Genomic DNA, 217,084 nt, shown 5'->3' on the forward strand with positions numbered 1-217,084 from the left:
TGAGAACGGCACAGGGGTCTTCCAGTTGTCTCACCTCCAGCGCGAGGTACCTGCCTTCGACAAAACTTTCGACGTCTCACGCATTTCATGTCTCCATGCGCAGCCAGAGCACCACGAAAGGTAATGTGCGCACACTGGAGTCCAGGCACCCGAAAAAGATTCTGTCAGTCGTTTCGAGGGCATATGTACAGTAAGTTTTTGGTGTAGAGCTTTAATTCATATTGCCAGATGGTTCCATTTATGTCAGCTCCTCCAACGTCTTTCTAATAGTCAATGTGACGTGTTGGGCTAGTTGGTTTGAAGTAAACATCTCGGGAAGGAACAGTGGCAAAAAACTTGGACAAGTGTAAAGTAACACACACGACAGAACGGCGCTGTCCTGTGGTCAGCACCATCCTGTCGTGTGTTTCTTTACCCTTGTCCAAGTTTTTTTGCTGCTGTTCCTTCCCAAGATGTTCACTTTCTACGAGTGTTTGAACTTCAAAACCCTTCCCCACAATAGGATTAGTTTTGGCACCTAGAAGTGCTTTAAATGTGTACCCCTTTAAAAAAAAGAAAAAAGATATAAGGTCAAAGTAAAATTTTCTTTGCTACTTTTTAGGAACCAACGGCTGTGTCTGTTGGTGCAGGTAAACCAAGGAAGCCCGAGTCCAGGCAGCATAGAGCAAATGCTGCCTAAAAAGGAAAAGAAAGTTTTTTTACGGGTTTTAAACGATGCACATGTTGCACCAGCTTGGCTTTGTGGGATGTTTTACTTGCGTTTGTTCAAACACCACCCAAAACTTCATGAACTACAACTGGAAAACGGGTAGAACCAGGCTGATGACAGCACTGCTAATGAGCAATTCACAGCCTTGCGTTTCGAGTCTTCGGTGTCGGGAGCACTCCTTTCCTCGGCAATCACAAAGTTTCTGTCTCACCGTGTTCCCGCCAGCGGCAGCAATCTTTATTTCGTCATTATCATTAGGAGGGAAAGGGAGAAATTCAGCATTACAAAAGGTGGCTTGCTACTTTTGTACTATGTCCAATCTATAAACGACCTACGACTTGGATTAGGTCCAACTGGTTCAAGGCTGAATATCAGCAAAGTACAAACTCCAAAGGATCTTGAAGTCACTAAAAAAAAAGTCACACGAAAGTAAGCATAATTGCGATGCGTCCACTGCAACCTAGATAAACAACAAAAGGTGCTATTTTACAGACATTTTCAGAATGTTTAATAATATCCTGAAAGCAATCAACAACTCAAGGTAGGGATTTTTTTACACATTTTCCACAAACCTGGGATGAATCAAAAGTATTCCTAACTGTGGAACTTCCGCCTAGACCCCTAAAGTATGGGCCAAAGGCTGTGCAAATGTACAAGAACTTCAATAGCATATGCACACCTGAGAAAAATGTCCACGAGCGAACATTTTGCTTTATACAACTCCTGTGAACTCCGTGAAGCAACCGTTTTATTTAGACCATTCATTCTGCTTGAACTAGCACACATCAGTCAATTTTGCAGCAGAAACGTGAGGCTTCTTTGAGGTGTACAATACAGTTTTTGTTATTTATCCCTTTTCTTCGAAGGCTAGCAACTTCCCCAAACTGAGTTTGACTAGCAATGTCTTCAAACCCCAATAAAGATTTCCTAGCCAACTATGTACATATCCCAGAATAGGACACAGTAGCAGTGATTTTGGGTTGTTTTGCATTATTCTTCACCGTCAGCAAACAATACAATGCAAGTTTACTTCTGCTGCCACTAACGGGCATTCTATTGTCGACACAAGATCAACGAGACAGGTCTGGCTCTGGTCCGAGACTAAGGCAAGAGTTGCCTCGCAGAATATATTTATTTACCAAAGTAATAAAAAACAAAGGCCCTATCAATTTTTTTATTTTTTTTTATTTGGCTTTTTGTTTACTATGACCATTAAAATGATATGAAACAAACTTTCATACTGCAGTGGGCAAACTTGATTGCAGTGCTCTGGGTGACCTATTGATGCTTCTGGAGTCTTTCCAAACCCAGCGTACAAATTCTATCACACACTTGCCACACTTCCAAACATCCATGTGAAATCCAAGAGCAAAAACTTGGCAAAAAGAAAAGGCCCCCAGAGACTGCTCTAGGACAAAAGCAAACAAGACTATGGTACAACGCAATGAATGTGTGTATATATATTATATATGTACATCACATACACACACACTGAACAAAAACCAAAGGTACAACACAACAAAAACAAGCCGAGGGAGTCCCCTCCAGAACGTGCCCGGCACTCGTGCGCTCGCCTCGCCCTCGAAGATGCGGCCCCGTCGGCCCACTTTGAAACGTTCACTTCTTCGAGTGCGTCTTTCGGTCGTGGCACTCCCACACTTTCTGTGGCAGTCCGACGCCGACTGCAACTCGCTTCGTGAAGAAGTCTTCGAGTCCTCCTCGCTCGAATGGCCAGGCACCGCCGTCCGAGAAGCCAGACCCTGCCAGAGACCCGCAGCCGACTCCACGACACTCTTTCGGGAGGCGCCATCCGACGCAAACGAACACATCCCCCGTGGAGCTTATTGCGAGTCTCCGCAAAGTTCCGCAGAGGCCTCGCTTCCCGAACACCAGCACACCCGCCGGCATCGTAAGCAGGTCCAACTGAGGCAGGGAGCCGCAAATAGCGCCCTCGTGAGGACGGTGCAGCCATTCCTATATACCTCCGATCTCTCGCTTTGGTCTATCTCTTGGTCAACTTCAAAACCAAGTTTTGCTTCCTCTCCGAAGCCACCACAGTCCACTCCGGATCGTCAGGATCGTCTGCGACCAGGGGGACGCTCGATTGAGACGACATCGGAGAGTCCGGTTCCGCCGCTACCGTCGTCTCCGTTGTGGTCTCCGCCGTGGTTTCTGCAGCGGTCTCTGCAGCGGTCTCTGCAGCGGTCTCTGCAGTGGTCTCTGCAGCGGTCTCTGCAGCGGTCTCTGCAGTGGTCTCTGCAGTGGTCTCCGCCGTCAGCTCCGCGGACTCCGACTCGGACCCCGCCTCCCTTGCGGGAGACGCGGGGGGCGTGGGGAGCAGGTGCGGAGAGTTGGCCAGCATGGCCTCGAACTCTGCATCCGCCAGGGGGAACGAGCGGGGTTCGTAGGGCTCCATGTCACAGCAGAAGGCCCAGGACCCGAGCTGGGCCCAGGCCGAAGGTGGGGACAGGGGGGGCACGTCCCCGTCGTAGGGGTCCAGGCTGCCGGGTCCCCCGTGAAAGCGCATGCTCCCTGCCGCCATTCGGGACAAGGCGTGCTGGTGCAGAAGGTGTTGTTGCTGAGGATACTGCAGCAGAGGCTGGTGAAACACGTGCTGAGACAGAGGTGGCTGCTGCGGCTGCTGCAACGACTCCGGCTGCTGTTGGTGGTCCGGATGCGGCTCAGGCTGGTGCGACTGGTGAGCCTGGGCAGCCTTGGCCGCTCCCAGGGCAGCTTTCGAGAGCAGACCCGCAAAGCGCTTCCGCTCCTCCTCTTCGCAGACGCGGTGTCTCTCCTGGAAGGTCTCGTCTGCAATGTCTTCTGCCTGGAAGGCAGAAGTCATAACAATCGAGTCAGTGAGGAAACGAGGAGTTTTTGATCTGCCACAAAGCAAAGGGTATGCATTCCCAAGTGCATTTGTCTTCCTTAAACTCGGGTCCTGCAGGAATATGTCGTGCATACGGCTCAATCGTGCACTTTCCCAGATTGAGACTAGCAAACCTAGCTTAGTTTGTTTAGTACTTCTTCAGCTTCGGGCGAGTTATGCTGGAAGGCTCCATCCTGTGGCAGGCACTGTTTACACCAAACGTACACTTTATGCTGGGGACTCAAGATACTAGGATGAGGCACTGCCCCCTGTATTTTCTGTTTACTCTTCCAAATCCCAATTGCATAGTGAACCCTCATCATTCTGCGTTTGGACAGAGGTGGAAGCTTTATACTCTAACGAATTGCATATGAGGGCTTTTCCAGTATAGTAAGTAAAATTAGTTGATAGAAAACAACAACTCTTTTTTCCTTTCAGAATTTTAAAAATCTACCTGGAAAAATAAAAAGCCCAATATACACAAATTTTGAGAGTGGAACCAAACAATCATGCTCTAGAGAACACTCAACTTTCAAATTTAATAACCTTCATCTTATGGAGAAAAAGGACGCTGTCAGCCTTTTCAGAGAAAAAAAAGTTTGTCCCGATACTATTCCCACCTTTTCAATTTTCTTGCTAGAACCATCAAACTCAAGCTAAGGGTGCTAAAGGAGACAATCCTTCTCTCTTTCACAGTAGATTCAATTAAACATGTTCAGTGCTGTAAGCAGCTGTAGCACATCTTTTGCTTCACATGCCACAAACTCTGCAGAATGTATGTCATTATAAAGAAATAATCCCGCTTATCTGGGCTTCATAAAGGAAACTTCTGCAATGGCACTTTACACATCACTTAGATATAATCATCCATATGTGGAAAAAAAAAAAGTATTTCAGGGAAAAAAAACAAAAAACGAGAACCTCATCATTGCAGTTTCTTATTTTAAAACCTAACATATGTAAACAATAAATTTTATAGATATGAAAGGACTTGCTTCGAGCACTAACTAGAGAATGCAAAATTGGAAGAACAAATTTTATCCAATCAATTTTAATGTGAAAATCACGCTAGTCAGAAATATCTTGAGACACACCTCCTCTTTCACTTCTGAAGGCTCTTGCTGTGTTCCATTCAGTTCCTCTTCTGACAAGACTCGCCACCTAAAAAGAAAAAGAAGGCCAATATTGCATTGGGGTTTGCAAGCCGTACCCTTCACTTCGAACGTGCTCCTTTCCATTCTGGAAGAAGGCAGTACTGGTCCTCCAACAAGTATCAGGCATCACCAACTAAAAATGTTATCCAAAATCGAATTGCAGTTAGTTTTCCTTTATCACCAGTGTATACATTCAATTGCCTTTATAACACAGTGAACAAAGGAAAATTGTCCAGTGAACAAACAAGAACCAAGTCCTCACCCACTTCCTCTATGTTCAATGTGTTCTTATGACCCTTACCATTAACTTCTGTATTATGAATATTGCTGTTCAAGGAACAAAATATATGGCCCTGCACGGCATAAATGACCACAATTCCTCTCTGGTTTAAAAGAAACCTATTTCGCTTGAGTCATTGCAAGCAAGTGACACGCAGGGTGACGTGCACAAAACAAATGTACCGGTTGCTGTAGCCGGGGGCTGTGGAAGCCAACGACGCCTTCAAGTTTTGGATGTTGTAATTAAACTGCAATTCTTAATTCAGTTAGAAAACAAGGGATAATAATAAAACTACAGCAGAGTCCATATAAATCGTGCAATACTGAAGTATTCTTGCGAAGTCTCGAATTGAACAAAGGATGCCGCCAGGATATCACAGTTTATCGTACAGGAAGTATTCAGGGGCGGCCATAGCCGCGTGCACGACTGCCGAGCGCGTGCCGACGGCGAGCATCCACAGCTCTTTTGCAATGTGCAGCCAATACCATCAAGACTGCCGGTCTCAGCAGCCTATTCATGCGAGTGCTCGTTCTGAGGATGCACTGTAAGCTGCACACCCAAATGTGGCGTCCAGTGAACAACCCCTATAGACAATCGCAAGCATGGCACCATGACTGGTGCCCCAATGCGTGCAAGCACGTGCAGTGTGCACGAGCATAGATTTGACAAGCTTGCATTTGCACGGGCTTGTCCGCACAACCGTAGACATGGCGGCAGCCAGTCACCCCACTTGCAATTGTCGATGTACAAGCCTAAGTTTTATTCAGGAATTGTGCTACGTCTCACTCTGGAGGAGTGCTTTCCCCGGACCAAGCGGGTGAGCTGCGGCGAAGCAAGACACACGCAAAATCGCGACGACTGCTCCGCGGCTGTGGCTTCACTGCAGTACATCAGTGTGCGGCGAGAAGCGCACTCAACGAAACTACCTCGACAGAAGAAACCACAAAAGTGAGAAATATTGTGAAACGTCCGGTACTGTCAGTGTTTGACGAGAAATCAAATCGAATAGTATGTTATTTGAGGAGATTAGCGAAGGTTTTGAAAACCCGTACAAGCACACATCATAATCATGCGGATGGGTAGCAAGGCCCGAGCTATTTATTTTCAGCATTATTAAAATGAAATGAAGTTTAGCTGCAATGTTAACGGAAATTTCTCACATTTTGGTCAAATGTAGCACGATGTAGAAGGGTAAGAGACCCTTTGGCACAAATGGCGCAGCAATCGCACCACTGCTCCTGCGATGCCAACATCTCGGCAAAAACAACAGAACCATATAGAAACAGCTCTCGTGTTGCACAGGTGTAGCGCTGTGCCATGACTCGCAATCAATTTTGAGAGTTTCATTTTTGGCACTCAACCTTTACAAAATGGGAAGTTGTACAAAAAAATCTTTCAGCCTTTCCACTCTGGTGGAGAAGGAAGACAAGCGAAGCTGGTACTATGGTGGGACGACCTCAAGGACGACTTCTTGGACGACCTCCAGGACTATGCCTAGAGGACGACGCCTAGGACAACCTCAAGGACGACCTCCAGGACGATGCCTAGAGGACGACGTCTAGGACAACCTCAAGGACGACTTCTAGGAGGACCTTGAGGATGACCCCAGGGAAGACATTTAGGACAACCTCAAGGACGACGCCTAGGATGACTTCAGGGAAGACGTCTAGGACGACCTCAAGGACGACGTTTAGGACGACCTCAAGGTTGACCTTGAGGACTACCTCTAGGACGACCTCAAGGACGACTTCTTGAACGACCTCGAGGACGACATCTAGGACGACATCTAGGACGACGACTGGAGAAATTCTGCCTTTCCACTCTGGGGAGAACCAAAGTGGAAAGGATGGAAAGGTTGCCGCCATCTATGAGCGAGGCCGGCAAGCCAGTTGTCTGGTTGCCGCCGTCGCTCATAGATGGCGGTAGCTGTCCAGAGTTTTGTATTGACATTTGTTTGGTACTGGACACGATCCTGGGGACCCTAGCCCTTAACGGCTCCGCTGTAAAAAGAAAATTTTGCCGGTCCCGCAGAGTCTGTTATGGATGTGTGACTGTATCGCTGAAGACTTCTAGAGGGACAGTGATCGCCACTGGGTACCTATTGACGGGAGGACAAGGTGAGCAAGGCTAGGGGGAGCACTCACTTCGGGGTGAGGATCTCCTTGTAGGGAAGTCGCTCCACCCGAGTGGCCGACGCAATGCTGTAGGGGATCACAATGTTGTTGATGTCGAAGGCATTCTCTCCTCGGCGTCTTCGGAGTACCTCCTGGAGGATGGACCTGTTCTGGGCTCCACCTGGGCAGACGGGCACGCAGACCCCACAATTACAGACATGGTAATGCCTATTGCAGGAGTACCATGGGGATAAGTGTGCAGAAGCAATTGTCAAAGATCAGGATGTTCTTCAAGGAGGCCATATCCGACTCTTAATGATTAGTGCTCATGAACTTTATTCCGGAACCCCGAAGGCTTCAAAAGCACGCCCATTCCCTTGAGCCTTCCCCTTGTCTTCCAACGTACAAGTGACGGGAGAGCCCAAGTAAGCTACTTATCCAGACAGGCTAGTGCAACTGAGCTCCACGTTGGCGTTAAATTTCTTTGGAAATAGTGGAACAAACCAGCACAAGCACAAACCCCAGCAAAGACACCGAAGAGGGGTAGGAAACTCCTTGTGTAGTCATCACGCATTTGAGACGCAGAGTGCAGTGTTGTGGAAGGTTTGAGTACAGTGCTCAGGAAGGGCCTCTATGTATGTCACATTATAGAAGGTGTGCACATGCTCTAAGCACACAAATTACCTTGGATGTGATTGCACTTGTCAAACTCGTGGTACTCTCCAAAACTACAAGCTCACATCCTCCTAAGTTGTCAGGCATGAATGAGCATGCAATTCGAAAGAATTAAGGTAGCTGGGAGTTTCTCACATGCCCTACGTCTAGGAACTCGTGCTACTTCAAACCACGCAGTGGGCAACGACTCTGCTTCGCACACAGAGGACCCAGGTTCATCTCACGCAGGTGCGGGCAACATTTTTCTAAGGATTTGGCAACATCAACGATGGACATCCTATGCCCTTCTATTGCCAACTACAACATCAACAATGACAACTACAACTACGACATCAATGGACATCATTTCCGGTGGTGGGAGGAGCCCATAACAGCTACTGCTGTAAAACATAGAAAGGTTGCCCACCCTTGCAAAAACTGCAACCAAGGATAGCAAGATAAGCAAACATCCCTTTTCCCCAAATTCCGCAACCTCAAAAGTAAAAAAACAAAGTTTTTTTTTTCTTTTTTTTTTTTCCTGTTTTTTGAATAAAAGCAAGATCATCTCCATACGAAAAACCCCAACCACAAAGCATAATGTCAGCAAAAAGAGATTTTCCCAGAATGTAGTGAAAAGAAAGTTTTTCTCTACTCGAAAAAGACACAACTGTGAATCGTGAGATCAGTAAACACCCTTAACGGGTGTTCAATTGCATTTTAGCAGGATTCTAGTAGGATAGCTACAAATGCAGATGCATAACTATTATGCAAAAAGATATGGATGGAGACACATAATTAGTAAACGCCAAACTGAATCAGCGACTGGCACCCGTCAATGCTGCTACAGAGTTCGGGCTGGAACATTGAGAAAGCTTGCAAGTAGAAGCACCTAGCATCACTTTAGATTCTAACAATGATGACCCGTTCAACTGCTTCAAAGCCGACAAAGAAGGAATGAAGACTTGCTCGGATGCCACGAACAAACATTTCGGACAGATCTCGGCTTCTTCGCGCTCGGTTCGGCTTGCAGTAAAAATATCTTGTCACTAGCAAATATTTGCTAGAGAAAACTTTTCAAAGAGGCGAGAAGCGTGTAATTGATGTTGCGAAGCACCCGACATTGCAGTCATCAAAATTAAGTGCATTCGCTAACTCGCCTGGCACAAGGCGCTACTCTCGCCCTTCAAGCCTTCTCCTCGCTTGCTGCATGCTTTTGTTTTCCTTGTTCAATTTTGGGTTATGGGCCGCCGTGACAAAGTAACGCTGGGCATGACCGTGCAAGAATACGAAACCTGTCCTTTCCCTTCATCACCCGTATGTAAGCAACTCACAGCAACTTATTTTGTGGGGCAGTAAAACATTATTTCACAAGTGGATTAAGCACGAAAGTAACTTAAGTCTTCAGTTCAGTGTATTGCCCGTTGGGCAATCCTAGAAACAAGCAATACATATTTTAAAGTTGAGCTTTTTGTGCTTAGGCACCGAGACATAGCCCACAACCACTTCATTGGCAAATCTTAGGCAAGAGGGGGAGGGTGCATTGAATTGGGATATTACAGAAGTAAAAGGGGTGCAGACTCCCGGTATTTTGGGAGGCTGTTACTTGCTCTTAATCCTAACAATCCATGAGTTACCCAGTGCCCTTCCAAAGTAAGTGCAAGACTAAGCAGTAAAAAGGAAGGAAAGTTACTGCCATGAGCTCAGCTTAGTGGTTTACAAAAGCAAGCAAGTCAGTGAAGAACCAAACATGGGCAGACAGCTACATTTGCATTCTTCTCGCCTCCTTTAAAATATTTTCTCTAGCAAATGTTTGTTAGTGACAAGATATTTTTACAAGCAAGGATCATGCAAGAGAAATATTTCCTGTTTTGTTTCGAACTACCGCTCATAGAGCTGAAGAGAAGTGGTAAACTAACAGTCGACACCTGAATCGGTTGCACGTGACATTGCCGACAAAGAATTACAGCCTCACAAGGATGACAATCAAACTGCTAAGTATGCAATCATAGATTGACATATACACAGTTCAGACAAGCTGCATATTGCAAGTCTTTGCAATTTTGTAAAGTACAGCATCAGAGGAGATAAAAGAGACCACAGGCCATATCTGTCAGGACTTCAGAACTATATACAACAAGCCAGCAGACACAAGAAAAGACCTTGGTTGGTGCCATTGCCCGAGGATACCCCCGTGGTGAAAACCGCCCAGCATTGACTCGGCACGAGAATCCTCCTCACCTGGGAGCTGCGAGTTGGAAGAATCCCCCAGGGAAGGCGCAGGGGAGGGCACGGGAGAGGCAGCCTTGGAGCTGCCGCTGGAGGCAGTTGACATGGTCCGCTGACGATCTCGCTGCTTCATCGACACTGCAACACAGAGGTCGTACTACATCAGTCACACCGGCATCTCAGAGATCTGGACCCATAAACAGTATGGCTATAAACCTCGTACATATTTGAAGAGATACTGAACCAACTTTTCAGTGTCCATATTAAAGGGAAACTTAAGCGGTTTTGTATTTGAGGAAAAATACCTAAATCGCCTTCATTTGGCCTCCAAGATCACGAATATCGTCATTATTTTTCAATATGGTGCACGAAGGCTGCAGAAATTCATTTTTAAAGTACCGCTGAAGCCCCTCCTTCCCGGAATGTGACGTCATACTAGGAGTTCGGAATCCCTGCTCTCGCGCATCTTCAGCGCTTGTCAAAGCTATGCACCCGCACTCTTGCTATTTTCAAAAAAGTCAAAAATAGATATAACGACTGGTGTCAGTGCAGAAAAGTATACCTGGCAAGCTTGCAATTGCACGTGCTGCCCAGACGAGCAACACACGCTTGGCGGCCCAAAGATCCTAGTATGACGCCTCGACTGGTCAAAGGTTTTTTGTATTCTCTTGCGTTTAGTTACATCTTCGGAGAAAACAAATTTGACCAAACTTGATATTCAGATTGGTGGGATAAAAATATGCCAGAATTCACCTCTAATTTGTTTTTTCCAAGAAGTGTTTCAGCTTCCCTTTAAATGGCGCACAATCTTTCCACGAGCCAACAGCTGCCGGTCTGCGCAAGCACACGCAACGAAATTGACGTCATAGTCCTCCATTCATGAGAGCGAAATGTATGGGTTCCAGGCAAACGAAGAATAGGGACAGGCTTTTCCTTTCCACAAGTGAAAGCTACATGCTTGTTAGACCAATTGATTGCCTACCTTTCACACCAGACTCCACTGTTGAGACAAAAAGCCTGTCTTTTTTTCTCCTTTTCCTCGGAGCCCACACATTTCACCGATATCTTAAGTGTGAGTGGAGGACTACTACGATGTCAATTTTGTTGCATGAGCTCGTGAACTCCGGCAGCAGCTGGCTCGTGAAAAATCGTGGGCCACTTGTTATGGACACTCAAATGTTTGGTTCGGCATCCCTTTAATGGCTGCCCCCAAGAGCGGTCTGCATTCTGCATTGCAGCATGCAACCTGTGTGCCACTCACCGTTTCTGGGCAGAAGTTTGTTCTTGCACGTTTGCATTACGTGTTTTACGAATTCACGCTACAATGCTGCATGTGAATGGTTTTGTGTGACACTGAATATTTGTCGAGAGACCGTTCCCTCGCTGAGCCACAACTACAAATGCGGTGTTGGCCGAGCAGGATGTTACAAGAAAATTCTGCAACCATCAAAACACTGTACTACACGATGAGGGCGTAGGGGTTGTCAGGCTTCAAGAAAAAAAAAAGAAGACTAATACGAACCACAATACTGTTGGCACTTGGCATGCTCAATCACAAACCTCACACTGCCTCTGGAGGCTGCCCTATGGTGACAAGCAGCATAACTAACGAGTCTTGAGCAAAGGACACAGGAGCAATGAAAACAGGCACCGCGCGGCAGTACCCATAGCAACCAGTGCAGGCGTCCTTACGTCACTGATGCAGACGCCTCACAGCAAGGCGCTGCTCCAATCTGGTCGGCCAGATACTTGCGCGCTGTGCGCCCGTCGCACCCAGCGGTGAGTGGCGGAAAAGCAAATATGGCGACCGTTTGTTTGATCGGTACGGTTTGGGTTCGGTGCTGGGGGAAGCTCGAACGCTCTAGAGAAAATGTTCCTGTCGTCTGCGAAGTAATTCAAGTCCCATAGCCTAGGTGATACAAAAGGTGTTGCAAAATCACCATTTCAAATAGGCAGGTCTTCACGAACAACGACGGTGCCAAAAAGCGGTAGTATGACTCCGAGAGAGGTTGGTTTGGTGTGTGTGGTTCGAGTTCAAGGCGGGGAATCTGTTTGCCGGAATGTTACTGCCACAGCCGATGAAGGACCTAACAGGATGTCTAGCAAATTATTATTTTGAAATTCCGACTTTTCCAGGTTCTCCTTGACAGTTTCAGGTGAGATTCCCTGATCACTGTAGAGGTGGTTAAATATATGAGACCATTACAACACAAGACATTGAGCACTGTAAGCATCATTTTGCATGAGTTTAACCGACTTGCATAATCCGATATTCGGGTTTGTCCAGTCCCGATTAAATGAGCACTTTCTTGCTGCTGACATCGTCAGTGAAGAGGCCACTTCCAGAAACAGAATGAAAACACCACGCTCAACCACACACGTCAATAACCGAATGGCAGCATGGCGCATGGCCGCCAGACGCACACTTCTGGATACGTTCGGCTTAATGCTTGGATTGGATAGGGATCTGCGGCTTTCCCATTTGTTACTAAATCTAGTAGCTCTAACTGGATCAAGCATAGTGTCGTGCCCTCAATCTAATCCAATCCAAGGCTTGGACTGGATTTGTGGCTGTTCCTTTTTCATCAGGTAGCACTCTCTACATCAGGAGAGCAGAGCCTTTGCTCTAAGCAGGATTTATTGCCTACTTAGCTGCCCCAAGTCCTCAAGCCTTTGCTCCGGGCACTCGATGGCGTTTCCGGCTTATTTTCCCTGACTGGGCTCACTTTTTGACAATATCCCTGATAATTCCCTGGTTTTTCACGGTAATTAAAATTTCCCTGACTATTCCCGGTCGCTAGACACCCTGCTTAACACGAAAGGTGTCTGAAGGATGCGGACACTGTGCACTTTGTACAGGAGAGACCTTAGGCGTCGTCAGGTTTGTCAAGCCAGCCATTTGATGCCGCCGGGAAACGAAACGTGTTGTGTGTCTTGGAATCTCTCTGCTGGGTTAGTATTTTGGACTGCGCTTGTAGGTATTTATGCTCATGCATACCGTTTTTATGACGCTTGGGGATAACGCTTTGTCACTGCTCATTTCAAGGTCACGGTCATAACATCTCATAATTATTGCATTCAGTGTGGCTTCCTTAGCATAAAGTCGATAAATCTCCATGTAGTTTTGAACGAAAGCGCCATGTCTCATGAAAACTGATCCGCGTCTCATACAAGCGATTTGCGCTAGCCTTTTCAGTTCAATCATGACTTCTTCGGACCCCTGAATGCCTTCGTCGCGGCGTCCAGGGGTCCGTATATGTTCTGTGGTACGTTTGCTTCAGGACTGACACGCCGTGCGCCTCGAGTTGTCTCAGCGGAGTTGGACACGTTGCATTTGAATTTTGAAATGAATGTTGTTCATAGAGTCTACATTATTACTCATTGTAACGATTGCATTTTTTTTTTTTTTTCATCTAGATTGGGTAGAAAACAAAAGCAAACCTGGCGCTTCTAGTGCTGTGAGCATACCCTTTGCGGCAATGTTTTCTTCTACATTATTACTCTAATAGTATTAGAATAGTAGCACAAGAACGTATGTGCCGGTTTTATTTGTTTTATTTTTTATCTGAATACTTTAACTTACGTTTTGGGCATAAATACAGTAAAACCTCGTTATAACATAATGGGATATAACAAACTAATGAATATAACAAAATAATCATAATTCCCCTCGCGTGCTAATAGTGGGAAGAAATGGACACTGGCTATAACAAACTAATGGTCATTATAATGAAATAATTAAGACCGCTCCTTCAACTTTGTTATAACGAGGTTTTACTGTAGTGTGTTTTAAAACGAATACTGCCAGTTGCTTTATGTTCAGTGCCAATGGTGTACCAGCAACTACGTGCATCGCGCAACGGGCTTTTGCGTGCATGTGTTAGGATACACAAATATCACCAGAATATCGCCAAGTGGTGCATCATGCAGAGAGCCGCGCAACACCCAGTTTCACCGCTCTTGTGTCCCCTCTTTACAGTTGAAATATCAGCTGTATGGGTATTGTTAGAAGTGACTGTCGGAAATCATAACGTGAATGTAAAAATAAAACACATACTGAAAACTTTTGAAGAATATTTGCAGATGTGGAATTTAGCAACTCCTTTTCGTCTGTGCTTCACGATTGAATCTCTAAAGTCTCTGGGGTTATCAGCTCGAACTGCCCTCTGAGCTCTTTCCACCTCTCCGCTTCCCACGCGGCAGGTTCGACTTTGCAGATCTGCTCTCGCTGCACGGGCAAGCAATCCAACACGATGGTGCCGCTGCCTGAGGTGTTGAGTTAAATTTCTATGTGTATGTGTTGCTTACAGTATGCTACTGAACTTGTGGAAGTGACTCAGCAGTGGCGAGTTTGAAGCAGAGCAGGTGAATGTACCGATTAGCAACATGTTGTATATTTTAATGAGTGGGAGCAAGAGTTGAAGCCAATGAATTGACTGGACCGCTGGTCTCTATAACAACAGGCTGGATTGCAAATTGAGAGCCTAACGATGCTAATTACCAGCAGCCACTGCTTGACGGCAGCCAATATATGCCTGTTAATGAAAGAAAAGTAAGAAATGTTGGAGCTTATAGTACACGGTCCTATAAGCTCCGTGTACTGCGATCAAAACTGTTACATGCGAAGCAGCCGAATAATCAGAATTAGAGTGCGCCCGAGTACCCATGGCTGTGCTGGCTGTTCAAACAGAAAGGCAGGGGAGAGGAAGTAGTTCAAAGGGCTACTACCGCAGACAATATGAGCTGAAACAGTTAATCGCTCACAGGCCTACATGCTGGTTTCCGAAAAGGTTTTGGTTCAAGGCAGTGAGTGCTAGAACGCTAAGTTTACGTCCCATTCTTCAAGACACACCCCACGTAGAGAGAGAATAGAACATGGGGAGACCACAGATTCAGAAAAAGATTGCACTACTTGGTGTCTCGGGTCATATTATCCGCAAGGGTATATTGTTTTTGTAAACTAACAACTATCAGACACGCTACAACTAACGAGGCACCCACGGCTAAGAGGAATGAATGAATGAAATTGAGGGGTTTTGGCGCAGCAGCAACAAAAGCCATAGTGCGCCAGAACTACGGCTAAGCAGATTGTTTGCTCAAAGTTCCACTGAGGAAGCAGCTGCAGAACTTTGTGAAACATGTCATCACTCCCTCTCATCATGCCCCCTCTCTTTGGCAAGCTCCCCCTCTTAAAGGGATGCATACTCGTCAACTTGCTGCCACATAAACATTGGTTATTGAAGCCACTGAATATAAATAACTCTAGGAACAAGTTCACTGGCAAAGGGTCACTTTCCAACTTCACAAAATGGTGGAATTTCCTCAAAAGGGATGCTGCACCCCACGCATCGAAACGATTCAGACATACAGACACTCGGCAATGAGGATTGGGTATGTCGTTCTATGAACGGACCGCCGTTCTCACGTTTCTGTTGCAACGTGTTTCTGAAAGCTGAGTAGGATGGACTGGAACTAGTTTTTACATTCTGCCAGACTCGAATTGCACAACCTGCACCTACCTCTCAGCTCCTTCCGTAATCTCTTTTCTACATGGGTAAGTGTACACCACCACCTGGTGGCCAAATGATTCCCCGCTTGAGACTTTGGCACCCGCTGGGTAGCCCGTGAAATCCAGACAAGTTCCTATTAGCATCACAATGGCAGATCACGGGCAAAACAAACCTAAATACAGCACCGTCAAATTCAGCTTACGCTCAGCGCGGTAAAATTACCCGCCCCGACAGAGGGGGATGGGCCCTCGCCACTCACTGAGGGAATAGGAGCCGTCCGATCGCCTGAAGTGGTCGTCGACGCAGGTCTCGTCGATGGTCACCTCTCCATCCATGTGTCGTCGGTACGGCCTCTTCTTCTCCCCGTGGTGCCGCCTCATTTCTGCCACGGAGCAAACGAGCAGGAATGCTTACAGGGACCACGAAACGGACGCCGGCAAGCGGGGTACTACGTCACCCTTCGCTTCAACGACCGATTACCTCATTGAGACATCGCGAGTTGGCACGTGTAGACAAAACCGCATTAGTGTTTCCAGCATTTCAAATACAAAGTGTCTACACTGAGCTCTAGATAGTCAAAGTGGACAAATACATACGTCGTGCCAGAAAACACGCGCTGAGAACGATCGCAAATCGACCTTGTATACAATCACCGACGGAGCGAAAATGGCGGGACGTCTCTTTTGCACGCCTGGCCTCCAGCACGCGCTCCTTGCCATTCGCCACGCTTCGGCTACATGTGCACGCTTGAGACTTATGGGACGCCCAAGCGTTGTCAAAGGTTCGAAGCTGGTGCTGGAGGTTGGACGACCAAAACTCCTCCCTGCCAGCCTCACCCCGTCGGTGACTCATATGGCACATGCTTTGTTTCTTTTGAAATTTTTTGCAACATTTACTTTCTCCGTGTCGGACCAGTGGCATTTTTTAAGTAATTTTGATGCAGCTCCATTCTAACTTGCTGTTTGTCCCACCTTTTAACAGCGTCGCTACTGCCAACAAAGACTGTACCATATTTTCCGAGCTATAGTTCGCAGACTATACGAGGATGTGTTTTTTCTAGATTGTTTATTACAACAAATTTTGTGAATGATGGAGTATGTTAATGATGATTCATGTATAAGAGCCTCTTTGTTAAGCTAATAGAGCAGGCATTAAGCTGTGCTATGTACAAACACTTTTTATGTCTAGACTCTAGACTAAGATGGTAGTCCGGGTGCAGACTACCCAAGGAAAAACTTTTTAAATTGAAATTTGCTTTTGCAGTCTATATACTGGGCACAGACTATAGTCCTGAAAATATGGTAAACGGCATACAATACCCAAAAACACTACAAGGCACAAGTTTAGTGCAGATGTCAAACGTTAAATTGTTAGAGTGGATATTGTCCAGCATTACCTTTGAACTTAATTCTTAAACAACTTTTTCTCTTTTTTTAGGAACATCAAAGTGGCACAAGCACTTTGATTGACAATAAATCACATTGAATTTTACCAGTTGTAATTCCTCATCCCCCCTCCCCCCCCCCCCCCAAAAAAAAAAAAAAAAAAAAATTCTCCTGGCTTTGTTATTGCCTTTCCTTCGAGTTGTGGAGAAACTAAATGAATCCTCTGCTTTGCAGATGGTCCCATTCTTACATTGGCCTCTAATCACATAAAAATATTGAAACCTAATAAAATGACAGCATCACGATTTCTGAAACAGAACGACAACAATGCAGGTGGCAAGAGCTTGACGAGGTTGGCTGATTCTTAAAAGATTTGTCAACTTTTTGTTTGTTACTTGCAAAAACTCTGAAAAGCAAACTCACTTGCTGATGATAAAAGGGTTTGTGCAGCATTGCGGGCAAGTTTCCGGCTCTTTTTTCTGGCCTGGTCTACCGTCAAGCCAGAGACCTGGGCCAAGCGAGACTTCCTGCAACAAAAAAAGAAAAAGCATGAAACTTTTGTGTATCACAAATCGCCCAATAAACCAAGCTCAGTCACCATAGGCCAGTCCCCCAATAGCGTAAGCATAAAGCTATTTGGACATTTGTAAAAACACTAAGCACTGTTAAAACGTTAACGAGACATATTTGAGGCTTTCAAAAGCCATTTTACATTATGCCATGAAGCCAGAATCCTTCTAAGTGGACTGGGTCACAAATTTATGTCACAAATTGCAGTTCTGAAATATTTTAGATCATGCACAATTAATTATCCTTGTGCAAAACACATATAGGCAGTACACATCTTACTAGCAGCTCATTTGTTACTTTAGCTCTTTTTTTCAGCGTGCAGTGCCCAAATTTTAAAACATTGTCTACTTTTATTCTGTAGACCCCATTCCAAAAATTTCAAACTACAACAACACATGATTTGCACAATGCATCTCACTCTAAACATACATCGCAATTTCATATATGGTAGAACTGAGGGTGGCTGGTCGATGTTTTTAATTCACTTCATATTTTGACATGTCTCTGCCTGATCTACAGCATAAGCAAATTCATAAATGTTTTTACCAAGAAAAAACGTCTCGGAACACAAAAACCATAGATCATGAAAAGGTGGATACTTGCATTCACATGCACTGTCGGTGTGGTTATGTTTGGTAGTAAATAACTGAAGTGATATTTTTATGTTAATTGCACTATGCATATTTAAAAAAAACTCAAACACTGCACTTAAGAGTGGTCGCCTGCAAACTTTGCAAGCCTCTATCTTTATTATTTATTTATGTCTCATGTGTGCTGCTATAAAATTATATAAAGTGTCCGTATTAAAAGGTTGACGCGATATTAGCACGCATACATGTGATCGCCACCTAAAAACAAAAACTTCCGACAATTAAAAAAAAACATTTTTTTTTTTTTTACATTTGCACCACCTGATTAACTTTTATGGGCTTCCATCGGACATTTTATCTAACACCGCTTCAGCGAAAACTTCCATGGAAGCCGTTTCATTGAATGCCATTTTATTGAACGCCGTTTCACTGAAGTGACTTTATTTAACACTGCCTGGTTGAACAGTAGGAATTTTCAAGCGACAGCTTTACAGGCAACACTTTGCGGAGATTTCAAGCTCATGTTTGGTTTACAGCTTTGAAAAAACCCTCTATCTATCCCCTCTTGGCACGAGGAGAGGGAAGTCAGGACTTCCCGTGGGCCAGGCCGCACCAAGAGAACAAAGAAGGCAGCCCTGGCGTCCCGCCAAAGAATGGCGCAACAAAGTGAGAACCTTCCTGTTGTCTGCTCAGACCTAACAGTTGCTTCCAAATACTCCTTGCACTATGCGAAATCAATGTTGGGTGGTTTTAGGAACTTCCACCATGCTTATCCACTTACTTCACAGATCACTATGAAAATTAACCCCGTCGCACCTCCCTCCTCAGGTACGTGACGGCACCATTTTACCCGCATTGCGCGATCGAGCTACAGCTGCTTTCGTTTCTTCGCACATTATGGTCGAAAAATATGACTTTTTTTTATCTAGGAAATAGTTTTCTTGTAGCACCAGAAAGATAGCAGACCTTTCTTTTCCTGCAAAGAGGGCAACTAATAATGAGAAACTTCAGTTTTTCCACTACATCTTCCATTTTTATTTTTTCTTATAGTAACTGGTGACCTGTGCTACTAATGAGCCAATAATAAATGGGAACACTGCCTCGACATTCTATGAAACTTGGGATCATCAGGTGCAGTGACGAAGGTTATATCTTCATTCTTGAAGAGACATATTTTGTTTCAAGCACAAAAGAGTGCTTGAAGCAATAACAAATCTTCATATCACATAAAAAAAAGAAAATATGTCCTTTAATTATTTTTTGTAATCAGCAGAACCATGAACCTGACGGCTTAATCTGAGTTCTTATGATGGAAGCTATTCTCCTAGGGTAGAATGAAAGCACAAAAAAGTAGACGAATACAAAATAAAAAAAGATGCAATGAAGAATAGTTACATTTCTTTCCAGATGTATCTTTCATATGTGAACAAATAGGGAAAATAGTATGTGGTGAAGTACAGCCACTTATCTTACCTTAAAACAGTAAGTTGCAAACCAACTTAAGATTTTGTTATGTTCTATGATTCAGTAACTAAACTTATGGGAAAAGGGTAGTAATTCTGTTTCTTCATATTTGACAACAGCAAGAAAACTTAGAAGCGAGAATAATGCTCTAAAATTGGGTGAAGTGAAATTCAAAGAAAAGGCATGGTGTCAAGCAATTTGGTGAATCGGCATTTGGTGAAATTTCCACTGATTCAATGAAACAATGTTTTATGAAATGGTGTACAATGGAAAGTCCAGTACACATCAATAGTTTTCTTTTTATTGAAGTATTATTTTTATGAGGTCATTCAGAGCTAAAGAAATAATTATTACATTAACCTTTTAGGAGTCATGTGACTTTTCCCCTTGTTGACACCTATGGTCAATATTAATTTATGCAAATAATGATCCAATCAACGAGGGACTGTTAATTTAACTTCTAAATTTAATACAAGTGATACATTCACTTGAAAACAACTCTGTATACTCCTGGGTGCTTTAGGCACAGTTTTGGAACAGCCAGCAGTACTTAAGGAGTGTGTGGTGCTTTTCGAACTTGTCACCTGGGTGCAGGCCAGGATAACAAGTGTGTGTTTTATAGTAAAGGCTGTTTTGCACTTCTGCCCTTTGGTTTTCCTGTCACTGCAGATGGCACAGTTCTTGCACGTGGTTCTGAAACTCACTGCAAAACAGCGAGTTTCGAAAAACTTCCAGAAAACATATCCTCCAGTTTTGCTGGCACCTCCTCTCCCCCACACCCGGGCCAAACTGACAGGGCGGGCTGGCCCCCTGAAAAAATATCCTGGCTATGGTACTGGGATGGAGTTTAAATCATATAAGTGTGTGCAAAAAGCCTAGCCATCCATTTAGGAAAAAAGTTGTTTAGCGATGCTCACGGTACTTAGCAGAGGAATAAACAACCAGAAAGTCTAGTTTACATTTCCAATGAAAGATGGTGCAAGTTAAAATTTTCAACGCCTGACCAGAACTGGAATATTTTTTTTTTTTTTTTTTCAGGGACGCTTTGATGCATTATTGCAAAGGGTTAAGAGCGGCAAGAGAGAACATACAATTCATAGGCAGGGAACCAATGGCACTGGTTTCCCAGGGTCAAGCGACTTCTGGCTAAAAACAAGCTTCTTGGGGGAGAACTTTCTGAAGTTTCTGTGGAGACAATTCATAAGGAAAGAGTATGTGTTTGCTGGTTGGAAATTCACCAACAAACACCCCCAAAGATGTGCAGTATATATCAAGCTACAAGGTAGAGCATTCACATATGCATTTACACGAGTCAACAGCAATATTGTGAGTAGTGCACCTAAAGTATTGCTGGAGACTCTTGCAGATAAACTGCCTCAGCACATTGCGCCACAATAAAGCTGAAAGTTAGCCTCGCTGAGATCTATCAGAACTAAATAACAATGCAAAAAGTTGCCCAAGACTAACTAAGAAAGGGCACAACCTGCACATTCCAGTACTTACTTCCTCAATGTGGCTGATGCTCTTAGTGCCAGTTTTTGAAGCTCCCCTGTCCGGAGCAGCATCTCGAAGTGCAGGTTCTGTGGTATATCTACAGCAGAAAGGAAGAAACAGAATGAACAATCAGTTATCCGTACTACTTCGCATGCCCTTTCCTCTAATGCAGGGGTCTCCAAACTTTAAGGCTAAGGGGTCAGATCGGCGATCTGTCGCCGTCAAGAAAATAAGTAAGCAAGTATAAATGAGCAAAAGCTATATAAATAAACTTAAATAAACAAGCAAATACAAAAAAATAAACAGTAAAAATTAGAAGAATCTAAGGTGGATCAGTACATTTACCCATTTACTTTATTTTAAAATCAATATTTAGGTAATCATGATATTACACAATAATTGGGGCCCAGAAAACTCACAAGGCATAAATACAAGCGCATACGGAACTTAGGCATGTTCACACAGGGCAGAAGACTAAAGAGAATAGAACTAATACTGACAATATGCAAGAGACACGACACAGGATGCTAAGCACAATATACATGGGAATGCAAGGGAATATTAACATATTCAGTTACCCAGATATGGAACAGGGGACTAAGAATAGTCATGCTGGTGATGACGATGTCCAATTAATAATCTAATGAGAGGATAAGCCTTACAAAAACTGTTTTCTCGCTTCTTTGTTTATCTTTGTTTATGTGATTGGTGCGCGTTGCAGCAGTTTTTTTGTTTTTTTTTATGCACGCTGATTTTTGCATTGGCAGCAGTGGGCTTGCTGGGAGCGGGCTACAGGACGGTCTTCATTGTGGAAGACCTCCGCAGGCCAGAGTTGGCCTGCGGGCCGGGATTTGAAGACCCCTTCTCTAACTCACTTGCAAGGATATTTAGCAGCAAAATAATTGACAAGCCAGTCAAGGCCATCCTTCTTCAAGGGGTCCCACCTTCCCTATATCACCCACGCTTTCAACTGACCAAATATTTTCTGGTCATCCACGGTTGCCTGTGTCAGGACGTGCGCAATATCAAAAGCTTCTAAAAAAAACAAAAAAACTAGAAAATTTGTTTAGTTGAAAATTGAGAATGCAGGCCAGCCATCCTGCTGCCATTGGCAACCTGAAGATGTCACCCAAAAATATATTTGAATTTGATGCATTGTAGAGAAAGTCAAAATTGTTTGCCTCGTCAATTTTGATATGGACAATCAGAGATCATTATTTTCTGTGGCAATGATTCTAATTCAAGCTAGAAATTTGCATTGCAGTTCCAGGTGTTCCTGCAACAACCACACCCTTGCAACCGGTTTATACAAAATGTTTCATCAATTAGTGAGAATTTTTTTTTTGTTTTTTAAAGGGCATTTGAAGTAAAGAAATGATTCCTTTGGGATAACACTGATTGTGGCAGCCATTGGGCTACACTTGTAAAGTGATGAGTATCAAATAAATTACTCAAACTCCACTAATTAACCTTCAAAATATTTAGCTTAGCTGGCACATTCCGACTGCAGTTATGCTGCACGTCGACCAATTTAATATGCCATAGCTGTTATTAGAGCTCATACGACCAAATTCTGTTTTATGCAATAGAGGCATTTTACTAAAAAAAAATTTCCTCTATGTATGTTCACATTGCATCGACAGGCATTTGTCAACTCAGCAAAAAGAGAGAAAACGATATAAGAAAAATTGACCGAGTGTCGTTTGTTTGGGCCCATTTTGTCAGAATACCGTCCTCAGTCACTCTCATGAATAACTTCAAATTCAAAATTTGATTTTCCAGGTTCATGAGAGATTTTTAGAGCTACAAAGACTCAACAAGGTCTGGGATCCCGTTCAAGGTCACCAGCTCTGAGAAAAACATTTTTCACATTCGAGAAATTCCAGAGAAATTCTAAAAAACCAGTCAGACAAAAAATGTTAAGAACAGTCTTCATTAGTGTGAATACATCGATATCATTTAGAAGCAATTTAGTAAAGATTGATGTTAAGTTGTCAATGAGACAACAATCATCTTTATTATACCGAGGAACCGGACATTTCTCAAGACAAGGAATATGTATGGTGCTTATATTTCTAATCAGGCTAGAAATATGGAAATACAAAAAAAAAAAAAAAATCCACAAATGGTGATGAAAAAAATGAATGGAATAAAGTAGGGCAAATGCAGACAAGGCAAATTGCTTTGTCTTCAGAATGTAAAGGTTCTGTATGACAATTATATGAAACATCCAAATTATAATTAACCTTTTTATTTTAAAGATATAGGGTGCCATTCAGACTAGTTTTTATAATTGTAGTCCAAACCAGGTGGCAGGAAATTAAGTGGGAGTAGATTATCTTATTGAGCTTTATAACTGGCAGAAAATTGCAGTACCTGATGACTATAACAACCACCTGTGGAAGTGGTATGGTAGTTGGATATGTGGCAGACGCCTGCTCTGGCAGCTCTGCCAATGTTATGTTCTGCTGCAGGTCGCTCTCCAGTTTGATAATCCACAGAAGCTTTGACAGTCAGGAGTTAAAGGGCCCATGAAACGAATTTCGGGTTGGAGTAAATCAATTTATATTGGGATTTTACTAACAGCACATCGTTCAGTAGGCCAAAAGAAAAAAAGGTAGAAAGTCAAAAGCCTGACTTTCGGTACGAAAATTTTGAAAATACAGCGGACCCTTTCGTACCTCCTTCCCTTCGTAAGCTCTCTGCCTTTTCACCCAGATACATCCGCGGACCCCGCAGCGCGTCATCGGGCCCATACGCACGTCACACGGCACCGGACCTCACTTATTCCCTTCACCCCTAAGCTGACATTGTGGTGGAAGCTACGCGCTTGCCGGACCAATCAGCTACCTCCCTCTCATCACCTGACCTCATTCTCTGCGCGTCGGTATGCGCGAGAGAGCGTGATCACGTGGCAAAAGTGTGGCTGGCCCAACGAGCACGTAGCTTCCACCGTACTGTCAGTTTCAGGGTGAACGGGGTGGGGAAAGCAACTTTTGTCTGAATTTTGAGCGACGGGATAATCTTTTAGGGGGACAATGGCTGTGCCCGGCTACAGAAACGAGATTCCAAGCAAGAGGGACTCCCCCCTTACCGTGTTCTTGAACTGTTTGATAGAATGCGCGATTTATGAGTTGAGGAGGAAAGCTAAACAAAAAAAAGTGGGAGAAGTGTTTCATGACTGTGCCAAGCAAAGCACGGTTTCGGGATGTATTCGCGACTCCAGCAAAACTGACGCCGCCAAGCGGGAAAGCCGGGGACCAGCCGGTCCAGGTCGCTCCGCGCCCCTCCGCGTCTCTGGTGGCTTTCGCGGAGACGTGTTGTCGGCGTGGTGGCGAACAATGTGATTTGACAAAGGTCCGAATATTTCTTAAGTTCGCCTGAGTGATCATTAGTGTGGTGAAGCCTCAGCAGATTGTTTCTTTCCATCACATGTTTGAGAGCCCGTTTACTCCACAGCACACGGTCGCGTGCTTTCGATTTCTTGGATGAGGAGGAATCACGGAAAAACTTTTTGATTTCTTGTCTGTCTCGAATCACATTCAAAGTGACGACTGCTTGGTAACTGATAAGTGATTTCTTTGTAAGGATCTAGAACAGTGGACTGAGGACGACAGATGAGGCGTTTCACTGGAGGGAACACCAATGTTGCAGTCAAGTGAACGGGAAGGTTTGATAGCTGCTTTTCTTGAGTTTGGTTGTCTTCGGTTAGCTTCAAGTTTGAGCCACCCACGCCGGTCGGTGCGTTGGCTATTCATCTTGGCTGCTTTTCGCCGAAAAAGCCTCTGGACCACCTGAAGGAGTTGGGCTGATTTCGCAATTACTTGATTTAGGAAAACTTGCTCGCTGAAAATGATGAATGAGGGAAATTATTTGTTTTCAAATGATGAATGAGGGAAATTATCTGTTTTCAAAAGGTGGGAGACAAGTCTCGCAACGTTAGATGCTGTCACGGCCTTTTAACCTATCGCGCCTCCAATATTTATATTACGAGGATGTCGAAGCCAGCAGCAATATACGTCTACATTGGTCAGGTGGATTGGCCACAAAAAAATACTAAATTTCTCCGTTCAGGATTCGAAGCAAAGTTCAATGCAGAGAGGTTCTGCGTGGATCTTCAATGAAGACTCTCTTCAGTTTGTCTCCGTGCTGCCGGCTATAGAACCATTTGGCTAAGTTTAAGTAGTATGTCTCCATCTGTCAAATATACTTTTATTCAGCAGCTCACCTAATAGCTAGTCAACTAAGCTCATATTTCAACCCGAAGGATATACTAATATCGCTTTAGTGGGACCCCCCCATAGTACGTAATATAATACATAACCCGCTCGTCAAAATGACTTCGTGATTGCTACTAAAACCTGAATGGAAATACGAGTATCAGCTGCTTAGTGGGGCGCCGGCGGGTTAACATGGTCTTTGGCTCAAGAAGCGGTTGCTTAATTTTCGTAATTTTCCTGCAGCCTGTGTTGTTGGCCAAGCAGACGACTGGAGCTGTTTCGTAACGCTGATACGCACAAAAGCTCGATTTCGCAGACAGATAAGTCACATGGTCGAGGCATGCGAGTTAGCCGAAAAGTTACTCTCTGTGGAACAATTTTATAGTCATCGCCGCTTTCCTTAGATGATCAAAACTGATTAGTATATTACCGTCTCTCCGGAGCCCATAGTTTCGGTTTTGAACGAAATCTCCGAAACGAAAGTTTGACACGAAAAGAACAAAAAAACACCGGCAAAACAAAACTATGCTTTGCAAGTTTATCTGCACCGGCTACACTTAACCGTCTCAGTTCAAATACCTATAAAATTGGGCATTAAACAAAAGAAAATCTGTTAAATTAAACGCGCCACCTGTTCAGGCGGCCCGGCCGAGCCGCCGCGACCTGGACTCAGCCGCCATGTTTGTTTGGCGGTGGCGCCCCCTATAGGTGGCTGGAGTCGCGAATAGGGGCAGGAAGCGAGTGATCTGTTTTGAGCCGCATGCAATTTATGTCATGCGAAGAATGCGCACATATAACTTATTTTCATGTGCTCGGACTTGAGTTGTTTAATAAGTTTACTCTCTCTCACTTCCCGCGCCCGCAAAGTTCTCCTTTTCCGAGCACGGCTTGTATCACGCAGCGCACTCCACCTCCGAAGGCCTCACTTTCGCGTGCCGTCGATATGACAACTATTTCAGCTGAGAAAAGCAACCCCGCGCGGAGGAATACACGCGCAATGTAACAGTACCGCGGCGGCGGCAGCGGCGCCGCCGCCGCGAGTGTGTGCAGGAAATGGCGGCGACGGCGGCGGGGAGTGACGCGGCCCGTGCGCAACCTACGCAGCAGCAGCAACAGCAGCAGCAGACGACCGCCGCCGCGTGCGACGCAGACGCTTGCAGTCGCGGCGACGGCGGCGGGGAACAACGGGAGTCGCCCATGTGGGTGGAGGGGGTGGCTGCCACTCCTCGGAACAGCCGCGGTGCGGCCTCGCGCACATCGCGTTGCCAGCGTTGCCTCGCGAGCTGGCGCGCTTTCCAGAATCGGTCAGTCGCGCAGCCGCGCTCGTAGGTGGCGCAGTGAGTCGCGCGCGTCGCTCAGGCTGAAGTCGTACTAAACTGCTCTCCGCGGCTTGGCTTCTCTCAGGGCAGGAACGACGGCAGCATCGAAAATCTCTCATCAGCATGCAGCCCGAGGCTAAAGATATGATTGTCAATTTCAAAGATGTTTGCAAGGCCAGTTACATTCAAGAATACACATAATAACAGCCGTTTGTGGTGTTTCAGGTTCTAAATCTTAGATCTAGCAGTAAATTTACCGTAATTTTGGTCCTTCAGCCTGAAATCATTCTCGAATAATTTCAAATTAAAGGGCACATCGAAATGCCGAATTGCGTGTCTTCATTGGCTTTGAAACCGCATGTCACTGAACACCTTATGTTTTCATTAAAACGACATGGGAGCCCCGACCATATATACCACGAGACATCATGACTGACTGACGCATCTCGACTGACCGACCTTGACAGGTCTTATTCGTACGCACACAGTCAAAGGCACAAACAAAACACGACTACGTTGCAATGAGGGTCGCAAAATTGTGCTAACTTGTATTTATGCTTTTCTCAGAAAATCCTACGAGTTCTAAAGGTCAAGGTAACATGCGTATCCCCCCACAAAGCAATAGAACACAGTGTTCGTGTTTCACCCCCTTTTTTTTCCCCATAGTTTATTCAGTATGATTGCTCGTCTAAGCGTTAACCCTTATATGACGCGACACCAACTTATGTTTTGCTTCTATTCCCGGAGAAACTCACGTTCACTCTAAGGGTATATCACATGAAGGGTCTCGACTTTTCTCGTCCAAAACCGAGCTTGGAATGCGAAAACTCGGGTTTTTTTTTTTTTTTTTTTTCTTTTTCTTTTTCGTTCCGATCCTGCTGAACTGGAAAATCTGTGAGAAATTTTAACGGAAAAATTAGCACCCTAATTTCCGGGCGACACTACACATACACTTTGTAACATCTGGTGGCTCAAAAATGTGTTTCACTTTCGACAAATAAATGGTTGTCATAAAACCACATTTCATCGGGCACTGTCACTTTTGAAAAACTAATGGCAGATAAAAATTAGTTCTTCGATCACACATTTGTTTCTTTCCTGGTTTGTTTCAACTTTTTACGGACACACGTTTCGTCGACACGACACGATCGTTTCATCGATACTAGTTTCGCGAATTGCGCACTGAAGGGCCATTTCGTCACGCGTGTATCCTTGGGGTGCGCGCTTATACCCCCTACCCTCCTTTTTCTGCCTGCGTTCACGCCGGTTCGCGGCGACAGTCTGCGTCGGCTCATTTGAAAAATGTTAGACCGCCTGACCAACCCGTACACGACGCTTCTCGGCGACAATCTCATGCAGCTTATCACAGAAAAAAGGCTAATCTGAGCTGTCGATAAAACGATCGGTCTTCTCTTTTCCTTCATCAGCCTCAAGAAGACCCCCATTAATTTGGCACAGGTGCCAGACTATGAGTGGTCAAAGTTGCCAGACAAAATTTAAAAAAAAAAATTAAAAATTAAAATATCGCGGCCCGTTCACACTCTTGCAACCGAGTGCGACCGAGAGAGACCAAACCGGTTTTCAAGCCTCTTGCGATCTCTTAGGACCAGCTCCGCTCAGTGCATCCGGTCCCAAGAAGTCTTTCTCGGTCGTACTCGGTTGCAAGAGTGTGAACGCGCCTTTAGTGGTGCGACCAGAGTCTGGATGCCACAAGGTAGGTAGATGAGGCGAACGGTACTTTGAGGTCGAAAGCAGCAAGCATCGCGTACACGTACGGCGGGGAGTCATGTTCAGGAGCCTGACAAAACGCGATTTGGTCCCGAGACGACGGAGAACAAAGGAAGCCGAGATTGGATCAGCGATCCCTCGCCCCGAAAGCGCCGAACAATGGCGTTCCGGTGGAACACGAACGCCGTTCGCGCAGAGCGAGGACAGGCGCGGACCTGGCTGGCTGGCTCGCTCGACAAAAGGCAAAGACGGTCCTCGCCTAAACATGTTCGGACGCGTCGAGAGCCCCAGCCTGCCGCACCCTCCACGAGCCAAAAACGTGTTTACGCAGCGCCGCTCGATCGAGACCCATGCTCGATGCACCGAAGCAAACTCGGCCAACTAAAGGGTTGCGCTGTGTAGATTTTGTGACACACTGGCGCCATCTATGAGCTAGCCTTGAAACTAACTAGAGTGAATGAAAGTTTTTGCAGCAGTTGTGAGATCAAATGTACCAAAAAGTCCGAGAAATTGAACATGACATAGAAGGTTTATGTCATGCTTCATTTAAACCAGCTCGTATCCGCCTTTACATTCACTGTAAAGGCGGATACGAGAAATGATCGTTAATAACATCGCCAAACGTTTTTCAAGCCCATGGTGAAGAAGTGATGCGAATATATATATATATATATACAGTAGTGAACAAAAAGATATGATATTTCGGTTTTACGTGGGTAACGTTCCTTCGAACTGTGATATAGATATAAAAATTGTGATGGAACACTACATTAACGTATTTATAGAGTAGAAACTGATGCTTACTTAAATATGAATCAATCACCTAGACGTCGAGCAATACTTCTGTGAAAGAAACAAAATATCATATCTTTTTGTTCACTACTGTATATATATATAAACGCAAATCGCGATAGTTCCGAGGCTGGCCGATAGGTGGCGTCACTCGTCATGAGTGATCACAAAGGAGCACAAGGCTGTACAAAGAACTCGGTTGGATCCAAAAGCACTGTGGACTAGCCTCACACAGTTGCGTTTGACTGATCGACTCCGCTTCCACAGCTTCCGACGAAATGCTGGCACCATCTGTCAGGTGGAACGCTTCCCATTTGCGCATATGTTACGCATCATTCTTTCATCATCAGCTTGAGATAATTCCGACAATGTTAGGAAAATAATTTCTCATAGTACCTATATTTGACCGCCCAAAATGCGAAAAACAAAATCGAAAGAGTTCCAGGGTTGCCCCGTCGTGGCATCACATATGATCTTATAAAGCACTCAATCACGATCACTTCCGTTTCCCAGGAACGGTACACGAACTGCATGCCGACAAGATACGTGAAAAATTAACTGCCTCTTTCCTACAATAAAAAGCAACCAAACTTCACTCTAAATACAGAAGAAAAAAAAAGTTAGGACACTGTTTTGTTTTAGTTTCATTGAGGATCGCCAGTGGAAACTACTGTTTTGTGGTGCAACGCTGAATATCGGAAAGCAAGTCACCTCATCGGTTGTACCCCTCGCACAGGCTGGGGTCGACATGGAAGGCAGTGAAGCATTAAACACGAGCGTAGTGAGCAATAAGCTACGTAAACGAAATGTCTTCAACTAGAAAAGGCTGAGAGTTCGAGACATCTGTTGTAACGGAACATTTGGGGTTGCAAAACATTTTTAGAGCTCAGAGTGTATTTTATGCGTGCGTAGAGTTGGCGCACTCGGAGAACACGCACAACTGCTGTGAATCAGACTGATATCGTATCAGAGCACGGGCTGGAGCAAATAAAACAAGCACGCAGAATTTGCCAAGTTCTAAAATTTTTACGACTGGGGCGTCTCGAAAGTGGAGTCGCTACAAGGTCAGGAGGTATCATTTAGGCAAGAACGGCAACCGACTTTGGGAACACAAGGTCGACTGGGGAGGTAGCTTTGGCCAAAAAGGCACGGACACAGAAGGTAGAGAAAAGAAGGTACGTCAAAGAAAACGTATTCTGACAATGGGAGTTAAACATGACCTAACGATCGAAATGGACCTCTTTCAAGTGTTTGCAGAAGCATGCTTTTTGAGTTAAAAGTGAGCCAGCTAAAAAAAAACCGCTGCTGGTTCGTAAAGGGTTAACGCAACTGTTTGTTTGTTTGTGTGTGTGTGTGTGTTTGTGTGTGTGTGTGCGTTTGTGTGTCATGCAAAGTAGGACGGTATCATTTTGACAGTCCTGTGGAGATAAGCCACTTGAGGAGTTGACTACAGCGGCCAAGACGCCGAGATTAAACGAAGGGCGCTTTGAGTGCGATGCTGCCTCACCGCGACCTAGGCGTGGCTGGTGCCGAGTGGCCCCCTCGAAGCACGAGGAACCGAAATGGCGGTTGTCATGGCGACAAATGCTCCTCCACCAATCTGTGCGCAAGGTTTTGGGGCGTCTGTATGTTCGCATCTGTGTGCGTCCGGCATAGTAGACGTAAAAGGGTGAAGTTCGCGCTCTCCCACGCTTGTTTTTCCTTCGCCGTCTTTAACACCGGTGTCTTTACCAAATCAGTCACGCCTAGGGAAGCTGCAGGGTGTGAATCCCTCGGCAATAGAGTAAGCAAGCGCTCACCATCTCCTACTCCTCTCCGCACATACTGAGTGTATCCTGACACGTGGCGCCATCTTTCGGCCTCGAAGCGCAATGGCGCGACTCCCCTCCGGCGTCTCTGCCTCATCCATCCACTTCGTGGGAACCGATTCGGCAAAGATCGCGGCAGCGACCTGCTCCGACGTCTCGGGCTCCCCCAGAGCCCGAGCTGTTGGAACAGACGAGTTTAAACACAGAGCTAAGGCGCTTTACAGGAACAATCAGACAATGCTGCTTCCAGACTTATTTCATTTTGCCCACGGACAGGAATCGGTATTCACCGTTAAACGAAGCCAACATCTGGAAATGCTGCGAGACTATCATGATTAAGGTTGTAGAGTCTATGTGAAAGCTGGACGCCACAGTTTCGCTTTCTATCGCGTTCGAGGAATGCAGTGGAGTCAAAAGCAGCTAGCTTTAGGTTTACCCAGTAATCATTCGAACCAGAGGCCAGATTCACGAAACGATCTTACGCCAAAAATGTGCGTAAGACAAAACTTAAGAACAAATCCGTTTTCACGAAACGAAATTTTCGTAAGTTTTGCGCAGGTTACGACGAAATCCTACGACAGCTCCGAAGCTGTCTTACGCACTTCTTACGATCAAATCAGCATGGCCGACAGCGTCGCTCAGTTGGTCGCGACAACCAACGGATGTTTATTTTTCTACGTGCGCTTCTCACGCGTCCCGACTTCAAGCAGCAAGAAACAAGTAAAAAGTACTTGAAACAGATCACGACGAACGAACAAGAACGCTGGATCCACAGACACCCGGGAAAAACTCCAAGGGCCACGAATACGGACTCCGACCGATCGGCAGATAGGCCTAGCAGGCACTCCGACTCGGCGCAGCGATGGTCTGACGGTCCTTGGCGAAGACCGTCTGCCCACGACCGGCTGGCGTGCTGAATGGAATATGCCCGCGCGACCCTTGTGAACCCTTCCTAGTTTGATCGCTGACCTCAATTCTAGATTAAGAGATCAATCTCTTAATTCCTCTTGTTATCTCCTTGTTTTCCGAGGCAACGGTGACGAACGCTGTCGTCGAAAAGGGGCTCTCATCGATTCTATCTCTGTTTTGTGTGATATCAAGCTCAAATAAACGCCGTATGGATTACCTTCGCAACATGGTATGTACACTTTGTTATTAGTATTCCATTTTATTCTGGCACGACTGCACCTCACTGTCGATCGCTGTAACAGTTCGTGGGTCGCAATGCCGGTCCAACCTTTCTTCGCCGGGTGTCGCGTCAGCATCGAGTTGCAATTGTAAAGGATCGGTCTTGAAGCGCTTATCGATTCGCGGTCCAACAGCGCAAATCCAGCACTTCGATCAAACGCGCGCGTCCGTTCCGTAGTGTGAACAGGCATTTAATTTACGTGGCTCTTGCTTACACTGTCATAGTTCAAACGTATCTTTTTTAACGTCGGCTCGCTCCTGCATCTCCGAGGCCGCAAAAAACGCTGCGGCAACTTGTTCCCATCTACGTCGCTCTGCAAACGACTGCGGGCGCCGTCTTTTGCCAACGATGACAGTTGTGTAGACTTGGTAGCGATCGAGTTCGTAGCAGTCAATGGGGGTGGTTACGCATCCCGGCCTCGGCATTCCGGCGAGTTTAAATCGTGTTAGCGTCGACATATCACTGCACGGATACGACGAACCCCAGACCAGCGGTGGCAGGATGGCCGCCTGTGTATGTTATGAAAAATCCACGTGCTCCGAACGGCTCCGAACGGCTCCGAACAAATGCCGAGCTCTCTGATTGGTTGTTCGTGCTGCCGAAGACGCCGTCGCCATAGCAACAGCACCGGTGCGTTTTAGTTTTTCCGTACGACAACGTCGCTTTCCTCCTCTCACTTAAGAACGCGTTCGTGAATACCGATTTCTCCTCTTCTTACGATGTTCTTAACTTACGAACTTCTTAGCTAAGTTGTCGTAAACTAAGAAGCTCTTCGTGAATTTGGCCTCAGAGCTCGGGCGTTCTGACGTTCCTTCTCGCCTCCTCCCCTCCATCGGTTTCTCGGTGAAGGGGAGGAGTTTTTAGGCCCGTTCACACAGTTGCGATTTCTAAGGACCGTGTGCCTTGAAAGCTCTTAAAACCTCTTACGACGAGAGAACACACTGGCGCATCATTGAAACACTTGGCGGTCCCGCATATTTTATATTTTTCGCGCATCACTTAATTTTTTTTTTTTTTTTTTGGGGGGGGGGGGGGGGGGGCTTGAAAAAACTTTTGTCCATGTTATAAACGACCGTTTCTCATGGGTAGTACATACATTTGATATCGCGAACACCGCAAAAGATGCGCTCCAGTGAAACGCAGTTCTAGAGTTAACGCATAGGTGGCGCCAGCGTGCCGGAGTGTTTTCCCGTAATAAGAGATGCCAAGAGGTTTTAAGGCACTCGGTTCTAAGTGTGTGAAGGATCCTTTCCGTGCCCAACCAACAAGCGGCATCTGGCACGCCCCACCGGAGGAATGAGGATCAATTTGGACCACCTGGGGATCTCTCGACGTGCAACCGAAATCTGTATTCTCCGCAATAAGCCTCCGTCAGATTTCGGGCACCTCAGCCGGGATTCGAACCCGCAGGCCGGCGCTTTTGCTCGGAGTGTAGCTCGGCAAAGGCTATGCTCAAAAATGCTCAAACCCACCGTAAAAAAAAAGTAATAAACGAAATTTGGGTTTTGCTTGCGGTAATTCTGCACGCAAGCTCGTCAAATCCGCCACTACAGGGAACCAAAAGTTATTTTCGGGGTCTGAGTAAACCTTCGGACGCATTGTACGTTTCAAACCCCAAAATAACTTTGGAACAAAACAACACCAAAAAAGAGTACGCGATCGCACAGCGGGGCATGCAGCTCCTCCGCGGCAAAGGTCGGCGGCACGCCTCCGACGAACCCGGTCAAAGAACAAAGGCTGCGGCCACGTCAGGTCCCCCAGCGGCACAAAGCTCTCCGGCCGCCTCTTCACGGGCCGAATTACGATGACGAGGCGAGCCCGACGGACGGAGCGAAACCACGGCCAGAGAGTCACCACCCTTCGTCAGCGGAGCCATTGACGAACGAGACTGCTTCAGTCGGCGAAATCGGAGGCCTCGACAATGAAGACTTCAGGGTCCCCACACAGCTGCCCGCGCGCACAGTGGGAAAGAAAACCATAACGACTTCCGGGTCACTCACGGTTCAAATACATACATGCGACCGAAGATAACCGCGATGTAAAAACATACAGAGACCGATCCCGGGGTCGGTTCTGACCGGCGAATAACTAAGTAAGCTCAAAAATTAATAATGCAGAAGACAAAAAGAAGAAGAAAAAAAAAAAGGGGGGGGGGGGGGGGAGCCAAAAAGAAGAATCGAAATAGGAGATTTATCCAATGTCAACTTGCACTTAACGTTATTCCACAGTGCTGGCAGTTATTTCTCCTTGTCGCTCGCTTCGAATTACCAAAGGGAAAGCTCCAAGCCGGCGTATAACTTTGTGAAAAGGCTGGCGGAACAACCAAAAGCGCAAAAACATTGCTTAGAAGTTAGAAGTGAACATCGTAGTACGGACTTGCCAGCTCGTTGGTGCTTTCTGCACGCGCCACTGTGCAGTAGGCTCAGTAGATCTGGTTCGGTTCTATCAAAAGAGGGCAACTGGGCGTGGGTGCAGCCGTATATTTTATTTGATTGTATTCCCTTCACTCCGTTGTTACACTCGCAAAAAAAAAAAAAAGATAAAAATGTAGGAGAGGCGCGTTTTCTTCTTTTCTACCGACCTGTCCCCAAGCGGACGCAAGAAAAATAGAAAACAACGTTTGGTTGCCTCTAATTCAGTCCCTCGGTTGCATTGATGCGTTTACCGCTAAATTTGTCAAACGAGCAAACAAAGCCGTTAAAAAATAACGAAGTTTCAGAGCGCCCAGCGGTGTTATATACGTACACTTAAACCCGCAGCTTTGCGTCCAAGTCAGGCAGCTGTGTTTCTCCTGCCGGGTGCCTGCGCGACTTCTGCTACGTTACGCTTGGGTCTGTGTTTCCTGTTCCCCAGAGCCGTCAGACGATAAACGTGGTTCTCCATTCCCGTGAGTCCCCAACATCGTCATGACAGTGTTGTGCGTTGTTACCGAAGTACGGAATCGTCGTCGATGCCTCCACGTGTCTCGCGTACGGTCGCAGGTTGACCATTTCGCTTTGCATTAAATATTTTAATAAGACCACCTTAGCGACTATGGTACAACCGATCGACCTGCAGATAGTCATGTTGGAACGCTGGTCTGAAAAGTAGCTCCTATCGTGCAGTGACAAAAGTAACTCCTCTGCTCTATGCCCTGTTGTCCCCGCCCCAAGAGCGACTGGGCTCTCGGAGAAAGGCTGAATAGGATTCAAATATAACGGAAAGGAAGCACGTACGTATATTTGCAGTTTGGAATATTAACGTTAAAGGAAATCGGACGGAACAACCGATGCGGTGTTAGGTAAATCTGCTTTTTGTTAGAGCCGGAGAGCTTTTAACAGCCAGTTTTAGATTTTTTTTTTTTTTTTGTCGCATTTAATCTATTCGAGTTTACACGTCACCGCTAAGGGACACTTTTTTCTCTCTCTTTTTTTTTTCTTTTTAATGAATTTCGCATCGTTGGATCGAGCTCAAAACGTGTTTCAATTTCGAATGTGCATTTTATAGTCGATGCAAAATTCATAAGCTCTTTACACAGAAGACTAACCGTAAAAATAATGCGCTCGACCATCGGTCAGGGAACGATGACTTCGGAACCACCAAGTGCTCCGCGTCATCGATGTCGCTCCGTGGATTCGCCAGAGCCACTCGGCCCAACCAGCGTATTATTCTTTTTTTTTTTCCGCCGACGATGAATAATAGGGTACGACCAACGCACTTATTTACGCAAGTTATTCCCACCATTTGCTTGTTTTCGAACGCACCACAACACCTGCCGAAAATCGTGGCTTAGACTGCATTAAAGTTGGTCGGAAAGCGATTCATCGGCTCGTGAAACATTTCTTCGAGCTGCTGAGTGAATACCCCCTTTACAGAGCTTAATTCACGACAACCACTGTTGCCACACACGAACAGCGCAAAAACAAAAACAACAATAGAAAAACTAGCGTCCCTCCCGCCATTGTACGACGTGCTTTGCCGGGAAGCGAACAGCCGGCTGCTAGAAACGGCAGTGGAGCGGGTTGGTTGTTTTATGGGCCGTCGCAATTAATTACAGCGTGAACGTTTACTTTTTTTTACTAGGAGATTCATCCCTTGTACCGTTCAAAATACCTTCTGAGCAATGACATTACTGAGAAAATATCCACACTGCTAACATTATTTATTGCAGTGTACGGAGTCAGTGATGGGGGGTAGTGTGCGTTCATGTTGATGTTTGTATGTGTTTATTTATTTATTTACTTACAATTACCCTCAAGGCCCCAAGGGGCATTATAGAGGGGATTGGTTGGTTAGTACAGTTCTAAATTTCGCGTTATCGGTGATGGTGACGATGTCATCGGGAAGGCCATTCCAGTCCACAATAGCTTCTGGAATGAGCGAATGTTGATGGGCTGCTGAAGTGGTCTTGGGACGGGCGATCTTGCATGAATGATCCACTCTTGCGGAAATATAGCTGGGCGGGCTGAGGAGAGACTGTCGTAATGGTTCAGAGTAGTACATTTTATGAAGGCAAAGACGGGAAATTCTGCGACGAACGGAAAGGTCAGGAAGGGTTAATTGAGATTTCATTGCAGTGACACTAGAAAAGCGAGAGTAATCAGAAAGAATAAATCGAGCAGCACGATTTTGAACAGATTCGATTGCGTTGGTTAGGAAAGCCTGATGGGGATGCCAGATAGCTGAAGCACACTCTAGTTTAGGGCGAACAAGCGTGACGTAAAGAAAACGTTTGAGGTTAGAAGGAGCAGACTTGAAATTGCGACGGATATAGCCAAGTGAACGGTTTGCAGAGGATATTGTCTTGTCTACATGAACATTCCAGGACATATTAGTGGTTAGATGGACGCCAAGATACTTGTACTGTGCAGCAGTCTGAAGGGTAATGCCGTTGAGTGTTAAAGAGTTTAAGGGCTGGGAGGAGGAACGTGTGAAGCAGAGGTGCATGCATTTGTTAATATTAAGAGACATTTGCCATGTGCGGCACCATTCAGCAATTTTGTTAATGTCGTTCTGGAGTGCAATATGGTCGTTTGGGTCTTTTATTAGTCTATAAACAACGCAGTCATCAGCGAAAAGACGAATGTGTCTGTTCTCGCTATGTGGGAATTGTACAATATCGTATGTAGTGCCCAAGTGGTGGCACGCGGAGTGTACGCGTGTGCGTGTGTGAGTAATAAAATGTCTAAATGCCAATAGTAGAGCAAAACGTTTTTATTTTGTGGCCGATTAAATGGACGGTACATAGCGCCACGTAGCCTAAACATTTGCAATTACTCTGCCTGTGCAGAGTAATTGCCTTCTTTTACGCTCTGCGATATTTTCCTTCCGATTGAACCGTCTTTCACGCTTCGCTATATTTTCTGGACAGTGCAATGAGCCAAGTAGGCTGCTACGAATTAGCTCTTTCGGAAACGCCTTTTGGTTTCGGGAATGGTTCAGCAGCCTTCTCTCACGTGCCGTGCTTACGAAGGAACTGTGCCGCCGGAAAATTGCAACGGTGAGACGTGACGTGCGCGCAGTGGCCGGGTTTCGGCTCTCCACTTCGTTCCGGCTCTCCATTCCGTTTCGGCTGTCTCCATTTGACATCGCAGTGTGGGAAAACGAGTAGACTGAGGGAGTGCATTCGAAACGCGTTTCCTTACCTGAGCGGGGAAGCCGGCTTCGGCAATAGGGAGTTTTAGGGAACCGTTTTTGCGCATCCGATACTGTAGCAGGGGCTCTACGGTACGAAGGTGCGCAGAGTTCGTATCCACCGTGTCGAATGTGCAAAAGCGGTTTGCTACAGCTCTCGCTCCGAAAGGAGAGGTTTGTTTGGATGTGTGCGAAGCGGTTGACTGCGTTTCTTGCGACAGCTGCAAGTGGAGCGAGGCATTTGCCTGTCCGAAAAAAACTATGCGAGCTCTTTCAGTTGAATCGCGACAGCGTTTCGCGTAAAGACCGACTACATATACGTAGCGTCCTCGTTAAGCCTTACTGAGCTCGATTCACTCGATTCGGAACCGCCATATTGCCACGCGGAGGAGGGAGGAACTTTGCTTCTCCGTTTGCAGGGACGAACGTTGCTCCGTTTCTAAAGGAATATAGGGGGCAAGATCGTTCCTCCCTTTATGGAGAAATATATAGACCCTTTCTTTTATGAGTGCACGTTTACACGACATGGGACTGCTGTTCGCTAGACACCACACCACGGTGTGCACGTCACAAGCTTCGTGTGGGTTCACCTTCGCTCGGTTCACAAGGTCGGGATCCCAATAAGAAAATGGAAAAAAGCAGTTTTACGACGCGAGTTTGTGGATCGTTACAGTGAACACTGCCACAGCCCAGGTTGAGAAACAACCACAACCCAGCAAGCGCGAGATTGCCCTTTCGACAAGCGCCCAAAACGCGCTCCACGAAGGGAAGACTGGAGACGACGACTGTCGGAGACCGTTTGCAGTTATCTAGCGGACGTATTTATCTGGATAGGTGGAAATCGGTCCAGCGTCGTTTTTTACGCTTGGTTGATGTTTTTAAAGTAAAATAAAATTGCACAGCTAAAAAAAAAAACACCGATTTATTTGGATTTTGTTTCTGTCTAACCAGAGAGTAAAAAAATCGTTCTTGTCAGAAAAAAAAAAAAAAAAAAAAAAAAACAAGTATATTTAATATTATAAAAAAAAAATGGAACAAGTTCTGTACGAGGTGGTTTTGTTTGTCGACATCAGGCAACGCCTCTGAAAGGCTCGTCGTACGTTTCCAGAAGCATCTCCGCAATCGCTCCTCGGCGCGTTCTAAAACACCTTCGGAACAACATTTCACAAGTTTCTATATTCATACATCCCGACGTTTTCCACTTCACCGGTTAAAAAGCGACAGGTGCGACACTGTTTCGGTGAAGCGCCGGCTCACAAGTTTCATCGAACACGATATCATTTTATGTCCCCACTGCACTAATAATGTTTTCAGCAAGACAAGGATAAAGCTCGAAGTTCCCTCCACGGAAAATTGCGTACGGGGTACGAAGTGAGGAAAGAAGGCCTGAAGATCGTCTCGTACAAGAGCATTCCCCGCTGTCACGCGAGATGAGCGCATGACACAGTCGAGCAACCTGCATTCCAAAAGAGAACACGGGCATGACACATGACTATTTCTTTTATTTTTTTTTTTCTACGGTAGTTTCGAAGTCCGTGCAAAAATCGAAGATTAGAAAAACACGCAGACGATCGATCTGGAATCTGTTCACGAGACGGAAGATTCCGGAACATCGTATGAAAAAGAAAACCTTACCGAAGATCCACGAGATTTCATATAAGAAAGCAAAATATATACATATTTTGTTTTAAAACGAGGAAAAACATAAAAATCGCGAGCGAGCGAGCGGATAGACAGGTCGACAATTAGGTTGTCTAACGAGTACCTCAATATAGTTAATTGCGCTGAGATTCCGAACGTTACTATCGTTGCTCTTTCTAGGCGCGTTGTGCATTACATTTTCAGAAAACCGTCAAATCTTTGGGCGTACGAAGCAGTTATTGTTTGAAAACAACTTTCGACGGCATTCCCTTGTCTCTGCTCCAAGGCGCAGAAAGAGGGGCGAGTCACGATCTTTGATTGGATGTTTAATGGAAAAATCGGCAGTCCATGAGTGTAATCTTTTTCACCAGAAATAGACGATCTCAGAGTCCTCTTAAAGGGATGCTGAACCGAAATTCGGATTTCACAATCTAAGCATGCAGGCATGTTCAACAGGGCACCATAAACCACGGAACATTCCTCATATAGCATATCTCGAGCGGATGGCCGTATTTCTGGAAAATAAAGGAGCAAATGAGGGAGAATGTTGACGTCATCTTATCGCAGAAGAGCTGAGGAGGAGGAGAAATGGCCTCGCTCCCTTTCCTCTCCGCGCCCTCTAGGACTCAAAGCGAAAAGAGGAGGAAATGAGACTCGCGCGGTCACGCGCGTCTTTTCGGCCTTGTGCGAGCACGCTCTTCTTTCACAATAATACAACGATCCGTTGGAGATACCACCAAACACCACTTTATGAGTAACGTTTTGGTATTTGTAGCGTCCCCTATCGATTTCGCGTTGTTTTGTTCTGAAATTCGATTTTCGGTTCAGCATCTTGTTCATACCCCTTTTAAGCGCAGACTGCATGGCGCGTTTTTGCTCGCGATTCAGGCGCGTCGGCGTCAAACTGACGTCATTTCCTGCGCTCGGGCGCGCGTTTTCGCGGGAGCGTTGGTTTCTAGTCGACCCAGAACAAGACGCGCGCGCCGAGGCGTCCAAGCGGCTCTCGCCCAATGAGGGTCGGTCGAACTATCACGTGATCCTGCACAGTACGCCGTTTCGTATTCAGCACATTTCAAAGTGTTCGAAAGCATTTTTTTTTTCACGTAAAAATTGAAAAGGGGTTTCTTTTGACACACAAACCCGTTTTATTTACTTATTTGTTCATTTAATTTTCATTTTGTAGTATTTGCGTCAACATTTACATCGCGTGTTGAGAATTCTGTTATCTGACAACGCTGATAACGCGCGGCCGGCGGTGCTTGGCTTTGTCTGCATGCGGGTGCCCCCGCGTGAGCTTCCGCGCGAGCGTTCATAGCGCGTCGCGTTTTCGCGTGCAGAAAAACGCGCCATGCGGTCTGCGCTTTAAGTACATAATCAGAGCGCCGTTTTTCATGTGCTTCCGGTCACTGGTGCAAAGGGTACTTGAGGGTGGAGACGCCGGAGATGCCGAAGCACAACCGAAGGCAGAAAGTTCTAGCATAAGAGCAACGCCCCCCCCCCCCCCCCCCCCCCGCAATTGTTTTAATTTTTATTTTTTAATAGCCGTTATTGCGGAATAAAATAAAGCGCCTCGTCAGCCAGCTTGATGTTGACCGACAGGGGACATTTTGGTGCGAATGTTAAAACTCCGTGACCGAGACCACAGCTGCTCGTATAATTTACCTCCCGCCTGAAACGCAGGACGCTACGCAGCGCTGACCGCTCAGGGTCAATGCTGCTACTGCTCTGACAGATTGCGCGCACCGCTTTCGCGGGACACAACTAATCCAACAAAAACTTGATCAAGAAGTTAAAAGAAAAGAAAACAAACTGCCCAAAACTAAGCACCGAACGAGCGGGTATTTCTCAAAAAGCAGTCAACTGGGCGAAAGATGTCGCTCAGAACACAATGAGGCAGTCAGCCCAGTCAGACACCTTCCGCTGTCTCAGACCAACATTTCCTTATTCCCACGAGAGTCGAAGAAACGTCGACAGGATAGCTCCCGAACAGAGAAGATTGCGAAAGAGTCGCCTTCAAGCTGTAGCTCCCCCGCCGAAAGCTGCAACAGCCCCAGCGAGCCGATCAGAGCCATCAGAGCGTAGAGCGACGCAAGTGGCAACGCGCTGCCACGTGCTACTTAAGGCCCGTTCACACTCTTGCGACCGACTTCGACCGAGAGAGACCAGACAGGTTTTCAAGCCTTTTGCGACTTCTTAGGACCGGATGCGATGCAGCGGAGCTGGTCCTAAGAAGTCGCAAGAGGCTTAAAAACCGGTCTGGTCTCTCTCGGTCGAGGTCGGTCGCAAGAGTGTGAACGGGCCTTTACAGTCTACCAAGACGCCTAGTCTAAACGCGTTACAATAAAAGAGAAAGGGGGGAAAAAACAACATATACATTTTTTTTGCGTATCCTCTGAACCATGTTTCTGAGAAACCAGCGCACAGCAACGGACTTTCAGCGCCCCCTATTAAACATTTTATACGCTCAACGAGCATGATAGGATCATGCTTCGAGTGATGACGTTCTTTTTTTCATCTCGCGGATAGAGGGAATTGCACAAAGATTTTTTTTTTTTATTTCGTTTGTTTTACGTGTTTGTTTATCCCTCATTTTGTTTCGTCACCGATGAATCGAGACTATTTAGAGCAGCTTAATATCTTCAATTCTGGAACTTCCAGTATGCGTGAAAAAACCGCTTTCCTTTGGCCTCGCCAGTAGAATGTGTTAACATTTTAACTGCAACCGCCAGTCGTTCTTGTTATGACCCTTCTATACTTTTTCTACTTGTTCGGAATTGTAATCTCTTGCTTTTTGTTCGGAACGCATACCGAATAGGGGGAGAACGAGCTGGGTGCGAGGCTAAAGAACCGAGCAGCGAAAGCGGAAGAAAGAGGCGAAACGACCTTCTCTCGGAGCTTTTCGTCTTTGCCGCTATGCGGCGTCCCTTATGCTGGATTCGCAGATACTCGGCGAAATATGCATGAACTTAGCGACAGCTAGTCAAGCGGGGAGTGACGGCAAGAATTGAACAGCCGCTGGAGCCTCGATAATGGTCGAGTTTTCTTCCGATAGAGACAGCGCAAAGTATTGTATGTCATGCCCTTGCTCAAGCTTTTTTTTTTTTTTTTTTTTTCCTAGCCTTATTTGCTGGAGAGCGGAACGTGACGTCGACAACGGGAGCACAACACGAGCGAGTCGAATCCGCGCCCGACCTAAGAGCCGCATTGCAGCTTCTCGCTCCCGGCGGACACCCGAGCTACGGGCCCCCCTCCCCTCCTTTGCCGCGCTCTTTCGCAACCCGGGGTCCGGTTCCATCAGCCAGGAGGAACCATTCAGGTCCATTCAAAAGGAGTCCAACTAGCTGACGCGCTTGTAAAGCTCAAAGGCTCGAGAAACCCTTGGGCGGCTTCGAGAAGGGCCCTAACAAGGGAGACCACAGTGATCCGATGCTGGGGAATGCGAAGTTACCTTCCAATCGAAGGAACACAAACGCACCTTCATTAGGGCTTCGTCTGAACCGCTTCTGATCGCAGTAATAAAAGCTAGTTCCCACACTTGCGACCGACTACGACTGTTGTAGTGGGTCGCAGTCGGAGTCAACTACAACTCTTTTTTTTTTTTTACCATTTGACAACTTTATTTTAACATAGGCCAAGAAGTGCGCGTAGAACGCAGCTGTGTGGTAGAGGAGAAAAAGAGTAATCTGACAAACACAGGTTTTGAATTATCAACGAAAGAAAAAAAAACATTGCTTTAGTACTATAGTAGTGTACCTTGCTGTCGCAGCGACCAAAGCACGGAAACGAGTGATACCTATATATACCTGTGCATAAAATAACAAAAATAAAATGACAGGATAAAAATGTAGAACTAGAATGCACGACAGCTTCGTCAGGTGATACTTGTGGCGGCACGAGGACCCAGTTGTGCTACAGCGCGAGGCAAGTAGATCGTTTAGTCACCCCCGCTACGCTATCCGCTACGACCTCCGCTATATGTAGCCTAGAGGAACCGCGTCGTAGTACAACGTTCGCATCCAGCTACAGGTTACTGCGTTACGAGAGCTAACGCAACGCCACTAGCGGCTCTTTGAGACACTCAAACTTGCGTAAAATAAAGATCCGTAAAGCAACTCCTTGCATATATTAATGTTGCTATTTAAACAGAATATTTTTTTTTATCGAATAGAGAGCTGACCTTACTTCTTTTATGAATAAGTGATAAATATTGTATACAACGGACAGCCAAGCTGTCCAAGCCGATCCAATACGAGTCAAGCAAGTCAATCGCCAAAGTCATCAAGAGAAAGCTCCAGAAATAAATAAATGTTGTGGCGCTTCGATCCCTCTTTCCTCTTTCTTACCGTTAATTTGAAATGAAGCGCCACAAAATCCCTCGGATCCGCCAGCTCGCTCGCACGCTTGGTCGGTTCTGTCCTCACAACACAAATTGCAATTTTTGTTTAGTGGTTGTTCTTAACATGTTTGTCATAAATCGCTACTTGTTGCAGTTCTGGAACGGCTTGGTCGCGGCTGCTTCTCGCAGCAGCCCGATATGATCCGCTCCTGCTGAGAACCGCGACCTCAAGGCGGAAAGACCGGACAGACGCGGCGTGGCGTGGCGGCCATCTTGAATTGCGCCCCTCGCTGGCTCTCTCTAATCTCGCCAAAACACGTTTTTCCTAGAACCAAGCTAGGGTACCCACTGATCTCTATTGTAGTAGGCTGGATCGCGGATCGGGAGTCCGACGGTGCCATCACCGACGGCCGTTGCTTGACGCCAGGCTATACATGCAACTTTATGGGAGGAATAAACGAAGCTTGTGTGAAGAGTCTTCCAAATGAACATTTCTGAGGTTTCACAGGAATAGTAAAGCAAAATTTGCAGTCGTCAGTCACTGCTGAGGTTATTAAAGTACTCAAACAGCGTGCCAATCTCTGTCGTTTGCTGCCATCGACGGAATTCGTATGCTCGACTAATCGTTGTCGTCATGCCTCAAAACCCCCGTTTTTGCTTACAATAATTAGTAACACGAACAGTTTCTTCTGAAAATGCGTAAGAAAAAGGGTTTACTTTAACGAGCAAGAGTAGATTTGTATTATACATCGTCTTTGATTTGGAAACAAAAATGAGGCCTCAAACGCAATGCACTGGCGGGGCGAGGACGTTAAGTGTACGATGCCGCCAAGCTTTGAGACGTATACTTGTGAAGTCAGGAGAGTTTCGACTGAAGATTGTTGCGAAATGGACGGCAACCCTGGAGTAACAACGGCACGAAGCTCCTACGCCACATTCCTCGTATACGCGCGATCGGAAACGTGTAGCGCAAAGAGTCAACAACAGTGACGTAGATCACAGCTTCTCGAAATATTTGCCTCGCTGAATAAAACCCAGTCATCAGCTACCGAGAAGTATGGTGAAGCAAGCACAAAGTTGAATTGAGCAACTGTGGTGATAAATTCAACTTATTTTTCAAATATACTCCGATACAGAAAAGGCTGACTTTAGGAGTTATACAATCCAACGACACAAAAAAAAAAATGTAATAGAAAAATCAACACAGTATATGAATGAGGATCAATCCAAATACAGACATATCTTTCAGAAATAATACACTATTACGGCACAACAACTAAATAGATCCGAGATAACTTCGTGCGGCACCGTTTGTTATACCGATGATAAAATGTCCCAGCATGCCAATCATATAGGATAACGAGAATATACAGGGTGTTTCCAAGAACGCAGGCCAAATCGCTCCCGCGAAAACTACTCATCGCAACGAAAAAAGGCTTGTGACGTATTGGTCCTAGGCCAGGGGCCTATTTAGGAAAATTATTAAAGTTGTTAAATATAGGTTCGCAGCAGACTCCTCATTATTTTTTAGTAATTAATTTTGTTAATATTGTGTTTAAGGGCATGGTTTAAATTAGAAAATTGCTCAGCATCATCGAAAAACACCAAATCAACAAATTGCGGAACGATAGAAGGCACGCGAAGCATTTTACGGCTTTCCGAAAAACCGCACAAAGTCGACGGGTTTTTAATGGTGAATTCCACTCGTAGATCCGGAGCGCTTTCCAAAATCCGCGAGGGAGGTGAAATTCCGCTCCGAGGGACCCGCTCCGAATCGAAGAGGGGAAGATAAACTTGCATTTTTGGAGCGACCTCCCCCACACTCCTCTCCACCGCTTTCTCCTCCGTTGGTGGGCTCGGACTACACAAGCCCACCAACGCCTCAGCCGACTGATCTTTCCGACGACCAGTGACAACTGTCACTTGTCACAAATAACGAAGACGTCCGCGTTCGGCACCGTCACATACCTTTCGGCCGCCTCGAAGCGGCGGGGCACAAACCGCGATTGCCATCGGTGAAGTTGAGATTTCTTGTACGACTTTAATAAACACAGAGGTAACAAACCATCACTTGCATGGTGGTTGTTTAGTCTCTTCTTGCTTTATTGCACGGGAAAACGCCGGCGAAATGCAGTGTAAAAAAGTAAACAATCATTGGCTGCAGAATGAACAGGCCTAACCTTGTGTCTGCCTCCGGCTTTCCTCTCACGGTCACAGATGTCAGCGCTTACGATTCACCACGCTCCACAGTCCCGGCTTATGGTGAATTCAGCTCGCAGATCTCGAGCGCTCCAAAAGCGCTCCATTTGGAGCGCGCATATTCCGCTCGTAGATCTCTGGCAGCGCCCGCTCCACGGAGCGCCCCAAACTCCGCCGAACTTGCTCTGCGGGATTCCACAGATCTCTCCGGAAGTTGGCAGAGCGGCCCACGGTGATTTCCGTCTAAATCGGCGGTGCGCATGCGCGGTGAGGTTGGAGAGATCGGCGGGCCGGTCGGGTCGTGGAGTTGGATCTGTTCGGGTGCGTCGATTGTTTACTCTGGATTGTGACGGCTCGAATGCTTCTACTTAGCGTAGATCACGGATAAAAAGCCGGGAATGTGGAGTTTGGCAAATCGCAAGCGCTGACGTCTGTGATCGCGAGAGGAAGAACGAGAAAAAGAACGACAGAAAAGCCTGAGGCAGACGCAAGGTTAGGCCTATTCATTCTGCAGCCAGAGATTGTTTACCTTTTTACACTGCATTCCGTCGGCGTTTTCCCGTGAAATAAAGCAAGAAGTGGTTAGGCAACGACCGCGCAAGTGATGGTTTGTTACCTCTGTGTATATTAAAGTCGTACTACAAATCTGAACTCCACCGCTGGCAATCGCTGTCCGTGCCCCGCCGCTTCGAGGCGGCCCAAAGGTATGTGACGGTGCCGAACGCGGACGTCTTCGTTATTTGTGACATGGGGGCCGTGGTACGTATAATTTCGCCCGGTCTGTGTCGCGTGTTACTTCTGCAGCTAAGCAGTGACAGTCGTCACTGGTCGTCGGAAAGATCAGCCGGCTGAGGCGTTGGTGGGACTGGTCAAGTTCGAGCAGGCGGCTATTTTGTACGGCGGAGGGAGAAGGGGTGTGGGGGAGGTCGCTCCAAAAATGCAAGTTTATCTTCCCCTCGTCGATTCGGAGCGGGTCCCACGGAGCGGAATTTTGCCTCCCTCGCGGATTTTGGAAAGCGCTCCAGATCTACGAGTGGAATTCACCACCCACTCGCAGATCTCGAGCGCTCCAAAAGCGCTCCATTTGAAGCGCGCTTATTCCGCTGGCAGATCTGGCTCGACTTGGTCATCTTCCGCTCGCAGATCTCTAGCAGCGCCCGCTCCTCGGAGCGCCTCAAGCCCCGCCGAACTTGCTCTGCGGGATTTCATAGATCTTTCCGGGAGTACAGAGCGCTCTGCGTCACTTTCTCCTTAATCGGCAGTGCTCATGCGCGACGAGGTTGGCGGGGTCGGCGGGCCGGTGGGTCCACGGTCGGGTCGTCGAGTTAGATCTGTTCGGGTGCGTCGGTTGTTCACGTGGGATTGCGACGGTTCGAACGCTTCTACCTCGCGTAGATCAGGGAAACTAAGTTTCGGTTTGCTATCGGAGCGCATCTCGGCCCGGCGGCACCGCGCCCCGTGGAGAGATAGTGCAACCAACCTCTGCTGCGCTGTCACCGCGCGACGCAGCAGAGGCTGGTTGCACTATCTCTCCACGGGGCGTGGTGCCGCCGAGGCCGAGATGCGCTCAGATAGCAAACCGAAACTTAAAAACCCGTCGAATCCAGTTTTTCAGAAAGCCGTGAAATGCTTCGCGCGCCCTCTATCGTTCTGCAATTTGTTGATTTAGTGTTTTTCGAAGATGCTGAGCAATTTTCTAATTTAAACTATGTCCTTAAACACAATATTAAAAAAGTTAATCACGTAAAAATAAGTAATAATCTAATTATACCGGATTTTCATAATTTTCCTAAATAGGCTCCTGGCCCAGGACCTAAACGCCACAAGCCTTTTTTCGCTGCGATGAGTAGTTTTCGCAGGAGCGATTTGGCCTGCGTTCTCTGAAACACCCTGTAGAATGTCAGACTAAACACAACGATGTAACGTGAACCGTCGAGGGTTTCCCATCAAGCAAAAGCCACGGGCTCGTCGCTTTGACCCCTCTTTCCGCACACCGATTCACCCGGCAACACGGTACCGAAATGGAGGTCATCTCATCCCGAGATAGTCCGATCGATTGACGCTTCGTAAATATGCGGGCTCTCGCCCTCGTTTTGCCAAGGAGAACTCCAGCGTCGCAAAACAAAACGCGCAAACACGTTCAAACGTTTGGAAGCTCTAAAATAAACGCAGTCATGGTCTAAACAACTAAGTCAACATTTTAAACCCTATATAACCGCTTGGGCCGAGAAAAACAATCAATTCGGGCAGCTCACGTGGCGATCAAATTGAAACGGAACACTGCAGAGTTTTATTGGATCGTTCCGATAACCCCGATGGCGATACCCGATACTCCCCAGGCGTATCAGCGCGTACATCGGATTGCTATCGGTATCGTTATCAGAGTTATCGAGCCAGCTACTAAAACTCCTCTCTGAAACGGCCAGTGTGTCAAAACAGCTGACGTAGAATTACTCGCGAGATTTAAAGGGCAACTCGCTTCATTTCTTTTTTTCTTTTTTTTTGTGTGTGTGTGTGTGTGTTCGAAAAATAAAAACAATGCAGTCTTCTTCAGTAACACCTAGGAGGACCACACGTCAAATATTACGAGCCAGTTCCGTCTAAATATTGCTTAAACGGTCCGGCTAGCTTTGCAACTCGCCAAGTTGTCGAAATCGGCCGACTAGCGGGCGAATGGAGGCGCAACCAAGCGCAGTCAAAACTACGGCGATGGCGTAGCCCATATTGAGCTAAGCGTCAACACCAGTGGCCCTTTTTGTTTGTTTTCTTAAGGCCCGTTCACACTGTTGCGACCGAGTACGACTGAGAGAGGCGAGATCTCTTAGAACTTCTTAAATGTTTTTAGAATGAGGGAACACACTGGCATTGTGGCGCCATCTATGCGGTGACACTGGAACTGCATTTCACAAGAGCAAAGGTTTTGCGGGATTCCCGAGGTCAAATGTGCGTAATACCCATAGAAAGGCTCGTTTATAACATTGACAAAAGTTTTTCGAGCCAAGAAAGAAAGGATAATACGCGAGAAATAAAAAAAATATGCCGGACCGCCGAGTTTACACTGCTTCCCAATAGATGGCGTCAGTGTGTTCTCCGGTTTAAGAAGTTTTAAGGAACCCAGGTTTAAAAGGTCGCAAGAGTGTGAACGGGCCTTTACTTCTCCGGGCGAGCGTAACGAGTGACTTCAGCAACGTTTCCTCTCGGCGCTCAGCCTCAAGAGTGTCCACATGATCGAACGAGTCTGCGCAGCGCTCTTCTTGGGAGCCGTCCGGCCGTCCCACCGTTACCGCCGTATCCCGCGTCACAAACTCCGTCGTCGTCTCACTCACGTTTGGGATTATTTTCTCTCGGAGTTTTGTTAACACTACGTACGACGACTGATGCCGCAGTTGTGCAGACTTCATTGAATGACACCAAAACATGGTGAAGAGTGCGGTGCAGACGACACTTGCGCGCCTGGCACACGCCCGTCACAACGGTAGACCGCCCCAATCCCGACCGTCGTTGCGTAAAGTATCAAGTGACATCTCGAACCACGTGACATCCATGTCCATACTTCCGTTTAAAGCAAGATTTAACAATATATATCCCATTTTTCGCGAAGCAAATGACAAAATGCCTTTTAGAATTTTTTTTTTTTTTTTTCGTGTGTGTGTGTGTATGTGTGTTTTTTTTTTGTTTTTTTTTAAATGTGAAGTCACTTATTATTTTGAAAATTTCGGAATTGAGCGGAGTTGCCCTTTAAGAAAGTTTCGCGGACAAATGATTAGGGGTCAAGCACAACTGATTTCAGAACGGTGCGCACGCGGCGGTGTCATAGCTGCCTGACCGTTAACTGCCTTGATTCCCAATACCGAGTTCCTCAACATTCCTAAAACCGAGAACAAACGCTTCGTCCAAGAACCGGTCTAAGCAACGATCGCTACGTGCTTGTCGTAAGCGAGAAAGCCAAATCCCCTGAAGCCGCCAGACGGCTCCACGAGCCTACAGAACTAAACAACGTTGCGCAGAAGAATAAAAAATAAATAAATAAATAAACACAGGCACACGCACACACACACTCCAATTTGTGTAAACACGCGCTTATGGGCTTAACGCCTTACTAGATAAAGAAATAACGTCCCTCGGGTCAAAAACACATACTGCCAAAATAGAGGGATTAGGTGTATTGTCACAGGCTCAGGACTGTTTAGCCCAAGATCCCGAACAACGAGACCTCGGTAAAGACACTCCTATCAGCCTCTACTCACGTCACATTACCAATCTCACGTTACATTAAAATGAGAGCTACGCGGAAAATCTTTGGATGGGGAGAAAATATTATCCAAGCACAGACATTCACCAACAATTGTCAGCGTTGGCTTCCGTTCAACGCGTTTGAACGGAAGCCAAGAAAACGGAAAATTAAACTTAAAGCGTGCCAAAAAAAACCTAAATTAGGATTTATACGAAAGTAAGAGGAGATGGAATCACGGAAGAGCTTTTGTCCGACCTTTGCCGCCGGGGCTGGCAAATACTATATAGACTTCCGCAAGGCCCCGATACCGCAAAAACCGGAGCGCTACGCCGCAGCCTCGGATCTCCAAAAGGCTGGAACACGTGGGAAAAACCAACCGAAAATGGAACAATATGCGGAACCCAAGAAAATAGTTGCAAACCGTTTTTGTTGTTGTTGTTTTCGGTAAAACGAAGTACGCGTGGGCATTTATCGTAAACGTACTGCAAATATTTTTTTTTTCTTTTTTTCTTCTTTTTAAGAAAGCCCATTTGCTTATAGGGCGCAGTAAATATAGAGGACAAATGTTTGCGTGTTCTGGATTTCCTGCGATTTTCGGGTGCTTTTTATACATGAACGTTTCATCAGCCTCGCCGCTCGGTGCCAAAACCCATCGTATCCTGTTTAAAAAGGCAATAACACCCCAAGGGTCGTTTCCTTTTTTTTCTCTTGTCTAAAACGATGGAAACTGTAGTCCTAAACACAAAAAAAAGCACAACGCAAGAAAAAAAGAAAAAAATTCACGCGTGCGTGCGCGTTTTATTTTTTGTATTTTTTCTCCCACTTCTCACCTTGTTTTTGTTTTTTTTGTAACGTCAAAAATTGTGAAATTTAGAAGCTTTGTAAGCGAGATTCCTATAACATTTATTAACGGCATTCCTAAAACTTGTCTTTTAACGCAATTGCAAACGCACTACGGCCCTAGTTTTCAGATACTGAAAATCGGAGTCCGGGGGGCGATGGTGACTCCTGGCTTTTTATCGGAAAACATGGCGGCGCGGCGGCGCTCGGCGCATGTACCACTGGGGATGATCGGGGAGTCAGGGAATCGGACAAAGTTCTCTTGTTTAGGTGCCCAACGACCTCTCAAAATCGAAAAGGAAATCGTCAAACTGCCAAAACGACTGGGTTTGCCGCCTGTGTACCGTAGTTTCGGTTCTGACTACATCGGGGCAGCCTTTCACGCAGAACCGGCGCGACGTGGCCCCTCACGTCGCAAGTCCACTGCGCGTTCTCTTCGACCTCACACCATTTAATTTGAGATCGCCGAAACTCGAAACTGAAGCGTCGTCTGCTCACAGCGATAGGCGGCACGATCGGAGATGAGTGGTTGACCGCGGGCGAACACGGCGCTTCGGGTCAGGACGGTTCGTAGGCGTGAGAGAAACTCCAGTCGCAGGAGGAGTCAATCTTTGACGTCGTTGCAGTGGCGCGATTTATATATATATATATATATTTGACCCCTTTAACCCCACCTCAGTTTCTCCAAAACGCACCGCTTCTACGACGCAGGAGTCGGCATCGCCTAGGGCCCAAACGCCACAATAGGGAGTTTTAGTAGATCGGTAACGGTACCCGATAGTAGGGAATAGTAGTAGATCGCTCCGACACGTGACATAAGAGCTGTAGTAGATCGCTCCGATAGCTCCGAGTATGATTATCAGAGCAATCAGATCGCTCCAACACTTGACATAAGAGCTGTAGTAGATCGCTCCGATAGCTCCGAGTATGATTATCGGAGCAATCAGAACGCTCTACTAATGTCACATTCAATTGGGGCGCACCACACCGCACCGCACTGCACCGACGGACGCGTCGCGTTCACATGGTCGTGCCGGTGCGGCTGCACTACGTTCATTTGGGACTTGGTGCGGCGCACGACACCGGCGCGTTGCTGCACCAGCTGCACCGTCGGAAGGAGACCGTGCAGCTTCGCGCACTGCGGGCCGGCGCGGCCTTGAGCTACCACTCTCCGCCTCCTTCGGCCCCTTCTTTCCCTCGCTTAGTCTTCCTCGTCTCGGTAAACATGGCGGCTCGGGAGACTCTCGCTAGATGGCGCGCGCCGCCGCCCCACTCGCGGCGGATTTCGTTCAGTGGTCCACCCGTTTATGTTTTGCCCTTGAATTGACCGCGCCAAGCGCGTTGCACGGCGGAATGCTTCGCGTTCACTTGGTAGTGCGTCATACGCTGCACCCGCGCGGTGGCGCGGCCTTGGGGGCAGCACTTTCTCGGTGCTGCGTGCGCCTCAATTGAATGTGACATAAAACTCTCTAATAACGACACCCGGTACCCGATAGTCCGCTAACGCCTTTACGCATCCATCGTATCGCCAAAGAGTATCGTTATCGGAGGTATCTGGACGACCTCCCAAACCCCCTCCCCCCCCCCTTTTTTTTTTCCCCAACGATACGACGCATGGGCAAAAGCTCCCCACGACAGAGCCGACGTGCGCAAAAACGGGACCCGCAGTGGCGCCGGCCACTTTCCGACACCAGAGCGAGCGACCAATCAGCAAGGCATAGGCTTGCGCACTGCCATCTGCAAAGCGCCGCCTACCGGCGCAGAGCGGGAGAGGACTGGAGCTTACACTGCGCTCGCCGAACCGATCAACTGCCTCCCCTTCATCACCCGACTGCGCACTCTTGTCAGCCGCATTACAACCTGAAATATTAGTATCTTAAGTACACGCGCTTCAAATAGCGCTCAAATATAATTTTGGGCACCGTTCTTCGCAACGAAGTGCGACAGGAAGCACTCTTCATTCGCAATGTGAGACATAAACGAAGAACATGAAACTTGCCGAACTTTGCGGATAATAAACATCTCAGGAAGAAAGAAGACGTGGAGAACAAGGAATGAACGGGATGAGTACAATTACTGACATTTTTGGTAGAGTGATTTAATCTTTTAAACATTGTCACATTAACGACATATTCTTTGAAAAAGTTTGATGCGTCCAATCAATTTGAAATTAACCCCACACTAAATACAACGTTTTTTTTTTGTTTTGTTCTTAATGTTATGGGCCTCCCCATCAAGTTATGAAAAACACATTTTAGTTTTAGAGCCGCATCATTTTTTTATACCACTCGTTATATTATTATTATATAAACTCCGCCCTTTACCTCGACAAGGCCTTTTTTCTTTTTAGCGAATTAAATTTATTTTTAAGATGTCGGTCTACGTGAGCACAAAATGTATTTGTAAAAGTATTTGAGGATGATCAAATACCCACGTTCAGATACCTTTCTAAGAAGTGTAATCGTATTTGTAATTAAATACGTTGAGTCAAAGTATTTTGGATTTGTATTTCAATACATTTTCTTTTCTCAAGTATTGCGCCCATCCGTGAACAGAACTTTGATCACGCGTTAAAGAAGAAAAAAGGAGGACGTGGTCCAACGAGCACCCAAGTATATAGCTTCCATCACACGCAGTTTGGCCAACAGCACCTAGATGGCGCGCACCCCCTAACGTGCGTCAGCGTCGTCGCCAGCGCGTGTCTAGCAGCGTCTCACAACGAACGGGATGCTACCAGGCGGCGACGCCGCTCAGAAGGACCCGTCGTCCGCCGCTTGGCGGCGTCTCTCGCGGAGCTTCAGCGTGTCCGCCGCTCGGGGTCAGGTCGGGAATCCCACACCGACGACGTCATGCACGGGCGTCGTCTTCGAGGTGGCTTGGCGCTGAACGTTCCGCCGCCGCGCCTGCCGGCTCGCCGACGGGAGGACCGAGAGGTTCGTCGACCCGGCCCCGCGCGGCAGCGCGCACTCGCTCCCCAATTTCGCGAGCGGGCATCCCGCACTGCAGTCACTGCAGTCTCCTCGGCGAGCCTGTCGGGAGCAGCGGGCCCCGCTGCATCGATCGGCCCCGGCTGCCTGGGGGCCCCCCTTTTTCCCGCACCCGCCGTTTCCGACCAACCTTGGCACGGAGCGGAAAACAACGCGAGAGTTTCCTCGGGGGCAACTGGAGCGCTCGGAACAGGCTAGGAAAACCAGACGGGGCTTCCACCTTCGTCGTCCCCGAGGAAGTTACCAATCAATTCGCACCCGAGCAACTCGAGATCGTTCTTCCCTGGATTGACACAATTTCGAAGGAAAGCTTATCGCCAACGATAGACTAGGATGGGGTTGGATTAGGTCGGATGGGGACACTGAGCTGACGACAATAACATTGAAAAGTTATCCGATGGGTCCGAGCCATTTTGGAGCAACTTCTGGAGCAGTCAAAACTCAATTTTTGGAGCGCACACTTTATTTTAATTCCTACCATCGCAAATATTGTATGTGAAGATTCATCTGTTGGCCAGCTAAAGCCATCTACTTTGCCTTCCCGTTTCTTGTGTCAGCACTGGCAGGTCCGATTCTCTTAAACACACAACTACCATAGCTGTTTAGTTGTGCGTAGAAGCAAGACGCTGTGCGTAAAGCAAGACGTAAAGCAAGACGTAAAGCAAGGCGCAAAATCGCGATACCTGCTTCGCTGTTCTCGTTTCACCGCATTGCAGCAGTTCGCGGCGAGAAGCGAACTCAACGAAGCCAACTTACAAGCCGGAAGAGACCACGAACACGAAAAGTATAAAATCAAAACGAGGCGCACAGCATTTGTAGCGATAATCGAAGGTTCTGAAATTTTGCTTAAGCCTATTTATAACGATCCGGCCGTGGTCACGGGGCCTGAGCTATTACATTTTCAGTACCAATAAAGTGAAATTAAGTTTTGGCGGACTGTTGGCGCAAATTCATCACATTTGGGCGAAATGTAGCAGGATGGAGGCAGGGTAAGCACTTTGGCGTAAATTGCGCAGCATTTACGTTATTGCGTTACACAAGACTGTAGCGACACACACATAGGCACACGGCGGGCCGGTCAGAGGGAGGGATTCAATCAAAACCGGTGAAATCAGCTAATCGCCCCCGACGCATACGTTGTTACCAAGACTACTACGACAAAAAGCTCAAGAAGCGTCCGAGGGCACAGGTCAAACAAAGGCAGGCGATTCTTCAATGGAAATCTTGTTTTAAGACGTTCTGCGCTTAAAACAAATGTGTTCCAATGATGCGCGTATCGATAAAATCTGATTAAACAGATGTGTCACGTCTATGTAAGCGGAGAGCGTTCCTGTAGGGGCAGCGCCGTGTATAAAGAGAGATTGGTCAATGGGACCCGCGGGCAGGGTCAGGGCGTGCACCAGAATCAGGAAGAGGGCTTGACATGCACCCTTAACCAATCAGAAGCCGAAGAGATTCTCCTCGCGGTGGTAGCGAGCAGCAGTTTTAATCATTGGTACGCGTTGGTATATGGTTTTAATAACCGCGTAAGAGTTCAACGTAGTTACCCTTCATGGTTGAAAATAGGACGCACGTGATGTTTCGATCATGATCGTGCAGAACGATGTAAGAAACGAATGTGCCGCTCGAACTCTGTCGGACAGTGTGTGACCACTCGGACGGCAGATTCCCGGCCCTCGGCGCCTGGCGTACGGATTACGTCGATCGTTCCGCGAGTAGCACTCTTCCAACATGATTTTAAATGACCGTGATTGAAACATCCTATGCACCATATTTTCAATCACCGAGAGTTACTCCGACGCATTTATTAAGGTTGTTTCTCGCGACCACCGCCAGGGCATTATTTCCGGCTTCTGCTTCCGGCCAATGGAGTCTCCTCATTTGAGTCCTATGAATGGCCAAATACTCTGTATATACGGCTGTGTAGGGGGTGTAGGGGTAGCTACTGCACTAACCAAAAAATTTCTTATTTTTTTTTCTTTTTATGATGTTGCGACGACCGGATGACAACGCCTTGCGGGCCGGATCTCACCCGAAGGCCGTAGGTGGAACATGATTTCGGTCAGAAATCTCCGTGAGCGATATACGCAAAATCGATACCGTCCCGTCCGCTAAACGTGTCCAACGTATATATTGTGGGATTTCCCTCGCTGCTACCCGTCTCGGAGAATGACACAGCACACCGGTTCAACAACACGTATACATTTAATGACCGCTATCGCCTGCGCCGCGATCCCAACAGCCCCCGCGCATCCGCCGCGACGGCCTTTCATCAGCGGCGGAGCGTCGCTCGCGTGGCCAGCTGCCCTTGGCCCCCTCGTGGTCAAGATGACCCCTTATGATTGTCGGAGGGGCAGCCTGGGGCAACCGCTTGGAATCGCCAGGTTGCCCACAATATGTATTTCTAAAATCGACCGCCGAAAAGTCACACCCGAGGTGGCAGAGAACGCGGGAAAGATTAGGCATCAGATTCGCTGCCATCGAGCCGGCAAAGCCTCCTCTGCAGGCCTACTATCGCGCCTCTCTACCTAAAAGCGGCATCGCGCTCCCGGAAGCCGCTATCGCCGGCGTCCCAACGTCGAGCGGCCCAGCTCTCATGCTGGCCAGTCTCCAGACAGTCCACTCGCAGCCATATCTCCCCTTCCTTGTCAAGTAGTAGGGACGCAGTTTTCAAGGGCAATCAACCAACTGGACGGTTCATTCAACGGAAACAAATCGAAACTTGGTATGGTCTATTCACAGACTCGCGTTGAGTCCGTCTGAGTGCGAGGTTTGCTATGGCAACCCTCGCACTTGGCCGGACTCAACCAAAGTGTGAGAATCGCCCTCGCTTCTCGAGCGCGCATCGCTTGTCTCGCAACGTATCAAGGCTGCGACGCCCCTGCCTCAGGCCGGAACCTTTGATGAGTTTACGTCAACGAGGAAGTGACCCCCAATGCTCACTTCCCTCCCCATCTCGGACCGCTTCCAGCAGTGTCGGAAGTAACACGTGGTTACTGGTAACGCGTCCGATTTTCAGTTACGTTACTCGTTATAATTCGAAACTACTAAGGAGTAATCGCGTCGATCAAATTAAGTTACTCTGAACTCCTTACGATTGATTAAAATCAGTTACGTTATCGGACGCTTTAAAGGGCCCTTAAAAAGTTTCATCAGTCTGGACGGGACACGCGTGTCAAAAAATTTTATTTACGCGAAAAAAACAAAAAAAATTTTTTTTTTTTTCGTCCAATATTGACAGCGCGAGACGCGATTTAGTCGGTAGTCACCTTTTTTCCACTTGGTTTCTCTCTCGGCGTTTCGGGCGCGTGGAGGAGAGGTGGACCGGCTTCGCTTTCACGCCGAGGTGGAAAGACCGAATGCCCGAATGACCACTCGTTGACCGAATGACCATTTCGTGACGTCAAAGTGTCTAGCAAATTATTACTTTGATATTCCCCGACTTTTCCAGGTTTTCCCCGACAATTTCAGGTGAAATTCCGCAACCACTGTAGAGGTGGTTAAGCATATAAGACCATTATCACACAAGGCATTGAGCAGTGTGAGGATAATTTTGCACGGGCTTAATCCAACTTGTATATATTCCTAAATATTCGGGTTCATCCAGTCCGGATTAAACGAGCACTTTCTTGCCGCCGACATCGTCATTAAAAAACGGCAACTTACGGAGTGGCAGCATGGCCGCCAGGTGCACACTTTCGGCTTAAGGCTTGGATTGTTTTCGGGCCTGCAGCTTTCCCATTTCCAACTAAATCTAGTAAGTAGCTCAAACTGGACCTAGCCTACTGTCACACCCTCAATCCAATTCAATCCAAGGCTTGGACTGGATTTCTTCCCTTCTCTCTGCATCGGGTAGCACACCCTACATCAGGTGAGCAGAGCCCCGTCCTCCGCTCTAAGCAAATTTATTGCCTATTCTTGTGTCCCCAAGCCCTCAAAAGTCTTTGCTGCAGGGCACTCGGTGGCGTATCCGGCTCATTTTCCCCGACAGGGCTCCCTTTTTGACAATATCCCTGACCATTCCCTGATTTTCCACGGTAATTAAAATTTCCCCGACAATTCCCGGTTTTCCCAGTCGCTAGACTTTGCCCGTAGAATTTCAAATAAATCTCTCGCCGTTAATATTGCTCTAGAAATATTTTTTTCGCGTAATATTTTTTTTCTTACCCACACTGTTTAAAAAAAAACTTTTTTTTACATGCTTTTTAAAGGTCCAACGCGCCATCGGGACCCAACTGCATTCTACATATTTGAGAAAAAGCATAAAGATGTCGCGAAATGACTCAGTAAACGTTTCATCAATATCGCAGTTTGTAACCACAACTTATCGCTGCGACATATTGAAATCTAAAGTAACGCCACAGTAACGTTCGTTAATTTTGGAAATAACGGTAACGGAATTTCCTTACGTTTGCAGGAGGGTAGCGAAGCACACGCGTTACATTATAGAGTTTTAGGGAACCGTTTTTGCACATCCGATATATGGTATACGATGAGCCCTCCGGTACGAACTGCGCATGCGCTGCCACAGAATACACGCATATGCGCAGTTCGTACCGGAGGGCCCATCGTATTCCGTATCAGATGCGCAAGAACGATTCCCTAAAGCTCCGAAGGCTCGTTCACACAGTTTCGTTGACTGCGTTGCGTCGTGCAGAACAGCGCCTCCCTATTGGCTCGTCGTTAGGGTCGCCAAAGCAACAGCTCGACGCCAGCAGTCATAACCAGACGCAAGTGGTTGCAGTCGCACTCCAACGCAACTGTCTGAACCAGCCTTGACTCGCGGAGCTGTCCGCGCAGCTCCTGCCAAGCAGAAGTTATGAAGCGTTCAAAACGCGAAGCTGTTCGGCTTTGCGTGCATGCCGCGTCAGGCGCGCATTGTGCCAGCCTCAAGCCTATTAGGGACGATTATGTTTCGAGGGAGAGAGGCGGCAGTAATACCAGTCCATTTTCCGAGTGAGTAACCGCTTTGCTTTGACTCGCGAGTTTTGTTCAAAACCTCACTCCCACACCCACACAACGCTCTCCAAACGTAATCAAAAAAAAAAAAAAAAGTTTGTCTTAGTTTGGGAACGTTGACCACTGTGATAAAACTCCACTAAAAGCTTCGAAGTACGTTCACTCCACAAAAGAAAATGTACACGGTCTTTTTTACCGCAAGAGTGAACTACGCATCGCCGAAGGCTCATTCTCCGCCCAAAGGTATAGAGGTCACAACCAGATGCCAAAGTTTCAGCCGGATCCGATAACTTAATCAAAAGTTATAAGTGATTTTCTGAAAATTTCCATGGGAAAATGGAGCCCATTTTCGCCCGTTTTCGGTTCTGGTGCCATAGAGCCCCATGTGTTCGAAAACTCCGTCGGCCGCCATTTTCCCATTAAAATTTTCAGAAAATCAATTTTTTTTTTTTTTTTAATTCCAAGAGCGTCAGCGGCTGCTCTAAACCAATATTTTGTCTGTTACAGAATCTGTAGAACAAAGACTGCGTTTTTTGGTCTAAACATATGTTTCGGCATCGCCACTCGCTGAGCTGCCTCCGTAAGTTGCAGTGATTAGCTCTCCGAGTGTTGTGCGGGAAAGTAGTCGCACGGGCTTTTTTTTGGAGTGTGGCGGTTGGAGAACTGACGGGGTGTTGGATTCACTGTCGGTCGATTATTGGACAGGTGTGCAGCATGTCATCTCGTTCGGGTTTAAAATTGTTGTTCGGTCCTGGCCAGAGGGAGAGAGGCAGCTTCCCTACAAAGGCCCGTGTCGAGCGAGGGAAGACCGATTCGGGCATGTGCTGGGCGCGCTCGCGGACCTCGCGTGATACCGGGTCCCCGACTTTTGGTACGAGAGACGAATGCGCAGCCAGTAATTATTTGGCCTAATAAACACCATGAAAACGTCAACCAGTTAATGGCCCCTGGAGTCGACATCCCCAACGGAAGACGCCGAGGACCATCGTCATCCAGAGAGGTATATTCTATTCGAACCAAAAACATTCACTGATCATATTACGTATCACCTTTTGTAATAACAATAGGATAGGGTGCAAAAGAACAGAACCTTAGTTTTAGAAATCAGGTTCTGGTAAGAGTAGGTTCCATTTTCCATTTAAAATGGGTACTAAAAACATGTTCAAAAATGAATCCTAGCGTACCGCGTCAGCTGGAATAAAGCCTCTCTCCCCTCCCATTTTGACACCCGGTAGTCTATTTAGACTGTAAATATAATTTCCGTAAAATTATTGCAAAAAACAACTGACCAGCTAAAGTATGGCATCAATAAAAATGTGCGCCCCCACCTCCCCTTTCCAAGTTTTCAAAACCTACACAACTGATTATGAACTGCAAAAACAACCACCTACAAATATTAAAACCTACACTTGTGCCTTAAAATTGACACTGCCCTTTGGCGCGTTGGAACCAATTCACTGCCCTTTGGCGCGTTGAAATCTGAAAATTACTGATTTAGTGGTTTTCGATGACGCTGAGCAAGTTTCTAATTGGAACCATATGCCTATTTTCATTAATTAAAAAGTTAATTAACTAATTTTAGTTAATTAGTCGACTGCTTGTTACGATTATTCCCCTATAATGTGTCCCCCTGGCCGTAAAACTCACCTCCACAAGCGGCATAAATGCAACTTTCACGGCTTTTTTTTTTTTTTTTAATTTGTTAAGCTTAAAGAAAACACCCTGTATATATATATATATATATATATATATTGTTTTGCCTTGTTTAATTCAATTTCGGCACAGGTTTGGCGCAATTTTTAGTAAAAATGGAATTTTTTTGGCGCAAGATGTAGCCGACTTTCCTTCATGGCGCAATTTGGCGCACATGGCACAGCGCTTCCATCACTGCTAATCGAAAGCTCCGTCACCGTTTTCCGCAACCAACGAGAAATATTTTAACGATTTCGTGTTTTCTTCGTATCCAAAGGAACCCGAACGAAAAAAAAAAAATTGTTTTAGTACGTGGTGTCAGTACCTCCGATTCCCCCCCCCCCCCCCCCCCCCCCCTTCCCTTAACGGTACCCGATAACGATACGATACATTAGCAAAGCAACGGCGGAGTATCGTGTATCATTATTGGAGTCACAACGCTCTGCTAAAATTCTCTATTGAAACGGGAAGGAAAAAAAGAAAAAAAAACGGTTCTCACTGGCGAAAAAACTAAAAATGTAACGGCGTGACTTTTCTTTGTTTTTAATTTTAGTACCGAAAAATAAAAAAAATATAAATAAAAAAAAAAGGGCTTTTAAACGCCGTCAAATGTCCCGTTCGGCGTAACGTCTACGGAATACGCGATCACTTCGGAGGTATTATACCGACAGTGGGACTTCGCCGAATGGCGCCCACACGTTCCCGGCCCACTCATTCGCGACGTTTTGTCGCGCACACTCGTGGTTCCTTCCCCGGCGCCCCGTCCGGTCTCATGTATCCGTATACCCCCGGATTGACTCGTTAAAGCAGAATTCGTTCAAGTTAGTTCTTTATGTGACCGCCCGCGTGAACCAGCCGGAAGCACTGTGCCTCCTCACGGGGAGGCACAGTGTCGCCACCTCTCGTCTACTTATTCCGTTAGCGGCACTGCACCGCTCAACCCCAAAACATCGCGTGCGTTTTGGACCATTGTGGCAAGTGTAAAGCAAGCCGCGGCTTGGTTGCATGGAGTTTGTCCCGTGTTAGCGCTGGTTCGATCAAATACCGCTGCAACGCCCACATCGACGCCCGCGACGCAGGTTATTGGGGAGTTCACTCCTACGGGAAGTGCACGTCATAAACGGTTTGGAAGACCCAGCAAAGGTGGGCGACGATCGCCGGCAACTTCCTGCTAGCGACGGATGAACATTTCTCGGCGAAGGTCAGTACTCCAGACTTCTCTGGCCGAGACGACGCCAGCGGACGCGTCGCATTCTCATACTTAAACATATCTAAAATGTTACTCTGTAACAAAAAATAATATTATATATATATATATATATTAATAAACAGCATTTTGTGTGAAATAAAAATGGTTACTGCGTCTTGGTGGTGTTGCAAGCGCGAGATACTTAAGCTTTTGCGTCGAGGCGGACAAACGGCAGTCTTAAACATCGTGCGCTAATACCGGCGCACGTTATTCTACAACTCGATATTGTCTTTCAATTGAGTAACAAGGTCACTATTAGCCGTTTAGCTCTCAATTCTGCAGCGTTTCGTCATTCCTGAGAATAAGGATATTTGATCGCAAGTAAACATCTACACCAAATATTTCTAAAACCGTGCAAAAAAAGAAAAGATCGATTAACAGGACGTTGCAAAAAAGCAGGGCCTGATGTACTGTCATTTTAGGGAAAGTAAAACAACCCCCCCCCCCCCCCCCCCCCCCCGGCCCTTCACAGAACCACCGTCCCTATTATATCCAGTCAAACACCAACTGAGCTGCGTAAGTCGAAGCGCGTCGAGCGAAAATTCAAATCGGGGAAGTGTTTCGCTACACCAAAACAAAACACGATCACGCGCAAAAAAAAAAAAAAAAAAATGTTACGTCAGCGCGTTGGCCTCAAACACGCGCACCCAAAGCCAGCCAAAAGCTAACCAAAACACGAAATACCGGGAAACCGCAATGTTCCCCCGACACGGAACGAGATCGAAGAAAGCTAGAGTTGCGACGGCAATCGGCCCGTTACATCATCAGCGGCTTTCTCTGGTGGGCAAATGTTCTGGACCGACGGGCTTGCACAATCCTGCGGGAGCCGGTATTCATGTAACGACTTCGTCGTATGCCCCTTCCGACCGGCACTCGCCGCCAACACCGTGCCCGCCGCGGACTGGTCGCTGCGCAAAAACAATACACGGCACAGGTACCGCCGCATCGTTATCTTCATGCAAAAAAAAAAAAAAAAAAAAAAGGCGTAACGCGTCTTAATAGCAGCGGATTTTTCTGAAACAAAGAAAACAAGAAAGAAACAGATCTATCTCCAGGTCCCCAGACACCAATTCTGCGGGACCGCAACGCAGCATAGTCGAGCGTGTGGGGTTCATTTACGAAAATGAAAGCGGGACATACGCGACAATAGAGAGAGGACGCGAGTTTTCAAAGCAAGTGGGCCAGCGATAATTGAGGACGTTAGAGACACTGTAGCTGAATGAAACTGAAGAAACGTAATAGCCGATCAATCAACCGGACTCAGAAACCGAGCGTTTCAACCTATTAAAAATAAATAAACATTATTACAGAAAAAAAAAAGTGAAAGCCCTGTAACGCCGAATTAGCAGCTCTTGAGGAGGAAAAGGGAAGGCTACTGAGGAGGGGGGGGGGGGGGGGGTTACGTGACCTTGGGGGTCACGTCACCTCGGGTGTCACGCGACCCCCCAGAAAAATTTTTCCGCTGGATTAAGCGGGGAAATTTTTCCGCTATATTTAGCGGGGAAATTTTTCGGCTAGATTTAGCGCGGAAATTTTTCCGCTAAATTTAGCGGGGAAATTTACCCATAATGCACCGCGCGGTTACGCCGACGGCGACGCCGACGCCGCTTAAGCCGGAAACGGGCGCCTAAGAGCTGCGCTCTAAAAAGACACGTTGAAATATTTTAGAAGGTAGATAAATATTTCGGAAGACAATATTAGGTAGGGAGTTTATGTAGATCGTTCCGATGCCTCCTCCGTTAACGACATCCCATACTCCGCTACGCCTTTGCGCACGCATCGTATTAACGCGATAGCGGTTGTGTCACAGAAAATCCGGCGTCGGTGGGACGAAAAAAAGTGAAAGCCGTTTACAACTCGCTGTAACGCCGAACTAGAGCGCAGCTCTTGAGGAGGAGGAGGGAAGGGTACTGACGGTCACGTGTTCTCGGGGGGGGGGGGGGGGGGGGGTCACGCGACCTTGGGTGGTCCTGTGACCCCCAAGGTCACGTGGGGGGTCACGTGACTTTCCAGGTCACGTGACCTCAGAGAAATTTTTTCCGCTAGATTTAGCGGAGAAACTTTTCTGCTAAATTTAGCGGAGAAGTTTTCCCGCTATATTTAGCGGGGAAATTTTTCCTCTAGATTTAGCGGGGAATTCTTTCCGCTAGATTTAGCGGGGAATTTTTGCCGCTAGATCTAGCGGGGAAAGTTTTTCGCTAGATTTAGCGGGCAAATTTTCCACTAGATTTAGCGGGAAAAAGTTTTCTGCTTAATCTAGCGGGGAAATTTTTCTGCTAAATCTAGCGGGAAAATTTTCCCGCTAGAACTAGCGGGGAAAATTTTTCCGCTAGATCTAAAGGGAAAATGTTTCCGCTAGATTTAGCGAGGAAATTTTCCGCTAGATTTTGCGCGGAAATTTTTTCGCTATATTTAGTGGGAAAATTTTCCGCTAGATTTAGCGGTGAAATTTTTCCGCTAAATTTAGCAGGGAAATTTACCCATAATGCATCGCGCGGTTACGCCGATGGCGACGCCGCTCAAGTCGGAAACTGGCGCCTAAGAGCTGCGCTCTAAAATCCCATAATGCAACGCGCACAGCCACGTGTGACGTCATGACTCGATCGACGCGCTAAATCTGGCGGGAAAATTCCCCGCTAAATTTAGCAGCAAATTTTTCCGACAAATTTGGCGGACGTAAAGTTTCGCAAAAAAAATTTCACGCAAAAATGTAGCGAAAAAGTTTCCGCTATACGTATTTCGCGGGTCGACACGGTCATGGCGTCAGAGCCACGTGTGACGTCGCGCGTCACGTGACATGACGTCACGTGACGCCACCGACTAGACCACGACGAAGATTTCTCACTGTCGCTCGTCGCGTCGCTCGGTTTTTGGATGTGTAGAAAACGTGGCTCATCGCTTGGTCGCTTGTCTCGCCAAATCGCTTACATGCGGTTTCTACCTAACGGCGAAGCTTAAGCGTCCCCCTTTGTTATCCAATATTGGGGATATCGGGGCGATCTACTAAAACTCTCAATCGTTCATATCGAGTGTCGTCATCGAAGATATTGGGGCCATCTAGTAACACACTTTCAGAGGTGTTCGGCAGCTTCCATTCCGCGCTTTGGTACGAAGAGGCAGAGTAGATTAAAAATCATTATTTATTTTTAATAAGCCACATGTATTTGATTTAAACCAGAATAGGGCTAAGCTTTGTTGTTGATTTTTAGTACGTTTTTTGAGACAAGGCCGGCAGATTGATTCTCATCAATTTACTCAATGACAGAGATGCGTGGAAAAATATTACAGCGTAGAGTACAATTTATGACTTTTTTTTTTTTTTTTTCGTGGTGTAAATCACGCTATACTAGAACACAAGCACCTTGATTTTTCATTTAATGAAAAGGCTATACTATTGTAATACTGGAGAAACTCGAAACAGATGCCACGAAGAGTTTGTGGAAATAGCTTCCACCCATTTTTCTTCGTTCTTTGATAGCAACTGGTAAATAATAAAAAAAAAAAAAAGAAGGTATTTTTTTTTTATTTCAGGGGGGAACGTTTGATTTAAATCATGGTAAACCCGGTGTAACTAAAGCAACGATTTAAATTCTTTTAGTTTTCTTCTCCACCCTTGCGAAGAAGGCAGGCGCGTGATTCCACCGACAGGGATGAGGCGAAACTATGTTGTGTTCCGAAGCAGGAAACAGAACGGGAAGTGTGTGGGAAGAGGTGCTGCTCTTCCCCTAAAAAGGCTCTTTGCGCTTTCTGTGGTAATAAAATCGTAAATCTGCGGAGGCGCACGTTTTAGCGACAGGCACAAAGAAACAAAACCGAAAACCTCGCGTTGCAAAGCTTTAGAAGAAATATATATATATACCGAGAACGAAAGGGGAACAGGGCAAAACGAGGACTATTCGCGGGGTTCGGCCAGCGCTCGATTCGGTCACGTGCCCGCACAGCGAAACGCAAACGCCGGCCCGCATCGATCGGAGAGCCGACCGGGTCCCACGCCCCAGCGGCCCGGGGTCCTAAAAATACGCGGGCGGAACCCCCTTACTTACACAACACGCGAACCCGAGGTACCCGGAACCACTCAATGTTTGTGCAACCCTCGTTCCTATACAACGCTGCCCAACAGCTACCCCATCGACTCTGCAATTCCTCGCACATTTTAACACGAGTACGGCCGAACCCCGATGTAAATTTAACGGAATGAAACGTATCGGTAGGAGAAGAGCACCCAGTTCTATTCGGTGCCATTTTAGATATTGAATGAAGTCATTCTTCTGCGCAAGTTACGCGAGGATTGACAACGCCAGAGGTTCCAAGTAGTCTTATTACGTAGGCGTTTTTCCAGTAAGCCGCTGCGCATCACCCCCTTTCCTGAACCTTCCCGCTGCCGCCGTTTTCAAAGCACCTCGTCTCGCACGACCAACCATGCCAGCACCGATCTGTGCGCATATCTCGTCGAAAATATCTCGTCGTTTTCGACGATTCCTTTTGGGCATCGCCAGTATTGAGCATAAAAAAAGCGACGCAAACGGATGGAACGGAACGACACCAACGTGTCCTGGTGGCTGGGTTAACATTGGGCTGCCCTTCAATTGTAGCTCGCAGACAATTTCTCCCCGGACGGTGCTCCTAACTCGAAAAAGCTCCATTTTGGCCCTTCGATCATCTTGGTGTTGGATCTCTCCACAGACAGTTTCCCGCACACTTTGATGAACGCATTGCGATCAAGGGTGCGCCATCCGTAGATCCGCCATTTTGGAAGCACGCTTGCTCTATCTCTCTGCTTCGCTTTCCGCCAAAGCATAAACTCTTTTTTATTATTATTTTTAATGATGAAAGCAATTGAATAGTTATAATGTATTTCGATAGGTGGCAACAAAAACATCCGCGAAAAAAGAAAAAAAAATACGATAAAAAGTTAAGAACTACCAATAATAGCTAGATATACTTCGCGATCCACTCGACGCAAGCTGCTCGGAGAATAATCGATACTAATAATAATCGTCGAACGAAAGCGGAGGTCAACGGGGCTGATCAAAGAACGACCCTGACATAGCTACAAGGACCGTTCATGTTTACGTCGGCCGACGTGCATTTATATGTAGGGACGACTGCATAATACGAAATCCCCAAGCATTACGCCAGTTCAGCAAACCCCAAGACCTTTCGAGCATCGCCGAAGTCAGCGACAACTTGGACGGAGAGTGCGGCCAGTTCGTATCCCCTCACTAACCCCGCGGTCAACATCAATCAGCGGTAATAGCTAAACGCGAAACAAACAGCGACGTTATTCATGTTAGCCGTGCGTTCGCCCGACTCCTCGTAGTTCATAAGGAATTAATGCGTCAGCTTTATAAACAAAACAAAAAGCAGACAGCGGCTTCGCGGAGTCAATAATAACCACTTTGCATCCTTCATCCCCCCACCACCTAAAAACAAAACAAAAAAATGATTCGCCGTGAAGTTAAGACGCGTCGCTGGCACGCCAAAATTCAGATGTGCGGTGGACATTTTCTTTTTTTTCGTCAGCAGATTGAATTTTTATAACAAAAACAAAACGAAAAACACACAAAAAAAAGCCGATGTAGAGCAAGCCACGACGTCCTCGGTCCTATTTCATACTGTTTCAGTTCTTATTCGAAGGCGCGAATCAACTGGCCAAGGATTCTACCTCAATTCCAAACATGGAAGCTGGCAAGCATCAGCGCAAAGGTTAAATAAACGCGTCAGCATTTGGCTGAATTCGCACACAGGGCGAAGAGCCCAAGCGTGCCCCCAACTATAGCCTCCTCTATACTGACAAAGCCGGCAGATCGCCACGAGAAGCGGCCGCCAAAATTGCAAAGGTAGAGCGGCAGACAAGGGATCAGAGGAGAACCTAAAGTCCCTTCATGTTTTAAGTAGCGCAAGGTGCGTCGATGCACGAGGCACGTGCAACGTGCAGCTCTTGGGAAGATCATGGTGGCACAGCGCAGCACTAAGCTAGATTTCAGACGCCATGTTCTTCCCAGAATTGGCGCGCGGGACGTGTCTCGAGCATTTCCAGAACAATGAATGGCGCCATGCACTTTTCCCAGAGTAGAGGGGCTTTAGGAGAACCACGTGACGGGTGCCCCACTGCGGCGAGACGCCGAAACAAACTTCTCCCGAGCGACGGAATGTCCGCTTGTGCTCCTCGCGTTACCGCTTCTTTTCTCGTCAGGTTTAAAAACCATGTTTCGGGTCCTCGCCGCTGCAAAAGCTGTGCGCTGAACGTCCAGGTTTTCCGAGAGATGCTCTCTGCTACCAGATCCTCGCGCTCCAAAACTGCGACCGGGCACTCTATGGTTCCGTCGTCGAACTGCCAGGCTTTGTGAGTATAGAGGAGGCTATGCCCCAACAGAATCTGAGCGCGCGCCGACGTATCTCTCGCGTTATGTACGCGAGCCAACAATCATCGGCCGAAACCCTCTCTTCGGAGGAGTCGTCCTCGGACAACCTGCCCCGGCGGAAACTGGTTGGGTCACCTCGGATCTTCCAAGCGATGCCGCGAAACAATGGACACTTTTAGTAGACCGTACGCTACAACTTCGCGTTGCTAGCTCGTGCCGTCACTTGGAATTGTGGATTAAGCACGCGCCCGCTATGGGCCTGCAATCCGCAGCGTACTGTCTACCAAAACTCTCTAATGAGCTCCCAGCGCGACGGATAGGGCGGACCGATTGGTAACGGTGTCCGACTCGAGCCGTCACACGAAGGAAGGTCAGTGGGCAATCCAATTACGCGAAAACTCCCGGAGCTCCTGGACGTGGAGTCGGCGAGCGGAATCGTCGTTCCCTTTTGGATCTCGATCAATAACGTTTCGCTCTATTAAAGCGTCGACAAAACCCGAAAAAGGGGAGGGGGAGGTTAAAGTGCTTCGACACACTACTAAAGGAGAGGAACTCCGGCGGTTTTATGAGCTACCCATACTGAACACATTTCCAAAAAACCCTCCATTGTGCCACGCTATCAGTTACCTCTTCATTCAGAATTGTTATTGAGAAAACGCCGAACGAAGGCATGCCGCGACACACAACAAAATTTCCCCGCGTTCATTGGGCAGGAAGTGACGTCGGGTGTTGTATAACTTGCAAGTGGAGCAGGCAGCCTGAAAAATATTCTGCGCGTTTTCTTTTTTTTTTTATGCGTTTTATTGGCGTGAGCTCTCTCGGTATTCAATTCACACCGTCGATCTTGTAACACGAAGGGCACAAAGTGAACTGCCCCCCCCCCCCCCCTTACTGCAGCTTCTGACGTCACCTTTTTCAGTGTTGCTCAGCCTCTCAAACCGAATTAAAAAAGCAAAATCTTTGCGAGGAAGGAAAACTATTGTTGCTCGTAATTTGGGTTACAAATATATGTGTCGAAGCAATTTGAGGCACATCAATGGTCACCAATATTTAAAGAGGTCGTGCAACGATATTCGCTTGGAATGTCTCACTTTACACGGGCTAAATCAAAAAACAAAAGCGCAACAAACACAAAGACTAGTAGAAGAAGTGGACCGGACGAGCGCTAGCTGACTGACAGCTGAAAGTTTTTTTTAAGAAACACGTAAAAACAAGCCAGAGCAGCCACCACCAAGAAATATAAAAAAAACGACACTTAAAAACAACGAGTTAAAAGCCTCAAGGCAGCACGCGGGAATGAAGAGCAAGCTAGAGAACAAAGGATTAGCACAAGGACCTACAGTCATGGAAACGAAGAAACGCGATTTCCTTTGAGCGCAGACAAACAGACGTCTAACCAACGAGGTAGAGCGGCTGAGCAAGAAACTCGTTTGTTGCGGCGTAATTTCAAGGACAAAAGCGAGCGTTTTCTTCCAATCTCTTTTTTTTGCCAAACTTGACTTAACCGGGGAGTCGCAGCATCCCCGAGTGACGGTATTTGAACGCGGCTCAGAGATTGGACCCGAGCATTACGAGCACTCAAGTTAGGGCTCGTGATAATCAATAGCTCGACAAGCATTCGCATAGTGGCCCGTATCCAACCGCTGCAATGACGACAATAGCCGAACCACAAAGGCCCGCGTTCACACACCTGCAACCGAGCAAGACCGAGAGAGACAAGACCGGTTTTCACGCCTCTTGCGACGGCTGCGGGCTTGCTCCGCAGCGGCGCATCCGGTCCTACCCAGTCGCAAGAGGCTTTAAAATCCGGTCTAGTCTCAGTCCGTCCTACTAGGTTGCAAGTGTGTGAACGGGCCCTTAAACTCAGCACGAGTCCCGTGTTTTGCCAGCGCTAAGTCAGAAAAGTCAGCGCCATTTCCACGCCGACTAACGGCGCTGACGTGTGAACAGGCCTTTATAGTCCCCGAAAGGATGAGAACGGTAGGGCGTCTCCCTCGAATGCCCAGCCTCCAGCCCGTTGCTTTCCGCGGTGCTTCGGTTGCACGCACACGCGCAAGAGGCTCAGGAGACGCCTTATAGCGAAGGCAGGAAGCTCCCGCAAAAGGCCGGACGACCCAAGGACGTCCCCTGCCGTTCTAGTCCTGTCTGTGACTGCATATATTAGAACTAAATCCCAAGGTTTCAATTATTCGCAAAACAAAGAGAGGAAGTTTTCGTGGCTACCGCGCAGTATCACGGCGCCAACGTCGCTAAATGCGTCATGTGCAAGCCCGTACAAGTCGAGAAACCTTCGGAACGAAGGCGACCCGCGACAGCACCTGTGGCCGCACCTTGGGGAACTGGAAATTGCGACAACTCCAGCAGGTGTGCCCGCGAAATTCACCTTCGCAGGAGGGAAGGCAGGCAGGAAGGGAGTGCCTCGAAAGGCCCCGAACGTCCGTTGACGGGGCTCGGGCACCGTCAAAGAACAACGCTACAAGGGCGGGGAGTGGGGACCGTGCCGCGTTCAGAACCCCCGAAAGTATACATATATATATATATATAAAAAATCATAATAACAAAAGCAAATACCCGGCGCTTTCATCGCCCATAACGCACGGGAGGGTCACCCGTCCCGAAGGAGGGCCCATTCACTTCAGACAAATTCGAAGTAAAAAAAAAAAAAAAAAAAGAAAAAAAAAAATATATATATATAGATATACACTAGGATCTAAAAAAAAAATTAAAAAACGACCAAGTTGCGCATGGACGTTTCTTCAAGGTCGCACGTCCCTGTGCACCGAACCTAACTGAGTAAAGAAAAGAAAAAAAGAGAAAAAAAAAACTGCTTACAAAAAAAAAGTTAATAAAATAATTTGAGTTCGCTAAAAAGATAAACAATCGGACTTTGTTCATCAACGATGAACAAAGTCCGATTGTAGGCGCGCAGTCGACATGAGAACTCAAAACAAAAACGACGACAACGAACAAACTGTCCCAGTTGCGGACCAAGCGCAGCGTACTCTCCATATAAAAAAAAAAAAGAAAAAGGAAGGGGGATATTCTCGAGAGAGCTGACGGAAGGAAGCGGCGGACGCTGTGGCCAGGTGCTTCCCTTCACGGAACTGGCACCGCGCTGGGGCAAGCAGCTTTGAAGCAGCGCGCTGCGACGAGCGGCCAGCCAAAAGAAAGGGGTCGCTCGCGTCGTGTCGCAACGTCGCCTCCTCGTCCCCCGTCGACAGCGCGACATCGGCGCCACACATGCCGCACAAGACAGTCGCTGACGTGGGAACGGGAAGAGTGCCCGGGCGGGAAGAAGCGTTTCCACGTGGCGTTCCGTCTTCCAGGCCGGGCCACGAGCATGTGCCGGGAGGAACCGTACGACAGAGAGCCCTTCGGAACGCGGCCTAGAGGGACGGGAGGGACCACTTGCACAACACGCGGCGCCCCCGAAGACAACTATGGTGGTAGAACAAGGTGCCTTTCCTCTCTTGCGCCACGCGGCGCATCAGAAAGGGGACAAGAACCGAACCGCAATTATTCTGCGTCATACGTGGGTAAATTACTTCCAAAATGTAATTTAATTGCAATTACAATTATTTTGTTTCAAAAGTAGTTTAACTACAATTACAATTACTACTCTGCGAAAAGTAATTAATTACAGTTACAAATTACTTTTAAAAGTAATGCGATTACTTTACAATTACTTATTTCTGAGAGAGACCCGACTTGGGCCATTTAACTTTAAAAGAGTCGTATAGAATGCAAAGTATTTGTTCATTCCTTACTCCAATGTTCACGTATTGTACTTTCTTTTTGTGCATTTTGTTAAATTCACGATAGAACTCGACAGTATGGGGCAATGAAGTGCTACGTTCTTTAATTTTGAATAAATAATAATAAATTAGTTCATATGCTGGAAGACGCCAGATCGCTAAAAAAAATTGAGTTGACAGACTTTCTTAGCCAGGCAAATAATAATGTGACAATTATTCGTATTGGAATATTTTACGAGTGTTAATATAAAAGTAAAATGCACATGCACTTATACGACCACATTCACATGCAAACATCATGCCTGGTATTGTAAATTATTTACATTAAGTTGAAATTATAATGGCTCAGAAATATATAAGTACCGAATCGGGGCTTTCGAATCATTGGTAACAATATTCTCAGGTGCGAGGTCAGTTTCCAAAGTGCTTACGTAAATAATATCCGAAGTAACACCAACACGAAATAAACTTGAAAATAATACAAAAATATGCGACAGTACTGGAAGAGAGGCGTAAAAAAAACTGGCAAAAAAAGAAAGAAAAATAACTTCATACACAATTAGAATTCCCAACCTCAGCTGAAAGATGAAGCTCAATTTTTTTTCTCGATGTTTTGGCATGTTTATGCTATTGTTTTTTATCTCGCACTGAAGACGGCGCCGAACGGCGCCGTTGAGATGGGCTCCAAAGAGGATTGTCTCTAAGCCCGCAATGTACGCAACAAAACAAACAATGCGACGCTATTTATATGGTGCGTGAGTGTGAGTTTGTGTGTTTCACCGAGAGCTAGGCTGCTTGTGCGAGCGCCGAGGCTTTCAGAGAGGTTCCGTCGACGCCACAAAGTCTTGCAAAAGTAATTGTGCCTGAAATTTTGCGATTACTGATGCTAGAAAGTAATTAAATTAAAATTCCTTTCAGCCAAAAGTAATATATTACAATTACAAATTAACAAGAAAAGTGATTCAATTACAGCAAGCGAATTACTACCTAAGCATGTTTGCGTTATACCTTGCGCGGTCGTGGGAGAAGCCGTCCATTTGCTAAAGGCTGTCGAACACCATCCAGGATGAAGGCTCGACGCATTTCGATACTCATCATGCATACAACAGCATTATTATTTTGTGAAGCCTTTAGTTATTGTTTGTTGCAACGCAAAATCCGCTGAGGCCTCGATTGAGAAGCAACTATTTTTAGAGCACGAGAGGTCATCTTGGAAATGATGTGTTCGTCTATTAACCAATATTTATACCAATGTGTTTCAAATGCAATTTCACTTGCGAGTGCGCCTTGCATTGTCGTCGTTTTTCACTCTATTCTTGCTCTTTGGCGCCTAACTATGTAATAAACCCACTAACCCAACTCACCATTTTGCTGCAGTGCAAGTGCCGTCTCCTGCTCGATTTTTCTACGTTCGGCAACGCGTCGGCATCTTATGAGCATGCTCGTCGAAGCACGATGGAAGTCAACGAGCGCGTGCTGGAAGCAGCGTTTCTTCTGTCGCTCTCACTGATCGAGTACAGGATATCTAAGTGTTGCAAATATGAAAAGCTTCCCGAAGCACTGCAATGCTCCCGAATTCGGTAAAACAAAAGTGGATGAGACGGCGTCACGCGATTCGGCAAAACGGCGTTCGACGAAACGTCCGCGTATTCATCCAAAATGATGCCCGACGAAACCACGTTCGATGAAATGTCCGGTGCTCGTATGTGGCACATTACATGCGTTTAATAAAATGTGAAACTGCCTCGGATGCAGGCTAGCGTAGCGACACAACCCGCGGTTAAAAACGTCAGATGACAAACACCCCTAAACTGAACTCGAAACGCCCAGCGACAATACCAAGGCCTATTTATCATTCGGACAGAACCCTCGACAGCCCGCCTGTCTTTCGCTATTTAGTCAGCGAATGCCTTCCCTCTATCAAAAAATAAAGGCAAAATAAATAAATAAATAAATAATCTTGACATGTGTCGTTCACTATTGACATCGTTAAGATCAAACTAAAAACAAACCAAAAATCTAAAATCGTCTAGAACTGAACTGAAATTAATAAGCGAAATAATGACATCAACAAACTTCCCGACAATGCATAAAAAAAAAAGCAAGCAATATAAAGGCAATGTTGGGGAAAAAATAGGTTATTCTTGCTTTCCGTGTCTCGTCAGCCCGCTCATGTACCAGGCCTTCGACGAAAAGGCAGTATATGTAAAAGAAATAAATATAGCTCAGCCAAGCACGAACACACCACGGAGCTTCGTTTTTGTTTCGGGTCGAACAAGGACCGGCGTTCTCGAGCTAGCGTGCGTGTATTGCTATCCCCAAAAACAAAGAGTTGATCGGCGAACTCCAAGAGACAACAATGCCTCGTGTATGTAGAGTCTTGTCGACTGCGAATACACGTCTCGGGGGGAGGGGGCCTTCCAAGGTCACCCCTTGTCGGAGGTAGTCATCGAAAACGCTCACCGAAATGCTCAAAACGTCCTCCCTGTTCGTTGTGTTCGTTGCCCCTCGCACACTTGCAGTAAAAAGGCCAGAGGTTAACGATCCAAGAAGCGAACAAATGGGCATAAAATCAAAACGGGTAAATGACACGAGTACAAAATATAGAGTCAATTTTTCGCACAACAACTGAATAGGAAGCAACAGCGAAAAGAGAACATAGGGTTAGTATACAGCTGGAGCGTAACTGGTGCTGGAACACCCCCACTACTCATCACACGCACAACAGCAAGAAACAGTCGCGCCTCTCCGGGGTGCAAACAAGGCAATCCGAGGCGCAGAGGCGTGTTTCAAAGAGGCGTTTCGCCTCTTAGAAACATTTACAACCGCGCGAAGGAGAAGGGAGGAAAGGAAACTGAGGGAAACGTGGGGAGGGGAGAGGAAAAGGGGGGGGGGGGGGGAGGAAGGGGCGACGCGTTTCGCATCGCTGATTCCACTGGCTCGGTAAATTAGGCGAAATGAGCGTCCCATTTATAAGCTCCTCCTCTAACTTTTGAAACACGCCAGGAGCTGCCAATATCTCGGTTAGTGAAACCCTTCACCACCTTTTTGAGCTACAATAATCAACTAAAAAAAAAAAAAAAAAAACGAGTTTTGTTTTAGTTTATTCACACAAATGAATGAGAAGTTTTGCTTGGCAACGTAGCAGACTTTTAAGGGTTAAACAAAAATATAGAAAACGCGAAAAAAAAAAAAAAAGAAAGCTACATCTAATTCGGGAACAGTTCCGTCGAAAAATAGAAAACAAAGTTACCAAGTGAGTTATTTATAGATGTAAACAAGTGTGATATTTAACTTTGCCTCTCACCTAAAACAAATTAAGCTGTCAAAGCCTTCCAGTCTGCCTCCTCCCTCCCACCTTCTTATCCCTCTTCACTTTGCGGACTAAATCGCGTCTGCCAACACGAGTTATATGGTGGAATATGCCAAATGGGAACTTGCCAAAGATCGAATAAAACACCTAATGTCCTAGAGCAATGGCTCTTAACCACTGATGTTTCGCGCACCCCTCGTGGATCGGCGGATATGATGGAGGACCCCGTTCCTGGTGAGGCGAAGGGAAAGGTTTATAGAAAAAATAGCAACTTTTTAAAACTGTAATTATGTGGGTTTTTTTGTTTTTTTTTTTTGGGGGGGGGGGGGGGGGGAGGGGGGAGATGCTGTACTGTCCATCTTTGCACCGTTTTAGGTTCAGTGCGTGTCATCCTTTCGTCGAGGAGGAAAGAGAAACATTTTAAGTGAAAAAAGCTTTTTTTTTTGTGTGTGTGGGTGTGAATCTTTGTTAGTTTGAAATAGGTACTGGTCCTTTTGTTATATTTTGGGGGAGATTACTGAGTTGTCTTTGTGAATCGACATGAAGGCCGTCCATAGCGCTACTTTGGGAATTAGAGGATTTGGCGTTTGGTCTGTTTAGAGGTTGTCCCTTTGTGTTGGTGGTGGACTGTTTGTGGGGTATATCAGGAGGAGGACTAAATAAACCTGGTAGCTGAGTTTGAGACGTCGTCCTGTCCCTTTCTGTTTCTTCGACTTTTATGTTCCTTTCTACCCCAGTCTCAGGTATATTTAACATGGGAAAGGTTTAGGGTTAATTATGATAACGAGTTAATGAACGAATAGAACTAAGGGCTAGTGCAAAGTAGACTTCTCTGATTGGCAAACACGCAAGAAAACTCACCCGAAAATTGGATCCTTTCGTGTCAACATGAAAAAAACACAACTTTAATTTCCGGGCTTGTGTGATGAGGCAGAGCTTCGCGGACCCCTAGAATGTCTTCGCGGACTCCCTTTTTGAAAACCACTGTCTTAGAGCATCCACATTCCAACGTTGGAAAGCAACGCTGCTGAAAGGCGTCGCTTGAACTGCGATAGAGTTCGATCAGGTTGGTGCGCACACAAAACAAAAAAAAAAACAAAAAAAACACTTCCCTCACCATCCCTCCCTTTTTTTCATTTTTTTTTTTTTTTTTCATTTTAGATATTAGGGTTTTTAGCTTTCGTTTGATTATGAACGAGCGACAGCTAGACATACCGAGGGCGACGCAGACGATCCAGGGCTTAAAAGAAAGAAGATTGCGACGGAGAGGCAACGTGGTCGCAAAACGTTCTTGGGTCATCACACGCCCACAAGCAACGACTCAATCTGCAAAACAAAAACCTACTTAAAAAACGGAATCGACATACGCAACCCAATTCGTATCTCGGTCTAATCGAGAAGAGTATCGCAAAACAATGGATAAAATAAACACCGACGGTATCTTCGCACCATCGACTCTTCCTAGATAAGGGAATGTAGCTCGTGTCACGTGACACCACGGCTGATAACCTGCGCCCGAGACAGAAGCATAATACAATCGCAACACTGCACGTTTCTCCCCTTCCTGAACCTCATTTTACCGACCCCAGCTAGACGATAAACCACTGAGTCGCCTGCATGTTTGATTATTGCCCCTAACTCCACCTTAGCGTGATCGAGGTTCGCTTTTTTATTCATGTCGACACCCTCAAGGTCAAAGGGAAGTGAAACGTAGAAAAAAATTAAGATTTTATAAACGTGGCTACAAAGATAAAACACAAATCAAGATACAGCACTGTACAATATATTAGTAAAGGCTGATTGGAACAAGTTACCAGGCTGGATTGTAGCGACGGAAGTGGAAAGACGATTCCAAAAGCGTAGCAAAAGGCTCGCGAAGGATAGAGGGACGAGTACCGTGCTGCCATACACCCCGAAAATAGGCAGGCACGAACACACGCAGCCGAGTGTTAGGGCGAATCAACAACGCACGGTCATCATCATCATCCTTTTGGCATTCCCAATCTCCGACCCTCTCCCCCAAATGCTCTTCCTCTCATCTATCGCCTCCGACGAATAAAAGTTGGGACTGACCCAGAGTGAGCGCTATCGAAGCAGGGGGCACCCAGGAAAGCCTCTGTAAACACCGGTGGCAGTGCCATCGCCGCCCCTTTCACGATTTTCCTCCTTCCTTTCGGAACTGGGTCACGTGCACCAGCGACGAGAGTGCGCAGCGCTCCAGAACACGACCCACAAAAACAAGGAGACCGTCGGAGGACGCCGAGAGCAGCCGTCCCTCAGTGAAATTGTTCCCACGCTGGACTCGACCGATTTTATTACTGAGTCTAAGCTATCGGCCCATCGACATTGTTTTTTTTTTTTTGTTCCGTTTCTGCACAAGGGAGACTGATCATCACACCAACTTACACTTTAGAAAGGGCGGAGAGCGAATTACCGCGATATTCAGAGGCAGGGATGGGCAGTATTTCAAATACAAGTATTTAAAATACGTATTTCAAATACTTTGTGTATTTGCACTTGTATTTAATTACAAATTGGGTAATGTATTTGACGTGCGTATTTAAATACTAAAACGTGGGGATTTCAAAAACAACTGTAATTAAACACAATTTTTTAGGCGAAAATACATCCCTCAAATTTATTGTCACTGTCCAGAGCAGGAAGAAAACCACGATCTGCCCCGATTGCAGTGTCTCCCAATCAAGCACAAGCGTTTAGTGACTTTTTTTGATTACGGTGCTAGTCCGGGGCAAGAATAGTGACGAAATCGACGTTCACAGGCAGCCTGGCTAAATAAGTGCCTGTGAGAACTTGTGATGCTTTCCAGCCTGATTTCCATCCATATTTTTGCCTGGAACATTCTAAATGCGCGGGGCGTTCAGATTTTCGTAACTGGTGCGAGTCGCAACAATAAAAAATTCTCTAGCTAGTGCTGCGCGTTTTGGTCGTCTCGGTTCTTTGTTGGTCTATACAAAAATGTAATCGACAAAAAAAGCTGCTTGAGGCTCTGTACTTTTTTCACCTATTACGTCCAAGCTGATTACATGTTTTGTGATTATATTTCTATAACGTTACTAGAGCCTCGCACACTAACTCCCGAGTGTGCGATGCAAAATTAAAATGAAATACCCAGAAACCTGTTGCATTTGGTTGTATTTGTATCTTGTACTTATATGCTTTTTTTAAATGTAATTAGATTTGTAATTAAAAGACGTTTTTGACGAAGTATATTGTATTTGTATTTCAATACATATTGGCATCTATTTTGCCCATCACTGTTCAGAGGGAACGGCGAACAACCAGGTTAGACGGTTGAAGAAGTAATGAAGGGGTCACTTCAATGTCCTTTAACAAAAAAAGAACAGCGCACGAGGAACCGATCCTCATGTAGGCGAAGGAAAAAGAACGGAAGTGAAATAAATGACCCATAATTTCCATTTATGATCTGGATTAGTCTGTGCTGATCCTGCGGCTGCTCCACCTCGAACATTTATAAAAGGATGTTACCTCTCCCTCTCAAATAAGATATTTAACATATATCAAAATGTATAGTTTAAAAAATTCAACCCGCATAACAAGACCAGGGCGGGAAAAGACGAGGAATTCACGTGAGTGGATGAAAAGGGACTGGAAGCAAGTAATGAACTTACAACACGAACGAATTTTCACAAATAAAAGTACGAAGAACAGGCATCGGGGTCCCGTTTGTTCGCGCAGTGTACATACACAGAGTAAAGCAGCTGCGAGGCCCGAATCCCGAAGACGCCCTAATTATGCGAGCTCGCAGCTGGCGCGAATAAGTAGAGTTAAACAGCGGGGACAAAGAAATAAGCATGCCCGCTAAAACGTCCGGAGAAGAGAGAAAGTCTTCGCAATCTGCTCGCGCAATTAGTCCCTCGTGTCTTTAATGACCGTCTAGGAACCGACAGTGTTGGGCAACACGCTTGCACGTTTGCGTGTAAGCCCAAGTATGAACCACAACACACAAGAAAAACCACCGATGTTTTAACAGCCCGGGATTTCGTCACCTAAATCGCGTGTGACGTATTTCAAGATGATTCGGAATTAGCAAAAACTCGACCGTTTGGAATGCCTAGCGGCACCATCTATTCGACCGCTCGAGGTAAGGTTAACGCTGCCGCGGCGATGCAACAGGCGGTGTGCGGGCGGTAATACCTCTCCCCCGGAAAGGCGGGCGCGTGCGCTGCATATCACGCGCAGTCGGTGGTCGTCTGCTTGTCCTTGATTAATTTTTTTGAGCACGTGACCCCTCCTCTGTTGAACGAGGAGTTGGCGGCGAAAGAGAAAGGATTCAGATGGTCTGACCCCGCCGTTTTCTGGAACCGGACAGCATTCAAAGCTACAACTACTCCGACAAAACCGGAAATGTGTAGACCGATTTTACCACGCAGGGCGCTAAACCACGCTTCAATTCACGCAGACTGGATAATTAAAAATAGTAATAATCGTATTTCCCATCAAAGCGCTAAGGAAGGTTGGGTGAAAAAAAAAAAATTGTACCAATGAATTACTACATGTACAAGTGAATTAAAATAAGGTGCACCATTAGAACTTGTATAATTTCTGGGAAGGAAAAAAGAAACCCCAAAAACCGAAAAAACTTAAGACAAGAGTGTTGGGCGTGAACTACCACGAAATTCGCCGCAAACGACCAGCTCGCTTTTGAGTATGGCCCGAATGTTCGAGGTTGTATGCGCCGCCACAAGCCCGCGGCAGAGCCGTATACATGTAGAGAGTTTGGCCATTCGTTGGGAAGTATAGGAGACAAATGAGGAGGCGCCATTGGCCGAAAGCGGGCTGGGCGTGTTCCAGGGCGTCTTCAGAAATTCGAATGTGACCAACCAGAAGCCGGAAATAATACCCTGGCGGTGGCCGCGAGAAACAAACCTGATAACTGCATGCATTTGAGTAACTCTCGATGGCTGAAAATATGGTACACGTGATGTTTCAATCACGCTCATCCAAAATGATGGTGGAAGAGTGCGACTCGCGGAACGATCGACATAATCCGTACGCCAAACGTTGAGGGCCGGGAATCTGCCGTCCGAGCGGTCACACACTGTCCGCGCAAAACAGGGTTGAGCGGCACATTCGTTTCTTACCTTTTTCTGCATGATCATGATCAAAACAACACGTGCACCCTATTTTCAACCACGTAGAGTTACTACACTTCACTCTTACGCACTTATTAAAACCATGTACGAACATATACCTTTGATCAGAACTGTTTCTCGCTACCACCGCTAGGGGATTCTTTTCGGCTTCTGGTTGGTCAAGAGAGCATGCCAAGCCCTCTTTCCCAGTCTGCCGCACACCCTGGCTCTGCCCGCGCCTCCCATTGACCAAACTCTCTACATATACGGCTCTGGCCCGCGGTGGCGGCGCAGGCTGGTGGCGGCGCCCGGCACTTTCAATATAAACGCGTTTAGACAGCTGTGGCATAACTGATCTCTACGCGTTGTTTCCTCTTATTCCATTCGTTTCATTTCATCGCTATGGTAGCAGGACAGACCTTTCGAAACATCATTTTTCATTTGACTGCGGACAGATGTGTCACGACTCCTGCCGTTAAACTACGCAGGGGTGGAACTCATGAAATGCACTTGGGAGCAGTCACGGGAGCAGCTGAAACAGCTGGAGCAGGTTGGGCGCAACTAAAACTACATTCTGGAGCAGGCTAGGAGCAGCTAAAACTACATTCTGGAGCAGGCAAGGAGCAGCTCAAATCAGTTTTCATTGCACTTCAGTTTGTGTCTTAGAAGAGCACGGGAGCAATTTCAACTGTGCTCAGCAGCACAGATTGCCTATAGTCACATGGTTGAGAATCACACCTGGCCATCGTATGACGTGTACACTGGAGCATCATTTTACCAAGCGCTCTAGTTACTATAGGCAGAGCTCACGTCAAACAAATATGGGATGAGCAGGAGATTAAAGAGAAGCTACGGAGCTTCTTGGAAAAAATGAGTTAGAAGTGAATTCTAGTGTACTTTTACCTCGTGAACCCGAATACCCAAATCATTTGCTGCGTAAGTATTGTTAAACGCGAGAAAAACGCGAAAGACAGTCGCTGTCCGTGACGTCATCGACGGCTCTTTTGGCTGCCCAAGGCTAGGGGGGCGGGGCTTCAGCCCTATTTTGAAATTGCTCTTGTGGCACTCCGGCGCGTCGCATTGAAATATAATTTTGATATCTGTTATTCTAAAGGCCAAATGAACGCAATTCAAGCGTTTTTTCTCAAATGTAGAAGTGCCCCATCTTCCCTTTAAGTGCTCCTGCTTGTAGTGTTTCCCGCTTTGCGTCTGTCCCCATGAAAGCGTCGAGATCGCCGTACGCACTCGGATACAGTTCCCGAGAGTGCCAAACTGGCGAAAGAAACCGTCCTTCGTGGCGTAGCTCGGTCGAACTTGAAAAAGGTAAAGGATAGAACACCTCGCGTCGTGTTTTGGTGTCCTCTCCTCATTTCCCTTTAGTTATTATTTTGCTGGCTTAGAGCGTATTTCAGGTAAGAAGTACAAGATACCAAGGAATGTAAGTAAAACAAAGCAGCACATACTTTCGATCAACCCTATTTGCAAGACACAAGATTACTACCAAAAGTAGTTTAAATACAGTATCTTGAAATACATTATACGCTGTCTGAGATGATAGGCACAAGTGCGCCGAAGTCTCGTCAACGCCCCCTTGGTGGCTCGACGTCTCGGCTAGACAAGAGAAGGCCAGCCACGGTGGCTCTGGGAGAGAAAAGGCGGGCACTCACCGGAGCGGAAGGAGAGCACGGGATGGAATCCGGGGTCGAGCAGGGCTGCCCTCTCCTGCCGAGTCATGAGGTCGGCGTCCAGCGGTCGCACACTGTTGTAGCGGCCCGCGCACACCAGGCACGGCGACAGCGGCGGGTACGCGGCCGACGGCTCCCCGAAGCACGACGGCGCGCCGAGGCCTTGCCCCGCCGCACAGGCCGACGACTCGGGCGGCCCTTGCAGCAGCCCGGGCAGGGCCGACGAGGCGGCACCCCAGCCCGCGGGCGACGACGGGCCGCACACAGACCGACACGAGCACTGCACCGTAGCCGAGAGCCGCGCCGACTTGCGCGCAGACGCGAGCGCGGAGGCCGCCAGCACCACCTTCCGCTTGCGGAAGCCCGGGGCCAGCCCCCGTGTCCGCACGCAGCCGCCACCGCTCGACGTCGTACCCGACGTGGCGTCCTGGGGCGACGGCAGCACCAGGCCGTTCGGCTTGGCGGGCGCCGTCGAAGTCGTCGGACCCTTGCACGCGCACAGTTCTCCGGTCGAGTCGTGCTCGCAGTGGGCCGTCGTGGTGTCCTGGGGAAGCGTCGTCGTGGTATCCGTGCTGGAGTCTCCGTCGGCCCCTTCGAGCCTTAGCGGGCCCTTGGCCCTGCGCAGCTGTCGGCACAGGTCGCTCTGTTGTCGGATGCGGAACTCGAGGTCGGCCACCTGCGCCTGCAGCCAGGTCCAGCGGGACGCCACGGCTGCCCGCTCCAGCGCCCAGCGCCATGCTCCGCTCTGCCGGCTGCGAGCAAGATGCTTACTCAGCGCGGGGCCAAGGGGGGCCTCTGCATCGCTGCCAACTGCTTCAAATCAACACTAGACCACCCCCCCCCCCCCCAAAAAAAAAAAAAAAAAATATATATATATATATATATAGGGTTTTTTTGTTTTTTTTTTTATTCTTACACATTTGTTTAAAAAAAACGTGAAAGCTACACTAATGCGGTTTGAGCAGGTGGGTTATACGGCCAGGCGGACATTATGTGGGTGGCTAATCTTTGCGATAACTCGGCTAATGAATTAAAAATTGCTTAATTAACTTTTTAATTAGTGGAAATAGACATGTGGTTTCAATTAGAAACTTGTAGAGCATCATCGAAAACCACTAGATCAACTATTTTTGGAAGGATATAACGCCGGGGAAGCATTTTACGGCGTTCTGTAAAAGCGTTCCATTTCGACGCGTTTCTAGATTTCGGTTTCTTATCGGAGCGGCATCACCGCGCCCGCGGTCCTGCTCCCCGGCGGCTGAGACGCGCAACACACGTGCGCCGTACTTCCCTCCATTCTACGAGGGAGGCGAGGAGGTGGCTTCGCGCCGCGACCACCGGGGAGCAGGATCGCCGGCGCGTAGATGCGCTCTGATAAGAAACCGAAATCTAGAAACGCGTCCAAATGGAACGCTTTTACAGAACGCCGTAAAATGCTTCCCCGGCATTATATCCTTCCAAAAATAGTTGATCTAGTGGTTTTCGATGATGCTCTACAAGTTTCTAATTGAAACCACATGTCTATTTCCACTAATTAAAAAGTTAATTATGGAATTTTTAATTAATTAGCCGACTTATCGCAAAGATTAGCCACCCACATAATGTCCGCCTGGCCGTATAACCAACCTGCACAAACCGCATTAGTGTAGCTTTCACGTTTTTTTTGTTTTTTTTTAAACAAATGTGTAAAAATAAAAAAAAAACACCCTGTATTATATATATATATATATATATATATATATATATATATATATATATATATATATATATATATATATATTGTAGCGCAACATTTACGTCTAGGAACTCATTTTGAATGAGAAACGATTCCAAATGTACTTCTCTTTCGGCACGTCGATTAGAAATACAAGCGCGAAATGGAAGAAATGCAAATGCGTCGCGCAACCCAAAATAACTCTCGCAACCTAAATATTGCGCAAAAATTTACTTTTTTCCGGGGACAGTTCATTTTGTCGTACACACCCACAGAGAGAGAGAGAAAGAGAGAGAGAGACAAAAGGACCGGACGTGCGGTCCAAACTCCCGTGTAAACGAACTGAATGTTAGGGCGCAAACAAGCTGGTGAATATTAATTAAGCGTGACAAAAAGCAAGATTGGGGCATTTTAGTGTATCTCTTATTTTACCCGCAGTCTCGGTTGTTTTTTTGTTTTTTGTTTTGTTTTTAATGGTCTTGTGTAGCTCGCTTTAAAGAAATCGGAAAGACGAGTTCCGAAATAGCTTAGGTTAACACAATCATCAAGAGCCGAATCCCTGCGTTTCACAAAACTACAGCAGAGCCGGTGGACCGGAATTATTTCAGGATTTCCTACCAGCACCGGATCCATTAATCCAAAGCGGGAGGGGGTTACAATAGGGCACACACACTTAGTGTTCATGTGCACCAAATACAAAGAGAAAGTAAGCTCGCGGATAAATACACCATAAGCAAGCCCGAAAGAGCGAGAAAATGCCATCATGGTAAGTCACTTTGCAGCAATACCCCGAATAACCTCCAACAAAGACAAAAAATAAATATATATACTAACAAATAATGATGGAAACATTCGGCAGGTCGTGTCATTCCACCTGCCTTACGTCATGGCTTGCTGTTTGTCTTTTTCTACTTCAAAACAAGCGCTAGCGACGTTTTCATTCACGGGACACATAAACACGTCAGTGTTCTCATATTGTTTTAAACAACCTCTTCAACTTCCCTCTGAACGAAATAGTTCCGAAGGGCTGCGGGGAAAAGCCGTCATAAGCGTCCATCGCGACACGTCACCCGCACTCGCCTCCAAAAATTGCGAAAATCTGATACGATCGTCCGATGTCGAGTAAATAAAACCAACCGACGATTCTATTTCAGGCTTTCTTCGTATTCTAACTGAGGCTCACTCAGATTTCGTGTCCGCCTGAACCGTGGCCTCGGACGGACGCGGAGGGTGGCAGAGTCGACCGCCTGCCAAGCGCCAACCTCTCGCGCCGTCAGCCAACTGCACGTGTTAGCTCGTGGCCGAAGCGAGGCAGCGCCCCACCTGACGTTCCCACACCTCAGCCTTCGCATTCTCCGAGACGTTGCAAGAAACGAGAGATATGAGTGGACGACGAGGCGACCAGGGCGGCGCTTTGAAAAGACGCGGCGGCGCGAGTGTTGGCTGCGCTTGTCATGCCATTCTGTATGAAGATGTCATACAGAACACAGCTGTAATATTTTCCCCCTACTCACTCCCTCTGGAATGCCGGCTGACTCAAACAACGCATTAATAAAAAAAAAAAATAAAAAAAAAACACAAATCCGCATATAACACGCTACTCTTCGGCACATATTGGGAGGAGATTCAACCGCCGCGCCCCTAGCGGCTAAGTACAACGATGACAGTAATGACAATGCTGTAATAAATTACAATTAAATCATAGTAATGAAATTACTTTTCGCGGTAATGTGCAATTTAATTAATTACTTTTCTAAGCTGGTAATTTAGTAATGTACTAAATTACTTTCAGGCACTAATTTCGAAAAATTACTCATTGCTGTTAAAATTACTTTCGTCCCAGATAAAATTCGTTTTACGAGCTTTAAAAAAATTTAAAAAAAAAACATTTTTTTATGGTGAAATGTAAAAGAGACATCAGGGCAAATAAACGACGGCCATCTGAGCGCAAAGCCTCGAAAGGAAGAACTCCACAGACGCACAGAGGCGAAGGAGAAAAGCGTGCATCTTCTTGGTAGTAATTTTGCCATCTCTGCTCATGGGAATAATGGCAACATGGAATTTCATTCCCGACGCAGTCAAATGCTGATGCTGTACCCGTGTTCGTCCTGTGCTCCGCGCTCGATCGAGAAGTTTATGATGAAATAAAAAAGTTCACACAAAACCAAAAACAAAAACACGTATAAAGAGACAATCGCTTACTCCGAACTGGAAGTTTAAAGGGCAACTCCGGTCAATATTTTCAAATTAAGGATTACGACTATTCTCAGCTCAGTCAGTGTCCCAGAAGTGCAAGGTGTGTATATATCCTTTTTTTCTTTCGATATTGTGTGTAGTTTTATAAATATTACTGCTCAAAGTTTGGTCTTGGGCGTCTACGGCAAAACCGAAACTCTCTGCTAGAGAGGGATGGCAACACTGATCTCAGCTGTACGGCTGCGACGTGCTGCGGTACGCGTCGTACGGTGTTGCTTCACTAAAAGCTAACCCGCTAGAAAGAGCAGCTGGTCGCATCTTTAAGATCGGATTTAATCTAGTACGCGGATTCGCTTTGACGAAATATTTCCGCTGTAATCGTTATTCGTGCCACCCAAGCGCTAGCCGTCATTTATTTTGGTTCCGTTTTCGACCGAAGTTGCCCTTTAATAAACCTTAATAAAAATTAAAAAAACAGGCGTTTCTTTTTTTTTTTTTTTTTTTGCATTGGTTATAACTTAATTTATAAACAAGGGAGGGGGAGGGGGGGGGGTTAACGTGTGCGTGGCACTGTCGCCGATAAGAATGCTCTCACAACATCTGTCAAAGCAAGTAACGGGTGACTTATGCAGTCATCGCCCAAAGTTCGAGGAAGAGAAGATGACGTAAAGATGGCGTCCACGGGCCCATCCATGCGTTGGGTAAACACCGAGCTATGTGGAAAAGATGCACGGAGGCTGTTCTTTCTGAATCGGTGGCTGACCTGCATCACCTAGCCAAATAGTATTTTCAACTCCATATTAAAATATGTTTAAGTCAATTTAGTCACATGTAACCTATATCTATACTTTCAATTTGGCCACCATTCCTCCAAACTTATTTGACTCAGCTCTACCTCCTCAAAAACGCTTTGTTCCACCGTTCTCGTCGAATCCCAGTGCCCCGAGGAAGTCAACGAAGCTGCACAATGCATATCGAAATTCGCATCGTTCCATGCGCGCAGCCACATCCAAAACCGTCTTTACCGAGGCACTTCCGAATGTTCACGGCGAAATCCCAAGGACACACCTCGTCAGCAGTCGTGTGCCCCGGTGTCGGCGACCGACCCGGCACGGAACCGGCGGTACACTGGACTCGGGCCAACTCAATCCCGCAATCGGCCGTCAAAAAAATTATATCACCAAAAAAAAAAAAAGAAGGGTTTGAGGAAACGGTGGTTTGGCGGCTCCCTTTATTATGCGCACCGCGCGGCGTTTCCGCGCATTCGTCACCATCTGCATTCTGCGGGCGCCGCGCTCAGACGGAAACGCTACGCGTGTGTGTGGTTTAATCATTCAGAGCGCGCCTTCCGCCACTGCTCTTCGGGCCGTGCACGGAGCAATGCGAGCGCCGGATGGTTGCAGGCAACGGTTTCCCATACAGATAAGAGGAAAGCTGCGCCGGTCAGCTGTTCTTCACGTCAACCCAGTGCTGCCGACTGGTCGCGACGCGATATATAAAACGCACTCGCAGCTGTTACCCCATCCGTTCAGTTGCCGTCTCGAAAGAGAAGCCACGCTCTCGTGTTTCCCAACAGCACGAAGCGGGCCCGTTTTGATTGGTCGATTGATTGTACCGATTTAAATGTTGATAAGGCTGCCAAGGTCACGGAGCGTCAAGGACATCAACTACTACAGAAAAAAAAAGTATAGGAAAATGAGGAAGCATTATAGGTCCGCTAGAAATGAAACAAGTGCCGAGTGCAGTTACGTGATTGAGGCGAGTCATTTTTTAGCATTTTTTTGGAGCAGCCAAAATTCTATTATGGAGCAGAAAAAAAGTAATGTAATTCACAGCCGCGAGTCCCTGTTGAACAAATTCCATTGAAACAACGTTAGAATAGTCTTGAGCACACGAATGGATGTTTCATTTGAGTTCTAAAGGTTGTATATTAAAGCAAAATCTTAATTCAGATTAAAAAAAAACAATGTTTGTCATTAAATCGTGAACATTATTGACATTTTGTATGTAGAACTTCATGACAACAAAGATTGGCATGTAAACGATAAGCATGTTTTCTTAAAACAATCCAGTCGAATTCGTTAAGGTTATTCTCAAGCTTCATTCGGCTTCATTTATTCTATTGTGTGTAAATAAAACTGATAAATGATGTATAATAGTAACAGCGAAACGAGATTTGAAATAAAAATAAACCCATGGCGCAGTTCATATAATTTTTTTTTTTTGTATCTTCGCCAAATCTCGAATTGGAAAAAAGATATCATCAGAATACCGCAGTTCATCATAAATAATAACTGCAGTTTTACTGAGATTGTTATTTTTTTTTTTTTACTGCGATTAAGAGTTGTTACATCTAACACCCAACCAATTTTTTTTTTTTATTTGTTATTTTTTTGTTGAACGTTCTACTCAGGCGGAGTGCTTTTCTTTCAGCACTCGGATGTGCTGCGGTGAAGCAAGATAAGCAAAATCGCGAATCTTGCGCAATTCGCGGTTGTCGCCTCACTGCAAGTACACAAGAGCGCGGTGAGAAGCGCACTCAACAGAGCCAACTACCCTCCAGAGCAGCCTACGAACATCAGAAACATTGCGACAATGCCGGGTACTGAAAAAGTCTTTGAGGCTGACGGAGATATCAAACAGTATAGTGCGTTGTTTGCGGCTACAATCGGAAGTTCCGAAAATTCGCACAAGCGTAACAATGTTCCGGACGTGTAGTGGCGCGTTACATTTTCAGTACTGTTGGAGTGAAATCAAGTTTTAGAGCAAATTCCTCACATTTGGGCTAAATGAAGCCGTATGTAGCAGCCCTTCGGCGCAGCAATCACATCACTGCGAGTGCTTACCGTTGGATTTCTACGTTTCAACGGAGGATTGGGAGAGAAATTAAATGTTCTTTTTTTTTTCCCCTAAAGTAATATAGGATGAAAATGGAATTCTGCGACCAACGAGCTACGCTAGCGAGGGCTTGTGCCAAAGTTTTCCGAATGAAGCCAGCGGAGGACTGCTATAAAGACCACCGTCGCATCCGGGCCCACTCCCACCCAGGTGGCAACGAATCAGACGGTCGACGCGCAGACTGTTTTAGGCTTCCACTCTGGCTTCGATCATCCCATAACGTTCCAAGGGAGCTGCCGGCTCCTCCGCACGTAAACGAAGCGATAGCGGGCTTCAAATCAGCAAATGCGATTCTGACCGTAGTTATTTGTTTGTCGAATGTCACGTTTGCTGCGGTAAGTTTTTTTTTTTTTTTTTTTTATTAATAATTAGATATAGCTTTTTTTCTTGAAATGATGATGCGTAGAACATGCGCGGCCGCCATTAGTTGGTCATGCACTACGGGCAAGCATTGGACACGAGCGTTTCGCCAGCATTCGGAGTCTGCTCGCATCGAAATGCATTCAACACGGGTGCTCGGCGCGAACTCGGAACCAATCGCGGGCTTTACGTCGGAAGCGACGAGAACCAACTAATGGCAGCTGCGCACGGTCTATTTTCCCATTCCCCGGCTTCTCCCCGACTATCTTGTCCAAACTCCCCGACCGACTCCTAAGGAGAAACGAACTCAACGTCAAGGGGGTGGGGCTTTGTCCTGGAACGCGGCATTCGAGACAAGGTGATTCGGGATGAATTCCCGGTACTCCTCGAAGAGGCTGCCACGTTTCACGTTTATCAAGGTACTCCTTGAAGTGGCTGCCACACTTCACACGAAGCACGGTTAACCCGGTGACTTGCCGCCGTTCATCAACGCAGTCAAACGCGATTGTACGTGTTTGGGCCTTCCCGTTCAAAATCATCAACGACGTAGAACAGCGCATCATCCGTATACTGCCGGTGATAACTACACTCCCCGCAGCTAGGCTTCGCGAAAAAGCTCGGCATAGGACCCAGACGTCAGCGACCACTCACGTACCTTTAAGGTTTGGAGTACTAGAGAAACACCGCGTAATTTAATTCATCGACACTTTTTTTTCATTATTTAGATACATAATTTATTTTACTCATCTCGTGTGTGTGTGCGCGCTCTCATTAGTAAAGATGAAGTTAAAAAGCACCATAATACAGCTAGCACGACAGGTTCGCCAGAGCAAACATGGTCACCGAAGCACCGCGGGCGACGTGTCTCGCCAAGCGAGGCATTACGAAACTGCGATGGCCGACCGTCTCGTCCTCGGCGGCCGACACAACCAGCTCCGCGCAGGAAGATTAGTGGAAAGCGAGCGAACAATGTACGCACGGAATGATTCCTACCGAGGGGACTGCAGCACAGACGAAGCCGGGCAATAACAACGCCGCTGCATCCCGGATGGACGATGCGGCCCTGGCGCAGAACGCAAAAACCCCTTCCCATCCCGCACTAGACGAGAGATTTGACCCTCTCCATCCGCTTGGAATCCTCCCCCGACAGCGTCGCTTTCCCTTTCGCCTCCCAAAAAAACAAACTCAAGGCCGAACCAGCGTGGCCCAAAGTCAACCACCCCGCCGGTACTTTTCATTTTCTCGCTCATCACCCCCTCTCCACTCACGGAACGGGTCACGGGACCGTAACGTCACGTGGCTCTTCGGCCGCGTCGTCATTCACCGCAAGGAGGCGCGCCGTTCCTTCCGCTCACGAAAAAGAAAGAAAAAAAAAAAAGAAAAGGCCGCGGCAGACGTGTACGGCACGACGACCAAGAGACGGCATTCTTCGTCGAAGCCTCCGCGAACCAGTTTCACCGGCACGGCTTTTCCGTCTTCCGGAAGGGACTCCGAAAAAGCACTCGCCCCTTCCCTCCGCAACCCGTTCCAAGTGTCAAATCCTAATTCTCCCGAGTCACATTAATAGCTCAACAAATACCTCGACGGCACACAAACAGCGTAAATACCGAGGAATGGAAAGCCAGGGTTCGCAGTGCCCACGAACACGTGCGAGCTCCGTGCGAATGTAGAATCGGTCCGCATCCAGAAATATGAGTGCCGAAAGCCAATGCGATTGGAGTGGGCTCACGCGGAATGACACGTTCAAAAAACGCCCATAGTTAACAATACTGGTAAAACAAAAAAAAAAAAAAAAAGAAAAAGCAAGCCTTGTGCATTGTTCATACGCCGGGTAAAGTACTTTTTAGAACACTTGGTAGTCGGAGAAAAGAGCGACGTTTTTGGCGTTTGAATACATATATCTTAATTTTCTACTTAAAGGGGGAAATTAGTCATGCTCAGCGAGGAGACGGACTTCTTTTTACTACAGTTCTGAAGGTGAAAACGGCGAGTATAGTGCGGACCATGATCGCCGAGTGACGCAAAATATTCGGACTAACCATACTGAGAAAAAATTACACAAAAACATGTTCAGCACACTTTCAAAAAGAAAACAAATCTCGAAGACGAAGAACCAAGTTTTGTTGCATGAAACCTGGGCCTTGCGTTAAAAACTGGAAAATGTGGTAACACCAGGGAAGATCCAAAAAGCTTCGGGTAACGTTAACATCCGCCACCGTTTCCTTACCGGATGTATTTCCAGCGCTTGTGACGGCGAACACGGTCAAATAAGAATACAAAAATAAAAAATACACACTCATCCAAAAAGACCGAACAACGAAGCAGGGAAGGAAGCGTTCCCGCAAACCGTCGGACACGAGAGAGATGCGAAAGAAACGCGAGGGCCCGTAAAGCAGTCGTCCGAACACCGCGGCCGGGACAAAGGAAACGCTCGAAAGCGGAGGCGGGCAAGCCCGGAGAAGACTGCTGCTGCGCGTGCGTGCCCCGCTCCGCTCAGACGGGGTGGGAGAGAGAAGCGAGACACAGCGCGCACCATCACGGTTTCAATGATCCTTAGACTGAACTATTTTTCACGACACGATTTTTCTACGATGTTGTTCCAAGATCCGAATGAAAGAACGCAGCGTTCATCACGTGCAGCAGCCGCTGAACTATCTTCCAGGAATCGGATAACACGTGACACGAGAAAAGCATTCAACGGCCGTCCACTGCGCAAGCTCTTCTGCGTCGCATCCATAATGCGCCCGAAACAAATATGGAGGGTCTACTTCACCGCAAATAACTCGGCAGAGTCAATCGCTGCGACCTAGGAGGGCACTCGGCAATGTGACAAGCGTAAAAATACGTTTAAAGCAAAAAAAAAAAAAAAAAGTCTGCTTTATAACATGACTTTTTTATGCTCGTGCTAACGCGCAAACCGTTATGATAAAACATTTTTTTGTTGTTAAGCTAGGGCAGCGATTGGTTTTTCTAAGTGCTTCGTGAGAAAGTTGCCAACCCCAGAGAGCACTTACTTCACAGCATTTACCGAACGTGCAAACCCGGAGATGTAACAATTTTTGCTCGACGTTCTATAACATCAAATCTGTTTCAACTCCTAGGTCAGGTAAACGGTATCCCTAGTTTTAGCGGAAAACTTTGTACCTCGGCAATTCCCCGTCTCATATAACAGCGAAAAAGGATTGCGAGAGGTGTGCAAGCGGAAAAATGAAGTAACTGACGAGGCGACACAGATTCTTAAAAGGGAGCTCCGCGTCTCAGGATGGTGATGCGAAGGAGTCGAACCGATGGCAACCGTGTCACGTAGCGTACTTTCTTTGTGCCTGTACTCGCAAAGACAGCGCCTTTTACAAATGGTGAACTATCCCGCAAAACTTTGGCCACTGTAAGGATCAGAGCATATGTTTTCCTTAATTAGTATTGTTTTTCTTTCACCGCTTGCCAGCATTGCCGAGAGGGTCACCTCTTCGACGGGAGGGGGTGCTGGCGGTGCGCGAGAGCGAGCAAATGGCCCCTCCGCGAGCGAGCGCTGCGCCGCCGCGCGGAAGGAATGTGTCCCCTTGGGGGACGTAGGCTGACCCCCGGACGAGCGGGGTCTGGGGGGGTGGGGGCGGGCGGGAGAGGTCCCGGAGTCGGTCGCGGACGTGTGTCGTCCGCCGGCCCTTTGTTCTTTGTTAATAAATGTATAGTTAAAAAGCATCAAATCGTCGTCGCTGCCGCTGCCTCGCCATCGAAGTCACCAGCCGCGATCGGGGAGAGGATCTTCGACAGCTGACGTCTCTCCCCACCACAACAAGAACTTTACCGCCACCAAAGACAATGAAGAGACAAAGAGATGAGCAGCAACGACCACGAGCGGAACCACTGGGCAGCATTCCACGAACATACGTCTTGACGGCGATGCGCGCTCTCCCCGGGGCACCACTTCGTCTCTCGTGCGAAAGCAAGCCGGACGAGCAGCCGCCCCCCGTCTGCGTGCTTCATACGCACCTACCGCGCACTGCTCAACAAAGGCCGGCGTTCGAGGTCTAAGACCAGCAGTGAAAAAGCTATACTTCAAACGTTCTCTTTTTCGGCTACCTTCTCCACCAAGACGTCAGCATTCTCTCTCGTTTTGCAACGATCCAAACGAGACGCTTGTTTACCTTTCTCGAGCCCCTGCCAAGATCGCTTACCAAGACGAGGAGCTAACATTGAAATGCATCGATTCTAGTGGAAAAGGAAAAATATCGAAATAGCAATGAGCTGGGTCATCTTTCCAGTTTCGCCGGGAAAGAAAGAAACCAAGAGTGGTTGAGATAGAAACTGTTCGGAGACTGACACGCCCGGACTTGACACAGAGGCCATTCCGGAAAACAGAGTAAATCAACGAATAGCACCACACGACAATTAATCCACCCAACCCCCCCCCCCCCCCCCCCAAAAAAAAAATAAAAAAGTTAGCAGCGGCTTTCCTGATTGTTCGCTAGAGCTTTCTGGCAACAGGCTATCGTGTCCTACCAGGCGGTGCAGTCAACGTCCCGTTGAATTCCTCCGCAACTTTACCGTCGGGCAAAATCGTACCGTAAACAACGAGCCAATAGGGAAACGCACGACCCGCATGCTAATCTATGCAACGTTGTCGGGCGGCTCACGAACCCGAAAGCCGCCCGAAAGTGATCAATTCTGCTCTGAAAACGCCAACGATGGACGGTTAAAGCGCCCTGAGAACGAACGCCAATGTCAAAAGAAAATCAGACAAGCAATAAAAAAAAATCATTTATATATATATATATATATAAACGCGAAGCAAAAGAGAAAAAAACAACTGCGAGTCGTTTGTTTGAGCTGGGGCCGAGATACGCTGGCAGATCTCCAGGGGCTTCGCCACGTGGTTGCACCAATAATAGCCGGGGAACACGAACAACGTAACCCCCTCTCGCGACCGCTCGTGCGCGCGCTTTCGTGAATCGACGGGGCCTACGGCTTGAGCACACGGGACACGTTGGAGAAGAATCTGCGCGCACATCCCTAAACAGAAACCACGCCACGCGTCCAAAACACGGTACAGTCGAGTCTCCTTTCGTCGGCCTCTGTGTAGTTGTCCCCTCTTGACACCCAGGTTGCCGAATAACCAAAGGCCCAAAACAAAAGATGGGAGAGGGGACTTTATTTTCCTCTTAGAAGGTTAAGCCAAATAAATATAACCGCGCCGAATAAACGGCGTTTCGTTTTTGTCCGGCCGCGGTGCAAGCCAAGGGTTCCCGCAAACTCAGACACTACGTACAGGTGAACCACCGCAATCACCGAAGTCCTCTAAAAAATAAAAAAAAAAAAATTGCGAGATTACTTTTGTGCAGAACATGAGACAAGGAATCACGGCGAACCTCCCAACGGACGACAAAACTCGATACACAATTAGACAGAAAACGAATGCGACGCGCGCCCGGAGTTTCACTCGCACATTGCATTGATAACTTTTCAGATATTATTAGCTGCGTCGTTCGCTGGGACCCTCGCCACGATTGGCTTTCTCTGCGTTCTGTAGGAAGCTAAGACTTCTGTTCAGTTGTAGACCATGCGCGCGGAGCAGAACCGAAGACAGCCCGCTCGCCCCGCAATCGGGACGTCCGACAGCGACTAACCCTCATCGTCGCTTATTAGGCACCGGCACACGCGAAAGCTCGGGGCCCAGTCCTAATCGATTAGAAACGCCAACGTTTGCTTCCGATCGAACGATCGACACGATCCGCGGGTTAGGCCGTCGGAAGGGTCGATTGGACACGCTGGCCCCAAACGCGAGTCCCGGCTCGCCGCCGTGTCCTCGACACGACGACGAGCGGCGACCGCTGCTGCGGGACAGGTGAACGCGTAGGTGCGCATCTGAGCCTTGGTGCGTGCCCGCTGACGGAGAAGGAAACAAAGGAGAAGGGTTGACGGCAGGAGGAGGGGGAGAGTCGAAAAGGGCAACGACCCCCTCCCCCCTTGCGCAGCGTGCACGACCGACCCACTTCCGAAAAAAAAAAAAGAGGGGACGAGGAGCGGTCACCGCCGCTGCCACCGGGTCAGCCTACGCGGGGAGTCCCTCCTCCCGACCCTACCCCCGCCCATGACGACGATCACGGCTTCTGCATAGGCGAGGCCCTCCCGCAAGATCCCAATAACGGGCTTCATCGCGCAGCTGTGCTTCGATGTCGGGCCGCGGCGCCAAGTTGCCGGCCGCCATCGAGAGGTTTGATCGTGCACAGATACATCGAGCGGTGCACACAAAAATCAGGTGCGTCTATTCTACCGCAAAGGAGAGCCAATCACTGCAATCTGAAGGAGCACGGCCAATGACGAAGCTAAAAATATATTTAGAACTGAAAACAAAAACAGCCTGCGCTGTGACGGGACGTTTCACGTGTTCCCCGCCATGCTCAGTGTCGGAGCGCGGACTGTTTTCCTTGCTTCTAAATATAATTTCAGCTTCGTCATTAGCAGAGTTCCCTCCGCAGATAGCAGCGACTGGCTCGCCCACGTGCTTTGCGGGAAAGTACACGCCCCGGACATTTTTACTACGTACTATCGGGTTTAAATAAAATGCGAACAGCGGAGCGCGTGGCCGTCGGAACATGCTGCGCCTCCTGGAGGCCTCTTGAAACTGATAAAACTGCAGGTTGGAGAGGAAGGGCTCTGCGAGGGTGTGCGTACTTCGAAGTGTTTGACCCTCGCCCAGCACAACCCAGGCTTCGATGCTGCGCCGGTGGTGCGCTGGAAGTCCCGTCAGCGTGCGTCACTGCCACTCGCTGGCTCGGCATGAGCCATGCGAGGAAGTTCGCCGCTCGCAGCAGGCAACTTGCGCGCGCGTTCGTGGAGCATTATCGCAACGCCCTTTTTATTTTCTCTCGATTTTAGGTGGGTTAACTCTCGGGATTTTACGGTATGTATGTGTGTGTGTATGCTTGAATGTGCGATGTATGTGTATGCATGTATGTGTGTGAGTGCGTGTGCATATATATATATATATATAGAGAGAGAGAGAGAGAGAAATTCCGTGAATAGTTCACCCCAACTGTTACATAACCAAAAATAACCCCTACAAAATGACGCCGACACGTGCATCGTGGTGGTGGTGGTGTGGGGAGGGGGGGGGGATCCAGATTACATGGAACTAAGGAAAACGACAACCGCTTCAATTACTTTTTTTTTTAAGACGTTTTACGTTAAAGCAGTCACTTATTAAGTGGGAGCACAGAATGAGACAGGTCGCAAAAGGTAACGTAGAAAAGGGGACGACGAGCCGAGTATACAGGGGCCGTCGTCACCTTCGCCAAAGCGGAAGAAAAACGTTTCCTGAAAGGATTACAGAAACAACGGCAACACCGGGATGTTGAAAGCAACCAATCAAGTCCGACCTTCTCTTTTATGTTCCTGTCGTGAAACACGAGACGATCGAGAAGTTAGGATGTTACACGGGAACCCACCTGCTACAGTAGGAAGAAGGTAGAGTCCCTTTCAACTGGAGCAATTGTCCCCAAAAGACGCGTATGCGACGCCGGCACGCGTACTATCGCCACTCAAATCAAATGAAATTTTATTCGTTGTAAAATGTGCTGGGAAAAAAGAAAATCGTGATGCAGTGCGGTAGCGTGCACGCGAACTTTCCGAAGACCCGCACCACGTGAAGCGGCCTTAGTGTCGGAATTAGCAACGAGTTAGAACACATTTTCTCCCATCGATTTTTTTTTTTTAGGCGTACGTTGATAAGTAGGCGGTTTGTTGTCTCTTAAAAACACACCTCGATTGCAAGGAAAAAAGTGATAGCGTTGGCGCAAACACTAAACGACCACCTTTATTTCGTGTCTGCAAGGGCCGAACGCACGAACTATTTTCCCCTTGCCTAAACTAACTTGCACAATCCCTTGTGCCTGACCGGAAAATAATAGCCTAGTCACATAGCCACACACCAAATGACCGTATAATCTGACCTAATCAACACGTGCGTGACGACATATTCGTAATCAGTCAAGAAAAGGCCGCCTCGTCATACAGGAGAGAGAGAGAGAGAGAGAACAAACGAAGCACTTGGGAGACGACCTAACCCATCAACGTACAAAATGTCCATGAGGACAGGACACGCCAGCACAAACACCTACTATTCCAGCGAACCGAAAGGTCACCGCGTCCCGAGATAGAAGACATGAATAGTTACTTTGTGATCGGATACACAACTGCGGCCCGCAAGGTGAGACCCCGAAGCAGAGCAGAGTTTGGGCAACGAAAAGCCAACCGACGACCGTCACGCCACTGTCGTACCTCCGTCTTTCGCTGGCACTTGGCCGAAAAACTAGCGAAGTCTTTGCAACGTTTGACGATCGGTTTTCCAGCGGGACCAACCGCTCGCGTCATTTGGCAAACAACGCCGTTCCGCATTTAACACTCCTATAAAAATAGTGATTTGCTTTATTGATTGCACAATAAACAGTCCAGGGAATGAACTCAATCAACGAGGGCTGTTCCGATTGCAGTAAAAAAATTTCGAACTTTTAACGAGATGGCTAAACGCAAATGACTGATTCTTCAACTACATTACGTCTAAAAGGTTTAAAATTCAAAACTTTCATCGAAATGCTTTAGATAATTGGCTAACGAACTAACCAATTTTACCTGTTTGGTTTGAAAGAAAAATAAATTTCGCAAAAAAAAAAAGAAAATTTGCGCGCGTCTTTGCCAAAAAAAAAAAAAAAAAATCAGCATACGTTATTCGAGGCAACAATAACCAGACATCGCTGTGGCGGGCTGAGACCCTCTTATTTTATAGATCGGGTGATCGATGTTTAGCACGCGCGTCAACAAACTGCACTAAAAGTGCCCATTATGGAAGGCGAACTTATCACAACTTTCATGCGCAATTCGTGAAGGGGGGGGGGGGGGGGGGGGGGGGGGAGGAGGAAACTCACTAAAATATACAAAACTTGCAGATGGAAAACTTTCTCCCAGGGCCCATCTGATCCAATTATTCCACAACCCCTAAATTTTCCACCGAGAGAAAAGCAGGCAAAAAGCGAGTTAAAGAGTGAAATGTGAAGTACCGCATTCTGCAGCAGGCTCATCTAATTTCAAATCACGCGCGAAAAAAAAAAAAAAAAAAGGAACGGGGGTTTTAACAAAATTAGCGTTGAATAAGACGCACAAAAGAGGCACTTAAATATATTTCGAGGAACCCCTTACAAAATTATTCTGGCGGCGCACGCTAGGATTTGGAAACATAGTGAGAAGTATCTAAGAAGCGAACCAAAACATGTACACTGCTTTTAATCTCGTGCAGGATTAGAGATTAAATTCATAGTCCTTTTAACTGAAGCTTTTTTTTTTTTATGTCGCAGAATTTGCACATATTTAGGTTACAACCGAGTAGTGTTGTGACATCCCAGTCATCGTAGAGCGAGGTATTGCCGGAGGATAGAAGCGGCTCAGCATGTTGCCTGATTCGAGCCAACGCTCAAGTAACCGCGACTAGTGCCACTAAATAAGCTAAGGAATGACACTTGGCCATATTGTGGCTTTAGATGATGGTTGCCAGTTATCTGAAGCTTTATCTGATACCACAGCAAACGCTTTTCCGTCCTCCAGAAATGTTCAAACAATTCGCGACAAATTGCAAAGCAATATTACATGACCTTCGTAACACCGAATCTAATGCTGAGGAAGTCGCACTTCTGAATCATGCCCATCGGCAGTTGCTCCCGCTCTTCACAAGCACCCAAATGGCAGCGCCCACAACAATGTCAGGGAGCGGAGTGCCGATACTCTACGAGCAGCTCATTTAGTGACTAACCCCGACAACTGCAAAAAAAAAAAAAAAAAAAAAAAAATCGTTAAAATATATTTTTATTTTATTTTATTTTATTATTTTTTACTGACGAATTAGGCAGGTGAGTCGTTTCTTTCTCGCGAACGGGGACCGAGGAACGCATTTTCGTTACTTTCTGGGAAGAAAGAACGGAATTTTGTAGCGCTTTTTCGGAACAACGTATGAACAACGCGTTCGCCCCGCAGTCAAGGTGAAGCCCCAGGACAGCCGAACGGGCAAAACGGTGAAGGCCAACGACAGCATCGTCCGAATCCGTACACTCGCTGCGCTCGCCGAAGCATGTCGAGACGGACATCGAAATCGACGAGTCAATACCGAGTTAAAAAGTACCGCGTTCCTTTTGACCAAGCCAATCGCATGTCCGACGCTTTCATCCCGCGACCCAATCTCCTTGACTGTGGAGTGAGAACGGGACGGTTTCCGTAAGCACGGATTATGCATCTTTCCCGCTCAAATCGCTCGGGCGAAAACCATCGACTCGTGGAGCTGGGGCCGCATGCGCGGCACGCTGCTGCGCATGCTCAAAACGCGCTTCACGAGCGAAGGCGAGCTACGGCGGCTGTAGCCTGGCACGTGTTTACGAGCGTCTCTATGCCTACAAACGAGCCAGCGCTTGCCAGGTGTGAGGGGCACTGCACGTGGGCACGAACCAGCTTCGCACGAGGTAAAGTTTCGACAGCAGCGCCACCGCAAGTGACGTGACGTAGGAGCTGCCGTGGTCGCGTTACTCCACATGTTCCGTCCCATCGCGCGTCATGCGTGCATCTATCGGACCAAGACGAGGCGCTGCCACGCCAGTCAGCGGAATTTCATTTCTCCCCCCCAATCCCTGGCGGAAAGGAAGACTAAAATTAGCCAGTCAGAAGAGGCGGGGAAAACGGCGCGGGGGGGCTAAATTTACGCGAGGCGGCCAGGACGCGGGCAGGCAGGTACACACGGAGAGCGCGCCTCTCCCTCTCCAAGGAGCGAAACGCCCGCTCCATCCGCGCGATCCAAGGACCAACCCCGTCGAAACAAGGATAGCCAAGGGACGCCGCAATGGTAGATGCTCTACGTCACGCAGATCTGACACGAGCGTTTTCCGTCGACGTTCGGTCGGGGGGACTGGTGTGGGGAAGAGTCGCAGCCGAACGCTGACGTCACCACTCGTGTCGTCCAATCAGCGCCCCCACGCCGGTCTCCGCTAGGTCACGGGAACAACTCCTGCACCGCGGCCTTTACCGAGAGGGGGTTGCTCGAAAACGCTACGGACTTAAAGGCCGACGACCAGAGTCGAGATTCTGCAACGCAGAAGATCCTCCTCACCGTGGGGGAGGCGGAAACAGTCAACGGTGGACATGGTACAAGGGGGAGATGAGGAAGCGGGGGAAAAGAGGCAAGCGCGAACTGGTCGTCGGTCTTTAAAAGCCCCTCGATGAAATTCGCGCTTCGCGTTTCTATTAGGCCCACCGACAACCATCGTTGTGCGAGCGCGCGAAACACGTGCTTTCAAGCATTTCAGGCCAGTCGCGAGACAAACATCGAGGGTGCACCCACCCAGAGTCTGCAAAATACACCAACTGTCCTCTTTCTTTTCCTTTTTTTTTTTTTCTCACTCTCTTTAGGTTGACGGCAGCGGAATAAGAAAAACTATGAATGCGGTAACCATGAACGAGGAAGAAATCTCAGTCACGCAGCTGCCTTTCCGCGTGTCAAGGGTTGGACCGGTGGACTGTGTTGCAAGTTGGAAGAGTGCCTCGTTTGTCTCGCTTACTGTATCGTTTTTTTTTTTCCTCTGGCTTTCGCCTCAGCTTTACAACGACGACATTTCAGGCGGCATCAATGGCGAACCATTTCCTCTTTATACTTCACGATGTTCTTTTATACATGGCCTACCAATGAGCCCAATCGCCCACACTAGTCTCGTGGAACTTAACGAGCAAAGAAACGCAATGCAGTGGCCGCGTACCCAAAAATCTTCGTGTTGACGGCCAGCTCTTGCAACGCGCGTATACCACACCATCAAGACTGTCGGTCTTAGCAGCCTACTACGTTTTGATCATGGGCGAAGACCAAACGTAATATCGCGGACAATATGAGCTAAAACAGTCCTTCGTGCATCTTTCGGGTACCTGCCAATTTCCCAGTGTGAACTAGAAACCGAATGCGAAGTCGCAGACGCAGAAAATGGCCGGAATGGGTGTTTCAGCTCGTACCGTCTGCGTGACTGCCCAGCAAAATGGCCAACGTACACGTCTATATATGCGGTGACTCAGGAAGGCGAATATTATAACCGTTTAGTCTTATTTGTATGACATTGGTAGGGCATGTTCATAGCTGGAAAAGAAGATAACACGCAAAGCTTTAAGATTATACTTCGAGGAGCTATGTCGAACCAGCGGAGCGTGTGGCCTCGCTAGAGTAACTGCGTACGATCAGCTTCAGGAGCATCAGTTCCACTGCCTATCCGGCCACCATAAACAGTTAGTTACTCGACTCTAGAGTAACCGTATGGCTCCGCCATTTAATTACTCCAGGAATCTCTGATGTAACTGTATATTCGCGACGCCACACGTCCGTTACGTTGCGTTCGGCACTGTACATCTAGTAAACACTGCGCCACCTGAGGAAATCTATAGTTTAGAAAAGCTTATGATAATGGCAAGGTCTTTTGATGGCACATACAGTATAACAACCGTGTCAGACGGCCATGGAAATTAGATATAATAAAATTTTGAATCAAACTTTTTTTTTTTTTGCGTGCCTTAGGTTTAAAAAAAAGACCATGGAAATGCAGAAAGTAAGCTCACAACAGCGTTTCTTGCAAAATTTCAGTACAGAAACTTTGAAAACTGGCTTCACACATCAATTCATCCTCAAATAATAGTTCTCCTGAACCGATGGCAAAAAGTGAAGCTGAGATGAACGCGTCTGAAAGTTCAGAAAGCTGCACTTAAAGGGCAACTCCGGTTAAAGCCGAAACCGAAATAAATGACTGGTACCGTTTTAGTGACACGAAATATGGTCACAGCCGAAATAGTACGTCAAAATGAAGTCGCGCACTCTACTAAAACCGATGCTAAAGATGTGGCCAGCTGGTCTTTAGCGGGCGGCAAGCGGGTCAGCTTTTAGCCAAGGAACACGGGCGCAGCACCCCCGTGACGTAACGTCGCAGTGGAGCTGCGATTGACTGGTAGTACCGCAGCACCCCGGTGACGTCACGTCGCGGACGTGGACCAGTGTTGCCATCCCTCTAGCAGATAGTTTCGGTTTTGCCGCTGACGCCCGAAACCAAACTTTGAGCCGTGATGTGACACTTACACTACAGAAAATATTGAGGAGAACAATTACACCTTGCAATTCGGGGTCACTGCTTTAGCTGAAAAGAGTCGTAATCCCGAATTCCAAAATATTGACCGGAGTTGCCCTTTAACCCTTTGCCTACTCATTTTGTCTTCAAAGAACGTACAGCAAATTTTTATTTCAAACGGGCAATTTGAGGTAAATAAAGAACCACATTTTCTTAATTTCTAGGTCTCATATTTTACTCTAGATCGGGACTTTTGGTCTGAGACGCGCAGACGCCAAAGTTGATGGAATGCTCGCAGGATTCACATCGTTTTCATCACCCTTCTCACTGCCCCTCAAACCGTCGTCTAATTACCAAAAATCGAAAATGCCGAATGATTCGCCGTCACATGTGCCTGAGCATCAATCCCAATCGAAAATAGGGTTTTGCATCTCTTTGTCGGCTAAAGTTGACCTCCGCGCCAGAGCCATGTTCTAGCGCAAACGCTCACAAACAGCTGGTGCTTTTGGTCCGTAAAAGGTTGCACGACTGACGCTCCTTGTTAGTAGACAAGGGGTTAACACGGCGCCTGCATGTCGGAAGCAACTTATTCGAGAACAAATACACTAACTCCAGGAGTGAAACTTCCTGACAGAATCCATCAGCATATCTGAAAGTTCATAAGATTACTCGTTAAAATTGGGACCTAAAACAAACAAAGAGTAATTTACGGTAGTGTCGTCCCTTAAAAATGAATAAAAAAAAAAAAGCTTTGTTTGACCATAGCCTCCTCTGGCTATGGTTTGACAGAGTTTTCCGAACGACCCTCATCTGCGACTCAACAAAACGGAGGAAAGGAGAGATCATCCGGAATCTAGGCTGACGCGAGACTCGAACGAACAGTGATCACGCTAGAGACACAAAGCACGTTGCAGATAACAGTCCGTCCAAGGCGAGAGAGGGGGATGTGCGGGTAAACCCAAACTACAGAAAACCCTCATTAATAAAAAAGTGCAAAAGCTAAAGAGAGAGAAAAAAAAAAGAAAAAAAAGAAGCAGTTTTCCCGCGCTTTCGACGAGCAACGAATCCCGTTGCAGCAGCAGCGGCGGATGCGGCAGAGGAAGGCAGCAGCCCGTTTCAAGGTCGAATTACGCCAGCACCGCGAAATGGCCTCGTCACCCAAAACGAGCCAAAGCCACTCCCAGTTCTCAGGCGTCTTTCTCCTCCGGCCCAAAGGTTGCGTCCCCACACGCAGACACGTCATCGAGGCAAGCGCGCCTGCTTGTCTCGTCCGAGAGCGCCCGACATTCGGCCGCTGCGCTTGCACCACCACGACAGAAGCGAATCGGACGAAGACGGCACGGAGAATCAAGGAAACGTCAACGCTCACTTCGACACTGCCTCCGTTATGCGGGAGCAGCTGACGAGCACCGAGGCTACCGAGACTCCACTCAACTCAACGACGAGCAAGTGACGTCACACATTAAAACCTTCGCGTGCGTAATCGTCCGGCCGACATTCTTAGACTTCAAAGGGACGGTCGGCGCGCGCACGTGCACGCACACGCACACGCACGCACGCACACGCACGCACGCACGCGCGCACGCGCACGCACGCACACGCGCGCCATAAAGTCCTAGTATCTCGAAATATGAGGACATCCTTCCAAGATAGACGCCCGCCTACTTGGGACAAGCCAGAGTCGTGTCTTGGAAGAGTTTGGCCATTCATTGGTTTGGACAGGCAAGCATCTCGTGACCAACCAGAGGCCACGAAACAGCCCCTAGCGGTGGTCGGGGGCCCTACAAATGCGACTGCTTCACCGGCTCCACGTAGCCTTGGCTGCGGTCGGACTAAGAGTGACCCCGCCTCAAGGTCTAAAAGCTGTCAATTCATCACCAGCTCGCCTGCACTCTCACTGTCACTGCTTACAATGCTACATTTTATCTTACCTGAAGTCCGGGCGCAACCGAATAATCTACACGGAAGCCCCGGTGACATGCTTTCAACTGCGCTCGGATATATGATGAAACAAAGTGTACGTGTAACCACGAAGTGTCCCCCCTCTGATCTCGGAAGTTAGCTCTCATCTACTCCTCCGCCTAGAGTTCCTGTATAGCTACCTACGGTAGCAGAGTTGCGCATTCAGCCTCGGCGCGTGGCCGTAGCGCCGGCTTTCCCACACGAGTAGGATGCTTTGCTCCTCACGTGACTAAACTTGGCGAATAGCGGCGCCGCGCGCGCCGCCGCGCATGGAAAACAGGAGAGGAGGAAAAGGAGGCGGAAAGCAGGGAAACATACGGCCGGGGCAAGAGAAACGTCGGCGGAGCGACCGTAAAGGTGGCTTTCTTGCACGGCACCGGATGCTTTGCTCCTCACGTGATGGATCTCGGCGAATAGCGGCGTGGCGGCGCGGGGAAAACAAATGCGCAACTCTGGCTCCCGTAGGGAGCCTATACAGGAACTCTACCTCCGCCCAACCTTCAGCCGAGGGACGTTCCACGAAACCACTGCCAACTCGGGTAAGCTCTGACAGAAAGCTTGGTTGGTGTCAACTGAAGAAACGCACGACTTCGGCTGTCTTCTCTTACTTTTTGCGCGACCGCGAGTTACGGGAACCTCAATAAAAACAGGACAAGCACATCTCAGTAAACATTCTTCTTTAACGAGAATTGTTTTAATCGTCTGTATAACTTTCACGCGAACGAGGCGCATCCTTCAACACTCCGATCAACGGGAAAAAAAACATGGCACGATCGGACCTAAATTAATTGCAAGTTAGTCTTAACTCAGCTATTCGAAATTAACCGCAGACGAAATCAACTCACGAGTGTTCTCTCGCACAATCCTTCCGATCCCGCGAAGCACGAAACGAAAGAGGAAACCCGCGAAAAAAGGAAACTCGACACTTCCTGAGAGGGCATGAGAATTTATGAAAGCCGGGCCGTTGAGAGCGGCGTATTTGTTTTCCTATAAATCGCTCTCTCCACTGTTACGCTTAGTCCGCAAGATTCGACCGATATCACGCCGTCCTTTACTATCGTCTGACAAACGCCAAAAGCTACAGAATACGAGTCGCACGGTCGAAGGAACAAACAAACAAATCGATCGGAAAAAGGGCTTGCGGCGAATTCTTGCTCACTCCCACGCGCAGCCAAGGAAGCTAACCTCGAAGGAGGTGAGGAAAAATCGATATCTCGCTCGCCGGGATGATTTCGCCGCGGACCCCTCCCTGGCTTCATCGCCTGGCACAGTTGCGTCAGCATTAGTCGGATCCGCCTCAGCGCCGTCGCACAAGTATTTAATAACAATGCCCCACCCGTGGCAAAATCAGGTCATTGCGTCGCGCAATGCTAATTTTGCTATGCTCTAAACAACAAAAAAAAAAAAAAATTGAAAAAGAAGTTCTCGGTTTATGTTGTTCATTTTATCGTCGTTTCGTCCCATGCCATTCGGTATCATTTATCAACCGGCCAAAGGTTCTAAGGGAGGACCACACTCCTGCAACAATACCGAGGACTCTAGTACAAGCATCGATTGAAATAGAAGCAACTTTTGACGCATTCTTGATAAAGTAAAAATTGTAAATACTTATCTCGGGAGCAAAGCCTCGCTGAAATGTTTTTATTCAAATACACAATTTCCAAACATCAAGATTGTTAGTTTGCCTGGAGGACATTTTCGCCCAGTACGATTGTCTTTTTGATGTAATATGCTGTCAGAGACTTGGTACTCCGATAACGTGAACGTTTTCAAATGACCTTTGTACATACACTACCCATCTTTTAAACCGCGCGAGGTCCCGAGGCGGAAGCGAATCAATGCTGATTAGAGATTGTATTGATGGCGAGTCCATTCCGGATTACAGTTGTGTCACCGAGGATTACGAAGTACCAACGATACTATCAAATCGTCACATCCTTAGCTGTCTTCTGCCGTCCGCCTGACAGTAATCGACCTAAGTTCTTTTGATTTTTAGAATTGTTGATGCTTACAAACACAGATCGCTATAACCTAATCTGTGGAGACGACTTCAGCATAAACATGTTACGTGATGTTGCCCATTAAAGAGAAATGGATATTGTTATCAAACTGAATGGTTTTATGAATGTGACAAGCCCAATAACGGATTACTTTAAATTCAAAAACGTTACTTGACTTCTTCGCAACACATTTTTCCCCTACTTGTATCAAAGCTGGTGTGCTTAGATATAATCTTAGTGATCATGTTCCAATATTTATATCCGTGCACATAGACGCTTTGAATAAGTCAGAAGTCAAGGGAAATTGTGATGTTTCAGAATATAGCACTGGGTCTTCTAGAGAGCTTCCGGTTAAAAATTTCTAATTGGGATTGGAGTGTTGTGTTCGAGAACGAAACAGGCGTTGCCTGGGAACACCGGCTGTGTATGGAACAAAAAAAAAAAAAAAAAAATTCGGACTGATCGATTAACCTACCGCTATTCATTACTTCTTTAATCGCGATGCATTTTTTGAACCGGTTAAAATATGAAGAAAAGTTAATTCAACGCCTTTACCACGCAGACATGGACGAGTACACCTGTATGAAGGCAAACTTTAGGTGAAACTGTAGGGGCGAGATTTGTAACTGCAAACAAATGAAGAAGGTTCTACGTGTCCCAACCATTTCAACGCCGTGCGAGTGTCCGTTTAACGCAGCAGAGACTATTGTGAACATTCAAAAGAGTTAATTCGCTATTGCTGGAGAATATCAACAAACCCTCTTTGTCTCTGCGGCTAGACTAACAATTTCCGAGTGCGCGTTTCATTCGACTATTATCAACTGCACATCAAGGATGATTTAAAATCCGAAATTTTTACATTGCGCAGTTTATCCTACTCAGCAAAAGCAAAACAAAAAATATCAATAATATTTTGACTTTTTAAACTTGTATGCATAAGAATAAACGAAAACAATTAATTATTCGATTAAAGGGTAAATATTAATCGGAACAAAACTACTAATCGACCACCCCCAGCAAAAAAAAAGAAAAATTATTTAACTGCCCGTCCAGAGGTCCGTTGTTCAATCAGTCATACATTTCACAACGGTTCGCGGTTAGCCGAGTGCTCCTTAGCTAATGTATTTAACGACTATTTTACGTACGCAGTAAAAAGCAATTTAAAGCTAAATGCCAGTAACTATCTCCAAGATCGAAATGGAAGTTCTATCTTCTTTCATCCGGTTGATGACGCTGAGATGATGTCGGTTATTTCCCAGTCAAAAAGAAAAAAATATAGCGCTAGCTGCGAATCGGACGATATTCAAACTAAACCAGTTAAATTTGTTTGATTTACTGCACGTGTTTAACTTCAGTAGAACTTGAGGGAGATTCCCCAAGAAAATGCAAATAGCAAAGGTGTCTGTGCCCTCTAAAAAGGGCGATAAGGACGAGACGAGCAACTATAAACCAATTTCAATTTTACCAGTTTTTTTTTTGTTTTTTTTTACCTTTTAAAAAGTTTTGGAATTATACGCATAGCAAGTTTTCCCGATAAACACGGTTTATTGAGCGCTTCTCAGTTTGAATTTCGTATAAACAAGTAAACTTTGAAATTTGAACAGAAGGACTTACACTGCAAAACTTGGAGGAGAGGCACTTAGGGCTTGGTATGTATTCATGAATCTCACGAAGGCATTCGATTTTTCGGGCCACGACATTATTCTGAATTAAAAAAACTAGGTTATTACGGCATTAGAGGGAACCCCTTTAGAACTTTTAAAATCTTACTTAGAACACAGGAAGCAACACGTTGATATCGCCGAATACATCTGGAGTCCCTCAGGGTAGCATACTCCCTTTCTTTTCAGCATTTACGTGAAGGATATTACCAGCATTACCTCCGTGTCAAAATTTCTACTACGAGTTAGTGGACAGCCCGAATTTAGCACAACTTTATACCCGAGTCCAGTGTAAATGCTCCAAAATAAATGCTAGCGAAGCTAAAGCGGTATTTTTTTTCGGCCGAAGAATAAAACAGTGGCTTTGATCAAATTCATTGTATTAAATTCATGTCCAATATAAATCGTCCGTTATTTTAGAACTCTAGGCGGTATTATTTATTTTTTCGGAAAACATGTTTCGAGCAGGGAGCCGAAAACATGTATGACCATATACATCATGTTAGCTCTACGTTATCGCGCGTCACATATCGACATCAGTCTGTGCTCCCAACCACTGTCAAAATCTTCATTTACACCTAGTTTGAGCACTACAACTTTTACAAACTTAGAAAAGCTCCATCTATTACAGAAATAAATCATCAGAATAATTTCGAGAGTTTCATATTATTCTCGTACCAAACAGCTATTTCAACGCCTTCGAGTGCTTGATACTAAACGATTATGTAACTACTATCTTAGGAAGTGTTTTAAACTGAACAAACGAGAAAGCTCAACATTTTTGGGGCCGAATTGGCCTTCCTACCGAGTTCAATGCCTGTCTATTCCACACGTCATGCAGAACGCTAGAACGTTTCTAGATGTAAAAACATCTATGGATATCAAATGCTAAAGTTTACGCTTCCTAACCTTTAGAATTGTCTAGACGGGGGAATTTTTTTTTTTTAAGCTATTTCATTTCTTCAACTTTGTCGTACGTATTTAGAAGATAGTTTATGTTTTGCTGTTTGTGCTTTTGGCTGAGCGCTTATAATATGGCGATAGTGTGCGTTTATGCTGTTTGTAGTATATACCTTTTTTCACTTTTTTATAGACTTATTTCTTTGCGTGTTTGATAAGGGAGCCGAGAACTCGTAAAGCTGTCCAAGAACAGGGTTGTTTTTTTTTTCTCGGCTTCATTAATTTATATTGTACTGTGTGGTTGATGGTACATAAACGACAATGATAAGAATTATTATTGTTAATATTATTTCAAACATGCCTGTTCAAGACCACCTCCAAATGAGCCATTCTCGAATCGACGTGCCTTGACAACGTAAAATCAGAATTGAAGTGCCCACTCAAAAAAAAAAAAAAAAAAAAAAGAACGCGAGATCTTAACGGACCTTTTATGAATTTCACTTTTATGAATTTATTTGTGCTCGCTCGGTGGAAACAGGCCATTAGCCCCGAGAAGTTCGCCTGGCGCCCCCTTACGGCGAACCGGGGTGACGTCACGGCGAGGAGAGAATTTTTCCCCGACTCGCCCCGCTCGCCCTGTGGACGCTGTGACGACGCTAGCTGTCGGCGCTGTCGTTTCTATTTAATTTTTTTTTGGCGTGCTTTTCGTAGGAAGTGTAAATTTTTATATACGCCTTTATTGAGGTATGGCCTGTAGCTACAGGCGAAACTTCAACGAACATTTTAAGCATGGCTGACAGACCAGGCAACGCATGAACCACAGCTGGTATGGGAAAATAAAGAAATATGGCCACAATTGCGGGGGCATCACTACAGATTTACATCTCGCACAATAAACGCTGCTGATGGTCCGAATGAATTGGCAGGTTATGTATACTTTTTTTTTTTGTATCTCTGTCTTTAAACAAGATTGCCGAAGCAGAAAAGCTGCATGCTGATCGAGCAACGTGCTAAATACAGTCTCGGCCATGGGGAGAGAATCACAAGTAAGACAGCCCAAGTGCAGGGGCAAAGTAAAAAAACACACAAGGAACATTTATTATATACATTGCTCGCACTTGACCTTTGCTGGATTCGGATAGTATTTCAATCGACTACACGGGTGGTATCTCTGGACTTGTTTATATCAATCCTCCAGTAATATACAACAAACGCAAGTTATGGTGTCTAGCTCGTTATTAGTCCATTAAGCCCTAAAATTTCGATTTTACTTAAACCCAATTGTCCTGAAGCTAAAGTACCAGAAGCTTTTCTCACGCAGACTGTCGCCCTTCACAGGTTCCATATTTTCTGCTACCAGTGCTGCATCTACCACTGGACAGACGTTCGAATGCTTGCTTTTACTCCTGTTTTCCTCTGTTGTCAGAGAGTCCAGTTGCAGGGAGTTTGGAGGCTGAAAAAGCTTTTGGGGACCTGCGGCAGTGACTCTTAAATGGAAATGACAATTCAGACTAAAGGGTGTATTTTCCGAATACCAAAGGCTGGAATAAAGAATGTCAGGAAAAAATATAAACATCTCAAATTACGGCACTATTGCTGTGCATATTTTGGGCAGTTTACTGCATATCATAGAGCCAACTGGGGGAAATTCGGCCGTTTTTGCTGCTACCATACAAACTAATTTCCAGTAATTGTGAATCCTCTAAGAAATATGCCTGCATAAGCGTATAAACTATATAATTAATTCAGTAAGAAGCTACATTTATGTAAAACAACCCTGTTTCATGAGCACTTCAAAGATCATCAGACGCAGGGCCTTTAGAACATCTGCAAACCAGCGCATGCAGAGTGGCAGCGCAGAGTCGGGGTCGCGAGCTAATTTGCCGACCACCGAAAGGCTTATGATATAAAGGCCGCTTCAGATGCCTTGAAAGCGGGATGTAATATCATCCTAAATCATGAACATGCAAGGAACAGAATTCCAGCGTCTGAAACACTTGCGTCACCGCTTCACCGACCCCTCTCAAGATTGCCTTGCGTCGTGTGGACGGACGGGGAGGTTCATCGGCGTAATTGCCTCCGCCGATAGTTTTCGGGATTTGTAACCCAATTTTAAAGGTAAAAGGGACAAGCAGGCTTATAAAATGTACGGAAGCACGTTAATATTGGCCTAACTCAACGTCTTGTACACCGGATAAACGAAGTCCGGCTCCTCGAAGAGCTTGCGGCACACAACGCCAAGCCTGGAAACCGGCGCTGGGAAGCGACCCGATGCGAGATCGCGGAGCGGGGTACTCGCCCTGACGTCACGGTACACCTCACCCAATCAGGGCGCGGCGACCGCAGCGACGCTTGTGTTCGCTCTCGGGGCTAATAGCGAGCCAATGTTGATAGAGACTTCCAAAACATGCATCGCGCAACATCACAAATAAACTCGTCTGGTGTGAGTGTATGTGTGTGTGTGTGTGCGTGTGGGGACACCACCTGGAATAATCAAAGTTTGCGCACTAGAATTTTGACGTCATGACAGCGAGATCGAGCGAAGACACTGATTGGATACGAGTGCTGCGTCAGCGCCCGATTGAGCATCGTGACCAATCAACACTTCGAAGGACGATCGAGCTCGGCTGCAAATGCCGGGCTGGCGCCGTCGTATACTGTGATGACGTTTCGTAGAGGAAGCGTGGGGCATTCGGACGCCTTCAGTGTTTTATCTAGACGGTGTTGGTTAGACACCCCCGAAAAGACTCGGTCGATCAGCCGACCTGTTTCCGGAACCGCAAAATTGAACGTACGCGTTTTAGCTAATCGCAAAACCGGTACATCAGTTTAACTCTACGATGACGATGATGTCGTTTCAAGGCCAGCATTATGTAATCAATAAAAGCGACATCAGTTTCACACTGTTAAAAAGCTGGCGGGGCGTTCTTGATGGCACCGCGTCGATAAAGAATAAAACGCGATGTTTCCGAAGCGGCGACGATTCCCGCTAAATAATTAAGCTTTTTTTTTTTTTGTTCGAAGAAATCATGGTGTATACAAAATCGGAGAGAACAGTCTCACGCTAGGTAGACATGGCCAAGACAAGAATCATCTGAAATCAATGAGTGCCGACACATTCTTGCGCTCCAGTCATACATTCCCCATTTCGAGCTCGCGTCGCACTTTTTTTCCCCTTGGTAGTCTGTATACGAGTCTATAAATTGCTCAAGTTGGGTTACCCCCGCCTTCAAAGAGCATCAAAATACATACAGCGTAAATCCCCCGGCTCCGCTTCACGAACATTATCCCACTCCGAATGTCAGTTATACCTTCGACGATCCGTGCCGAACGCAAAGCGGAGAAAACGCTCGCCCCAAGGTAGAAAACGAAACTGTTCGACGGAAAAGCCATCAAAACCCAGATCGGTCCCCGAAAAACGCCTCGCGTTTTCCGAAACCAAGCGACCGAGCATATACTGTACCGAAACCTCCGGCTTGCCACACAGTGCGCGGCAGTCGCGCGCACCCGCTACACTTCCCCGCCTGCCCTCAGGGTCGGCGCGCAAAGTTTAGCCCAAATACGGTAGCCCCCACCACCACGCGCTGTCGCGCGGTAAATATAGGTCGACGGATACCGAGAACGACGACGCGTTATACCGAGAGCAACGAGCAGAGGCATCGTTCCCTCCACGACACACGGATGCTCACGCCCGCTCAAGGCTAGTTCACACAAACACACATTTGCGTTTGACCGTAACCGAGTGCGTGCCTTTCCCTCGTAACCGCTCACGACGAGAGAACAAACTGGCACACTAGAGAGTTTGAGCAGATCGTTCCGCCGCCGACTCCGATAACCGATACCCCGCCGCCGCCCTTGCGCACGCATCGTATCGTTATCGCGGCTATCGGAACCATCTACTAGAACTCTTTACTGGCACCATCTAACCGGGAGTCTTGGAACTGCGCACGAGACTCTACGAACTATGAGCAATGGACGCTTATAAAACAATGTCAGCAATACTTTCAGGGTGCGGCAAATGGCTTTGGAAAAAAAAATAAAACTAATATACACGCTGGTCGAAAGAATTCCAGGTCAACCCAATAGATGGCGCCAGCATATTCTCTCGTTGTTAACGAGGGAACGCAACGCGATCGAGCATACTCAAACGCTCCGCTACGGTATCCCTGGAGAAAACGCAGCAGCTGCGCATGCGCGCCGCCAGCCTTATCTGCATAGATCAAGGTCTTGTGGCGGATAACGCAGCGCTATCCGGGTGCTTAGCGGGCTGCGGAAACGGTCTACTACAAATCTCCAATGTGTGAACTGGACTTTACGGGCAGTCCCCGCAACGCGACAATAACGTTCGCAGGAAGTGATATGTGGCGTGTTTGGCATTGTTATAACTTATAAGCCTTTCAAACAAACAAACCAGGGTCTCCGGTCTCAGAGCGACCACCTCCGAAACACGGACTGCATTTGACTAAAAAGAACTATCGTAAACACGGCAAATTCGAAAACTCGAATCGCTGAAACTGTCACAGTCTGTTTCACGCGTTCGTCCGACGTAGCAGACAAGTCAACGAGCGGATCAAAGAGACTGACCAAGACGGATGACAAAATCAGCGCCACTCAAACGCACACAGCCCTCGGACGCGCGACGCCTCGTAATGGCGCGAATCGTCTGCTCGGAGCCAGAAGAGGCCTGACAGTGAGAGAGAAGCAATGCCCACTTTAATCTTTTTTTTTTTTTTCGCGCTACGGCGCACCGACTGGGGGAGGCACCGCCACGCCCAAGGACCGTCCGTACACACGAGAGCGCGTTCCGTCAAACACATACAATGCTGCGGCATATGGCAACAGCTTTTTTTTTTCTTTTTTTTTATGTAAGTTTGCGTTTGTGTACATCCCCTCCGCTGATTTTTTTTTTTTTCACCGCAGGCGACATTTTCGGGGAGCACCGTCCCGCATGACCAGCATTGTCAGAGCCTTTTTTGGCGCGCATTGGTCATTTTCGAACTATTTACTTTTAAGTATCGGTAGAATAAAAAGTAGTGAAAACCGACACAACGGCACGATGCCAACGTGTTCTGACGGGCGGAGGCATGTTGGGCTGCCGTTCGTTCGTAGTTCGCAGACAACCCCCCTTTTCCCCTTCGTTCACAGCTTCCTCCACCCCCCTGCCTCCCGTCAGACGGAATGAAAGGGGTTCGGCGAAAAAGTGCGGGCAACCTCAGCAGAAACGATCCCTTCCAACCCGCCCCTTCCCGCGAGCTCCGCAAACGACGCCTTTTTTTAGAAGCACCGAGCACCCTTGCCGATCCGAGGAACTTAACTTCTGAGCACTTAGCATGCACGCAAAGGTATCTCCAGATTGCGAGAGCTGTCCGTGAAATGCCAGTCTCGAGTCTCTCTAACAATCGGGAGTTTTCGTAAATCGTTTCGCTGGCGCGTCCGCGGCTGCACTAGGGGCAAACCAGCCACAGTACGCTTGCTGCGACTACAGCCAAAAACAAAACAAAAACTGGCTAATAATAAAAAGAAATTAAAAAGAAAAACTACATTCGTTAACATTATCTCACCCAGCGAGAGAACAGGAGGAGGACCGCCGAATGAAAAGTACCACCTGTTCCAAGGTAAGAGCCAGAACCTTTCGCTACAAGTGCATGTCTTCCTCTTATATCAGTCTTATTCAAAGCAGAACCGCGTTCCTCACGTTTCAGAGTCATACGTGATATGTACGATAAAAAGGAGCACAGATGAAAAATATCCAGCTTAGGAAATATTTACAGTGATAGAGAGAAGCTAACATGTGTGTACGTTTATACTTCCCAAAGCAGCCCTGTGTATGCACTGTCCACAAAAGACAGGACAAGTTCTCAAGCTACACAATCACGAATTCCGAGAAACCAAAGCCCAACCAAACCAAACCCACACCGTCCACTTTCACCCCACAGCCCAAAATCGCCAATAAAAAAAAAAAAAAAAAAAAATCGTTGCAAAAACGTTTGCACTTGCTTGTCCAAGTTCCAAGGCCACGGAGGAAACACTGACATTATTTCCTGCGAATGTGAATCGTTTCCTCAACTCGCGTTTGAAAGGGTAGCTCTTTGCTAACACAATCACCGTTGAAGTCCACTCGGGAAAACAATTGTTGCATTCTTTTTAGATGCTTCACTATTTCTGAGTTGGCCGCCTTTGACAACACAGCCCTTTGTATTCTAATATTCTCTCGCTGACATAACGGCCAGTCTGCCCAACGTACGAAAAACCACAAGCCAAGGGAATGTGATTAACGACACATTTTATTAAATCCACTGCCGGAACCCCGTGCTTTTGTTTTCCACACTACTCATTTACTCCCGAGAAATGTGCCAAACGGGTGAGCTTAAAGTAAATTCTGAAAACTACTCTGACACCATACCTCGCCGCCAAGCCCTTCAAACTGTAAAAAACGGCATTAAAAAAAAAAAAAAAAAAAAAAAAAAAAAAAAACGTAGGCATATTTACTTTTCTGCCTTCTACCTTTCTTCTCTCATGTCCAGGCTGACCAAAAGTTTCCTTGCTACACTCACCAGAGCTTGCGTGGGATAACTCGATCGAACTAACCGAGAGAACTGGTACAAAAGCGCGTCACTTGAGAAATATCCGTCGGACTTATTCCAGGGCATTCCGAAGGAGGGGTGACAACTTTAGTACAGTAAGAGCAGTTTTGGCGCGTCGTTTCCGTAGTGCCAGCACAGCCCAACTTCTGAAAAAGAACCTAAACATACAGAAAGGGAAGAGAACCGCTCGCAGCCTTCTCATAAGTGAAAGAAAGCTTTGGAGCTTGGCCTTTTATAAAAGCCACGCACCCAGAGACATCTAGTCTCTCGAATACACAAATGAGCGTTTTCCCGGAAATTGCAAATGTGGCGCCGGGATACGACAACGTTTCGAGAGCTCCTGCGTCTACCCCGACCTCCACCAAATCGATTCCTTTCCAAAAAGACTTCCAAAGAGAAAATCGGGGCGCAAGCGAGCTCGTGAAGACCAGACGTGGCACAACCCCGAGACTGTGGGTAAGCACAGGCAGACACGCACACGAAAAATCTTCCGAGATTTTTCGTGGGCGTGTCTGCCTGTGCTTATCACCTGTAGTCTCGGGGGTGTGTTATAGTAAGACTTCTGCGCTTGCGCAGGCCCTCCTTACGCAGCGGCGACACCTCGAACTACAGATGAAGTCCAGAAAAGAGTTGCGCTACCTCTTCTGCCTCCTCCGCGACTCGGAAGAGGCAGGAGAGGTAGCGCAACTCCCCTTCCGGACGCCAAACGCACTTCGAGCCTTCGCCGCTTCGTGTCGTCTTTATGGAAAAGGTTTTAGTCGCCGCCTCCGTTTCGACAGCCCTCAAAATACCGGTAGAACATTCTCTTGATCAAAGCACCACACGTGCGTCAGGCGCGAAAAGATCGATAAAATCTTCCCATTCTACAGTGCAAAGGGCCGTCACGCAACGGTGCCACAGCAATAGGGTTAGTAGATCGTCCCAAAAACCTTCTATAATTATAATTTTTTTTTTTTCGTGCCCCAGAACAACCTCACGGTTTTGATGTAGTGGCACAATATATAAAATTTAATAGATAAAATCCATACGCTTTTACAGTTGATGGGAAACGAAAACGGTCGAGTTCATCACAGGAAATTGCCATAAATAAATAGCACAAAGCGATCACGCAAGAAACAGTTCACGCTTCTTAGAAAATTAAAGAAAAGAATTCACGAAGAAATTTTCCTTAGCATAAAATCCCACAAAAATAGAAAATGGTCTATATCATCGAAGACTCTTGAACATACAGTTCATAAGCTTGTTTACGCTTGAAAGAGTTCATTCCATCAAAAATGTCCAAGCGGGGAGACTCGAAACAGTTAAATGAGAGTTCCATGCGAATTAATGGTAATATCTTTTTCTTGAAAGAAAAGATAAAACAGAGTCGTGTCCACAAAAGCGAGCAGGTGTACGAAAATGCACATAGCTCATTAGGTTAGCATCGACCATGAATTACTTTGTGTAGATAGAAAATAACACGAGTGAGTCGGCGAGCGGATATTGTAAACATAGGTATACGTCGTCATAATAACATGTTCTGTTGAAATACCTTTCATACGTGTTAAGAATAAAACGCTTTTGTACAGTCTCAACTATCGACCATAGGCCGTCAACGAGTTCCATGCTACACTACCGAACTCAAGTTTTGTTGCATAAGGCAGGAGAATAGAGATACAATGCAAAACTAATTCCTAAAGTCAGATGACAGGCTACAAAGTAAACCGAGCATTCGTACAGAACAGGCAACAATCTGAGTAACAAAACCAGAAAAATAGTAATAACTTGGTGTCGAAATAGATTTTCAGGTCACGAATCACGGTGACACGCGTGAGAGTAGACAGACTGAAGAAATTAAGGGTAAAATAAAATCTCGCGTTTTCGTGACATTGTCAGTAGTTTCGTCTGGATTAAGCATCAGGACATTTGTCGAACACCACTCAGAAACACAATCCATATTCTCTTGTAAGCTACTGCAGTCAGATGACGATCGGTACCATGCATGCACAAAGGCGTCGGCGGAGCATCGGGTATCCCAATCGCAGTCAAAGAAAACGATCTACCGAAACTCAATAATGGCGTCCGGAGTGAGTGAGCCGGCCGCCGATCCGAAGGAGCCGTCACGACCGCGGGAGATCCGCGCCACGGCAAGCGGGTGGGGGGGATACACAGTCCCAAGAGGGGGTCCCGCGAAACGAGACCGGGCTCGAGCCGGCGGTTCCATCGATCCTCGCTGACGAATCCACTGTCGGCCGGACGGAAAGAAACACCAGCGCGGCCGTCCAGAGCCGGAGCTCGCATATACGATGAGGACCGGGCAGCTGTCATGCCGGCGGCATTCGGCACGTGGCAGGCAGACGAATGAAGCAATACCACCACGAAGACGGGGCTTGAGCCATTCCCCCCCAAAACGTCATCACTAGACCTACGCAGCGCCGCCTAGCTCGCGTCTGCATCGTTACCAGCCCTTTGGGTTTAGTACGCAGGATCCACTAACGATGACGTCATACGCAAGCCTTTTCTTCCCAAGTGGCATTGGATATAGGCGAGTTCTTTTGCCGGATAACGACGCCGTGGGAGGGCATGCCAATCCACCGGACTCCCCCAGCGCCAGCAGACAACGGGCAAAACGGAGTAACCAACCGGGAGACCGGTTCATTATGCCGGTCCTCGTTTATTTCCGATCCTTCGGGTTATGCCGCTGCAATTACATTGCCGCTCTATGTTCCGTTACTGAGCACAACTGACGAACACTGTACGACACAGCTGGCACGAACTTCAGCTACCCCACCTAGTGTGGTTTCATAGTACAGGCCTGCTGTGATCAAGTTTCCGTATTTCGTCCTTCTACATCAGTGTCTCGTAAAAAAAAAAAAAAAAAAAAAGAAACTATCATATTTTCGAAGTGTATTATCGCAGCGAAATTTTTCACGCCAATATAAACGCATAAAATACGGAATGAAAGTAACCACCTAAACAATATCGGGAAACCTTCGCTTATAACCTCCTCCAAGCCGGCAAAGCCTGGCAGTTGGACGACGGAGCCATGAGTGCTCGGTCGCAGATTTGGAGCGCGAGGATCTGGTAGCACAGAGCATCAAAGAGCCATTTCTCGGGGAACCTGGATTTCAGCGCACAGCTTTTGCAGCGGCGAGGACCCGTAACGCGCTTGTTCGCTCGGGAGAAGTGTGTTTTGGCGTCTCGGCGCAGCGGGGTGCCAGTCACGTGGCTCTCTCCTCTCATCCGTCGCCTGCCGCTCCCCTTTTTCCATTTTGGCGGCCACTACTCTGCCAAGCTTTGTCAGTATAGAGGAGGCTATGTTCCGCCGCATTCGAAGACAGGAGTGCGCGCGCACCTATCGTAAAGGGAGGCGTGTTGGAACAGACGATAAATAATGCGGACTAGACAAAACACTAACCCGAGTCTGAAATAGGGAAAGAGCCAACCCGTCACCAGGAGACAGAAAAGTAACTACAAGGCGAAGACCTAGAGAACCGCAAGCCCGCAATCCTAAACCCGCAAAGCGAAGAAAACGTTCAGTTTTACTCCCAGCGCCGGTAGCGCGCCACCCGAGTTTGTACCGCTGCGCCCTGTCACTTACAAGGAGTACGCTCGGGGGTTCGTTCACGGGGTACACCAACACCTCCTATACCTGTTTTCACCTCAAGAACCGAAGTAAAACAAGTCCGGCTCCTCGCGGAACGTTACTAATTTCCCCCTTTATGTGGATAATAAAGACTTACGTAGGTGAATTTTAGATTAGATATACGTTATCTTATCAAGACGTAAACGTTCCAAATGCCAAAAGCGTCGCTTTTTCCTCTGGCAATCTAATCTCGTAAGAACTATTTCGCGCCGCGTAGGAACAGTGCGCAAAGCATACTTTTTTCTTGAGGTGAAAACAGGTATAGAAGACAAGGCCATAGCGCTCTGAGAGGTTACCTCACAATGGCGGAGGAAGGAAGTCCATGGCGCAACTACGTGAGAATACGCTATCGACGTGAAAAAAATAATCCTTGACAAGCGGCGCGGTGGTGTTCGTTCATACGCGTTCATCCGACATTAATATACGTTTTAGAGGCGCAGTCTTGTACAATTTATTTTATATAGAATATTAACGTAATATACAACGCGCTTCCAAGGTTGAAAGTACCAAATTTATATTTATGAATATCCCCGTAACCGCGGGACTACGTGCAGTTCCGCAGCACCCCACACTTTTCGAAAGGACCGGCTGCGATGCTGCCGATGCCACATTGCTCCGATTTTGGTAAATTTACGTTGTGTGTGAGCTGCTGACTGTCTGAAAAGGAACGCTGAGACATCTCAGAAGGGAAGGAAACCGAAAAGAAATCCAGTCATTGTCGCAGGGAGCGCACTCCAGCAAGAGATGGGTCGACAACGTTAAGCCTTTCGTCGCCGCTGCTCTCGTGTGTGGTACTTTTGAGACTTGTTTCCCGTCGTATTTCTGTCATCACCGTAGTCTCGGGTAGTCCTTTTTTTGTTTTTTGTTTTTTTTGTTTGCTTGATACTACGGCATTTACGTGGATTCGTGAAACAAGTCCTGCTACGGTTTGAGTGACGTGTGACAACTAGCCAACGAAGACTGGTCGATTAATCGATAGACCTCTCTCTCGACAGAGAGAGGCTTATTGGAGTTCGTGTTCAAATGTGTTCGTCACGGATATTGTGGGACGTATGGATACGATTCACAGGTGAGAAACAACTTATTTACGGGCTTTTCTTGGTCATGTAGGACGCAAGCAAAATGCTGCAATCGTTTTTTTTTTTTTTATCGCATGATAAATTGCAATTTTGTTCTTTGTCGTTATTCGTATGCAGTTGCGTCGACATTTGTAAATATGCGCGGTAATCTAGTTTTCACTGGAAGGTGAAAAACAAGTCTGTGTGATTATTGAAAGTGCGTTGTTTGTGGTTCTGTTTATTTACACTAAGGTTATTGTATTGCCTTTACCGCGTTTATACTAGAATCTTAACTATTAAGGTAATAGCATTATTATATACAAAATAAGTCATGTTTTGTTCTAAGACAGCTCGAGCCCATAGGGAGAGGTAAATTAGTAGACTAAGTAGTACGTTGAGTACCCCTGCCACACGGAAAAGTTATTTTCATTCAGTCATATAGGATTTAATCAGCTCGCGGTCTTGAGTGATTATAAGAGCGCCGCAAGCGGATTTGTCAACCCCATGATGTCATTCGATCGAAATTACATTAATTTTGCCATGTGGCCGGGGTATGATGCAAGAATTCAGTGACTGCACGCGACAACGTCGCTTACATGATCGTGAGAAACACTTGCCTTGTCCGCGTTGACTACGTCTACCTGATTTTTAACTGTTCTGTTTTGCTGTTTCCAAATCACTGCGTGTCTCGCCATTTTGTCTAAGTATTTCTGTATAAAATATGCATTCCTACAACAATAATTGCATGACTCAATGTTTTCGACTTAAAACAATCACATTTCTATAGACGCATACCTCGTGCCCTTTCGTACCGATTATTTAGCGGTGTAATATTTTGCTCGTGTAATAAAATGTTTTCTATACCCGTTGCTATGTGCAGCTTTCATTTGAGCTAATATGACACGCGTATGTTACTAAAAACGCGTTACGACGGTCGATCCACGCGCGTTGACTTCGCTTCGACGCGCGCCCCCGATGGCCTTTCTTTGCGACGTCACGAGAAGAGCGCTACGGCCTTGTCTTCTAGGAGGTGTTGGGTACACCATGATACACCTCGACTCGGCCAACGAGCGCGTTTATTCTCCTCAACAAAATAACCGTGTAAAAAGATTAATAAAAAAATCGTTTTTTTTTTTTTTACGAAAAAAAATGGAAACAAGCTTGGTGAGCACATTTCTGCAACGTATGGTACACTGTCAATAATCACTACGTCCAAACGAAATATAATCATATCGTTCGTCATTTCGTCAACAGTGCAGGTGGAGGATCAAACTAACCATATAATTTTCCATAAAAAACAAAAAAGTTTTTGTTGGTCTTTTTTCGACCCTTAAAATTTCCGGGAATTTTGCACCCACAGCCGATGTACGACCACCAGCGTGGTTTACCGCACTGGCTGCCCCGCCCGGTCGGCACACCCTCGTTCCAACCGGCTGAAATCACCTCTCGAAAACGCCGCCTCACGGCCACTGCTCGGACTGCTATATAATTTCATGTACAAATTGGCCGATTCAGTACTTAAACGTAGATGGCGCTACCTGTCGAATCAAACTTCACTGCCCGGGGACTCTAATCCGGACAGCTGGCGAAAAAGTCGGCGAAGAATCCAGCGGCCGGGATTGGCCGGCACGGCGCTCGACCTTGGCGCCGTCCAATCACGGCAGTCGAATTCCTCGCCGACGTTCTCGCCAAGTGTCCAGATTAGAGGCCCCGGCCGGTATCGAAACGCAGCGGGCGCTATGAGCCATCCTAGTCAGTCTAGGGCTTTGACCGTATCACTGAACTCCGTGCGTCGCTGTGCACGCACGGCACAGCGACGCGCGGCACTGTGCTCCCACCGTATAGGACCGGCTCCAACGGCCCGTAGCGTCAGCTGCGGTCAACCGACAAGTGAAACCAACAAAAAAAAACTATCATTTCTGCCCAAAACTAATTTTCTCGTAAAAAACAACAAAAAACAAACTTACAAGATAAAGAAGCCGCCTTCGAATGAGGCCAGCCTCTGAAAATCCCCTTCTTACTCTTTTAAACCAACAAACTGTATTTCCTCTCACTCACTGTCCGATCCGCGTTGAATGCAAGAAGCAAAGCGGCCGACCAACCAAGAAAGCACAAAGAACATTCACGGATCGATTGCGGAACGGCCGACTTTGAGCCTCTCCAGCTTATCTACCGCAAAAGCGAACCGAAAACAGAAACCAGATAAGATAGGGAACTCCGGCCAGATGCGGGCACGGCCGTAGCCCGCCATTCAAGAAAGCCGAAGAAAAGCAGCCGTCGCTAACGCCCCAGCACGCGTAATGGGTCATGACACACCCGGTAGATATAGTTTAGCTGCGTGAAAACAATTTTTTTTCTTCTCCGATGCAAACGATAAGGAAAAACGAGGTGGGCACGGACGAGTGAAGTTTTGAGGTGAGCGCGCTGGTATTGGCGACTCTAGAGCCACTAAATGAGCTGCGCTTACCGCCGAATTCCAGAAACCTCACTCAAACTACACTCAAACTGAAGGGCCCCTCCACTTCCTCGAGGAAGGCTCAAGGGCCGGCGCTGGCCAATCGCGACGGCGGATCCGTCTTCGCGATTGGCCAGCGCCGGCCCTTGTGCCTTCCTCGAGGAGGTGGAGGGGCCTTTCAGTTTGAGTGTAGTTTGAGTGAGGTTTCTGAATTCGGCGGTTAGAGTATCGGCACTCTGTTCCCCCAACATTGTTGTGGGCGCCGCGATTGACCTTGGCGCTGGCCAAATTCCGGTGGTCAGCCACCTCGACGACTTTCTCGCCCACTGTCCAACGTAGAAGCCCGGGGCATCGCTGGAACGACAGCGGGCCGCGGTTTGGAGACCCCTGGGCTAGACCAAGAACCAGCTGTGGCGGCAGGTTCGCCTGCCAGCCTTCGCGTGCGAATCAGATGTTCTCAACACGGGCGGTCTAAAGACGAAGCCGTGAAAGTAGGTTCAGAAACACGCGATGAAAATCGCGACTAATATAGAAGCTTAGAAATAACCCACATGTTCTTCAATAGACCATTCCGGAAATACGCAGCGCCTCCCATTGTCTTTTCAACGCAACTAGTAATCAGATGTGCGGCGCGATAACCCACGAATAAAAGGAGAGGTTCATATTGGTTTAGCGCTTTGCGATTTCAGAACGCAAGGGCAATTTAGGATTGACGAGAGGCATTGGGCGATGCTCTGGAAATGTCTCGTCTTCCTTTAAGTTTTTGCACGGACGAGGTTGCTCAAACACTGGCGTGCCAAGGATTGCGCAGACCGACGGCTCGTCTCGAAACCGTCTTTCTTTCAGGATGCTCAGAGAGTCTGGACGGTCGGTTACAACGAGTCAAGTAGCTTGGCCATGACGTTTGGGAGTTTCCTCTTAGCTTCGTACTGCACCGGGTTTTAAGAATGCCTTTTTGCTATCGCCAGCGAGCCACTTCCGTTGCTTGAGCTCACATCGTTCCACTTGTCCCCAAAGGATGCCCCCCCCCCCCCCCCCCTTACCCCAATGTAGACCAACACTAAGGCCCGAGGAATACCCTTAATCCAGGGAGAAAGGGAAACGTTTGAATGAAAGGAGGACCCCGACACGTTCAAATCGCTCGATTGATACTCGTGCCCCGACCACCGATTAGAAACTAGTGCTCCCAATCCAAGACTCAATGTTCAGTGCAGTCCAAGAACTCACTAAAACCGAGCAGTACAACCAAAGCTACAGGGGAAAGAGTATCTCGACCTGTTCTAGAGAAGTGAAAGGAGAAACGGGGGAATCCCAGCCCCTTCTCTCCCCTTTCTCCTCTTCAAAAGGGTGGCATACACTCCCCTGTATCTTTGGCTGTACTGCACGGCTTTAGTGAGACGTACTATGGAAAACCGATCAAGCTTTGCCATGTACTACGCTAAGGACCCTGGTGCTCAGCGCAATGGCAGCAATAAAATTCCGAGCACGTGAGCAAAAATGTGAGACAAACATCGTAGACGACATTCACTCTGACCACAGTCACTACACATATCGAGAGAGGGGTATCAGGTTGGTGTTCTGTAAAGTGAGGTTTGAATCCAGTGTAAATCCCATAAAGCAAAAACCACTCAGGAAATGTGGTCCTTCAAATTTTCATTGATATTTTATAGGGCTCTTAGCATAACAATGAATATTTAATTCTATTAGCTCTTTTATGGGGCTCTTAGCATAACGATGAATATTTCATTCTATTAGTTCATCTAAAACATTGCGTTTTTCTACAACTTGAGATACAATCAGCCTATCGTGCACAAACTACCTGGGTCAAACATTGCACCTTAATTCATATATCAATTAAACGATTTGTGCATAAAACTAATAAAACTAGAAGCGTCACAAAAATAACTAATACATCTTTTGTTTTTCAATGTGATTATTGTACTGTGCTGCTGTTTTGATCTGTAATCTCATGTGCTATCGGATATAAGATGATTCTTCTTTCCAATAATCTGTGGTTTTATTTTGTCCGTGCTGTTTTATGCCTAAAGTACTCCACCAAATTTACTGTTTCTATCAAAGCATATGCTGCCATCTGTTTATATAAGTGACTGGATTGCGTGTCACTAATGGTGTTTTCTCACCATTCACTACTCTTCATATAGTGTGCTATTTACTGTTTTTACTTACAGGTGATATCAGCATTAATTCCTTCTCCTACCATATGTATTATCTACATGCACTGCCCTTTATGTGCACTCCAAGAAAACAAGCCATAAAAACTATCCTATCACGAAATTAAGGAATTGGGAACAACATTAACACTAAACAAGCTGCACTTTTTATTTCATCCTGCAGCCACATTTTAAGGACAATTTTCTGCGGAAATTCCAGTTGTGTTTAGTACTGTAATACTGGCATACTTTTTCTTGTTCTGATTAAGTATGAATTAATATCCACTGGACAAATAATACAGAAAACACTGATGTAGGAAGGAGTACCCCATCGTATCACATTTCTTGTCATGCCAGAAAGATCTGGCTGTCGTTCCTGCAAAAATAGACGTGCAACATGGTAGAGAAGCCCCTGAAATTCTCGAGTGGAAAGGAAATGTCTACTTTTGACACACAAATACCTGCCTAGAAAAACGATAAGGGACTAAGCAAAAAGTTTTGCTACCGGCGTGCGGCACCTACCGCAGCCTGACGCGACAAACATCAACCCATAGTGCCTAAACTGTATAGTAGTCTCAATGGTAAGGCCTTGCAGCTCTGCCCATTTTAAAAACAAGATGTGGACGAGAGCTAACCACTTGTATTCAGCAAACCAAGCACCTATGTGGCTATACAGACCATTTCACCCTCCGTCGCATGGGCGCTGCCATCTTAAAATCTTGTGACCAATTGCCATAAGGAGGCTTCAAATCGTAGCTCCGCTCTCCCTTCCGTGCCTCAGCAAAAGCGTTGCATTTGTGTTTGTTTGTTTTTTCGTCGCGTTTACCGCAATTTTTTGTTTTGGTTTGTGAAGTGTCGTCTATACTTATTTTTACTACGTAACTGCATGCCATCATTATGTGCACAACTTCTGCACTTTATTTTATAACAGGTTACGACTATTTGCACCCTCGAAGTACCGGACACTTGAAGAAAGGGATGAGCATTAGCACTGGCGCATATTGAGTGTGTAGATGTCAAAGACAAACTAGGGTTGAGAGGCGAATTATTTGTGAGAGCAGAAATTTGCTTAGAGGCGATAGTGGCTAATGTTAGTGGCGCAATAAGAAGAACAAGATATATTTATGATCACGCACTTATGATCTCAAATAAGAAGAAAGCACCGTGCTCTGCCTTCATAACAAATTCAAGTTTCTTTTGGATACATGGGGGAATGATTCTTCAACAAGGTGGAAAGTTGGGCGAGTTGGTTGATGGTCATATTGAATGGGTTAAAAAAGCGCAAAAAAGACGAAGGACCAGTAAAAGGAAACACAAAGACACAGCGCTTGATTCTTGCGGTATAAATATTCGCTTAATCTGATTATTAATGAATATAAAGAAACTATACTTTGTGCTCTGTCTCATGCCTGCAGTCATTCTATTTTTGTAGGCTATCCAATTATCTATTTAGACACAGGGTTGGCTCCCGTGAAAAATGCATCGAAGACAGCTTGTGAGTGCCTGACAAAAGCGCCCGAGGCACGCATTATGCGACGCCGAAAAGAAGCCGTTTGCATGGGAAACACTAGAGTGCAGCGTCATCGATGACAGATTTACCCTCGACGCGGCTGAAAATAGAAAGCCTATCTGTTTCAAACAAATAAAGATGTCTACACAAATCCATGAAATGGTGCCTGGCATTTGACTTGAGCCAATTGCATGCTGGAGGTCAATTCTATTGCGTCATTTTATAAAATTTTCCAAATTATACGGAAGAATGTCAAACTTCAAATGGACGGGTTTGTCCCTTACCTTACATTCCCTAACATTGGAAGAAAATTTCCGTATAACAGATAGTTTCGTAAGGCCAACATTGCGAAATGCTGCTAATGAATACTTTAGCAGGCTTGATAGTTGAAAAAAATGTCCTACTCGACCTAAGAAGCACAATTGAAATGTTTCTCGAGTACTTCATTTCTTTAAAGAGACCAATAAAGGCAATATCTCTCTTTTTCTGCATTCCATGCGCCATTACAGAGGGATTTCCCAGCTGACAATTTTTACAAAATGTTGGTGTCCTCGAAAACTGGCAGTGAGCACTAAGTTTGTGAGTTCATCTGCTCTTTGCGATTCAGCACATTGTAGGTCAGGTCGTCAACCTGCATTTTCACGTGCCTCCAAACATTAGTCTTTTTATTAGTTTATCTTTATAGAAACTAGTATGAGCGGGCACGTCCAGTACGGCTGTTGACATTCGTAATCCTCTTCCTGCATCATTTGAGTCGTTTCGCCGCCGAACCTAGCCGAATGATGAACATGATCAGATGAAGGTGTTCATAAAAATGTCCAGAATTTAGGCTCGTGACTATGTCGTAGTTCTCAAGGTGGCCCATTACCACTGTATCATTGGTTTGTGCCACAAGGGATACATTTACATCACAAAACATGAAAACGTCATAACACACCAACATTGCTGCGAGCCCGTTGAAACTGCAACTAATTAAATTGAATCCACCTTATGGCACCACGTGTGCCAGCGCCCTCTGTCCACTGGTCAGGTAACCACCCAGATGAAAAGGTCTACAAGATTTCGAAGATGGCATCATGTATAATGTTTGATGCAGAAGGGTTGCTGCAGTTTTCAACTGCTGTGGCAACCCCTAAAAAACTGTTTACTCATGCCAGAATGATAAACACCCAAAATACCCCCAAAAACGAATATTCAAGTGGAATGCACAGATTACTTCAAACCGAGTCTAACGCATGACGCCATAACTGTACTTATGCACGCAACAAAAAGTGTCTAGAAAAGATAACGAGTAAAACAGCTGTTACTAGTATTACCAGAAATGCCCGTTACTTAAATTTCAGGATGGAAATGTACTGCACCGAAACTGTTCTAAACCACTTTATAACGTCACAAGACTCAAGACTGTTTATATGATGCAACTAAAGAAGGATATGAATCCACAGCCCTCCCTAAGAACTTATTTTTGAGCTGTGTATGGAATTCAGAAGATCCTTGCCAATGATGTTCGTGGCCATCTTACAGAATTTTGCTGCAGTCACTCGTCGATGAACACAGGTAGCCACTGCTCTAGGCATAACAGGTACTAGACCGACGCGCTACCAAAAAGCCCCAACCATAATAGCCAGATTGAAACCTGTCTCCGACAGTATTTTACAAATGACAGCTTGATACGGGCCTGAGCAAGTAGTGGTGGATTCTTTTGATGGGTCCTCAATGGTAGGTAGGCTACTTTTTTAAAGGCAATATTGTGGTGTTGATTAGATACTGTATCACCCTTCAGCCAATATATGAGTCGCATGGTGGTCCCTGTCATTCAATTCAAGGTGCAATGTCCGAAGCAAATAATAGCATCAAACATTGTGCGGTGATTGAATTTCTGGGTAAGAAGGAAATAACACTGGTTAGTATTCACAAACACAAGAAAAATTTGTGTGGGAAATCTGCCCCTCCGTGAGCAACTGTCTGTTTAAGCACAGTAGGGAGTAGTTGGAAGGTGACCCACCGACGGGCAATGGTCAGAAAATTCAAGGCAGCACAGACAGAAATGGTCAAGGAAACAAATGGAAAAAATGTGGATGTATGCTGTTCACCGACTACCTTCCACCTAAAACTACAATAACAAAGGTATAATACAGCCAAGTACTCAACCGAGCGCACAACACTATTAAAGAGAAGGACCGGGGCAAATTGAGTTAAAATATTCTGCAAGTCACCTCAGAGGCACCATAAATATGAGACCCTGTCCAAACAAACTGAACACAGATGTTGGACATGCCATTCACAGTGACATTATTCCATGCCAACCTTTTCAAACTCTACACAGAAATGTTTATAGAGAAATGTTCTCATTTTTGTAATAGATACAACTGCTGGGAAAGAGCTAAATGATAAAGAGTTGACATTAAAGGAAGTTTCCAATGTTACTTTAGAAAATCTGAAAGAGCTCCTTGGCACTAATAAAAAACAATTGACTGACTGATTACAACCTAAATAAAGCTGGCACAAAAAACACCATTCCTACAAACGACCCCAAGGATAACGGTCACCATATGTCTGTCCACTTTTAGCACTGGGCACCCCAAGGAGGCTGCAACTAAAGGAAAACGAAAAAGTGGGAAAATCCTATACTGCAATTTCTGACATTGCTCCAAATTGTTTCCTACAAAGAAACATGAAATAATGCTGACCTTAATCCAGGAATCGAAGACAAGCTGTAACAATATGGCCCAGTTTCATCATCCTGTACTTTGTGGGTTCAAGACACTAGCTTAAAGGGAACACAAGTGCTTTATATAGAAACTTGTTTTTGGTGGCATATTGTTTGCTGGGCTTTAGTCAATAAAAATGGTCAGTTCTATATGGCAAGACATCCTAATAATAAGCTCACAGCAATAGAAATGCATGGACACTCTTTCCTCTTGGGGGGGTACCACCCTTGAGTCCCCACCAGCTCCATAAAATTTAACAGTGTACAGCACAGTGTACATCCTATTTTGACATAAAACATAAAATCTTTGGGTGTAGATGTAATACAGCATATAATCTTCGAAAATGCCAAGGCACAGAAAAACGGGCATGTCACAATCTGATTATATTTTTAATAGAAAATTGGCCACCCAAAAGTTTTTTTGTTTTTTTTAGGATGTTTAGAGCCTGTAGATTAAGTTATCACCATAAATAGAAGACCAATCCCAGGATTCAGAAATGGCCAGCACAAAGAGAAATAAATTATGGTTGTGATTATCTCTTAAATACCATGATCGCTTCTGGGCTGAAATTAGCTGTTTACCGAGGTTGTAAGCAAACTACAGTGCCTCGTCAGTTCCAGGCTTTCTCTACTGCCGGATTCCAGGACTCTAAAAGGGGCCGCCCACTCAATTTGACCTCTTTTGAATGTAGCCACCAACACAACCTTGACAAACTGAGCCTTACAATCACAGTAACGGCATAGGTACCTGGAGGTATTCGACTCTAAATAACCTACCATGGGCTAAAAATTACACCTCATTTAGCCGAAACAGAGTTTAGAACTATAGACGTGCGTAAAAGAAGAGGAAAACAAAAGCCGTCGTCAGCTCTCAAAAGCCACCACAGCTTGGAACGAAATGACAAAATCTGGTAGTTACGAAATAAAAGGAAGAGGGAAACATCCCAAGTTCCGGAACCCAAGCTGGCATTCATCTCATCGAGGGCCGGATGCATCGTATACTAAACCTTTGGAAGGAAACGATAAGCCAGTGCCGCCATCTAGCGCGTCAGCCAGCCAGTCAGGCACCTCTCCACTCTCAAAACCACCCCTTCCCCGAAGGCTTCGTTCAACTGCTTCCTGCTCGGAGAAACCAAAGCCAAAGGCCCGAAGACGAGTACGCGAAAGTAACGAAAAACCGCGCGCGGAGAAAAAAAATTCCGAGAATCATGGAGCGAAACCCCTGGTCGAACCCAAACTCGCAAAGCAGGTACGGACGAGCACGTCGTGACGATGTAAAATCGGAGCTAAAATTGGTACAGGTCAATAAAGACGCGAGAAAAAGATGAAGCGCATCGGTTCATCTATTTATATCTTTCGACGCTTTGTCCGAATTTTTGTAGTAGGTGCAACCATTCGCTGCAGACGAAAGCATACAACAAAAACAGTAATAACAAAATTAAAAAAAAAAAAAGACGTGGGGGCTGAAGGGGTTACAGCCGCTTTTCTTATCGTAAAGTTGTAAGCAGTTCTAGCACATTTCTCGGCGCGGCGGCCTTTCTTTATATGTGTTCTCCGCCTCGCGTTCTTTGAAGGCTCCACTACGCAGGTGCTAGCGCGACCGACATAACCTACTGCAGTAAACGTTGTGACGAAGTCGAGAATAGGGAGCAAACCAGGAACAAGCTGCGAACGCGGACAAGCGTTCGGAGTGAGTTGCGACACCTGTCAAACTGGCAGGCAGTATGCGTAATCGGCGTACGTGATAACTCCCAACTAGAGCTCTCGCGGCAGTGCAGAGCGTTCCCAAAATTAAGCGCGGCGACCACGGAGTTGCGGGCAGAAGGCGCAGCAGTCCACGGCCCCAAAGCGACACAAAGGAACGGCGTTCTCGAAACCACGTCGCCTACAGCAACGCAGAGACGCGGTCACATCGACCGTTCAGAGACGGCTAAAAACAACACGCAGTCGCGACAGGTCCAGACAGGCCGGCAGGCACAAAAGAAAGCGCCCGTTCAAGGGCGAGAACCGATAATTGACGATGGGGATTTAAAGGGGATTTAAAGCCGATTACAACTTAGGAAGGGTATAACGGGAGCCAGCGGCTACTCACATGGAAGACTTTCGGGGCGCCGGCACTCCCCCGGGAGTCGTCGCTGCCGTGGTGGTCGTCGCCGCCGTGGTCGTGTTGGTCGGTGCCAGGGCGGCGAGGGAGGCGTCCGAGGCCGCGACGGAGACGCCGGCGCGCTGGTCCCACGAATCGAGCTCGTCGCCACTCTCACCGCCCGAGCTGCTCTCGGTCGCGTCCGAGTCGACGGCGCGCTCCTGGTGGGCCAGCGTCGAGCGCAGCGTGCCGGCGACCCGCTCGCTCTCCAGACGGTCCTCTTCGGTCAGCCTCAGGTCCGGCGGCTGCTGCTGGTGGCCCTGCGGGGCTGCTTGGCCGCCGTGCGAGCTTGACTCTTCCAGCTTGCGCACCAGGCTGACGAGGGCGGCCGTGGACAGGCTTTTCACATCTTCGCTCTGCAGCAGCAGCTCCGCCTTGAGGTCCGCGTTGTCGCGCAGCTTGCGGTGCAGCAACCGTTGCGGCATCAGGCACGGCAGCCCCAGAGTCGTCTGCTGGTGCTCGAAGAAGGCCGACATCTGGCCGGACGCGTGCTGGACCGCTTGTCGCAACTGCAGTTTGCGAATGCGTCGGTGCAGCCGCTCCGAGCGGCGCTCCAGCGAGTTTCTTCGCGTCCGGGCTCGGTCGAGCAGCTCGAGCACCGATGCCTGGCCCGTCGGCGGGTCGAAGCCGTCCAGGGGGTCGTGCCGGGGCACCCTCGGCGGCGGCGGCGGAGCCGGAACCCCGCGGGGCGAGGCGAGGCGCGGCTTGGGCCTGTGCGCGGGCCCCGGCCACGACCTGTCCGCCGGCTGCATGTGGGCGCTGCCGTTTGTGAGCCCCATGGCGGCAGCGTGCGCCTGACCGTTCATGTGGGCATCGGGCGGGGCCCCCTGCTCGCGCAGCCTGAGCAGCTTGACATTGGCGAAGGCCGCGAGGCTGGCACCGTCCCACAGGAGCCGGTGGTCCCGAAACTTGCGCGAAAGCAGCGTCCTGCCGTTGACGAGCCGCTCGACGGGCGGCGAGGCCGGGTTGCTGCTGCACACGCTCGAGGAGGCCGGGGAGTGCGGCAAGCTGAAACTCTCTGCCTGACTAGCCGCTTCCGTCAAGGCCGGGGCCATCGCTGCTATGCAACATATCCTGAAGGGCACCGGCGACAACATGCACGCGATCCCATCGGCACGCGCACGACGACGAGCAGGTCCGAGGTCTCGGCGCGATCAATTTCCTGAGCCCTCCCCGAGGGAGCACCCCGCCGCGGGCGCTCTGCCCCCGCCCCGAGCGGGCACCGCGGCCCTGCGAGGAACACCGCCGAGAGACCGTCCAAGCCGAACACCACCCGCGGACGCCGGACCCCGACGAAAACAACACGTGACGCGACGCGAGGTTCGGACGGGAACCCGTGTTCCAGCGCGACACAACAGACCGCTTTCTTCTCGGGGCAGACTCACTCGTTGTTCCGGATCGCTTGCACGCTCAAGGGCCGGGGACGCGGCCGGTCGAACGCGGGTATCCAGTGGCTTCCCGCATCCAGGTGCCCGAGCGGGCTTTAACTCGGCTCCATTCAGCGGGGCAAACAAAGAAATCCGCCAACCACGTGACAGACACGTCCCTTCGGACGACCGCAGTTATGTTGCCGTCCAGCTCCGAACGACGAAGCGCACCACAAAGCAGCGCCGCATATCGAATGACGTCTCAGTGGCCAGGCCTGGGATTCCGCAGACGCCGCCACGGGTCGAACACCATCCTGGCCTCCTTAACTATCACAGCACCGAATTGCACTTTTACTCGCCGTTTCGTAACACGAGCATTAACGAAAACTGGTAATGGCGGACATTTTCCTGCAGCTCAAGCCCGCAGACAACAAAAAATTTTCTCCATGGCGTATGGCGTCACCGCTTGGATGCCCCCTCCTGGAAACGCTCTTCCCATTGGCGGAGCTTACATCGGCTCTTCCCGCCACCGCCGCTCGCCCCCGTTCCAGTCCCCACGTTGTCGGACTTCAACTTGGGTTGTTTGGGGCTAGTTAGCAAGAATAAATAGTCACCTTATAAATTTTTTTGGCGTTGTGACCTCAAATTTAACTAATAAGTTGTTTCTTGGATTAACTAATCAATTGATGGAACGGCCGGGAAGGTGGCTGATCTATCCTTTATTGTTCCTCCCGCATGACGTTATCCAATTAAAAAAATTTAATTTAAAACAATTATAACGCTCAAAACAGCGCTTATACTACGTCATTATTTAAAAAAGGCATTTTTATCTTTATTTCATTGGTAAAAATCACGTTTCGTGCCGCACTGAGTTTATAGTTTTTGTTTTGTTTTCCCGAGCGCGCTTCAACGCGTGTGTTGCTATGTGTCGCTGGTTAGATTTGGCCACTGGATTTAAAGTACCAAAAACTTCATACAGCCTACTGTAAGTGGTAAAATGTGGTATTTTATTTGCACACGTCTTAAGCTTAAAAAATGGCAAGAACCAATAGTTCGTCGTTCGGTTTACGCTCTCCAGCGAACGAATGTGACCCCCCCCCCCCCCCCCCCCCCCCCCCCCGCCCCAGTTGACACAACAAACTGATCGGACTAGAAACAAGGCAAGCAATTGCTTCTAATAATTTAACATCGCAGGTTGGACCTCAAATGTGCAAAAATAAAGTATATATATATTTAGTATATATAAAAATTTGGGTTGTCGAATATCAAAATAACTCGTCAGTGAACTGCGCTGTGCATCTGGCCCGAATTATCGACGCAGCGCGAGGGACTACAAGATAAAAACGACGGCAGGCCGTTTTTGCAACGGTTTCCGGATTTGGGATCGTTGCAGATTTTATTGGCGTGCTGATAAGTTCCGAACGAGGATTTCCCGTATCGTTCCGAGGTCGGTGGGATCGGATATAGTTATAACGAGCGCGCAAAATTGTTGAAACACTGTCGAGTTTCGACATATATTTGTGAAATATCACGAGAACGGACTCCGACGGCTCAGGCTTCGATGCGGCTGCGTTGTCTTCGCCTACGCGTCGGTGGAGCGAGATGGGTCCGGCACACCGGACAGATGTTGTTCCTCCGAAGCCAGGATGTCACGCAGCGGCTGTGGAACAAGTGTCCGCAGGGCAGCTGCCTGCGAGGCGAAGGAGCACGTCGCCACTCTTTACACCTTAACCCGCGGGAAAAAAGATGAAAACAAAAAAACAGTACACGTGTGCTACGCAGTAGCAGCCCTCGAGGCCTGACGCCTGACGTCCGATTTCACCATCTTGCTCCTCTGGGGGCACGAGTGTAGTGATAGAACGTGTCGCTAGATGACGCCACCCTTCAGGTCACTGGAATTGGTGCGTGGCTAAATTCAACTCTAAAGGCTAGGTGGCGCAAAAAGCCTCCCACTTTGAATTTGCCTTCACTGCACAAATGGATAGATAATAGAATGAATATCAGAGCCGTATATGTAGAGAGTTTGGTCAATGGGAGGCGCGGGCAGAGCCAGGGCGTGCGGCAGACTCGGAAAGAGGGCTTGGCATGCTCTCTTGACCAACCAGAAGCCGAAAAGAATCCCCTAGCGGTGGTAGCGAGAAACAGTTCTGAGCCGATCGATCATCGAAGGTATATGTTCGTATATGGTTGTAATAAGTGCGTAAGAGTGAAGTGTAGTGACTCTTTGTGGTTGAAAATAGGGTGCACGTGTTGTTTCATCATGATCATGCAGAAAGATGTAAGAAACGAATGCGCCGCTCAACTCTGTTTTGCGCGGACAGAGTGTGACCGCTCGGACGGCAGATTCCCGGCGCTCGGCGTTTGGCGTAAGGATTATGTCGATCTTTCTGCTAGTCGCACTCTTCCACCATCATTTTAGATGAGTGTGATTGAAACATCACGTGTACCATATTTTCAGCCATCGAGAGTTACTCCAATGCAGTTATCAGGTTTGTTTCTTGCGACCACCGCCAGGGTATTATTTCCGGCTTCTGGTTGGTCACATTCGAATTTGTGAAGACGCCCTGGAACACGCCCAGCCCGCTTTCGGCCAATGGCGCCGCTTCCTTTGTCTCCTATACTTCCCAACGAATGGCCAAACTCTCTACATATACGGCTCTGATGAATATTAAATACTGGCTGTTCCCTTTGTACCGGGCGGCAGCTTGCGCCGCCTGGCGTAGTTTATTTTGTCTCTTGTTAATGCCGAATTTCGTGTAATATTACACTTCCTTAGACCTTTTCCACTTATCTTCTAACCTTCTCTTCGTTATTGTAATATTCTGTTCATTAATTCCTCCATCCCCTAATATCAGACCCAGTGCTCCCGCAAACTATGTCCCCTCCAGGTATGGTGCCTGGAGCGCGTCTCCAACTGGTGTGTTTAACGTCCTAACCCGCCCATACATCAAACGTCGTCCCGAAGTGGCAACAAATGATGTCACTAGGGGTGTCGCGAACTTTTGTCGAACCAGATTTTTTGGTCGAACTTACGGGGTTCGACTGGGTCGAACCGGTTCGACGAACCTTCGAACTTTTAACCAAATTCGACCGGTTCGACCACTGATCTCAATGACAATTGCTGGATCGCGCTTGCCGCTCCCGCAAGTGAAGCCACCGGACTTCACTCGCTTGGGATACGATTTGCCGTTTTTGCTAGCCTTTGCTGCGGTTTTCCAGCGTGCTGTGGACACGTTTTCTACTCGTTCGTCGTCATTCGCCGAAGAAGTTTTTTGAAGACTCTGTGTATTGTTGAGACTTGCCGTCGTGAACACGTGGAAAATTTTACGAAAGTGCATTGTCGCAGGAAAAAGGCACAACGCGTCGAAAGGAAGGGCTGGCGGCGTGTTCAAAGCTCCCTTGGCACGCCGAAGTGCCGTGTCTCTGTGCCTTCGCACGCTTGGATACCGACCAAGAATCGACGCCGTCTGGATGTGTTTTGCGAGTGCAATGTGCGTGAAGCCGTATCAAAAGGTACAACTCGTCGAAAACAAGTGTCGCCGGTGTCGCGGCGTGATCAAAGCTTCCTTGGCACGCCGAGTGATGCATCTTTGTGCCTTCGCACGCTTGGATACCGGTCAAGAATTGACGCCGCGCCAAAGTTCTGAACGTGTGTCACGCGTAGAAGCCTTTAGATCATTTATATATATCGGCCACGGAGTTCTGGATCGTCCAGCTGTTCCGGTGAGTTGCTATCAATAAAAGGGAGAGATCTGTACGTGTTCTTATGTAGTATATTAACCATGGCTATGTCCCAAATCTACTCTAATAGATTCCGTGGGAGCACGAATAGGGCAACGTTGTGGAGCCAGGGGTGTTTTCGAAAGCAAAAGTACGAGACGGCGAGAATGGAAATCTTTGAAGCGCGGCCGATATGGTCGTGTGCAATCTGCTGACCAATTACAATTAGGCGAGCCGCGCTCAAACGTCAAGTGCAATTAAGTAGGTTGATAATAAGCCAGCACTGATCAGTGATGAGGAGCTGTTGTGCACGGTATTGTGTAAATCGTCTAAGGACGAAAAAAAGACGTACCTTCCCCCATCTTCCGTCGCTAGTGGACGCTGGATTAAGCTCGTTCCTAAACCGCGAGGGGAAAAGACGCTGATCCAGAGGCACGAACAGCTTCTCGCTCTTGTAGCCTCTGCTACGCTGGCACTAAGAATTAGTGATGGGACGAATCACCAGAGATCGGATTCGGACTGATTCGGAAATTTCCGAACTTCCTGCGACGAATATTCGGCAGATTCGGAGATTCGTCCCATTCGTCGCTGGTTGAAGACGGCAGCGTGAATCTTGTCGTAAAGCTCGTGAACGCGGTCCGTGTTTCTTTTTAGGTACTGTTATTGCATATAACCGGGTCCATATCACAAGAGCGAATGACATTTTAGCGAACGGCGACATTTGAGCGAATGGTCGTTTTAGCGAATAACGGGGGCGCGCGTTAACCCATCCGTCGCGCTGCGCTTTACGCCGCTTCGCGGCGACAGTCTGCGGCAACTAATTACAAAAATACGAACTCACGTGGCCCACCCGAAAACACCGCTTCGCGGCGTCCGACTATTCGCTAAAGTGTCGTTCGATAAAACGTGGGCGTTCGCTAAAACGTCATTCGATCAAGTGAGTGCCTCCCGCCCAGATCCAGCTGAGCTGATCGGTGCGGTTGACGTAGGCCTAACCAATGCACGGTCTCGGTTTCTGTGCTGTTTCGCGGTGATCGGTAAAATGTAGCGAAATGCTGCGTATTATACATAATGTGGCGCAAAGCAAAATAAACATGTTCAGGCAAGGAAATGATCCGTCTCGTTCTCTAGACCTGCGTATGTCTGTAGCTGGCGCGAGAGCGAGATGAGTGTTGCTCGTCGCAACTTCGTCCGCGTACCGGCACCGGTGCCAGAGAAAAACGTCACTACTTCGTACTGTCGCTTCTCTGTCCTCGACAGCAAGTTTTATGTGCGTGAACTTTATTTTTGGTGAAAAAGAAACACAACACAGGGGTGTCCAACGCGGAAACAAACACTACGAAATCGGATATTATTAACCAGAAAGGTACAAATGCAGTGCGGGAGATTAATAGTACGTCGCAAGGGGTTTTTTAAGGCTGTTTCCCGCGTTCCGATAACAATACCTCAGTGCACACACGTTGGCGATAATCGATCCGAATATACTCACTTGTGTGGTGTGTGCCAGTATAACCGTAACTATGGACGTGAAATGTGTCTGTACCGAACAGCACGTACGGCATCGATCTCTTGCGGCGATGAAAACGTGGACTTGTATTTCCACGTGCACCAAGCATGCCTATTTTGGTCGCAATCCGAAACCGAAACCAAGTTTCCCGCGATACCAGCGGTACCATTCGACAAACATCCAAAATAATATAAACAAAGCGGGAGATTTCATTTATTACTGTGATATCATATTACAATATTATTTTGTGCACTTTGTAGAATTTAGAGAATTTAATATTACAAAAATTGAAAGACTCATCAACGTGATCAGGCCACCATGGCAACGCTCCGAATCTTTCCGAACTTTTCCGAATCTCTTGAGATTCGGCTACTCTTCCGAATCTTTCCGAATCTCCAGATTCGGCTCCGAATCTCGATTCGGATAAAGATTCGTCCCATCACTACTAAGAATGGAACGGAGTAGAAAAAAACTCTACTGGAGAAGCTTATTGACGCATGTTCGAAACGCGAGCCAAATATTCTATTTTGCTCGCCTGGAGCGCTGCTCAAAACTTGAGAGCTACGGTCCTGGAGCTACGCGATGTCGGTCTAACCTTTCTTTGCCGAGTGTCATGTCAGTATCGAGTTGCAATCGTAAAAGATCGGTCCAGAAGCGCTTACCGAAACGCGGTCTAACAGAGCGAATCCAGCACTTCGATCAAACGCGCGTATCCGCTCCGAGTGTGAACAGGTATTTGGCATTTGCGTGGCTCTTGCTGACACCCTCGTAGTTCAAACATATCCTTTTTAACGTCGGCTTGCAGCTCGCGACTCGCAGCAACTAATACCGGCCGTGCCAGAAGCATGCTCGGGCCGTGTCGTGCAAAGAGCCGCAACGAGAACGAGCTCACTGTGGCCAACTACGCTTTGACTTTCTCCGCCAAGGCTTTGCAAACGCGTTCAGGCCTAGGCGAATTCTGCCGGCACGCCGTATTGCCGCAGAACGGCGCTGCTATTTTGGCACAAGTGATGTCACGAGAACTTCCCCCCATCCACCAGATGAGAATTTGAAATCGTTTAAATATGTTTAAAATTAGTTCTCCTGTGTTTTACAGCGCAATATTTATATTTTCGAGGTGGTGCCTGTCCCTAGCCCATATTTATGCAACAAGATCGTCGCTAAAATTTCGTTTCACTACCCCTTTAAGGCACGCGCAGCATTTTACGGTTTTCTGAAGCACCGCACAAATTCGACGTGTTTTTAAGTTTCGGTTTGCAATCAGAGCGCATCTCGGCCCCGACGGCACCACGCCCCGTGGAGAAATAGTGCAACCAACCACTGCTGCGCTGTCCTCGCGCAACGCAGCAGAGGCTTGCTAGGCCTAAATTGTCCCTTTCCCTGCTGCAAATCCTAATCAGTTCCTGCATTCGCAACTTCCACGACCTAAAGGGGGCAAGGAGATTATAAGTACTAGGAGGGGACACGTTGCAATATTGGTGAAGCCTAGTCGCAAAAAGTTTAAACGATGTTGTGACCAACGTGACCGTAGATCTCTCTGGCGATTGGTGCGCGTGACATGTCACGTGTGAGATTAATGGTTGATTGTAGAAGGATTCCTTGCAGGCTTGCGCGCGCTCCGTCCGGTATATAGGTTTTATCAGATCGAAAGCTAGCTACGGTCTTGTGACGTGGTCACGTTGGCCTGATAAGGGAGGGGGGTAAGGAGGAAAATGAGAAAGGGGCGAGGCGTCAAGGGAGCATGGCTTGTGGAGGCTACGCGGCCGGCGTCATGCCCTCTTCTACCCATAGAGTTATTATAATGTACGCTAGAGGTTCAACTGGCGCTAGTGTCTATGCGACTTCCGTGACGCAAATTGAAGCAGACAGCCACCAGTCTACTTTTGCGATGCTCCTGTGCATTCCTATGGGAAAACGCGCATGCATTTTTCCTCTTCGCCGGAAAATAACACGGAACACTTTGGTTATTTAGGTCGTACCGAATTGTATGTACCTTGATTAACACTGTGAAAGTGTAATTGCTTTAGTTAGCGCATTTTTCTTCATCAGTGAACGATGTTAAACTTTGCTACATTTCAGTCCCAAACGTGTGTTCCGCAGCAGGTGTGTAAAAAAAAACAAAAAAAACAAGCGACGATTCAAAGCAAAATTACAATCGAAACGAATATAGAGTGGGTTCAAGGCTCGCCAGCATTCCGGTGACGATTGTATATTGATAATATGCCAGTCCTGTCACTATATGAAAACGATCCCGTCCTGCATGAGCGGATAAAAACCTTCAAAACGTAGATAATAAAGTCCGTGGGCTATGAAAGGTGTCTCTTCGTATTGTTTTCTCTGCCGGGCAGCTTTTATCGCGCACTTGTTCTAAAAGATATCGAGCGCGCGGGTGATATTTTGAACGTAGAACAAGCAGCTTCGCTCAGGGCAGAAAGAATAAAGCGGTACTTACTTATTTAAAATCGGAATAGATTACGTGGCCTTCAATTTATTTTGATCGTACATGCACTGCGAGTTACTGATCCAGTGTTACTGCGCAGTTCTTGCCGCCGCTCTTGATTTTCCACATGTCCTTCGTTCGTTTGACATGTATATCCCCCATGCTGTAAATCGCCGACGCCGTGTTCGCGCTAACAGTGTCCGACGGTGCACATAAATACACGTACGAAGCCGCTTTGGCACAGTTTTTAATGCGATGAGTTCGAAAGAAAAATGCCGTAACTGACCAATTATTCCGTCGGCCTGACTGAGAAATGTTTCAAGCTACCTAGCACGTACAAATTCTTTGGGATATTTGCTCTTATCACCGAGCGCAGGGAGAAAATGCACTCACTTTTTCCCATAGAAATGCATTACCGGAAGTCAATTTTCGATTGGTTGCTGTCTGCTTCAATTTGCGTCAGCACACTAGCGCCACTTGAACCTCTAGCGTACATTATAATAACTCTATGCTTCTACCCTTCTATCCTCCTTGGTAGGGGGCGTGGAGGTTGGCTGCCATCTGGATGATCGTTGTAGAACAGCCGTACGAGACGGGGTTTGCGACGCGTAAGTAATTATAGTTTTGCTAGATACGAGCAGTATAAGAGCATTACTTTATTCTTTTACGTCAGGAAGGTGTAGGCCACGGTGTAAGATAATACTCTTCAGGTGAGGACAGCGCACGGTCCTCGCGACGTGCCCGAAAAAGTTCGTTCTTCACTCTCTCTCACTATGGTTTCAAGCGGCGCCGGCAGATGACTCGTCGACCCGTGGGCACGCACAAGACGGCTCGTGCCGCCTCATACTCCTCACGCGCAGAGCTCCAGCGAGGTTGTCACACGTGCAGAAAGACCACGGTGTACCGGGGTGTCATGGCAACGAGATCATTTTTTTCCGCTCTCACACAGTTTCGCCGTTTGGCCGCCAGCGACACTGTCAGCCGCGGGCACGGTAGCAGCGGAACATAGAGTTATTATAATGTACATTATACATTATAATGTATAATGTGTGAAAAAAAAAAATTTCCAATTTTTAGTCACGCGTTTGTTCTGTAGAACTTCGCAGCGCAGCACGTCTATCAGTCTATCAAAGCTAGAGGTTCAACTGGCGCTAGTGTGCTGTTGCAAATTGAAGCAGACAGCAAGCAGTCCGAAATTGACTTCCGGTAATGCATTTCTACGGAAAAAAGCGAGTGCATTTCCTCCCTGCGCTCGATCATAAGAGCTAATATCACGAATAATTCGTGCCTACTAGGCACATTGGAACATTTCCCAGACACGCAGATGAAATAATTGGTCAGTTACGGCGTTTTTATTTTAAAATCGTGGCATGAAAAACGGTGCTAAAACTGTTTGGTACATGTATTTATGTGCACTGTCGGACACTGTTAGCGCGAACACGGCGTCGGCGCTTTCCAGCATGGGGGATATAAGTGCCAAACGAACGAAGGACTTGTGGAAAACGTGGAAAACCAAGAGAGACGGCAAGAACTACGCAGTAACACTGGATAAGTAACTCCTTTTGCTTGCAGACGATTAAAATAAATTGAGTCACGTAATATAGTTTGATTTGTAATAAATAAGTACTGCTTTATTCTTTCTGCTCATGAATACATACGAAGATGCTTGTTCGGTGTTCAAATCATCTCCCGCACGCTCCAAATCTTTGCAAATAGGGGGAAGCCAGAGAACAGGTGCGCGATAAAAACTGCACAGCATAGCAAATAATAGGCAAATATACCTTTCGTAGCCCACGTACTTTATTATTTACGTTTCGAACGTTTTTTTAACCACTCGTAAATATGCACGACGGGGGCATTTTCATATAGTGAGAGGACAGGCATATATTAGCAATATATAAGCACCAACGGAATGCTGGCGAACTTTGAACACACTCTACATTCCTTTCGATTGTTATTTTGCTTGGAATCGTCGCTCGTTTCTACATACCTGCCATGAAACAGAGGTTTGGGCCTGAAATACAGAGAAGTATGACATCGTTCAGCGGTAAAGGAAAAATGCTGTAACTAAAGGAATTACACTTTCACAATATTAATAAAGATACATACTATCCGGTACAACCGATATAACAAAAATTATTAATGTTATTTTCCGGCGACGAGACAAAATTCACGCGCGTTTCCCCATAGGAATACACGGGAAGACGGGAAAAGTAGACTGCATGCTGTCTGCTTCAATTTGCAACCGGAAGTCCTATAGACACTAGCGCCAGCTGAGCCTCTAGCGTTTATTATAATAACTCTATGCAGCGGAATAATGCAGCCTTTCGGATGCCCGTCGAACGAACACTATCTGATTCCTCGCGCCGCGCGTTCAGCCCCACCGTGTCCTCACCTAAAGAGGGTATCTTACACCGTGGTGTAGGCAAGCACCTGTATTGTGAAGCCGATTATCCAGGAGCCAGAGAGGGCGATTCTGACATCGCTGAAAGTTGCGAATTGTCTCACGACTTTCTGATACGAGTACAATATCGTCTGCATACATTAACCCTGGCGATACTTGATTTACTTTAAGTTCTTCCTCCATGCAAGTCAGGTCAAAACCTAGGTTGCACTGTTCTAATCTTTTTTCCATCTCACTGAGGTTCATCATAAAGAGCAGGGGAAACAATGGGCAACCCTGACTAAGTTTTCTTTTTAATGCTGCTGGTCTCGTAGTTTCGGCTTCCCATGTTATAACCACCCTATTCTCCGTATACACCCGTTCTAGAAATTAAGAGTGGTTCCCCCTAGCCTATATCACTTCAGTTGGTCCTAGGGTTTTTCCTGATTCACATTGTCATGCTCCTTTGATGTCCAAAAATGCTACCCATAACGTCCTTTGACCTGCCATTGTCATCTCTAGGCACTGAGTGATTACGAATAAGTTATCATCTAGTCGTCTATCCCTCCTGAAACTGTTTTGAAGCTCCCCCAGAATCTGTTTTCTCGCCTGCGCAATCTTCCATTCTTCTTTTTACAATATGCATAGCTAGTCTTTATATTACTAAAGTTACTGTGACTGGTCAGCATGACTTGATACTGTCTTCGTCTTCCTTGTCCTTATATAATAATCTCATCCTGCTCAATTTCCAGCCACTGGGTACCTCACCTCCCATAATTATCTGGTCAATCACCTGCCTCAGTTTCAATTTGCTTGTTTTGCTTAGAATTTTATCAGTCTCATTGGTATGCCGTCTGGACCTGTCGCAGTTCCAACCGGAACCTTTCCTTCTGCTTTTTCCCATTCTCTGTGGTAATTTCCTCTTCTTCACTATGGTCCTCCTCTTGTATTTTTTAGACGCTACCATTCCCTACGGCCTGATCTGTTTCTAACTCCGAAAATGTTGCTTCAATAGTATGTGACCTAGGGTTCGGAGTTTTCGGTTTAAACCGATAAAAACCGATAAAAGTACGCCGAATCCATTCTCGGAAATTCGGTTTTAACCGAAAAAGGTCAGTTTTTAGGTTCGGCATTTTTTTTTTTAAACCGATAAAAACCGATAAAAGTACGTCGAATCCATTTCTTTAAATTTAGTTTTAACCGGAAAAGGTCACGTTGACCTTCCAGTCGTACCGCAGATCCGTGGCGAAAAAGTGGAACGACAGTGTCTATCGAAACGTGTCCGAAGGTAAGGGATACACGGGTGCCATCACGACGTCTTGGTTTAATGTGCGCATCATCGATCGGAACGTGAACTCCGAAATGCCCCATACCTTCGCCATGTACAAGCGTGTTTTCAAACTTGTTGTAAGGAAGGCTGATTTTATGCAAGTTCTGCATATTGTGTTGAGCTTCAACAAGTCGCACCGTCTCTCTTTTTTTGGCGATCACAATTGGTTGATTGGCCGATTTTGGCTCAGGCAGCGCTTCATCTCCTCAGCCTGCCAGTGTCCAGTATTAGTGTTGAGAGGGCGTTCTCGAAGCACAGGGCCATAATAATAGGAAAGAAAGAGTGCGGATCAGCGAGGAGAACCTGGGATCGTACATGTGTGTGTACTATAATAAGATAACTTAATCCTGATGTACAGAAGGTGAAGTTCTATGTTTTTGGACATAGGCTTCATATCTGACTTGTTTGTGCTTCTCAGTTTTTTTGTTTTTTGTTTTTCTTTTACAGTTGCACACATTTGCCAAATAAAGTGTCCATTTCTTTTCCAATGTATCTGTGCCGTTCTTCTTTGAGTGATCACAAATATTAGAGCTACAGGGATCATCTGATCCGGTGTCCATTGGTCTTCATTTTATATTCACCGAAAAAAGCCAATAAACTTTTGTGGGCATAAATATACGCCGAAAAAAACCGAAAATTGAATTTTAAAATAAACACCGAAAAAAGTACGCCGAATTTTGAAAAAATAGAAACCGAAAACGCAGAACCCTAAGTATGTCTAATGTATTCTCTTGCCTCTTCCCCCTCTGCCTTTGTCCCTTCCCGTGTGGTTAGTGTCTGCTCGTACACCTCGATCTTTTTCCCCAGTGTACCGATGTGTTCCCAGAACCTTTTTGCCGCATTTCTATCCTTCTCGTTTATCTCTATGATCCACTGGACCCCTGCTTTCCCAATTTTGGCTTGTATCAATGCTGATGCCTCCCGCTTTCTTTCTTGAAAGTCATCCCATTTTGATGTTACTTCGGCTGGTGTGACCCCCTTTTCCTTTGCCCATCGCTGTTCTCTAAATGCCGCTTGGCGTCTCGATATTGCTGGCTTAACCTCTTTATCCCACCAGTTTTTGAGTTTGAGTTTTCTTCCTCCTTGTTTAATTCGATATTTCTCTAACACTCTTTTGAAAACACTAAGTCCATTGTCTTTCCGGTTGCTGTGGTATCTATGTTCTCGACTCGCTTAGATACATCCTGTAATTGTTTATCATTGAACTTATTTTTACCCTCTTGTTTTTGCTTTTGATCTGGCCTATACTATGCCAAATCTGATCTTGATTCTCTTATGGTCGCTCCCCAGACTTTTTGTGCCTTGCTCACCTATTTCCAGTTCTCCTAATCTGTTGTATAGATTCCGCGATGTCGAATAGTAATCAATAGTCGAGTGCGAGTTCTTTCTTTCCCACGTTATTTTTCCATCACATTTTACCTGGGCATTAACCAATACCAGATCAAAAGCTTCGCAGAACTCTTCTAACATCCTCCCTGTTGTATCCATCAAAGTCTTCCAAATGCGCATTCATGTCCCCCAAGATAAGTATTTCCCTGTTAGTGCCGGTTTTTCTACCGTCTCCTCATATACATGTTAGGTGTTCTGCGTTTTCCTCCCCTGCATCACTCCCTGTTTTTAGATGCACAAAACCCAGGATTGTGTCCAAACCCGGAATACTGCCTTTGATCCACATATGTTCCCTGCAGCCCTCTCGTTCTCTTTCCCATTCCTGACCCTTCACAAACACCCCTAATCCCCCTCCCTTGCATTCCCCTTTGGGCAGGTTGCATCGCATCCAATGACATCCCGGTATGTATGGTGGTTCTTCCATGTCCCTCAAATGTGTTGCTGCTAATCCATACATTGCAAAGTTTTCGCTTTCTAATTGCTACTCGATCTCCTCCCACTTTATTCCGTTCCTGCCCTCTGCATGTTTATGAATCCCATATTAAGCTGTTTCTTTTTCCTATTCCTACGAGGCTCCCTCCCGCCCTCCCAAACCCTCCCCCCTGGATCTACATTTTGGCCCTCACTTAAATTGGCACCCTGAGGGCTCTAGGACCCCCCCAAAAATGTACGATGCGACGTCCAATCCTATAGTTTACCGTGCTACCAGTGGTTCCACTCTAGTGGATTGGATGCCCCGTGTAAAAGGGTCGAAGCAAACCTCGTACACCACTCTGTTTACTTACATTGCTCCGTACTCAAATCGTCGGCTCATCCCCCTTATCACCCGGTTAGCTTCCAGCGCCCGCTTCTCTATTTTTAGAGACTGTCCCCAGACCTCTGGGATGGTGCATATTTGCACATGCGCAGTCTCGGAGACCTCCCTCAGCTTACGTAACCTCAACTCTAACTGCCTACCGAGGTTCTGGCTCCGTGCCTTTAAAACATAATTTAATCCTGCATGTACTACCACTAGGTTTTCTCACACCTCCTCCTTCGCTTTGGTCGTCGCATCTACAAACTCCAGCATTTTTTTTTTTTTTTTCAGAATTGTTTGAGAATATTTTTTCCCACGATTTGAGATGAAATTACCCATATGTAGCATTTACTCATGCATCCCCATCATTAACAGTCCTTTTTTTTTTACTATATATGTCAGAGTAAAATTATGGTAAGTTAATATTCACGATCCCGAATGGGAAGAATTTCGTGACTTATTTTGACAGAACAAGAAGAGCATCAAAAAGTCTGCCTTATTCCTTCCGTTCTGTAACCTTTAAAGATGATGCTTCTACATGTCGGGGACAAGCTGCGGTCTGCGGACCGTAGGAGCAAATGTGAAAATATATCCATTTTAATGATCTGTTTCAGCTCGTTCCAATAACTCCAAAAACGATGCGCGATGCTCCGCTAACGCCTTTGCGCATGCACAGTGTCGTTATCGGGTATTATTATCGGAGTTGTTCGATCGTTCTATGCTAAAACTCCCTAATAATACAACGCGCAAGTGCGTCTGTCATTTTCACACCACGTACCTCTGGTTGCCCGATAAATACGCTCGCGCGAAAAGGTTTCTGAATTAAAGAAATTTAAATTTTGAGTGTAGGTTCCTTAAACATTGTGTGTGTTAGGAGCTTTTTTTTTTTTTTTTCCCCCATTTTATTAGCAGAAGACACGTAACCGCCAATTAAAATGTTGCCGTATCTCCACCTGTTCCAACGCGCCGAGCATGTTGGCCGAGCGCTGGAGAAAAGAACAGAGACAACACCAGGAAAGGGACGTTATCGGCCAGATGGCCCTTCTTGCTCGCCTCTAAAGTCTCGTTCAAACACTAGCGACAACTTATGACCTAGTGCCTAATAACATATTGTAATCACGACGAGGGGGACTTTAGAAGAGAGAACGCGTGAGCGTCGTCGACGTAATCTAGATGTTTGTGTGGACTCCACGACACGTCAAGATCCCTACATGTGTAAAATATTCGTATACTGTATGGAGACTGCCCAAATATGTCTTCGTTTTATAGAGCTAAACAGAAAATACAGTGACAGTCAAAGCTATCATGCTTGTGACTGCTACCGTTCATTGTTCAACTTCACAATATAGTTTAAACTACGGAAGAATTTCGGTTTGAAACAGTATTTTTTGGAGGTACAGAAAAATAAAATAAATATATATATATAAAGAACATTCGGAGAAAATACGCAACCAACGAGCCGACGCAAGGAAGGTGGGAGTCGAGTAAAGGGTGCAGGGATGCTGATGCGGTGTCCTTCCATGTGACTTATAATATATTTTAAAGAAATCTGTCAATATTTCAAACCGTATCAGGTCTATCTATATATAATCGGAGATGCGGACGCTCTAGAGTGACCGCAACATTTAATTTTCATTGACGTAGGTGGGTAAATAATATCGACCCCTTCCCCCTTTTTGTTCCCCTTTCTCGCCGCTTACGAAAAAAAAAATGGTTTACGTATTTGTTACGTGAGCTGACATTTTGAAAACATACGTATAACACGTAATGTGCAGAATTACAACTGGATCTGGATTCTGCGGATTGACCTCTCAAATTACGCGATCCCAAACTTTGAAAAATGACGCTCAATGTGTACCCCCCCCCCCCCCCTAAAAAATAAATAAATAAATAAATAAATAAACAGCAGCGCTTTTTTTCCGGCAGTGTAGGACCTGCAGGTCCTACACTGCAGTTCCTGCACTTCTGGTACTGCAGTGTAGGACCTCGTGGTCCTACACTCCAGGACCAGGCGGACTTCGGAAGACAGCGTGCTTGACCACTCGCCTCAGGGTGTCCGCCTCGCGAAAGGTCCTCAGGCAGATGCTGCACTTCTCCCTCGGCGGCGACGTATCGTCGTCCTCCGAGTCCTCGGGTACCTGTGAGGCGAGGGCCACAAGAGCACGCCCCTGAAAGAGCTTCCGGTTTCATTACATCCAGAGGGAGAAACCAACAAATAAAGGAAATGGTTAACTACACGCTGTTACGGGTTAATAAAAGCAGGACTAAGGTAGCGATCATCATGTATAAAATCGGGATAAGCTCCTCTCCAGAGCCCTCCACTCTTTCCACTTTAGCGAGCGAACGCTGGAGAGGAGGCGAGCGAGGAAGCGCGTCAACACCTCCTCGATTCACTAGTTGCGTGCAGTACAGGCGAAGGCAACGCTAGGCGAGGGGAGAAAGGACAAACACTCGGAAGGCTGGGAAGCAGAAGCAAAACCTCCTCTCCTCTCTAACGTTCCCAGTGCTCACTAATGCCCCTGAATAAAAAAAGGTAGCAACATCTTCTCCCTCCTCCTCTGACGCGCACACCTTTTAACTTTATGTTTTGCTTTCTTACACCCGCGCGTCGACTGTAGCGTCGTCTGGTTTGGCCCAAGATAGCAGACGGAGTGCAGTCAAAGGCTGAAAGACACGCAAATACATACATACAGGCTAAAAGCGCGCTGTCACGGTCTACCAGCCTCGAAGGATGTGCTCCAAGAAAAACGATGAAAGCCGTGATGTTGCACAGTCGGCATTATTTGGTTGGCGACATAAGCTCATACCATGCACTGCACTCCGACAGCATAAGCATTCCTTCTCCCTCCTCCTCTGACGCACACACCTTTTATCTTTATGCTTCGCTTTTTTCCACCCTCGCGTCGATAGTAGCGCCGCCCGGTTTGGCCCAAGATAGCAGGCGGCAATCTTCAAAGGATGTCGCTACTTTTCTGTATAAAGGGGCTTTAGTGATCACCCTTTATCCCCTCGCTCTCCTCTCCCGTCCCGCCTTCCTAGTGCTCGCCTTTCTTACTTCACATGGCGTTGTCTTCGCCTGCACTGCACACATCTAGTGACACGGAGTATACACCGTTCTATCGTAGGTAGCACCATCTAGCGAGCGTCAGGTTCTGCGGCCATGCTGGGTTGTTAGGAACGTGTAGCATCTCACGCAAGCATATCATAATAGGGCGTTTTCACATGACCTCAATCCGTTTTGTTGTTATTTTGTTTTTTTCATACAAATTTACTGATCTCAAAGATTACATCGCAGCCTGTTGAGAAGATTATAAGGTTCTGTGCACTACGCATTTCAAGCGGTCATGTATCCTTGGAATGCTCGCCTTCGGCACGCTCCAGACAGCTCACAACAACAAAATGGTGGATCAAATTACGCCAGTGAAAGCGCCCTTTACGGAGTTTTCGTAGATTGTTTTTTCTTGTCCCGCGTACAGTGAATGCTCCATGATCCTGCGCTTTTTCTGTACACGATTGCTTTAGCCGATGATAGCAAACCCCAAAAGACAACGAGCGCCATGGCCCTTATGGCGCTGCTTGATTGGCCCCGTGAATCGTATGCGGAGCACAAGTCCGTCTGCCTCCTTTGCAGGTTTTGTGGTGACTTCAGAACGCCGACCTCCGATTGGTTCTGATTGATGGATAGTGCGTAGATCTCAAAGCAAGCTGCCTCGAGGTCACTACCTTTCAATCAGAGCCCACCAGAGCCAGGCGTTCTGACGTCACCACAACCCCTGTAAAAGAAGCAGACGAATTTCCGCTCCGCATACCGTCGGCTGCGGTCGGACTTAAAACGAAGCATAGCCGAAAGAAATCCGTGCGGTTTTACTTGCATCGGCAGCCGCCGGCTTGTCCGTCGGTTCGGTCGTCTGCTGAGTACGACTGGTGTTTTGGGTGGTGTTGTTTCGGCTGGTGTGCCCGCCCTGTCCATTGTTCTCTGTGCGTTCCTTCCAGGTCCACTTGAACAGGTTGAACCGCCATGACACATCGTCGTCCGAGGAGCTGCTCGAACTTCTGGGCGCCCTGGCCATGCTGTCGGAGTCGGCCACCAGAGCCGCCAGGCTATACCACGACAGGCTGTCGAAACAGAATACAAAAAATGCCGTCAGGCCAAAGAAAGCGCACGCTTCCCTCAAAAGACGTGAAAGTTGCGGCGAGTGCGTTCGTTTTCAGTTTGGACATGTCAATAACCACGCAAGCAGCGCGGCTTTTCTCCTCGCGTCCTCGCTGTCTTCCCTTTCTTGTTTTTGGGACTGGAACCGGAGGAAAAGCTCCACTTCCGGTACAGCATGTGTTGTGACTTCACAAGCAGAAAACGTGTCTTCTTTAGACAGCACACGGTGTACGTTGGACGCGTCCCCGGTCGAAGAGTATGCCTTATCAGTTATCGCTGTTCCGTGTTTTCGGATAAATTCGATAAAATCTGAAAAACATGTGCTGCTCGTCAGTAAAATTTAGGTCAATAGACCGAGTTGGCCAGCCATTTTGGCTACGCCACCCTAAAGTCACTGGATCCTGGGAAAGTAGCACCAAGTTCCCCGTATGGTCGCCATTTTGGTCCTTGAGATGAGCAATTTCTCCGTAACCCCTCCGTTCTTGGTGAGCCGATCTAGATTTGCTGGTGACGGTAGCTTTATGGATACGTTTCTTGTATATCGAGATTTTTCTATCCACACACCGTATACCATCACGACATGCCGTGTCGGTGCTTGGAGGCACAGAAAAATCAGTTTACTGTTTTAAAATACGCAAAAAGAACGATACAATTGTAAGAGATCCGCGGAGATGGGCATGATTGATAAGTTGATTGCCTACACAGTGCCAAAGACGTTTATATTGGCGAGGAACGCTTCCAGTACGATGATGCTCCATTGTGATCTTGGCTCGACTGGTTTAGAACGACCTTCTGGAAGCTTCGAAGATTTGAATGGGCCAAGATGGTGATTTCCATGGCAACGTAGACAAATTAGCCAATCGCCTTGTGAGGGCCTGATCGGCTGTATGTTAGTATCTGTTTGTGTCTGGTTAGCAGGTATACGGAAGGCAATGGCGCTACTTTCCCAGGATTCAGTGAGTTTACGCCTCCCCTGCGGCAATGCATCGAGGAGAGTTTAGTCCCTGCACGTGCCCCAACGTCCCAACCTCGCTGGAGCACTGCGCGGGCAGAGCACGAGACGGCACGAGGCATCTTGAGAACTGCCTCCTGCCTCTTGTGAACTGAAGGTGTCTTCACGCCTGCGCTGAACTCTTGATGGAATCGGCCTTGTCAGAATAATAATTTAAAAAAAAATCAAAATCTTAGTTTTACAATGAAAAAACGAAAACAGTATTTTAAAAACAAGTTTGGTCGCTATAGGATATCAGTGGTCCAAATGAAAGGCTCTCCACTTTCCTTTAAAATCTCGAATTATTGACAAAATTGAGTTCAGCGTTCATCTCGACATATTTTGTTCTGGGGGTCAATGCAATTTTTGGTGACGACAAAACTGCCTGTTTTAGTTTTGACATATATTACAGAAAGGCCGGGTTCTGTTTTTATTATAGCAATAAAAGCTATGATAATAGGAGGGAGGGGAGCGGCTGGTTTCATCTTGCCGGACTACACCCCGTGGGCGGTGGAATAGGATGGGAAGAAAACGAACTTTCCAGGGACTGCGTCAAGAGAAGTATCGACGTTTATTAAAGCAACACTCGTTTGCAAGTTTTGTTGTGCGACAGTTAGTACTACCAATGGCAAGGGTGCGAATTTACAATCTAGCTGAAGAAATAACATTCGATACATGTGACTTCTTATGAATTTAGGACAGGCTTTTATGTCCGGATAATATTTGCTTTTAAATTGAATTATCAAAAAAAAAAAAAAAAACTCGTATAAGCTTAGAATTTTCGGCGAGACAATGAACTCCAATAAAGAACCTATGAATTTCACGAGAAATAAACTCCGAAACACTTAGTTAGTCCTATACGTATCACTATACCGTGTGGCAGGTTAAGAAGAGCAGACCAAGGTCTCCCTTCACTATTTCCACTTGCAGAGCGAATGCTGGAGGGGAGGCGAGCCCCTCCTCACCTCCTTTTGCTTCCTCTCTAGCCTTCAGCCTGCTAAAGTGGAAAGGATAGAGGAGGAGCATGGGCGCCTGGCTGTTAATTAACCTGCAACAGGGTAGATACGGTTCCGTGTTTTCGGATAAATCCGATAAATTCCGAAAACACTCGACGGTAAAATTTTCGCCAGCTTAAATTTATCCCCCCCCCCCCCCCCCAAAAAAAAAAAAAAAAAAAAAAGAGGACGTTACGTTTGGTTGGAGCACAGGGTCACTGATCCCGAGGAGAGGCAACTTCAGTTTTCTTTCAAATCTCGGACTATTGGCCAAAGCGGGTTTACCGTCTCGTCAAGATTCGACGAAGAAACGAGTCCTATTGTACTTCTAGGTCACACGGCAAAAGCCACTGCTCTGGTTTCCGCAAATTTGGACCACACTATTCGTGCGGCAAAATATAAACCCATACATTTCATAGGATGGAGGCAGGGCAGTTGAAGCTTCTGTGCTTCCTAACGGTTATGCCCTGGTGCTGAGGGGTTTTAAAGTATCGACGTTTATTCGAGCAAGACTGTTTTGCCAGTTTTGTCGTGGGGCACGGTGTTTGTACTTCCAAGGGCAGGGGCGCCAAAGCCAAATCGAACTAAATACATTTATTGCGATACAAGTGAATTTAGGGTATGTGGGTGTTTAGGTATTTTCATATATTTATTTTAAATGTTGGATCACTGGGAGTACAGCAAAATAGGCACGTAGCCAGGGGGGCCTTTTCTCCCCCCTCCCCCTCATGCAGCGCATTTTGTCATAAACGGCCCGCCCGCCCCGCCCGCCCGCCCGCCCGCTCCCGCTCCCGCTCCCCCCCCCCCCCCCCCCGGAAACAAAATCCTGGCTACATGCCTGCAGCAAAATTAAACTCCGAATTTCGGAAAATTGTGAATATGGTCAGAAACAAACTCTAATAAACTCCACATTTTTGTAAAAAAAAAGATTAACTCAGAATAAACGGGTTCCGAATTTAACGGAAGAGGAACTTACCCACTTATCAACAATCACAATAAATACAGGAAGCACAAGTCCAGACCACGGCGGAAGAAGAGAGAGGTGTCTGAAAAAGGCAAGAAAGGGCGTCGAAATTTCACTCTCGATTAGCGCACCTACCGGCAGGGGCAGTGTCGGTTTAGGGCCCTCGCGCAGGCGCGGTCGCGCGCCTCGCGCCCTTCAAAACGAGTATACGCGAATGAGGACAGTTCCTCTGGCCCCTAGTCATGTTGCGCATCCCACGGCGTCTGCCCTACGGGAGCCAGAGTTGCGCGTTGAGCCATCTTGAAATCATAAGTTATGCGGAAAAGTCACTCCTCGTGCGTGTAGGAGCCGTGCTCCGTCGATTGCGGACGGTCACGTGGCTGAATTCGGCGAATAGCGGCGTCGCGAGCGCCGCCGCGCATGGAAAACAAGAAAGGAGGAGGAGGCAAAAACAGGGGAACATTCGCCAGGGCGCGTGCAACGTCTACTTTCCTGCACGGCGAAGGATTTTTCGATCCTCATGTGATGGATCTCGGCGAATAGCGGCATGGCGGCACGTGGAAGACAGACGCGCAACCCTCGCTCTAGCCAAGCGAAGCTTCGACACACTTGTTCCATGGCGAGGCGGTGCCGCACATCTGCCGTGGTCCAGACGTTGTTCACAGCATTGACGTCACACCAGCGGCCATTGTGAGGGACATCGCTGCTGATCGCGCACTTTCTAGGACAGCGTGCATTACGTATCACGGAATATGCTTCGTTTGGCAAGAACAATGCCCACCAGCATGGCGCAATGACGCGTCACGTGCAAGCCATGTGCACATGGCTTGTAGCGACGTCACATTTAGCGACCCTGCTGCTGTATGCGTACCTTCTGTAGCATGCACACCAAATTTTGTCGTTCTCGACAAAGACAAGTATAGGAATGACCACTGGTACGGCGTGAGGATGTCACGTGCAAGCCATGCATATATATATGTGTACCCCAACTGTTTCATCGGTCCCGGGTTTTCACAATCTTACCTGGCTTATATTATACTTAGCGATGCAAATCATCCAGTTGTCACCTAATCATTCAATGAGTATATAAATAAGCCGATCATCTGCCAATTATGTTCGAGGCCCTTTGTTTTTTGATTACGCCTTATTTCGATGGTAGTCTGCATACACATATACCTAGCACTTCTGGCAGAAATCCTGAGAGGTCAACGACGTGGCCAAGCTGATCGCCCACCATGATATTCCAACGATAACAAATCCAGAGCCCTCTAACCAGGATGAGACGCTGTGGGTGGTGCTTTTAAACATAATACTAAGGACAGCCTGCAGATACTGATTGAGGCGTGTTTCTTCCTTGTAGGGCGGTCCTACCTATCACATGGTCAAAACTGTCTTCAGACGAAGCATACACTGTTGTAAAGCGAACATACTTAAAAAAAAAAAATGCGTGAGGCGCGTGTCCGCATATATAATTCTTTCAACATGTCTGCAGCAAACACCGTGTCGTTTGTATGATGTGTGAGCAACGTCTGACTGTGACTTTATAGAACGTGCCCCGAACCTAGATGCCAATCTGTTCGCAATTGCAGCGCCCCACATACTACTCATTCTCGCAGTGTGACTGGACTCACGTACACCTCGCTGGCTTGTTCTTGAAGGAGCTCCTCGTCCTCGCTTTCACGTTCTTAACGGTCGCGCAGCAGGGTTCTCAGGAGACAGCAGATCTATTCTCTGATCAGATGTCGCCACGTTTGAAGTGAAAGTTCAAAAGACCGAGCGCCGCGGGATGCGTTGACCGGGTGCTGACCGCCTTCCGTTGCAACAGCCATGGTTGTCAGTATGGCGTACGCACTGACGGTGGAAGACGACAACGAAAAACGCAATGAGGTCGCCGAGGTGCTTCGACTTCGGGAAACAACAAAATTCCACCAGGCGGCGATGCCCAAACTTCTCGCCCAAAGTCCCTCACTGTTGTGGAAACGCGCGAAAGACACGTGCCACGAGCGGGTGCTCCGCCGCCGCTCGCTTCCAAGAGCAGCTCATTTCAGTGCTGCGCTGCCATTTGCTTCCAAGGGCCACTCGCGACACGCGCCTCGTGCACTGGCGCATTTGACGCTACTTAAAGACTAAAGGCCGGTTCAGACACTTGCGTTTGAGTGCGTTTGACTGCGTTGCGTCGAGAACCGAAAGCGAGTCACCGGCACATCTGCATGTGCTTCATATAAAGCATGGACTCCAATTCAAGAAATCATCATGGCACGCGATATAAGCAGCAGGGATGTCCTGGTTTCTCGCTGCCGCAACGCAGTCAAACGCACTCAAACGCAAGTGTCTGAACCGGCCTTTAAGGCCGGTTCACACACTTGCGTTTGAGTGCGTTTGACTGCGTTGCGTCGAGTTCGGAAAGCTAGTCACCGGCACATCTGTGCTTCGTATGAAGCGTGGAATCCAATCCAAGGAATCATCTTGGCACGCGATATAAGCAGCAGGGATGTCCTGGTTTCTCGCTGCCGCAACGCAGTCAAACGCAGTCAAACGCAACTGTCTGAACCAGGCTTTACACCACACATCGAGGGACTTTATTCTCGACGCGAATACTACGTTTCACTTGAAATGTAGGCGTGACAGAAGCTACAAGAGCGAGCTCCGGGCTTTCAGCGTCCCTGTCAAGCGGACACACATGCAGTGCACGCATTGTTCAGGGCCACATGCTCGCGCTTGTAGCTTTGGCCTCGCTTGCATTGGATACTACAACAAAATTTCGGCGCTTATCTCTTATTTGTTCAAGGGAGCAGTATCACATCGGACACCCCAATCTCTCGTTGAAAAAAGGAGCGTAAAATAATTTTAAAACTAATTACACGATTAGCAAAAGATACCTGGTGGATGTCGCTAAACCCTCTTTTGTAATATCCATCTGGGAAAATCAATGCTGCACCCTGCGTGCAAGCATGTGCAGCGTGCGCGTGAACCTTTGGCAAGAGCAAGATTGTAATTGAACGCATTTTCCCGCACGAGCAAAGACATGGCGGCGGCTAGGGTGCCTTCATGTGCGCTTTGCTTGGGGTGATGACATCTGGCCATTTTGTTTCGAACGCTTATTTTTATTTTTTGTTCTGAAGCGCGTGAAAGAGCGTGTCCCTGCACGCGCTCCTGGCGCTGACTGTGCTACGGCGACATTTTGTTTCCTGCGATTTCTTTGTATTTTACCCGTGAGCGCGTGCTGTCGGCATCGGGTACTACAAACGATGGCATCACCCTAAACAGAAGGACATTGAGGCACCCTTGCGGCGGCCAGGTGCCCTGCTTGCAATCGTTTCGTTTAGAGCCAGTAAATGAGCTGCGCTTATTTAGTGGCACTAGTCTTGTCAACGTCAGCTTCGCCGCAGCTTTGCTCGTCCCGAGACAGGCGACATAAAGATTGCGCCGAATGTCACGTGCTCTCCGCTGGGTGTTCTACGAGCGCGTGCTATGAAGTGGGTCTATTATAACGAAAAATACAGCTCAAAATACAAGCGTGCGGTTGCCGTTTACGGATATTGTGGATCATATATTCAGCCTATTTCTGAACACGACGGGTATATTTCAAATTTCGTTGAAGGATCCCTTTAAAGTGAAACGGAGTAAGACGGTTTTGGACGTTGCACTTTTCTTTTGGGGCTGCGTGGACATGCCGACTAGCTTTATGACCACATGGAGCTTGTGAAACCAAAAATGTAAAGTGATAGATAAACATTAGACTGCACTAGATGCACCCCCCCCCCCCCCCCCCCCCCCCAACCAAAAGAAAAAGATAATTTTTCATTTTTTTATTTTAAAAATAAACTTAGTCGAAACGATTCTTTGTCCAAATGTTGCACCTGCCGTTCGAACAAGATGGCAGTTTCATAACGAATCCCAATAACAGGCCCCATTATCCCATTGAAATTGTCAGAAAATTAACTTATAGGGAGTATTTACTGGGGCCATGACTTTGTGCGCGAATTCTGACCGCGTGCTGATGTTGAGCTTTTGCAATGCGCGTTCCGCACCATCAAGATTGCCGATCTTAGCAGGCTATTAATGTCAGCTCGTTCTGAGAATGCACTCTAAACATCGCCCTCAAATATGGCGTCCAGAGAATAGCACTAATTCGGAAACTTTGGCACCTGGTTCGGACCGTGGCGTTTGGCGGTGTGCCGTTTAATTTTGCAATAAATAATAATTATTTTTTTTGCAGTGTTTGTTTAGAGTTTTTCGAAACGCGTGGGCAGAGTCACCGTCTCCTGGATTTTCCTGGAAACTCCTAATGAATGAAACTTTTACCTTCATTTATAACAAGCGCGAGACTGAACGGGCCCAAGGACTACGCGTGGGCTCCAGAGGGGGTGTCGGTGGCCAAGTGTATGAACTAGTGTTAACGCACTGCAGCTCGGAGCACGTAGTTTACCTTACCTTACCCAATTAATATTTTCCACTATAATAATTTCGCTTCTTAGTCGTATTGGCGCTGCAAGCGAAAAACGCAAAGACGGCAGCACGAGCGCTGCGCTCATGTCCTTTATTTCTTAGGGGCTTCCTAACGTGGACCTCTATTCTAAAATTCCGTTCACAGTCATATTGCAGAGGCTCCGCTAAGTGCGCGTAGGGCGAGTATGTAGTATTTCAATTTTTTCATTTAAGTATTTCTCGCCACACTAACCAGATGGCGCCACTGTTCCACCATTGCACCCGTGTTATCAGGGTTACGTCCCCGTGGCGCTCAACCCCACGTTGTTGACCGTTCAATAAACAGTTACGATTCAACCACCGACCGCGTCGGATGTCTCTCTCTACGTCCGGGGCTCCCGCGCCCGGCCCGCCGGTCACCTCTTTGGCATATAAGACCCCTCGTTTTCCGCAGGCCCACGCAGGCCCTGCTCTTTTTTATTTTCTCGGGTGTCCGCATTTTCTTTAATACTATATTTAATACTACTACATGTAAGTGCACTACGCGCACTTACCTGTACTCGCGTAGTGCGGCGAGTACATGACGCTTGCACTGCACTGTAGGCATGCCGAGATGTCCCCGGAGCCAACGCCTCCTCCAACTGGGCAGGGTTCCAGAAAGCGCCACTGTGGCCAAATGCGCAACCCTTGGACGGCTAAAATGGGCGACGCCGCCGGAATGTGCATGCGTGCGTGGTTTTGTGGTTCTAGCATTAGGGAGTTTTAATAGGTGACTTCCTCGATAGATTGAGTCACCCAAAACGGGAATTAGAACAAAATTGAACGTCGTGATATTATGGCTGTATATAAGTGAAAGCAAGTCGACAGGAGCAGTACTTTTTTTTCTTTGTTTCTTTTTAGCTTGTTTGCACACGCCTCAATATTACAAAAGCGAAGACAGCTAAGACTCCTACGAAAGCACACTGCGAAAGCGTAACTTTGCGGCTTGCAATAAAGCTTTTGCATTTCTGAATAAATAAATAAAATACAAGTACATCAAGGCCACACATGACCTGAATCTCAGCGGAGCAATACTGCTCTACAGGCAGGACTCATTGCCGTCACATTGCGCGTATCGAGTACGCTCGCTGCTTAGAGAGCAATGCACAAAAAGTGGCATAGGATCAGACACATCTTTGCTTCTATCAAAGTTCGAACTTCCTCAATTCATATCCCAACAACAATGCAACAAGAAAGTCCATGAGCACATATTCCCTCAAATTAAGTTCAATGCAGCATAAAAAAAAAAAAGAAGTAAAAAGAAAACTTGCCTGTTTGTGTTTACATGTTTAAAAGGCGACCCCCCTCCCCTCTGTAGAAAGTAGCTCAGATACCCGTTCCTGTGGAGAGAGGAGCGATGAAGAGGTAAGATGGCGAGAGGGAATGGAGAGAAGGAAACTGGCAACCAGTTTTCTTCCTGCAGAAAACAATTCTGAAGGTAGGTCTTTAAAAGTAAAAGCTATAAAAACTTACGTGTTTTTTCTTCCTCGAAATTATTTAAATAAAATAGCGTATTCCTGGAAGCTATGCAGAGGTCAAGTTCGTCTGCTTCTTGCGCAGGGGGTAGTGGTGACGTCAGAACGCCGAGCCCTGATTGGCTGATCGCGACCCCCTATCTGAGCGTCGTCTGCTCCTCTGCAACGTCGTCTGCTCCTTTGCAACGTCGTCTGCGTCTATCTTACCTTTCCTGCGACTTTTGAAAGTGCAGAGGCCAGATTCATGAAACGATCTTACGCCGAAAATGTGCGTAAGACAAAACGTGAGAACAAATTCGTATTCACAAAACGAAATCGTTAGATTTGCGCAGGTTACGACGGAATCCTACGACAGCTCCGAAGCTGTCTTACGCACTTCTAACCATCAAATCAGCATAACCGACAGCGTCGCTCAGTTACTTGGTTGCGACGACCAACGGACGTTTATTTTTGTACGTGCTCTTCTCGCGCGTCCCGACTACAAGCAGCAAGAAAAAAAGCAAAAATTACTTGAAATAAACCACAACGAACAAGAACGCTGGATCCACAAACACCCGGGAAATGCTCCAACGGCCACAATTCCACCGACCCCGACCAAGCGAACTCGGCAGATAGGCCTAGCAGGCACTCCGACTCGGCGGAGCGGTGCTCCAACGGTCCTTGGCCAATACCGTCTGCCCATGACCGGCTGGCGTGCTGAATGGAATATGCGCGCGGCCCTTGTGGACCCTTCCCGTATTATACTTTGATCGCTGACCTTAATTTTAGATTAAGAGGTCAATCTCTTCCTCTTGTCATCTCCTTGTTTTCTGAGGCAGCGGTGACTCTCGCCGGTAAAAAAGCAGTGAATCTCCGACAGACACAGGAAAGGTAAGGCAGCCATCGCTTTAACTATCAGACATAAAGCAGACGACGTTAACTGCGCCAACCCGCCGACGCCGTTAAAGAGTGAGGAGTCTCGCCGCACACGAAAGAAGGGAAAAAGTATTTGGGAGGGAACTTGCAGACGCTCACTCTCGGTTCTTAGCAAACAAACCTCGGCGCCTCGGGACACCTCGCCAGTGAGTCCTTTGACTTCCCTCCTTAATGCGCGTCTGCTAGTTGTCAGACAAAAACAACGTACCGCTCGAGTTATTTCGTCTGCCCTCTCTGAAACGCGAAGTCGAGCTCGCTTGTAAAGACCTGCACTTCCGAAAGTCGCAGGAAAGGTAAGACAGACGCAGACGACGTTGCAAAGGAGCAGACGATGCTCAGATAGGGGGTCGCGATCAGCCAATCAGGGCTCGGCGTTCTGACGTCACTGCTACTTTCTTTCTCATGCGCAGAAGACGAAAATGAGCCCACTTGCGAGGCGTATTGATTTTTTATTACTTCTCGAATACAACCATTCTTATGCCAGTAGTGCCTAAAAGGAGAAAAACTTTGCCCTAAAAAATAGCCCCCCCCCCAAAAAAAAAAATCACGATAAGGCACAGTGTACTGCTATGTAATAAGAAAAAACCAAAAAAAAAACAACCATGATTTGTTTTTTTTTCTTCAATATCAAGGTAATTTAGGCATGAAACCTGCATTTTCTGTATCCTTTATTTAAACCTGTGTGTATACAAAGTTATACAGAAGTAAAATAATTGCAACTCATCTTTAATTCCATGATGATGTTTAAGAACATTTGAAACAATTAATGAGAAGTAAAAACCCACAAATTAGAAGCCATCAAAGTCACTGCCAGCAAGCTGGGGCGATGTCAAGGTGTCTGGGGTGGAGGGGGTGGACAACTCCGACGGAATCTGAGACAAACTGAGACCCGAAGGCGTGGGTGCCGTCTGATGGTGAAGGTCTCCAGCAAAAGTAGGTGTGCTGTGTCGCAAAGAAGAGCTCTTGTTTGGACCCTTGGGCTTCTCCTGGTGCTTAGAAGTGCTGCTGTAGATGCTACTTACGGTGATGTCGGCAGTGTTGACATCAAACGACTTGCTCGGCTGATGCGACAGGCTGACTGAAGGAGTCATGGAGGGAGGTCCCTCGCGCTGTACCGGTGTCATCCCCGAGTTTTCCTTTGTGCCCGTGTCCTTTGGGAACTTGGAACGCGCTGACCGATCCTTGCTGCTGGAAAGAATGGAGTCTTCGGAGGTCACTTCTTCGTAGATTGAGGATGCCACACTAGTGCCCTGCGAGGATTTTGAGTTTTTCGAAGATGATTTTGCACTGGCTTCTGTGTTGTGGTGCTCTTTCGAAGCTGGATGACGACTCGTAAGTCCTTGCAAGGAGGTGCTGGAGCCGTGCCGAGAGGCGAGACGGTCTTTCTCGTCCGATTTTGACAAGGTCGACACTCTCGAGCTGCTAGGCAAAAAGTCGGACTTGTACTGACTGGAGGCTGCTTCGCTTTCGAGGAGGGAGAACACGGGAGACCCGGTGGGACTTGGGTGAAGTTTGGACGGAATGTTACCCATACCCAAGATTTCTGCAAGATGTTTCGAAGAGGTATCTTGGAGGGATTGTCCACCGGCGGCGTTTGTTGTCGAACGGTTTTCCACATACGATGGTGCGAATTTGGACGGGTCAGCTGCATACGAAGTGCCTTTGTGATATTTTCTGCTCTGTTTCTCAACAACCGATGAGGTGCCGGTGGCACTGCGGTCGCTGATGCTGCCTTGCCTGCTCTTGATGTCGGAGATTATCTTTTCGGCCCTGCTTGCAATGAACGATTGGAATAAGTGCGGGTTCAAGGGTGCGTAAGACTTTGACGCCGAGGTTACTGCACTAGGCACACTGCCGTTTTCTGGCTCAGCTAGGACGCGAGCTTGAGAGTCTTGGTTCGCGCTTCTCATTGAAGGATTTCCTTCCAGAAGTGTCTTGGTCTCCCGTCGGATGACTTTGTTTCCGTTTTCACTCCTTTCGGGCTTCTTGGGATGAACGTCGTCTAAAAATGGACTGAAAAATAAATATAAATCATAACATTTGCTTAAAAAATGTTTTAATAAAATAAAAAAAAAAATTAAAGACGTTTACAATTTTCTGCACTGCCGAATTAGAGCGCAGCTCTCGATGAGGAGGAGGGGAGGGTATGGGCGGTATGCCCCTCCTCCCCCTCAGTACCTGCCCTTCCTCCTCGCCCGCTGCCCTCCCATTTAGCAGAAAATTTTCGCTAAATTTTCTGCTAAATTTAGCAAAGATGTCTCTGCAAAAATTAGCGGGGAAACTGAATTGGTGTCGAGGTCATGTGACATCAATTTCCCTGTTAAATTTAGTGGGGAATCTTAACCTGCTAAATTTACCGGAAAAATTTTTCTGTTAAATTTAGCTGGAAATTTCTCATAATGCAACGTGCGTGGTTATGCTGACGCCGCTCAACCTAGAAACGGGCGCCTAGAAGCTGCGCTCTAAAAAAAGCCTGTGCCCAAGCCCACTTTGACATTTTCAGACTTTCCCTAATAGCCTCTAGACTATTTCCGAAGGGAAAAGAAAACTTCAATGAGCCTTCCTGCAACAGGATATGGGAACAAAATTCTCGGTTGGAACTAGGTAGGTTCCTTGTGAAAATTCATCAGATACCTGAACTTTTAGCATTTTTAATAAGTAGGCAAGGTAGGCTCCTCACCTTTTTTTGTTCATTACTTTCAAAAACTGGAGAAGCCTGGTGAAGGTGTTCTCGATGTAATTCAGGAGAGAGGTTTCGATGACAGTGCACCCTGGCTGATTCCACTTGTGCCCAGCCCGCAACTGGCGATTTTCTTCAAACAGCTGGGCAAGGACATTGCATCATTAGTGACGGAAGCAAACTAATAGCCAGTGCTCTCTACAATATGCTCCTAAAGGGCAATAATAAAGCTGTAATTCAACTGAGCTATATAACTTTTACGGTCTACAAGTTGCACTCCCTATAAACGGGTATTTTCCCGGAAAGGTTTGTAAGTTTCACATTTTTGTACATTCAGTGTTGATACGCCTGCGTACTGTGATCGCGATACAAGTGCAAGCTGGAGCCAGTTTTAACATCCTCACCCAATGAATCAAATAAAAAATATAACCCCTAGGAAATTTATTTTGATATGCCAGTCATCACTTGTACAGGAAGTCACCATATTGCCGGATGTGGATAATGAGGGAAAGCCAATCTGCAGTACTCGAAGGGTACTCCTGAAGGATCAAGCGCCGCTATGATGGCCTTCCGGAAGAGTAGGCTATCGGCAGGTGATCCACCAATCCTCTTGGTCGTTAATGTTGATACAGTCTACATCTTGCACAATATTAAGGTTCATAATTATTTAAAAAAAACGTTCAGGCTTTCCACTCTTGTGAAGAAGGAAGACCCAGCGGAGCTGTACTCAATACACCGCCGTAACGCGCACGCGCCCGTTTCCCGCTTCTTTTCGTCCGACACGCCGCCGATCGCGGATACGTCTCCGGCGAACCAGAGTCGGCTGCACACGGCGCACGTGAAGCCAAACGGGTTCTCCACGAACTCCCTCCGGAACCTTGCCGTCGCACCCGAAAACTGTTCAGCTGGCGTGGAGTACAGTCGTTGCCGGACCTCGTGCTTAGCCTCCGTGGCACGATCGTTGTCTGTGGCGTTGGCCCGCCGGCACCCTTTACATCGCTGGTTCTGTTCTCGATGGCGGCTTTCCAGGCGAGCGATGTGCTCTTTGGCAAGGGAATCTGAAGCCCTGGATGCAGTGGAAGTCGAGGCGACAGCGGCTTTGCGGCGGTTGCGGACCCATTCGCGCTGCTGCGTACGTCGCCACTCCTTCCGCAGCCCGTCTCCTCTTCCCGAAAGGGCGTGCGGCCGACCCATCGTGAGTCCAAACCGAAACTGATAGGAGTGTAAGAAACAGCGCACAAAACAGACGAGGATGAAGAAACAAACGTGAAAAGCGCTGCGCTCGTTACGTGTGCTTCTTCGTCGTCATCTGTTTTTCGCGCTGTTTCCTACGATGAATCCCCACCAACGCACCCAACTATCAATTCTTCTATGATAGCTGGAAAAGTTGCCGCCATCTAGGAGCGACGGCGGCAACCATACTGGTTGTGTGCTTGCTGCCGTTGCTTACAGATGGCGGTAGTTGTCCAGGAAGGTTTGTGTCGACATACCGGACATGACCCCAGAAAACCTAGCCCTGAGCAGCTTCGCTGTAAAAATTATTTAGGTAGCACCATCAAACAAAAAGTGCCAGCAGAAAAAAAAAAAGAATGCAACTTGGGCACAAGAAAATAGGGTTAACAAAACTTATGATAAAAAAAAAAAAATGAAGCAATTGTGGCATCAGTTTTCAAATTTTAACAGGAAGAAAATTTGTAAAAAACTGAAAATAACATGCCTGGCAAACAAGTCAGGCAATGGGAGCAACGGTGGAAAAGAAGCCAGATTAGTTACAGAATGCTAGTGCGGGGAGCCAAACACGAGTCGACTTAGAGAAGCAGTCGGGTCTCCTGACCTTCTAGTCCATGCTGCGCTGACACTCAACACCCAGCAGAGGTACCATACTTCCCCCGACTCCAGCTACTTTTAAAAATATTTGGAACTTACTTTTGCAGTAAACAGGGCTCAAGTTTGCAGCACTCTATTGCCATGCTGGAGAATGCCGAACATTACCAAAGGCTGCACAAATCAGCACCATTCATCTGGTGTGGGATGAACTAAACCAGCAGAGGCACACTTATTCTGCCATAATATAAATGCTGCCTCGATGCAGTTCAGCAGAATGGCATAAAGGGTATAAGACTGGAGTCTGAAATTCAGGTCAAAACTCCATAGTGAATGAGTCTCAAGATTGTAAGAAGACATATCCGACGGTATGAGGAGGACTCAACTGAGAGTTGGCGTGAAAAGAAACTAGGTACACTTTCTCTCTTCAGACAATGAGCTGTGAAGCTGAGGGGCCAGACAGGAATCTGTATCGAGCATACTTGAGGATAGTGTCTCATAAAAATTTACTTTCACTGTCATGATTGCATTTATAAAATGTCCAAGAGGTTTATTTTTGAAGGTAATGGAGCCCAACTAAGGATGCCACTGTATGCACCCAATATAAATTGTGTTAATTAAGCACTGCTTAGAGCCTGACAAAGGTCACGTCTCCCCCCCCCCCCCCCCACATGGAAAACATTAGAGCTTTCAATGCAGATGCACAGAGGGAGCGTGCGGCATGCAACTTACTTCAAGCAGTTTGTCTTGAGCCTGTTGTCGAAGGGCTTGCTCCTTTTTAAGGTTCTCTTGGCAGATATGAAGTTCTTCCTAAGAACAGATAAAGCAGACAAAAATTAATCATCACCAAATCAAAAGTGGGCTCTAGGCCAACATGGTGGCACTTCCTTCAATACCTTCCAACCCTACAATACAGAACGTTTGAAAAGTTCACGTCACGGGCGGCAAGATGTTTTGGTGGCACCCTTGTATGGTTCCTACCTGCGACGTCATAACCAGGATTTGCTTGAATGCTCGCAACCCTGGCTACTTATCACCAGTTGCAAACAAGTTTCATGTTGTGTTAGAAGCATGGTGGAAACTTGGGAGTCACTGCATCCTTAAACCAACACCATTAAAGTTAACTCTTTTCTCCGTCGGCAAAAACCAAATGAATTTTACTAAAACATAATGGAGATGCTTTTGACCAGTAGATGAAGGCAGACCATAGGAACTTTTGGTCATAAATGTCTCCCGTGGCATAACTACAGTGTTGTGTACCATTTATTCTTTGACTGCTACACTTCTCAGTCAGAACATAAATAAGTAGAACATTAGGTCCTCAAAGACATTCTCAGGTCATTTCAATAGACAATGTGAAAAACCGGAGTGACCCTAGCGGCTAAGGAGAGTTCTGGAAAACGACTGGCAACAAAAAGTCCAGTTTTGGTTTTCTCTATTTTACTGCAGTCAACCACGGACCTGAACTTCACTGTAGCATACCTCACTGTAGTTTTCGTGGATTAATCTCCATGTGCAAGTGATGCTGTAAAAGTATAGACCAATGTGCCATTTACAAACAAGCCCTCACGAGGTGTGGGCAAACGCCCAGTTTCCACATAATGGGGGGGGCACTGCACGTGCGCAGGATTTAGATTGGCATGAAGTGGAGCGTCTGGGCATGCGTCCCGCCAATAGCAGCGCTACCGGAGCGACGCGATGTCAGCACCGCGTGTTGTTCTTTACATTTCTTTTCATGACTTTATTAGACAGTAAACATTCAAGGCCAAAGTAAACCACGTTGCAACAACGAAGCTAAACTCATTGCCGATTGGTGTACTGCACTCCACATCAACTCGGTGTGAGTGTGTTTTCCACTTCAATGCACCGAGTAGGGGCAGCATCAAAATTAGCATCGGGCTTTCAGAATGTCCGTGTTCCAACTATCACTCTTTCAATGTTGCAGCATTGTTTGCTTTGGCCCTGAATAGATCACAATCTGGTTCATGAAGACTATGGCAACATATGCCATGGTGGGGTCCGAGGTCGAGGTCTGCGGTGTCTATAACTGGCTGTAGTACAATGAAGGAACTGAAACCGAGATCTTCCCTGAAAGCTGTTTCCCAGAATGCCCCTTAGCTGTCAGGAGTGCCCCAGTTTTGCACATTGTCCATTTCCTATCCAGATGATTACAGGTGCAAGAATTGGTACAACTTTGCTAAATGCACATTTTGATTGCCTGTCGACAAAATAAATGTTTTGCACAGATACAAATCTAAGATGAACTTTCATTTAGGTTTTGTTTACAAAATACATTTACCCAAGCAAGCATATAAGATGCAGGTTTTACGAAACTGCAGAAATATGCTACAGTAGAATCTTGTTAATTTGAACCCGAGGGTGACCAAAACTTTGTTTGAATAATGCAAAGTTTGAATTACCGGGAGTTTTCTTCCTAGAAACAAATAGGATGGGACCTGCATGTTAGTTTCAATTATCTGTAAGTTTAAATTACTGAGATTCCACTGTATATTGCCGCGCTTACTCAGTCATTCGCTGCCTCGTCACTTGTCATTCGTGACAATATACTTATGAATGTGGATGACGATTATTCCTGTACACAGCTTTATGAAGCTGTTCTTTTTTTTGCTGTGGTTAAACAAATATAATATGCACAATGTTAGAATATTTAGTCCAACTGCATGTACCATACTTGAAGAACAAATACTGACATTAAAACTACTGTCATTACTAAGGACTGCTCCTCAATTTACTCGTCCCATGTCCATAACTTCAAGAAAAGTTTGACGTGATCTTGATAATGTTTTGAATATTGAAATGTGCTTCAACATCTTTTCGTTTAAGGGCACAGACACCCCCCAAAAATATTTTTATACCTCTTTCTATGTGATTTAGTGTGATGCCAGAAGACTACCCAATCAATATTTTGCTACAGAGTCACATATATACTTAATAAAGTAAAGCAATGCACCTGCTCAAAACCAAAGCATGTGCACAGAGGCTCGGAGGAGACAGCTGCCAGGAGTCATACGGCTATCGCTCCCTACCCAGTTTTTTTTTCAGTTCCTCTGCTTCTCGGGTGTGTAAAGCAGGTGACGGCAATGAGGACGTTGTTGAACCGTTTGTCGTGCAGATGTTTCAAACTTATATCCCTTACCCTCACTGTTTTGTGCTTGACGATCGTTTGGCTGGTACCACAGACCACAGTTCCAAAGTGGTGGTTCCACATCCGTTGCAACGTTGGTCTGTCGTGCGCCACCATCACATCGTACAGCCCGTGGTGCGTCACCATATTGAGAATGACGTGTATATATACTTCCTGTAATCTGTGCAACAATTGCTTTTTTTAATCAACATATTTGCAGTTTTTTGTAGGCCACAGAAATGGGGTTCAGACTCTTTCCTACTTTTAATATTGAATGTGTACCTCAAATGACCCACGACTTTGAATATATTTAATATGCATCAGTTTGAATGGCACGTGACCATTAAAAAGAGTGAGCGCGCCTGAAACTGGCCGATTCTTGACCGGTGGTTTTCGGGCGGAAAGAACACGAATTTTGAGCAAGAAATCGTCTTCTGGGAAGTTCGGATCTCATACGTCATGTTCAAATAAAAACACATGGGCTTGGATAAGTACCCTGTCAGTGTTCCTTTAATTCTTTCCATGCCGTGGGGGAAAAAAAGCCAATTTTAAAGGCTTTACAAAATTAAATTTTTGTAACTGAATTATGGCACATGATAATATATCTAAATGTAGCCAATCAGTTTCCCTTTAAAAGAAAATAAAGTTCCAGTTTATAAAATAAAAAGGACTGGAAATTTAAATTTCTACACATAAAATTATAGTTAAAAAACACTTAAATTTTTTTTAAATGTGTGTCTACATCAAAGTTTGCTATGAATAAGAACAATTCAGAATACACAAAATGTGCCCCATACCACCAGCTACCAGTTCTGCAAGTTGGATCACTCTAGCTGAAACTTTTTTTTTTGCTTTGTCATCATGTAAGGTTCTGTGGTGCCTGTGCCATTCTGAGAAGCAGTTGCATGCAGTCGTGAGACAGAGGTACACCTCACATGTACAGAAAAACAGATTAGTTTTGTGCTCGAGCATGGTTTCTTCATAGCATTTCTTGCAGTTCCTTCGCTTCTGAATTTTTTTCAGCCTTGTGGCAAGGGTGGTCGGGGGGCGGGGGTGGGTCGTAAACTGGCTCCACATCATTCTGATTAAGAGCTGCTGGATCAGCTCCCCTCTGAAAGCCAGCTGGTCAAACCAAGGACATCAAGCCAGCTCCATGATGTCTGGGTGTTCTTTGCAATACGCTTGAAAAAGAATACAAAGAATGCAAGCAATGACAATTCAGTGAAAAAACAATTTTTTCCACCATCTCACGCATTTCATTAGGTCATTGTACGACCCAATGAGTTGGTCAGACGTGGCCACGCCCAGAATCCCAACATTGTAGTCATGAATCAGCAGGGGCTTTCCATCATTTCTTCTAGTTCACATATCCCCTCTTCTCATTCCACAGGGCTTGGACGTGTTTGTTGGCTGTGTGGATAGTGCTCATCATGTTCATCACACGCTTGTCCTTCCATTGGTAGAGAATGTTTTGGTCATATAGCCAATCTTGCCGTTGAACTCGCCTCTCCCACATTATATCTTTGAGCTCTGCTAGAAGGAAGAACACCTTTGTAGAGGGCCCCCACATTCTTATAAAAGTGCAACCGAGGAACCTCCACGACATCTATGTAGATTAGTTGTCCAATGAACTGCAACACTTCACTAGATGTGACATCTGCCCACGAGCCCTCTGGTAGAGCTTAGGTTGGTTTTTCCAGAATATGCATCCAAGCATATTTATTCATGTTTTGACACAACCTTTTGAAGACCTTGAAGGTCAATAACAAAAAGAAAAAAATCCAGCACTATAAAAATCTTTGTGGGCCACTAGGAGGCGCAATGCCCAAATCCACCCTGGCTGCTGCCTCGGCGAAAATGTCACTCTATGCTGAGCTGGAGGCAAAGCATCATTTTCGTAGGTTATCGAGACCCTAAGCAACAAAATAAAGCACCGTCAACATATATATAAAGAGGGCTCTGGCTCAGGACCGATATGCATGCTTGAAGGAGGCTCATCTCCAAGTGTTACTGCATAGTTCTTGCCATCTCTCTTAGTTTTCCAGATGTCCTTCGTTCGATTGGCACGTATATACCCCATGCTGAAAAGTGCCAATGTCGAATTGGCGCTAGCAGTGTCCAACAGTGCACATATATACATGTGCAAAGCCGTTTTAGTACCATTTTTAATGCAATGAATTGGAAAGAAAAACGCCGTACCTGACCAATTATTTCGTCTTCCTGACTGAGAAATGTTCCCAGCTACCTAGTACCAACAAATTATTCTGGATATTTGCTCTTATAATCGAGCGCAAAGAGAAAATGCACTCACTTTTTCCTATAGAAATGCATTACCAGAAATCAGTTTTCGACTGATTGCTACAGCACACTAGCACCATTTGAACCTCTAGTGTACATTATAATAACTCTATGGTGCCCAGTACTGCCAGTTAGTTTCTGAAACTGATGCATGAATAGATGGTTGGGCGACAGCTTGTGCCACCTGGTACTACAGCTACCAATCACAATCTGCGTGAAAGAAGTGCCTCTTTGCAACTTGGTGATTGGGCCATTCCGTCGTCTCATCCTCCTCTCCACATTTAGCATGTGTACACTTTAGTTGGCAACAATCCTGTCCAAGCTTCAGGCAATGATCTATCTATCTATAGCAATATCCACCTTGAATGAACTATATGCCTCCAAAGCTAATGTAGCCTGCCATAGTTGCATCCCATATTTCCCTCTCAACTGCTTTAACCAACCTCTGAAAGGGACACTGACAGGGTATTTGTGCTCGCCGAGGTTTTTATTTTAACATGACCTATGAGAGTCCAACCACCCAGAACATAATTTGCGGCTCGAAGTTTGTTTTCTTTCATCCCGAAAACCGCACTCACTCTCTTTTCCACGGTCCCGTGGCATTCAAACCATATGCGTCAAATATATTCAAAGTTGTGAATCACCTAAGGTGCATATTCAATGTTAAAAATAGAAAAGAGTATGAACCCCATTTTGTGGCCTCCAAAAAACTGCAAATATGTTGATAAAAAAAAAAGAAAATGATGCACAGATTACAGTAAGTACATGTAAATGTCATTCTCAATATAGCAACGTACCGCGGGCTGGACGAAGTAATGGCGGCGCGCTACGGATCAATGTTGCGACGGACGTGGGGCCGCTACTCCTCGACTATCGTTCGTGGTACAGACCAATCGATCTTCAAGAGCAGAACGTCGAACGGAAGGGATCCAAGTGTGAAATAACCACGACAAATGGTGCACGCAAATTCGCCGTTGTCGTCGGCTGCTGCTTTACACGTCGGAGAAGCAGAGGAAAAAAAACTTTCAGCCTTTCCACTCCGGTGAAGAAGGAAGACCAGCGAAGCTGTACTATGGTGGGAATAAAGTAATGGCCGGCCGCAAGTCAGCAAGCCAGAGTGGAAAGGCTGGAAAGGTTTGCCACCATCTATGAGCGACAGCGGCAACAAGACAACCGGCAACCTGGCTGTCTGGTAGCCGCCGTCGCTCATAGATGGCAGTAGCTGTCTGGAGTGTTGAGTTAACATTCATTTGCTGGCAGACACGATCCGCTGTAAAAATATGCGGTCAGGTGCAGCCACATGACCTCCGGCCATGAGATTCCGTGCTCGTGTTTTGGTTTTCGAGCAGTTGAGCTTTGTGGCTTTATTAAAAATCTACGTAGCTCTGCCACATAAATATTGATTGGGTAGCCTCCTGACACCATAATAAATTGTTTGACAAGAAATTAAAAAATGAAGGACGTTTACAATTCCCTGTAACACCGAATTAGAGCGCAGCTACTGAGGAGGAGGAGGGGAAGGCATGAAGAAGAGGGTATGCCCCTCCTCCTCTCATTCTCCTCCCCCTCCCCATACCCTCCCTCCTCCCTCGTGACCCTTGTCACGTCACTCGTGAAGGCCTCGTGAAGGTCGTCACTGTCACGTCACTCGTGATCCTCGTGACGTCATCATGAGAAACATCCCATAATGCAACGTGCAGTTACGCCGACGCTGCTCATGCCGGAAACGGGCGCCTAAGGGCTGTGCTCTAAAACATTTTTTTGGAGAATCGCCTTGTACCTTTTGATTTGGTGTTTTAGCCTGAGCTCCACGATTGCTTCACTTCTAATCCTGCTTGGTGGTGGCAATCAGATTATCAAGTGGCATTTCATCAGAAGATCATTTTGTCGACATGCAACGTTTCATCGAATCAGCTTGCGACATTTTGTCAACAGCTTTGTTCCATGCAAATTGCCTCAGTCCAAAATACTGTTTCGGTGTTGCCCGATATGGTAGTGTCATATATTTGCGGTGATAGAGACGTTGCTTCATGAACACGCAGGTTTATTTAGTATTGTGTCGGTAGCTGGGCTAACCATCGGCTGCTCGTCCCACATCTCGTATGTGCACCCTGGTCACATGCTTTCCCTAAGCTTCAATTCATCAGTAGGGGCGTGCGTAGGCGACGCTGGACATTGCAGGTAGTCTAGCTTGCTGAACCCTTACCAGTTCCGACGAGGCTTGCCGTAAGCTCTAGCCTGAGTAATACCGAATTTACTCGCAGAATGAACGCACTTTTTTTTCCGAAAAATCGATGCAAAGTTGGGGGGAGCGTTCATTACGCGAAGTAAAATTTTTGCGTCCGTATTTACCTTATTTACTCGCATAATGAACTGACCTTTTATCCTGAAAAATCGAAGTAACTTCTTATCTCTGCGCGCGGCGCGGCGCCCGACCCCGTAACCAAACTAAGCTGTGCAAAAAAAAAAAAAAAAAAAGAAAACTTTTGTTTTCTTTTTTTCGTAATTCCTTGGGTTTTTTTTTTTTTTTTGCCGCCTTTCGCAAGCTGTTTTGTTTGCTTAGGCGTTGCCTCTCCGCTTATCTTTCTTATCTCCTTGCGCGCGGCGCGCGACGCACGACCCCCGTAACCAAACTGCGCTGTACAAAAAACAAAAAGAAAGAAGAAAAGAAAAGCTTCTTTTTTTGTTTTTTTTCTCAGTTCCGTGTTTTTTTTTTTTTTTTTTTTTGTTACCTTTCGCAAGCTGTTTCGTTTGCTTAGAGGGCTTCTCCACTTCTCTTTCTTACCTCCTTGCGCGGGGCGCGCGATCTCCCGTAACCAAACTGCGCTGTGCAAAAAAATAAAAAGTAAAAAGCTTCTCTTTGTTTTTGTTTTCTCTTAGTTCCCTGTTTTTTTTGCCGCTTTTTGCAAGCTGTTTCATTCGCTTAGAGCGCTTCTCCGCTTCTTGCGCGCGAACCCAAAGTCCCGACTGCGCTGTGCAAAAAAAAAAAAAAAAAAAAAAAGCTCTCTTTGTTTTTTTTTCTTGCTTCCGTTGGATCTTTGAGAATTTTTTTTAACGCGTTTTGCAAGGCGTTTTGTTTGCCCACGCTGCACCATGATAAAAAAAGTCCCTTCATTTCGCGCGCGGGGGGGGGGGAGGGGGTCAAAATATTGACGTCCGAGTTGGGGGTGCGTTCATTACGCGAGTGCGTTCATTGGGCGAGTAAATACGGTATTTAAAAAGTGCAACGAGACACCAAAAAGAAACGGAGATTTTAACGCAAGGGATGACGTGCAACCTGTCTGGAAGCCCAGCTTGCCGAACCCGCCTTTCTTAGAACTCCCGAATTTGTTCCCGCAGTGCCGGAGACGTCTGGCATACGTCCAGCAAGCAGAATGAAGCCAGCAATCCAATCAAATCCACATAGAAAAAAATCATTTTCGACGAAACTGCAGGAGCACGCGAGTTTCTACGAAATGTCACAGCATGAGCATCAATAAAACTTGTGTCAATAAAATGTTGTCAATGAAATGTGTTTCGACAAAATGATATGAAACCCCTGCATGGACGTCTGCAGGTTTCATAACAAAATGTTATTTCCAAGAGCCATGCTTGGCACTATAACTCCCTTCCAAATCTCCTTCACTACTTCAAGCCTCTTACGATTCCACAGTGCTCTATGCTTCACTGCAGCAAAATCTCGGCTACCCGTAGCAGTTATATATTTTTTATGTTCACATAGATACTCTGCCCTCTCGTGAATCCAGTGAGAAAAACCTCACGTCAGTCAAACACCACCACAACCACCACTTCTCGTGAATCCATGCTCCCCCCGTGGCAGCAGCGTCGGACGTGTCCGGGGCATGGTGGGGAAGAGGAGAGGAGGATTTTTCTCTCCTTCTCCCGAATCGTTCACTAGAAATGTCTGAAATGTCTGATCATGAAATCTGATCCCGAGGGATGACCAAAGTCTAGTCCCCAAAAGACTTCAATGCAGAACACTCTCGCAGCATAACATAGGGCGATCCTAAAGATAGCTGACCACTTGATAAGGAAGTGCATCACAAAGTCACATGATGAAAAACCCTCCCCTACCCCACACACGGACACACCCCAAACAACCATTAGCTGTACCATACTTCTCCAAAATATACTGACCTTCTTTTGTTAAAACAAAATTAGGAGAAGTGAATTTGGCATACATTTATAGGCTTTATCATTTTTTTTTTTTATTATTTCATCCGGAAACACAAACCCCCATTTATAGATGCTTTCAGGCAGCTGTGCACGGGCCATATAACCAACCGTTAGTTTTTGTTTCCTCTTATTCCATTCGCCTCACTTCATCATTACCATAGCAGGACAGGTCACTGCCACTTTAGGTGCTACATACTGTGTCCCTGTCCCCAGCAACGCCCGCTTCAGTGGGTCAGCCTCTCAATAAGAAAACTGACGGTCAGCAATGAAGGCTCAACCTAGTGCGTGTTTAAAACGTCTATAAGTGTTTGAGTGGAACCACAAATCGTGTTGGTCAATGCTTGCTCGAAACAGCTTCTGAAGGTGGGACTTTGACCATTACAACTTATCACATTCTTGGAGTGACAACTGGCGGAAAAAAAGGAAAGGAGAAGCGGGAGATGATCGGGAATGTGGGTGTGACGGAATTCAAAGCCGAGCAACGGGCAACTTCAGTGGTGCACACGCTGGCTCCGCTCCGGCGTCAAGGAACGCAGCTTGAACATACCCATCTCCGTTTCGGCATCCCGGGCTGGGCTCAAACATACCCACCTCCATCCACCGTGGTAAGGCATAGGGCCCATCAAGTAGAGTCAAAGGCACCAGCAACCAATGGGACCACCGACGCAAGCCACGGCTTGCTGGTGGCTATGCGTAGGGCGAACACGTTTTGAGTGACCAGTTCTTAAGTCTTGTGCTCTTCGAGGATCCTTTTTCATTTCTGTCTTTCCTCCCTTCGTTTATTTATGTTTGTTTTAAATATATGTTTGTATCTGTGTCTCAATCTCCTGATCTCTTTTCTCATCACCCAGGACAAACCATGACACTATTTCACAGCTCGAGTGGTTAGCCAGGGCTGTTCTGGTGCAAGTATTTTTTTAACCGATAGCACACCATATTATATACAAGCAAAATATGAGCACCGGCCAACTAGGATTCGATAAGAATTTTCAATGAATAAAAAAAGTGGGTCAAAGGGATACCGCACGAATGTCCTTGAGGAAGATAGCTCATATCAACTAATATCCTATGGATATTTGTATCTCAGAATCTAGCACAACGAGGAGGTCTTCGGTACACCCTCGGTTCTGTCTGGGTTGGTATAGAGACAGCCGACAAGAGCAACTATTTTTCTTTTTGTCTCGAACAGCATCAATAATTAATTGCTTCTCGAGTTCACGGGCACAACTGGACATCACAAACACGTTGGCCATGTTTTTTCACTCTTTCGGTGCATGAAAATGAGTGAGCAGCTTAATAGTCTAGCAGAGCACGCTCACCTCGAGGCCACTCTTGTGTGCTCTGCTCTGCTTGGCCGGGGGTGTGCCTTTCCCCTGCAGCCATGCCCGGGTCCGTCCGACAGCCGGATTGGGAGAAGGGGACCTGACCCCCCTGCCACCTTCTTTCCTAGTGCCACGATCCAGGGACGACCAGCGACACTTCGCCTTCCCTTTCGGCCGTCTCACCTGAGGTTGCCGCAGGATAAATGCCACATGGTTACTGCCATAAATTGCATGCATTAGACTTTAGAAGTAGAAGTACTCCGTAGTTCGGAGCTGTAACTTGGCTCCTAAACAATGTCCTTTTATCTCGGAGTCTACGCACAGGTATGCAGGGGGAACCCACTCTCCTTTCAAAGCACTCTAGCACACTTGATACTCTCTCCACGGGAAGCCGTATCTGTCCCTAAGTAGCTTAGGCTGGCTCCATCTTTAAAATGAAAATAGGTATCAATCGACCGTACCCTCCTGTTAAATCATTAAACTGCGGCGTGATGTTTCCAAAATATTTATTTCTGCAGTTAGAAAAATTTTACAACCATTTACAGCACCCCACAGAGTAGTTCTAGTAACACAGCAAAATCCCATTGTGAGGCCTGAATAAACAAATAAGGAAACGACATTGATGCAACGGAGTGTAGAAGCCAGAAGGAACCTCGCCTCTTCCAGCCTGCCTGTTGACCGACTCCGCACGTGCAGCTGCTCCCCTCGCACCACACTGCTCTTGTCCAAAGGCAGGAGGTGAAACTGGAACAAAAGGAAGGAGTGCACTTGGCAACCACACGTTGGTTTCTGTGTACTTTGTGAAAAACTGAAGAAGTTTGCTATCCAAGTGAAAACACTAAATTCGTCTTTATTTAGCCTTAGAACTGCCAATACCACCGTTACTTCATACAATTTAATCTGCATGTTAAATAATAAGGTATAATGGTGCTCTGATGCAGCCAGTTAAAGAAGGAAAGCCACTGTCCTCGCCAATACTCCTCGCAACCCCCTGTTTACTTGCTGCACCTGCCGTTAACTCTCCTCTTCATTCTTGAACTCGACTTAGCTGTGGTGTCATTCAAATTACACACTGCACCAGGTGCTGCTTTACCAAAGTAAGCTTAGCAAGCGCCACATGCATGGACGCTGAAGATAACGTCGGCCAGTCCTATCTGCAAGTGTCTTCAAGCAACATTGAAGTTGGTAGTCCTGGGACATCGTTGTGGTTTGCCACCCTTCCTTAGCTTTTTTTAAAGCATGAAATGGTTTCAACGTTACCCCCAATCCCAAACTTTTGTACGTCCGTCCGTCTGTGCATTTTCCGCTAAATTTAGTGGGCAAATTGATATCACGAGACCCATAGACCAATTCAATTTCTCAGCTAAATTTAGCAGGACAATTGATGTCACGTGACCCGACGTCATGGGACATACCGACCAATTCAGTTTCCCTGCTAAATTTAGCGGAAAACTTGATGTTAAGTGACCTATACACCAATTCAGTTTCCCCGCTAAATTTGGCGGGAAAGTCGAGTCACATGACCTATACACCTTGGGGAAATTGACGGCACATGACCTATATGTCAACTCAGTTTCCCTGCTAATTTAGCGGGAAAGTTCCCGTGTTTTGGCCGAAACATCAATTCAGTTTCTCCGGTAAATTTAGCAGGAAATTGGCATCACATGACCTATGCACCAATTCAGTTAGCTGCTAAAATCAGGGGGAAAATTTCCGTCTTGCAACCTAGAAACCAATCCAATATCCCCGCTAATTTTAGCGGGACAAATCGACGTCACGTGATCTGACACCACGTGACTTATGCAACCATTCAGTTTCCCCGCCAACATCTATTCCCTCACCTTATGATGGACTTTGTGCATTATAAGACTTTGAAAGTAAAGGTTGTACTCAGCCAATTTTTCTCATTTGGCTATGTTCTCAACACAAATTCCTGTCATGCCTGGCTTAGCTGGACAAGAACATGCTTGCATTCACCTCACATTCATTACATGTTTTTTTTTCATAAATTTTTAAGTCTTTTTTTTTAGTAAATTTCGGACCTACGTGACATTCACGTGAACATGGTAACATGACAAAATAACTTCTGTAGGCAGATGGTAGAGTGTCACTGTATCCCGATCCATGTGCAAAATCTTAATGAATAATGCAGAAGAAAAAAAAGACCAAGAAAAACAGGCTTACCTCACACTTCCTTTCACTGCGATTAGCCTCGATTTTTTGAGAGATGGCTGCGGCAAGACTCGCGTCTGAAATACAAATACGGTAGAACAAACAGTTCAGCAGTAAATGAGTCGTTACGATTGCACCCACCCGCCTGGGGCATAAAAATATGTGAAATGATATAGTTGTGCAAGCATCTCAAGCAAATTTAAAGGCGCACGCAAAAAAAAAAGTAAAAAAAAATTTAAAAACGAGTACCGTAATGTTTTGAGAGTAGCCAATCTGAACTCAAGAGCAAATTGCATGAAAATAACGAGTGTGCAAACTTTCGGTGTGCAATCAAGAAAAAATGAAAAAATGCTATCTTTAGTTCCTGTGTCCCTAACAACCTTGCTATCGTGGCGAGAGACAATGATGCAAAGACAACTGCACTTTCCAGTCAGCAACATTCGCTTATATCCCGCCATACCTCACTAGTTGCATTTACGCTGAGGTTAGCACAATCCAAACACTGTGATAACAAGAAATGGGCTATCTTTCGGCGTTTAAGAAAAGATATAGCAAATGAAGCCAAAAATAGGGGTGGGTTATCTTTTGGGAGTGGGGCATCTCTAGGGATATTATGGTAGAGAGCAAAAGGGCTCACCAATGTCTGGGTTACGACGGATGTCCACGACTTCTAGCACAATGTTGTTTGTCAAAAGCTCCAGCAGTTCAGTTGCGCCCGCATTTCCAATCGCGCAGTTTTGTAGGTCCAACGCTGCATAGAAAGGGCACCACTTCACGTCACGAAAGCAGCCATGGAATAACTTTGCAAAGCTAGCTATGAGTAAAAACTGCTCCAATTTACCAAGCACGAGCTCACGAAAAAAAGTAGAAACCATAGAAAGGTCAAACCCGTCACAAAGCACCAGCGTTCACCATTGGTTCGACGAAAAATTCTATCTATGCACTCACTTCCGCGACAATAGCATTAAAAACTATCATTTGCCGCTTATTTATCGATGATGCCAACCAACAGCAACATGCCTTTCCAGTCGTGCATCACAAATCAGACAAGAAAGAAAGGAACATCAAACATTCTAACATTTCATATCTATAAAACTACTGAACAAAGTAAAAATCCACACATCCTACAACTGTTCCGACATCAATATTAATTATTCATACATGTCAATTGCAGGTTACAACACACTGTTTAATATAAAACTTATATTGTAAAATAGAGAGCGAGCGCCCCCTCCAAATTTATAAATCATCCAATCAAAATAGGGACGGGGGCCCTTGCTCGGTTCGGAAATAACATTCAAGATGGCGGCCACAAAGATATTAAATTTTCATGAAATGGGAAGGGGTGCTTACGCAAAGGAGGGCACATGCTTGGTATTTTATGGTATTATAAAAGCACAAAATAATTCCGCAAAGTAAGTGCTTCGGCCAGTCGGAGATGACTTCACTTTAGGCATTCGCATCATCGATAACTGCCCTTTGGAGCTCCCGACAAGACGAGGGGAGAGAAGCCCCTCTCTCCAGGCCTCTCCAGAAAATGTTGATTTGCCTTTTGCCCTTTTCTCCCAAGATTTTACAATCAAATACATATAAACAAACAAACCCCGAACCCAGACGTCGTCTCCGAGGGCCGCCACAAGGGCGACGACCCCGGTATCCCCGAGGGGGCTGTTGTTGAGGCTGAGCCGTGCCAGGCCCCCCAGGCCATCCAGCAGCAGGGGCCGGTCCCTTAGACATTGCTTCCAGGCATCCCCGTGGCGACGCAGTCCCTGCAGCCGCAGCAGGGACCCCAGGGGCTCGGCCCCCGCCCCGTCCACCTGGCAGCCGCACAGGCTCAGCACCCGCAGCCCGGTGCTGCCGCGCAGGCCCTGGCAGAGGGCTGGAAGGGCGGGCACGCGAGCCACGTTAGAAAAAGCGTCTTGTCACGCTGGTCGTATGTTGCGCAAAAGACGCGGCGTTTGCTGCAGACGCGACAACAGATGTATCTGCAGACGTGCCTCGAGCATGTTTGCTTTGTACGCAAGAATGCGTAGTGTCTAAAGACGTCTTTTGTACAAACAACGTGGCAGGAGTTGTACAAGAATGAAAAACGTGTCAGGCAGTGCCTGAAGACTGTCACTTGTACGACGTATTAGCAGTGTGACCGCGGCTTAAGTATGGCTCACACACTTCCGTTTGGTTGTCATCGATTGCATTACGACCTTTTGTAACTGTTTAGGACGACAGAACATGCATGTCAGTCACATAGCCCTGGAACACTTCCGATGTATGTATATTTCCTAAAATTTGATCAGTGTTGGGTAAAGTACATCTATAAAGTACTTGAAGTAGTACAAAATTAAATGAAAATTAATGTACTTCAAGTAAAGTAGTAAATACACTGGGTGCAATGTTATTGAAGTAAAGTACTGTACCGCTGGAAAATGAAATTGAAACCAAAATAAATAGTTGACTCACAGGCCGGCAGACGACGCTAGCGCACTAACCTCCTTGTACTCCTTTTGGGAAGTGGGTTGCTTAATCCCCAAGATTTCTACTAGCATGGCAATGAGGGGGGTATAATAGGAGCCACTTAACGGAGTGGGGAAAGTTGGTTCCTTGCGACAGCCGTAGATGCGTCTTAACCCATCCTGACCTTTGCTGGCTATACACCAACTCATATTTTCAAACAAACCGGAGTGCCCCTAGTGGACGCCATTAGCGCCACACATGCGCGATGGAGTGTGGGCAAGCAGCTCGCCGTTGCCCATAAACAAACCATTGAAATGCGATATCGCCATCGGTGTGAGTCCCCATGCCCTTCTTCGAGTTCGAATTGTTGATTCTACGTCTTCCTGAAAATGTCTAACTACTTGAGCAGCCTCAGCGAAGTTACTGAGGCTCGTTACACCGCAAAACTTCGCGTGAATAATGTGACATGCAGTGGTTCATTTTGCGTGGACGCCGCAGAATGTACGCCAAAGCTTGATTCGCATGATGAGATTTCGCTTGCAATTTTCAGTCGCGACGTCGCTTGGGCTACAAAAGCGTGAACAGTAGCCAAGATGGTCGAGTCGATACTGAAAATCGCAGGCAGGATCGGACCAAGTGAATCAGGCATAACAGGTCAGTGATGGCCACTGGTGACAACGATCAACATCTCCTTGTATCTACTGTTTACATCAAGCCTGCTTACCAACCTTCAAACTTAAGTCTTTTGAGGCCTGCACTTACTTCTCATCGCAAGTACCGGGCCCACGTTTGGTCTACAGGCCGGTGTCGTCTAAAAGAGCAGACGACAGTTCGAACGATCAGGCGACCGCTTGAACTTGAAGACGCAGTGAACATAGTCTGCAGGTGGTCCGTACAACTTGACGGTTTTCCGGCGTTCATGTTGGAGCAAAACAAATAAATCTGATGACCACAAGTATCCGTGAATTCAAGCCAAAGTTCTCCCTGCCCAAGCAGTCGTGGTAATCGTGGTCGGACGGCGTCTGGGTAAACACGTAGTGACGCATAGATGCATCACTACGTGTTTACACGTTGGGTCGATATAGAAGTTCTTGGCGCCTTCTGTAAAGGTGTGGGCTTTATTATTGGTAATCTGTATAGGAAAGGCCCCAACAGCAAGCTTGATATCGTTGAAAATTACCCGAGACATGTGATGCGACTAGTGCGTACGTTGGAAAAGAGACGCCGACAAACAAGCCATAATGTCCAAGTCTCCAATCCTCATGCAAAATGGTACTACGCCTAACGAAGTCACTTAGGTGGCATATCAGTAAGTGACCATAAATGGATGACCACGTCTAAAAAATTATAAAGTGCAAAGAAATAGACTTTAGCTAAAATAGTGCTCATTACATTTAAAGAAAAAAAAAAAAAAAAAAACTCATAATTTTAATTTTTTGTGCACCGAAACGTCCATGCACCGAAATGTTCGCGCATCGAAAATTCCCACACCGGAAAGTCTGTGCCCCGAAAAGTCGGGATGAGGACGATTCGTCACATGCACACTCGTCACAGGATGATTCGTCACATAGGAACATTCGTCACAGGATGACTCGTCATGCGGGCAACTGGTCACATCGATCGGGCAGGGGAATAATAGTAAATTGTAAATTTCAACAACTGCCCACATTTCCTGATGAGGAGTTTCACGACTTCACACTGTGACATAAACCAATGGTTAGAAAAACCAATCTTACAATACTCATCCGCTTTTCCTTTCATCATATTACGACTTCAGCAGGCTGACCTAAGTTGCTGGCTTGAACGAGCAATAATCCGACTGGCAGCCAAATAAGTTTTTACTTTGCCTTGCATACACCTCTTCGAGAAAACCAATAAATATTGGAATTCTTTCTGCTGCATGTGTACGAGTACCCCTCGTGCAGCTGCTTGGCTCCACCTCTCTCTGTTGCGATCACCTCCATCCTTTTGAATGTAGTCCAAGTACAAAAATAGTCGCTTTTATATGGCCTCCGCATTCACCGTTTGGGACGAACCCAGAGGCTAAAACGTCTGTTACAAATTCTTCGACCTTGAGAAGCGGAAGACATGCTAAGATAAGAGGTGATCCACTTCATCAGGCCGAACCAACATTTAATGTTCGGGACCGAACCAGAAGCTAAAAAGTTTGTTACAAATTCTTCGCCTTTCAGAAGCCAAAGACATATTGTACTAAGGTATGAGGTGAGGCACGTTGTCCGCCCAAACCAAATTGAACAATACATTTTTGGAAGGACGAACTATAGTAGGATCGGTTGGCCGCGTGACGAGTCATCCCAGGACGAATGTTCCTGTGTGACCAATTGTCCTGTGACGAGTGCGCATGTGACGAATGGACCGTATCCCCGAAAAGTCTGTACACCGAAAAGTTTGTGCACCGAAACATCCGTGCACCGAAAGGTCTGCACCGAAACGTCCTACACCAAAACGCCCTACACTGAAAAGTCCTAGACCTGTTCAATGCATGCTCACAGTGCATGACCAACCAATGGCGGCAGCACATAATCTATGCATCATTTCAAAATTTCGAAAAGAGTCTATTATCTATAATGAATTACCAACTAGGTTAAGTACTTAACCTTTTGCATCACACTTCATGTGCCACGCCTAAAGTTGCTGGAAGGCGGGAAATCTAATTTTTGAGGTAATTAAATACTACTAGCTACTCGGAAAAAAATTTGCGGCGGACAATATTTCTCAGTTCTACTTCACGCTCATTCCGCTTTACGTTTGCACCAGATGATGCACCGCTGATGTGGGACTGGCGGAGCTTTTATTCATATTGGGTAAATGGGAGGGAAGTTGGATGTGAAAGTTTTCAGAATGTAAGATTTTTGTTCTTTTACAGACCTGGGATTTCTATACTACTCTGGGATTTTGTTAGTGCCAGGGTGACTACCATGATTACATACACTTCTGATTATCGTAACTTTTGCAGTCTCTCACCATTGTAGGTTGCAAACTCCTTTAAGCTTAAAACAGAAAACAATATAAAAAAATTTTTGTTTGGAGCTCTCATGTCCACTTGCCTGATTGCTGACCCATTACTGAAAAAGCTACTGATGCAGCCCGAACTTGTCTGATATAGCCCAAAGTTGCAATCAAGTCTTTTGAATGCACTGGCCAAAGAAAAAAATATAATAAAGTGAATTTTCCAAAACCCTCGCTGACTCGCAATGCTCTACCCAAATTCCCATATACTTCCCCAATCTGTCCAAGTTTTCTCTATTTCTAGACACCCTGCAATACAATCATGAACTGACCTTCTAAGCACTGCTTTCCAAGGGGACAGCCATTGAAGCTCAGCTGCCTCAGGGATGTGGCCGCATGAAGACCCTTGATGAAATCAAGCAACACATACATTGTCATCTACACGGCATCATCAGACACCAGAATGGCATTGAGGAATAAAGAACCTTTAAATATGTACCAAGGTTTGTGAAAGATCTAAATCTAAACTAGGAAGCCCATTTAACATGCAACAAAGTTACAAAAACACTTGTATCGTCGAAAGATTTAGCAAACCCTTGTTGTTTCCTCGAACAACACTGCAACAGGTGAAACTCTTTTTGCCTATACTCTGCAGAAACACTTGGTAGAATACTATTATTGGTAGCTGGAAACCAAGCTTGCTTTTCTAACAGATACTATCCATTTTGAGGGTCTCATTGCTAAGGGTAAGAAAACAACCATTTTAACTGCTTCGCCGGCTAGTAACTCAAATTAATCTGAGATGCTTGGACATGATGAAAAACAAAAACAAAACAATATATGCGGTTGTTGCGCCCACATGAAGCACACATCCCACGACGTCAGTATGGTAGCCAGGCTACCGAGCCAATAGGCATAAACAATATTGCCTAGGACCATTCATTTAAACGTTTGAAAAGATGTTGCGGGTAGAGCTCCATTTAAAAAAATGTAATTTGCCAAGGTGAACACCTTTTCCCAACATTAAAATCAATGTTATCAGAAAAACATGCAATGAACACATTTTGGAGACATGCCAAATGCACTCTTTTTTACGCTTCATGGGCTGTATGCAGTGAGAAAACATGTCATGAACAAGCAGTGCACTACCGAATATTTCTACAATCGCCAAGAAGAAAATACTGGTTCCAGTGTGTCGGTGAACAACTGAGGTCAATGCTGGCCGTTTACTCGTCCAGTAGGATCAGACTGCTGGTGCTGGATGAACAATGAGAGCAACAAACATTCGCCTTACATCTGAGGCGACCACCGAAAACTGAGCAGACTCACCGAGGACATTTCTTGGATGTGCACGACCGAAAAGGGGAAGCCGTGGAGTTTCAAGACTTCCAGGCTGGCATTGTTCTTCATGTGCTCCGCAAGAGCAGAGCAGAAGTCACGCAGGTTCGTCGGCGTGAAGAGATGAGGGACGCGGACGTCCCTTTGAACGTTGCGGACAAGTTGCAGGCGGGTCACGTCAGCTGCAGGTTGCAAAAAAACCATTCAATGCTACTATGGTGCCTGGATTGCGTCTCCGACTGGTGTGTTTAGCGTCCTATCCCGCCCATACATCAGAAGTGGTCCCTAAGTGGCAACAAATGATATCACAGAAGCCGGAGTGTCATGCTGTTGCCTGTCACAATCCTGGCGGTTGGCCGCAGAAATGCTGGCGAAAAGCACGAGGGAATGCGAGTGTCGCTGTCGTGACGGCGTCCCAAGCATTCCAACTTCCGGCTGCCGTAGCTTCCGTGGACTGTCACAGTAGAGAGCGACCTGCAGCACAACAGGCGTCTGCTATATATACCACAACTGCTGAGACGCCGCCAGGATCGCGACCGGAGAAAGCATGACACTTCTATGACGTCATCAGGCGGAAATCGAGGGACCACTTTTTTGGGCGCGGTAGACACACCAGTCGGAGACGCGTTCATAATACTACGTCATAATACTATTACTATCATAATACGTCATAATACCACTACTACTATCAAGGAGGTTAGAAGTACTAGGAGAGGGCATGTTGCAATATTGGTGAAGCCTAGTCATAAAACGTTTAAACGACGTTGTGGCCAACGTGACCGCAGATCTCTCTGGCAATTGGTGCGCGTGACATGTCACGTGTGAGATGGATGGTTGCTTGTAGAAGGACTCCTTGCAGGCTTGCGCGCGCTCCGTCCGGTAGGTTTTATCAGATCGAAGGCTAGACTGTGGTGTATTCTAGTACCCCATAGCTAGACGAAGGCTAGCTACGGTCACGTGATGTGGTCACGTTGCCTGATAAGTGAGAAGAGTAAGGAGGAAAATGAGAAAGAGGCGAGGCGTCAAGGGAGCATGGCTTGTGGAGGCTACGCGGCTGACGTCATGCCCTCTCCTACCCTTCTATCCTCCTTGACTACTACTAATAATCTTCATTGGCTCAGGATAGCTGCGGCACCGCAGAAAGGCCCGCATCATGGAGGGCTGCGGAAGGGCAACCCTCAAGGGTTGGAACAATAATAATAATCTCTCTGACTAGCGGCGCACGCCACCATGTACGCACATAAGCTTTGTGCAAATAAATTACAATTACAATTACAAACACGCGTTTCCTTCCCGCGTGCTCTGCGGCGTAACCCCTTTAAACATGTGCGCGAATGGTGTCGAGTTGATCTTACCGACGACCTCGGGGTAGTCGCTGAGGAACGAGGACTTGAAAGAAATGACCTTTAAACTGCCGCCCGATCGAAGCGCTTGAAGCAAAGGCTTCCAATCGTCGGTTCTGATGTTGTCCACGAACAAATCGAGCACGTCGTCATCCGGAATCCTCGATAGCAAGGTTCGACGAGGGCACAGGTAGCTGTTCTGACACAGTTCCTGGTACAAGGAGCGGAATGTCGGCCTCTCGGTGATGTTATTTCGCGGAACGACGTTTCTCTGCTTCGGAAAACTGATTACGGGCATTCTGATGACAGCAGCAGTGTTGACACGTCCAAAGGAACGATGTATCGCATGCCCTTATCGCCGTTCAAGCGAGCCCGCGAGTTAACCGCGATATGGCTACTGGTATTAGGTATCAGCGGTACTAACGACGGTACTAACGTGTCGGTGGGTCGGCGGTATTGGCCTAGCCATCGTTGATATCAGAATTAAACACGAAAAAAAAAAAAGATTGAAACTGTTAAGTTCAAAATATTTCGATAATGCAAAGAAAACGCGAGCAGCATCGCTCTGGAGATTATCGTGACGTAATCGTGACGCACTGATCGTGACGTAATGAGCCTACAAAATAAAAAGCAATAGTAGAAAAGAAACAATATTTCGAGGAACGCTTGTGCGCATGCGCCGTTTCTTCCCATAAGACAAGGCTTGTCTGGAACTTTCTAGACTGGTTCTACTCGGTGCACGCGTTCGTCATTCATCGCAGGACAGTGGTTGGCGCCTTGTCCACAATATCGTCGCTGTAAAGTCCTCACGCTTACATTTTTTTGAAGATATCGTCACACAAGTAATCCCGGTAAGTGCTCACGTGAGTGCTGGCGAACGGTGTCTATATTTCGTTCTGAAACACCTGAACGGCACAAGGATTTGATTCGGCCTCTTTGGTGGTCACTCGTAATTGGGTCCAAAGTGGTGAAATTACAGAACTTCGAACGAGTTTACAGGTATAGAATTTGACGACAGGTGAAAGAGTAGTCGTGAGCAACGAGATATTACATATACCACAAAATTTTGGTAGCTTGTACCCCCTGCCGGCGTTTCACGCTTCCCGAGGAAACCCACGTTTGGTTCTTCGTCGCTTTATTCGATAAGTGCTAGGATTAAGCGATTCGAACCCGTTGGTTTCAGGAATTTCTCGATTGGAGAGCACGCTTTTGTTGGTTCCTACAGGTCGTTCCACAATGGTGAAAGAGACCCTGTACTACGACGTGCTCGGAGTGAAACCAAATTGCACACAAGATGAGTTGAAGAAGGCGTACCGAAAGCTGGCACTCAAATACCACCCGGACAAGAATCCTGCCGAAGGGGAGAAGGTGAGTAACAGTTGTTTTGGTCGCCGATCTCTGCGTTCGGCGTGATCGCAAACCACCAAAAAAGAAAAGGAAGGTGTACGCCGTCATGTCCAGATTTAAAGAAGTGACCAACCTTAAAAAGTCTGGTCACACGACGCCCGAAATATTTTTACGCTGTTAAAGGGATTGTCCGGTCGAAGCCGGAAGTACCTACGCTTTTGCGCTCGTTTACGTCCAGGGAGCCTTCATGTAGACAAACGTCATTTTTATTTTGATATATGATCTCCCGTTATTGATTAAACCTTTCATGAGTGTAGGTACGAAACTGCATCTGAATTTCGCCAATGTCAATGGCTGACATCCGTAGGTGCTGCGTGACGTCATAAAACACAAAGGTTTGTCGGATGGTCGGGATAACAAGTGTTGGTCGATGGATGTCTTGTATTTTGTTTCGAATTATACAGTCTCCTAAGCTGTGCCTTACTGAAATACGTCCTTTTTAATGCAGTTCCCGAGCGTATGCAACGAAAATTGCGCCTTTTAGCAGGGTATTACTCAAAAACAGCCATAAGCTTCGAGCAAACGTATGCCGTTTTGCGCAAACACAATTAGACGGCCAGCGATCGAACTCGGAGCGCTTGCAAAGCAAGGATGCAGATTTTGTCCGGAGCGGCACATAGGTACACAAAGCGGCATCTGGGTATACATGTCGGCGGATCCGCTGGATCGGTGATGAGGCTGCGGGTCGTTCCCTCAGAGGCGATGTCCACTGGTCGAAGGCCAACGGCGAATCGTTCAAATGCATGTCGTCACTTGACTTGGACGAGCTTGGTGAATAGTAGTCACGCTCCATTTTCACAAGCGGGTCAAACAGGATGGGGCTGCACGCGTGCTAAATACAACTTCTGATATCATTTCCAGGTGGCCTAGCTGTTGGTTTCGGTTTCGCTGCATAAGCAAATTGATTGATCCGATTTGGGTGAGGGGTGGATGGACGTAGTTTAAGGGATGGTGGACCGAAATTTGGATTTAAAAAAAAAAATGCTATAGTCGGTTACAAGTCAAGAAGGTAGGAGAAGCTCCACCCACAAGCGTGATGCGCCCGTTTCAAATCTCCGCAGTCGAAAGAAGAGTTCACTGGAAACACTCCTTGTTCCGCTTCAATGGATTCCAACTTGTCTCCGATCCCACTTTTTAAGAAAGCGACCTTTGTATTCATCGGAGAGGGAACCGAGCCCCTGAAAGCAGCCTTTGTATCCATCGGGGGGGAAGCTAATCCCCGAAAGTCGTATTTGTCTCCGTCGCTGGGGGGGAACTCTAATCTCCCTCTCGTGCCTTCCACAATGCTAAGTAAAAGTCGAAAGATAAAGCAAATATGTACAGAAAGGCAAGCCCTTCCTCGCGCGTTGGCCGCGACGTCACGGAAACGGTGGGACGCTATTGGATGCGGAGGAGGGATATCTGATTCCCTTTGAGGGGCATTTGCCGCTACCTTCTTAACCTGTAACTGACTATAGAAATGTAGGCGAGGCGCTACAATCCCTACAACACTACTAGTAACCATTTTGTTCTTAGCCCGAGACTGAGGCAGGAAAAGAGGAAAGTTTCAAAGTAGAAGAAAAATGAACAGTCGAGGGCACGTCTCTATCTCTCTCTATCTAATAGAGACGTGTCCTCGACTGTTCATTTTTCTTCTACTTTGAAACTTTCCTCTTTTCCTGCCTCAGTCTCGGGCTAAGAACAAAATGGTTAACATCCACCAGCTCGCCTGCGCAATCACTACATTATCATTGACTACTAGTAACTTGATACCTCAAATGGACGGCCGTATTTTTGGAAAATGAAGTCGACATTGAACTAGGCCGACGAGGCGCGTGACGTCAAGATACCGAGTTTCCTCCTCTCTTCGCTTCGCTCCCTCAAAGCCGCAAGGCGGAGAAAACGCGAGGCCGTTCCCTCTCCTCCTCGGAGAAACATGACGTCAACATTCCTGCCAAATGCGCCTCTTTTTTAGAAAAATACGGTCATCCGTTTGAGATATCGCTGTATGAGTGATGTTTTGGTGTTCATAGCATCCCGTTGCACGCTTTTGCCGCGTGTTTTGGGGAATCCAGATTTCGGTTCAGCATCCCTTTAACATGGTTGGCACAGTATCACACCTCAGCTTATGAGCCTTCTGTCCGCTAAGAGCTCAGCTCGCAGCTCTATTCTGTGGAATGATGCTGCATAAGTGGGATCTCGATCTTGACGGGAACCCAGACTCTACACACGGAGACGATACACTTTCCTCGTCACTGCACGTCTCGCGGAAAGGTTTAGAACGTCATGTCTTGGCTCGCATGTGCTGCCCGGTGGTTGTGACACCCAACCCCGCAACAAAAATCTCGCCGAACCACGATACAAGTTGAGCACAACAACAAAAACGAAACACGCTGAGGTGTTCACTCGCAGGTAAACAACGAGACAGAAATGTCCCCTTTGTGTTTTGTGATGTTGGAGCTTCAATGTTGCCAATGAAAGCAGCGTTTACGCTAGAATGTGATTAAAACAGTATAAATTCAATTGCTCACGCAGAAGGGCATATAAAATTCAGATATTGCACGTAGGATGCGTCTCGAGGCAATAACAATGATATTCAATTGTTTTCTCAAATACAAAATTTGACCCGACAATCCCTTTAAGAGGATTATAAGACTATTGTTTGTTCTTGCATAGTGGCCATTTGCTGTGGTTCATATTGTCTACCTGGTGCAATTGCGTAAGGGGATATTTTATTGCCCAAGGTAACAAAGGAGCGGGCATGGAGAAAACCTGTTTAGGTGCGGCAATGTTAGCAACATCCCGATGTACCGAGATGTGCATAGTTGAATTGACCCATAATAAAACATGTTTATTAAAAAAGTTAATTAAGGTCTTTGAACCTGGCTGGTTTGCTTCCAGTCTTGGAGACTAGCGGTAACCCTGGCACATATTGTAGCAGGGAGACAGAACCTTTAGTTTTTTATTTGGGTGTCTGTGCCACGACATGTAATAGTGCCTCTCAAAATGCTGCTCGATCGTTTCCTCACCTTGCAGGTGTCGTTCGTAACAGGCCTTATCAGAAATTGCTTGGTGGTCTAACAACACTGAGTGGCGCCATTTTAATGTTGGCAAGCGTCTTCAGTACCGAAGCACAGTGGAGGCACCGGAGAGGGACAGCTGTGTTTTCCGACGTAGGAAGGAGATGAAGTGTGATGTTTGTTTGATACCATTTGGTGTGAGATACGAAACAACACAAGAACATGTTCGTGAAATTGTGTCTTGTAGCGTATGCCAATTCCTTCCTTACCATGGGGAGAGGTGATTTCCAAAGAATGGTCAAAACATTTTTTTTAATGTAGAACATTCTTTGACTAGGTGTTCAGCATTTCATGAAGCCCAAAATTGAAGCCTGGATAAAAGCATGGCCCCAAGGCTTGGCACTGATTGTTTAACGGGTGGGAGAGGAGTGAGGTGATCGACGCTAATTGGTTAACTGGAAGGTCATGTGGCCAGGGGTGGAATAAGGAGAGGAGGCAGGGTGGCGGAGCAGTGAGAAATTTCTGGAAGATCGCCAGGCTTATCATATCAAGTGTACTCTGCCACATTAAATTATCTGATGAAGAGCACAGTCATTGCAGGTGTCTTGCTCAACAGGCTAGCTGCGCTGCTAAACAATGATATAAAGATATAAACGTTTGTAATGCTGGAACGTTTCATATGCCACACAAATGCCTAGCAATTCACCAGAATTTTTTAAAATTTTTATTTGAAGAATTGGCTTGTGGCTCATTATGATAGATCAGTGTAGCCAAAACCTGCATTTTACAGGAAAATAAAGAAATCTTGCTATGTGTTACAATGTTTTTCACATTTAATTGTTCAACTTGTAAATTATGCAAAAATGAGAATAGGTTAGAAAATTTACAGCTGTTGGTTTTGTTATAGCTTGGCTTGTAGGTTCTCATGGTGTCTATGAATCAGAAAACTGGGAATTGCCAGGGAATTTAACAAGTCTGGAAAAGTTTGGGAATTTGTCAGGGGAAACTGAGCTTTCCTATTGTAAGTTACAGCTCAGGAAGGTTGAGCGAGGGAAAGCAAGGCCAGGGAGGGTGAAGCAGATGCAATGCTGGAGAGTGGATGCCTAAGTGACTGCAAAAGACTAGTGTCTGGTGCGACACACTTTGCAGATGACTTTGCCAGCATGCCAACGCAAATCCCTGCTCAGAAACTGGGTCTTGGGGGAGCCCAGAGGTTCGATCTTAATTGCCCTCCTCTCGAAACGTGTGCATCAAGACAAACTTCCTTAGTCCATTAGCTAGGAATGCTTTGTTGGAAACGTCGAGGAAAAATCTAGTAGCCGAATGGGTAGTCTACGATGCTGTGTCATTTGCCAGTGGGTTCGCCAATGCTGAAAATTCTGTAGATGGTGCATAAAGCAAGCAGCCAATGGAAAGAAAAATTGTAGAAAATAAAGGTGGAAAGAACTAAGGCCAACAGGACTGACTTCATAAGAAAACTTGCCGTGACTCTTGTAAAGAAGCTTGAATCTAAGAAACAGACTTCTGAATGAGGCAGAGTTTCGTGCCTCTTATTCAAAATCAGATAAACTCAAAGCAGTGAAACAGAGAAAACGTCCGAGTTGGGTGTAGTTGAACATCGGTTACTTTTATTAAACCTTCACACTTGCCTTTTTCGTCAATCTCATCATTTGCATTGCACTTCAGTGTGCAGTGAAGCCAGAGATTTACATTTGTTTGCACCTTCAAAATGGTGAAATCTTGTCTGAAAACATGTTGCTATGCATACAATCTCCAACGTTATGAAACGTTCATTCGACGACCCAGTTTCAGGCGGCTGTGTGGGATACACTGAGGCTGGGCCCGCATTGCTTGGGGTGGAAAAGTAAATGGACCTTTGTTTTCTCGTCTCTCTGAAAACGGTGCCTCTGGCCAATGACATACGCTTAGCATCGCCTCAAAAACCGCCTCGGCAACTGGATCTTTTATATATATGGCAGACTGAACGTGCCCTGCATGTTGTGGGTCATTAATGCTCTTGGTGTTAAGATCCTTCTGCATTTGTCCCTTTCTGCTGTCCAGGGTGTCTACCAACCTGGAGAACCTAGAATTGGCGCGGAACTGCAAGACCCCTGAAACAGTTAGGGAATTGTACCGAAAATAGTCAAAAGATTAAGTCAGAAAAAATGTCCAAAGTGGATGACATGCAGTAAAGCGGGAGGCCCACCCAATTCACCGGTAGAGACTGGAACAACCTGAACAACAGTTACCCAATCTCTGCATTTTCTTCTTTTAAGATGGTCGGGGAATTAAAGTGAAGCATTTGAAAAAAAATCTGGATGAACCTGTGAATTTGATGGAAGCAGTTTGGTAGACACCCTGGCGGACAATAGTTTGCTGCGGCCGGTGCTGTACTGACTCCTTTCCCGTACGTCTGCTGTGCAGTTCAAGCAGATCTCCCAGGCCTATGAGGTGCTGTCGAACCCGGACAAGCGGCGCATCTATGATCAAGGGGGAGAGCAGGCCATCAAGGAGGGCAGCTCGGGCGGTGGGGGCTTCTCGGCACCGATGGACCTCTTCGACATGTTCTTCGGGAGCGGCATGGGCGGCCGCAGGCGTGACAACCGGGGCAAGAACACCATCCACCAGCTGGGCGTCTCCCTGGAGGAGCTGTACAACGGTGCAACACGGAAGCTCTCCGTGCAGAAGTCTACAATATGCGAGAAGTGTGAAGGTGGGTGGAGTCTGCTGGCTAAGCGGCACGTGCAGACTTACGGGCGGCATTGAGGTGGGCGTATCTTTGAGGCGGCTTTCAGATGTGCTTCGGGATCTCGCGTTGCATGTCGCCCGTCGTCAAAATCTGTCTAGGTGTTAGTATCTCGGATACGTTCTTAAGTGTTAGATATTTTGACAGCACCATTTACTTACAACATGTATTCTTTTTCTTTATTTTTTGCATGTTTCTGGAGTTAGGATAACATCAGTTAAGGGCAGGATAAAGGTACTGCTGAAAGAGAAGCAATGAAGAGACCTTAGACTGCCACTGACACATTATGGTGAGGAGTTCAGGCAACAGTTGACTTTGTGGAACTAAACATCTACAGTTGGTGCAGCAATTTATTGCTCTCTCGTACTGTTTAGGATAGGTACCGAGCTGAAATGAGGTGGCACGGTAAACAATGTCTCGCCCGCAGACTGCACAAGTGGTATTGCCTCCTGTCTCGACCGAACCTCCTTCCCTGATTGACGCGAGGACGGCGTGTCCTAGAGCCTTTAAACAAATTACGCTTAAGAGTATTGTCAATCTGTTCCGACGATTTTCTTGTGGATGCCACCATTTTAATGCTTGGTGCTAAGCGGGTGCAATGGGCAATCATTACGATTCAGAAATTGGGCTTCCCGATCTCGAGATGCAATGTCTGGAAGCTTGGGTGATATTGATTTTTCGTTGCAAACTCTTTGAACGTTTTTCGGACAAAAAAAAGCATGTCCTGTCGCTTAAGATTAAGCTCGGGATAATTGCCAATGATGATTATAAGCACAGAGCTGGCCGAATTGTCGTTACTTCGAAGTGTAGCCTATTTTGGTGGCTCCAGCGTCTCCCTTTTGGCCGGGTGTTTCGGTGCCATTGACCCCTCTCTCCCCTTTGGACGACAGGGCGGGGCGGGCGCAAGGGGGCGGTGGAGCGCTGTCCGAGCTGCCGGGGCAGCGGCATGAGCGTGCGCATCCAGCAGCTGGTGCCGGGCATGGTGCAGCACATCCAGACCACCTGCCAGGAGTGCATGGGCGAGGGGGAACGCATCAACCCCAAGGACCGGTGCAAGACCTGCAATGCCAAGAAGGTGGTGCGCGAACGCAAGATCCTCGAGGTGCACATCGACAAAGGTGCCTTTCCCTTGTTTCTTTGTGGCGCTAGTATGTTGTCCAAAATGCGTCTCCGATGGCCAGGTGTTCGCTTGCGCTTCTTGCCGGGACTTCAGGCACCAAGTGCCGGGATCGCAACGTCGGACGACGTGGCATGCTGGCTTCGGCAACATTTGTCACTATTTGGGGACGGGCAGGATGGGACGCTAAACACGGCAGTTGAAGACTCGTTCCGGCGCCGTAGCTGTAGTCAGAGCTGAGCTGACTCGAGGGTCGGCGTAGGGCTGTGTGTCGAAAGTCTTGTTCGGTGCCGTTGGCGAGAGGTTGCGCAACCCCTTTGTCATTCGTTCTGGTGCAGTGTTTTTATTGGTAAGAAGACCCCTGGAAACCGACCGGCGCGAGCCAAGCATTCCCGACCTATCTCCATTGGTTCGTGGAACTGCGGGGGAGCTGCTTTTTTTGTTCCGGTTTTAGTCTTAACCCACAGGTGCTAGATGAATTGTTTGCATGCTCCGGCACCATTCTGTGACCTGTGGACTAAATTGGAAATTTATCATCCGTGTGCTACGTTTTGCGCTTGCACCTACCACCTTGTGCAGGGCATGTTGAGGTGTGACAGGAATGCGATACTCTTTATCTTTCCTTCAATTTTATATTACATTTATTATAAGGCGAGTTGCAATAGGAACCACCACACTGAGGAAGATCGGGTGAAGCAGGCTGGCAGGGGGAAAGACACTTAATTCTAACTGCCCTCTCCAGGGGCCAGCATTGGAGGGGGAGAGCGCTTCCCTTTGCATGACCAGCACGATAATGTCCATATTTTGATGAGCGGGATGTTTGGCCACTGTCATGACGAGATAAATATTATACCCTTTGCAATGCACCACTGGGCTTTATACCCTTTATACCCTTTGCAATGTACCAACTGGCCCATCTAAGCACGTTATTAAATATTAAGCTAGCGTGTCCCTTTACATTTGCCACTATGGGAATTTATTTGTTTATAATAGACCCTTTTCAAAATTGCGTGCCATCTATTAGCTACTGTGCTAAGTATTTGAGTCCACCATTGTTTGGACACATACTCTCGAGTATGTGTTGGACACCAGGGCCCGTTTGCTTGAAGCGTTAACTGTGGCTAAAGTTAGCCGCAGTACCTAGGAGAGGGATTTTGAAATCACGTGACTGGGCTCGGTAGGGATGCGGGGAAACATGGCGGTGCCCCGGCAAGTGAGCGCCGCTCGCTTTAAAACTAATATGTCGTTGTAGCCGCAATATCGGGCGCGTTAGTCAGCAACGAATGGTGCAAGAGGCTTTCGCTTTGCCTTAAAAACTTAAATCGCAAAGCATGAGCAATGACCTCGCCGCATTTTTTTTATAGTCTTTTGATTCTGGCCATCCCTAAGCTGAAATGAACGCCATTATTGTCGGCATGGCAGCGTCTTTGGAAAGTGGATCGCCTTGCACATGCTGGAGTCTGCAGTAGTAATTGTTATAAAGAAAAAAAAGTCTAAAACGAAGTTTGCCTTGCACGCGCGTTCCTGATTATGATTATTTACTTCGAATCTGGTATAAGTGGAAGGCCAGCGCGCGCGGACCGCAGAATTCCAGCGTTCTCGATGCTTGGGTAATGCTTTTGTGTGCTATCAATACCCGGCCGATTGAGTCAAGACAATCCGCTTTCCAAAGACATTGCCACGATGACAATTATCGCGTTCATTTAGGCTTAGGAATGACCAGAATTGAAAGACTATCTAAAAAATGCGGCGACGTCATTGCTCATGCTTTGCGATTTAAGTTTTTAGGTCAAATCGAAAGCCTCCTGCACCATTCGTTGCTGACTAACGCGCCCGACATCGCAGCTACAACGACATATAAGTTCCAAAGCGAGCGGCGCTTACTCACCGGTGCACCGCCATGTTTCCCCGCATCCCTACCGAGCCCCCAGTCACGTGCTTTCAAAATCCCTCTCCTAGGTACTGCGGCTAACTTTAGCCGCGGTTAGTGCTTCGAGCAAACGGGCCCAGGGGTCCGTCAGCATTCTGCGTGGGCTCGGCTCGTAACAAGCGCTGCCTTGGCGTTCGGCAAAGACTCGGGTCCAGTCACGCGCTTCGTGTTCAAGAAGTGGCGACCGCCAATGTTGCTTGATGCACTTTTGAGAAAGGTTTATTGCAGAGTGGTCAGCTGAAGGGGCAACTCTGGTCAATATTCATGAATTTGGGATTAAGACTGTTTTCAGCTAAACCAGTATCCCTGAATTCCAAGGTACCATTTTTTTTACATATTGTGTGTAGTTTTATAAATATCACTGCTCATCACAGTTTCGTTTTGGACGTCTGCGGCAAAAGCAAAACTGTCTGGTGGAGGGATGGCAACGCTGATCATAAGCGTCGCAATGGTGCTGCGCCAGTGTTCCTTGACTAAGAGCTAACCAGCTTGCTGTCCGCTAAAGAGCAGCTGGTCGCATCTTTAGCATAGATTTTAGTGGAGTGTGCGGTTTCACCTTGATGTAATATTTCGGCTGGGATCATATTTCGTGCCAGTAAAGCGATGCCAGTCATTATTTTTGGTTTCTTTTTCGACAGGAGTGCCAAAAAAAGTGCCATCTGAAATAGGGGGTGCGAAATGAACGAGCACTTAATCTCGGTTTATGTGATTGTTGCCGACTTGTGTTGCATTGGAGGGCGTTTCTTCCTGACCGGTGTGCAGGCATGGAGGATGGCCAGAAGATCACATTCAGCGGGGAAGGCGACCAGGAGCCCGGGATCGAGCCCGGGGACATCATTGTGGTTTTAGACGAGCGGGAACACGAGGTGTTCAAGCGCAGCCGCCACGACCTCATCATGCGCATGGAACTATCCCTCTCGGAGGCCCTGTGTGGCTTCCAGAAAACCATCTCCACCCTGGACAACAGGACGCTGGTCATCACCAACCTGCCTGGTCAGTGAGAGGGCCTTGCATGGCCTTCTCTTTCCTGGTTCTGTGGTAGTTTGACTATAGTAAGTTAGCGCCCAAGGAGGTAGGGCAAGGGAAACGAAGGCTGTGGAGGAAGAAGCAGATGGAATGCTGGAGAGGAGAGGGGGAAACCTTCTCTCTTGCATTTTGTCTGATTCCTCCTCCCCGGCCTTCCTTTCCCTCGCCCTACCCTCTTAAGTTGCAACGGACTATAACTGATCTTAAAACAGGCATGCAATCTTGTTTTGAGTGTCTTTAGCATATCTGTACACTTTTGCACCGTTTCCTCTGTTTCTTCTCGCACTCTCCCCTCCTCGTCTCCTGAGTACGGCAAGTTCGGAAGCAGATTTCCGCAGGAGGGAAGGCTCAATTTGCTTGCCATGCATACAGAACTAACGTAAACTGGTCATGAACGTCTTGTGAAATTGGTGGTTTAAGCAACACTCTGAAACTCTCTGCTAAAGCAATCTGCTTGGCCCAAGCAACCGCCGGATTCGAAGATTTCAGCTGTAGTACCCTTCTATACCTATGATACGTGGTCTTTTCCCGATTTTCCGCTGTCATTTGTGACTGCATGCTACCGGTGCGCTGTCACGCGGTCTCGCTGTGTGGCCGCAGGAGGTACAACGCACAGGCTATCGAGATGAGCAAACCTAAGTATATCTTTCGTTTGGAGAGGAAACCTTTTCTTAAAAGTGCTGTAGAGCACCTTCATGGTGTAATCGTTCATTCGTGTCCGTAATTTTCTCTTCAAAATGAACGTCGCCGTGAGTACTTCCGGTTATCACACACGTGCTTCCAGTGCGTGAACGATCAAATGAATCTGTCATAAACACAAATTTAGCGTGCATGTGGTGCTTATAGTTTTTCTACCAATTCACTATTTAACTTGCGACTCGCTTTTGTGGGGAGCTTTTTTTTTTATCTGGACGTGCTTTCTACGAGCGTCCGATCAACGTTTGGCTGTAGTAAACCGTGCTTCCATGTTGATGCTCTCGAATCACTGCTTTAAAAAGTTTTGCACTAAAAATTGCGCTTTAGCACCAGTTCGTATAAGCTCGAGGTACCTGGTGCCCACCTAACTTTGCAGCAAGCCTGTGTTTCTTGACCTCATCTATGTGCATTGGACTCTCGTTTGCTTTTTCCATTTTCTTTTTTTTTTTCTTTTATGTTTTATCTTGGTGCGTACCGACGCTGATGACTTACCGAAACCAGGGTGGAAAAAAACGATTAAAAAGGAAAATCTGATTTCTCTGATTTAAATCAGATTTTTATGATTTAAATCACTTTTTTTTTCACTTAAATTGCTTTCTCTCAAAATAATTTGTTTGTCAGTAACTGTCTTTCTAAACATAGCAGATTCATTTTCTAATAATCCCAAGCACATGAAACAGTCGGATATTAAATTTAATAAAGAACTTCCTTTTCCCGATATGATTCACGCATTGCTTTTAAATTGGAGCAATAACTGCTTGATTTGATTTTCGTTTAAAGAACAAACTTTATTTGCAGCGATGCACCAGAAATCTTAATACAACCCATTGCACACACTTCATTGTATTGAAAAGGCACCAAGTTGATGGTGTCTTTTTTTCTAATCTGCTCCAAATTGTAGACTTCTCTGCTCCGAAGTTGCTCCAAAACACATAAACTGCTGCTCCAAAACGAGAATTTTGTGCTCTTAAGCTGCTCCAAAATCCAGATTTTTCTGCTCTAAAAATTGCTCCAAAACGTGTTTCAGCTGTCTCACCCCTGTTCTTGAATTCCATAATAATCCGTGTATAATAGGAACCCGTGTATAATATGAACCCGCGTATAATACAAAACATAGTTTAAGGAAAGCGAAAAAAAAAAATTATATCTGCGTATAATACGAAACTAATATAAGGACAATGAAAATATTCCACATAAAGTATGACCCAGGAAGTCTTAAGAAAAAAGTTTAGTTGCGTCATAATTGAACCTCAACTACTGTCATGACTTTCATCAGACTCCTTGTCTGACGCCTCCTTCCAAAGGCAGTAGTCTTCAGTGCCGTCGAGTGCATTTGAAATTCCGCACCTCTCGAAAGATCGAGCGACGAGCGTGCGCCGGCGCAGTGAAAACTTGGCGCGGCGCAGTGAAAACTTGGCGCGGCACAGTGAAAACTTGGCACGGTGCATAAAGCGAGTAACCCAATGTCAGCTCGCCAAAGTTCTTGTGCAGCAGTTCGATGTTTACGGCGAGGTGCCGTTCACGTTGCTCTTTTATAAAGTCGCCGAGACTTGCCTTGACGTCGGCGAACACTCCATTCTTCGGGCTCCTAAAGCTTCCTCTCGTTCCGTTGCGCGCGAACTGAGCTTGCTTTTGTCGTCTCCATCCGGGGATGCTGCCCTCATTTACAGCGAATAGTCGTCCAGCAGCTTCTTGCTGGTGTCTTCCGCAACCAAAAGAACTTTCTTTTGAAGGCGACCGATTATTGTTTTTACGCCGACGCTATTGCCAAGTCTGACTGTGGACGGATGGTGGCACCTCGGACATTGTGATTTTAAGGATGATGATAGCTGTTTTGGGCGCCATATTGCTTTGAAACCGAAACTACGTCAAACAGCGTCGGATGGCGACTCATCGAAGCTGAAAATTGTTGGGACCCCGCATATAATATGAGCCACAAATTTTACATGGCCAAATTTGAAAAAACTCCTCATATTATATGCGGGTTCTTTCGGTAATTCTTTGTGCTTTTGCTGTTTCACTTGCTCTGGCTCTTCTGTTGGAAGGTTGAACACTAACCAACATCTCGGCTTCAGATGTCATTGCCATGAAAGTTTAACACTTGATATGGGCCATGTACTGCAATTGTTTAGGATCGCACAATCTTGTGGCATTAAGGTTGAGCTTTTCCGAGTGTCCAAAGCGTTCCCTGCTGCCTCGCGTCGTGCACTGAGCACCTTGCTCTGCCCCTTGCAGGCGAGGTGATCAAGAACGGTGCCGTCAAGTGCATACTGAACGAGGGCATGCCTCAGTACCGTAACCCGTTTGAGAAGGGCAAGCTCATTGTCCAGTTCCTGGTTCAGTTCCCTGCCCGCATCGACCCGGCCGTGATCGGCAAGCTCGAGAGCCTACTCCCGCCCCGGCAGGAGTGCATGATCCCGGACAACGCCGAGGAGGTGGGTTGCGTCTCCCTCCCTGTGGAGGGTGGGAGAGTCATATTTCGGTTCAGCATTTTGTTTTCGTGTACCTTATATTGGCCATTTCACCAAAAACTAGACATTTTTTTCTAGAAAGAAGCTGGTGTATGTTGCGATTGCCTATGACCAAAGAGGCTGAAAACCTGTTTTTAAGCCTCTTGTGATGGCTTGTGGCAGGCTGCATTGCTGCGCAATTGGTAGTCGGCCGTCGGAAGAGGTTTAAGAACAGGTCTTGTCTCAGTCAATCATAGTAAAACGAAAGTGTGTGAAGCAGCCTCAAGTTGTTCTGGAGGGGGGCAAACTCGCTTGTCACACGCTTACTGGTACCGCAGATTGCGCAATTGATGCGACTCCCATTGGACATCGCGTGATGTTCAACGGGAAAGGGGGGCGACATTTTGGAATTTTCGTTGCGGATATTTAGCCAGAAAAAGGGGATGGGCGATCTTGTGGGGCAGGGCACCCATGCGGAATTTTATGCTAGGTGCGTTTCAGATCAGATATTTTTATCTTATCAGGACGTACATGTTTCAAAAGCCAAAAGCATTGTGCCATCCTCACCTCTTCCTCGGACAACCAAATCTTGTAAGAACTACTTTGCATGGCATATGAACAATACACGAAACTAGTCCAAGCTCATTATAACAGACCTAGTTACAACAGACATTTGGATATAACACACCGATTTGTGAAGTTCGGTTGGTTTTCATCTATGTACCTTTGACTCAACTTCATACCTGCATACAACATACTCCTTTTACAACAGGCCAAAATCTTGGTCAAAATCAAGGTCTGTTATGAGCTTAGACTGTAGTGAGTAGTATAGATGTACCAAAGAACATGAAATTATAGCTTAAGAAATTTTATTTTTAACGATGGAAATAAACATATTTATTATGTAGCACAAGTAATAAATTTAATGTCGTAATTTGTGCAATTAATGCAGGTTTTTATTTTAATTTAATGTGCATTGCAAGGAACTAGGAGTAAAAAAATACAAAATATTTATTTTGTGCTTTACTCTTCTAGAAATAAATCTTGCAAGTTTGAAAAGTCCCACTGCAAAACCTCTTGTTCTACAGAAAAGAAGTTACATTTGTTGTGCTGTGTTACTCTGTAGTCTGTCTGGTCTGGTCTGGGCTGCCTTTTTGAAGGAAACTCCACTTGTTTTACTTTTGATGGCATAAAATCGTCTCTACATTACATCGACACCCTGCACATGAAATATAATGCATTCAGAACACACCCAACATCTTCACAGGAGCTCGCGGAAACAGTAAATATACTCAACCTTAGTGCGCAGAACGACACATACTGACAGTCATCTGTGGATGGTCTAAACTGGTTCGACTGGTTGCCATTACCGAAAGTAAACTCCTAATAAATGAACGTCAACTTCAGACTCGCTGCTACACCAGAGTCGCAAATAATCGGATCATGTTTTTGAAGAGCCTTGGTACGCGTTGAGGGTGCTGAATGCATTGAAATAGGGGTTTGAAATCCATCTAGTAAAACTAATAGATTCGAATCTGTGCAATAAGGTACGCGCTAAGCTTTCTTTGAGACAGCGTCCTTTGGGGGTTGCTGCGACCTTTTTCAATGTTTAAGCAGCTGTTTGCCCAGACAGTGAAATGAGAGAATGGGCAAATTTAATTTTGAGTGTACATTTTTTTTTTTTTCACACACAAACCATGCAACGAAGGGACTTGTACAATGAAATGTTCTGCCGGTCTCGCAGAATTCATTATAATGGGATTTGTCTGTATGCATAACGTGTGGGCGTGTGCTCCACTTTTTTGGGTTGTGCTGACGGCAAGCTTTCTTGCAGGTGGTGTTACAAGACTTGGACCCTGAGCAGGAAGCCAGGCGCCAGCGTCAACACAGGGAAGCTTACGAAGAGGACGAAGAGCACTTCCATCCACGTGGTGGCGTGCAGTGCCAGACCCACTAGGACTTGCAGCAAGCTGCTTTCTCCCACACTGTTTTTTAAAATTTTTCTTCTCTTAGGCACAGTTTCTGCCTGTCTGTGGCTGAAGTGGACTCCTTTGCAAGTGATGGACGTTAAAAAGAAATGTGTGTGGCAGACCGGTGTCACTGTACTAGCCTTTTTTCTTTTCTTCTTTTCAAGTTTGTCTGTATTTTTTTTATCACGGTTAGTTGTATTATATTTAAGTATACTGGCGTTGTTATTGTTATCCTGGCATTTCTCCCTCCGCTATTTATTTGGAACTCTGAAGAACGTCCCGGGTCTGTTGACTAACGGTAGCCTTCTTGGCTTGCACCACTTAAATCTCAAAACTATGGACTGTGCCAGTCAGCTTTGGCTCAGTTGTCACTTTTAAGGACCTCGTTTTTTTTTCTTCAACACACCCGCTTCTTTATTTTTTTTACCTTGTTTACAGAAGCATTCACATGTGTTAGAAAACGAGCTTTCTTTTTATTAAAACAAAGTGATTCTGTACAAAGCAACCTGGAAAAGATTGTGTCCCACTAATGAGTGTTCACTGGTTTGAGTCTGTGGTCCTGGATGCCACGTGGTAGACTCGAAGCATCTTCTTGACCAAGGCTCCAAACTCCTCCATGTCCACGGCAGTGTCGTAGTTGACGTAGCGGTTGGCGTCTATGCGGTACGCATTGATGTCAGGTAAGTAGATGTGGAGCTTCTCTTCATCGGCCTGTTTAAATTGGAAAAAAAAATTAGTCTGCAAATGTGAAAGACTCCGTTTTTGCAGAAAACTGGGTTTGGAGACATTTCTATTTTAGGAAGGAATGTTTTGTCGCATCTTGATCAATCCATGGCTGGGCTAGATTCCCACACTTTTTTCCCCGTATGGCGCTTGTTGTAGCAGAAAGAATAAATTGTGTTTTCACTCTGTGCACAAGATGGGGCAAGCTAGGCTGCTCAAGAGTTGACATGTGGCATCTTCGATCTACTCTCACCGGAACTGCCTAGAAACCAGAACAGTGCACAGTGCGAAGTCTGCAACATCAAGGACAAACTGTGTCGCGCCTGTGCACTGCGGCAACCGCCACCATCAGACACCTCGTTTTGTTTGTTTTCTCTTGCCTACGTCCTCGCATGGTGCCTGTCTGCTGTTAATGTCTTCTGGTTTTTTTGCAAGCAAATTTAGAAGTCGCACAAACGAACATCGTGAATGTGATTGTCGATGGGATCGTGAAGTTGGTGACAATTCCACAGGTATATTTTGTCCAATGCTTTCAACGAAGTTCATAACTTCCGGGCAAACTTTGCCACTGAAGCGATCGCCGTTCAACGGAAGTGGAGGAATACCTCCACTTTTGGTACTGCAAATGCTGGGACGGCACGAAACGTGTCCCGTTTGGACAGCCGTCTACTCACCGCGACGGACACGAAGACGCAGTCGATGTTGATGCCGCCCAGGGCGTAGTTCTTGGCGTGCAGGTCGCAGAGCACCTCGCAGATGCCCGCGGCTACCTGGAGCAGCTGGTGTGGCGTGACACGAGGCTCTGCACGGAGGAACTGCAGCAGCGGCACGTAGCCGTGTGGGGCTCGGAACGGGTGCGCCGCGTGTCCGTGGTCGCGACGCGTCGTCCCGTTGCTCGAGTCTGCGAGGGAGAAGAGAACCGCGTCCCGGATCGCAGGCTCACTATGGGCCTTTCCAAGAATCGCCTTCTGCGCGCTGCCATCTTTTTCTACTGGGCTGTGAAACGCGTTCTGAGCATGCGCCATAGCTCTCTTCCACGAAATACGCGAGACATTTCGCACCAGAGTGTAGAACCGGAACCGAACCGAAATCTTTGCCGCCATCTTGGAAGTGAACCGGAACTGAACCGAACCAAAATCTTCGCTGCCATTTTGGAACTGAACCGGAAAAAATATAACGGTAACCGGTTCAAAACGGTTCACGGAAATTTGTTTTTATTGCAAAATGAATGTTTTGAGAAATAACTTTATTTCTATGTGGTGATCACATTGTCATTTACCAAATTTCAATGTATGAGAAATCATGGACATTCGTGGCGATCTCGTATTGACACTATGATTAATCATAAGTCACGTGACGTAATGGTGTCAAGCATGGAGAATAGAAGGGTAGGAGAGGGCATGACGTCGGCCGCGTAGCCTCCACAAGCCATGCTCCCTTGACGCCTCGCCTCTTTCTCATTTTCCTCCTTACTCTCCTCACTTACCATGCCAACGTGACCACATCACGTGACCGTAGCTAGCCTTCGTCTTGCTATGGGGTACTAGAATACACCACAGTCTAGACTTCGATCTGATAAAACCTACCGGACGGAGCGCGCGGAAGCCTGCAAGGAGTCCTTCTACAATCAACCATCCATCTCGCACGTGACATGTCACGCGCACCAATCGCCAGAGAGATCTGTGGTCACGCTGGGCACAAAATCGTTTAAACTTTTTATGACTAGGCTTCACCAATATTGCAACGTGCCCCCTCCTAGTACTTCTAACCTCCTTGGTGTCAAGACATGCTGTCAAGTAATGTCACGTGGCCCCGTGACATAGTCACGTGATTCACTGCGTGACTTCAACTTATAGCGAGTTCGTTTCACACGCACTGGCACCGTTCGAGTTCTCTCCCAGAATGCATCGCACTCACAGAGTGTTGCACGGAAAACTGTACTCAAACGAACTCGCCAAATGCACCGAGTGCAGAAGACTGATGCTGCCGCCATCTATGTTGTAGAAAAGCTACCGACTTCAAACCGAAACTAGCGCCTTTCTGTTCCGAGATGCGTGGGAATGTGAGAATGTAGTCGCTACCAACGTTTATCTACAAACATTGGCAACTGCAACCTGTAGTTTATAGTTGCGATGTCTTCAAGCAGCTCGGCTGCCGTAGAGATAGTTACAGACGGCGTAAATTTCCGCAACCAGCTGTCTACAAAACAGCTGGTTGCGATCTTTCAATCCTTATAACCGTTTACACTGAAGAAAACTGATGATGCTGTCCGAGCAGAAGCTTGATCCGTTTGAGCCATAGAGATCATATACTAAATCTAGAGGAAAAGGTCCGCCATTTTCCCATACATTCTGGCTGCCGCAAGCGGCGGACCATGCAGGCAGACCCTCTGGGTCCCAAACACGGTTACATCATCAGAGCAGTTTCGTGAACTTCAACAATCCACGAACTTACCGGTGGAAAAATACTCGCGTTCCTTTCGAAGGTTTCTTTTTGCATAGCGCGCAGATGTACGGCCTCGCGTTAACGCTAAACTAAACCATATACCCGGCTTCGCTGGTGGGGCGCGGCTGGGCGCGGTTGAGGAATACGAAACTGCGCAACCACCAGATTTCCGAGATTTCGACAGAAGGGAAGTTAATGCAGCGTAATGACTTTATTGCTTTTTATAAGCGTTAGAATAGCTCAGAATTTAGTTTACAACGTTAAATTATCACTGTTTATATTGCTGAGAGTTTACACTCTTCGCGTTTACCGCGTTTACCGCGTTTACCATGGCAACGTTGCTTTCTTTCTCTCGTGTTCTGTCGCTCTCTTTCGCGATCGTTCACTCGGGACCCAGGATGTCGGCGCACGGGATTTGCCACTCCTCCTCACCCACCTTTACCCCCTGGTTTGAGCATGGTATTATGCGTGAACCACTGAAAGGGTACGGCTTAAAACTAGCCTGTTGGAATATCCAGCAAAACTGGGACTTTCGATTTGGATCGTCATTATAGGTAATTTAGATATTAGCCTTGATGAGGGCGTCGAGAACGAGAGCTTTCTCGAACAAAATACGACGGGGCAAGTTAGCTGCGTAGGTAAATGTTAAACGTGATGATGTTGCCCAATCCTCGGGTAAAGTCACCATCTTTAGTTTTCTCTAATGCTTATTGGGCAGTCAGAGGTTTCTGCTGGGGGAGTTTTATCGACAAATGTTAAATTTTTCACCCGGACACGGATGGTGATCGACATCTCGGGGGCCGCTGTTGCGTTTGTTCTGAGCATTTCCTTACACACTGGTATATTACAGCGTTTGTACGGCAACAGAGCGATTTAAAACCTGCAAATAAATCACGGGTTGTCAATTGCTTCCTCCGTGAAATAGCAGGCGCTCACAATTCAAGCTCGCGTTTGATTTCGTTTCCCGCGGGACGCGATTTCTATCAGAAAATCTACTTTTTTTTTCCGTTCGGTTCCGCGACACATCGTAGCAGACGAACCCTCGTCGTCTGCTCCCGCTCCTCGCCGGCCCCGCCGCAGCGAGGCATGACGGGATTGCATTTTGGCGCACTCCCGATTTTCTCGGTGCAGCGAGTGCATGCACGCGTGGGGTATCAGCGCTGAAACGAACTCGGAGAGTGCAACCACTCGTGGAGCGCCGGCCGAAACGAACCCGTTCCACGCTGCGAGTGGGCACGCGTGGGCACGAGTGCCGTGAAACGAACTCGCTATTAAATTGAGAACGTCGCTAGATTAGCGTTGTCGACACCGTGACGTCACCATGCCCTTACGACTTTACACCGCGAGTCACGTGGCACCGTGACATACTCTATACGCCTCGCAAGTGGGCTCATTTTCGTCTTCTGCGCATAAGAAAGGAAGTAGCGGTGACGTCAGAACGCCGAACTCTGATTGGCTGATCGCGGCCCCCTATCTCAGCGTCGTCTGCTCCTTTGCAACGTCGTCTGCTCTCAACGTCGTCTGCGTCTGTCTTACCTTTCCTGCGACTTTCGGAGCGAACTCGACCTCTCCTTTAAGAGAGGGCAAACGAAATAGCTCGAGCGGTACGTTGTTTTTGTCTAACAACTAGCAGACGCGCAACAAGGAGGGAAGTCAAAGGACTCCCAGGCGAGGTGTCCCGGGGCGCCGAGGTTTTTTTGCTTAGAACCGAGGCAAGTTCCCTCCCAAATACTTTTCCCCTCCATTCGTGTGCGGCGAGACCCCTCACTCTTTAAAGGGGTACTCCGCCGATTTTTGAGCTACCTCAACTAACTATATTTTCTGACTTCCCGGCCTTTACCCTTTCTGGTATGCTATTTAGTATCGTGAAATTCATAATAGTTATTGCGAAATCGGCAAATGAAAATGATGCAGAAACAGACATTCAAATATACCCGCCCTTTTCAGGGCCGTGACGTCAGTGGAAGTTCAGCTTGCCAGTCGGGCGAGCAGTCTAAAAAATAGAATATGCCAATCATTTGTTCCGTGCTGGAGCTCGGGGACTGGAGCCAGCTTCCAAGGCATTCATTTGACACCATGAAACTGCTTCGAATCAGTTGGGAACAAATTCTACAGTCCAAAGAGTGAACCCCTGCACTTCCAATGACGTCACTTTTTCATTGTTGCCAGTAGAGACTTTCAGTTTGAAAAACACGGTGAGGACCAAAATTGTAAATTCAATAACGTCGTGAAAAAAAATTATTTTGACCTAATATTTGGGATACTATTTTGGCGATGTTGTTTGGCGAGTTTAGCAAAATTTCAAGCAAATCGGAGACCATGAAGAAATCGGCGGAGTACCCCTTTAACGGCGTCGGCGGGTTGGCGCAGTTAACGTCGTCTGCTTTACGTCTGCTAGTCAAAGCGGTCAAAGCGATGGCTGCTTTACCTTTGCTGCGTCTGTCGGAGATTCACCGCTTTTTCATCGGCGAGAGTCACCGTTGCCTCGGGAAACAAGGAGATAACAAGAGGAAGAAATTGACCCCTTAATCTAAAATTGAGGTCAGCAATCAAAATATTATACGGGAAGGGTTCACAAGGGTCGGGCGGGCATATTCCACTCAGCACGCCAGCCGGTCGTGGGCAGACGGTCGCCGAGTCGCGGAGAGCCTGCTAGGCCTAACTGCCCAACTCGTTTGGTCGCGTTCGGTGGGATCGTGGCCGTGGGAGCTTTTCCCGGGTGTTTGTGGATCCAGCGTTCTTGTTCGTCGTGGTCTGTTTCAAGTACTTTCTTCTTTTTTCTTGCTGCTTGAAGTCGGGACGCGTCAGAACCGCACGTAAAAAAATAAACGTCCGTGGGTCGTCGCGACCGCGACGTTGTCGGCCATGCTGATTTGATCGTAAGAAGTGCGTAAGACAGCTTCGGAGCTGTCGTAGGATTTTGTCGTAACCTGCGCAAAACTTACGAAAATTTCGTTTCGTGAATACGAATTTGTTCTTAAGTTTTTTCTTACGCACATGTTTGGCGTAAGATCGTTTCGTGAATCTGGCCTCTGCACTTCCGAAAGTCGCAGGAAAGGTAAGAAGACGCAGACGACGTTGCGAGCAGACGACGTTGCAAAGGAGCAGACGACGCTCAGATAGGGGGGCGCGATCAGCCAATCAGGGCTCGGCGTTCTGACGTCACCGCTACCCCCCTGCGCGAGAAGCAGACGAACTTGCCCTCCGCATTGTCGTGAGCACGAGTTGAGTGCTCGGGTTCATGACGATCAGCATCGCCAAACATTCGAGTAATTGCTAGGGTCCAATCAAAGACGAGAATAGCCGAACTCTAACGATGTCTAAAGCTCAGCCCTTGCTTTATTCTTTGCCCACACCAGAGCACGACTTTGATAAACACTGAATGTATATAAATACCGTCAGATTGCGCGGCCGCTTGTTCTAATAGTGAGTTAAAAAGGGGAAAGCTGCTTCTTTCCTTTATTTTTTATGCGTCTGCATTGAGCGGAGAGGAAAACTAATGGATGTTTTTGCAAATCATCAACGTGAGGGATTAGCTCTTGGCGGTATTTACTGAAAATATAAAAATTGTTGCACGGCTCATTTTACATGTACACATCATTGAGCCACCCAAACATGTTTTCGTTGTTGCTGGACTGTCTCAGAAAGTTGTCCCCGAGAATAGGAGCACTGAAAGGACTAAACGTGCCTTATTGATCCGACGATAAATGGAACTAGAAGTGTGTGGGAGGTATACCTGAAAAGAAAGATCACATACTCGGAGGAACAGCCGAACGTTGGCAGCACCTCTAAAACTCGCAGGAGTTGTTCTCACGTTCTTCCCCAAACTTTGACCACCTCCGCATTTTATTTAAACTTCAAAATTATTTGGTGCAACATAAAAGAAATGGATGATTACTGCTAACAAATGACACAAATATAATTGTCGATTTAACACCCTCAAATGGAGGAGGGAGTCCCACAAGAATAATAAATAGTATCTGGAGGAGCATAAAAAAAAAAAAGAAAGGAAAGAGTGCTGTAAAAATATATTCTGTTGTAAAGGTCCTTCTGCTCCGCATCTTCAGCAGAGACCAAAAAACGTATTCCCGAAACTACTTTTTTTTTTTCTTGCAAAAACATTGCTGCCAGAAAGCGTATTTTTGTGGTGCCAGACGTGTGCGCCGTTCCTCACGACGCTGCGCCGAGCAAGAATAATATGTGCCTCCCGACTAGATGGCTTGCAGTGAGCGCGAACCTTCTGCAGCGTGCAGTTTGCACCATCGGATTTGATTTTCTCAGGAAGAACAAATCGCAATGACCTGCAAACCACGTGAAACAGTTCAGTTTTCCGTTGAAATGCGATGTTCATAACTAGCAAAAGGGAAAGTCTAAATTGCAAAGTTATGCAGCATATACAGCAGTCTTGCGATGATATATGCGGCAGCCTGCCTGCCTGCCCCCCTTCCCCTTCCCCCCCCTTCCCCCCCCCCCCCCCCCCCCCCCCGGAAAATGAAAATGGAAAGTCTACGCCGCTGATCAGGAATATCATTGCAGGCATGTCTATGTATTTCTTTTTGCGGTAAGGCGTTGTGTATGCAATTATTTAGAACAATTCTATTTATTTTCTCTCTTTCTACACATTTCGTGTATTTGCCTTCAGATCAAGTATGTGAGCACACAGTTCTTTTTGGCATATACCGCGACCCGGTGTTTCACACTGCCAGTCAACGAACGAAAGAGCACGTTTCCGCAGACTCAACAGCTGGCATTTTCGAGTATCATCCTCCCGTGCCGGGCTCGAGCGGTTATGTGAACTGCATATAGTAAAATTTATTGATGACAAGAAATATATATTTCATTACTGGCTGAAGATTTGACAACATAAATAAAGGGCCGATCACCTTAAAGATATACACCGTAAGAAACCCATCCCAACGCATCTCAAATATGCTCTGCATACCTTTTCCGGCGTCTTTATCATCAATAGGCACGTCTAGAAGTATTTTGGGAGAGCCTTAAACACATTTCTCATTTTGATGCTGCTTTAAAAACTTATGTCTTCCCTGAGACATATTTAACTTCTCAAACATCTGAAAGTCTGTCATTGCCTCCTTTATATGATGAACAACACATGTCTGTGAGAATGCAGGACAAAAAAAAATAATAAAAAATTCCGAGGACACCTAAGCACTTATGAGTTGTGAATGCGAAAGCATGAATGTCGCACTTCCGCTCCCTTAGTTCGTCTGCGGTGTACTGGCGTGGACGGCCACGTTTCGCTACTGCCGAGGTTGCCGAGCGCGCGCTCGGCAACCTAGAGGACGATGTGTAGGACGACCTCTAGGACGACGTCAAGAACGACGTCCAGGACAACGTCAAGGACGACTTCTAGGACAACCTCAAGGACGATGACGAGAACGACGCCTAGAGGACGACTCCGAGGAATTCACTTTGCTTCTTCTTAATTCGCCTTTGTCATCTTTCTAAATTTCATTGCCTCTAATTCGCCTGATGAGTGGTCACGTAAACGTTTTGGTACTTTTCGTGTCGCCGACGTGTTTTCGCTCAAGGACTTTGAAGGTCAACTGAACGATGAAACATATAAAGCTTTCGCCTCAAAAAGTGCAAGATCGCCACGCATTCACTGTGAGTGACTGGTTTAGCCGGTGATAACAAACGCACAAGGACTATGAGGGCGCCGTGGTGACAATATACAGGGAGTTCCCAAGAAAAGAGAACCGTGTTTTTCGGTCCGAGTAAATAAACTATGAATCGCAGAAAGCTCAAACTCCGTGAGAATGCGAGGCTAGCGTTTTAGATGGAACGCGAAAGTTTGAGAACATGACGTTACCCTGGATCAAAAGCTAACTGAGAAAAACGAAATTTCTTTATGAGCCGACGTCCACCTAAGCCTAATGTCGGCAAAACAATAAATTATATTCTGAACGCTTGTGGTATTTATATCAGTGAAACAAGCTTGTCAGCAAGAAAGAAAAAAAAATCTTTATGATGACAAGTGGTTTTTCACCGATATAAATTCCACGAGCGTCCACAATATAATTTCTTGTTTTGACAATATTAGGCTTAGGTGGATGTCGGCTCATAGAAACATTTCATTCTTCCAAGTTATCTTTTAATCCAGGCAACGTCATGTTCTCAAACTTCCGCGTTCTATCCCAACCGCTAGCTTCATATTTTGAGAGATTAAGCTTTCTATGATGAGTATAGTTTATTAACGAGGCCGAAAAACAAAGTTCTCTTTTCTCGGGAACTCCCGGGCCTCTGACACGCCCCCCCTCCACCCCCACCCCCCCCCACACCCCCCCCCCCCCCCAAAAAAAAAAAAGGTAGGCGCTAAAACGGTGTATCAGGACATCACAAAAAAAAAAAATTCAATTTAGAGTTGCGTAGTTAAAAAAAAAAAAAATATGAAGCTTAATTCAAAGTGCCCGCCAGTGCCCTGTGACGTAAAATGTACAGCAAGATGTCGGGGCGGTCAGAAGCAACGCAGAAGCAGCGATGGTCAGAAGGGAGGCATCGCCGGAAGTCACGTGAGTTGTATCACTCCTCGTGCTTACCACGACCACGTGTAGTATTTTTAGATGCGGAGCATCTCTTGCTCGGGTCTATGTCCCGCGGCGTCGTAGTCCGCACTCACACTACGCATGCGCATCTCTCCTCCTTCCCTCTCTCCAACAGCTGCGCGTTACTCTCTCCGCTCTCTCTCTCTACCAGCTGCGTGCACTTCGCGTGCGTTCGCTTCTACTCACACCGCGCGCGCATGCGCAACTCTCCTCCTCTAGTCTCTTCTCCTTCAAGTGTGAATATAAGCAGCGGTAGCGCGCTGCGCGCGTTCAACCTCCTGGGTTCGATCCCCGCCGCCCCCGCCCGTTTCGATCTGGATGAGTTTCGTACCGGCACGCGTTCGTGTGATCACTACTGCGTGATGCACGTTAAAAATCCCAGGTTAGCGGTTGTACCGCACTGGCTAAATTTCTCATCTACAGCTAAGAGACCGATTACCCGTTGAGGCGTATCTCCATCAAGGCTGTATAAACATAAAGAGCAAGCCAATTTTTTTTGCGCGCGTTCAGTTCACCGCTGTTGACTCTACTTCACTTCGTTCTTCCGATTAAGTGTGATGGAAGCAACAGTCCCGTCAGTTATGGTCTGTTCACACGATGCATCTTTTAGGCGCGCATCAGTTTCGCGACACTCAAGTTTCGCGAAATGTGCTCGTTCACACGTACCGCTTCACGTGCAACAACGATGACGTTCAGACTCGCGAAAATAGTTTGGGTGTTGACCATAAAGTGGCGCTTCAGTTGAAAGCCAATATCATCATCATCACCATTAGCCATTCAGCGTCGTGTTCTCCATCTCCCGCCACATTCTAAGAGTCAAAACGCAGGCGAGCTGGTGAACAATCATAATGAAGAAATAAAACCTAAGACAAGGAAACAAAAAGGGACATACACACCACCGTCTTAAAACCAGCACAGCATACAGCTGTCATTTACTTCCATTTACTCTTAAATTGTCATTTACTGCCATTTACTTTATTTACTGTTGAATATGTATAATTTGGATGGAGGTTGACGAAGAAGAGGACTCTTGTGGAAGTAAATGAGAGCTGCACGCTGTGTTGGTTTTGAGACGGTACTGTGTACGTCCCTTTTTGTTTCCTTGTCTCAAGGTTTTATTTCTTAATTATGACTAAAAATAGCTGCGAATTATCATCATCACCAATTAGGTCTTCGTCCATCGCTGGATTTTTTTCCGATATGCTACTCAATTTTCCTTCAGTGGTGCTTGACGTGCTTGCGGAAGCGCCGGCAGTATCCATCGTTCGTGGTTTCGGTTTTTCTCGAATTTGGCTCGGCTACAACACCGGCAGTTAAGTGGTCTCAAACAGCTCGCTCCCCCCTCAAAGGCCACGTGAGAGCCTTTCTGAACGGCCATTGGCGGCGCCCTCAGGGTGATTGACAGGACTCGGCAAAGTTTCAGCAAAAGCTCGCTCCAGAAGCGAGGTGTGCGCGCAACTTTTTTTAGATGCGCGCGTCCTTTTCGGACTCGTTCAGACGGCGCAACCATTTCGCGAAACTAGGTTTCGCGACACTAGATGCGCGAGAAAAATGCATCGTGTGAACGGGCCTTTACAGCAACGCTACGTCCACTGAAGACAAAGCTGCGCAGCGAAGGGCACGCGACGCTTGAAGCGAGCGGCAGACCCTGAAATGCGGCAATGAGAAGCGGCGTCCTTTCGTCAACGTCGAGCGGCGGATGCTGAACTACGACAACGTGAAGCAGCGGCGGTTCGAGAACGTCGAGCAGCAGAACCTGAGGTTCGGGACCGTGAAGTTCAACGTAAACGTACGAAGCGAGCGGCGGAACCCGACCTTCGAGAACGGGAAGCCGCGTTGGTTCGTGAACGTCGAGCAGCAGAACCTGACGTTCGGGACCGTCAAGTTCAACAACGTTACTAACACCGTTAATCCGCGATGCTCCGCATCACTTCATGGTTCCCCTCGGGACGATGGTGTAATTTTTTTAATATTTTTGTTATTCTCCGCACCTCCGCGAGCCATCCAAGCAGACAAGGTTTCTTTTATTTGCTTTTCATCGCCTAATGTTGCTGTAAAGGTAGAAGAGGAGGAGTCAGTAAAAAGTAAACCTAGCAAACAAGTTCTGCTCATGTTCTAGACAAAACACGTACTTTATGCTCGACATTTACTTGTACTTGGTACACTCGCCAGTCCTCTAGACGGCAGGCATCTTCAGCCTGGAGAGTTTCCATGATTCGACGACCTCGGCGTCTGAACCTTCAGCAATGCGGTCGGGCGTGTAGTATGCTAGCAATCCAAATTTCTGCGAACGTTCTAATTTTTTTTCTTCAAAACTCGATACCTTGTTGTGTTCCCAGTATGGCTCTATACCATGAGACTGATGGCATGCACTCGTACAGTGGCTTGTACTCGCAACGCTTTCATCATTGACCTCCATCAACTCGATCCACTGACTCTTCGTCCTCAACTTTTACAGCACGCAAACTAACCAATGGTGCAGCGATAAAAAGCTAGTGGAACTGAAACTTCGTTTTCCACGATCGCTCGTGGAAAAGACCAGAATAAAAAGAAGAAAAAAAAGAACAAGTTTTAGGCATGGTCGTGGAGAGCACGAGGAGTGAAACTCGCGTGACTTCCGGCGAACCCACTTTTAGTGACGTAAGTTGATGCCTCCCTTCTGACCGCCCCGACACCTTGCGGTGCATTGTTACGTCACAGGGCACTGGCGGGCATTTTGAATTTCTTTGGAGTGTCAGAGGCCCTTTAAAGTGTAACGTAGTACGCGTCAAAAGAAAAATCGAAAGCAAAAAAATGAAAGTCGTTTACAACTGTAACGCCGAATTAGAGCGCAGCTCTTGAGGAGGAGGGGGGAAGGTACGGAGAGGGAGCTATGCCCCTCCTCCTCTCCTGCTCACCCCCATTTAGCAAAACATTTTCCGATAAAATTAGCGGGGAGTTTTTTCCGCCAAATTTAGCGGGGAATTTTGTCCGCTACATTGAGTGGGGAAATTTTTCCGCTACATTTAGCGGGAAATGTTTTCCGCTAAATTTAGCGGGGAAAGTTTTCCGCTAAATTTAGCGGGGAAAATTTTCTGCTAAATTTAGCGAGAAAATTTACCCATCATGCACCGCGCGGTTACGCCGACGCCGCTCAAGCCGGAAACGGGCGCCTAAAAGCTGAGCTCTAAAAAAAGAAATACAATATTTTCTCACGCGGATCGAGCCAATCAACAGGATCCACGGAAGCATCACGCACTCGGAATACGCTTTCGGTCAGGAATACAATCTCTCCTCCAGTGGTGTCGGAAAAAAGGTTGAGGTGTTGCCTCTCAGACGTTTTTGACACTCCTAGTAAATAGTTTGATGCTTCTCCTCTGCTCACTCGCAGATCATGGCAATTAGCAAGAATCTCATGTATTATTGTTTTCATCAATAGCCCTACTATATGGCAAATACATATATCCTAACTTTGTGTCTGCACGGGAACTTTCCCACGCAACGGGCCCAGAACATCACCACATTCTGAGTCAGTGATACGTATCAGTATGGCTAGCTGGGGTTTCTCATCGCTATCGTTCTACGTAAAAAACCACGACAACAACGAAATATGGACATTGCGGTCTGAACAGGGTACAGTGTGTCCTGCTCCAGTCGTCATCCTTCTTGTTTACGTTTTTTGTCGTAGAATTATAGCAACGACACGAAACACACTCATGCAGGACCACTGGCATCAAGGTAGGTGTTACGGAATGCTCCAGTGGGAAGCACTTACGTGCAAGCACCTTGCTGATGGACAAAGAGTGTTTCTTCCGGGCCAAGCCGATGCGCAGCAGAAACATTCTGAATCTCAGCGATGCAATGGTGTAGATGAGCGGATTGGTGGCCGAGTTGACGGGCAGCACGAACACCGCCGTCCAGGCGTACGCCTCTCCTGCACGGACGGCCATTCGAGGCAAGTTGAAGAACGTGGACGGGGGCGGCTGAAAAGCAAGTGTTCGGTGGCCGAACTACCGACCCTCAGTATACTGGAACGAGAGCTAGTGATGCAAAGACAACCTTGATGAACGGGCATTGTGGTGTTTAAGACCTCTTGTTTGTAGTCGTACTGCAATGACCAGATTGCTTTACTATAGCGGAGACAAGGCTCGTCACATTCTTAAAACTATAAAAGTATGCTAAAACCGAACTGAGAAATGGTAGTAGCAAGAAGAATGGTTATGTGAGTAGGCTCTGAAGTTTTCTCGAATACATTTGTCGTAGCAGTATAGCATACCCAGCCCCCTGAAGTTTATCTACTGTTATTTCTGCGGCTGTCACTAATCTGCCCAGATCTGAGTACCGCTGGAATGTACTAGATGCGTAAAAGAGACCTGGAATGCGGACTCCCGACATGGCCATGAGCCCCATGACGATCATGGGAAACCAGCAGAGGGAGTTGGTCAGGATGATGAGCGCCATCTGTCTGCCGACCAGGCTGTCGGCCTTGGGGGGGCCGCGCCGCGTGCCTCTTGACGGCCGTCTTAGACTTCCGGATGCTCAGATACATGTATGCGTACGCAGCCACGATGCTCGCGAACGCCGCAAAGTTGACGCAGAAGAACACGGCCACCGAATACTCCCAGCCGGAGGGCTTCTGATTTGTGATGTGCAAGGCCAGGCACACTCCCGAACGGGCGTAGAAGTCGCCCTGGAATCGGAGATGAAGACATTTTGCAGAGTTGATCGGCATGAAAACAATTTAGGATTCTTTTCAAATTGGGAGCCAGTGACAAAAAAAAAAAAAAAAAGTTAATTTAAGAACTATTTTTAAATAGGCGTTCAGGCCGATTTCGACATCCATTTGCACAGTTTGCTGCATAGCATCAGCTAGACACTTTATTTTTTTTTAAATTTATTATGCGTTCTTTTATTATCTCAGTCATTGTTGTAAATCCTTTCCTTTTTCAATTTTCTTTTTATCTTTTTCATATAAATTTATCTTCGTCCTTTTCTTCCTTTATCTTTTCATTGAAACGTCAGTTAAAAGTAGCGCTTGTCCTGTCCTTTCCTCCCTTGTCCTTTGTCTTTCGCGCTAATATTTGTTTATGATAGACACCCTCTCTTTGGACAGTGTTCAGTGGCGTCACCAGGGTCAGTGGCACCCGGGGCGGTAGCCCTCCGCGACACCCCCCCCCCCCTCCCCCCCCCCCCTCCCCCCCCCCCTCCCCCTCCCCGTAGTGACGCTACTGTACTGATAGTGTTACTATGGATCTTCAAGTCAAGGTACAATGTGCGATTAATCTGCTTCAAAC

At 46.8% G+C, this 217,084-nt stretch overlaps 5 protein-coding genes across 6 annotated transcripts; 1 reads left to right on the forward strand and 4 right to left on the reverse strand.

Moving 5' to 3' along the window:
• Positions 1-916: 916 nt before the first annotated feature.
• LOC8039717 (KAT8 regulatory NSL complex subunit 1) lies at positions 917-133,007 on the reverse strand. Of its 2 annotated transcripts, none has more exons than XM_002413627.5 (9): positions 131,075-133,007; positions 82,037-82,806; positions 21,026-21,113; positions 17,322-17,425; positions 15,773-15,895; positions 10,016-10,141; positions 7,154-7,304; positions 4,670-4,736; positions 917-3,533 (listed from the first exon to the last, which is right to left on the reverse strand). In XM_002413627.5, exons 1-9 carry the CDS (start codon positions 132,220-132,222, stop codon positions 2,712-2,714), a joined length of 3,399 nt encoding a protein of 1,132 aa, XP_002413672.3. In that variant the 5' UTR covers positions 132,223-133,007; the 3' UTR covers positions 917-2,711. The 2 variants fall into 2 exon arrangements, with proteins under 2 accessions (XP_002413672.3, XP_040061556.1); XM_040205622.1 differs by lacking the exon at positions 131,075-133,007 and adding an exon at positions 90,216-90,289.
• Positions 133,008-133,844: 837 nt separating this feature from the next.
• On the reverse strand, positions 133,845-153,339 carry LOC115318914. The gene is made up of 4 exons (XM_040205624.1): positions 153,296-153,339; positions 149,926-150,173; positions 148,104-148,195; positions 133,845-134,182 (listed from the first exon to the last, which is right to left on the reverse strand). The coding sequence occupies exons 2-4, from the start codon at positions 150,125-150,127 to the stop codon at positions 134,075-134,077; spliced, it is 402 nt and encodes a 133-aa protein (XP_040061558.1). The 5' UTR covers positions 150,128-150,173; positions 153,296-153,339; the 3' UTR covers positions 133,845-134,074.
• Positions 153,340-160,668: 7,329 nt separating this feature from the next.
• LOC8039713 (centrosomal protein of 78 kDa) lies at positions 160,669-186,326 on the reverse strand. The gene is made up of 11 exons (XM_029978645.3): positions 185,749-186,326; positions 184,385-184,575; positions 183,388-183,460; positions 179,238-179,513; positions 178,272-178,385; positions 177,647-177,711; positions 176,120-176,206; positions 175,460-175,645; positions 165,254-165,331; positions 162,698-162,840; positions 160,669-162,030 (listed from the first exon to the last, which is right to left on the reverse strand). Exons 1-11 carry the CDS (start codon positions 186,032-186,034, stop codon positions 160,806-160,808), a joined length of 2,724 nt encoding a protein of 907 aa, XP_029834505.2. The 5' UTR covers positions 186,035-186,326; the 3' UTR covers positions 160,669-160,805.
• A 48-nt stretch (positions 186,327-186,374) lies between these two features.
• LOC8039711 (dnaJ homolog subfamily A member 1) lies at positions 186,375-202,591 on the forward strand. The gene is made up of 7 exons (XM_029978646.3): positions 186,375-186,587; positions 186,962-187,104; positions 192,567-192,855; positions 193,779-194,006; positions 196,698-196,928; positions 199,893-200,092; positions 201,942-202,591. Exons 2-7 carry the CDS (start codon positions 186,973-186,975, stop codon positions 202,062-202,064), a joined length of 1,203 nt encoding a protein of 400 aa, XP_029834506.1. The 5' UTR covers positions 186,375-186,587; positions 186,962-186,972; the 3' UTR covers positions 202,065-202,591.
• On the reverse strand, positions 202,231-216,651 carry LOC8039712 (G-protein coupled receptor GRL101). Its single transcript, XM_042292034.1, is given in 6 exon segments — positions 202,231-202,788; positions 203,475-203,701; positions 215,566-215,724; positions 216,164-216,284; positions 216,286-216,480; positions 216,595-216,651. Coding segments are annotated over 6 exon segments (933 nt in total). The 3' UTR covers positions 202,231-202,614.
• Positions 216,652-217,084: the final 433 nt, after the last annotated feature.

This window comes from Ixodes scapularis, unplaced genomic scaffold (genome assembly GCF_016920785.2).
Source record: "Ixodes scapularis isolate PalLabHiFi unplaced genomic scaffold, ASM1692078v2 PGA_scaffold0__279_contigs__length_252992795, whole genome shotgun sequence".
In the NCBI taxonomy this organism is placed as follows: domain Eukaryota; kingdom Metazoa; phylum Arthropoda; class Arachnida; order Ixodida; family Ixodidae; genus Ixodes; species Ixodes scapularis.

Coding starts and splice junctions, on each gene's coding strand:
- LOC8039713 (XM_029978645.3), bottom strand. CDS start 186,034: ATGCCCGTAATCAGTTTTCCGAAGCAGAGAAACGTCGTTCCGCGAAAT. Junction 175,646..176,119: donor CAACAGGCAGGCTGGAAGAG/GCGAGGTTCCTT, acceptor CGGCAACCTCAG/GTGAGACGGCCGAAAGGGAA. Junction 162,841..165,253: donor CTCAAGACAAACTGCTTGAA/GTAAGTTGCATG, acceptor GTCCTTGCCCAG/CTGTTTGAAGAAAATCGCCA.
- LOC8039717 (XM_002413627.5), bottom strand. CDS start 132,222: ATGTTGTCGCCGGTGCCCTTCAGGATATGTTGCATAGCAGCGATGGCC. Junction 17,426..21,025: donor GCATCAGCCACATTGAGGAA/GTAAGTACTGGA, acceptor TTTTTGTTGCAG/GAAGTCTCGCTTGGCCCAGG. Junction 7,305..10,015: donor TTCCAACTCGCAGCTCCCAG/GTGAGGAGGATT, acceptor CCGTCTGCCCAG/GTGGAGCCCAGAACAGGTCC.
- LOC8039711 (XM_029978646.3), top strand. CDS start 186,973: ATGGTGAAAGAGACCCTGTACTACGACGTGCTCGGAGTGAAACCAAAT. Junction 187,105..192,566: donor ATCCTGCCGAAGGGGAGAAG/GTGAGTAACAGT, acceptor TCTGCTGTGCAG/TTCAAGCAGATCTCCCAGGC. Junction 194,007..196,697: donor CGAGGTGCACATCGACAAAG/GTGCCTTTCCCT, acceptor ACCGGTGTGCAG/GCATGGAGGATGGCCAGAAG.
- LOC115318914 (XM_040205624.1), bottom strand. CDS start 150,127: ATGGCCAGGGCGCCCAGAAGTTCGAGCAGCTCCTCGGACGACGATGTG. Junction 148,196..149,925: donor GCCGGCGGCTGCCGATGCAA/GTAAAACCGCAC, acceptor CTCGCCTCACAG/GTACCCGAGGACTCGGAGGA. Junction 134,183..148,103: donor CGCGAGGCGGACACCCTGAG/GCGAGTGGTCAA, acceptor TTCGCCTCGCAG/GCAGCTGCCCTGCGGACACT.